Raw genomic sequence first — 220,791 nt, forward strand, 5'->3', positions numbered from 1 at the left:
TAGTTACTTTTTTATTTTTTAAAAAGATTTTAATTATTTAGAGACGGGAAGGGAGGGAGAGAGGGAGAGAAACATCAACGTGTGGTTGCTTCTTGTGGGCCCCCTACTGGGGACCTAGCCCACAGCCCAGGCAAGTGCCCTGACTGGGAATCAAACCTGTGACCCTTTGGTTTGCAGGGTGGCACTTAACCCACTGAGCCACACCAGCCAGGGCAGGAGTTACTTTAAATTTTTTTTTAGAGAGAGTAGAAGAAGAGAGAGAAACACTGATTTATTGTTCCACTTATTTATGCATTCACTGGTTGACTCTTATGTGCCCTGACCAAAGATGGAACCCACAACTTTGGTGGATCAGGACAATGTTCTCACTGACTGAGCTGCCCAGCAGGATGTAGCTGCTGTGTAAATTGTGTGGTTTGCAGTGGGACCCTCTTGATCCTTCCTGTTCTGTTCTCTCAGAGGACACTGTACTTCACCTTCACATGCTCGGTAACTACACAGTGTACGTTGTCAAGCAGGTCCCTCCATCAGCCTACAACCCCAACAGTGCAGGCAATTCCTGTGTCCTTGGCACACAGTAGGGCCTCTGTACAGATCTGCTGAGGGCAGGGCTGATGCCCTTCTCTTTGAAACAAGTGGTTTCACCGCAGGCCTGACTGAAGTCCATTTAAGGGTAGTAAAGTTTGAATATAAAATTCGCCACAAAGGCCAACACTAGGAAATGACAGTTATCCTTTCACAGTGACTAACTTAGAAGGGGAAAGAGAGAGCCTGTGTGGGTTATAAAAGAAGAGCCATCAATATGAGATCTGGTCTTACAGTTCAGACTGTACAAAGAATAGGTCTTCAAACCTGTTTTTATGAAGTTTATTCCCAGCCTGAAGCGGCAGTGTGTGTGAAGGGGAGAGCGTGTGGGAATCTGCAGACACATTTGCCGCAACATGCACGTCACGAGGTGTTTCACACACAGACAGAGTGAGTTTCATGCTGAATAAATAATCCCCCAAATTTTCATTTTTACATAAAAATATAATATTGCACTCTTTAACAAGACTGGTTGTTTTGCATATTTCCTCTTTAGACAAATGAAATTCAGCCTTAAAAAAAAGACTGAGTAGCAACACTATTCTAAGGGGACTAATTTGAGGTTCTCAGTAGAAAAGTGAAAGCTAGACAATAGCTGCGATTTCTTTTTAAACAAAGCAAATCACTTCAACGTGAGCAGGAATGATGTCATCTCTGCACCGTCTGGGCCTCAGAGCTCCCGGCTGTCTGCGCGAGCGCGGTATGAACGCAGCCTGCATGGCGTTCCGACGCGCCACGACTGCCTGCGGCTGTTTGCTGCTGCTCGTACTGATCTTGATGCAGAGCCTTGGGAATTGTTTTGTACAGTTTTTAAGTAGAATGTTTCAGAAAGTCTGGAAGTTATAAAAGTAGTTCTGTAAACACCATGTGAGTCAAATTTTCGTAGCAAACATGCCAGTGACTCTCAGGTGGGAACACAGGTTTTCATCCTGTGGGAACACGTTACTCAGTTTGTTTAAGTGTCTTCAAAGCCAGTCAAGCAGCACCCAAGCAGAAACAGCGCCCTCACACCACGGCGGGGAGACCGCTCCAAGCCTTTCAGGAATGCTGCCCTGACGGCGCTGACTCTGCTGTGGTGTGTGGTTAAGATGCTCCTCGCACTCTCAGGTGGTGCAGGTTAGTGGAGGAACCAGCGTGGAAGCTGCTTCCTAAAGGAATTATTCCGCCTCGTGTTTGAAACCACGTAAGTGGTCCCCTCTTGTCTCAGGGAAGAAACCTCTTCCTGCACGAGAGTTCAGATGTCTCACCCAGACCAGATCACTACCACCTGTGCAGACTTCCCGCGCGGCGGCGGCGGCTTTCTGCTGCAGACGGCTGTGCTCTCGATGCTCTGTGCGGGGCAGACACTCAGAGGGTGAGCGTGGGTTCAAATCTTAGTGACTCAACTGAGGGGAGTCAGAACCTAGTGTTATGGATCTTAAATGGGATGTTTATGAAGACACGCCATGTGTCTGTGGTTAGAGAGAGCCCTGTTCTTGTTTGTGGCTGTCAAAGACTCCTGCTTCTACTTCGAGCTAAGAAGGCAACTGGCAGAACCTGCCTTGGAATATTGAGACTCACTAGTGGTCTTTTTCATCTGCAGGTGCTCCAGACAACGGTGCGGAGGCGCCCGCTGAACAGTCCACTTCTTCAAGAAAGCCACGATCACGTCCTGGATTCTTCATCCTTTTCTCCCCCTTTTCAGGGTAGGGGATTAGCTGGGTGTAAAACTTTTTAAATATTATTTTAAGAGTATTTTATAAACAACTCGCTGAGCAATTTAAATTCTCTTGGCCCTTTTGGAATCCTAGAAAAGGAGCGACCCTGATCTCTTTAGAATACCCTTGTAGAAAAGACTCCAGGACTATGATTTTCAGTGCCTATGGAAGACCTCAGTCCCATTGGTGGGCACACGCTGTCACTTTGTCCGAAGCTTCCTCCCAGGGCCCCGGAGGCTGCAGGGTTCTGGGCAGATGAACAGCTTTTATAATTATGTAGAGGTTTGTTTGGTCATCCATTTCTTCAGGCTCAACCTCCTAAAATGGGTGAGGCCCCAAATCTAGCACAGAGTTCAAGTGCTCAGAGAACGCGCAGCTCTCGCCTTCAGCCGGCTGCGTAGCTGCTCAGGAAGGAATAGAACATGGGCTGCTTCAGGCGCTGCTGGTCCTTCCGACACCAGGCAATCACAGTCCCTTCACTGTTCGCTGTGTACAGGTGGTGGCCGTCACAGGAAAATGTGAGGCTGTAAAAAAAGAAAAAAATCCTGTTTGTAAAGCACGTCTCTTCAAGTCGTATGAGCACATTGGGGATCACACAGGGGTCGGTGTGGAGAAGTCCTGATGCCTTTACTGCAGCGGAGGGACCCAGGACGTGAGTGCCTATGGCCGCCTGTGACTCTCACACAGGCAGTGGCTCTGCCGCCACGTTTGTGAAGCTCCTTCTAACCAGGTGACACAGAACGGCGTCGGCACCCACAGATCAGCACGTGCCATTCCGTCCTTTTATACCTTCTTGTTCCTTCTCATTTACCCTTTATTACTTAAACAACAACTACTTGGGTATAGGAAACTTTAAAAAATGTAACAGTACTTTATTTTTTCTTTATAAAAATAAATGATTATGGAGATATTTTATTTCTTCAAAAGAGAAAAGAGTAAAAATATAACAATAAATTATTAATTTTGGTTCATTAAACTTTGAATTTAGCATTTTAGAAATAAACTTATTTTAATAAAGTAGAATTTTGAATCACTTATGCCCATTCAAGTTTTTAAGTGAAATTTGTTAACGAAGGAGGGAACAGCTGTTTGCCAATCCTGTCAAGCACATTCCTGTGGCCATCAATCACCATTATGGTATTTTCAATAAGGAAGGGAAAAAAATGTCACTTCTCCCACTCCAGAGGCCTCCCCTGGCCACCACCCCAGGCTGCCAGGCCCAGTGCCTGACTCGGGCTTCAAACTCCACAAGGACAAGGACTATGCCTCCGCTGGCCACTGGGCCCCAGACAACCTGGCGCCTAATGAGTGTTGCCCTTTCCGAGATGCTCCTCAGAGATTTCTTTAGGTCCGTGAGCTTTAATCTCTCTCTCACAAAGGATGTTCCGAAGAATGGGAGGGCAGGGCTCACCTTACAATCGGCTGATTTGACTTAGGAAACGTGATTTCCCGCACAGGCTTTAGGTCCCACGTACTCCATAACCTAGAGGGGAAAAAAGTCGACTAATCACGCAAACTACATTTCCTTCGCCAGCAAACCTATGCTTGCTTATTTCTTAAACATTATCTAGAAGGAAACACAGTAAGCAGTTACTCCAGTTAGTTCTGGGAGGTGCGCAGGGGCGGGAATGGGAGTCAGAAAACCTAACTGGGCATATTTTCATGTTGTTGATCTTCAATAGTTAAGCAATATAAAACTTCACAGTGGCACTAAAGCCATCTTTATTAGAAGTAAAACAGGAGTAACTGAAGAACCTACACTGTATGGTGATTTTAAATTCTAATGGTCAAACATTAACCCGCCTACGTATTAACAGCTCACTGTGGAACCCACGTCCTTGTGAACCAAAGCAGACAGAGAGCGGGGAGCATCTTACCTGACGACCCCATTTTCCAGGCCCCCCGCAATCACATTGACAGAGACACCCTCGGGCTGGTTGGAGAAGGCCACAGAACAGATGATCTCCCTGCAGTGCACGTGTCCCACGAGGTCCCCGTTCACTGTCCACAGCCTGAGGTCGCTGCCTCCTCCAGCTGAAACACCAAACCTGCAGTCACCAGGGTGGCATCGCCTGCCCAGCACCCTGGGGTCTGAGGGCACCCCGGGGCCAAGCTGGTTTTAGTGATGGAGTTGACAGGCAACTCCATACGGCAGAACGAGCAAGTGAAGTCACTGCATTGAAGTCACAGGAAGCTCTGCATGTTTATCTAGACAGTGACCAGTAAAAAAAATACAAATTCATCTGCCACAGAGAGCGATATAGTAAATTAATCATGAATCATGATATTTCAACACATGAGCTGTGAACTCTGAATCTGAAAGTACCCAGAAAGCTAAACAATCTCCACACAGAGAAAATATTCTGTAAAATCATCTATAAGAAGTGACTTGTGTGACATCTGAAGAAAAAAATGTTGCCTGGGTTAAAAATTAATTCTTAAAAAAAAAGGAATCTAATTCTTCAGAATATCTCAGATTGAGTCTTATAAATCAACACCTTATTAAGCTAGTTTTTTCTTTTCACAGATGCTGACTGACCGAACTTTCTATGGTCTTCTGGGGGCTGAAGGAGGCCGTATCGTCGGCCATTCTCTACGGACAGGCCATTGGTTCGGGGCTACATGACGCGGAGTCCGCCTTCCTGGGAGACGTATTCTGATAAAGGGGCAAGAGGCCTTGTAGAGTCTGGATGCCATCGTGTTACTACACTTAATTTTATTTCTCCATTTGAACTAACATAAAAATAGAGAATTTATGTCTCTCCTTTATTAAGGCAATGAAAAGATTTTATATTTTATAGCAAAGAAACAAATACTGGAAATACTTGTCTATTTACAGATAAGCTAAAGACCTTCAAATATCACAAACCAAACCGCCCAGTGGGTTGCACATTATTCACAATACCTGAAAGGTGGGAACGACCCAAATGTCCATCATTAGATAAAGGAGTAAACAAATGTGGTCTATTTACACCAGTGATTTTCAGCCTCTGCATCTCTTGGCACAAATGACTAAGATTCTGCTTCATACCAAAAATATTTTTGCTAATCTGGCAAAAGAGAGGTGTATAATTTTGATTGATTTACAAAAAAACAATAGTAATTACCTACCTTCTTGCTCCATAATGACATTTAAAAAAAAACAGGTGCCTATACTTGTATACAAGGATTTCTGGTACCGAGAATGAACCAGTCAGACACAACCTTATTACGTGACGTGACCTATACATTTATGACTCAAGACAGGCCACTCACACTGGATGGCTATTGTTGTGTTGGCTGCTGTCATTCTTCTTATTTGACAACCTAAGGGAAAAGAAGTCAGTGCCCCGGACTGAATAGTCAGGTACGGCATATTTTAAAAATTCCTGCTCTGTGCACACCGGTAGAAAATCACTAACCTATAGAATGGAATACTATTCAACCACAAAGAGTAATGAAGTCCTGATCAGTGTGGCTCAGTGGGCTGGGCATCATCCCACAGACCAAAAGGTTGCTGGTTCGATTCCTGGTCAGAGCACATGCCTGGGTTGTGGGCCAGGTCCCCGGTTGGGGGCATGTAAGAGGCAACCCAGCAATGTTTCTCTAATACATCAATGGTTCTCTCCCTCCTTTCCCCTTTCTCTAAAATAAATAAAAACTTTTAAAAGAAATAATGAAGCTCTGACACATGCTAGCTACAACATGGATGAACCTTGAAAACATACTAAGTAAAATAAGCCAGACATAAAAACACAAATGTTTTGTGCTTCCGCTGCTGTGAAATTTCCAGAGCAGGCAAATTCACAGCGACAGAAAGTGGGACAGAGGTCACAGGAGCTGTGGGGAGGGAGGAATGGGGGTGACAGGGTCTCCGTTTAGGGTGATGGTTGCATGACACTGTGGCTGCAACAGTGCCACTGAATCGTATATTTTTAAGTGGTTTAAATGGCAACTTTTACATTCACTGTATCTTAACATACACACATGCACGCACGCACACATGCACACACACATTGTAAAAAGGCCAATGTGCTACTCAGACTTATGACTGTAGAACACTGATGAGGAGAGATTATCTAAATAAAGCATCAAGGTGTAGGAAACGATAAATTCATCTTTTCCACGAGTAGACTACATTTCACTCTTTCTTTTGAATTTAATACCTGATAAAAGATTTAAAAAAATAAAGTAACCCTATGGTACTAGTGAGGGTGGAGGGCTCACTGAAGTCACTGGCTACATGTCCATAAAAGCTGACGCGGGGGGGGCCCCGTGACCCCCAGCTACAGCACGGCTGGGCCCTCAGCATGAAAGTGTGAACGTGTCCTGGGCTCTGAGCACAGTACGGAACTGAACCCGCAGAGACTCACCACAGCAGATCATCCAGCCACCTGGCCACACCACCAGGTCACTGCTCATCTGCCCAAGACTGCAAGTATCAAAAACATCAAGGCCCTTCACCAGCACTAGGTCGCTTTCATGTATAATTTAGTACATCCAGTAAAAAGAAAATTAGGCTTTGCTGGAAAAACTTTATTCTTTCTATGCATCTTCTCTGAAACTAAATCAGAGAGCCATCCTCTATCCTGAACCTTAGGATATTATATTAACTCTATAATGACACTACGACACACGACCAGGCTATGAACCCTAGCTAAAAGGTATCTATTTTGATCCAGTGATAGAATGACTTTAAAAAATACAGAAACTATGTAGCATAATACTCACATAGTTTAATAAATTTCACATCTTATCACTATGAAAACAACATCCCATAATAAGCACTGTGGAATTATGATCAGGAAGAATAAGCCACTGTAACTTCAGCCCCAATACAGAAGTTTTGGAGAAGACAAAACATGTGTTTGTGTGTAGACAGGTACATATGCACACATAACACATACAACATGTGTACACACATTTATTTATTGTTGTAGACCGCTCTGCCTGGCTCTAGGAATTATATCTCGGCCCCTTGTGGCTAAGGGCGAGGGACGACCTTTGGAATTCGAGCCGCAGGAGACAAAGCTTGTCTCTGGTAGCAAACGCTGCCTCAGTTTCCTCTCCCTGCCCCCAGAGCTTGGTTGAAGTCAATAACAGGTAAGGGGGGGGGGCGGGGGGACGGGGGCAACCTAAGCCAGACTCAATCACTTGGGAGGCCTTCATGGAAGGACTGGGGGGGCGCTGCAAGAAAGAGGGAGCAATGGACTCTCGGCACCACCACCCTTGACAAAGCCCGAGTCCCCATGTTCTCTGGGAGAAGCGCTTCCTGGCTCTAATCCCCTTAAGCCTGAATACCTGATGGGGGAAAGTGCAGCTCCTTGCCTTGCTAGAGCGTGTCCTGGGGGAAAATCTGGCATCACAAAGACTTCCTAGTAAACCTGTGAAATCTGCTCTGCTAAGAGTGCTCTCATTCATATGTTAAGGGTTCGAGCAGGAAACCCTAAAACTCTGTTCCTGACAGACTCTGACTCATGCTAAGCCCTCAGATTTCTTTGAAATGTTATCTACTGTTTGATCCTTGCCGCTCTATATTCCTGTGTATTGCAACCAAATAAAAGGCCCTGGAGGAGGGGGCTTGAGGCCTTTTTCTCCTTGGAGAAACTGGCCACTGCCCATGGCCTTTTTCCTCTGGGAAAATGGCCACTTCTCCTCCCTAAGCAGATCACATCATGTCTCAGTCATATCTACTCTCATCCGTGGCACACGGGGGGACTTGCGAGGAAGCTGCCCCCACAATTTGTAATTTTAATTTTACAGTTACTTGGATGGCACTCACAAAAGGTAAAGACTTCTGTTCGACTAGTAACTGTCTCCCCTCCTTGCACTATGGGAACAAGAGGATGACCTCGAGTCAAGTCACCTCGACTCTACATTTGGCCTGTCTCTTAAAAGAAAATCGTGATTTTGTTATGCTCTCTACATACCAAATGTTCTTTATGACTTCTCCCTAATATGTACCAAAAAAGGTACCTATTACCTTTAAAAAGTTGAGACGGCCTTTTTGTTCCAATTAGAGAAAAGTTCCACCGTTATCACACTGCGCACTGCCTAGGGACACCTGCAAACCTGCAAGTGAGCTGGTAGCTGCAGCAAAAGTAATTTGGCTTCCTGTTCCCATAGGGCCAGCTGGTATAATAGCACAGAAATAAGTCACGACTGGCAGCAGGAAAGTAATTAACTTGAGAGAATGCAGCTCCCTCAGGACCAGTCCTAACTTCCAAACGTTGCCAAAACAAGAATGTAGAGGCCTCTGCATAAATAATCATCACGTTACGCCCCTAGATTCCCTCTCGCCGTGATGCACCGAGAGCTGCTAACGGCCAAGTCCAGAACAGTTAGCGCAGGAGTCAGTCGTCCGCCCACCCCCACGTCACCCAGGTCAGCTGTTTCAGATCCCTCCCCTCAGCTGTGCTGCTCAGGGAATGAAACTCTTCACGACATTATTTGATGACTGGGGCTAATGGGAAAATCACACCTGAAATCTTTAAGCATGACTGAAGATTACTTTTCTTGAATACAAGACTGAATGAACATTTTGTAAAAACAAAATGCCAGAGATGTCTGTGGTAAAAAAAATTGTTTTTTGACCCAGGTTGCTGGCATTGAGCTCCTAAAACCCTGCTAATTTACTGTCTTTTGATGCTCCTGGTTTGGGGGGGCCAGGCGGGGATTAGACAGCTTCAGGATGGGGGCCGGCCCCCAGAAAACCCAACCACGGGATTAGAGGGCAGGACACGCAGCACCTCCCCACCTCCTGGAGGGGCGAGGGCCTGGGGACTGAGCTCGATGAGCAATGGCCAGTGATCCAATCAACTCCGTCTACCTGACGACACCTCGGAGAGCCCTCGACAACAGGGACGGGAGTGTCCCCCACTGGGTGCGCACTCTTGGGCCAGAAGGCACTGCGCTCTGACCCCCTGTGGGCGGACCGCCAGGGCTTCCCTCTGGGCCCTCCTCACCGGCTGTTCGTGCCTGTGCTTTGCAACACACAGGGGTATCAAGGCTAGTGAGTCACGAACCTGGCGGGGGGTTTGGGGAACTCCCCGACTTCAAGCAGTTGGTTAGAAGTGAACTGCACAGTTGGACACCAGTATATCATAGAATTAGGGAGCTGTTTGGTGTCTGGAAAGACATCATACATTTGGTGTCGAAAACAACACCCAAGTGCGAACAAAGGATAGAGGACCACCCAGTGTGGATGTGTCGAAGATATTCTCTACGGAGCGGGCAGAAAGAAACAGTTTTTCAAAGGATGTTTTCAATCTTCAGATGCTGAGGAGCAGAAAGGCAAATAGAAGATTTATGAATTTTCCAATTGTTCTCTTCTGCTGATGTGTCAACTTTTTTAATGCGTGTACATGAAAACCCAAAACAAAGACCTCTGATCTTGGTCATGTGAGTCTGATGTAGAAGCGCACCCCACTGTTACTCTGTGTTACTCTTCTCTCTCAGGGCCTGGAAGGCTACACTCAAAGCTGGTGCTTTTCATTTCAGGAGGAAGGCAGTGAAGTTAGTTAAAAAGCAGAAGAAAAAAAGCATTAAAAAACAAAAAGCAAGAAAATTCAGATAATTACATAACTGTAATTACATGAGCTCAAATACAGTTTAAACATATCAGAAAAAGAGTTAAATTAGGGCAGCACTAACTCTTGCATCAGTTGAGGCATAAATTGATGACTCACTCTTGGCCCTGTTGTATTTTAACACACGCGCGCTATGAACAAAGTAGTTACATTTGGAAGGGCCTGTGAAATGTATCCAACACTGGAACTACAGTGTCACCTTAGCAACAGCCTTGTGTTTGGTTAGGGGCTGGCTCACCTGAATCACACACCGTGGCAATGTCACCTGTTGTCTCACTGGCAGAGACGGCTGTGACGGGGCTTTTGTGTCCTGCCAGAGTTTGCACATAGCATAGCCTGAAAGATGAAGACACGAATTTGCAAATGATCAGTAAATCCAATTATACTGTCTCATTTAGGTAGCTATTATTTGTAAGGCATTCCTAATGGACCTTTCGATTTCAGTAAGATTACAAAGGTAAAGTTTGTACTTTGTGTTGTGAGTTATTAGGACGTAAGGATGTCATTTTCGTGCACCTGTCATGCAGGGGGGACCGGAACGCTAGCTCGGTCAGCTGCACTGGAGCCACAGACCCTCCGTACCTGTTCAAGTCCCATATGACGCAGGTCCCGTCTCTGCTCACACTTATCAGGATACTGTACGGCTTGCAGACAAACAAGCTGGTGACCTCCTCAGTGTGCCCATAGAGATGCACCTGCGACTCCATCTCTATCTCTGAAGGCTGCAATTAAAAATTGAGTAAAGCATAAGATAAAAGCAATGACAAAAGGCATCCTAGTATTTACCTAAAAAACAAAGACAACCGAAGTGACTCAAATAATTGCAAACATTTTGCTTTGCAACCCAATTCAGTTCAACAATTTCTAAACAGTAAAACTAAACATTAAAAACATTTTGCATTGTACTGACTGGCATGGCTCAGTGGGTTTGGCATTGTCCCACAAACTAGAAGCTCACCAGTTCGATTCCTGGTCAGGGCACATGCCTGGGTTGCAGACCAGGTCCCTGGTTGGGGGCGTGTGAGAGGCAGCCAACTGATGTTTCTCTCACACCAATGTTTATGTTTTTCTCCCTCTCTTCCCCCTCTCTGAAAAATAATAAAATCTTAAAAATTTTTTTCATTAATACACTTTGTATTGTGTCTATTCTTGCTCAGTCTTTGTCCAAATATCCATGTATTTTTATAGTTGTAAAAACTGCCATACAAAGAACTTTCTATTTTGTATTTTATACAATGTCCAATAAGCACTTCCCATCTTTGACACTGTCCTCAAAATAATTTTAATAGTGTTATAATTAATGTTCTATGCAGTCAGTATACCATAATTTACTTGAACATCCTTTATTGATAGACATTTACAATTGTTTCTAATTTTAAAAAATTATAGATGCTGTAATTAAATTCTTCATGTATAAAGGCTTGATTTCTCCTCTGAATTATCTCTTTAGAATACATTTCCAGCCCTGGCCAGGGGGGTCAGTTGGCTGGAGCGCAGTCCTGCGCACACAAATGTTGTAGATGCCTCGGTTGTGGGTGGGACGCCCAGCAGGACGTGTATAGGGGGCAACCGACCAGTGCGTTTCTCTGTTTCTTGCCCCCTTTCTCTCTAACATCAGAGAGCGTATCCTGGGGTGAGAATTTAAAAAACATTTAAATTTATATTTACTTATATAGGCATAGATGCTCACATATGTGCACATGTACGTGTGTGTTTCTTTCACTCCCTGGCCACGAACAACACTTATGGGGGGAACACAACACGGGGCCCTCCTGGTGGTGGCTGATAATTTTATAGATTTTCCACCTTAAAATGATTGTGAGAGTTTGGTTACTAGATGATTGATTCCCTGGTGGATCCGAAAATAATTTCTATGGGTAGAACAGGAGTCTTGTTCTCTCTCCTTGAAGCATTTTAATGGCTCCTTAGGCTATGCGGCAGAACAGTATTATGGCCACATTTACACTCCGAGGAGCGTGGCAAAGAACCTCAACAAGGGTTTGCGGGGAACAGACTTGGACAGAAGAGCTAAGGGGTGTCCAACTCATTTTCACCAGGGGCCACATCAGCCTCGCAGTTGCCTTCAAAGGGCCAAATGTAATTTGAGGACTGTATAAATGTAACTGCTCCTTAACTAGGGACAAGGAGGTCAGCACTGCCTCGGGTAGGAACAGGGTGCAGGGCCAGATTTGGCTCACGGGCCTTGTGTTTGCCACCTGTGTAGAGGAACCTGGCGTCACCCTATACTAAGAATATAGGTTTCACCTGGTAAAACATAGCGATATAGTGGAGAAAACTATAATGGGAAGAAGGCACAGAGAAAGTTCTAAATCAGAAGATTATTACTGAGTTATCACTCTGAACTTGCCACGTATCCTCAACGGCACCACGACCAGCTGATTTGAGAAAGGAACAACGGTAAACTATAACGTGTCTTTTTTTCTTCACTAGACTGTTTTAGAATTTAACTCAAGTCCTGGAGCTTCAGTAATAGCTGAAAAAATTTACTGCAGTAAGTGGTAGAAATCAAGATGGGCTACATGGATTTTGCTGTCATTTAATTCACCCAGGGGGTAGTGATGTTGATCATTAAGGGTTCTAAGCTTTAAATGTTATAGGATCCTGAGGTTCATGCGTAAGCATTCCAGTTGACACTGAGAATACAGGCAACGACGCACCAGGATGCGGAAAAGCCAAAGTAGAAAACAAATTATAACTCAGGATGATGTCTGTGACAATAAAAAATAAGACCCTCACAGTTATTGTCAAAATTTTTTGTGATACTAATAAGCCTAACACTGAAGAGTTAGGTATGTGACCTTTTTTTTACATTTTAAGAGCTTACGTGAAGAAAAGATTAAAGTATAAAAAAGTTCAAAAAGGTTGAGTTAACCTTATATAAAATGAGTTATCCTGAAAAAACGAGAAATGAGTTATCGAGAAAAACGAAGTTTTTCTCGCCATCCCTGACACCCACCCACACTGCCCCCCACGCCCAGGCTGGTTACCGTGCCGCTGGTCAGCCTGTTGGCGTAGGCTGTGATGACACCGCACCTGCTCCCAGTGAACAGCTGGCAACTGTCAGGCACCCAGGCACAGCTAGTCACCTTTGGAAAAGGACAAATCAAAGACAATCACGTTTACAAAGCATCAGAAACACTATTCTTCTGACAACTATAAAAAATATGTGATCACAGAATTTGAGGTTAACATTTTCCTTGAAATGATTAGAATGGTGCAAAGACAGAAAAACAATATCCTTCCACTGTTTCCAAATTCAAACATATTGCCATGTGTCATTTATGATTTTCATTTTCTGTGCACACACACACACAGCCGTGTGTTCCTCAGACCTGTAAACAAAATGATCCAGGATGGACTGGATCCAAGGCTCAGTGTGTGTAATGTGTTTCAGTACTCACTTGTTTTTTACTTTTATTTATATTTTGTCTGTTTTTGGTGGGGAAACGGCACATATAAACAGAGGTATTGCTTCTAGCAGTTCTAAAGACTACTGAACAGGAGAAGGAAAGATTAATGTGGAGACAAAAATCTGGGGTTACTCTTTTGGGTTATAAACCCTTCGGTTTTGAGCACAGAGACATCACTTCAGGTGACACGTCTCCCACGTCCCCTCTCCCCCACTGGCCACACCCCACACGTCATTAAGAAGATGGAGGTCATCAGCCACAGATGGCATCCTCTTCCCTGCTCTGAGCCTCAGACTGTCCCCGTGTCCTCCCCTGATTTCCCAGAGGGGGCCCTGCCCACCTTACCCCCGTGCTTCTCGGAACCCTTGTCACCTCTTAGGATTTCAAACTGCCTTTTGATGGTGTCTTCCGTGGGACCTACAAGTGTGTTCAAGTGTCTGCTACCTTAGAAACTGATTTGCTTTGATCGTGGCCCTTCTGAACTATATAAATGACCCAATTCTATCTTTGCGCTTCTTTCCTGGATAGTCATAACTGCGGTGACGACTGAATTGCATAGCTTTTATTTGTTCTTAGAGGACCTTCAGAGAACATGTACTTAGTTATATACAGAATAAAACTCATTTTGTCTTGCAATTACCATATGGGTCTACTCAAATTTTTTATAAACCTAAGTTACATTATAAGATTTTAATAATCTTATTTTTCCTCTATCTTGAAACATTTTGCTATTTCATCATTCTAGGAATTATTTCATCTCTGCTTATCAGTTATTTCTAGCTTTGCTAAAACAAAACAAAGCAAGAAAATGGAAGAGTGATGGGTCTCCCAGAAGGATAATGTCATATGTGAAATTGTCTTATTTGGTTTCTTAATGCACTGTATAAAGAATGTTGTCATCTTTTAAGAAAGCATAAAAGGAGATTGGAGACACCAATTCTGAAGTCTGCTTTTAGCTTTCATTGAACACAATCAGATATACAGAATTTCCCATTTTCTATCATAATAGACAAGAGAAAAAAATTTAAAGAAGAATATGTTCACAGTTATGAAGTCAATCAGAAGACTATGACAAGGAGGTGGCAGGACTCCAGTGTCTGCGATGAAGAAGTTGGTCAGTGTGTGAGCTTCCATGTAATATCATATCATATAACATCATATCATGTAACATCATAGATGATTTTTCTCAAGGACTAGTGAGTCAACAATATATTTCTAAGGACAAAAATGAAATGTGGTATTCTTATCCAGTGACCATATTTTGCCATATATAATGCACATACACATTTTTGTGCATTATACATGGGATTATTATACCCATGGTATGGAGCCATTGTACCCATGTCTAATGTGCACCTTTACTTTTCCCTCAAAAATGTGGGCAAAAAAGTGTGCATTATACATGGAAAAATACTGAAGTACTTTTATTACAAAGTACCTTCCTAAAAGAATCTGGACCATCCTGTTTTGCTAAAAGAACTTTTGTGAATATTCTTTCATCTTTAATGATGTTGGTGTGCCAAACTTTACATGATAGAAATGATTTTGCAATGCTTAAATTCTTATCGACATTTCTAATGAGTTTGTTTTTCACTGTCCTATATTGTTACTTTTGTTGACTGGTAAGTCACATAAACAAAGGCTAACATTTTTTTTCACGTATATTAAGGATTAAGTAAAAAAGTCACTTTTCTCCTTTCTATCACTGCCGAAAATTCCCCCCAAGTCGTTTACTCCATCTCCAAGGGCCCAGGGAACGGGAGTAACTGTCAGACCACAGGGACAGGCAGTAGGTGTAGGCAATGGAAATCCAACAAGGGTAAGAGAACATTGCATGGAAACACAAAGAAAGAAGGTTCCACATCCAGTTTAGAAAGTTGTGGCAGAATTGTGTATATACACACATATATTATACAGTTTTACAGTTTAAAACTAACTTCTTTTTAAAAATACTTTATTTATTTATTTATTTATTTAGAGGGGAAGGGAAGGAGAAAGAGGGAGAGAAACATCAATGTGTGGTTGCCTCTCACGTGTCCCCTACTGGGGACCTGGCCTACAACCCAGGCGTGTTCTCTGAGTGGGAATTGAACTGGTGACCTTTTGCTTCACAGGCTCATACTCAATCCACTGAGCTACACGAGCCAGGGCACAAACTAACTTTTTAAAAATGTTGGAAGCACCTTCACAACAGCTTTATGAGCCAGTTGTGGGGGTCCATCATCCTGGTTTTAAAGAGGAGGAAAGCAGTTCCAGTTTGGGAGGGGGAAGTCACCTCCCAGGGTGACACGGCGAACAAGGAAGCTGGACACTGACTCAGATCACAGGGCTTTCGTTGGACCCCGTGCCATCCACAGCATTGTCATGCCTCATGCCCGGTCCGTCTTTAGGAAACCAGGTACAGAGGGTGACAGAGGGGCACGAGGCAGGTGGACACTGAGAAGAAAGCAATGCTGACTTTGTTCAACCCTGCGCCGTCAGCTGACAGCTAAGATTATTACACTGTCTCAACAAGCTACAGGGTGGAAGCCCCGTCTGGGGACACAGGCTGAGGAGCGGGGTTGGGAGGTCGGGAAACAAGGCGCACATCCAGCACCACTACCTTCTCCATGGGACCCATCGCTGAATCCGAGATTGGCTGGCGGCTAAGGCACTGTCTTTAATTATTGTCACAAAGCACTGCATAAAGAAGTTTACCTGGTACTGCTGTGAGCTTTGTATAAAGTTTATTGGAGGCTCGCTTTGCTTGCTCTTCAACCTTAAAATGTTGTCAGCGTACCCCCAGCTCAGGATGGCCGACCACTGGATGTCTGTGCTGTTCATGCTTCTCACACCTGGGGGGAGGAGACGGCGTCAGACCACGGCTGCCAGGGCACTGCAGCGGCACGTGGGGCTGCACACAGGAGCGCACCAGTGCAAGGTCCTTCGTACACCCCTAAGGCGGACCGATTTAGGTGAGCTTTATTCCTTTAATGCTGATAGGATTCTTTTTAGTTCATGTTAAGACACTTCTACAAAAGACAATAATAGTAAGGCTTACATCCTTCATGTTCTGCAACAGGTTACTTTTGAAGGTAAGTGTGAACCAGATGCTGTGTGAGCTACTCCCTAGATGACCCCTGAGGCAGGGACACCACCCTGACAAGGGAGGACAGCCCTGCCAACTCCAGGACCACACTCAGCCCTTCAGCTAATGAGGTTCTGCTCTTTTCTCCTCCTTGCCCTCTTTTTTTTACAATTTAGTTTTATGTCCTTTTGAAATGAAGATTTGGACATTTTGGTGTCCCCTTTCAGCACTGTTCCTGATCCCTGCTTTGTTGGAATGCTGAACGTGGCCCTGGCGGCGTAAATGCTAGGACTGGTACCACTGACCCTGGGATGCTTTACGCTCCTTAAGGAGAGAGGAAGTGTGGTTTCACCCCAGTGCCCAACCTAATGTCCAGCATGTACAGGACTAAAATATTTGCTAAATGAACCAACAGCACATTGAAAATGCAATTCACAGATATAGTTCGTTTTGTTAAGTATACCAAATGTTGACATCAGCTTTGCCATAAGGGAATTGGGAAACATGAAATAAAAGCTCCTCTAAACATAAGCTTCCGGGAAAGGGACCACGTTTCCCACGGGTCTCAGGACCTCTCGAACTCTACCAGAATGTTTGGTAAGTGGTGGGTGCTTGACGGACTGAGTATATTTAATAAATGTTTCCAGTTTCTCATTCCAGTAATACAAGATGCACCAGCTCTTTTTTTTTTAATGAAAAATATACTTCTCCTTTACCTGTTAGAGCAATGGATCGTAAACAGGAGTTTGCAAGAAAATTGTTTCTTCAGCGTGCACAGACTGGGATCCAAGCCCCAGAGATTCTAATGCAGTGTGTCTCAAATGGGATCCGAACTAATATATTTTGGAAAAAAAAAGCACCTCAGGCAATTCTGAGGCATAGTCAGTTCCCAAGTAACTGGTCTGTCACTCAAACCATCCCAGTTCAGTTGTTGCATTGACCATGCATGTATAACTAAGCAAACCTACGCAGCCAATTGAAAAGACTCTGCAGCTGCCAACACGACTCATCTTCCACCTGCTCTGCCAAAGGCTTCTGGGATGCCCACAGGGACTGCTGGGTGCAGCAGCAAGGCACGCCACCTGGACTCTGGCCCCAGGTGTTCACAGTTTCATTGACATTTAGTGAGCACTTAGAATGAGCCAGGCCTATGCTAATCATTCCCCACCGTATCTCACTTAATCCTGACAGTTGAAGTACCCTGTGAGGTATATCCATTTGTTATTTCCTTTTATAGATCAAAAGCCAGGGTGTGGAGGGCGTGAGTCATTTTCTCAAGGTTATACAGCATCAGGTAGCAAACTTAGGCCCTCCCTATCCACTTCCCTGACACACCTCGATTTTTGCAAACCCCAAATACATTCTGCAAGGAAGGAGTGCAATTCAAATGAACACAGCTGTTAACAAGGGCACACTAAAGGCTGTGGCTGAAGCAAATAAGATAAGCTGACAATTATATTTGACACATTTAAGTCCCATCATGCTCAGTGGTAACATCAACCTGTTCTCTCCTGCTCAATAGAGATTTACTTTGATCCACTGTAATTAATTTTTAAAGGTAAACTGTTCACACATCTTAGTACTTTAAGTATTATCAGTGGCAAATTACTTGTGACCCACTGCACAACTAATTGCAACATCCTAGTGAGAATACGCCACTGATCTCAAAATGGTTACAATTAAACAGATTTACCCTATCCTCCTAATTCATGAAACGTAGATGAGGTGGCATGCAGCCTCTCTTAGCTCTCACAACTACACAGGTGGCCACTCATTTCACGACAGAATGAAGTGAATCTGAAAGACCGGTGGCCCTGCCAGTCTTAAACATGTCCTTCACGTATGGGTGTCCAGCAGGGGTCCCAGCACCCCCAGGTTGCAGGGCTATGTGCAGTGGGAGGCCGTAAGGACCCTGAGGAGCACGGTGCATATACAATGCTAATGTGATTGCTTAAGAGGCACCCAACCCAGGCTGCACATGGGTGTCCAGGCAAACCTGCGTGAACCTGATGTGGACAGACAAGTGTCCCCTGCCATTCACTGCAGGGCCCAAAGCCTGCACCTCACAACTAGGGCGCACTCTGCTGCACCTAGGGAAATGGCTAATTGTGAAAGGCTGAGGGATCACTTGAGTGGGAATGCTCCAAGTTTCCAGGGAACTAAGTGACACTTAGGAGCATGGAGAGGGCCTCTGGTGTCCAGCACGTGAGACTGTGTGGCTTTCAGTGTCGGTGCCTAGAGTGGGGGGAAGGAGTGCTTTCCAGGAACGCGTGCTTTTAAACCTCCCTCCACAGTGCTTGTGACGGCCTTGCTTCATTTGGTCTGACTCTGGTGGCTGAGCCTCGAGGACTAGGTTTGCTGGTCAGACGAGTCTGTCTACTGTGGGGTTCAAGGGCCTCAGAGTGAACGTTTCCATCAAAGTAGCCATTGGTGACGTTTTCATCTTGTGAGCAGAACCATCTGCTCCTGTCCCCTTCCAATTCTTCCTCTCATTTCCAATGGCGCTGCATAATTCCCATGTATTTCATGTAGTATGTTTTGATTCCTGATTTGTAATGACCACAGACAACCACAGATTTGAGCAGTTTTCACCAAGGACTCAGAAAACTTAGGAAAAACCAACAACCCCAAAATAGCAGCACAGATGATCTGGAGAGACTCAGAGCTGGTTTCCATTGTTATAGTCTACCTTGTTCTTTGCTGTACGTCACCAGGAGGCAGAAATTTCGGGACAAACCGCAGATCGCTCTGGTGGGCAGAGCCTGGAGGGAAGCAAGCCTCTCTCCGTGGGGCTGGCTGAAGCAGACCACAGGCATGGCGGCACTCGGGGAGCCTACGTACTCCCCCCACTTCAAGCCTCTTATCCATGACAAAGGACTCTAAAACCAAAGGAAAAAGCATGTTTTTTTAAAGGCAGTAAATATAGAATTACTTCTAATTTAAATTCTAAATGAAGTATGAGAAAGCAACCTGATGGTAAACCCATCACGAGCAAGGATGACTGTATACTTTTTGCTTCCCCCACACGTAGCAGACAGAAGGGCGATTCCTGCAGACAGAAGGCCCTTAGCCAGGAATGTCAAACTAAATTCATTTTCACTGGGGGCCACATCAGCCTTGCGGTTCCCTTCAAAGAGCCAAATGTAATTTCAACTCCTTAACAGTTAAGGAGTAGTTGCACTTACACACTCCTAAAATTATTTTGGCTCTTTAAAGTCAACTATGAGGCTGACCTGGCCCCCAGTGAAAATGAGTTTGACACCCCTGGCTTAGGGCCTTTCTACCTCACACAATTAGCAGAAAGTACACTAGTGAATTAAACGGCATTTTCTACTTTTTAGGAATATACCATTAAATTACTTTGCCATGTTAAAAGTAATAGATTCTAGTTTAAAAGAATAACCTTGCCAATGACACGACTAAAGTAACTTGTAAGCCTTCAAATTCTTCTGAGTTAAATAGACAAACACAAAACAGAAAATACAGCTCTTGGACTTCCGGCCAAGATGGAAGTGTAGGTAGATACACCCTGCCTCCTCTCACAACCAAAAGGACAACAACAAATTTAAAAACAAAAAAAAAAGACCAGAAATGCCAGAAAGTCGAACCGTGTGGAAGTCTGACAACCAAGGAGTTAAAAGAAGAAATAATTCATCCAGACAGGTAGAAGGGTGGAGATGGGCAGCCCGCTGGAGAGGACTCCTGGCCAGGCGGCAGCTGGAGGAACGAGGCAGGCAAGGTGGTGGCTGGCAGACCAGATGGTTTGCGGGTGGATAAACTGGGAGGAACAAACGGCCCCTAGAGCCTATGTCAGGGCCTCACTTCTTGGCAGGGGAATCAGTCTCTGCTGAGTTTTCTTGCGATCCACGTGACCTACCGGGTAGGTAATTTCCTTGACTTGTTCTCGGGTTTCCCTGAAGGCGAACTGCACTAACAGCCCCACGGCCACAGGAAGTTCTCCTTCAATGTTGAGCTTGGACCCAGGTCTGCTCACGTGAGCTGACTGGAAGAGCTGACGAGGAGTCTGGCCGTAGGTTTTGATCATGGTTTCCAGAGCTCGTCTCTGCACTGGGTCTTCAACTGCAGAGACGTCCATTCCAAAATATGTCTGGAAGGTAAAGGGGGGAGGGAATCAGAGGTTTGTATAAAGCAAGATCGGCAGTAACACCGAAGAGGAAGCAACACGGTGCACCGTTCTCTAGGTCATGGTTTCCTCTTTTGTTTCAGATGGAAATGCTTTTGAAATGCTTTTGATCAGGTTCATAATTATTAATGGACTTGCTGAGATTAGAAGTGGATGTTTCTGAAGAGATGAGCAAAAATACTGCATCTTTTTTAAAAAAGATTTTTAAAATTTATTTTCAGAGAGAGTGGAAGGGAGGGAGGAAGAGAGGAAGAGACACATCACTGTGCAAGAGAAGTATCAGTTGGTTGCCTCTCACACCCACCCCAACGGGGAACCCGGCCTGCAACCCAGACAAGTGCCCTGACTGGGAATTGAACTGGCAACCTCTTGGCTCACAGGCCAGTGCTCAATCCACTGAGTCAGACCAGCCAGGGCCCAAAACACTGTATCTTGATTGATTGGTGCTGACCAGGTATGTTTATAAAATTGTGAGTTTTAAATTAATATAAGGGAATAGCATATAAGACTTCCTGTCTAACACTAAATTATTGAAAAACTCATCGTCTAAAGTGATATACAGGGAAAGGCAAAAATGAAGTTAACATATAATACTGGTAGGTTTGAGAGCATGTTATTTGGGTTCTAATGAAAACTGTGAGTGAATTGAAAGAGCAGAGAGAAGGTTCCAGGCTCTCTAGCGGGAAGGTGTCCGTGCCCCAGCTGCGTGCATGAACTTCTTTACTTCCAAAGCCGCCATCAGCAGCTAGGGACAGATCCATCAGGGTCTGCGCAAACCCACTTGCATAATTTACTTTCCAGCACTGCATCAGCCATTGCAAGTTTCCTGTACATAACTGGATACACTACTTCTACAAGTACCTAACACAACCTCACAGATCCTTCATAAGGCAGGGTCCTCGGCACCGCCCCTTCCTGACACCACTCCGAGCCAACCCCTTGTTACAAATGCCCATTGGAGCCAGGCGGCTCTTCACGGCTGCTTGACTGCAGGGAGTGCAAAGAGCAAAGGACGGTGGCAGCCATCCTTGGCAGAATCCTAATTGCCTTTAAAATTACATTTTAGATCAAATATGAATGAAGTTCAAAAATTACACCTGAAGCCTTGCCTTTATTTTATACTACTCGTAATTATAAAACTAGTATTCATCAATCAGACTGTGTTATTCCCCCTCTTCAGAACTGTTTGCCACAGTGTTTATCTTCTATTACAGTCACCAAGAAACCTGTCTTGTCCTCTCTGCCACGCCTTAGGTCTCTTAGGTTTTAACTTTTTGTTACCTTAGAGGTACTTCAAATAAGCACTGAGCCAAATGGACTGAAGAAATTTTTATCTCGAAACTAGTCTTCAGAATGCATCTCTGGTATAAACAGGCCCAGACAAAGAGCGTGTCACTGTAGGTTCTAGGCGTGTATTTTGGCTGCGTTTGTTACTCTGATGAATCTACACAGAAAATCACACCTGAAGGGGAAGTACAAGTCTGATCTGATTCCACCGCCCACTTTCAAAGTTAGGTAAACACAAGAGCTAAATGTCAAGGCAGTGGATTAAGGGTTCATCTGTTGTACTTGCTGTCTTTGAGTAGCCACGAGGCAATGCCAGGAAATAGCTTTCTCCTTTCAATTTGCCCTTTGACCCCTCACTCCTTGAGGAATCTCCCTTGAGAGGCCTCATGTGGACTCCACTCCCTGCTTTTCCTTCCAAGGGCAAAATAGATGTTTCCTGAGTCTGTAAGTTTCTGGTAGTCTATCTAACAACCTTGAGAAGCATAGGCAAAAGTGCACCAGCACTCCTTCTAGGAATTTATCTTAAGGAAACAAAGATGCACAGAAAGAACCTCAGGAGTATACATTTTAAAAGCAAACAAATACTAACTACGCACCCTGCAATGGGGGACTGGTTAAATAAACTACCGTCTAGCCACACTTGGGGACAGTAAGCAGTGTTAACGGTACATGACTGGAATGACACAGAGAAAAAGTCTAGAGGGTGGTTCTGGTGTTTATCTCTGGATGGTGATATCAATGATGGTTTTCGGATTTCCTCCCTTTGCAGTCTGTATCCTGCACGTTTTCCTAACAAGGCACAGATCCTGGTTCTGCAGTCAGTAAAAATGACTCCATGTTAAGACAGAGTGTGCCCATAGGACAACATGTCCACAGGACAGCATGTCCACGGGACAGTGTGTCCATAGGAGTTCCCGTGATAGGCCTGAGCAGCTCTTCCTGGAGGAGCCTGTTCGCAAGGCTGGCCCTTGGCAGGGTGTGGGAACACAGGTCTCAGAAGAGGTCCCTCCATCCCTGACAGAGTGGCTCCCTGTGCCAAAACGGTCTGCACCCACAGTGTGGGTGATGCTGAACACTTGCTTTCCTTGTAGGAGCCCAGAAGTTCAGTACATGCATGAGAAAGGGGACACATGAGCAGCCCCCAGTCAAAACCCTGGGTGTTGAGTCGATGAGTGTCCCTGGTAGGACATCACATTCATTGTCACAATCTGCAGAGGAGAAGGTGTGTTCTTGTGATTCCCTGGAGGAGAGTCTTAGAAGTTTGCCCCAGGTGTCTTTTCCCTTTGCTGATGTTGCTTTTCATGCCACTGCAATAACCTTAGTTGTTAAGTCTGACTATGTGCTGAGTGAGTCCTCAAGTCCTCATCCAACCTGGGGGCGGTCCTGGGAAATCCCAACGAATAGTATTGTGGTCATTTTTAAGGAGGGGAAATATAAAACCTAGAAAACCTTGGGTGACTATTTAGTGTCACTGCCAATTCTCTTTGATAACTTCAGTGAAACCGGCTAATCTTCAAACATTCAGGTTCTACCTTACATAAATGTAGATTACTTTAAAAGAGTTGCTTACGGCAGGATGAAAGACATTGATGGCCTGAACGGAAGCCTTCCCTTTTTGCTTGTACCCGAACACCAAGTCAATCCACTGACAGATGTTCTGGGACACGTGCTCGGACTCCAGGGCCTGCCGGTGGATGAGGATGAAAAGGCGAGGGTCGTTGCGTGCCCACGGCGGGAGGTTGACGTGATTCACCCGTTCACCGTTCTGACGCACGCCAAAATCAAAACCTAGACAACAAGACTAATATTAATGTTTACAAGCATGCTTCGTGTGGCCCACCGAGCAGGAGAGTTCACAGGAACAGCTGCTGCAAGCTGAAGCAGGGGGGCAGCAAGGGGGGCAGCAGCCCCACTGCTCATCCTCTCGCCTCACAGCCGCCGCGTGGCTCAGTCCTGTTCTGCTCAACCTGCAATCTTTCCGCTTTGTCCTTGTCACTTTTTATCATAGTGAAGAAAAAGCAGAAAATCACTGCCCACTGATTCCAATACCCACGAATCAAATCTCCAAATGCAGTCAGTGCTTCAGTATCTATTCCACTGTCAGCTTGATTAAAATTAAACTAAGACTTGTATAAGCATTTCTCAATTAGCGGTGCTGACAATAAATTTCAGACCACTTTCATTTAGTAAGCATTAGCATCTGTAATTAAAAAACCAAGCTAAGCAAAGCATACTTATTCCTAGAATGAATGTCTTAGTCTGTGAACTTGAAGGAACGCCCATAGGTCTGCTCTGACTTCATTACTACCAAGCATTGTGTGAACAGACAACAAAATTACCTAACACACCAAATAAGAGATTTTTCTGTGACGTCAAGGAGCAGATATCTACCGTAATTGTCTCATCAGTCTTCTGGTATAAACAAAAGTCTCAGAAACGATTTAAAAAAGTTGTCCTACAAGAAATGGTGCTTTTGAACAGAAATATGTTCTCTGCTTCCTTTTATGAACAGAAGATCTGAACACCACGACAGGAAAAAAATGAAAAAGGACCTCAAAGGGGGATTGCTCTCCATATCTAATTAAGTAGCTGCCTGCCTACTTGTTGGTCTGGTAAAAGGAGGAGGAGGATCGTCCTCCATTCTGGCAGTACTTTGAAATGACGTGACGTGAAACACAAACCACGGAGTGTATAAAATTAACACAGTGTGGGGATCACCCTGTGGACAGTGGCAGACGGGGCGCTCCAGGACGGAGGCTCCGCACCCCAAGCTCTATGCAGGTGCCTTCAGAGACGCAGCAGGGGTCACTGGTTTGACGCCAGCGAAGGAGCATCTAGGGGCTGAGCAGCAGGGCGTCTCTATGGCCTCACGTCATCCCTAACCTTCAGGTGTTCTGGGGACACAGCACAGAGCGGGGCGCTCTTCCCCCAGAAATGACTGGAGGCACAATGACAGGCTCTATAGGGATGCCGGTGGGGTGACATGATGTCCATTACAGCAAACTGTGTTGTCCAAAAATGGCAATAACAACACTCTCTGCCTTGCATGCTCTCCAGAACCTTCTACACCTCCATCAGGTGGGCCACGTCTATGCTCCTCCTTCTGAATGTGGGCAGGCACTGCGACGGCCTCAGGAAACTGAGTGCAGGGAAGGGCGCTGCGTGACCGCCACAGATAGCCTGGAAAAGGGCCGTGCGCTTCCATTCACCTCTCTTAGGAACTGGCCGTTGGCCCCCGAGTTGCCAGGCAGGGCATGGGAGGCTGCTGTGCTGTGAGGAAGCCCGTGCTAGTCCACATGGAGACCACATGGAAGAGCAGGGGCCCTCCATGGAGAGAGAGACACCTGCCTGCCTGCCGCCCGCCCCTGCTGCTCTGTTCCTCTGGCCGTTCCAGCTCCTGCCAATCTGAATGCGGCTGCCTGAGAGACCCTGGGCCAAACAGAAAGCCACCCGGCCGAGCCGTCCCCGAGTTTCTGACTGGCAAAGACTGTGATCGATGGATTGTTTGTAGCCACTAAGTGTTGGGATTATTTGTCACACAGCGATAGAAACTGGAACTGACCCATGAGAAACAACAGGCTGAGAGGACAGGCAGCCCCAAACTGACAGCCACCAGGCAGGGCCTGAAACTGCAGGTGCTGGTTTCACTGAGGCATTTGTCACGCGGGCAACACCAGGAGACAGGCCCCAGCGACCCAGGATGTAGACTAATTATTCTCCAAACAACTCCAGACAGGCCAGCGAGTTTAGAATGAAATTCTACAGTAATTTGGCTGACACTAACTTATCTAAAGAAATAATTCTCAATTTCGTATATTCCTAAAGGTCACATAAAATATGAAATTAAGTAATGTAGAAAACAACCCCAAATAACTCTTACAAGGTTAACTGATCTTCTGTTAAAGAACAGGCACGGTTGGCCAAGATCACACAAAATTTCGTGTTATCCTCTAGGATTCTTTTTCATTGTTAGATATTTTTTGGTTAGAGTGTTTTATTTATAATTCAGTCATTCCCACCAAACTTACTGAGATTTTGGTTAATTTACATTGTGTTTACAATAAATTCATGACTTTAAAAAAATGAGCACACTGCAACCTTTATAATCAGAAAAAATAAAGCAATTTCTACAACAAAATTAAAATATATGTTTACAAATACTTTTAGTAGTTCAAAGTTACAGTTTTTCAGATATATTTGGTTCTGTAAAATACTTAGAACCCTCAAGCTTGCTTGGAAATAAAATAATTACTTACCAAAGGTATTTTTCTTATTTATGGACTTAACTTTTAAGGCACAGAAAAGCTGTTTTTATTTTTGGAAAATTATAACATAAGTACAAATGCGCAGAAGAATGTGCCAGAGGCGATTCACTGTCATACCTTCTCGGTTGACTAAGAACTCTGGGAGGTAGAAGAACTCGGGGATGAGCTCCTTCACATCCGTCATGGACTCAAAGGATGAGAGGCGCCAGGTGGTATTCATGGAATGAAAGGTTCTGTCTGGAATGTCAAAGCTTTGATCTATAAAGAAATACAAAGAATAATTAAGACACAAAGACCTGATTCCATGTGAAGCCCATCATAATTTATTTTTGCTACTTCAGAAAGGTCCAAATGATGGTCATTTTGTTTATCCATAGTTTTAAAAAGGTTACTTATTTATTCTTGGAAATAAATATTTCTATACAAAACTTGAGGCCATATTATATTATTTAAGATATGTATTGTTTTAATAATACATAAAACTAGATTAATTTATATCATTTGTTTAGTTGATGACTCTCTACTCAAGTAGGATAAAAGTTCCATAAAAGCAGGGACCTGGGGTGTTATCTACCCCTAGCACATACTAGGGATTCGATAACTGTTTATTTATTGAATGAATGAAATAATGAGGAAGTAAAATTAAAGTTCAAGGGGATAAAATAGCCTTTCCCCATCAGCAAGCAAAACTATTCTTTTACCTTGAATTGTTCACACCATTTTTCCTTTTTTCTTTTTTGGGGGGGTGGGGGCGAGAGGGACACTGCTTTTCAGACGTTCTAACTCCCTCCGTTGCTAAGGTTTCCTGGTGCAGATTTCCTGGTGTGACATTTCACGAATCACCCAGAGCTGAGTTTTGGCGTCTCTCTGCCCACCGCTATCAGACCAGCCCTAGGGCAGGCCCGGGACATGAAATGCACCCAAGGCGGCCCCTGGAAGCAGCAGAGCGATACTCCTTCAGCCCCATGTTGTTCCTTCTAAAACTCTCCTGCATCTGCTGAAATTTGAGCACATTTTTTCATTTGGAAACGGTCATGGATGACTCTCAGCATCAAGCAGGCAACCTCTGCTGCCACGATGTGCTAATTTCCTCCGCATGCTGCAGCCACCTGGCGAACACAGTCCCTAGCTCCTGTATTGCTTTCTTATCTAACCTGCAGAGCCAGTCAGCACTGCCTGGCCACTACTTAAAATCTATGAAGAAATGAGGTTTACAGATACTTCCTTCTCCTCAAAAAGCAGGGAGGGCCACTTGAAGAAATACTTGCTAACTCACTCAGAAAAAAAAGTTACCAATCTAAGTGCATTGCAGAAAACTTCAAGGCAATTCTGTGAGGGTACAGTGGAGTCCCGGCATCCGGCGTGGACACAGGGAACTCTGGGACAGGACGAGACAAAGCACAATGGTTCTGTTGCACACTGGAGAGCTCTCAAACCACATCAAAAAATCCTTTTTCTACCCTAACTGCTACTATTTAATAAGGGCATTTACAAATCAAAGCATGTCCAGAAAGATGATCGGAATAGTGACAAGTTTGGAAACCAGAGCCAAAAAGGATGGCTTAAACTTGGGCTTGCAGACCCTTTACTTATGTACAGAGCAGTCCTGTTTATTTGTGAGTCCCTGGCAGCAGCTGGGTTAAGACCATGCACATGGGAGCCTCTCGGCCTGATGTCAAATTAACTACGGATAATTAGCCTGCGACGGACAATACAGATCGGGAGAAAGGAGTCAGGGCAATACTCTGCAAACATTTAAACAGCTGTCTGGAGGAACATTTGTTCTGTGTTCCTACAGAGGGACAAACATGAGAAAGCCCTTTTCATAGACCAAAAGAAGATTTCCTCCTCTAAGAGGGTGCACGTGAGGAAAAATATATAAAGACATAAATGAATGGATAATGCTTGTTCTACAAAGGACTGTGGGTGCCACAAAGAACAACTACTGACCCAACACCATGGTTCTCGTTAGAAACTGATGGGAGAGTGTCCCTGTTTGCACACCAATCAACTCACATCGCTCTAATCATCTTCAGGTCCACAGGCTGCCACTTAGAATGCCGAGGTGGAGGACTGTTACTGGGAAGTAACTATGGTGAAGGTGGCAGTGTGGTGCTCCTATTATTTGTTTAGGAGTTATTTATAATAAGTCACAATAACGTATTTCCCTTTAGGGTTCAAAGATAACTGTGATCTGAAATAATCACTGACTTGAACATCTTTAAATGTGAATTGCTTACACTTTTAATGGGTAAAAGCAGTAAATTTTATGGTACCTGAATTTCATCTCAATTTTTAAACATGAATTGTATTTTGTAAACTTAGACATGTTTAATTTGAAGCTAACATTTGAGACATTAGCAAGCTGAGGTGGCCCACTGCAGGTGTTTTGAAGAGAATTTTGCCTTCAGTAGGCTTCGTTTTCCTGTGGGTTGACTGGTCTGAGACCGCCCCCGGAAGGCAGCCGCGTTCTCTCTCAGCAGTTGGGACACAGCCTCACCTTGATAGGCCAGGAACATCCTGGTGAAGGGCGGCATCCGGACCAGGAAGTGCAGCACCGTGCCGCTGTTGGAATAGTGGGAGCCGTAGTGGTAGGGCTGCACGGGCGGCAGCGGGTCGTCCTCTCTGGCCCCTTTGCGGTACTCTTCCTCCAAGTACTGAGGGACACAGGGAACCCAGAGAATTCGGTCGGTGAGCTCCAGGCAACGCTGGAAAAGCCTCCCTGGAAAAGCCTCCCTCCCTGGTTTCATCCCGTCCTTCCCTACCAGCCCTGTGACACCATTCTCTGTGGCTGCGGTCCTTTCACGTTTGGACCTCAGCCACCTTGACTGTCTGGGGGTGTCTGCCGGGGTGCCCCACGGAGGCCTGCCACCTGGAGGCATCTTCCAGGCTGCACCCTTCTCCCTCCCAGCTCTGGCCCCAGCTAAGGTCTCCTCCCGTCTCAGCTGATCAAGCAGCTTCCATTGCCAGGGATGTCTGCACCCTAATGGCGGGACTCAAAGGGGATGCTCTGTCCTGTAGGGCAGAGCCTCTCTAGTAGAGAGATGCAACAGAAATGGAAAATCTGTGTCACGACACTGGGTTTCCAGCTAGAACATCTTTGTGGCTGTTTGGTAGGGTAGTTACACAGAGATAAAAAATACGGAGACTCTTCATGACTTCTATCTTCCTGTCACAAAGTGGGAAGCCTGGCTACATATTTAATGTCTGTCACTATTCCCATCTCCCACAGCGCCTGCCTGGCTCTGATAGCAAAGTCATGCAGCAGTGACTTTCTGGAGTCACTTCTCTGTGCCGCCCACGGCACTGCCCCATTTTCCCTGCAGGGGACCAGGAAGCAGGGGCAGTTATAAGGTGCTCGGAGGGAAGTTTCTGAACTCTGACACGATAAAGTGGTGAATGTAAGAAAACTGCTTCAGCTGTTTCTAACTGGATATTCTTGTGAAGAATACAACATGTTACTAATGAATTTCAAACAGAATTTCATTAATATTAATTTCCCAGGAATAGGTCATTCCTTTCTATTTTTAAATTTTAAAATCTGGTAAATTTCTGCTAATAAAGCAATACATAATTGACCAACTATAAATAATAAGGGGTTATGGTCATCATAAGTATACTGATATTGTTATAGAAATAACACTCAGGGAACACATGTCCCTGGAAATCTGTGATTTTTATAGGGAGTATAGTTATTTATGTATTTCAATATCATTATGGATTACTAGCTTCCAATTTATGCCATTACAAGTATATTTCTTTTTCTGGGAAAATGTTTTCAGAGAATTGAGGCACAGTAATATTCAAAATCATGTAATGATTTCCAGTTGTCTGACAATCAAAGCACAAGAAGTGAAAAACAAAAATCAATACTATAAATTTAAAATTCATAAACACAAGTCTACAAAACAAAGCTCCAGTTTTCATTTATTAAAAAAGAGGAAAAACTGGACCTACCTTATATGTGTCCACGTAACGATCTTCCTTTTCTTTATACTGCACAGCTATGGGCTTGGAGAGAGTTCTACAACGGAAGACATGATGGGAAATGGAAAGAGTCCGGATGCTGTCAAGGCTAAGCTGCCTGGATGTCTGCATCACTCAAATGGGCAAGTGATCAACAGAGCACTTGGCCCGTAGCTTAGTGCTTACATGTGTTGCTTTGCAACTAATAGTCACCACTCAAAACTGTGATTGCATAACCTGCTAGGGTGGAATTTTCTAAACAGATCCATACAGGTACTAGGAGTTCCTAACTTACGAGTAACCACAACAAGAACAGCACTGCGATCCCTCTTCTCCCACCCTCGTCCTCTTCCTCCAGAACCGTGATGGGTGCTGCCTGTGGCAGCCAAGTGCTACCAAGCGCTGGGCTCCTGTCCCTATTTCCCAGGCTCTACGCCCAGCTAGGCAGTGAAGCCTGAAGGGCAGCTGGGATGGGAAATATGATTATGAGATGTTACATAATTACTAGCACAGCTAGTGCAAACTGAAGAAACTACAGACAGATGCTTAAACTGGCCAAGCTGGGATCTGGAGTGTGAGCACTGAAATCAATGTTTCGCTATCTGATGAACAGGTCACGAGTGACACCATGCATGGCACGCGAGGACGTGTCTGTGCTGCTGTGCGCACCGCACCAGGGAGCCACTGGACCTCAGGGAGGAGCCCTCACTTGTGGAGAAGGCACAGATCCCCGAGAACTGGCGGCTCCCAGGCTGAGGAGCCGGGAGGACAACTGCAGTTTCAATGTCTGGCAGTGAAACTGCAGCAACACCGAGATCTGCCCACATTTCAGAAAGTCAAGCCAGGTCGGTTTAGCCAGATGTTGCTATATCTTTTTTTTTTTTTTTTGGTCATTATTCCTAGAGATCTGCAATTAGTGATAGCAAATACAGTAATTTTGCTTTTGAAACTTTTCTAATCTTAAAAACTTGGTTAAAAAGTTAAAACAGCTTTACAGAATAACTACAATTCACATCTCAAAATAAGAGAAATAATATTTAAAATCCTAGCATGCAATTTTTTCTAAATCACATAAGTAGGTTTTTTTTTTTAACACAAGTGATACTTATTGTTATGGCTGAAAATCAGAAAACACTGATGAGAAAATAGAATAAACCAAAAAAGCAGCCACACTGCTATTACCCACAGGTACATTTTGGTATACACCCTTCCAGATGTTCTCCTGCTTACCCATGTATACATATTCACTTTTTAAAGAAAAAGAACAGCTCTCCCTACCTATAATATACATTTCTACGATGTAACTTGTAATCGCTGCAACATTGACCAGTTTACTTTGAAACACATGTGAGGCGTGTCCTGATGGCTCAGTCTGTGGTTGCAGTGCCAGACGCTGTGCTCGGCTACGAACCGGATGGACCGACTTCCTGCTCACGAGGCGACTCCCGGCAGGAGCCTTTCTGGTGGAACACATGCCCCTAACCTTTGGGACTCCCTAAGAAGAAGTCCTAGAAGGTAAATTGCTAAAACAGAGTGTGTACATTTGAACAGACTTTTGGTTTTATTATCAAATTGCTTTTCATAAAGATTGTATCCAATTATGCCAGGAGTATATAATTTAAATGTCCATCAGCAGTGTATAAAAATGTCTAAGTCATAATGTACCATTTGCTTTTTTATAGATTGATGAATATATTAAACTGAATCTGATTTCTTAAAAACTGTCTGAACTAGGCCTACTTTCATCAGTGATCATTAAAATACCCTAATACACCACATAAAATATTTGCGGCATTTTTCTTTAAATCAAATATGAGATTTTTTAAAAATTGAGGTATAATTGACATACAACACTCTATTACTCTCAGGTTTACAAACAACATAATGGTGTGGTATTTGTACATATTGCAAAATGACCACCACAACAAGTCTAGTTAACATCCATTACCACATATAGTTATAGAATTTTTCTTGTGCTGAGAATGCTGAAGATTTACTATTAGCAACTCTCACACACGAAATACAGTGTTGTTAACCACAGGCGCCATGCTGTGCACCATACCCACAGGGCGAATTCATTTTATAACTGGAAGCCTGTACCTCTTGACCCCCTTCCCCCGCCCCTCATCTTCACTCTCTGGCAACGACTCACACGTTCTTTGTGTCTACGAGCCAGGTTTTATGTTTGTTTAGATTCCACACATAATGAATTATATGGTATTTGTCTGTCTTTGTCTGACTTATTTCACTTAGCATAATGCCCTCAAGATCCATCCGTGTTGTAGAAAATGGCAAGATGTCATTCTTTCTCATAGCTGAATAATATTCCCTAATATGGATACACCACATTTTCCTTATCCACCCATCTACCAATGGACATGTAGGTTGTTTCCATATCTTGAAAACTGCCTGATCTAGGACCAGGTGGCTATTGTAAATAATGCTGCAGTGAATGAGGGTGTGAAGAGACGGTTTTATGGTAAGACTGTGTTAGTTTCCTTGCTCTCTGCCACAACAAATGAGCTCAGGATCACCCCGTATGTTTTCCCCCAATAAACATAGAAGAAATGAGAGAAAAGGAAATCACCATCTTATAATCTCTAATGAAATGACTGACTCAAGCAATAGTCGCCCATGAAAGGACCAAGTTCACATGGACCCGCACATCGACCTGCACATTCTTGTAGTGGGAGGTCACATCTTTCTGGTTGTGAAGTCACATAGAGTCTACACCACCATCTGTCAGGGATTCTGCTCCTCCCCAACCCCCACAAAAAGGCTGAACCCGAATCTGAACAAATCTTTAGAATGAATTTCCAATCTCTAGGAAATGCAGAGGCTAGAGAAAATGCTAAACACTGACATGAAATGAGGGGCATCCTACAAAAAAATTCTGTTTTTTCCAACAAGTCATTGTTAGGAAGGCTGTTCTAGATGTTTGTCTTTTTTTTTCCCCCAGATGTCTGTCTTTAGAGACACAGCAGCCAAAGGTGACAGTGGGCCCGACTCAAGTAAACCAACTAGAAAAGCCATCTTTGGTATCATCCGGGCACGTTTGAAAATGAACTGGATATCAGATGATACCATGTTAATTTTCTTAGATATCATAATGGCAATGAAGTTATGTAAGAAAATATTCTAGCCTTGGCCTAGTGGCTCAGTTGGTTGGAGCACCATCCCATACAGCAAAAGCTTGTGGGTTCAATCCTTGGTCATGGCACACACCTATTTTGCAGGTTCGATACCTGGTTGAGGCATGTATGGGAGGCAATCAGCTGATATTTCTCTCTCACATCGATGTTTCTCTCTCTCCCCACCTCCTCTCTAACTAAAATCAATAAATATATGCTTGAATGAGGATTTAAGAAAGAAAAAAAGAAAGAAAATTTTCTTTTCCCTAGGAGCTATGTACTGAAGAACATAGTAGTTGACATAACAAGGTATCTGTCATTTGTCTTAAATAAAAAGAAAAAAAAGATGATGCAAGTTTGGCAAACATCTTCATAACTGTTGAGGTGGGGGGATGGACCCATGGCGGTTCATTTCACTTTGATTCATTTTGTGCAGACAGAAAATATTCATGATAAAGACTTAATGAAATAAACACAGCATGTTGACAAAGCCAAAAGGGAATGAAGTTTTTGTTACCTGTAGACAGACGGATCACTGAGGTCAAGGGTCTCGCTAACGTAGTCAGCCAGTATGAACGGGAACACGGGATACTGCATGAGATCATTGAAGGACCGGCCGGCATGTTTGTTTAAGTGCGTCAGATACTCAAAATTAGTAATTTGCCCAGTATACCATAAGTTTGTCAGGGCAGTGATGTTGCCATATTCCAGAAGGTTAGGGAGGTTATTGGTCAGTATACTGTGGTACACATCATCCCGGACCTACAAGGGCAGAGAAAGAAAACAATCGGATTTGATTCTTAGGCTTAGTGACACTTTCCTCCAAAGACTCCAGGATACTACAGGCAGAGCACTAATCTCATCCTCCAAGGTCATTAAGATGATCTAGTGGAGGTCATCTCATGAGATGAACTAGGAGAGAGCTGAGACCCAAGTGCGGCCTTTCTCCGAAGCCTGGGCTCCCGACTGCTGTTCTGTGCTTCTGGAGGGTCTTCTAAGGGGAAACTGAGAGAAAGTTTGCGCAGAAAACTCACCTATATACAGATCTTTAGAAGAAAATTTCAGTGAAGGAAAAAGCAGAGTCGTCCTCTAAACAAAAGCAGTATGGTGTCATAGCAAGAGCATGGTTTCCTGAACGAGACAGACCTGGTCTGTTTGCCTGCTCCAACCCTGTGTGCTGCAGCTACCACACCTGCAGTGTGGGCGCAACACTGTTTATTTCATGGGAATGGAATAAAATAGCCCATGCAAAGGGAATACTTGGTTTTCACAACTGAGTGAAAAGACTCACAAGCGTACCGTCACAGACACATGGTACTCTGACCTCTAAAGCAACGACATGATGATGACTAGTAAATGGGAAAAAATCAGGCCTTTGCGAAAGTCAAGTTTGTGTGTAAGCTTCAGGCTTAGGAAGAAGAGACAGATGTGGACACTCAGAGATGGTTCTAAAAGTGAATGAGAAGGATAAGCTAAGGTCATGAAACAGGCAAGATCACAGAGCGTTTAAGAACCTGGCCTGGAGAGCTGTTCAGAAAAAAATGCGAATTTAACTACACCAAACTATATGCTTAAAAATGCCTAGGACTGTAAATTTTATGTTATGCATTTTCCCCACAATTGAAAAAACAGGTTCAAAGCAATAAAAAAACCCCAAGCAAACCCCAAAGCAAAATCAAAAGCAAAACTTAAACATATAGTCTAAATATGAAGATTGTCCACATCCACTGCTGAAGCTAAGGCTGATAGAAGAGAATTTAGGACAAATTGCGAACCAAACTCTGCAAGAAAAAGGGAGCATTCACTCACTCGACAACTGTTTGCTGAGCACCTGCATGCCAGCGTGTTCAAGGCGCGGCAGCACTGAGCCAAACAAAGTCCTCACATACTACCAGGGAGACAATGTTATACACTCTTAAGTCCTAGAAAGAAAAACAGAGCAGACTACAGGAGCTGAGGAAGTGAGAACGGGTTGCTATTTTATTAGAGCAGCCAGGGGAGGTCTCTCTGAGGAGGAGCCATCTGATCAGGAAGCCTGACTAAAGTACGGGAGTGGGTCCTGCGGGTTCCTAGGAGGGAAACATCCCTGGCAGCACTGAAGGGAGCAGTACCTGCAAAGGCTCCACTGTCAGAGTGCCTGCTCCGTTCAAGAGTGGAGGAAAGTGACAAAGTCAGACTCCGTTTTGACTCCGTTCAAAAGTCAGCGTGGAGGGAGGAGAGAGACAGGGATAGAACGGTAGAAAGTAAGGTCAGAGAGTCAACAAGGTGCCAGATTAGTCAACACTTCGTAGTCCATGAAAGGACTCTAGCTTTACCTGTGACACAGGGACTCATTAAAGGGCATGATCCAAGCTGTCTCGGGCGCTGTGTTGAGAATGGTCTGAAAGAAGGGTGAGTATGCAAGCAGGGAAGCCCATTAGGGGGCTAGTGGGACGATTTTGGTGAGAGGTATCGGGGGCTCGGACCAGGATGGCAGCAGTGGAAGAGGTTCGTCAGACTCTGGACGTAATCTGAAAATTTACTGATGGACTAGATGTGGGGGATGGGGGTAGGGGAAGTCTGGGATAATCCTAAGGTTCTGGGCAAGCAGAAAGACTGGAGTTGCTATTTACTGAGATGAGGAAGCTGCAGAGATTTGGGGGGAAGATTCAAGTTCAGATCTGTGCATGTTAAACTTGAGATGCCTATTAGCCTTCCACATGGAGGTGCCGAGTATGGAGCGGGATACTTGAGTGTGGTGTTTAGGGGAGAGGTTTGGGGACAGGTCCAATGGTAAACAGACTACGGAGAGTATTCAAAGCCACCAGACTGGATGAGAGGAGAAGGGGCCTCAGGAACACTCCCTGAGACACCCAAACGCAGTGTCTGCAGGCCAGACTTAAGAGGGCAGGCTGGTGAGGCAAAAGGGGAATGAAGACAGTGGTAACCCAGAAGCCCAGCGAGGAAGGTCTGTTTCCAGGGAGAGAGAAAAACCGCTGTGTCGGTGCTGCGGGCGGGTCCAGGAAGATGAGGACTACGGAGCATGAGGAGGTCCCTGGGGACCCAAGCTGAGGGCTCAGTGGAGCAGTGAGAAGAAAATGTGCCTGGAGCCACTCCACGGAGGACCAAGGAGGGCCTGGAGGGGCAAGCGCACAGCTCTGTTGGAGAGGCTCTCCAGAAAGGAGAGCGCACCAGCAGCAGCTGAAGGGGTGTGGGTGACGAGACGGGGTCTGTCAAAAGCGGAATCTACCATCAAGTTTAAACTACTTCTTTCAGGCTAGTTATGCATTCATTCATCCACTTTTCACAGATGCAGGTTCTCTGGGGAACCACAATTTAAGTTTTGGAGAACAAAAGTAATCCTAATACAACCAAGGGTTTACTTGAGTTAGGACTGAGAAATAAGGCAATTTTGATTTGACTTTGGAAACAGTGAGTGCAAGTTCAGATCAGGTAAGCCCTCACTTGAGCCATGTGAATGCAGGTACCCTGGTGCCGTAAGCTCCGGGAAGCACAGGTCACAAAGCCCGGTTACCTTGGTGTTATCGAAGGCCAACAGCAGTGTCCTGCCGTTGGTCAGGAAGATTTCCACAGCATTGTCTCTCAGCTGCCACCAACGCTTGTGAACTTCTTTGATTTCTTCGTATGTCCAGGAAAATGATGCTGGTTCCAATTCTCCCTGAGGGCTCTGGGACAGAGGAAGTAGACGCAAGTATTTGCTTTACATGAAATATTAGTAATCATTTTAATTTTAGATTTTGAAAAAAATATCAGAATGCAACAGAAAGGCTTCCTTTCGTGGCAAAATGACAGGTGAGATTCTCTGAAAATCTTCCCATTACTACCCACTTTAAAGTGCTAAACAAAATTTAGGAGTGTTTTTTAGTTAATAGACTTCATTTTTATTTTGTAATAGACTCTATCTTTCAGGGCAGTTTTAGGTTTAAGAAAATTAGAGTCCCACGTGTCTCCTCTCCCCACCTGGTCTCCCTGTTGCTAACATCTTGCATTGGTGTGGTGCGCCTTACAAATAACGAACTAACGGTGATGCCTTACTCCTGACTAAGGCCCACAGTTTACATTAGGGCTCAGACTTGGTGCATACATTCTATGGGTCCTGACAAATGTACAATGACATGCACCCACCAGGACGGTGTCACAGAATAGTCTTCCTGCCTGAGGGACCCTCTGGGGCCCATTCGTTGGTTTACTGCCCCCCAGCTCCTGGCGACGCTGACCGTTTCACTGTCTCCAGTTTCCCTTTCCCAGGTCATAGAGTTAGAATCATACAGTATGTAGCCTGTTCAGACTGATTTCTTCTACTAAGAACATACTCTTTTACAAGTATACATGAGTTTGCAAGAAAAGTAAGCAAAATGAGGTCTTGTCACACAGGAGTGACAAGAAAAGAGGAATTTGAAACCAGCAGTAAGGAGGAAGTGACACTCCGGCCGGCTCTGTGTGTGTTTTACTATTATACTGGGTCCCAGCTGATAAAGAACACTCCGACACTGACCACAGGGGAAGGGGATAACGGGGGTAAGAAGGGGAAGGGTCAAGGAACATGTGTAAAGGACCCACGGACAAGGACAATGAGGAGTGGGGAGGACTGAACGAAGGAGAGGTGGGGTGGGCAGGGCAGGAGAGCAATGGGGGAAAAATGGGGCAAACTGTAACTAAACAACAATAAAAAAAGTCAAGTCAGGAAATATATCACACATACAATAAAATGTCTCAATGAAAATGCAATTTTTCTATACTTAAAACCAAATTCTACTTGTTCAGCTCCAACATTCTACATGTGGTCAATTCAGCAGACATTCACTGAGCCCCTGCAGAGGCGGTCTTTGAGGGCTGCGCAGGAGACACACCCCTGTAAGGGGAAGGGGGCACAGACACCGGGCACACGTCTGAGATGCCAGACAGCAGGGTCGCATGAATGAGGACAGATGCTACACAAGTACAGAGCAAGGAAGGGGCCTTCAATCCACTAAAAGAAAAGGGTATTTTTAGGAGAGGTTTAAAGAAGGAAAAGTTATCTTTGGATCAACCATTGAATTTCTTAGATGTTAAAAAGACACTTCTGTAAAAAACAACATAACTCTATTTTTACTTGTATAAATGCTGTGGTAATTGCTATTAAATCACAAAAGGACGCCTACTCATTTGGGGGGCTATATTAAATATTCTTATGAATTTTTACATTAGTTGTTTTACTACTAAATTTTATATTCTCTCTCATTAATTTCTTTGAATCAAGTATGTATTCACCATGAAACCATACGTAATCTTATTTAGTATAGCCTTAGGAATTTCTAGCTTTAGAACTTTTCAGAAACAAAAAGCCTTATTTCTCCTACAAGGATTTCAAAACAACACTTTAATGAAATACATGCTAATTCAAATGAATAAAAATCTTTACAATAAAAATGTATATTGAACCTTTTCGTTATTTTCTGAATATCAGTATTTCCAGAAGAGTGAAAACTATGATTACTAACCTGTGTGACTACTGAGATAACTTACGTTATTCAATTACGTAATGCTTCCCTAACTTTTTGAAGGCAAGCATACTGGGTAGTGAACTGGGAATGGCAGGAGTCGTCACTTGTCGCTACTGAGGGGAATGATGAGGAACAGGGGCAATGCTGAAATGACAGGAGCGACTGAGAACTAGCCTCGAAAACCAACGGCTGAGACTCAGGCCATGCCCCAGCAGCGACGGCATGGTCTTCTTGTTAGAAAGATCTTTTAAAAGGATGCTTGAAATTCAGGTAAATCTACACATTAAGTCACAATAAATGAGCTCTAAAAGTTCTGCCTGCTTTATGGTAATGCTGAATTTACACATCTTGGGAATTTGTGTGAATTTAATTAGTGCAAACTTAAGCTTCTACTCACCGAACTTTCAACTGTATCAGAAGCATTATCTTCCACAAAATACATTCCACATTTACCTGCAGAATATAGCTGTATGTGAGTTAAAAATGTACGCACTATTACCTGATATGGTTACAAGCATGTCCTTTGCAATCAGTGGCCTGAATTCAAATGCCATCACCCAGAAACAGTTCCTGACACTCGAGACCTATTTTTGAATCACCTGTGAGATCTCAGGCAAGCTGCTCTACCTCCGTGTCTTAGTTTCCTTCCAAAAAGAAGGGGAGAAGAGGACTCTATTTCACAGGGTTACTGGGGGAATTAGGCCATATGCTAAATGCGTATTAATAGTGCCTGGCACTCAGTGCTAAAAAAGGTTGGCCATTTATTATCGCCAGTATTCTTATGTTGCCAGCATATTATCTTGCTTTATTTCATGACACATTAACTGAAGTCAAGGTGTAGACCAAATTTCCTAGCAAAAGAGGAATTCTTAATTACTTTGCTGACTTAAACACTCGGTAAGGCAGAAATGGCTTCAAAGGTCATCTGTCAGCAAAGATCATCTGTTTTCCTGCTTCATAGGCAGTTGATGAGACGTGTCCCTACATCGTGTATCTCAGTGGTAGGAACGGCCTGGGCCCTGCACTGCAGGCCGGTCTCCTTCGAGCGCTGGCCTGGCTGGCCCACAGGGGCTGCCGTCCCAGCACCCTCGGAGCTGTGCACGTTGGGCCTCGGGGGCAAAGAGGCTCCCATTCGAGGGCTCATCAAAAGGCTTATGGCTGGGATCCACCCCAGAGTTTCAGATTCAGCTGGTTGGGGCTGGGGCCCGAGAAAGTGCATTTCTAAGAAGTCCGATGTGATGCTGCGGCTGCTCTTCCTGATTCGGGGACCACACTTTGAGGACAACCGGCCTACAGCACATGAGCTGGCTCTTTAAAGGAAAAGAGACAAACTGGTACCACTTCATTCCTTCATATCTTGAGGAAAATACTTCTCACCTAATGTGACTACACAGGTCTCTGTGCAGTAACAAGCATGGTCTTTCTCTCAGAAGTACAATAGAGACTATAAATTATGCAACTCAAGGTAGATATACGGCACAGGCATATCTGTTAACACAGCAGGCATAAAATAATACTATTAATAATAACTCTTTAAAAATTGATACATAATAAAAGGAATGACTAAATATAAAATGTATACTCAGGAAGAAAGTCAACTTTATAAAAATTACAATGCTAGTCATATGCTTCTCAGGGACAAGACTGTCATTTCTTCACATTTATGAGTCAATGCACTACACATAACGTTGCGGCAGAATAACATATGTGGTGTTAGAGAAAGTTCATCTCACTGAATGCCAGTGTGCCAAAATGATGCTCTAAATCACCCAGAACACAGTAAGATGCGGTAAACACGTGTAAAACTCTTCGGAGTGTGACCTACCTAATAACAGTTCACCAGCTGTCTCTCTAGATGGTGCAACGCTGATACATCTTCGATTCACTCTGTCAAAACATATTTAAAATTACTATGATTAAATGTTTTGAACAATTTTAGAAAGTATAAGCTTTACTGTATCTAGTGAAAGATTCCAGCAAAGCAGATGAGTTTGAAACACACCATGTCTTGTCAAAACCCACATAAAAATATTATCTCATTCTTTAACATTCTAGTAGGGGGAAAATGACTAAAACTTTTAGAAAAAGCTAATAATCCCTATACCCTGTATGCAGAATACAGGACTCAGTTACTGAGAAAGAAACTTCAATATTTTATATTTTCCAGTAAATAAGCAAACATTGGAACATGCCTCCGACACTTCAAACACGTAAAAGAAGACCAGTTTCTAGGAGTAGGGGGTTCAGAGTCAGGAAGTTCTTCTACTCTTTGGTCAAGTTGTTTCTATTCCTTGAGTCTCAGTTTTTCATCTATAAAATGGGCAGGGTAATAATTGACCTGTTTACTACTCAGCAATTCTACGATACATTGGGTGTTACCATCTTCCTCCTGCAACAAGAGGTGAGGGAGCTGACGCAGAGAGGTAAGGAACTTGCCCAAGACCAGAAAGCTAATGAGAGCAGGCCCAGGATCTGGTCCTTTCAGCACTGCCCTGACCGCCTACGGGCGCCGCCAGCAGTGCAGTCTGCACCCCACAGCTCACGGCTCGCTGCAGAAACACGCATGCAAACATGGGCCGGAGCACGTGACTGAAGTCCAAGGGCTCCTTCCGATCCATAGTGCCTTTTCCTTTTGGATTCGGACCATTCAACCTTGTCCTCTCTTGGGCCATGTGTAGCACCTTTCCTAAAACCACACTGCATTGTCCAAAACTAATAGTACGGAAGTGTTACAACAGACTACAAAAATCTTTAACTCCTTCAACAAAAAAGAAAGCGTCTTACTGGTTCAAAGTTACCTTATAGACTCACTTGCAGCTTTGTCTTTCACAGTAGAAGAGAAAGAAGAATGAGTTTTGTCTTCGAAGAGGTAAGAAAGTGGTGGCTTGACCACATCTGTTGAGGAAAAAAGCACATATTATCTTTACCTAACGACCAGTTATCTGCTCTATTAATATGCTGAGTCAAAAAGCCACTATTACCTTCGGACTTCTGTCTGTCCCTAAGGAGATACTTGTTTGGAATAGTTAAGTAACATCTCTGCAGGCGCCTCCTCTCTCGATTTGGCCCTTCTGTTGGATCCAACTGCCAGGAGGTTGGATAGTACATGGGGTCATACCAGACTGCTCTGCAGGTCAAGAGAAAAGAATGTTTTATGGGTCAATGTGAAGTACCTGTAAGCTTAAAAAAATCATCGTATAAATTGAATAAATCAAAACTTATCTATTCAACTAAAAAAGAAGGGAAAGAAAAAATCCAACTATTCATATAATTAGACTAGGGAATACAGATACATAGTACAAAAGAATAACATAAGACATTAGGACTTCCAGCCAAGATAGAGCCATAGGTAGATATGCTTTGCTTCCTTACACAATCAAAAGAAGAACAACTACAAATTTAAAAACAAAAAGCAACCTGAACTGCCAGACTATTGAACTGTATGAAGTCCTAAAACCAAGGAGTTAAAGAACTATTCATTCAGACCAGTAGGAGGGCTAGAGACAGGCAGCTAGGGTGGAGAGGACTCATGGCAAGGTGGTGACCTGGTGGCAGCTGACCAAGCAGTTGAGGCGTCAGCTGGTGAAGCAGGTGGTCCCACATTTGCCTGAGAATAAACCGGGAGCAACAACTGGGGAGTGAGACAAACTGCCAAACCCAGGGCTCCAGTGCAGGGAAATAAAGCCTCAGACCCTCTGACTGAAAGAATCTGGGGGGGATTTGGTGAAAGACACTCCCAGCCTTACAGGAGGGCTCATTAGAGAGACCCACAGGGTCCTAGAATGTACACAAACCCACCCACATGGGAATCAGCACCCGAAGGGCCCAATTTGATTGTGGGTAGTGGGGGAAGTGACTGAAAGCCAGAGGAGAGCTGAGCAAGCAGCATTGTTCCCTCTCAGCCCTCTCTCCCCACATACAGTGTCACGATGCAGCAACACGGGTTACCTCACCCTGGCGAATACCTAAAACTCCACCCCTTACTATGTAACAGGTGCACCCAGACAAAAAAGTATGGCCCAAATAAAAGAACACATCACAGCTTCAGAAAAAATAGAACTAAGGAACAAAGAGATAGCCAACCCATCAGATGCACTATTCAAAAACTGCTAATCAAGATGCTCACAGAAATGGCTGAGTATGGTCACAAAATAGAGGAAGAAGTGGTTATGAAAAGTAAAATAAAGGAAAATGTAGAGGGAACCAACAGTGACAGGAAGGAAACCAGGACTCATTCAATGGTTTGGAGAAGGAAGAAATAAACATTTAATCAGAACAGAATGAAGACACAAGAATTAAAAAAATGAGGACAGACTTAGGAACCTCTGGGACAACTTTAAACATACCAACATCTGAATCATAGGGGTGCAGGAAGGAGGAGAGGAAGAGTGAGAAATTGAAAATTTGAAAAAACAGTGAAAGAGAACTTTCCCAATCTGGTAAAGGAAAAAGACTTCCAGGAAGTCCAGGAAGCCCAGAGAGTCCCAAAGAAGTTGGACCCAAGGAAGCACACACCAAGGCACATCATAATTATATTACCCAAGATTAAAGATAAGGAGAGAATCTTAAAAGCAACAAGAGAAAAGGAGACAGTCACCTACAAAGGAGTTCCCATCAGACTGTCAGCTGATTTCCCAAAAGAGACCTTACAGGCAAGAAGGGGCTAGAAAGAAGTATTCCAAGTCATGAAAGGCAAAGACCTACACCCAAGATTGCTGTATCCAGCAAAGCTTTCATTTAGAATGGAAGGGCAGATAAAGTGCTTCTCAGATAAGGTCAAGTTCAAGGAGTTCATCATTACCAAGCCCTTATTATATGGAATGTTAAAGGGAAAGAAGGAAATCAAAACCAGGAATAGTAAAATGGCAATAAACTCACAACTATCAACAACTGAACCTAAAATTAAAAAACAAAACCAAAACTAAACAAACTAGAACAGGAACAGAATCACAGAAATGGAGATCACATGGAGGGTTATCAGCGGGAGAAGTGGGGGATGCCTGCAGGGAAAGGTTAGGGAATAAAAAGCATAAATGGTGGGTACAAAATAGACAGGGGAGGTTAAGAATAGCATGGGAAATGGAGAAGCCAAAGAACTGATGTGTATGACCCAAGGACAAGAACTGAGGTGCAGGAATGACTGTGGGAGGGGGGCACAGGGCAGAGGGGAATACAGGGGAGAAAAAATGGGACAGCTGTAATAGCATAATAAAATATATTAAAAATTTTTTAAATTATACATTTTAAAAAACAAAAAATAAAAATAACAATATTAAATCAATAAATTAAATAATTTCAGACACAAAAAGAGTGTATTCATGTCTTTTGCTCATTCAAATTTTGGGGATCTTAATATTTTACTTTCAAATCTTTATGAACTTTAAAATGATAAAATATTAACTGATATATTTGCTGAAAATAAATTTTGATGTTTTACTGTTCTTATAGTTGTTCATTACACTGGAAACAAAGTCAAATCCATCCATCTTTTCTTTGTAGTTTCTATTGTGTCCGATCTTAAAAAGTTATTTCTCCATCAAAGAATTGATAAATATCCTATTCTCCTACTTTATAAATTATCTTCTACTTTATAAACTTTTCTTCTACTTTAAAATTCTTCCATTCACCTGGAATTTGCTTTAGATTATAACATGTAGTGATTTTTAGCACCTCAAGGATATACTAATCACTTATCTTATGGTCAACAGATACGTGAAAAGAAGATGCTCAACATCACTCATTGTCATGGAAATGCAAATGAAAATCACAATGAGATATCACCTCACATCGGTCAGAATGGCTATAATCAATAAATCAACAAAAAACAAGTGTTGGCAAGGAAGAGAAGAAAAGGGAACCCTTGTGCATTGTGGGCGGGACTGTAAATTGGCACAGCCACTGTGGAAAATAGTATGGTGGAATCTCAAAAAATTAAAAATAAAACTACCTTATGACCCAGCAATTTCACATCTGGGTATTTACCTGAGGAAATTCAATACACTAATTCAAAAAGATATATGAACCCCTATATTCATTGCAGCGTTACACATAATAGCCACTTATGTGCCCATCGATAGATGAGTGAATATGTGGTGCATGTATACAATAGAATATTACTCAGTCATAAAAAAAGAAATCTCATCATTTGCAACAATATGGATGAACCTAGAGGGTATTATGCTAAGTGAAATAAGTCAGAGAGACAAACACTGTATAATTTCACTTATATGGGGAATGTAAAAAACAAAACAGGAAGAAACTCATGAAGAGAACAAACTGATAGTTGCCAGATGAGGGGGTCCTAGGGGGAATGATCCAAAAAGGTGAAAGGGATTACAAAGCACAAACTGGCCGTTTTAAAATACTCACAGGGATGTAAAGCACAGCACAGGGAATGGGGTCAGTGACACTGTCGTAATATGTATGGCGCCGGGTGGGTGCTAGACCAACGAAGGTGACTATCTGGTAAGTTACATGTGTGTCTAATCACTCTGTTCTACACATGAAACTAGTATAATATTGTATGTCAACCATAACTGAAAAACAAACTTAAAAATAATCTAATCAGCTATCCAAATTTAGAGAATAATACTCTAATTTTTCTCTTCATTATCTTTGAAGTATCTTTTAAGTACCCTTAAGGACTTAGCTAGAAAAATATCTGCTTCCCAACTACCCTGTTTCAGTGATTTCTCAATTCTTTTGCAAAGATCATGTTTTAAAATCAAAGGCAATATATATTTTGTACTTACTGGAAGAGTAAATAAGGCCTCTCTGCATTTTTATCCTATTCGAGAGTTTAATAAAAGACACTCTCATACATTACTCTTCAAGATGAAATAAATCACAAATGATTTAAAAATTTTAAACTAATGGAATCACGTTCTAGCTCTGTGGAATGAAACTAGTCTTCAACATGAACACATGAAACACACGTGCAAGGCCCCCCGACAGCCCACACTCCGCTCACCTGTCATGTGTCAGCTGTTGACTGAGCTCCTGCCAGTGCCGGCTGGCGCTCAGATCGACTTTATACATCCCTCTGATGTGCTGGATCACCTTCTTCCTCTCAATTCCCTGGGAGAAAGACACTGCCTGGGTGATATCTGCAGCTATCTTAGAGATATCCTTTGACTTTGAATCGAGACGCTGGAAGAGACTAAATGAGATTGTGCATAAGTTAAGCACATGTGGAACATGAAATGTGTATCAAAACATGACCCTTAAAAACTAAGGTATACGTGAAAGCTAATGGCAACCTAAAAGACATGGCTTTACAATTCATACAATCCTACCTTTGTTGATTATTATTAACTGTGTTATGCCAGGTTGCTTTAGTCACACCTTCTTCAGTTTCATATTTCTTTTGTTCCTAAAAGATTTAAATAGTAATGTAGTATATAAAACTTGTTATTTATCATGAGGAAAAAATATTATCCCCAGGAGGCCAGAATATTAACACAACCACTTAAATAATGCTATAATTCCCCTTTGTTTCCATATAATTTGGGTCACAGGACTTAGGATAGAACCGTTAACCAGAGTTGCCAAACCTGGTGGGCTTGCATAGGTGCCTGCTCCCTCATTTTGCTCTTTCATGAAAGAACCCCTAACTCAAGGTTGGTTTTTCCACTTGCTTGTCCCTGTAAAAATCTTTGCCTCACTGAAAGCTACTGATAACACATAAGGACGACCAAAGATAAAACATTCCTCAAATAAGCCTGTTTGCTCTCTCAAAGTAAAAAAGAAATAGGCAGGAAAAATTATTTCAAATTCATCATCAACGATACTCTGTAATAAAAAACAAGCCTTGAAACATTCATTATGGTCAATGGGATCTCTTGAGAAAATTGTTTCACCAGCTTACCTCTTTGATCATTCTAAGAAGCTCTGGTTTTGTTGCTGCACTGGGAGGGATGCACTTGTGGCCACATAACTTTAAAGCATTCATAAGCTCTTCTGCTGTGTCTAGTTCCTCCTGAGTCAGTTCATCTTGGTGATTATGTATCAACTCGGACAAATACAAAACTAACTTGGCTCCATGCTTTGAAACAAAGTAACACATTTTTTCAGTCATAAGGAATTTTTATTTCTTACATTCAAATTATTTAACAGTAGTTAAATTACATTGCTAAATTTATTTGGTTAGATCTGGTTTGAATAAATGAGCTAAAAAAAGACACTCCAGAGGCAACTGAAAATATTTGATTATATATTGGATATTCGTAAGTACACTAATTTTGCTGGGTATAAGGTTTGTTATGGCTATATAAGAAAATGCCTTTTGAAAAAACTGTAATTTCTATAATTTATTTTAAAATATTTCAGCCCTGGCCGGTGTAGCTCAGTGGATTTGAGCGCAGGCCTGCGAACCACACGATTGTGGTTTGATTCCCAGTCAGAGTATATGCCTGGGTTGCAGGCCAGTTCCCAGCAGGGGACCCCCAAGAGGCAACCATACATTGATATTTCTCTCCCTCTCTTCTTCTCTTCCCCTCTAAAGATAAATAAATAAAATCTTAAAAAATTTTTCTAAAAAAAATAATAAAAATAAAATATTTCAGAGGAAGAAGAAATGATGCCAATACGATAAAAATATTAGCAATTATTAAGTCTATATGACAGTTATATGGTATTCATTACATTATTCTATTTTTCTTAGTATGCTTGAAAATTTTCATTGTCAAAGGTAAAAAAAGGAAGAAAGAGAGGAAGGGAGGGAAGAAAAGAAGGAAAAGAAAGGCTAGCAAGCAGGCTCTTGGGAAAAGAATGCTGGAGAGGATTAGCTAAAGAAATACAGGAAATAAGACTGAAATAAGGGAAAATCATTCTTAGTTTTTCTCATAGAAAAATTTAACTGGAATGGGAACTTTCCTTTAAGTCTTGAGATAAGGGAGTTATCCTTGTTTATTCTCTCTCCTCTGACTTCTGCTTGGTAGAAGAGAAGGCGGTGAAAATTCCCCAACAAAAAGCTGTCTTTGGATGAGCTTATAAGATTCAGTGCTCCTAGGGAGAACTCTAAAACCAGGGAGACCCGAGCACTTGGGAACGCCCAGAGAAGGGTTGGTTTAGGCCAGTCTTTTATGAACGGAACTTATGACTAAAACTAGAGTGCTGTTACCTAGGGCAAATAACAACCATTCTCCGTAACACGAACCTCCACCAAGCTTTGACTCATGATTTTTTAGGTGGCCCTTCTATGTTCTAGAAGTTATACCCAATTATTATGTGCACACTATGCATTATTGACACATGAATTCTGCCAACAAGTTAAACATGCATAATTTTACTTCTTAAAAATTTGTATTAATACAAATACCACTGTATTTGGCTTTATGACATTTTAAACTGTGAATAGTATTAAATGTTAACAAATGGGATTTGGAAACTGTTACATTTTGGGTGATATTTACATTAACATGCTGAATCACATCATGCCATTTCCTAAAAGCATAAGATGAACATATGCATGATGAAAATAGCAAAGCTCATTTTGATGCAACATTTTGAAAGAGTCAGGAGACAGCCGCTATCCGACCGAAAGAGAAAACTGAACAGATGCTCTGTGAGTAAAAGGCCCTAAGAGTTGGCAAATAAAGAGAAGTGGTAAGTGACTGGGATATTTTCACATGTGCCCTGAAGGCAAGGCTCTTAATATAACCGTAAAAATATTTCCATTTTAGTATTCAGGGACACTCTAAAATTATCTTGAAAAACTATCAGAAATGTTTTTATTCACTCTGAATATCCGCATAACAGATGATTTAGAGACTGAAGTTGTTTCTGATAACTCATTTTAACATCCTCTGATCAATCAGTTACTAATTATAGTTCCTGTGACTGAAGATTGATAAAAACAAACAAAAAAGAGTCTTGTTTTCAGTTCTCAAAAGGCTAATTAAAAAAAAATAACAATATTTATTTATTTTTAGAGAGAGAGGAAGGAGGGAGAAAGAGAGGGAGAAAAACATGGCTGTGAGAGAGAAACATCCATCAGTTGCCTCTTGACATGCCCCAACTGGGGATCAAACCCACAACTCGGGCATGTGCCCTAACTGGGAATCAAACCAGTGACCTTTTGCTTTGTGAGATGATGCCCAATCAACTGAGCCACACCAGTCAGGGCTCAAAAGATTGTTTTAAGGAATGAAATCTATTAAACACAAATCCTCAGAAAATAATAAAATGCTAGAATATGTAAAAAGACAAGTTTCCATTAAAGTATCTAGGAAGAAAGAATTCTGAGGAAGCTTCTGAAGGATGGGCAAAGTGAGCTGGGTGCGTGGGTGAACGGGTGGAAGGCAGGTGGACAGACACAGGGGAAGAGAGAGGCTTTCGGTCTGTAAGGACACGTGCATTACGCAGCGTTGTCAGCAGGAATGAATACACAAGCTGTGAGGAGGGTGTAGCACAGATTAAACGCTCTTCAAAAGAGGCGGCGTCACACACTGGAGAGTTAAGCTGGCTCAAGCTGTAGCAGAGAAACCTAGGGCTTGAAAAATCACGCACATTACAAATGGATACTGACTGTAGGCAGCTACCCCCCCAAAAGTCTATATATTAATACTGCTGTGGATGACCTCTAGGACATACTGTTAGTTGAAGAAAGTACAGAAGAGTATGTACAACTCACTATCTTTGTGCTGAGAAGTGGAGGAGATAACAGACACGTGTGTGTGTGTGTGTGTGTGTGTGTGTGCATTTGTGTACAGAACGGCTCACGTGGCCCACAGCACTACAGAGCAAATACAGACGGTGACATACAGAGAAAGGGAAAGAATGGGGGGAGGGTCTAGAGATAAAAGCCAGAACCCCTCCTAATACGGTATTTCCACAACTTTGACTTTGGATCCATGTAGACATTTTTACATAATTAAAAATGAAGTTAAACCCAATGGAATCCTTAACAACAGAAAACAAATTTTAAAAATCTAATTATTGAAGTTTGTGGCATAACCAAATAAAAGTTATTTTAAGAGCTTTTATAATGCAGTATTTTCATGGTAAATCCATAATGCTATTCTAGGAATCACAAGAAGTCTCAAGCTGCATTCAATGGGCTTGTCATTAGTAATACGGTTGGTCATCTTATTTTGAAAATAGATATAGATACAGAAAGATAAAGCAAATCAGTACGCTAATGCCATTAGGAAGATTATCAATGTTAATAAAAAGAAATACAAAGTATAAAATCTAAGAAAAAGTGAAGTATCGGTATGAATTTATGATTTTTTTCTAAAAAGATACGTATTTCCCAGCTTTTCCCAATAAAAAGGCGAACAAGAAATGATAACCTAATATAAGTGAATGTACCTAGTCCCTGGATTTGTGGTCGTTAAGTACTATTATTTCATTAAAAGAAAATAGGGGCTTTTTACAATTTTTTTATTTTTATTTTTAGACAGAGGGGAAGGGAGGGAGAAAGAGAGACAGAAACATCAATGAGTGGTTGCCTCTCATGTGGCCCCCACTGGGGACCTGGCCCACAACCCAGGCATGTACCCTGACTGTGAATCGAACTTGCAAAACCCTTTGGTTCACAGCTTGCACTCAATCCACTGAGCTATACCAGCCAGGAAAATAGGGGCTTTTTGAGGAAAACTTCGGTTTCGGGTTGGGAAGAATAAACACAGGATGAGTGTGGGACATTCGTCTGTTCCAGAACAAGGAATTTAATCTCATCAACGTGTTCAAAATTAAATGGCCGTGTTAACAGAACCTAACAACTTGAATCTACAGTGGTGTTCATTTAAATATCAAACAGAACAATAACTACAGCAGTTTGAAACTATTTATAAAATTTTTAAGAAAACACCTGAGTTCATAATGATACCTCAAAAATAAAAACAAATACAAAAATTAAACATTGCTAGGGCACCAATTCCTTATTCTAAAAATTAATAAATAAGGTAAATAAGTATTTATCTTGCCTTCCCTGTAGAGACCATATTTTAGGACAGCCAAATAGTTGAGAAGGGAATATTCTTTCCTACAGATGAATCACAGCTGATAGCTCCTGGGGGGATGAGAAACTTAGAGAAATCACAGCTCTGCAACTCCTAATGAAAAGTGGATCTCAGCAACTATCATCAATGGCCACTAAAACCATCAGGTTATAGGTTGAGGGTGAACTTTGTAATGGATGGATCCGGCTGACAGCCATCTCGAAAAGCAGGGCAACTGGACATTCTCTGGCTCCTGCTCTGATGTAATGGAAAACTCACCCCTAGTAAATATTCTTTAAGAAAAGAAAAAAACACAAAAACAAATATGAAGCCAAGAAATGGAATCTAATCAAGGCTCTGAATATACAGCCATAAGGACATAATCGGCCAAATCCAGAACTTGGGAAATTCTACAGAATAAATGACCCAGTTTTATCAACAAATGAGTAACATCAAAAAAATAGTTGGGGAGGGTAACTGCCACAGATTAAAAATATTTAGCACACACCCAACAAATGCAATTTCTGTTTGGTTCCAGAAATAAGCAAACTATTAAAAAGTTATAAAATATCCTGGCCAGGTAGCTCAGTTGGTTAGAGCATCATCCCTACGCACCAGGGTTGTGGGTTTGATCCCTGGTCAGGGCACATACAAGAACCAACTAACAAATGCATGAACAAGTGGAACGAATCAATGTTTGTTTCTCTCTCTCAAGTCAATACTTTTTTAATTATAAGAAATATGGGAAAATTTAAATGCTGATCGAATATTATATGATAATAAGGAATTATTAATATTACTGTGCATGATGTTTTTAAAAAGTCCTTATTGGTTAGAGATACATTCTGAAGTATTTACAAGTAATATGATTTGATACCTGATATCTGTTTCAAAATTATGCAAAGGAAGAAAGAAAAATTGAAGCTGGGTAATGGTCATGTGGGGTTCTTTTTGATTTCTCTCAACTTTAAGGTATGTATATTTGAAAATTTCCATAATAAACTCTAAAAAATAAGGTACAGTAATTTGGTCTTGAGTGCAGAGGTTATCGTAGTGACCAGAGCATAAGGGGTAGAAGCCTGAATACAGAGGGTGGGTGAACAACAGAGAGAGACAGAGAGAGAGAGAGGTAGCTAAACAAAGCCCTTTCCCTGCGATGAAGTGGATTCAGGAGAGAAGAAACCATCGGCCAGAGTCCCAGTGTTTAGGACTGAGTTGGTGCGGGCACGCTGACAGAAGGGAGGCAGAGGAGGAAGGCTGCTGACACGAGGAAACAGGACTGGTAACTAGGGCTGGTTTGGACGGGCGGCTCCTCTGCTGATGGGAAAGACCACTCCACATTCTCCAGGGAAGGAAACCAGGGGCCTGGATGCCCTTCTGCCTCGGGAGGGGAAGACAACGCCCCTCGTGCACTTGAGACAGTCTTGATATCGGAAAGAGCACCTACAAGTTACTTTGAAGCTATAACCTTTTGGTTCCTAATATGATACATCTGGGTTTCCCAGGGATTAAAAGGGATACTTTTCCTATCTTTCACAGGGTCCAGCACAAACAATGCCCCTTTTTTATTACACAGTGTTTTATTACACAGTGTTTTATTACAAAATAACAAGCATGCAATTCTGTAACAACAATATCACACTCAAGCATACCATGTGGCATTTTAGGTGAAATGTTCAAATTAAAACTATAAATTTTTACACCCATATTACCCTACCAGCCACACTGAAGCAGGCCTTACTTCTGCCAAACCCTGTATCTCATCTCTTACTTTACTAATAGGGGCATCATTTATATACAGTGAGCACACAGATATTAAGGGTTCATTCATTTCTATGAGTTTCGACAACCGTGTGTACCCACGTAACCACATGCAACATCTTCGTCTCCCCGGAAAGGTTTCGTGAGGCTCCTTCCCAATCAGTTCCCCTTCTCACTGCCCCCTCCTCACAGAGGCAACCGTCTATCACCGTGTCTCACTCACTGGGTCTCGCTTTCACCTGCTCTTGAACTCTCTTGTGTTTGGCTGTCCCTTAGCCAGTGCAATGTTTAGAGCTCCTTCCACAATGGCAGGTGTATCAGCAGTCTGGCTGTATAAACTCTACTGCACAAATGCAACACAATTTGCTCGTACCCTCTCTTGTTGATAGACTTCTGGGTTCTTTCCAGTATTTTGCTATTAGTGAAAAGACTACCATGCATATTTTTGAACAAGTCTTTTTACAGGCATATATTTTAATTTCTCTTTGGTAAACATCTAAAGATGGAATTTTAGGGTCACAGGTTAACGTGTTTAATATATAAGAAACTGCTAAATAGCTCTCTAACACAGTCATAACCATTTAAACTCTCCCACTGTCATTCTTGAAGTGATAGGATTTATTATACGGTCTGAAATTTTTAAAGGTATTTTGGTTTTGATCATTATAAATACTCAATATTTTTTCTAACTTACTTTTTTCTAACTTTTCAGTCTGAAAATTTTAAAGGTATTTTGGTTTTGATCATTATAAATCATATTTTTTTCTAATCCATCTTTTTTCTAACTTTTCTGTAAATATTTTAAAAACATGTCATATGTACAGCTGTTTGAACTATTCACTATAGATATTTCATGGATAATAAATATAATGCTTTAAAAAAGGTTCCAAACAGTTCTTAGAGAAAAAGCTTTAAGACTCAGTAATAAGCTATAAATGACCCTGTAAGGACTTAACATAAATGAAGGTCTGTTAACATAATGAAGGTCTTAACAGACCTTCATTTAAGTACCGGAAAAGAATGGGGCATAAACTGGTCAAACTGAGACGGGTGAAGAGCATCTGAAGAAAGACCCGGGTGATATATACAATGTTTGACATGAAAATACAATTTGATTCCAGTTCTTGTTTTGTACAATTTGATGTTTCACCAATAGTTTTTATGTATAAAACACTGAGATTCTTACTTGCAGAGATGGGCTGAGGCAGTCTCGTAGTATTTCCTGATAATTTGGTTCACGAACTATCTCAAATATCTGCTTTCTCTGATGGGAAGGGTGGGCGGGTGACAAAATGTGCGCGAGCAGGCTCCCCAGCTGCTTTCGGAAGGTTTCCTTACCAGACCATATGATCTTCATCCACTGCTGCCTGGAACTGCCGGTTTTACTTGAACCCTGACACCAAAGCAGAAATGAACTAGATCAGACTTTTGAAGGAATAATATACTAACCTCAACACAGACCTAAAGAAGATCACGGAACATGTTCTATCCTTGCTCTTTAAAGATAGTGTACATCAGAAAGACGTAGACAACCATACAAACGGTGTTTAAGAGATGGACGTACACCTTTGTTCAAAATAGCCATAAGGCGGGAACAATCCAAATGTGCACTGATGAACGAGTAAACAGAACGTGGTCTATACACAGAACGGGGCGTCACTCAGCCTTAAAAAGGACCGCAGTAACCACACATGCTTGAACAGGGATGAACTGAAAACATTATGCTAAGTGAAATAGGCCACACACAAAAGGCCCATGTTGCATGAAATATGTATTATATAATAACTTATGTGAAGTACCTAGAAAGGCAAATTTCATAGAGGACAGAAAGTAGAACAGAGGCCACAGGCCTGGAGGAGGGGGACGGGAATTAGTGTTCAGTCAACACAGAGCTTCCGTTTAGGAGGGTGCAAGGTCCTGGACACGGATGGTGCTGATGGTCGCACAAAGGTGCGAATGTACTGAACGCTGCCGAATTGTACTCTTAAAAATGGTTCAAATAGTACATTTTATGCTATGTATATTTTACTAAGTTTAAAAAAGGAGAGAAGGATGAAGACACTAAAGTCCTAAAGGACTTATAAAGCTATGTAGGACTTGGAAATTTTAAATAAAAAAAGAAAAAGAACCACCAGAGAACAATGGTAGGTAGGGTCCCACTGATTTTTGCAATACAAAAGAGAAAGGATTTATTATAAAGACTCGAATTAGTACTGAAATATTGAGTGTAATGCTCAAAAGTAAGGACTGCATATAAACTGACCCCCTGCACCTCCCACCAATAGGGACCAAAGAGGCCTCTTCAGCTTGGTCCCATGAGGCTAACCCAGTCCCGATCACATTCCCTGTAAAGGCCCACTTCGGAGTTCAGTCTGAGTTTTGGAATTGCTCTCTCATTTCTTCTGGTCCTAAGGGCCCCATGTGAACTGAATGGCTCAGTTCTAGTGGAACCTTCAGACACCAAGACCTAGTTGCGATGTAGAGCCCGGCAGAAGCATGATTGTGAGCTGGGCTGGAGTTTGATCGGCCTCTGGTATCTGTGGGTTGCGCTGACCCATTCGTTCCCTGTGGTCACTGTAGGTGACTCGCAGAAACCCAAGTGAGTCACTGATGAATGGAGCCTGACACGTGCCCACATTCTTTGTATAATTCTGAAGGAGTCGGACACATTTAAACCAAGATCTAAACTTCATAGTAATTCATAATAATAATCATTTAAGATAGGTACCGATAAAGTACTTTGAAAACAGGCTATTAATTTAAACCTCCACGGAACTGGTTAAAGCCCACCTATCTTCTGCCACCTCCGGCTCTACCGTATCAGAAAGTGGCTTTCGGGCCACGGACGTAAAGCCAACGCTGCACCCAGTGAGTGGGTTCGGGAAGGGGGACTCAGCAGTACTACTCCACTATTAAAAACTCAAGTTGTCCGAGTGTCAGACGACTCTGCGAGGGAGTTTTCTCTCTCATAGAGAGAAAAAACATCTAATGTTTCAAAACATTAAATACAGACAGAAAACTTCTACTGCTTTTGTGTGAATGAACATTCCCCATTTAGTTAATTTACTCACAATAGACACTTTAAATACGTCTACCAGGTACGTGAATATTTCTTTCTGAAATGGATTGGAAACAGAAGTACGCTCATGATGAGTATTTCCTTCAGTCTCAGTCTGGGAAACTGTGCTCTTGCTTTGAGTGGCATTTTCTGGAGTGCTCAAAATGTCAACAATGTCCGGATTAAACTCTGAATTAAAAAAAGAATAAAAATTAGTCAAACCACTGATACCTAGCCATTCCAAGTGTAATGATGCTGGTAAAAATACTCTGTGTAATTTCTAAGTCAGCTGTCACAATATTAATGTGCAGGAGTGCATTAGCTGTAGAATGTACTAGAGGGGAGTGATCTTACTTAAAACAGTGTAGAAATTTAAACGTATGTAAACCATGCAATTCTAAATTAAAGATTTATCTCACTAATGAAGGTGAATTAAACTGTGAAATTACGAAGCCATGAGGTTCTCGCACACACTGAACGATTGGCCTGTGCGGCCCGTAAGGCCCGTGTGGCATCGGCAGCAGGCGGGCGAGCTGAGCTGCCTCTCTGCTGCATGGCCCCAGTGTGTGCAGTGTGGCCCCACTATGTGCTGCGCGAGCGGTGCCCGTAGTTCAAGTGCAAGGTCTAGCCTGAGCTCTGGGGTCCCGAATATAGAGAGGTTTAAAAAAATCTCGGTTCTATTATTTTTCTAATGATTAACAAGTACTGTTTTCTTTTTCCTGCCTTCTAGGGGTTATTTGGACATTTCTTAGAATTCCATTTTGACTTATCTATAGTGCTTTTTGAGTATTTTTTGCATAGCTTTTTAGTGGTTGCTCTAGATATTACATTTTATATATAAATCTATAAATCATTAGCTACTATAGAAGTATAAATGTGATATTACTATACATATCAGAATGGCTACAGTTAACAACAGTGACCATCCAAATACATACAAGGACTGAAAAAAACCAGACCACTCATACATATGAAATTACACAGTCACTCTGGGGAAGCCTGGCAGTTTCTCAACCAGAAGAGAACACACACTACCACACCACCCGACAGCCACACTCCTGGGTGTTTATCCTGGGGAAATGTAGACTACGTTCACACAGAAGCCCACACCTGTGTGACAGCAGCTTTATTTGTACCAGCTCCAAACGGGAAACAGACCAGATAGTCTTTCAACAGGTGCAGGGCTAACCAAATCGTGCCGTGTCCACACTGTGGGACACTACTTGAAAAAAACAAACCAATGTCTCTACTAGGCCAGCTCTAAAAAACTATGCTGAGTGAGAACAGCCAAGGCTACATTCTGTACAGTTCCATTTATGTAACATTTCTGAAATGACGAAAATGTAGGAAAGAACAGACTAGAGGCTGCCAGTGACTATGGAGGGGTGGGGCGGGGAGAGGGTGCGTGTGACTACAAAAAGGCAACATAAGGAGTCCTTGTGGTGACGGAGCGCTCTGTTTCTCGGCTCTGTAATATCCTGGTAGTGATGTTGGCAGTGATGCTCCATAATCCATTGGGGGGAACTGGATAAAGCATATGTGAGATCTCTGTAATAATTCTCAGCTACTACACATGAATCTATTAATATGATTACAATGGTCACACCTTACCTGTGGTTTCACTTTCCACAATTTTAGTTATCCATAACTGACATGTAAAAATATTTTATGTAAAACTGCAGAAATAAACAATTCATAAATTTTAAAAATATTTTATTTATTTATTTTTTAGAGAGAAGGGAAGGGAGGGAGAGAAACATCAATGTGTGGTTGCCTCCCAAGCGCCCTCTACTGGGGACCTGACCTGCAACCCAGGCATGTGCCCTGACTGGGAATTGAACCAGTGACCCCTTTGGTTCACAGGCCAGCAGCCAATCCACTGAGCCACACCAGCCCAAGCCACAAGTTTTAAATTGCACACTGTTGTGAGTAGTGTGCTGAAATCTCCCACTACCCACCCTGGGATGTGAACCATCCCCGCATCCGGATATCAACACTGCAGATGCTCCCTGGCTGTCAGCCAGTCTGCAGCTACCTTGACTATCAGGTTGAGTGTTGTGGTATCATAGTGCTTGTGTCCAAGTCACCCTTATTTTACTTAATCATGGCCCCAAAGCGCAAGAGTAGTGATACTGGCAATTCGGCTGTGCCAAAGAGAAGCTGGAAAGTGCTTCCTTTAAATGAGAAGAACGTATATAAAGGAAAAAACAGTATATAAGGGGTTCAGTACTACCCGTGGTTTCAGGCATCCATTGGAAGGGGTGTCTTAAAAAAAACTTTAAAAAGTCAATCTAGGCCAGCATTTAACACATTGAAAAATGGACTTTATTCAAGACTATTATTTTAATAGTATGGAAACCTATTCGGTTCCTTCGTAAATTACTTTCCTTTTGATGCAAAACCTGGGCAGTGACACACTGTTCTCTAGTCTTACCTTGATGAATGACCCTGTTAACGGCCAGAATGGTGAGCCGCTGCAGTCTCTGGGCCAGCTCCGCTTCGGTCGCCTGGACGGGGTTCTCCTGGCTCATCCTCCGCTGCATCATCACGTGAAGTTCGTCACTCGCCACCGAACGCATTTTCATTAGGAGGGAGTCGGTTTGAGCAAGGGGAAACTTCCAAGGACCTTCAAATATAAGTTAAAGTGTCAAATGCCAGAGTTAACAAGATCAAGGAAACTATTTTTGCTGCAAGCTTTTGATCATTAGAACATGAAAAGAATTTAACACAAAGTTAATTTACACAAAGGAAAGAGAATTATTAAGAGAAAGTGATGTTTCTCCCTCTTTGAACAAGTACAATAGTAATTTTGATCTCAAAGTCCTAAATAAAAATGGTTTAGGAGGATGGCTACTATTTGGCAAAATTTGAGTCTCCAGAAAAACTCCAAGAATTAGAAGGGTACATTAGTAGTAGTACCCTTCTAGTTCAGAATGTTTTGACAAAATATTTTCAAATACTGTTGCAGTTCCTTGTATTACAAAATAATCAATAAATTTTTATTTTATTTTTTATTAAAGATATTATTTATTTATTTTTAGAGAGAGGGGAAGAGAGGGAGAAACAGAAGGAGAGAAACATCACTGTGAGAGAAAAACATCAATTGACTGCCTCTCATAAGCGCCCCAAATGGGCGCGAAACCGCAACCCAGGCATGTGCCCTGACCGGTATTGAACCTGTGACCTTATGCTTTTCCAGACAATGTCCAACCAACTGAGCCACACCGGTCAGGGCATCCATGGATTTTTAAAGCACATTGGGTTTCAGTAAGAACATTACCATTTCTGTATAATTGAGTTTTATGAAATAGTTCTGAGAAGTGCATACAGTGACATAGTGGAAATCAGTCAAATGAAGGTGAGGAGATCAGAAAGGTGAATAACATTCCGGTGATTCGCTAATAAATGACTTGCTGCACATGCATCACTTGTGATTTAATCCTACACAAGCACTTCCCGAGAAATGTTTCCTCAGATTGAACAGGTAGAGTCGGCACTCAGCACCGTTACTGCACCTGCTCCGAGAGGTACCACACAGGGAGTGGATCCAGGAGGAAATGGGGGGAACGAGTCTTGACGGAGCTCGCTGAAGGAAAAGGGCATCGGGAGTTGACCATAGGACCGAAAATGGTGTCTCGGTAGGTGAGAAGCAGTGGAACCCTTCATTGGAATTGAACCTTTGTTTTAGATTATGAAAACATGTATCAATTTCCATAAGTAGTCTCTATAAAGATTACTTACATATAATTAAAATATGACATTTTAATGACTCATCCTGAAAGATATTTAAATATTTTAATAGCATTTCAGATTGTCCACTATTTTAGGTAATCAATATTTTTAATCAGTTAATACACTTTGGTGGGTAGAGTCACCTTTGAGACAAAAAAATCAAGCAAATAAAAAGAAAAATTTCATATCCATGATATATTCAAGAATAATACTTCAGACTATGTCCTTAGTTTAAGCAGATTCTCCCCAGTGTCCATTTCTCCAACCGCTTCCATCTGGGTGAGCAGCCAGTGTCCATGGTTCACAGCGTGGCCACACAGTGAACGGGGAGGGCGGAGCCTCGTGCAGGGCCATGCACTCCGCAAAGTGGGGGCTTCGCCCTCGTGCTCTGAGGCGACCCTGCGCTGATGCAGCCCTAAGTACACTTTTCCTAAGCCTCAGTTTCCTCATATGTAAAGCATGAATTAGGAAGAAAAAAGAGCCTTACCCACAGGCAGACATTTTTCACTAGCTGACACTATATTAAATATACTTATTTACAGGTTTGTTGATCATTTTCTCCAGGAAAATATAAGTTCCATAAAAGCAGACAAAATGATAACTGGTACATGGCTAATGCTCAATAAATAGAGTTGATGGTTGGAAGAATGGACAAAGAGGATTGTTCTGTAGATTAATAAAGTAATAGCCACAAAACACAATGCCTACCTCATATGAGGAATCAAAAGTTGTTAATAGTTGGTAATATCAATGGTTGAAATGTAAAGAAAATTCATAGAATATATATATATACACACACACACATACTTATTTATAACAGTTTAAATTTATGTGTCCTTTAATGCCTTAATGCTTTCTTCCACATTCATTATCAAGGTTATGTATAGTTTTGCATATTGATAAGCAGTAAAAAAACATATAAAAGAATGTATATTGCTACCCTGTTTATAATAGCAAGAACAAGAAAGGAAAAAAAACCACCTTTGTTTATTGATAAAGCTTAGGAAAGACAACCATGGCAAGTTAATATAATAGATTTTTATGCATTTTTTAAACATAAAGAATATTTATAGTATATGGAAAGGTATCTATAATACATTGTTCAGAAATAGAAATCAGTTACAAACAAGGTAGAGTACCACATTGCTGAGGCAAACTTACACTTTCTCTCACATAGCTCTATACCAAAAACCCACACAGAGGCTGGGGAGCTCGTGCCCTGTTCACTGGTCACAGAGAACTACCAGCATTGGGTGGAAGAACGGAGCACTGAGTGAGACTGCAAGGCGGCTACACCGGCAGTAAAATGGCACCTGCCACCCCCCTCCCCCAGCCCCGGTATGAGGACTGAATGTGGAAACGTGATGACCGTACTGCTCAGGGCACTCTGGCCCAACCCACAGATACCCCGACACCCAGTCTGCATCAGCCTGTCTGTTATCAAACCACCCTGTGTAGCCCTCACAGAAGCAGTAGCTGCCGGCTGTCCCCACAAGTCCTGCTGGAGGTATGGGGTGGCAGTGGGGCTGGAGGCATCATTTGTCTCAGCAGTTTTCAATAAATGCTAAATGAGTCTGTTTGGAAAAAAGCCAGCCCACACCAACAAGAGAGCTTGTTTTACACTAAACCTTTGTGGGACAGGTCACCATGTACACAATGGACACGGGGCATCAGAAACCCCTTAGTCACTTTTGTATCACGACAAATGGACTCAGTGGCTTCAGAACCACACCACCCAGAGCAGAGAGGCTGCAGTATCTGAATCTCTCGTAAGCACAGGGTGCAAAGCCAATATGTTTGACAACTTTTGCTAACAGTGAACAAACAGAATAAAGTCTTCCCCAAATACCTGTGTAAAACAACATGGAAGGAACTAAATGGCAACTTAACACATATGAAGTGGCATTTTGTGATAGGACTCAGAAGTATTTTAATTAAGGTCGTATTTAAAGTAAGAAACTTCTTGAGAGAGGTCTAAAGATATAGGTCCTAGAGATCTGACACCCGGTGTGACTGATGCAGCTGGTGTAGGTCAAAAAAAGAAGAGTGTAGGTGTGAGTGACATGGCTGGTGTAGGACACAGAGGACAGAGTATAGGTGTGAATGATGAGGCTGGTGTAGGACACAGAGGACAGAGTGTAGGTGTGAGTGACGTGGCTGGTGTAGGACACAGAGGACAGAGTATAGGTGTGAATGAGGCTGGTGTAGGACACAGAGGACAGAGTGTAGGTGTGAGTGACGTGGCTGGTGTAGGACACAGAGGACAGAATATAGGTGTGAATGATGAGGCTGGTGTAGGACACAGAGGACAGAGTATAGGTGTGAGTGACGTGGCTGGTGTAGGATACAGAGGACAGAGTATAGGTGTGAATGATGAGGCTGGTATAGGACAAAGAAGACAGGGTGCAGGTGTGAGAGATGTGGCTGGTATAGGACACAGAGGGCAGAATGTAGGTATAAATGATGTGGCTGGTGTAGGACACAGAGGGGAGAGTGTAGGTGTGAGTGACCTGGCTGGGTAGGACTCAGAGGGGAGAGTGTAGGTGTGAGTGATGTAGATGTTGCTGTTCCAGCAGCCTGTTATTCTTGGCCTTAGTTGACCTGTTAAATGAGGAGCCTGGACCCCCTGTCTTCTAAGAGCTTTCATCAAGTTCGAGTTGGTAGGGTCTGGCAAGCCTCACAGGGGTGACTGCAACTGCACTGACAAAGTGAAAAATACCGGCCCAGGAGAATTGGTCAGGAAAGTCAGGGAAAAAAAAAGAATGTCCTAGAGAAAGGATGAAATGTTCATTATCCACTTCAGAACAACTGAAACGAACAAATAATGAATAACAAACTTGGAGCGAGGCACAGCTCCAGCTCAAGGTGATAAAAATGCTAGTATCTGGAGAGACAGAGGACAATGTGTTAGAGAAATCACAGGGAAAACAGGAAGCAACAGGAGGGCTAAGTGCAGGCCTGGGCCCAGAGCGATGGGAAACTCCTTCAGGGACCTAGGGGTAAAGGAGGAGAAGGAGAGAGAGCAGCAAGAAAGAAAGCAGTGAAGGGACACTTTCCTATGGGCACAGAGCGGGTTCCGTACAGTCACTGACTGCGCAGGGAGTCCTGCAAAGGGAAGGCACTGCAGCAGCCACCACCCGGCACGCAGGAAGCTGGGCGTTACTGCCAGACTTGGGATAAGTGAAATTCTGGCTGGGACAAGAGGTACGACTGGGAGCCCACTCCAGAGAGCAGACTGTTCGGATGCTCAACGAAGGAAGGCTGTAGAGGGCAATGGGGGTGTTTAGATGTTTTGTTTACACAAGCTTTTTTCCAGGATAATCTAAACATACTACAGCAAAACAATGTACATTGAACAGTTTTCTCTTCAGATGAGTTTCTTTCCACGTAGTTTTAAAATCTGTCATAGAACTGGACACAGTGAAGGCGTGTAACAAATGTAGAAGAAAAATCTGGATTGAAAAGCCCTTAAGACTTCAAGGGTGATTACTCTTCCAACAATTGCCCAAGTACTCTGATCGGACATGCCTCTGTGTCATATGTATCTAGCACTCAAACATACACGTGTATGTATGTGTGGGTGTGCCATACATATCCAATGTGTGTATGTGTGGTGTTTTATGCTATCTTTCTGGATTATGTATATGAAATTCATAGCAAAGTTTGTGGAAATATAAGGAAGTCTAACAATACTAATGCTTATTATTTGATGCTTTGTACTAATTCACAGCAAGCCCTGACGTCACGTGTGTTCTAACCACTTGTTAGCCATCATTGCCTCCTGCCTGCACCCCCAACCACCTCTCCTGCTCTCCCCGAATTTTCCCTCCACACAGGAGCCGCATTGGTCCTTACAAATGAAAACCTGAGTATGTCCTGCCACCTATGTTACACCTTGGCTGACATCTCATTAGGATGAAGTCTGAACTCTGTCACACAGCTGCTGCGACCACATGCACTGGCCCGTGCCGGCGGGGCAGCCTCATCCGCATCACTCACCCAGCGCTCCACTCCAGCCAATGGCTTCCTTTCACTTCTGAGCAAGGCTTGCTTTCTCCTGCCTCAGCACTCGCATGTGGGCTGCCCACTCTGCCAGAGACACACAGCCTCTGAGCCTCTCCCTGGCCAACTCCTTTTTATTTATGTTTAAATCTCACCTCCTTAGACACATCCTCCCTCCTGATAAACTGGTTGCCCCGTTATTGGTCTCATGCCTACTCCCTACAATTCTCTGCCACTTTATAATCTCTGCAAGGGCTGATTCTGTGTCTGTCCTTTAAATCGTTGTATTCTCAACATTTAATGCATCGCTTAGCACATAGTAGGTGCTCAGGAGAAAATTAAATGAGAAGAGCACTGAGAAGAAAGCAGCGAGTAGCTTCTTCTGGGAGGAAAACTATCTCAAGTTTTATAGCTTAAGTTTTTAAGCTAATAGTATTAAAAATGCAAATGGCATTTGAATGTAGGAAAGCCAAGCTACCTACAACTCACAGTTATCACAGTGTTAGTCCGTTACTCACCAGCAATGCTCTTCCGCTTTTGAGATACTGTATGAGGGGGAGAGGAAGGTAACTGGAATGAATTTGTAAGGTTTTCTGAGTCATGGTTTGCAGTGGTCCTTATAAATTCCATAGCAGCCTGGAGAACTCGGAACTGCAGTGCAACAGCCATATCTAAAAACAGCAGGGACTAGAATGTTTTCAAGCTATGTGGTTGTCAATTTTGATTTTTATATTCATACAATGTCTAAGGGTTTTACTAGAATAAATTAAAATTTGTATTTCATCCTATTTATTTATCCACAGCGAGGACATTTTTTCATTGCTTTTAGAGAGAGAGGAACATCAATGCAATAGAGAAGCATCTATTGGTTGCCTCCTATAGGCGCCTGGACCAGGAACCATATGCATCTGGCTTCTCCCAGACTGACTAGGGATCGAACCCACAATCTCAGGTACGTGGCCTGACTGGGAATCGGACCTTCAACCTTTTAGTTATAGGATGACGCTCTGACCAACTGAGCCACACTGGCCAGAGCTAAATTAAAAATTTTAAATCAACATGGGTTCTTCATGGTAGTAAACATTTTTTAACTGTCTTTAAAAGCAATTTTGAAGCAAATTTTCAAATGGTCACTACAAAATACTAGCCCACAAATTTATTTCATTTTATATAATTGTTTTAAAGAACGAACTTTTTAATAAGTAAGTCAAAAGTTTAACCAGAAATTTTCACTTTTCTGTTTAATGTTTGCCATTAATGAAAACTGAAGGGCATTATTATTCAACATTAGCCTTTCAATTCTACTTGGTAAGAAAAATCAGCAGCTTCTTTAATATGTTGTCTGCTACTAATTACATAGAAACATCACTTTAAAAAATTTTTTTACCACTTAAAAAGGCTTCTTTTTAAAGCCGATAGGTATCATCACAAATTAGTATAACCTTTCCAAGAAGAAAGGGATTAGGTTCAAATAACATTTTTGGCTACTATACAACTCCCCCCAAAACTCCATCAAAATTAAATCTTACTTTGTGTCCTCTTGTTTTTGCTGTTTTGAAGATATCCAAGCAATACAATAAGGTCTTCAATAACTCGAAAGTACTGTGAGCCCGATGAACTGCAGGCATGGACTGTAACAGCTATGAAAAGTTGCTGTATATCACAAGCAAGCAATTTGTATTCATTCAAAGGCATGCTAAAGAAAGAGAAAAAGAATTTAAGGCCAAGAGACCGTGTTGAAATTCTCGTTCTGCCAGCAGTCACTTCACTAGCGGACACACTTTTTCAATATTTACTCATGCTCCCTCTATGGAGGGCAATCTGAACTGCATGCTGACAGGAGACATAGGAGGACACACCCTGGTTCTTGTCAAAAAGCTGACTGTCTTGCAGAGAACCAGATGAACAAAGACATACCCACAAACAGTAAATCGCAAGAAGTGTAACAACTGAGGTCAACATAAGCTACTATAGGGAAATCTAGGCAGGTTCCCAGCCCACACTGAAGGTGGGGATTTTGTAGGTATGAATACGAACAGTCTGTGAAGGCTTCTCAGAAAGATAAATTTGAATATGTTAGTTAACCTCTCTGAATCTCACTTATAGTTATTTTAAAGATTCAGAGAGGTAATAGGTTTGAATATATATTAACCACTCATAAATACCTAATACATATGAATGTTACTTCTGCCCCTCAATTTTTAACCTTGATAACCTACTTTAATGTGTAATACTAAGTATAAATACTTATATCCATTTACTTTTCTAAATCAAACAAGAGTTAGAACTGGCTATTGTTTTGGGACCATTAATAAAGCATATTAGGAACATTCAGCAAGTATAATTTATTTCTAAAAACAACAACAAACTACTTTGAGAAGAAGCCTGCATGCACGCTTCCCGAGTTCCGCCAATTTCACGCTCTGTGCTGCAGTCCAGACCAGGTATTCTGAGGAGCTGCGATACCCTGTATTTCTCATACGCCTGGCTCACAGATCCTAAACGGACCAGGTGCCCGATAAGCACTGAACTGAGCTGAGTATGAGGAGTGTCCCTTGTACTCAGGGCGTCCTTGGCCTAAAGCAGCGATTTCTAGCCTTTTTCATCTCATGGCACACAGAAACAAATTACTAAAATTCTGTGGCACACCAAAAAGTATATTATGTTTTTTGATGATCTGACAAGAAAATGGATATAATTTCGATTCATTCTCACTGGACAGCTATTCTTGTGTTGACTGTTGTCATTTTTTAGTTGTATTTTATTGTTTATGCTATTACGGTTGTCCCAATTTTCCCCCTTTGCCCCCCCCCCCAGTCCCCCATTCCCTCAGGCAATCCCCACAGTGTTGTCCATGTCCAGGGATCATGCATGTAGGTCCTCTGGCTGCTCTCTTCCCTGTGCTGTACTTCACATCCCCTGACTGTTCTGTGACTACCAATTTGTACTTCTTAATCCCTTCACCTTTTTTACTTATCCCTCCAAACCCCCTCTTATTTGGAAACCATCAAAACATTCTTTGTATCTATGATTCTTTTTATCTTCTGCTTGTTTACTTATTTATTTTGGTTTTTTTAGATTCAATTGTTGATAGATATATATTTATTGCCATTTTATTGTTCACATTTTTTATATTCATCTTCTTAAAGAAGACCCTTTAACATTTCCTATAATGCTGATTTGGTGGTGATAAACTCCTTCAGCTTTTTCTTCTCTGAGAAGCTTTTTATCTGTCCTTTGATTCTAAATGATAGCTTTGCTGGGTAGAGTAATCTTGATTATAGGTCCTTGCTTTTCACCACTTTGAATATTTCTTACCAATCCCTTCTAGCCTGCAAAGTTTCTTTTGAGAAATCAGCTGACAATCTTATTGGAGTTCCCTTATAGATAACTAACTGCTTTTCTCTTGCTATTTTTAAGATTCTCTCTTTGTGTTTAACCTTTGGCATTTCAATTGTGATGTATCTTGGTTGTCTTTTTTAAATCTGACAATCTAGGGAATATTAACTCTGGGACCCTGACTAAACAGTCAGGTATTACATATTTTGAAAATTCTCTGACGTATTGGTTGAAAGTCACTGGCCTAAAAATTCATCAGGATATGCTCCACCTTTTCTGCAAAAATGTAGATAGCACTCAATGTTTGAACCTGCAATGAGATGGTGCTCCTGGAGATATATATTCTAATATTATGCTACTAAAAATGTTATACTGTACGTCATAAATGAAAACACCAAAGGAACAAAGTTCAAATAAAAATATAATCTCCTACATATTTCTTAAAGCTGCTAATAATCAATTTGGCAGCCAGCCACGTGCCAATATACTTTGGCCATTACAAATTAATTTACGGTAGCAGATATAAAAGAAGGATGGCACGAGTGCAAAACACAGGCTTTAACCGTGAGACACACAGTCTCATGTTCTCTGCTATTTACTAGCTGTGTGATCTTCCACCGACAATATCCCTCTAATCCTCAGTCTCCTGTTCCTGGCGGCATAATAATTTTTATAAGACCATAACTAGAAGCTTTGTAAATATACAGGGTGGGGAAAAGTTAGTTTATAGTTGTGAATATGCAAAACACAGAGTTTATTATATTATTATAATATTTATTAATTATTGTGTTATTTTCCATATGAACAATGGTAAACCTATGTGTGCGCAACCCTGAATTTGAAGGGAGTTAAATTTATTCAACTTGACTTCAAGTTCTAGATACCTAGCAACAGGTTGTATAAATACCTTCTTGTGTGTGTATATATATATATATATATATATATATATATATGTATGTATATGAGAGGGGAAAGGAGGGAAAAAGAGAGAGAAAGAAATATTGATGAGAAACGTCAATTCTTTTGTAGGAGCCCCAATTGGGGACCAAACCCACGACCTAGGCATGTGCCCTGACTGAGAATTGAAATCATGACCTTTCGGTTTACAGGACAATGACCAGCCTACTTAGCCACACCTACCACAGCTAAATACCTTCTTTTACCCTAACTTTGTTGCAAATGATGGAAAATACGCCTCCTCCAAATGTCATCTAACTTAATCTAATCAGTTTTGTAGAAAGTTCTCTTTCCACAATACTCATCAGATGTAACTTTGAATAATGATTTAAAACTTACTTCTTTTCTAGTCCGTTCAGGGCTGCTACTGTGTTACATAACACGTAGAGAAGGCCATTATCCAGCAACATATCTGCCACCTTGGAGCAGGAATTGAGCATTTGGAGAAGAAACAGGAGGGCCATGTGCAGGAGCGCGTTGTCGTATAGAGAGGTCTCTACCAGCCCCAGCACGGGGATGACAGCCCACTTCTGAAACAGCTCCACGCTCTTCACGTCTTCTAGCTCAAACCTGTGATAAATAATGCACAGTTCAGAGCACATCAGAAGTGCTAACCATGAAATAAGAAAAAAATTAGTGCAATACGGGCCATTTTAACCTGATTTTGAGGCTATAAAAAATAAATTTGGGGAACAAAGATTGTTAACCCTTTTTTAAGGCCACAGACGCCTCCAAAGATAAAAGGTGTTGTTAAGTGTACAACAAGGTAAAAACACAAACATACAAATAAAACATATAAATCATTTCATGGTTTTATATGACTCATTTTGATTCATCCATTCGCCCCTTAGGTGCCCAAAGGACCCCTGCTTTTGGGCTCTATGTAACAAGTGCACAGAAAAATTATTAATATTAATAATGATTAATAATTAAGTTAATAATTGATTATTGTTTTCAATAGGACTTGACAGACTGAGCTAGTAAACAAAGGTCTAGCAGAGAACCCTGAGCTCTTGGCCCAGCACTGTCTGCCTGTCATGGAAGCAGACACTTATTCAAGTACTTTGCGCCTCATTTTCCTTACCTGCCAAACACGGGTGGTGATGTCTGCCCTACCCTTTCTCAAGGCTGTTGTGGGAATCAAATAAGATAATACAGAATTGCTTTGAAAGGGCCAAAAGCTATATGCAAATGAAACGTGTGCTGCCGTGACCTCCACAACTAGATTTCTTAAATCAGTCTACTTACTAGTAAGTGGGAGACACTTAATAATAATAATAATAATAATAATAACAACAACAACAATAATGAGACACTCATTTCCATCATAGACAGAAATAATAGTTTATCTTTCCTGCCAAACTTCTGGTTTGGAGAAAACATTCTTTTATTCTTGTGCTTGTTTGCTAAGCCTCCAGCATTATGCCAGGGCCACAGCTTGGTCATCAGCACACCAGGAGTCCCAGGAGAGGAACTGGCTGGTCCCCAGATGACCTGGAGGCTCCACGGGGACAGGGGCTTCTCCATGGATCACTCATGTCATCTGCTGCTGAGACACACAGGCCACCTTTCTGTTCTGTAACCTTCTCCTGTGGATACTAGACATCTAATCTTAACCGTCACTCTCATCTCACGCAGCATTTGTTTGTAGGCTCCAGCTAGCGAATGAAATACCAGGAAAAAGTTATATCAGAAAGAATATCACATGAAAAATAATAAGTTGATTCACCTGGAAAATGACTTCTAGCAGATTTTTTCTAAAAGTGACCAAATAATTTGGCTGAGAGCCAGTTTCTTAAATTTTGCACGTAAGACAAAAGACCCTGAGTTACAGTGGAGGGAAGAACGCACTTACTCTTCTTCAAGGCCAACGTGTCGACCGAAGAACATTTCTATGAAGCACTCTAACAGCTCCCGAGTTCCCCGGTGCAGATACAACTGGTTGGCTAGCAAGGAAAAGCCACGATTCTTCAAAAATTTATCTTTTAGTTCCTTAGATGCTCTATTAAAATATGCATCTAAAAGCTAAGAAAAAAATTAAGACAATTTAGATAACATATTAAAATTTATATAATGTATGCAAATCAGGCTGTTAGTAGTATTTGTAAGGTGTTGTTTAATTTCCTATGCATAGACATAGCTAAAAAAAATGCCACCTGTGTGGCAAAACAAAATAAACTTTGTCTCTGTTACAGGATGCTAAAAATGACTCTACCTTGGAGATCTTAATACATTTCTGATGGGAAAACTAGTTTTTTTAGCTGAGCATGGACACCTAGTGCACTGGCAGCCTTAGTCAGGTGTATGTAGAATAGTTGTGCTTAATTCTGAAGGGAAAACCAGCCAACCCCGTTCTGTGCTTACTCTGCAAGTACACGTGCACCTAGACTTCTGTTTCTCGACTTCTTGGCAGATTATTCATCATGAGCACAGGCCTCTACTTCCACCCCTCCCTAGCACCTTAAACACCAACATGTGTGAAACCAAACTAATTCTTCTTCTTTCTGAACTCACTTCTTCCTCGGTTCTATTCGTGGAGCGGAGCAGCACCACCCTCCCGGGCTTCGGGGCTAACCTTTCCTTGCTCTGACCCCGTGTGTACGACGAAGGCAGCCCTGCTCAGCTCCAGCCAGTGTCTCTCCAATCTGCCCGCCCTCTGAAGTCCACTCCCTCCCATTAGAAACTCCTCATTTCTCCCCTGGACTACTGTGCTGGCCACCTTTCCTCCTGCAATGGCTCCCTCACAGTGCTGACAGACTCTTCCCCAAACATACACCTATATACTGCCCCATTTAAAAAGCTCCCTGAGTTCACAGCATAATACAAAATACACCTTTTGCATGAAACCATCCCTCATTCCCCCATCAGAATTGCTTTTCCTATGCTCCCGCTCTTCCTTATTAATACCGCCATTGAAGCACTCATCACAGAAGTCCTCATGTTTTACTTAGCTGGTACATGTAAAGTCCTCACTCTCACTAGACTATAAAGTCCTTGAATGTAGGGGCGTGTTATTCCCCTTTACATCCCACGTAGCAACGAGCCCAGTGTTTTGCACACGAGACGGAAGCTCAATGTACACTGGGTTGAACGGCGAGTGATCAAACAACATCCTACGTCCATGTATTTATCTATATTTATTTATTTAGTACGTACTATATACTAGGCACAAGACACCTGCCCTCATGGCGTTTCTCTTTCAGTGTGGGAGATGACCAGTAAGTGGGGACAGGGCGCAGGAAAGCTGTTTCAGAAGGTGACCAGGGAAGGCCCCCGAGCTGAAACCTAAAGTGAACGCCTGCAATCTAAGACTACACTGCAAGGGAGATTTCCAATGAGCTGTGTGTTCCTTGTAATTGGTAGACTTAAAAAAATGCCTAATGATACGAGTCAATATATGAGGAGGGCTTAAAGTTAGATGATAATACATAGAAAAATATGAGTAAGAAGTAACAAATGATAACAGTTCATTATTCCCAAGTACTAAGTCAAACTTTAGGTTTACTTTAACATGTATATTTATTTTCTGAATTGGAACCGCACGCAGTCCTTGCCCTTACTTTGATGACTCCTTGCTGTATAGCAGGTGACGGGTGGTTCACGAGGACCAACAGCGCGTCTGCTTGAATCAGCTTGCCCATCACGTCTTCCAGCATGGCGTCAGGCAGCACGAGGAGAACCCCACTCAAGAGCTCATATAACCCACGGCATATGGGAACCAAGCAGTCTTCATTTACACTACAACAGACCGAAAAAGTCATACTGACACAGCCTCAGGGAGACAAGGACACGACAACTCCCTTACGGCCGAACGCGTTCTGAGAAAGGCTTCGTTAGGTGGTCTCGTCCGTGAGCCACCACAGAGTGCACCCACACATGCTGGGTGGCACAGCCCACTGCCCACCTCGGTCAGAGGGCACACCGCCATCGTGCGCATGGTCCTTCGTGGACAAAAATCATCATTATGTGGCGCATGACTGTCATAATAATTTTGACCTGTGAAACATACGTTCATTATGTTCAATTAAAAAATGTTTCCTGATTTAGCAATGATTCACAAATTTGCCATCATTTTTTGTCACCAGTATCTTTTAGGCAGATATTCTCCTGAACATTATTCTATTTTACACCTATGAAGTCCAATACTGTAGTCACTAGCCACTGGTGCTAAACCATTTAAAAATTAAATTAAAAAAACTCAGCTCCTTGTCCTGGCCAGGTGGCTCAGTTCACTGGAGTATTGTGCCATGCACAGAAGGTTGTGGGTTCGATGCCCGGGTAGGGCACATACCTAGTTTGTGGGTTTGATCCCTGGCTGGCGGTGCACAGGAGGCAACAGAGCCGTGTTCCTCTCTCACATCGATGTTTCCCTCTCCCTCCCTCCCTTCCCCTGTCTCTAAAATCAACAGACGTATCCTCATGTGAGGATTAAAAAAAGTTCCACTCCTCCTTTGCACTAGCCACATTTCAAGTACTGGACAGGCACATATGGCCAGGGTCTCCTGTGCTGGTCAGCGCAGGTAAGACGTTTCCATTGTCACAGTGCCCTGGACAGTCTACTTGAGATGCTTCTGGAAACCATACTAAACCTTATAATTTCCATGAACTGAAGAGTTTTTCTCTAATAACCACAAGAATTAAATAAACCACAAGATTATTTTCTTTGAGAACTATTTACGGTTTAGCATCTGGTTATATATGAAATTCAATATTATCTAGTATTAAAATAAGGAGAAAGGTATCTTGTCTATCATTAAAATATGTTATGTGAACCACAGCTGGTACGGCACAGTGGACTGAGCATGGGCCTGGGAACTAAAGGGTTGCCGGTTTGATTCCCAGTCAGGGCATATGCCTGTGTTGTGGGCCGTGTCCCCAGGAGGGGGTGTGCAAGAGACAACCACACATTAATGCTTCTCTCCCTCTCTTTCTCCTTCCCTTCCCCTCTCTCTGAAAATAAATAAATAAAATCTTTTTAAAATATAAAATGTGTTATATGAGGGAGGATCCAAAAAAACAGAATTTTTAATAAAAAATTGTGTATTCTTATATGTTTAAACTTCAGTCACTTTCCAAGTATTCTCCATTTGATGCAATACACCTACTGACATGTTCTTACCACTGCTCAAAACAGTTTCTGAACTAACTCATTTTGATACATCTTCCACATCAGCAAAACATTTCCCTTTGAGGACATTTTTGGTCAGAAACTGCTCAACACTCAGAACAATGAGGGCAGGTGCATTCGTAAATCACCCATCATGAAATGGGCAAACATGTTGAAAGTCTTCAAATAGAAATTCCCTGAAGTTGAACTCAGCCTCTCACAACAACAGCTGGTACCCTGATACAGGTGGGTTTCTAAAACACTCACCTAGTGAGGGAGGCCTGTACTACAAGGGGCCGGGCCTGCCCTCCAGAAGATAATTCCAGTTTTTTGAGTCCCCCCTCATACTGTAAGAAGTGACATAACAAAGACATTTCTAGAAGTACAGAATTCTTAGTAAAGACTAGTAAAAAATGTGGACGGGGCATGGCATGCAAAAACATATGAGTACCTGTGAGCATCTGCAGTTCGGTTGTGGTCTGGCTCATAACCAGGAGAAAAGGCTAGGCTTTCCCAGTCCTCAGTATTCCGGTCAACAAGACTTGGCCAGCGGCTGACGGCTGCAGACCCGTTCTGTGAAGGAAACGCTAGTCCTAGGCTTGCAGTGGTACTCTGGCTTTGCTGGAATGAGGCCAGTCCCTTGAGGTAATCAGGGCGCTGTGGGCAGGACTCATCGCCAGGACTGTCACCATCGGCTCTGGGTTCTGCTTCCAACTCTTTGTGATCTACTTTGGCCACTGGAAACTCCAACATTCCTTTGGGGCCACTCCTGCCAGAGGCTTGTCCTGAAAGGACAGCTTCCACCTCACACACAGTTTTTGCAGACTCACAGCTACTGAGGAATGTGTCCTCTTGCTCTTTTTTCAGCCTCTCTGAACTCCCTGGAGGATGCCATTTCTCAGGCTGGCAAGCAACATGATCACCTGCAGTACTCTGTACCTTGTCAATGCCATAGTCCGAACTTGCAGTCAGTTTTTGTGGCAGCATTAGATGAGAAGCAGGGAGTGCTGGCAGGCTTCTAGAACGCCGCAGGTTGGCAGCCGTCTGCGGTGGAGTAATTTTGGAGGAACTGCTTCCTGCTAAGAGTGGACAGAAAAATACTGCCTAAAAACCTGTTACATGGAAGCACATCCTTTCTACACTGTCAGTCGCAGCCAGAGCAATAACCCACTCACCCAGCATCATTAAAGAATCCATATAGTCACTGTTCCTAGTAACTAGTGCTTAAAATTCTTAAGTGCCAGAACGATTGTGCTTTTAACTACTTTTTATTAAAATCTTCCAAAAATGTATGTCTTTTCCTATCTACTTAACAAAACATGACATTGACAGAATGACTCAAAATCATTAGGACTGATGATTCTACTATAGTGAAATTAGTGAATTAAGTAAAACTTAATTTACCTGCAGTCACTAGGATGCAGTTTGAGATAGTGGAAGGAACAGGCTTTGCAGCTATAACTGGAATCAAGTGATTGTTCTGTTAGTCAGGTGGTCTTGGGCAAACCACTTAATTCTATGTGTACTGGTTTCTACAAATGTAAAATAAGGGTTCGAAAGTGTCTCCCTTGAAGGCTGTTTTAAGGATTAAGTGCAACATTTGCACTGTGCCAGGCACAGTGCCTGGCACAGACACAGGTGTCCGACAAGTGGCAGTAATTGTCGTCTTGCTGTCATAATTACTAGACTGAATGAATCGAGGCTGTTCCCTCTGCTCCATTTCTGTAGTCACTTCTTGCTGCTATTCATGAGAAGCAGTAGTTTTTTCCCCTTCTTGCTACAGCTCTCCTATTTGCTGCTTCTAATATCCTATGAAGGAGACCAGAAAAACCCCTCATTCTAAGTACATGAGACAGAAGTGCATGCTGTGGAGTGGGCTGCTGGCCATCAGCTGGGAAGCAGCATCCCCTGTGTGACTGTGAGGGACACACAGGCTCAGGTTCCACCCCTGGTCCATGCAGGGGTCTGCGTTGCATCTAACAAGCTCTCCGGCTGATTTTTCTACATGCTACAACTTGAGAAGCCCTCCTACAGAATGAATGGGCACAGAATGAACTGCTTTAGGGCACAGACTTGGTGGTAATAAAAGAGCTCCACAGCTCAGATGGTTTTCCTCGTTATTTCTGTATTTTGGCTGGAGGGCTAAGGCTGCTAAAGCATTCTCTTCAAAGAGCTGGAAGAAATTACTGTATTTGAAAATGATCCAGAAGGATGCACAATGATTTTTGAAATAGACATTTGCTATAAAATAAAATTCAAACACAGCCTTAGAATAGTATAATAAAAGGCTATAAAATGTGCTAGAGAATAACTGAAACACTTTGGGAGAGAAGCAAAACCAGAGATTGATGCCCATATATCTCACCCTATCTGTTCGAATCTCGGCCTTAGCTGCAGTGTTTAGTAACTTTACTGCAGCCCATGATGAGAGGTGGGACTGACAATCAAAGCAATGCCCAGTGGTCAGGAGAGGATGACCCTCGGCCAGTTCACAGCCAGGACATGCACGCCTGTTTTTTCTCAATAACGGTAGAGATGAGGTAGTCTGTTAGGGATAGTAAATCAGGAAGGTAGCAGAGCACTGTAAGCTTGAAGACTTGAACATACTCGCTATGAAAACAGGAGAGGGAATTAATTCTGAAAACCAGGAATATTCAAGGGCAGCCAGCATGAAAGGCCAGCAGTCAGTGGAGACCCTTCTCATGGCGGGAACCCTCAGCCATGACTTTCTCTAGCGGCTCTCAGCAAAGTGAGGGGGGGTGAGACAGAGGCAAGGGTGGGATTTTTCAGGTCAAGAAGGCTGAGAGGACAAGGAAACTGAAGATGGTGTCCAGGAAATTACTGGCTCAAGGGGTCTAGGCTGGGTGAGGAAAACAGGCAGAAGGGAACCTGGAAGGGTGATAAACCAGAGGACAGGATCCTGACATTAAGGAAGGGGACACAATTTCCTGAGGTGGGAAGTACTCCTGCTGCGACAAAGTCCAGGACAGATGCACCCATATCAGCAAACAAAATTGAGAGACAGGTCCCCAGAGTCAATGACCATGAGGCTGGACTATTGGATGGCCATTCACATGGCAAGTGAACTTGGCTAGGATGATGTGTTTAGGTAGGACACAGAGGGTAAGCCAAACAAAGCTTCCAAAGATAGTAAGAAAGTAAATCAGAAGCTTAAAGACAAATGACTATGACAAGAGGGGACAGAGACGTGGCTGGTGTGGCTCAGTGGATTGAGTGCCAGCCTGTGAGCCAAAGGGTCTCTGCTCCGATTCCTGGTCAGAGCACATGCCTGGGTTGCAGCCCAGGTCCCCAGTAGGGGGCAAACAAGAGGCAGCCACACATTGATGTTTTTCTCTCTCTCTTTCTCCCCTCTTCCCCTCTAAAAGTAAATAAATAAATTTTTTTTTAAAAGCCCTGGTTGGTATAGCTTGGTGGAGTGAGCGTGGGCCTGCGAACCAAAGGGATTGTGGTTCGATTCCCTGTCAGGGAACATGCCTAGGTTGCAGGCAAGTTCCCAGCAGGGGACCATGAGAGGCAACCATACATTGACATTTCTCTCCCTCTCTCTTTCCCTTCCCTTCTAAAGATAAATAAACAAAACCTTAAAAAAAAAAAAGAGGGGACAGAGCGCTACAGAACAAGACAGCATGAGCCAGTTTCCTAAGTTCTCCCGAACATCTCCTGTTATACGGAGCGAAGGTACTGATACCAGAAAGCAGTGAAATAGATTTGTTACATATATTTTATAATTTTTGAGTTAGTCTTTCACTTATTTAGTCTGAATATCAGTTTGTACTGCAGTGCTGAAACGTGGACACTTTATGTATCTACCACTACTCAGAACTAAACCAGGAAGGTTTATTCCTTTATTCTTTTATTTCTACCTTCCAGCGTTGACGCAGTAAAAGCGGATGGGCGTATGAACATCAGTCCGGGGCTGGGGACAGCCCTTCCCCCACTGATGGAATGTCTCAAGTACACCATTGACTCCACTTTCTCCTGGAAGATCTTGCCATCTAGGATAAAAAAAAAATTGTGAGACTGCAACGTGTTAAAAAAGGATGAAATACAAATTTAACTGCAATAGCAAATCATTCAATATAAATTTTTACAAAAATACTAAAGATATTCAAAGTGAAAAATATGGCATACTGTATAATAATGCATGTTTGATCCATGAGTACTGGAGAGTTTCTTACTATAGATATTTTTGTGGACTATTACTATTTTCCTTGAATTCTTGCTGTTATTTCTATACTTGAACAGCCAACGGTTCATTTTTATGTTAATCTGATCTCTCTGAGGAGGCTGTTCATCTTTTCATTCACTGAGGAAAGAACTGTGTCTTATATTTTTATGTATCTCCTACAAAGTCCAAAATGACTCCAGAATTCATACCTATAGCTTCATCTTCCTTTCTGAGCTTCGTACTTGTAAATTCAACTGCATGATTTCATAAATGCAACACAAACACAACGAATCTAAACCTGGATCACCTTTCTGCCCTAAATTCACTCCTGTTCTGTTGTCTGGTTGGGGAAAAACACCCACCTCCCACGCAGAGACCTGGAGCCACCTCTGACCACTGCCTTTCCCTTACTGGCAACAAGTCAGTCTCCAGGTTCTTCGGCTTTATTTCCTGCTTCCCAAACTCTTCCCAGCCCCTGCATGGTCCCAGAATGCAGGCTCTTCTCCCCTCTGACCTGGACAACCGTCACAGACTTCTGAATGGCTCTCATGATGGAGCTGTGGTCGCCTCCAACCCTCCCTGCTAATGTTCTCTCTAGCAAATGCCACCCCTGCTGAAAACCGGTAGTGGTTCTCTGTGGCCTCCTTACCACCCTGGACACGCATGCGCCTTGTGTACAGGAATCTCAACAATCCATCCCTGGGCCCCCTGCCAGCTGTTTTTTCCTATTACACTCTGGCCACACCGCCTTCTCACAGCTCCCTCTCAGACTGTCTGCTGAACCTGGGAGGCTCCCCCTCCAACTCCTACTCAACCTGTACACCTGGGAGCAAGCAACGCCTCCCCCAGGAAACACCCCTCACCCCTCTGTGTTATCAGAAAACAAGATGTCTGCCACCGTGCTTTCTACACAGTGTAAGTACCTGGTTAGGTCTCAGTGCCCTCTTCTAGGCTGTAAACTCCTTAAGGGGGGGACCATATTTTACTCATCTTTGCAATTACACTACACCCAGAATCTTGATGGTCCTTTAATCACCACATGTGTGCTGAACCTAACACAGAATCGTGCTAATTTCATGTGGATTTTTACTGCTGCTGAATCAATTTATTCCATTTCTTAAAATGGCTGTTTTAAAACCATTTCCCCTCTCTACATTTACTATATACCTTTCTCACAGGTACAGTGTTGCTTGCTTTCTTACCACATCTCATCCTCCTAGTTCTTTCAGAAGTCTGATTAGTCCACCTTTCTCTTACACGGATGGCTCTTTCTCATCCTGCCCTCTCAGGAGCATTACTACCAACAGCTCTATCCTTAGCTTCCTTTTCCTTCTCTCTCCGCTCTTTCCTTCAGTGGCCTTATCTGTTCCTAGAGCTTCAGCTCCCTTCTGTGTGGGGAGGTCTCTGTGCTGTGCCTCCCTTCTCCGGTCGGCACTGCAGCTGTCTGAAGGCAGAGAGCACGCCTGGCTCCTTTCCTAGCTCTCTGCCCTGTCCCCACCACGACGTTAGGGCAGTTTCTAGCTCATAGAGGCTGTTTGATGACTATCAAACAAATGTGGGTGAAGTGGGAAGGAAAAGCAAAAACGAAGACAGCCAAGATCTGACAAAAATGATTATACCTACCTATATGCAAAGAAAAGTAGAAGTTTGTTGGATTGTGACAAACATAAGTATTAGTAGGAGGGTGAACTGCTAAAAGGAAATTGAAGATAATTGTCAATAATTCCAAATCTGGAGGAGATCCAAGGACTTCTGCTATAATTTTCACAAATGATCTACAAACCTCTCGGGGTATGGATGTAAGTTGCCCCTCTTTGTGCTCCTGAAAAAAATAAAAATCAAACTCTCTTTAGGTTGAAAGAGAACTGCCAACTAACATTTTTCATTTAAGCGAGATATTCCTCTTAAGATAGAAACAGCAACTCAATGTTCAGGCAGTTCTGTTATTAGATGCATGGCCATTTAACTCTAGTCCATGCACCTTCACTGACTGAGGCAAAGTTGTACCCCGGCACCCCCAAGCAGGGCCTCAGACTGCCTGGGTTTGCACTCGGCTCCTCGGCTCACCAGCTAAGTGACCTCGGACAGAGGTACTAACTCCATGCCCCACAGAATAACGTGGGAATCACACCTGGCTACTTCAGAGGGCTGTATTAGGGATAAGTGATAGTGCCTCACACAGAGACAGTACTGCCACTGGTACTATGACTGCTGCAGTCACCACCGCTGCTGCTATTATGGGACTAGAGAAGCTTCCAGCAGAGAAAACCAATGACCTGAACACAGCGTGCCCCAGTTTACAAAGCGCTTTCTCACAGCAACTCTCAGAGGTTTTGCCCCTCGTTTCTAGAACAGGGAGGCTCAAAGCAGTCACGTATATGACAGCTCAAACCTCACAGAAGACATGTAAGCAGTGTGGCACTCAGACTTGGACCTCTGCCGTCCTCCTGCAGTGTCACCTGCTGCCTGGGATAACGAGGCCCAGCAGACTGCCGAGGAGTCACTGAGAGTAACAAATTATATTCTCCACGGGCAGCTGCCGGGCCCTAGATGAAAGCTCTGGGAGTTAAATGTCCTCATCCTCCCTCTCCCATGTCCAAGCATCTATCTCAACATCCACTGTTCTTCACTGACTCTGTGTGTCACTCAATCAGAAAACGGGGCATCTAGACGATAACTTGGGCACAGTTTAGTCCGACTGCCTCAGATGCAAGGAGAGAAGGCCGAGTCTGCAGAAGAAGCATAAAACCCCTTGGCCACGCCAAGATGAGAACACAGGTCTCCAGGTCTCCTGACTTCCAGTCCAGTGCTATTTCTGCTATGACCAGCTGACCTTTTCTAAATCGTGCCCTTCTACTGTCCCCAATCTCCTGGTTGCCACCTCAGTCATTCATTCCTAAGTCCAGCCCAGCCCCTGTTTCTGCAATCTTGCCCTCTCCACTGACTCCTTACAAACAGTCACTGCTGATCTATTCCATTTAAAAAAAAATCCCTGAACCTGACCTGCTAGAACCCTTTTGTTAATATTTGGTTTCTCTTCTTTTGCTGCTGGACTTTTCATTTATCATTTCTTTTCACTGCTCAAATGATTCTACTGCCATGCAGCCTAAATTCCCCCACATTCGGCTCTTCTTCATCTTCTGAAATCCTGCCAGCTACTCAGAACAGCCAAGTCAGGCCCTTTACAGCTATGTGTTCTCTGAACCTTCTGCATTATTTGGCACAGAGACTACCCCTTTCTGGGCAGGTCCTCTTCGAGGACTCTGTCTGTAGCTCCTTTGTCCTCCACGTGCCGAAATGGATGTTTCCTGAGGTGCACGCTCCTCTCACTACACTTGTTTATCTTTAGTGTCCATCTATCCCCAGGCTTCGCTCTTCACCAGCGCAGACCAACCCCAGCCTCGCTCTCTAATCCGCTCCCACTTCCAACCCTGCACACCAGTGCCTAGCAGTCCCTGCCACTGAAGGTCCACGGTAACCGCAAATGCAGAGGGTGTGAACAACAAAAATGGCATGTTTCATTCTTTCTTGGGTGGTGCTGTCATCCCTCTAGTCTCCCAGCAGGAAATTTTACATGGTGTGCGTGATTCTCCTGCAACTTCTACTTAAACAGAATTGATCTCCTTCCTGTTTGCACCCATTCTTATCACACAAGTTCAGGTTTCCACACTGCACTTGCGAGCTGATGGAACTGCCTCAATCCGATATGCCAAAGCGATTAGTCTTCCTTAAACACTCTGAGATGCCTTAAAGGCAACGGCTAGGTTCATTTCTTTTTTTTAATATAAAATGAATTTATTACAAGTTACTAAGCTCCAAGGCACTAAGTTCATCTCTTTATACACTTCCCCAACACCCAACATAAATCTATTCCTAATAAATGTCAATTTGATAAACAGACTCTTTGAATGAAGAAGGGCAAAGAAATACACTTCTGAGGAGAATTAGTACCTAGATTTTTCTAGCATTTTAGAAATAATATGAAAGTGAAAATATATATTGAAATATACAAATTTATGTGTTACTTTTCTGACAGGTTAAGACTGAGTAAGAACTTCACACTGTCAGATAAACTCACTGGAAATTGGCCAAGTTTCAAAATGGATATAAAAGGAAGTGACCTACAGGACAGATGATTTGTAAATGATATATAAAATATTCAGTGAGCAAGAGGCCTGAGAGCACTTTGTTATATTCCTGAAGACAGCTGTCTAATTTACCACAGGGGCTGAGAAAGACTAAATAAAGTGGGGTTTCTTGTTGTTGTTTTTTTTAGGATTCTTCATTCAATAAACACAGGGTGTGACAAAAGTAGCTTTATAGGTGTCTGTATGGAAAATAATACAACTGTAAACCTACTCTTGCCCCACCCTGTCTATTGGTGCCTGTATGTGCCAGGCCCTGGGGTTCCAATGTGATGGAAAAAAACCTTGCCCCTGCCCTCAGGAGGTTTATAGAGGGAAACAAACTGTGATGTCATAATTGACCTAAAACTGACAAACTATACACGTGCAGAGTAAAAGAAGGGGAAAGGGTTGATTGCACTTGTTATTTAAAGGAATGTGGAACGAGGCTTAGTTGGCCATAATCATGTCTCAGATAAACCTCACCAGCCATGATCCTGCCATTGTGCAAAGCCAGGAACAGGTTAGACTGTTGTTGATGTTCAAAAGACTACAGACTTATTATTAAATCCTACCATAAAGAAACATCTCAGAAATTCAGTAGTTGTCATTCTTTTATAATTGAGTTAGGATCAAGGACAGGGTGGAGGTCAAACTATGAGAGGCAGGGGTAGAGAAACCCCTTTACTATTTGTTGAAAAAAGGGATTTGGAAGAGTAGGGATGAGGGAAAAGAGAAATGCCGTTGAGAGTCCCACAAAAATTTGAGCTCATAGTACTGAGTTATTAACAGAAGTAATGGCAAAAAAGGTCTCCAAAAATAAAGCCACATGAAAAGTACCTGCAAAACCTGACAAGTCAGTAGAAAGTGATGAACCACTCGTGCTTTCAGCAACTGCTTAACATTGAACATCTGCTGGGGGTGGTCTGCTCGGATGAGCACTTCCAGAGCTGCTAGCAGAGTTGCCCACACACCTGGCTGCGGGAGCAAGCACACGTACACACCAGTTAGCGCACAGCGGCGGGAGGAGGTGCGCGCGCTCTTCAGAGGACACGCAACGACTCAGGTTACTGCCGCGTAGAAACTCAGGGTCAAAGATTAGATCTGTACAGAAAGCAAGTCTTTATTCCCAGGCTACTTTCTTTCCTTTGTCAAAAAGTCACCTCTAAACATTTATATTAAATGCAACATGGTACCAGGTGCTTTAGTACATTAACCTTCTTGTGGTATTAGACAATGGAGAGTATTTTCAAAAAGTGAATTATATCTTCCGGCCAAGAGGGAGGCGTAGGTGGAGACACTGTACCTTCTCGCACAACCAAATTTAAGGGCAACAAAGATTTAGAAACAAAAATACAACCAGAACAGACAGAAAATTGAACTGTACCAAAGTCCGACAACAACGAACCATTCATCCAGAACAGTAAGAGGGGTGGAGTCGGCGGCTGGTGGAGAGGGGTCCTGGCAGGAAAAGGTGGTGCTTGGCAGACCCAGTTATGGGGACAATTGAGCAAACCCGGTGAGACATGCAAGGCGGTTGGCTGACTGCAGACACACATTCCCACGCAGATAAACCAGGCAAAAAACAAACAATGAAACAGACCTCACAATCCAGGGCCCCAGTGACGGGAAATAAAGCCTAAAAGCACTGATTGAAAAAAACTTTCAGGGGTTGAGGTGCTGGGAGAGGCTCCCAGGCTCACAGAGAGTTCGTTGGAGAGACCCACAGGGTCCTAGAACATACACAGGCCCACCCACCCAGGAACCAGGACCAGAAGGGCCCAATTTGCTTGTGGGGAGCAGCAGAGGGGACCAAAATCGGAGATAGCCCAACAAGTGCCATTGCTCCCTCTCTGACCCCGCCCCCACATACAGCATCATGACCCAGCGATGTGGGTTGCCCCACCCTGGTGAGCACCTAAGGCTCCACCCCTCTTACATAACAGGTGCAACCTGACCAAAAATGGCTCAATCAAAGAACAAATCAAAGCCCCAAAACCAATACTCTTAAGCAACCAAGAGATAGCCAACCTATCAAATGCACAGTTCAAAACACTGGTGATCAGGATGCTCACAGAACTGGTTGATTTTGGTTGCAAATTAGATGAAAAAATGAAGGCTACAGTAAGTGAAATGAAGAAAAATGCACAGGGAACCAATAGTGATGGAAAGAAAACTGGAACTCATATGTATATGTATATACATATATAGGCTTTTATTATGAAAGTATTTATTCAGAGGAGAAATCACAACAAATTACAAAGTTTTAAAATGTGACAAATAAAATCCAAAAAAGCAACGGTGTAGCTAGCTGCTTGACACACCTCTCCAATACTTTCCCCTGTGTCTTGAGGCTGCGTGTTCTTTGATTGCCTCTTCACATAACAGCACATTTATAATAGAATTTTCTATAGAAAAATAATTCTATCTTTCCTCTAACATATTTGATCAAATTTATTTTTATTAATGACAGATTAGCAAACTTTCTTTTAGCTTCACAACTCATTGATAATGAGTATATTTTTTTTTACTACTGCCAAATGTGGGAATAAACATTTCTTCGAAAATTCTAAAGGTATACACTTTAAACTGGCCTTTACTTAATATGTTTGATCATTTTTTTATAGTCTAACTCCAGACAATCTACATTCTACACTAGAACAGAGCAGTCTGTATGAGCCCACACTGAGAAGACTATTTAAAACCTGGGCAGAAAGGAAATAGCCCTGTATTCACTCCCTGGCTTGGTCCTCATGAAGGCCAGGCCATCCGTCCCGTTGTTGGGACGCTGTGCCCAGAGCTGATCAAGCCTCGCTCCTCAGCCCATGTCTGTGATGAAGCCAAGACTTCACAGCCCTGCCCTACATCCCCTCACACCGCTCCACGCCTCCTGGGCAACATGGCTCCACCTCTCACACCTGCATCCATTTCCCTCTCCTGGCCTGATTCCCAGTCTCTTGGCAGGACCCCCTTTCAGAATTGATGGTAAACACAAGTCTCCAACTGACTCAAATGTGCCCCTTGTTCTCCAGCCCGTGTTCTGGTTCTGATTCAGCATTACTCATGGCTGCTCAAAAACTTGCATGGAAAATAATCTCCACATTTCCACTGACAATTAATAATGAGCAGTGATCTGTTCTGTTGTCCAGAAGAAGATTTAGATGAGTATTTAAAAGTACATGGCTCTCTGTGCAGCAAAAGCAATAGGAGAAAATATTTGAGAGCCATGTATCAGATAAGGGATTAATATCCAAAATATATAAAGAGCTGCTAAAAACCCAATAACCAAAAAATCAAATAATACAGTTTTAAAAAAGGCCAAAGAACTTGGACATGTTTACAAAGGAGATATGTAAATGGCCAACAGGTACATGAAAAGATGCTAATCATCACTAATCATTAGGCAAATGCAAATCAAAACCACAATAAGATGTCACCTCATACCGCAAATGGCCACTATCAAAAAAGGAAAAGAAAGAAAAAGAAAACCAAAGCAGAAAACAACTGTTAGTGAGGATGCAGATAAATCTGAATCCTTGCACATTGTTCGTGGTGTGGTGACATGGTGCGGCTCTACAGAAAATAGGATGGAGGTTCCTCAACCAATTAAAGACAGAACCACTACATGATTCAGCAATCCTGCTTCTGGGGTTGCATGCTCAAAAGAACTGAAAACGGGATCTTGAAGAGACATCTGCACACTCATGTTCATTGCAACATTATTCACAATAGCCAAAATATGGGAGCAACCCAAATGTCCATCAACAGATGAATGGATAAAGATAATGCGGTTTATAGATATCATGGAACACTTTTCAGTCTTATAAAAGAAAGAAATTGGGTCATACGCTATGACATAGATGAACCTTGAGGAAACAGTGCTAAGTGAGACAAGGCGGTCACGAAAAGACAGATACCAAATGATTCCTCTGAAATGAAGCACCTAAAGCAACCAAAGTCACAGAAACGGAAAGCAGAAGGTGGGCTGCGGGGCCTGGCAGAGGGAGGACCGGGGAGCGACTGCTCGGTGGGCACAGCCTCAGCCGGGCAACGCAAGAGGTCCTAGAGATGCGCTGCGCAACAACGTGCGTACGGTCAGCACTGTACTGAACACTTAAAAAGCCTTGGAGGGTGACTTATGGCGCATGGTTTTTTACCATATAAAAAAGTACGTGCCTCTGCTTTATTCCATATCTTCCAGTCAAGCAGTAACTCCTCAAGCAGTTGAACATCTTGGATTATAGCTTTAGAGTCCACATCTAATTTAAACTCTCCATTCTCGCTGACATGGAGAATATCTTCACCACAGCAACCTTCGAGAAGGGTCTATGGAAAATTAACATCAACACAGGATGCATTAACAATCAACTAATCCCGAAATCAGCAGAAACATTAAGCATTCAATCTTAGCCATCATAACATTAAATTCAAAGGAAAGCTGGTGAATAATTCAAAATTTCACAAAGCATCTTTAATTTGTCTTGCAAAACAATTCAAATAATTAGAAAACCACAAACTTCCAAGTATTTGTACATGATTACTCAGTTTCCAACATGAGGTGAAATAAGCCTCATGGTTCTGTTTTTATTTTTTAAATGCAGTTAGTTCTGTTAGGCTAACAGAACCTTTCCCAGGAAGTGGTAAGGATTCACCGGGCAAGTGTTTCCAACTCGACAATGTGAGGGGTTGGGGGTGGGGCAGAGGCGGCAGTGCGCTTTTGCTTTAGCACTAGGCCCCTCCTGAGAATACTCTCACAACGTTACTAATTGCTTTTGGCTAGAAAGGCATTAACTTTCTGACGACAGCTGGGTCATAAAGAGAGCTCAGATGGCTTTCAAACACCGACTGCACAGCAGCGCCACCTCGTGGAGATGCGTAGCCCCAGGTGTCCGGAGACTGAAGCGGAAGCGACAACAGCCTCTCTGAGGGTCCAATTCCATTACCCAGAGGGTGGGGGCCCGTGGAGTACAGGTCTCTGGGCTCTTGCAGACCTAGAATTCTATGCCCTTGTTCCTTCTCTCAAAGTGTTTTAAATAAAATAGAAATGCCATTATTTAAATGATAAAAAGGGAAGAGCCCCTCAGTTTGGTTACATTTAAGCTGTTGCGATCCCTTCGTTCTTCAGGAATAGGGGACACAGGCTCTGTGACTGGGAGACTGTAACAAGGGGAGAGGTGTCACTGCACACGGAGCTGTGAGTGAGCTTTGTAAGGACATACCTGCAAAACGTGAAAGCCCACAGTGCATTTTTGTTTGATCAACACCTGATGAATCATGGAAAGCCCATTACAATTTTCCAGTTCATGTACTCTCTGTTGGTTATATTTAATTAATGAAAGTAGGACTCTCAGGGCCAACGCTTGAGTTTCTTCATAGGTACTGAGTTCCACAACCTAAAAAAGAAAGAATTTTTTTCTGGATTGTTGAGAATAAAAATTTAATATGTGATTATCTACCATTATATAATTAATCCAGCAGTTTCATTTGAAAGTTTATTTTTTATTGCTCACATTTTGTAATTATTTAAGAATTATAAATAAAACTGACACAAATTCCATGCCCTTTAGCCTCTAAAATATACTATAAGTGAACTAAAACAATATTAACAACCTTAGAAGTGAGTATCATTTTATTAGTGATCTGAAATGTCAGTGAAATGCCTGACATTTCCACTGATGGGTCAAGCAACAGACAGGCTCTGGTCCCTGCTGTGGGGATAAAAAGGAGTAAAAGGCACGACACCTGCCCCAGTGGGCACACTGTCCAGTATAACAGGACATTCATAACAGCCATCCAGGAGGCCTTGTCTGTTCATTCAGCCAATTCATTGTCACAGCTACTACATGTGAGAAACACACACCCTCCTGTGATAAAAGGCAAAGAAGAATGAGACACTGCCAATTCCTCGAGGGCACAGAGACTGCTGAGCCCACTCCACCTGGGTCAGGGAAGCACAGGCTGGAGAAGATGGCTGGAAAGAGCCGAGTCTCCAGAAGCAGGAGTGGGTGGGTGGGTGGGTGGGTAGCTAGGGCCGGAGGACAGTCCGAAGGAAGGGCAAAGGTCTAAAACTAGAAGCTCACAGGTTGCCGATCTGACTGAATGGTGGAGATTAGGCTCAAAAGGTGGGTTATGCAGGAAGGATTTTAAGGAGAGTGACTTTCATTTTTGCAAGGGAGGAGGAGGAAAGATACTGAACAGGGTTTCTAAGTTTTAAATGTGAAAATATACTTTAAAACTCTTAAATATATGTAAGATAGAAATTAATCACTTTCTCTAAGGATCTAGTCACTGAGTAGCAGTGATCATAACAAATTTATATTCAATAACTTGAGAGAGGAAAAACTAAGGATGTACATTTTGAAATTATACAAGCTATAAAAGTAGATCACAAAATGATGAGGAGTTAAACAAAGAACTTCTACTTTTAAAACACCTTCTAGGGAATCTTCAACTAGATATTTAATGCCAAAAAGTTTGAAGAAGGCAGAGGAGGGGGAAAAAGACAGCTGAGGGTATGTTGAGCCAAACGCTAACAAAGTATTTATCAGAACAGTAACAATAGCAACAAACACTGACATGTCCCTTACTGCAGAGCTAGTAAAAAATGGCTCCATTAAAGAGAGAAAGCCAGGTAGGCAGACTGAAGATTTGATGATGTTGCAGAAGTTATAATTAGGGATGAGACGATGAAGATGAGAGACGCTCAGGGCTGCTCTAGCTACACAGGGACACGCATGTCCAGGGTGTCAAGGTGGGTCACGCCAAAGCGAGCACAACTGTGCCCCCCACTTTAGCTTTCAGCCAGCCCTAAAGTGGTCACTGCATGCCAATGACCACCCAACCACGCCAGGAAAGGTGCTCTCCCTGCCCTCAGGTGAGTCAGAGGAACAGGTAATTAAACAATGTATCCTAACACAGTACTCACAGCACAAGTCCAAATTTTTTAATTTCTCCTCTTTAAGGAAAAAACAACTTCAAACCCAAATAAATTCAATTATTTTTTGTACTTATTTGTTAACCCTTGTTTTTTTCCCCATACAACTGGAAGCTTCAAGGGAAAAACAAGTTTCACAAACCTTATTTTAAATACGTTTCTTCTATATTGTCACTGAAGCATGCATTTTTTTCTCATAGGCCATTTTAATCTTATAATTTAACATTTAATTGTCCTAACTACATTTTGGGAAAACTTCTGAAATCTTCATGAATTAAAAGAAACCACCTGTGTCAGAAAGCTTGATGACACCTAAATAATGTGATTTTTTAATCTTAAAAGTTTAATACAGTTGATACATACCTTTTTCTTAATAAAAAAGAAATCCTAAAATTTATCAATAATTAAAAGTTTCTCTGTAGACAGAACTATCATCTTACCCTAGCAAAGAGAAAAACAAATATTGCAGTTCCCCCAATCTCGTGCAGAATGCCTTGGAGAGTTTTACACTCAGTGGGTCGGAGATTCCTTAGATGATGAAGTTCCAATGAGACACTCTGAACGTCTTTTGAGCTGAAGGGTCTTTGAGAGAGCTGGGCTTTCACTTGGCCTTTGAGTCTAATCACTGGCTCATAGATGGTGTACTGAGCAGGAGAGCATGTTGTGTAAACAATGGAAAGGCTTTCCTGAAACACAGATATTATTCCCTCAGTTAGTACTGATATTAAAGAATAAATATTCTAGCCCTGACTGGTGTGGCTCAGTGGATTGAGCACAGACTGCGAACCAAAGGGTCATCAGTTCGATTCCCAGTCAAGGCATATTCCTGGGTTCCAGGCCAGGTCCCTAGTGGGGGCCATGTGAGAGGCAACCACATATTGATGTTTCTCTCCCTCTCTTTCTCCCTTCCTTCCCTCTCTCTAAAAAATAAATAAAACAAATAGAGAAAAGAAAACTTAAAAATTCTAAAATCTGAATATATGTAATTAAAACTAACATAAAACCTAGCATTTGTTATTAAGTATGGAAAGAAAACATAGCGAGCAATATTTTTAGGCTAATTTATTATATTTTTACTATGTTATATATACTTTTATTAAGTGATTGATAGGTATAAACTAAACTAAACTGATACTTATTAAACAAATATAGTTTCAAGGAAAAGGGGATAAAATTTGAAACCTGAAAACAAATTCTGAAGTCAAAATATTTTTTTGAGCTGTTGCTTTAATTTTTTTTATTTTTAAAGATTTTATTTATTTATCTTTAGAGGGAAAGGAAAGGAAAGGGAGAGAAATATGAATGTATGGTTGCCTCTCATGCATCCCCTGCTGGGAACTGGCCTGCAACCCAGGCATGTGCCCTGACTGGGAATCGAACTGCGATCCTTTGGTTTACAGGCCCTCGCTCAATCCACTGAGCTATGCCAGCCAGGGCCAAAGTATTTTTTTTCCAGAAAAAAAAATATTCTGAGGAGAGAAAACATTGAGAAACAAACAAAAAAAAATGGAAGAGTGGAAATCTAATTCACAGCTAATTACATATTCAAGAAACATATATATATATGTTAAACATACTTATGAAGTTAAACATAAAATGAAAACTTACAATTAAGAGACCAATGTCTACATCTTTGCTGGTCATAAAAAGTTCTTGAATTTGTTCACACTGCAGAATTTCTTTATTGATATATTTGGAGTAGTCATTCACAGGCTTGCCATATTTACATGGCATTACGGAGGTGTGGTTGGGTCCACAAGCATACAGGTAAAAGGCCTCTTGTGAACCGATCTTAGCTCCTGAATAGCAGAAAAATAAAGTTACTCATTTAAACCATTCCAACCAGATCTTTTGACAAAAAGCAAGAAACCAAGAATATTTTTATGCCAGATTCTTTTAGTTGTTCACTCTATCTTACAAAATTGATTAAAGCACCAATTTCCAATTTGATGAAGATGAATTTACTTACATGTATATAAGTACATATGTATATATACTTACATAGCTTCTGATAAAATAAAATCATGAAGTTTCTGCTTGCTCCTTAAACTAGAAAACAGGTAGGGTTTTTTTGTTGTTTTGCTTTCCTTTTCAATAAATGGAAAGTGGACCTCAGTAAATTCTTTTTTGAAATGAAAGGTGACTTGGTATCTGCATTCCTTCTGCCTATCCATCTATTTAACAGACACTGTCTGAACACTACTGACAGGTTTAGTGATGTATTTTTTAAAATGTTATTTCCCTTTTCCTAAATTTTGGTATTTTTATAGACTATGCTGAAATTACAAATAAAAGAGACAATGATTCTAAGTTGAGCTGTCATGATACTGCCTCTTTCAGGATCACAAAACAAAACTGATTTAGTATAAGCTTCTCTTTGGGAAAGCGAGGGTAGGAGTGTGCCACAGCATTAAGTGTATATATCAATTACAAGAAACATCTAGATTATAAAAATGTTAAAATACTTAAAAAGTCATCTTGAAATCTAGGAAGCATGGTGCTTATTAAGTACCAGTAAAGAAATAGGAATTAATATTTTTATCCAGGATAATTTACTTAGTTTAAGCAGAAAGATATACCATTGAAGAGGAGTAAATTCCCCAGGTCCCACTTTCCAGCCAACTGCAAAAACTCTTCTTGGGATGATAAACAATGGCCGATCATGCAAAATGTTTTATTGCTTTCAGATGACAAACTTGTTTTTCTTGGAAGCATAAAATCCAAAGTAACATCAGGTTTCCTACATTAAAACCAAAGTTAAGTCAATTATGTCAGTGAGGACTAAGCACTAAGTATTTTTAAAGCATGAGTGTTTAATAATGAGGAATTCCTGAACAACTTTCTTGGTTTAGTATCAAACAGTTGGTACGAGGAGCACTGGTTCTGTGGTCTCGGTCTGAGGTGCTGGCTGTGCCCAGCCCCAGAAGCTGGGGAGCCAAACAGAGATGCCAAGGATGCAACATGGGGCCATGGGAAGTTTTTCTGCAGTTTTCTTTGCCATTTGACTTCTGCATATGCACCTTTCTGATGTATAGACAAAACCCAACTATCTCTCCCTAATTTTACCAACACTTCTCCTTTTTAAATTGAGCTTTAACATTTCATAAGGGCTTAGTGATGATGAACTCCTTTAACTTGACCTTACCTGGGAAGCACTTTATCTGCCCTTCCATGCTAAATGAAAGCTTTGCTGGATAGAGTTATCTTGGATGTAAGCCTTTCATGACTTTGAATACTTCTTTCCAGACCCTTCTTGCCTGCAAGGTTTCTTTTGAGAAATCAGCTGATGGTCTTATGGGCACTCCTTTGTAGGTAACTGTCTCCTTTTCTCTTGCTGCTTTTAAGATTATCTCCTTATCTTTAATCTTATGTAATTTAATTAAGATGTGCCTTGGTGTGTGATTCCTTGGGTCCAACTTCTTTGGGACTCTCTGGGCTTCCTGGACTTCCTGGAAGTCTATTTCGTTTGCCAGATTAGGGAAGTTCTCCTTCATTATTTTTTCATGTAAGTTTTCAATTTCTTGGTCTTCCTCTTCTCCTTCTGGTACCTCAATGATTCAAACGTTGGAATGTTTAAAGTTGTCCCAGAGGTTCCTAAGCCTGTCTTCATTTTTTTGAATTCTCGTTTCTTCACTCTGTTCTGGTTGAATGTTTATTTCTTCCTTGTGCTCCAAACCATTGATTTGAGTCCTAATTTCCTTCCTGTCACTGTTGGTTCCCTGTACATTTTATTTTACTTCACATAGCCTTTACTTTTTCCTCTATTTTGGGACCATACGCAACCATTTCTGTGAGCATTCTCATTACTACTGTTTTGAACTCTGCATCTGAGAGGTTGGCAACCTCTTCATTGCTTAGTTGTATTTTTTATGGAACTTTGATCTATTCTTTCATTTGGGCCACACTTTTTTGTCTCCATGCACCTGTTAGGGGGCGGAGCCTTGGGTATTCACCAGGGCAGGGCGACCCAGCTGTGCTGTGCCACTGCCTGTCGGGGAGCGGTCAGAGAGGGAACGATGCCTCTTGCTCTGTTCTCTGCCAGATTTCAGTCACTTCCCCTGCTTCCCACAAGCAAATTGGGCCCTTCTGGTGCTGATTCCCATGTAGGTGGTTTTGTGTATGTTCTAGGACCCTGTGGGTCTCTCCAGTGAACTCTCTTGTGAGGCTAGGAGTTTCTCCTGCTGCTGCCTCAACCCCCACAGGTTTTTTTCAGTCAGAGATTTGAGGCTTTATTTCCCCGTGCTGGAGCCCTGGGTTGCATGGTCTGTCTCGCTCCTGTTGTCCCTCCTGGTTTATCTGCTCGTGAACACGGGACCACCCAGTCTGCCAGCCACCACCTCATCTGGTTCGCCTGCAGCCGCCTTGACCGCTGTGCCAGTGGCTGCCTTGCCTGCCCCAGTCCTCCAGCTGCTGCCTGGCCTTGTGTCCTCTCCACCCTGTCTCCACCCCGCCCACCAGTCTGGATGGACGTTTCTTCTTTAACTCCTTGGTTGTCAGACTTCCACACAGTTTGATTGTCTGGCAGTTCTGGCTGTTTTTATTTTTAAATTTGCTATTGTACTTCTTTTGGTTGTGTGAGGAGGCAAAGTATATCTACCTACACCTCCATCTTGGCTGGAAGTTAGAGAAGTATTTTAATGAAGAAAATATGTGAGATAACTACCTTTTTAAATCAAGGTTTAAATGATACACATTAGAGATGACTTCCCTTATATGCATCTTTCTTGAACCAAATAAATGGCTACGACTGAAACACTACTGACACCTGGTGGTGGTATGACAATATAGTTTTAAAGGGTAAAGAAACCTTGTTGCATGATCAATGAAAGATGAATTTGACAAATATTAAGTATCTACTATGTACCATATGTTCCTACACAATTTGTGTGAAGCTTGTCAAATAAAAATTAAAAGTATCAAGTGGTTTTTCAGTGTCACTATGCATTACTAAAATGACCTCTTAAATGCATTATCTGTAGAAATTATTCTGTTAGTTCTGAAAGGGATAAAGTGCCAAATCTCAATCACTATTTGTCCTTGGTCACTTGCTCATTGCTCTATCAACAGATGCAATCATTAACTTAGACTATGCTCACTAACCTCAGAAATGCCCACAATGGACATCTAACTCCCACGCTGAACACTACCTGTCAGCTGGCCTGAGTCAGAAAAAGGCTGTTGGGCAGTCAAACCTGGGTTCCAAACACGTGGGCGCTGGCTAGGGTCAGGGTCTAGGTTCAGCTTTCAGCTGCACCCTTGTTGGTGCCCCGACTTTGGGTCAGAGACTTTCCCTGCTCTGGGTCTCGGGTGCCTCCCGGGTTAAACAGAGATAACAATACACCTACTTCACAGTGCTGATGCGAGGACTAAAGAAGGTCGTCAGGCACAAGTTGAGAGTTCAAGAAATGAGGAGGAAGAGCCCAGGGACCAGCAGTGCCCTATTCACAGCTGCATCCCCAGATTCAACCCAGCTAAATCAAGGTCTTGAAAATGACTTACTGGTTGGCTGCAGTTGCCATTCTGGCTTAGGCAGCTGTGAAGACTGAGAACTTCTCAGAAAATAATTCATTAGGAGTACAGAAACGAAGCTTCAACAATGTGTCTTCATGTATTTTAAAGAATAAACAAAAACAAAGCCCTCGATTTTGTTTCCGAAGCCTGTTCCTTCCAGGGGCTAACACTGGGTCTGGCCACACCACAGCATCACAAGCCCTTTCTGCCACCTTCCTCTGGGGCTGCAGCCTCGCCTCGAGTCTCCGAAGGCCTCTGCCCTGCCGGGACGCTTGGCCTCCCTCCTGCTCATGGCGCCTCCGTCTCCTCCTTCACTGCCAGCCTGAATAATCTGTTCCTGGGGAGGCTTCCCTCATCCTCTTCTACTCTCTGAAGTAGCAGACCTGATATTTTCTGTCTCAGGACCTGTTTGTTACCATCACGGTGTTTGGCAATATTTGTATGTATTCCTTTAATTGTTTGCTTGTTGTCTGCTTCCCCATTATACTGTGAGGTCAAGAAGGAACAGGGCATGGCTATCTTATTTAGCACTGCCCCCACTCTACATGAACATGTGCTTGGCACGCACACAGTAATTCCTTAATAAATACATGCTGGATGAACAAATGGATGAAAGAAAAGAGGTTCATTTGTGCTCAAGGTATATTATTTATTTCTATGGTCCAATCTACTTGGAGCAACTTTTGAGAGAATTGTGAGATAACGTATATGAAGTACCTAGCAAAAGTTCTGCAAAACAACAGGTATGTGATGTTTCATGGTCCATTCGATTAAACCCAGACTCCCCATCACGGCAGTCAGGTGGCTTCGTCACGCCCACTCACTTCTCCTTCACATTATCCAACTTAGGCTCTTCCTTCCAGCTGGCACAACCCTTTCCCTGGCCACACTAGTTTCCAATGCTGTATCCCCATTTCATGGTATTCCATTTGGTAAAACACTTCCCAATTCTTACAAATCCTAGATACCTTGTAGCTTTCTTAGGGTTGCATTTTACATTAAGATATTCCAGAAAATGTTTCTTATTAACTTGACCCATAATTCTCTTGGCCGGCAAAACTCCTATAGTACTTACTGCACCTGAATCATCACCCAGTATGTTTCCAGGGCACTGCCTTAATCTAGCAACTGATACATCAGCTTATCTTTTTCTCTAGTCATTCTAATTATTTTAAATCCCTGATTTTAACTTAGGTATTAACCCTTATTAGTCACCTAATTTAAATAATCCTTCTGGCTTAATTTTATAATGTATAGGTTGAAGGACCAAATTATAGTTCCCTGATCTAAAAGATATCCCACATAAATGTCTAGATGTCCAGATTTCTATATTGTTACCCTAAACCCAAATATTAATTTTCAACAGTTACTTCTATGGGAAATTAATTTTGTATAGAAGTGATAAGCAGGGAAAAATCTAACTCTGACCTAGGTTCCTATGTTAACATGTAGTAAATTTTATCTATAGTTTCTTGCAATGTGTTTTAAAGCTATAACAGACTATCCTTAAACCTGTAACCAAGGTTAATAAGTATTTATTCAAAATGCTGCGTACCTCTGTCCAGAGACCCATATGGAGACTTCCCCACGCATATTCTTTTTCCCCTGGGGCTGCTGTAAGTAGGTGAGTACTAAGTGTTGCCACTTGCTTGGCAGGAACACATTCTCCTGTGATTCTGCTTGTGCTAGGAGAATAGCTTTTGTGTCGTCATTTGAGTCCATGCACACACTGCACGAGGAGAGAAAAGGCAGAGGCTGAAAACATGGAATTTCAGATCTCAGCATTTAACTCGTGCACGGCAACCGGAACTGCACATATCTCAGTGAGATTACAAATCGGTCCTATTTTTAGGCTAACTTGAAAAGTTAGGAGGTCTTTGTTTCACCCCATATCTACTTTAGTTATTTTGTTCTATGATTACCTCAATTCATGAACTAAAATAGATTAGACTCATTTGCTACTGTTAATAATTTAGATAAAAAATTCTCAGAATTCAATTTGCAAAAAAATTTATTGTTACTATTTATAGTCATTGCCCTTTTAGAAATTACAATGTAATATTTGGTTAATATGAAAATTAATACATATTGTGCATAAATGTCTAAATTCCAGGATGTGCTAGAGGTCTGACCTACTTTGCAGAATTGCTAAGAGAATTAGGATATAATATCTGTACTGCACCTAGTAATCTTTATGAACCTTACAAAGCATATATCTCTAAATAACATTTTTTACTTAGTTTTAAGTTTATAAAAATATTATCATACTATTCACACTCACCCAATACAAATAAAAGACTTGTATCTAAACTAGTTAACAAAGGAGGTAGAAAAAAAGGGACAAGATAGCAAGGAGATCTTAAGCTTACTAGATAATGGCTATTAAATATATAATCTCCATATGGAAAACAGCCATTTGACATTAACAACATCTTAAAATCATTGCACCCTGATAGAATATGTCCTTTGATAGGACTTCAGTAAGTATTTGGTCTCAAATCTGATTGAGAATTAACATAATCTAGTTCAGAGTTTAATTACAGATTTTCAGATAGAGCATATTGTTACAAAGGTGGTATTAGTTACAACGGTGGTATTAATAACTGTTAGAATGCATCCCACTTTTAAGTAAGATTGTTTTTTTGCTGCAATGATCTCTATTAGCAGATTTCACACTTATGTCTCTTACATAAACTATTTAAATACATGATCTATTTGTGGGGATCGGGGATAATCAATACCGAAAGGTGAATGTGCCGGTGTGGGGATCGGCCCACACTTGGATCATCAGCGCTCTGGATCCCAGTGAAACCATGTGGATGCAGCCTTCCTCTACAAGCCTCTCACCAGGGTTTGTGTACTCTGCGCCTTCCGGCCTGCGGTTCTCTATGGTAAAAGATGTTAGAATGACCAGTAAAGCAGCCGATAAAAAACGAGTGAAAAGCGAATATGACAGAATACAAAGCATGGTTGTTCATTTGTAGTAATTTACCCAGAATGTCTCAACCTGCCCTGTTCCAAACAACAGTATTTCCAAAGTTTAAATGTTAATGAACTCCAAAAAAGCACCAGGAGCAAAAACAGTAATTGAGTGTATTAAACATTATTAAATGTTTTAAAATGCATGATAACTGAGGACTAATTAGAGGAGGGAACAGACCCACTGTGATGTCACTGCAGTGAACTATCGTAATCTGTGTCACAGTTCTGTCACGGACTAGATCCGGCCACTCTGACAACACGGACCTCAGCCCAGGGCGGCACACACGATGGTCACAGGCCCTGCACAGCTGAGACCATCCAATAATCATTATGACAGCATGATTTTTTATAATGGATCATATTAAAATTCCTTTTAGAAATACTGTGTTTGAATATATTCCCTGATGAGTGATCTCTGAGTGCAATTGCTAAGTGTTTCTGAAACTCTAAAGTTTTCAAAAACAAACTAAAATAGCTGTATGCTTTGGGCTGCCTGGTTTTTCATGATGACTTCTCTTTCTCACTGCTTATAACCCGGCACTGCCTGAATGGTATGATGAGCTGAATCCTCAAGCCATCCATTTACCTATGACCATGATGCATGACTCTATGTAAAGCCATGTTAATTAAGATGTACTGGAATGAAAAATGCACGTCCAAAGGCTCAGACGTTTAAAGAGGACAAACACTACAGTTACTAGATTGCATATATACTTGTCATTTTTCAACAGGTGTAGCCACCACCAATCTTTAAGAACACTCCCCCTAGCAATGACAATGATCTTAAAAAAGAGTTAAATTCACTGATTATTCTGACAACTAATGCCCAAGACACAAGGTGTATAAGGAACTCATACCTGGTGTGATATTAAAAATAGTTTCTATAACAAATCTGAACTTGTGCAAAGACTAGAACAAACACCAGTGTGTACCCAGGATTTGTAGAATAGGACTACTACACATATTTCCCCATTTAATGTTCACAGCAATCTAATGAGGTAAGCACTGTCCCCATTTTGAGGTGACAGAACTGAGGTGCTCAGTGGCACACAGCTGGTTTGTTAGCAAAGGAGGTACTGTCACTGTAATATTTTCTCTCTCTTTAACATTTTAATGTTACTATTTTTAAATGTTCTTTTAAAATGCTTATGTAAAATCATCTTTCTAAAATGTGTTCTAATATATTTTTATAATAAAAATTTAAAAAGTTTTCCCATTACCTACTTGTCTCAGATCATTGGGCATATTTATTCATTTTATGAGACTGTTCACATTATGACTGCCTCCCCCCCTTAAATATAAGGAAGCAACCTGTCCCGTTTACAGTGTTGTAGTGACAGGTGGGTGTAGAGACCCTGGGAACCAGCCAGTGGTGAAGGCCTGGTGTCCCAGCCCAGAGGCTCCAGTGGGATGGGGGGCACCTCCACACAAGCATTGACCCTAAATGTCTGTCTCTTCTGGTCCCCTCATCCCTTCCATGACCCTAAGGATTTCTCTGCCTGCTTTATTTTCATCACCAACAGCTGCTTCTTGATGAACAGGTTCTTGCTGCCCTGTCAGGATCAAGGTGCCATTCTGTGCCAGCACGACAGCAAGCCAGCCCCTTACGGAAGGACTGGACTCAAACCTATTGTGTCCCTGCAGAACGGCTGATGTGTTCAAATGCTCTGGGACAGGGATCAGGGAGGAGGGCGCTGAGGTAAGGCACAGCTGGAGAAAGTGAGCCTGAGCGAAGAGAGGGAGAGGAGATGGGAGGGGCTAGGGAACAGCAGGACAGAAACATGACTAAGGTCAGGAGCCACCTTAACCCAGTACTGGGACCAGGGAAAGGGCAGAAAATGGGGATGGTGACCTCCACAACAGCTGCATATGTGGTGTGTGCCCCCTCTATCTGCACATAGACACACACACACACAAGGCAGAAGTACAGAAGAAAATGGGGTTTTCAATGCTATCTGACAGCTTGGGCCATGGTGAGTTAGAACCTGCCATTACTAAGGCATTTAAGGAGAAGAACATGTTAGGAGTAGGTTAGGACTAACTATAATCTCATTAGTCAACCACAACTGTGGCACAAAAAGGCTGAGAGTGACAGGTAACACAGCCTTCATACCTGTTCCGTCAAAGCTACCATCCTGTACGGTGAATGACTTCTTCCTTTTCCTGATGTTCCGTTTCTCTGTGGAGCCCTCAGCTTCGCCGACACACTCCATGCTGAACCACAGGGAAACGCTGAAGCCCTCCGACAGGTGCGGCCAGCAGTTCTGCCCCAGCAGCGGCAAGTGCACAGGGGCCACGTGCCAAGAGGAAAGCAGCTGCTGAGGGAAAGCGTCACTCTCTGCCTCCTTCTTGCTCCACGAAACACGTGCTCTTCTCCACAACCCCAGGGCCTTGCTGTTGAGAATCCCAGGACTCTTTTGTGACGAAGCGCCGCTGCTTGAGTTCGGAATGTACGGTAAAGGGAAGGTCAGATACTGTAACGGGCTCATAGCAATATCACTTTCAACAATTTTCAGAATACCCTGAAGAAGAATTTCCTAGAAAAAAGGAAAAACTAAACTTTGCAATCACATTACAAGGTACATAATAATGTTGAAGTTCAGGTTACAAATGAACCTACAAACACACCCATACACGTATCAGCATTCCTATGTACGCACCTCCAATCTACCACGCATTACATTTTCACCCTTTTGTAGAGTCCAGATAAAACACGAGAGACTTCACATTTTAAAATCTCTTCTGGCCAATTTGTTTTAGATTTAAATGCTTTTGTGGTGCAAACCTAAAAGTTATGAGTTGGCCCTAAGTATTAGGTATAATTATAATAATTATACCAAGAATCATTTCTAGCAAGGATAGATGTTTATTTCCAAATGGCTATAGTTGCTTCTCTCAAGTTTTTTTAAGTGAGGGACGGAACCAGAGACCTTACCAAAGCTCCAGGTTTCTGAATGATATTCAGAGCATGACTGGCTTTATAAAACTGAGTGCTCAATTGTTTTCCAATGTCTTTGACATGCCTTTTCCATAATCAAATAAAATTTCTCATCTGTGCTTGGTAAATTAAAATAAAGTTTTTAGGTTTTACTTACAATTGCAAGTTTTCAGTTAAACTGAAATGTAGAATATGTAGAAAAGAGGAAAAGCAATGACAAAGGAGACATTAAAAAAGGATTAACCTTAAGTACTATTAAGTATAATGGCTTACTCATGCACAAAATAACATCTAATGTTGATCATGATGAGAAATGCACTCAGAACATTCCACAAATGCAGTCACTTCTCAACTGTCCACATGTGTGGTTTTTAAGCCTGTGTTCCACAAAGCTCAGAGCTCCCTCAGGGTCCACAGGCTGTGGAACATGCAGGGCTTAGGAACAGCAACCTTGCTTCAAAGAAAGGAGCTCCAAGGCTTTGTTTTATCTGCTTATGTTTTGAGTCACTATCTCATTATAAAAAGAGATCCTTGGACAAAGAGAAGTCTAAAAGTCACTAAGCTACACTATGGAAAGGAGAAGTGATAGAAGATAATCAAAGAATGAATAATAATTTTCTAAAAAAAGGATAATTCTTCATAATTAGTCATAATTAACTTCTCTTTGGTAATTAAAATTATGTAGCATTTCTCAAGCACAAAAAAGACTGGGATGGGTTGGGAATAAATGAACTATGATCTTACTGAAATGTCTGAATAGCCAAAACAGAAGAGAAATGGTTAAAGTATGTGCAAATAATAAAGTAACTGAGAGCTCACCAATAACAACAAGGAGTTGACTGCATAATAATTACCACATCAAAAGAGACAGTTTAATGATTTTCAAATACCTCAAAAACATTCTATTAAATCAGTGAGCAAAACTTAAATTATAGCATATTTACTGTACAAGGAGATTTCTCCAGAAATATTCTCAAAAGAAGGGTGAGTTCTTCTGAACACGTTCTTGAACTCATCAAAGACACCAAAAGATCCACCAATACTCTCTGGCACGCTAAATCAAGGAAAGATAGAGGGGAAAATTAAAGCCAACACACAGTTCATTAAAAATACAGAATAAGCAGTTTCACTGAAAAAGATCAAATACTACTGTCATATTTTAAATGGATTGCAAACAACCTAATACTACAAAAATTTGCTGAAGAAATAACAACATAATTAAATGTAAACCAACTAACCAACTGACAAAAAAACAACAAAAATCAGTTTTCTTAATGACTGATTAGCTCCAAGTCAAGTAAAGGTATTATTTAAAGAAGCATAAAAAAGGTGAAGGAATTAAGAAAAAAAAAACCTCATAGACACAATAGTACAGTGATTACAAGAGAGAAAGGGGGCCCTGACTGGTGTTTCTTACATTGTTTCTCTCCCTCTCCCTCTCCTTCCCTTTCTCTCTTGCTAAAAGTAAATAAATAAAATCTTTAAAAAAAAAAAGAGGAAAGGAGTGGGGGAAGTAGAGGGTAAAGGCGGACAAATGCTGATGGAAGGAGACTTGACTTGGGGTGGAGGACACACAGTACAATATACAGATGATAGATCGTAGAATTGTACACCTAAAACCTATGTAATTTTATTAACCAATGTCACCGCAATTAATTCAATTAAAATTCATTTTTTAAAGAGAAGCATACATTAGGCCCTGGCTGGTGTAGCTCATTGGATTGAGCGTGGGCCTGTGAGTCAAAGGATCCCGGTTTGATTCCCAGTCGGGGCACATGCCTGGGTTGCAGGCCAGTTCCCAGCAGGGAATGCACGAGAGGCAACCATACACTGATATTTCTCTCCCTCTCTCCTTCCCTTCCCCTCTAAAGATAAATAAATAAAACCTTTTTAAAAAGAAGCATAAATTAATACAGTATTTACTAAGTTGACACTGTTAAGTACCATAACATCGTCTTGTTATCTTGAATATGCTCGTTATAATTTTTACTTTCTAAATAGACAATTAGATGGCAAATAAAAGTAGAAACATTAAAGATTATAAAAACACTTAAATATTATGAATTAGTTTGAACATTGTCTTTATTCCACTGTGGGGTTTAGCATAAAATATAATTTGTTGTACACAAAATCATAGAACTTTTAGTAGTATTTGTAGCTCACAGTACAGTGTTCAAAGTACGTTTGCATGCATTATCTCAGTTGTTCCTCACCTCCCTAGGAAAATCCTACAAATTAAATGTTATCTCAATTTGAGACATGACAAAAATAACCCCTCTGAGAAGCCTGAGCACAGAAGCCATGCTGAAGCCATGTATTTAGTAGAAGCAATAAACCAACAGATTTACCTGGAAGGAAACCTGCAACAAGACTGTCAAATGGCACAGACTTTATTCCATAATTAAAATGATGAAAGGTTTGAGAGTAAGAAAGGAATAATGATAAAAGCAAAGCGTATGTGCCTAATTCTGTTTTTCAGTTCAAAACTGACAGGTTCCAGTCAAAATAGGGGAAGGAACACACACACACACACACAGTATCTGCCTTTGTCTACTACTGGAAACTCACTGAACTGAAAGTACAAAATTACAAAAAAAGGAAGAAAGTCATAAGAGAAAAAAAGTGGGAGAGGCAACAGGCACTGGGAGCATATCAGATGAGAAATTTAAAACTATTTCTGGAAAATGGAAGAGCTGATAGAAGAGAAAGCTGCAGCCTAGAATCTCCGAACTACAGAGGGGCTCAGAGGAGTGGAGAGCCAACCTGTCTGTCTAAAATCTGGAGAGGAAGTAAGACTGGGGCTGCAACACGGGTTCACGAAGATCTGTCTGTGAACATTCACTCCACCCCTTGATGCTGAGTATGGAGCACAGACAGCTCAGCTTTTACCCTCATGCCCAAAACCTGCTAACTCTTCTCTAAAGAAATGGAAGGAATTGCCACGCAAAAGCTGGGACACCTAATGAGATGTTAGCATCAGGGCTGTAAGCGTAAGGGTATAGTCTGGCTAAGTTGCTTATAAAACATCTAGAATAGGCAAATGGGTGATGGGAAATAGACTGGTGATTGCCAAGGGCAGGGGAGGGCATGTGGGAGGGCTGTGGGGTAACGGGGAGTGATTACTCAAGGGTGTGGGGTTCTTCCGGGGTGACGCAACACTCCAACTCGGACTGTGACAATGGCACAGCTGTGAATACAATGAGAAACATTGTACTGTGCGCTTTGAATGGGTGAGCTGCACATGCTTATACCTCGATAACACTGTTATTAAAGGATAACGAAATAGGCCCTGACTGGCATGGTTCAGGGGCCTATGGGATGTCATCCCATCAACCAAAAGGTTGCCAGTTCAATTCCCTGTCAGGGCACATGCCTAAGTTGCAGGCTAGTCCCTTGTTGGGGGCGTGCAAGAGGCAAACTGATCAATGTTTCTCTCTCGCACGACGATGTTTTTCTCCCTCTCTTTCTCCTTCCTTCCTCCTCTCTCTAAAAAGAAATAAATTTTTTTTAAAAGATAACAAAATAGAATCTCTCAAAGCTAAGCTGCTGGAAATGTCTTCAGATCAAAAGGGTCCACTAGGTTCCTAGTACAATAAATAAAAATATACACTAAATAAGTAAGTGGGGGAGCAGGGAAGCTTTGCCTTGGAGTACAATCCCAGTTAACAAACATCAGGAATGCTCAAAAAAGTTCCTATTTGGCAAACAACACAGTATTCACTGTTTCAGTCAAGAATCATCCATGGATGCTAAAATTAGTGGGTTAAAGTATGATGGAAGAAAGGGTATTTACACCACCTCAAGCTATCTCCCACAAGAAATTTACTGTTATAGAGAGAAAATAGTAACTTTACAAGGGAGAAGCCTGGCAAGACACCACCTTAGCCAAGGTGATCAAAGTCCACATCACCCACCAGACAGAGATATCAAAACCCCTAGATACGATGCACTGAGAAAGGCACATCGCTTCTGGTCCACCTGCTAAAAATGCTTAGCTTGAATTCATCACAAGGAAGCATCTGACAAGCTCAGATTAACATTTCCTATATGTTAACCTTAATTCCCCAACTAAAATGTAGGTTTTTGCAACTACAATGTAGGTTTCTGTATGTTATATACAGTGAAATCACACTGTCTGTCCATTCAGAAGTTCTCGACCGTCTGTGAAAGCGCAGAAGAGACGAAAGGATCCACCCCATCACCCTCACGAAGCAGCATTCCTGCACAGTGCTTACACCCGGTCACAGTCCTTAAGAGGCCACCTCTGTGTGTCCGACAACAAACAACTCCCCCACTCCCTTGGAATCTAGATTTTTCTCTGTAAAACCAAGGGACTTATACTATGTCCACTGCACTGGTGGGTCTGAGGAACAACAGAGATGAGGCATATGAAGCTACTTTTGAAACCAGAGGGCACAATGACAGTGGGAACCCTTATTGTCCACCATTCATTTCATACCACAACGAAATTGCTTCAAAAGTATTATGTAAAACTAACATTTTCAACGCACCTTGAAAATCAGAATCAGCCTGTGTTAAAATACTCAAGAACCCTCCTAAAAGATTTTTCACAGTTCCCTGAAGATTAAAAAACAAAAACATGATAAATTAAACTTCTTACCTCATGAAAGCATGAAGCACTGCAATGTAATAAATTATTTGACAGTCTACTGTACACACGTATCTATATGTTAAAGGGACTACAAAGAAGGCTACGTGTAGAACCACACAATTTTCATTTTATTTCTCACACTGCTTTTGTCTTCTAATTTGTCAAAACAATGGCCATATGTTAACATTAAATTACAATTTAAAATATATTACTCATTCTCAGAAATATGCTAGGAGTCATTATTCGTTGGACAGTGACATTAATAATTTTTTAAGCTCCTTTTGAGAACTATGGAATTAGCAGATTTTTAGAATATCACTTGCAGCTAAAAAACACGTCTAAAGTATTATGGCAGATAAGTCATCATCTCACATAATTTCCAGACAAGTTGCGTTATAAGGAAGGAGATGAGTATTGGGGTTTGACTGAGATAAACATTGATCTCATTCAATGAAATATATCTTTTACCTGCTGCATGAGTAGAAATACATTCTTTTCTTTTTGCTGGACGATTTTCAAAAAACTCTCAAATACATGGGCAAGCACATCCAGTTTGGCTTTACTGGTAGAAAGCAAATTTAACTCCAGCATACAAATCTCAGGATATATTATCTCCCCTTGAGTGAGGTTTTCACGTGCGTCATTTGGACTGTTTGATGCAGTAAGACCTTCTGCTTCAGGCTTTATGTCTACCCCTGAAAGGGGAAAAGAAAAGATTATATTTATTCCCTATGCACTGACAAAATGTTTAAAATCTCATTGATGATTTGAAAGTTCCAGTGGCAAAAGTGCTATTTATAAGACGTTCACAAAACCTTTTCCTACAACATAACTTTTGATTGCAATACATACCCTGAATAATCAAATCTAATGGATATTTTGAAGATAAATGAGTAGCCTTCAAAGTAATTTTGATCTTCAACAAGTATTACAAATATTACAAGAACTACAAGTATTATCAAGAGCAAGTTTGATGGACACGTGGTACAGACTTAGCGCACGCACACACACACACACACACACAGTCCCAAACTTTCTGACCCCCAAACACCTAAGTCACAGGGCAGTTCACATACTTGCCCATTTCTCTGTGAAAATGTGACTTGGCTGTGGATAAATTCCATATTTTGCCTTCTTCGTAAGTGAGAAACAGACACTTTCTCATTAAATATTACATTTAAAAAATTTAACTTATATGCTCTTAAAGAGACCATTATACTCTTAAACAGTTCATATAATTAAGAAATTTATAAATTTCTGACTAGGTCAGAATTCTTTACATTAAGATCTAGTTGGCAAACTTATAAAAAGGAGGAGATCTGTCATTATAAAATCATGTCTGTGCTCTGATAAAACCAACACCATTAAACCAGTATTTTTTCAAAAGCACCTCTCGGGGGTGTCTGGGGAGAGGGAATTGGAGGAAGGTGGACAAAAGGCACAAACTTACACAATAAATAAGCACTAGGGATATAACTTACAATGTGGTAACCACAGTTAACACTGCTGTATGATATACAGGAAAGCTGTTAAAGCCTTAAGAATTCTCAACACAAGGAGAATTTTTTTCTTTTTATTGTATCTCTATGAGACAATGGATGTTAATAAACCTACTGTGGTAATCATTTCACAATATATGTAAATCAAACCATCATGCTGTATATCTTACTTAAGCTTATACACTGATATCTGTCAATTATATCTCAATAAAACCAGGAAAAACAAAAATTGTTTAACAAATCAAGTAAGCTGTATGTATGCATGTAACAGGGTTGACAAAAGTAGGTTTACAGTTGTGAGTATGCAAAATAATTCATGCTTATGTTATCATTTATTTATTATTGTGTTATTTATTAACCTACTTTCCCACCCCTATATATAGACACACACACATATTCTTCCAATCTGTGGCAGTTTTTTTTAACTTTTTGAAAAAGGTTTTACTTATTTATTGTTAGAGAGAAGGGAAGGAAGGGGGAGAGAGAGGGAGAGAAACATTGATCAGTTGCCCCTTGAGCATTCCCACCTAGGGACCTGGTCGACAGCCCTGGCATGTGGCCTGACTGCGTATGGAACTGGCAAGACAGCGCCCATCCCACTGAGCCACACCAGTCAGGGCTGTGCCTGTTTTTTAGTTCTTTTCACTGTTTTTTTTTTTGTAAAAACAAAACAAAAAACCTGCTCTGGGTCCATCAGGCCCATTAAGCAGGACATGAGGAATTATTCTCATTCGCTCCATGGGAAGAGAAAATAGACCTTGGGTAAGGTAAGCTGCTGTAAACCAAGTGAGGACTCACAGTGCCAGGTCAGTCAAGGTCAGCCTACAAGGAGATGCTGGGCTCTGTGAGTCCAGCCCATCTCTTCCATTCCACCCAGGGTGTGAGTCCTGAGACACAGGGCTGTGCGCTCTGTGGCTCCACCCCAAGGCCAGATGAACTGAGAAGAATATGCTGCAGCATTCCTAGAGTCTCAGAAAGACTCTGTATCCTGTTACTTAATCTTGATAACAAAGGCCATGAGATGCTCTTCCTCTCAATGTTTATCTGGACAGACCTTTGTAGGCCTCAGTGTAAACATAACATCCTCAGAGGCCTCCTCTAGTCACCCAGTCACTACCACACCACCCTGTTTTATTTCTTTGGACTGTTTACATCGGCTACTTATTGTCTTTTTCACTGGAATGTATGTGAAAGCAAGTACTTGCCCTCCCCTGTATTCTTAGGTCAATGTCTGTGATAACAAAATCTACCTTGATATTCTCAATTGCAGATATGAATGTCAGAATTCACTGTGAAGATCTAATAAAATGATGACGCAATGTACTTTTTAAACTGTAAGGCAATACAAATTCTAAAGTAATATTAATATGAACCATTTTGTTCATTAATAATGTGACTGGCAAAGCGAATCACAAGCACTTCCATGATACTTACCGTCCTCCCGGGTCTCACTGTCCTCAGGGTTGCTTTCACTGTCTGCTTCATAACCTTCCTCTTCAACCAGAAGTTTAAAACTGCAGCACTGAGCATCCTCGGCTTCCTCTGGGAAATCTCCAGGCTGGGATGACCATTCTTCTTCAGACTGATGACTCTGTGAGATTGGTGGAATTAAAAGGCAAAACTTGTAACATTTGCTCATTTTTAGTAATATAATATTTAGTATGCACATGTCCTTTTAAGAACAAATTCTGGTTTTATTAAGAAAAAAATCTTATGAACTAATCTTTACCATTATAAATTATGAAATTCACACAGCAAAATTTTCCAGAATATCTCAGACAATTTGATTAACACCTCAGAAATGGGTGGGTGGTATCTCTACCAGAACAAGCTATAGGTCATTTCAGTCTCAGTGAAAAATAAAAAAATTACATTCTAGTTATATAATGGAAATGACAAAGAACACAATAAGGTGGAATTTACTTCTTACAACTTAATGCTAGTAAATATATATAATTTTTATATATCTGTTCATGGAAAAAATTTTTCCACAGGATATTTATATGTTTTATAAATTAGATAACCAAAGAGGATATAAAATTTTTTCAAAGGGGTTAATTTTAAGATTTCAGAATATAATTGTCTATATACAAGTATCTCAGATGGATACCATATGATCTCACTTATATGTGGAATCTAATGAACGAAATAAACTGACAAAATAGGAACAAGGGCACTGACACAGGGAACAGAGGGACGGTGGATGGGGCTGTATGAAAGAAAGTGAAGGGATTAGCCAAAGAACACATATGAATAACCCACAGACAGAGACAACCACACGGTGATGGCCAGAGGGAAGGGTGGGGGTGCTGTGTAAAGGTGGGCAGATGGGGGGAAAATGGGGGCATCTGTAATAGTGTCAACAGTAAAAATAAAGGAAAAAAAAGTTCCAACATTAACTTCCTGTGCAAAATCCTGTGGCATGAAATTTCCCTTTTTTCTTATAAAAATCTACAAATATCCTCACTTTAGACAACATTTTCACTTAAAGGTAAAATAAAGTAGGTATTTTAACATTTTCCTGTTAGCCTACTGATTCAGTAATATGATGATGGCATTAATAGTGATTTCAGTAAGGTTTATTTTTTAAAAGATTTTATTTATTTATTTTTAGAGAGAGGGGAAGGGAGGGAGAAAGAAAGGGAGAGAAATATCAGTGTTGCCCCCTGGGCACCCCATACTGGGGACCTGACCAGTAACCAAGTATGAGCCCTAGACTGGGAATCAAACTGGCTACTCTTTGGTTCACAGGCTGGCACTCAATCCACTGAGCCACACTAGCCAGGGCCAATTTCAGTAAGTTTTTAAGTTATGACAAACAGCAACATCAAATATTATGGCAGAAGGTAATCGAATGTCACATATATGGCTAGACTAAGGAATTAAAAGAGAAATTACATAAAGATGAAGAGCAGATAACAATTAATTAAAGGTAAAGTAAACATGAAAGAGGGAAGGAAATGAACTAAATATGCATCATGGTTTCAGGAAAAAATTTTAAATATTTCTTTTAGAAAACAATGTCAACATGATTGCTACTTTCTCTGCAAGTACTAGTCATTTTTATGTGGAATGATTTAAAATTAAAGTGAGTCCAGTATTCTGGAAATATCAGCTACACCAATATAGATAAGATGCCTGAGTCAGAAACATCCCTGAATTATCATTTAATAAACTACCAGTTATTACATGTAGACACCAAACCAAGTAACACTGTCTTACTGGGAGTAATCTCCAGTCAATTTCCAGACTGGGTGCAGAAAAACATATCACGCTGCTCTCCTGTTTTCATGAGATAGGGTGCTGAGTAAATGCTTGCAGCCCAGATGATAGAACGCACCAAACCCTGGCCCACCCGTTCCAACCACCTTCACCCATGAAGTCCCACCCCACACACTGCCGCTTCAGCTGGTCACGCCCAGCCCGCACAAGACAACTCTGTCCGTACCTTCTCCGTCACAGCCTCACTGTGGCCAGAGTCTGCTGAGCAGTCCCCCAGAGCAACTCGGAGCAGGGCATCGAACAAAGGCTTCGCCAGTTTAGTTTCAATCACCTTTGACTGGGAAAGATGGTCCCTCATCTCAAGCAATATGTTTTCCACAGATAAGGTCTAAGGCAAAATAAGAGAGACTGAGAATATCCATAAAATGCTTTTAAGAAAAAAATGAAATAGACAGATGGTATTTAATAAGTAGAAAGCCAGTCTATCACCTGCAGTTGATACGAAAGTAAAAAGACTATATGAATACCTAGTCTTACATAAACATCTGACTATTATAACTAATATCTTTTATTTATCAAATGTTGTACTTACCTCATTTGGTTTTGAATTTCAATGTATCATAGATTAATTGTATCACAAAAATGATTAGCTGAAACTTCAGTTTTGATTAACCATCTCTAGATTTTACAAATTCCTTAAGCCTTCAAGAAGCACTTATATTCTCATCTTTTTACTCCTGTGCTTGAAGGGAACTCTGGCTGCCTGTCTCCTGTCCCGACATCAGGCGATGAAGCCATGAAAATGGAAGAGAAGCTGACGTCTACCTTAAGGAATTTTCAACCTCGTGTGAGGCACAGACCCACACAGACAAGCCATGAGGACGGCCATACGAGAGCTGTACAGTTCTCTGCGGACAGAACAAGAGAAGATGCCTCAGAGACCTGTCAAAGGCGTCCCAGAGGAAGGGATGTAGGGGAGGAACAATGAAGAACTCACAGGAGACAGCGGGCAACAAACAGAAGGAGGGGATGATAGGTGGAGGCCCATGCACAGAGGTACAGAGTAATGACAAAGAATGGCATCTTGAGGGGTGGTGAGCTCGGGGGGGGGGGGGGGGCTGGCTGCCCCGGGGAAGGATGGCAGGAAGTGAGGCGAAACAAGGAGGTGGAAGCAAGACTGTCAGGGGCTCTGCAGCTCTACTGAGGATGTGGATTCTAATTGGGAGCAACGTGGGAGCATGAAGAGGCTTAGACAGGAGGCAACAGGGAGGCAGCAGGATAGCCTGACGGAACAGTCAGGGGTGGGCTAAAAGGGAAGACAGGGTCTACCACATTTGAAGGTTCCTCAGGAGCAGGGCCTGAAACTTCCTTTTGTGTTGAGAAGTGCTGGCAGGAGAAACTCGGAAGGGTATGAGGAAAGCAGAGTATGTCAGGGGAAGAATCTAGGCAATGTGGTTTCAGAATAAATGTCCAGCCCCCACCTAACACCAGGGAAAGCCCTGCAGCCTGGGCTTCCCCACAGAGGCTGCCCCCTCCAAGAGAGGCGTATCGCCCTGCTGCTGGTGAGCACCCTCTCCAGGTATCTGAGATGGGGCAGCTCTCCTCTGGAGATGGGTGCAGGTGTGAGTCCTCAGCAACCGACACCCGCAGCAGATGGTGGCTGGAGGCATCAGCTTGGGCAGGGGAACTGGGCAGGGCATCACACAGCATCACGCCAAGAGTGTAGAGTATGAACTACACAACATCCATTATCACTCGCATATCTAAAGCCTTTTTGGGCTGGTAACTTTGTCACATGTGGGTTTTGCAGTCCAAACCAAACTAGAAACTTCTTGAGGGCAAGAACCGGGTCACGTGCTCATCTGGGTCCTCCACGTCCCTTGGTACCCTGGTGCTGAGCATATCAGTTATCCTCAAAACTTAAGACTCTTTGGAAAATGACAAACATATTATGACAGAACGCCGAGAACATACCTACTACACCACAGCTGGACAAAGGACAAGCAGTATTACCTGATCAGGCAACTCCAATTCCACCTTGTGCTGACTAGCTCTGGAGCTATGAAGACAAATGGCCAGAAGTGCTTCCAAAAGTCGTATGCTCTGAAGCGAGGCCTGGCTCTCTGGGCTCGTAAGGACCTCTGCTTCCTCGGGAGCAGCTTCGGCAGCTGCGATTCGATCCCCACTTGTGTCAGAAGCACGGCGTGACTCTAGTTTACCCACACCGTCCGCACTCTCCCTTAGACTACTCAGCTCCGAGGGTGTGGCGTGACCTTCCACAGTCAACAGTGCCAAATCCTCCCTCACAGTGATCTCAGATGGAGAAGTCCTGATGGACTCTTGGTTCTCACTCGCATCTGTGTCTCCTGCCTTTTTTCCTTGCTCCTCTTCATGACTCCTGAACAGTTTCTCTATGATCATAAATATCAACCTGTGGCACACTCGGACACCGCCCAGCCGGTAAAACTGCTCCTGGACAACTGGACTCAACATGTAGATCCGGCGGCACATGGACCAAACGTCTGCTGCTTGGTGCATGTGCTTGGGAGAAGGCAAGACGAGGCTCTCGAGAGGTAAGCGAGGCAGCACGCGGTGCAGGGGCTCGCTGGCTGTGCTGTCGTAGCCGGAGGTGTCTTCAGAGTCGTGGGTGGACTCCCCGTCAGAGTCTGCTTCTTTGCTTACACACAAGAGCGCCACGCAGAGGAAGAGGTGTATGGTGTTGATGTGAACGTCCTGGTTAACAGACTTCCGTTTCTTTGGGTAGGCGTCTCTGAGGCTGGCATAAAACTTGCCGAGGCTCTGAGGAGAATCTGAAAGTGCCGGCTGGTTATGAAAAGAGGTAACTGCATTTAATGATGATGTCAGCTCCTTCTGTTCGACATCCATCCCATTGGTATCTGGAACTGAAGACTCTTTCTGTTGTTCCCCGAGGCTGATTATCAGAGTTTCAAATGCTTTTAGGGAGTGACCTCGAATACCATCTAAGTAATTTAATTCGACTATTTGACTTACTCCATTACAACTTAAAAACAAATCTCTTATTACCCTGTGAGAGGAAAAAAAACAGGTAAGAGGTTTTACATATAGAAGGATCATTTATAAATAGGTACATATACTATTTAAATATGTCATTGCTGCATGTGGCATAAGCTAAACAAAAACTACCTAATTTAATTAGTCAATTATTTGGCTTAAGTTCTCAGCTGGATGTGACCAGAATCTCAAATTACCTTCCAATGACTTTCTTACTCTTTTTCAAACACGCATATATGATTTCAGCATTAAAAAAAAACAAACTACATGTGTCCCAAGTTAAATGAAGCAATTCAGGAAAGAAGTTTTCTTCAAATAGCAGATTCTATACAAATTTTAACTGCCAAAAGCGCCACCCACTTCAGACGCTCTGAAAGGAGGGAGGCACTTGTGTGTCCTTCTGTTCATCTGCCTGCCGCTTCACTAAGGATTTTTTATCAGTGTTAAAGTTGCGTCTCGGAAGGGGAAAGCACCCAAGGACAGATCCGAAGATGCTCATCTCTGTCTCAAGTGAGGCTGAGGAGTCCGAGTCACTCAAGTCCTCGTAGTAACTTTAATACACATCATCTCAGCAAAGACCAGGGTGCCTGCAAGCATGATAATGAGTTTACCAACTTCAAATCAAAGTCAGTTCCAGTGAAATGAATGTCAGAATGTCAGAAATTGTTTTAAATGACCGTAAAGACAGTGATGATATATAGGTTGCATTTTATTGTGTCAAAAACTGTATATGCATTAATTTTAAAGGTCAGGCTACCAATTAGAAGCAAGGTTTATTCATATAATCATTTTTTTTAAGTACCAGATTTGACAATCACAAATTCTGGAAAACTCATCGGTGAAATTCTAAGTAATTTTAATTTTCTTTTTTTTTTTTTGCTTTTCTGTATTTTCTAATTTTTCTACATATGTTACTTACGTAATAAATATAGATATAGCATTTAAAAATAATAAACTCCACATTTCTACTGTCTCAATAATTAACATTTTATATACATGCCTATTTCACGCAGTGGTAAATCAGTGAGCAATATTTTGAATTTTGTATACCTTATCAATAAAATGGTATACGTATTTTCCCATGTCCCAACATGATCTTTGTAACCATTATTTTTAATGGCTAATAATTCCATCAAGTACGTATGAAACAATTAATTTACCTTGCACTACTACTGAATTTATCTTGTGTACATTTTCCCTCAGAAATATATTTAAAACTTTACCAAGAAATTAAAAACAATGGCTCTGTCCTCTCCTCTCTAACAACCCAGTAAAAATAAATAAATGTAAAAAATATCTGACATGGGATGGGAAGGGTTTTTTTGTTAAACTACAATTAACTCATGTGAAAGAATAAAGGGTACAGACATTAGAAAGCATACCACAAGAAAAATGTCTGCACATGTGCACACATACAAACCTTGATTTAAGCAGAGTAGGCAGCGTTTTTAAATAAACCTGAAGCACTTCCTGAGGCAAACACTGGTTCTGACGGCTACACACGTGAGTCTGAGCTGAAGTAACGCTAAGGTGCTGGCAATGACGGGCTAGTTCAACTCCCCTTTGGAGCACAGGATTAAATACGAAATTATACAACTTCCACTGAACAACCACATTGCCTTTCTGGATTAAATTGCAAATGTGGTTTGCAATCTGAACACTATGTAATCTGTCTTCTTCAAAAACAAAATCCTGATACGCCTCTAAGGCATCCCATCTCCACAACAAGTCTTCAGACCCATTGCTGGGCAGGATCCCTTGACATCTGTAGGGACTGGACAGGCCTGAGGAAGGCTCCTCGTCCTGTGCAGGCCCCTGCAGTGTTTCTTCTAATTTGGCGAGTTGATCAGAGTCAACAGTACAAATATTGCAGGCTGCTTTTTTAATTTTCTGCGGTATCTCAGCACCTCCCAATTGGTCCAAAATAAGTTTGTTAAGGATATTCAATATATGCTGCTGAAAATTCTTCAATGCTGGCAACCTAAAAGCATGGAGCAAAGGGAAGATGACAGACTTGGGGTCCATGCAGCAGCACACCCCGACGCTCTGCACCCCTGCCAGCACCTGCACACACGTGCTGCTCAGGGAGGCCTGCTGCAGCAGACGCAGGCACTGGTGCGCGCACACTGCCAGGCAGCAGCACCGCTCAGGGTAGCAGACGGCGCCGTCTGCAGCCTCCTCAAATGGGTTCTTGGAAACCTGGTTTTTAAACGCTGAAACCAGCAGACCTGAGAGATCTCTGTGATGATGCATAAAGTGGGAGTATTCACATCGCCTGTGCCTCTTCCTTGTACACATGGAATGATGAAGCTGCTCTGATTTCACCTTTTTGACAGTGCTCATTATTTTCATCACACTATTTATTAGGGCTTTCAAGTGTTGCGAGGCCTCAGTAGGCACAACATCTCTTAAAATCAGCCATTCCATTTGAAGAACTGAAGTTTCAAATAAATTGAAGCCATGATGCTGAATGAATTCTTGAACCAAATCCATGGCCTGACTGAAGAAGAAGGGATTTGAAGCTGCACTCTGAAGACAACAGATGAGGATCTGTAGCACTCCTTCCAGAAGCTCAGGCAAAAGAAGGGCTCTATGACGATACTTGGAAAACACAAAACCTTCCTGAACCTCCTGTAGTGTTTTCTTTTGTCTTGGTTCAAAAGGATCAGGCTGCTTTTCTAGGCAAGCTCTAATTTTTAAGGCAGCTCTAAGCAATTCAGTTAAATTTTTTTTAAGACTTTCTGGCATCATCTCTGCAGTACTAATATCAACTGACATAAGATACAACACTGTTCGAAAAAGCATCCGTTGGATCAAGGCCACGGGTTCTTCAGTCCAACCTGCAGCAAACATCTGACTCTCCGAATTGTCGCTGAGATCACAGCAGTCCCCGAAGCCTGCGAGGAATTCAGTCAGTGTGGGCACGACGCTGGCTGCCAGAGCAGAATTACGGTTCAAGGTAATATCAAACCTACAAACCTTCTCTAATAAAGATAACAAAACATGACATAAGTCAAATGGAGAGTTGTTCATGTGACTGATAATAGACAAGGCAGCGGGCTCACTTAAAATGTCGGTGTTTGCCTCCTGTCCTGGCATAATCTCGTGGAGACTTTCCAGAGCCACGCTATCAGGAGGAGTCTGCTCTTTGGTTGACAAATGGTCAGGCTGAGCCATAAACTCATTTTCTTTAGGAGACTGTGTTGCAAAAGGCTGCAGCTGATGGGGCCGCCTATGCTTGCTCACCGCTGACCTCCTGTCGTCTGAATCGGCCTCTGAGTCGGAGGTGGACAGCTGGGTCTTTCTCGCATCTCTTACAGAATAGCGATGGGTGGTTTTACGCTGCCGTCTGCTTTTTCGAAAAACATTTACTTTTGCAGAAACCTGACCCGATGGGGCACTTCCTTCTAAATATAATTTTTCCTGAGTAGATCTTTGTGAACTCAAGTTCTTTTCTTTGGTCAGGATTATATCAGCTGAGAACGGCAGATTAAAATCTACGGAAATGAAAAAGGAAATTATATATGCCTTACTATGTTTTTAAACTCAATTCGTATTTAGTATCCATTTTAGGAGTTTAACATCAGGTTTTTTTGTTTTTTGTATTTTAAACTGGGGCTGGTTTCCTTTAGCTATTATTATGTCTCTGGGTCACTTCCCCCCACACTTATTATTTCAAAGGATACAGACTGATTTGGAAACAATGAAAAAGAACAGAATTAGAAAAATAAATCTAATTTAAAACCATATACCTATTGCATTCTCACATCAACATAAGAGACTCTTCAAACCAGAGTATTCAGCACTACTATTCACGCATTTTTACAAATCTTCTCCAATCACGCCATCATTAAGACACAGGGATATATTATATTTTCAAAAATAGTGTTTAGGTTATAGCCCTGATATAACTTAAGAGCTTTAAGATTTTACAAAATTATTTCAAAATCATACAACAGACACCAAATACCCTCTAAGACTGAAGTTAAAAGAACTCTTTCCTGTGTGCACCATGCACTGAATGAGGCCACAGGGCCGAGCCCGGGGGGCCTGCTGTGAGGCCAGCGCTCAACACCTACTTCCTAGGAGAAATGAATATATCTTCCTTAAAAATTAAAAGGTCACAAAACTGGTCTCTTTTTCTTTGCATTAGCATGTAATACATCTATGTGAAAAATATAGTTGCAATTTAGAATCAATAATCACCAATCTGTAAATAAGACCTATGCCTTAATTAAGGGGGGATTAAGAGGAAGACAAATTCCATCGGTGCAAAAGATACAGGCAGTCAAGGCTACAGGCCCAAAAGATCACTAATCAGTATCTCAGGTGCCTAACAACTTGTGAATTCTACAAATTCAGAAGAAAATAAGAGCAGAGGGTGAGTGAATCAACAAAGAAGCAGGACAACATTACAAGATGTTAGCTAAGTCCCCAACAAGAAAGCTCCATGTCAGAAATGTATTCAATATGCCACATGGCATTAAAATACAGTACAGAAGGACTACAAAAAAAATCTGAGAGATCCTTCAACACCTCACAATTTACATATCCCAAAAACGGTCAAGAGAGAAAACTGTTAATCTCTTTACTGAAACATTTAAACTAAGTTTCATACATTTAATGTAATATATATTTTTTAATTTTTTCAAAACAGAAATTAAAAAATATGTACCAACCTTAGGTAGAATAATTCTGCCCAGGCTTGAAACAAAATATGACTTCAAATTTATTTTTTGAAAACAACATTAGAAAAGCTAAAGTGCAAAAGTCATTGATACAATATGGTAATGGAAAGCAGTCTTTAAAAATGAGCAAAGGAACTTTAATTTCTTTCTTCAAACTTTTCACGATCCATTTCTCAGGTGTTGTGTTGCATGCCTAGATTCAATCCTTTTGCTTCTGCTTCTTCATATACTTTTAAATTATTGTTACATTCATGTAATCCTCTAAGAAGCGCCATGGTTTTTGCATTATTAGAAGAAACAAAAATGTGTTTGCCTAAAGAATTTTTCATATTAAGTATCAAACTAATATATACTGCTTTGATATTTGACTGTATCAACCAATAAGGCAGAAGTAACTTTTTCCTAGTGTAAACATAACAGTTTTTAAAATTTTATTCTTCAATGACAGTTTACATTCAATATTATTTTGTTTTAGTTTCAGGTGTGGAGCATAGTGGTTAAACAATCATATACCCCAAAAAGGGATCCCTCTAGTATTTCAAGTTCCTACCTAGTGCCATACCTAGTTATTGCAACATTATTGACTCTATCCCCTATGCTGTACTTTAGAACCCTGTGAATCTTCTATTCTGTTACTACCATTTTGTACAGAAATAACTTTTCAGTGGAACATTTTTTCCCCAGGGGAGTTTTGATAACAAAAGTGATACAATAAAGGTAGTGCCTACTTACAGTAAAAGAAGAAGAAGAAGAAGAATGAATGAAAGAAAAAAGGAACATACCTGTTGCCTTTTCTTCTTGAACAGGTATCTTCCACACCAATGGAAGGAGTGACAGAAGAAGAGTAAGGAGTTCTTCTCTACATGTCAATGCCTGTATTAGAAATAAAAGAATCCTTCGTGTTCTGAGGTCAGGAGATTCATTACTTACTAATACCTTGTCATCAACTTAACCAAAAACTCCTTTTTTTCTTGAAAGGTTGCATTTGAAAATCTAAGAATCAAATTAACCTATCTCAAATCCGATTAAAGCTGTGATAATTTTTCAATTTATAAACCTTTCCAATGACAGAAGAATGTAAGAGTATCTGACAGCAGTTAGCATGTTCTTGCTGATTTTTCCCAAAATAGCTGTCACAGAACCATGCACATTGCAAGAATTCCTCACCTACGAAAAAACAAACTTGCCAGGTGAAAATAAAAAGTTAAGCCCTATTAATTAGCAAACAAATAATACAAAGTTACTAGAAAAATGTAAAGTCTTCATGCAGTTAAATGTTCAGAGAACACGATTTTAAAAAGAAGAGTAGATATTATTAATGAATAATATATAAAAGAAAGACTTATTAGTGAGGGTAATCCAATACTCATTGATGGCACACTATGTCCACAGCACTTACTGTCTTACCCATTCTGAGGAGATGGTCCAAGCCCTGGAGAAGGTTCCCTCATTTGGTCCGTAAGACACATACACACAAATGGTTAAAGAACAGAAGGCAGGTAGCATGAGTAAGTACCCAGGTATGGCACACATGTTCAGTTTAGCAGCGCACAGAAAGGAGCGATCACATCAGTCACAAGTGGGGACCAGAGCTACAGAGCTGAAGCTGGGACACCTGACACATGGTGGTCGGGGAATTAATGACAAGTCATCATGCTTAAACTCCTCACATCACTGAGTGGGGAGGGGGCCAGATCTGCATGCTAGAAAGACCACTCTGGCCACTACACAGAGGACAGCCCTGGGGACTGATCATATTTGAGAAGCTGTAGGGGAGAACTGAAAGGACTTGCAGTTGATTACCTATGGCTGTAAGAGAGGGAAGAAAGGTCTAAAAAAACTCAGAAGGTTTCTGGATTAGGCCGCTAGGTGACTGAAAATGTGCGCACCGAGACAGGAAATTCAGAAGGAGAATCAGACGGGGGGAAGACGATCGAGGTGTTCTTTGGACACACCGAGTCTGAGATGGCTGTGGGACATCCAAAGAGACAGAGCTTTCCAGCAAACAGAGATACAGATCTGGAGCTTACAAAAAAGAACTGGGGATCAAAGGAGCAGAAGTCAAGGACATACATCAGATTTCCTAGGGAGGGTACACAGAACGACAAGAAAAGTGTGATGAGGACGAAGCTCTGAAAAACAACACTGAAGGAATCCAGGTGGCTGTGCTGAATGGAGGCCTGCGAGGAGACAGAGCAGCAGCCCCCAAAGGAGACGTCCGCAGAGCGACCAGGGAGAGAGCAGTTCGGGAAGGAGCAGTCACACTTCTGCTGTGGAAGGTGAGGGCGACGGCATTTATGAGTAGAGGTCACGGGTGGCCTGGACCAGTGAAGCCTGCATGGAATGACTGTCTCTTCAGTCCAGTGACAACAGGCTAAAGAGTCAGAGGGAGTGAGAAAGCAGACACAGCATTCGGCCTATTCCTTCCCATGTCCTGATTAGGAAAAGGCTCAAAACCCCCCAAAAGTAAAATCTGCACTCCTCTTCAGTCTTGGAAGGCCCTTTGTGATGTGTTTCCCAGGGACTTGTCCAGTTTCAGCTCTGCCCCCACACCCGACCCTCCCACAGGTCCAGCTGCGAAGGGTCTCCCGACCTCTCTGCTCTCTTAGCCTTCCTCACACACACTGCTCTCGCCCTCCTCCCAGCTGCCCAACTCCAACTCGCCCCCCAGGTCTCGGTCCCTCCAACCCCCTCAGTGGAGTTGGATTTCAATTTACTTCCAGCCCAGCAGGCGCCTCACTGAACCACTGGTGTCTGAGTGTCTGTCTCTCTCTTCTGTTCTCACACATGTGGATTGTGCCCAACCAGGTGCCAGACACGTTGCGTGCAGCAGAACAAGGAGGACAATGTCCACACCCTCACAAAGCTGACACTCTAGTAGGAAAACATAAAATAATGGGTACAAATAAGTGTTAAAATAGAATGAAGAAAATGTAAAAGGGGAGGGATGACAGAGTGACGACAAGCAGGACACTTTACAGCCTATTAGGATGGGCCACTAGAGCAGACGCATTGAGGAGAAGGAGGAATCCATGCAAAGATCTGGAGGAAAAGGGATCCTAGTAAGTGTAAATAGGGAACGAGGAGAGTGCTAGGAGAGGAGGCTGGAGGGCACGCACCAGCGAGTGGGCAGTGCCTGACATAACGTGGCCTCACAGGCATGGGCAGGAGTTTGAATTTACCTCCAGATATGAGGAGAAGCTTGTCAAACACACCTGCCAGTCCTCCCTCATGGCACAGACTCCTGGGCATAGGCCCAGGTCCTTAGCAATCACCCCCCTCTGCCACCAAATCCTCGTACAGTTGGATTCTTATAAACATTGTCTACATAAAAGACTTTAAATTCTGGATTCGAAGTGAAAATTGTATCGAAGGGCCCCATGTTATTTACTTCAAATGTTCTTATTATTTACTTCAAAATTAACAAGTCTAAAGGTGTCTAGATAATACTTCCATGTATAGCTCAGACTTAGGAGAGACCTCAACACTTTTTAGGATGCCAGTAAAACGTACCTGGTCTTAAAAATCTGTACCCCAATTGTGGGCACGTCATTCCTGTAGAGATGGAGTCCTGCCCTTGAGCAGATGAACTTGCAACATTCTAATGGAGCTCGCAGAAACCTCGAGGGTGTGTGAAGTGCTCTGGACTCGCTGTCCTTATAATTGAGCCCTTGGTCCCCATCAGTACACTGGGAAAGCGTCGCCACTGCGTGAACAGGCACTCCTGTCTCCTGGCCTCTGCACGACTGTGGTCTGGAACTTCTCTCGCTCCCTCTCCCTCAGCTAAGGGCTTGCTCGCTCGCTGCCTTCAAGGCCCAGGCCCAGCAATGCCTCCCCTTTGAAGGTTTTCTTCCTGCACCAGCCCAAGATCACTGTCCTCCCAGCTCAGGAAGTCAGGCCCACTGCCTCTATTCCACCAAGTGGATTAGTTCTTGAAAACCATGGGCCTTGGAAACGGAAAGAATGAGAGGGAAGCAAGAGCAGGTTTTGGTTTTGCCACCTCTCCTGGAGCTGCTGACCCTAGGACACTGTCACCTGTCTCCCCGCTGCCCAGTAAAACAGCGGGGCACAATGCTGTACTTCACACCAGTCACAATCGTTTCTACCGCAATTCACCACTGGGATCTGCTCCTCCAGATCTATGACTTTTTGGGGGGTATTGTTTATTCCCAGGTGTATTTATCCTTCTGAGTCCTTAAAGAAACCACATACATAATTCTACCCTTTTCTAAGTCATAAAATCTTTTCCTCTTATTTGTGGACACCATGGCAAATTAGAACTTGCAGCACCATTTCAAACCAAGTGGTCACAGTATCCAGAGGAGTGGGTGTTACCTCACACCACCCAAGTGGAAAGGTCTCAACACGCCGCACTAGGGAATATGTGCCATAAACGATCCTTTCCCTGGCTAGAAATCACACCACTCCTAATACTTAACATGTTTATGTTTCCCGTTATGCAAGGAAAATGACTGTGCCAAACCTGTTTAAACTCCCCACAGCAATCATAACCAGTCAGAGAGGTCTCCTTCAGCTGGTAGTTTCTTCAGTTCAATTCAAGAAACATTGACGTACCTACCAGGGGCCTGGCACTGTACCTTTCACAAGTCTATTGGTTAGCCGGGATTTTATCTTAGTCAGCTGTCCTACTCATCCTAGAGGTGGTGGTGCCATGGGAGGGAAAGGGCAGTGAGGCGGGGGAAGAGCTGAGACCCCAAACCGGACCAGTATCGCTGAAGCCGCAAGGGCAGGTGGGCACCAGAGCGGTGGGTTCGGCCCTCAGGATGACATGCTAAGAAACCTGGACTGTATCCAGAATGTTATTTTAATCGGTATTAATGATACTTAAATCAGCATTTTGATATGCTAATTAAATTTATTGCTCCAGACATAAGCTGAAATAAGAGCATTATTTAAGCCTTTTATTTCTTTTATTAGTAATTATTTCTAATATATGTTGATATACATATATGAACATGTCTTCATTACTACTATAAATAGAATCTTCTTTTTCTAGCTGTACAGCTATAGCTAAAGAAAATAATATGCCTGGCTGGTGTAGCTCAGTGGATTGAGCACAGGCCTGTGAAGCAAAGGGTCACTGTTTCGATTCCCAGTCAGGGCACATGCCTGGGTTACAGGCCAGATCCCCAGTAAGGGACACATGAGAGGAAACCACACACTGATATTTCTCTCCAACTCTTTCTCCTTCCCTTCCTCTCTCTAAAAATAACTAAATAAAACATTTTTTAAAGAAAATAATATGTTTGTCTCATGTTCTGTAACTTTGCTGAACAGTTTTCTGGATGATCTGGATTTCTCTTACATGTCTGTTTAAAATGGGTATTTTTATTTCTCTACTGTGCTCTAAGGCGTGACATTCGGCTGCCGCGCCTTTCATATTCCACTTCATTATTGCATGTCTTTAAAACATGATATCAAACAAATAGTAATGCTTATTCTTATGTTGGTCCTACTGCAGAGCTTCTTATTAAAAATATTATTGGTTTTTTACAGCATAAAGAATATAGTGATAATAATGGAGTACCTGTGTGCAGTGCTGGGTGGGAACTGGACTTATTGGGGGGATAACTTTGTAAGTCTAATCACTATGCTGTACACCTGAAACTAATATAATATTGAATGTCACCTATAACCGAGAAATTAAACAATCATTTAAAATATATTGGCTTTACTACTTTTTATATATAAAACTCTCTATTCTTAACTTATTTTTAGAGCTTTTGTTAAGAATAGAGAAATTTGCCTTGGCTAGAGTAGCTCAGTGGATTGAGCGTGGGCCTGCGAACCGAACAACCGTGGTTCGATTTCCAGTCAGGGCACATGTGTAGGTTGCAGGCCAGTTCCCAGCAGGGGATGCACAAGAGGCAACCATACATTGATATTTCTCTCCCTCTCTCCTTCCCTTCCCCTCTAAAGATAAATTTTAAAAATCTTTAAAAAAAAGAATATATCGAGGAATTTTGTAAAATGTTTCTGAGATCTCAGAAGAGTCTTTTTACACTGATGTCAAACATTATGCTAATAGTTTTTCTTGAATTAGACCACAGGTTTCAATGTAGTTTTTTTGTTCTTTTGTAAAGGGCCAGACAGTAAGTATTTTAAGCTGTGTAAGTCACATATGTTCTCTGTTGCATATCCTTCTCTTTCTTTTAACAGCCTTTTAAAAATCAGAAACTGTTCTTGGCCTGCAGACTGTCCAAAACCAGACTGCTGGCAGCAGTTTTGGCCTGCAAGCCTCAGTGTGCCTGCTCCCCTCCCAGGAAAGAAGTGGTTATCACTCGGCTGTAATGCTCTTTGTTAAGTCTCCATGAGGACTTGTCAGCAGGCAAGAGTACAACTAAGAATCTCGAGGGTGTTTTTCGACACAAGCCTGCATGCCACAGTACAGACAGGTCTGTCTCAAAAACAACAGATATGGCTTTGGGACAAGGGGTGAATTCTATTAAAATAAGAGCAAACCCACATTTTTTTTCTTCAAAGATTTTATTTACTTATCTTTTAGAGGGGAAGGGAAGGAGAGAGGGAGAGAAATATCAATGTATAGTTGCCTCTGGTGTGTCCCCTACTGGGAGCTGGCCTGCAACCCAGGCATGTGCCCTGACTGGGAATTGAACCACAATACTCTGGTTCGCAGGCCCGCGCTCAATCCACTGAGCTACACCAGTCAGGGCCAAACCCACATTTTTAAAGAAAGTCGTATCATCAAAAAATACTAACAGCTTGCACTACAGGGACACAGTTCAAAACAAATAGAGTGTGAACAGGTATGCAAATAAGACACAGTGAAATTTTTAAAAGTATTTATAACACATGGTGTGCATACTAGTTCAGTTTTAGTATAGTCTGTTGGTAATAAAGGCTTGCAATTTTGTACTCTTTACATCAGAATTAAGCTCTTTCTATATATATTCATAATCAGGGTATAAAAGAAATCAGAAACTATTACAATCAAATATAGAAACAAATAATTTTTATATTAAAGAGATCTTTAAATCATCCAATTAGATGTACTTAGGTTACTAATAAGGATACTGAGATCTGGAGCAATTAAATATTAAAGTCGTCCACCTGCTTATACTGGAGGCAAAATTAAAATTGAGAATAACTTACTGTTTAAGCTGGGCAAAGTTTCTTTCAACAAACTTGTAAAGGTCTGAGTGTAAACTTCAACTCTGCCATCTCTAACCACTAAAAAGAATGTTTTTTTTTACTATTTAAGCAGAGTATTTTTGCCTAAGAGTAAAGAGATCAGCATGTCTGTGTATAATAAATCATGACCAAATGAGGTTTAACAGAGAAGTGCAAACTGGTTCAACATTTAGAAAGCATCAGCACAGTTCACCCACATTAACAGAATTTTAAAAAGATATAATAGTCTCGACAGATACAGAAAAGGATCTAATAAAATCCAACATACATTCAGAATGAAAGCTGTCCACAAACTGGAAAGAGAACATCCTCATTCTGACAAAAAGCATCTAAGAAAAGCCCAGTGCTGACGTCACGCTCAGTGGTCAAACTGAATGCTTCTCCCTGAGGTCAGACACAAGGAAGATGTTCACGCTCATCACTTTCCTCGCCCTTTGTACTAGAAGCCAGTGCAAAAGGCAAGAAATGAAATAAAATGTATAGAAATTGGAAAAGAAGTAAAATTATTATGCACAGATGACATGATTGTGTACACATAAATTACTAAGAAATCTACAAAAATGTTTCAAGATAAATAGAAATAAGTGAATTTAGCACAGGTCAAGATACAAAAATCAACTCTATTTCTAAGAGCAAGAAACAACAGGGCTAAAGTTAAATGCCATTTCTAGTAACACCAGAAATTTTTAAATATTTAGAATAAATTTAACCAAAATATGCAAGACCTCTCTACTGGAAACCACAAAATATTGCAGAGAAATCAGAGAAGACTCAAAACAAAGATTATACCATGCTCATGGATGGATAAACTCAACGTTGTTAAGTTGCTAATTCTCTCCAAACTGATTCCTAGATTCAGCGCCATCACAACTGAAATCATAGAGGGCATTTATGGAAATTAATAAGCTGATTCTAAAATTTACATGAAAATATAAAGGACCTAGAATAGTCAAACATTCTTGAAAATGAAGAACAAATTGGAGAACATACACCATGTAATTTCTAGACTCACCATAAAAGCCACAGTAATCAAGACAGCATGGGATTCGTCAAAGAATACATGACAGGCACATCAACTCATACAGATATAGTCAATCCATTTTCAACAAAGGTGCCAAGGTTACTCAGCGGGGGAAAGAGAAGACTTCTAAGGGGAAGTGTTGCTGCAACAACCAGGGAACCGCACAGGGAGCAGGGGCAGAAAGGAACCATAACGCCTACCTCGCACCAAACACCAATATTAATTCAAAATGGATCAGATAAAAGTAAAATTAATAACTAAAAAGCTCCTAGAAAAACAAGCAAACAAACTTGAGAATATCTTTACAATGTTGGGGTTGTAAGACAAAGGTTACTTGGACACAATACAAAAAGCACTATTCCCAAAAGAAAAAATTGCTCTTCTAAAGACATTGTTAAGGAATGAAAAAGCAAGCCACAAAGAACATATTCACAATCCAACAAAGACTTTTATCCAGAATACCTAAAGAACCACCAGAACTGAGGACTTTCGCCAAGATGGAGGCATAGGTGGAAACACTGTGCCTTCTCCCACAACCAAGTTTGAATACAACAAAGGTTTGGAGAAACAAAGACACAACCAAAGGACAGAAAATTGAATTATACGGAAGTCCGACTACATCTAACCGTTCAACGGGGACAGTAAGAGGGGCGGAGCCAGCAGCGAGCAGGGTCGGGCAGGACAGGGCCCCCGACCCAGGCACGCAGGCAGACGGGAACCAGTTGGGGTGCGGGGCAGACCGCGGGCGCATATTCGTGCACAGTGAGACAGACCACGCAGGCCCCAGGGGGCGAGGGCTGACGGCGGTGGCATACTCGCGTGCAGTGGGACGAAAAGCGTGGGCCCGGTGACGGCAGCAACTGTGGCACTGGTGAGGGCCCTGGCGGCAGGCGGCAGACAGGACACCATAGTCCCTCTTTGACCCCGCCCCCACATACAGCGTCACAACCCAGTGACTTAGTTGCCCTGCAATACCAGTGAGAGCCATTGTCCCTCTTTGACCCCGCCCCCACATACAACGTCACAACCCAGCGACTTAGTTGCCCTGTTCTAGTGAACACTTTAGGGCTCTGATCCTGCTATGGAACAGGCACGAACAACCCAAAAGATGGTGCAAGAACTCAAAGTCCCAGAGCCAATAACTCTAAGCGACCGAGAAATTGCCAGCCTCTCAGAAGCACAATTCAAGACACTGTTTATCAGGATGCTAACAAAACTAGTTGATTATGGTCACAGAACTGGTTGATTAGAGGAACATATGAAGGCTAAACTAATTGAAATGAAGGGAGATGCACAGGAAACCAATAGTGATGGAAAGGAAACTGGGACTCAAATCAATGGAATGGACCAGAAGGAAGAACAAAACATCCCACCAGAAAGGAAGGAAGAAATGAGAATTCAAAACAATGAGGAGAGGCTTAGGAACCTCCAGGACATCTTTAAACGTTCCAACATCCGAATTATAGGGGTACCAGAAGGGGGAAAGAAACAGCCACGAGTGGAAAACGTATTTGAACAAATAATAAAGGAGAACTTCCCCAGTCTGTCAAAGGAAATAGACTTCCAGGAAATCCAGGAAGCTCAGAGAGTGCCAAAGAAGTTGGACCCAAGAAGGAACACACCAAGGCACATCATAATTACATTGGCCAAGACCAAAATGAAGGAGAGAATCCTAGAAGCAGCAAGGGATAAGGGGACAGTCACCTACAAAGGAGTACCCATCAGACTGTCAGCGGATTTCTCAAAAGAGACCTTACAGGCAAGAAGGGGCTGGAAAGAAGTATTCCAAGTCATGAAATCCAAAGACCTACAGCCAAGATTGCTTTATCCAGCAAAACTTTCATTTAGAATGGAAGGACAGATAAAGTGCTTCTCAGATAAGGTCAAGTTCAAGGAGTTCATCATCACCAAGCCCTTATTATATGAAATGCTAAAGGGACTTATATAAGAAAAAGAAGATGAAAAATATGAACAGTGAAAGGACAGCAAACACACAGTTATTAACAACCACACCTAAAACAAAAGCAAACCAAGAGGACAGCTAGATCAGGAGTGGAACCATAGAAGTGAAGAACACATGGAGGGTTAGAAATAGGGGGGTGGGAGGGGGAGAAGGGGGGAGAAGGCACAGAAAATAGCATAGATGGTAGGTAGAAAATAGATAGGGGGAAGGGTGAGAATAGTGGGGGAAATATAGAATCCAAAGAACTTGAGACACGTGGTTATAAACTAAGGGGGGGGAGAATGGTGGGGGAGGGAGGGTGCGGGTGGAGGGGAATGAAGTGGAGGAATAGAACAACTGTAATGGTATAATCAATAAAATATATTTAAAAAAAAAAAAGAACCACCAGAACTGAATAAACAAATGACCTGACTTGAAGAATGGGTACAACCCAAACTTAAAAAAAAAAAACAGAAGAAAGAGAAACGGAGAAAGAAGAGAAGAAGGGAAGACACGCATTAGTAACAAGCACAGCAAGTTGATATTTAATTTTGGGGGTTAATGTAAACATAGCTGTATGACTCTTCATGGTATAATTAATATTCTTGTATAGTACAATGATCAGTGTTGATTTCATGTACTCTAAAATATTATTTGTTTTTAAAATGAAAAATAATGGGCACAAGCCCTGGGTGCTGTGGCTCAGTGGACTGAGTGCTGGTCTGCGAACCAAAGGTTGCCGGTTCAATTCCCAGTCAGGGTACATGCCTGGGTTGTGGTCCAGGTCCCCGGTAGGGGAGTGAACAAGAGGCAACCACCACTGATGTTTCTCTCCCTTCCTCCCTCCCTCTCTAAAAATAAATAAATAAAATCTTTTTTAAAAAAGAAAAATAATTGGCACAATACTTAAACACATTTACAAAAGAATATATGAAATGGCCAATAAGCACACAAAAAGTGCTCAATATCATTAGTTGTCAGAGAAATGCAGATCAAACCCACAGTGTGGTGCTATTTTATATTCACTTAGATGCTAATACTAAAAGGATGGGCAACAGACGATGTTAGAGGGGGTGTAAACATTAGTGGATCCTAGAGCACCAAGTACTCGAGAGGACAGTAGAGAGCATGGATTCCCATATATGGCTGGGAAACCGCAGTGGCATGTCCACTTTGAAGGCAGTTTGGCCTTTTTCTAAAGTTGAATACCCTTTTGACCCAGCAATTGTACATCTACACATTCACCCAGGAGAAATGGAAAAATATTCACAGTAGCTTTATTCACAATAGCCACATGGATGTGACCCAAACAGTCAAACAGCAGGGGACGTAAACAACTGCAGTGCCTCCAGACAACAGGACGCCAGAGACAGAAAGCCCCGAGCTGCTGACTCGCGCAAATGGGCGAACCTTGGAGACACAAGGGCACATACGGCATGATTCCCTCTATGTGAAGTTCCAGAACTAGCAAAGGGACACTCAGGTGCTAGAAATCAGAACAGCGGTTTCAGGCAGGGCGCTCGGCAAACTTTCCAAGAGGGTGGAAATGTTCTTGGCAGTGATGGGGGTGGTGGCTCCACAGGTGAATACACTTGTTACAAATTAGATGTCAGTAAAGTCTGTTTAATTCTTTATATTAAACATCAATTAAAAAAAAAACATCAATTAATAAAGCAAAAGGACTGCAGCAGACTGACAAGGGCTGAAATCGTTGCTCTCCCAGAGAACCCAAGTGTCCTCCCGTAAGTGGTCCTCCGCGTGAGAAGCAGACAAATGCTCAAGGTCCTCCTGAAACGGGCAGCTTGGAATCCTGCATTCTGATTCCGCCTTAAATGATTAACTCGTGTGCAATTAAATTCCTCTTAAAGATCCAAATGATCATTCTCCATTCCCTGGTTTAAATAATTAAATATTGATAAGCCCTATTTTTAAAAGGCTAGTAATTTCACTCTACTTCTACTGTTCCTACTATCACTGCTAGAAATATCCCCAAAAATAAGTGACAAAGGAAAAGAAGGGATTGAAAAATATCACCATAGAGAAACATATTATTTAATTATGACTTGAATGAGTGCAGTTAATAATATATGAAAAGTTATTTCATGACTTAAAAGACAAAGCAGAAAATCTATAGAGATAAGAAGTAGATTAGTGTTTGCTTAGGGCTGAGGGGCATGAGAGGAATAGGAGAGAGAAAGCTAAAATGCACACAGTTTCTACTTGAGGTGATGAAAATGTTATAGAATTGACTGTGACTGCACTAAAAAACTGAATTTTGTACATATGAAAGAGGTGAATATACCTCAGTAATGCTGTCATTAAGAAAAAGCCATTGAGATTTTTATTGGAGAAAACAGATATCTTTACAATTACATAGTTCTGAATTTATTTGGTTCCTTTGGAGTTTCTCTCAACATGATATTTATCGTGTTATTTACAGTATCTTTTAAAAAGAGAAAGCACTAAATTGTTCTAATGTGGGATAAGATGAACGGAATATGGTATGAATATGAAATCATCAAAATTTCAAAATAGAAAATCACTAAACGTAGTCTAACAAATAATTTTTTCTGATTTTTATTTATAAGTCATACAAATATATAAAACTTAAATTACATTTAGTCACACTTCCAATAAATCACATTCATGAAAAAGAATAATATTACATCAACCTGCAAATATTATGGAATATTCCAAGGTGGGTAGACACCAGGACGAACAAATACTTTCTCATATTTGTTTGGTTCCTTGGTGTATAATGAAAACAAAGGCATTTAATTTAATCTCTATATTTATCCAATGCATGTTTTTATTAGAAATATGCTTCATATCAAAGAAATTTAACAATGGCTAAGTGCATACCTAAGGCCAGTCACACTGAAAGTGTTTAAAATGTCCGTCACACAGGTGCTACGGAGACTTTATCACTTCTCAGCTCAAATTAATTAAAATATTATCTAACTACATTAATTAGTTCCTAAAAACAGATGGGAGTTTTTCTTTCCTGAAATAAATGTTTGTTTTCTACTATAATGAAATAAAGATATAAATCACATTTGGGCTTCAAGTTAACCTTGTCTGAGTTACTTACTGTTTCTGCGTCTGAGTTTTTCATCTACGAAAGGAGGTTGGATGAAAACATCCCTATAGTTTCAAATTTTGTTAATTCTTTAATAAGAAATTAGCACAATGCTACATGGTCATACAATACTTTAAGCAAACACAATGATGCACTAAACTATTGTGTAATAATGCACTAAAGAAGCTGTATACAAGGTAGAGGACTCAGGAATTACTAGTTCACACAAGGGTTCTTCTCTACTTTCACCCCACATTTAGCAAACTCCCTAAATATAATTTACACTAAGCTTTTCAAAAACACATCTGATGTTTACTGAAAGTACACATGCATGTCTGAATTGTGATCCTATATCTTTGTTAATAACCAGTTACCTTGCACTGACACTAGGATAAAAATAGTAAATATGAAACCATTTTAGAAGAAAGGCCATTTATAATTCTAAGACATTTCAGACATTTTAAAATGTATCCACATAAACATATGTTCTTAAACGGGGCTACATTTCTTTGTTGGAGTGATGTAAGAGATTAGACTTTATCTCAGAGACTCTCAGAAATTATGTAACCCAGAAATTATGTACCTAAAATTGACAATAATATACTGATAAAAAGTTATTTGATAGGAAAGCATTACCTGATCAATGATCGAATCTAGCTTGGTGAGTAAAAGAAATCCACGGCCATGGACGAGGTACTGCCCGAGCGCAGCCATGTGCGTCTCCTCTTCCTCCTCATCCTCCTCCTCCCGGGCCTCCACCCTCTGGACCACTGCATTGCACAGCCGGTTGACATCAGTCAGAAATTCACGTGCCAAAGAGTTACTGTCGGTGCTCATGACCGAGCTAAAAAAAAAATATTTTTTTAAAAGATTAGAAAAACAAAAATTTACATTTAGAACTATGACATTGTATTGTTTGTTTGCAGTTAAATTAATGTCACATAACTATGTAGTTTCATCAAAGCCTTAGACTGAACCAAGTATTCTGACTGCTAATATTTATTACATATAATACTTACCAGTCTTTCAACACTTCTGTAACATTTAGAGTATAATTTGAGCTCATGAACTGGGTGAATCAAATATTCTCAGAATAAAGCTTCACCTATAAGAAAAAAAAGACATATTAATGGCAATAGTAAAACAAATAACTTTAACAAAGTTCTAACATAAAAACCAATGGCCAGTCTTCATATCTGATGTATGAAACAGCAGTGAATTTCTGGAATTTCGAGAGCACACTAAACACATCTAGAACTTCAAGAAGGGAGTCTTGAGAGAGGGAGTCTCCGAATGTATTTCATCTGAACAAGGCAACTTGATCACAGCTCCTCCACCCTCCTCGCCCAATGCCTAATTTACAACCTCCAGGTAAATCACCAGTTAACTTACAAAGGAAGGAGATGAAATCAGTATCGGTTTTCTTAACACTGGAATCTAGGAGGCACCAGAATATCAATTATACTATGGACAGTTCAGTAAGTTACTCTTCTGTAAGAATGAAAAGTATTTGAGATATCTAAGATCTCAGAATATACTAAAGTCAATGAATAAACCACCACCAAATATCACATCCTTACTGAATTTTTTCAGTGAACTAATCTTTTGTGTACTATACATGCAGGCTATTTATAAAATACTAACTGATACATTCCAACTGCTGGGATAGCAACAAGATGCTTCTCTTTAATTATTTGTTTTCCTCTTCTCCCTAGTTTTTATCAGACAGAGGCATGAAAAAGATTTCCTTATTACAGTTATACGACAAACATGAAGGTTTATTCTGAACCACAATTTTTTAAAAAATCAGAATGATCTTTCAAATCTAGAGAACTGTCTTGAATTCCTTTCAGCAGGGCAAACAGTTCCTATAACCCACACTAACTCAGGCACTTGAGGGTAACATAGGAAGGAAATGGGATAGAGCTGCTGTCAGATTACACAGGACTTTGTGTGAGTTCAGAAAAGAACTAGCCCTGCCCAGGCTGGTGCAGGTCCACAGCAGGCACGCAGCTATCGGAGCCAGACACCAGTGCCCAGTGCATCAACTGCTCAACCAGACAGAACAGCTCTGGATGGAGCCTCAACATGCCTTCCGCACCTGTCCCTGCTGCCTCCTGAGCCATTCAAAATCATCCATGCATTTTTAACTCTAAAATTATGGAAAGGGGAATTATCAGTCCAACTATGAGCTGGTACCAACTCTATACCAACAGAGATGGTACCGTGTTAACTGCTCTGGTGCCCAGCCCCTCCAGCTGGACTACTACAAGGCGGAGCCCTCTATCCTGCAATGCCAGGGTGATTCTAGCTAACTCAGCGCGGCCATTAGAAGTGAAAACTGACAGACAACAGGATCCATCTGTGTCTCTCTCATCAAGGGACATTTCTAGGCCAAGGGAGGGATTTCTCTAATGCGCTTAGATGAGAATGGGTTCTTGATCTCTGTATTTGGCAGAGCCCAGTTTGGATGCCCACGGAGTTTCACTCTGTCCGGGCTCATAATTCTGTCTGTCAGCAAGCACAAGGAGCAAGTGAGGAAGTGGGCCACGAGGGTATCTGGGGAAAGAGCATTCCAGGGCACCGAGATTAGTGTATGTTTGATGTATCAGATGCTGAGTGCGAGAGGAAAAGTTAAAAGTTACTACAGAGTAAGAAAAGCCTACTCACTCCTGCTTTTAGGGACAGAAGTGAGGTGTGCAATGAAGAAACAGAAGTGTCCCCTGGAACAGTCTCTCCCTGGAGAAGTCTCCTTCTTGCTTGCCCTCAGGCCCTTCCTCCCTCCCTCCCCAAAAAAGACTACAAGGTTTTTTAAGCCTGTGTGAAGAACAGCACTGCTCTCTTAGAAACCGCAGATAGGGTATTAAGTGGGCAGTGGGGTATACCAATTGGAGTTCAGGCAGAGAGGCTGAAACTCGTGAACCCATCTGGAAGTGGTCAGCATGCCGCTGCATTTTAATGGGATTAGGTAGGTGAGAGAGCCCGGAGCAGAGAATGGACCTAGGGTTAGCATCTCTCAGTCAAGGGGAGGAGAAGGACCCAGCACAGGGGACTTGGAAGCAGCAGCAAACAAGGAAGGGGAAAAATTGGGAGAGTGGTGCTGCCCAGAAACAAGGTAAAGAAAGTTTGAAACAGGAGAGAGTGATCAACTGTGACAAATTCTGCTGAGTGAGATGAAGACTGGGAACTGACCACTAGATTTAACAGCATGAAAGTCACTGACATCTTGTCAAAGGTGTAGAGGCAAGGAGTTCAAACAGCTTTTCAGACATTCTGCCCTAAAGGGTGGCAACAAAATGGATGCAGGGGACACAGGTGAAGGGGACACAGGATAGGAGAGGGTTTTATTTTTTTAAGAAAGACATTATAGTGTATTTGTAAGCTGAAATATTATAGCATGTTTGTACAGCACCTCTGTCCAACAGAGAAAGGAAAATACATGAAAAACTACTACAAGGGGAGATGACTTCAGGAACAACGAGGAAGCAAAATAAAGAAGATCCAATGTACAAGTGGAAGGAACATGGATGACGGAGCGCGTGAGCACAGATGCAGGGAGATTAGTGGACCTGGTAGTGGGAGGACCACGATGGGGATGCTTGTATTTCGCAGAGTAATAAGCTGCAAGGTCATCAGCGGACAGTGAGCAGTGGGAGACGATGTAAAACTGACAGGTGGAACAGAACTGGCACCAGCAGCCCTGGAGGCTCCCTACGAGTCTGCCAGTAAGTTCCTAAGATTGAGTGCTGTTGTTCACTAACTACCCATACGATAGTCCACTTCCCCATCACGTCCCCAAGAATAAAATGCAGGACAGATGATGTCAAAGACCTTACGGAAATCTAGGTCTCTACAGTGGTAGCATCCTCCTACTCTGCACATGGAGTGCCCTGTTAACAGTGAAGACTGGGCCTGGACCGGATGGCTTCTTTAAATGTTTGGTAAAATCAAAAACATTCAAAGGCGAACCAAAACCCATCCTTCCCAAACTATTCCAAAAGAATTCAAGAGGAGGGAAGGCTGCTAAGCTCATTTCACGAGGCCACCATCACCCTGATTCCAAAATCAGACAAAGATACTACAAAGAAAGAAGAGTATAGGCCAATATCCCTGATGAACATAGACACAAAAATATTCAACAAAATATTAGCAACCTGGATTCAGCAATACAGTAAAGAGATCACGCACCATGATAAAGCTCACTAAAATCTATGCCATCTGCGTTCTTTTTTAAATAATTTCGGAGCTTTATTCCTTGACAGTCTTCTAAAAGTTTTCAAATTCACCATAATTACTCAAAAATCACTAGCCTGGCAATGACATGAACACATTTTCTCAGCTGTGAACCTGAGATGTGCACTTGTTTGGAGCACCCAGAGGTTCTGGTACAATCTCTTCCCCTATCTTAGGCTTAATTTTTCTCCTGTTATTATTCGTGCTTCTACCCTTATTAGTCTGTATATAGATCATCTTTCATGTCAGAGAAGACAGAAGCAAAAAGAAGCTGAGAAGTTTTATTTACTCTTTGTATCTGAGTATAAGGTCAGTTTGTTAATGAGAATATTAATTTGCTTATTGTCTTCATCTTCTACATATAAAATGTGAAAGGTCAGCCTTAACCTTTTTAAAATCTCAGCTCATTTTTCTCCTAGGGTTGTGTTCTCCTTTTATATGTTACATATATACAGGGCTCGGCACAAATAATGCCCCCATTTTTTATTACAAAATCATAAGCATGTAATTCTGTAACATAAAACTCTCACACTCAAACATACCATATGACATTTTAGGTGAAATGTTCAAACTAAAACTATAAATGATCACACTCATATTACTATACTACCAACCACACTCAAGCAGGCCTTACTTCTGCCGGACCCTGTGTTATAAAATCTATAATTATATATATGCATTTGTTTCACATCCTTCTGTCTTTCTTTCATGTATTAGTTCCACTTGTTCAATGAAAAACACTCTCCCTTCTAGAAACTGTACTTATGGTATCTTGCCTATACTTTCTTTGAGATTCAGGAACTCTGTATTTCCAATTCTCTAAATTCTGGCTTTGCTCCAAATTCTCTTCTGGCTTATTATTTTTTCACTTAGCTATCATTTGCTAAATACCCACTTTGTGTCACTTACTATATATACAAAATGTAAAAGTAACCTCAGTCTGTGCCCACGAGAAGACCACCCTGTGTCCTGATCAGGGCCACTGACCCCAATTTGCATGGCCAGGGAAGCTGCAGGAAGGCAGCCACCTTTGAGTAAAAGCCAACTGGAAAAGGTAGAACAGGAAGAAAGAGAGGCAATACAAACTTCAAGAGCAGCTCAAGTCCAGTCCTGGAAAGAGTTATGGTAAGTTTGGTATCAAAACTCAACATTAGAAGCAAGAGACCAAGGATGGAGAGTACTGACGAAGGATGAATGAAAGAATTTACAGTGGGTTGAGAAATGAGCAAAGGTTGAAAATCAGGAATTCTGGGGGTATCAGTATCCTCAGCTATGTGAGACTCTCCAGCAGGATCTAACAGCTGAGAATGCAGAACGCATCCCTGGTCTGGATACGGGACTTTGGTGGATGGAGGCAGCCGAAGCCGAAGCAGAGGGAATCAAGGCACCGGTGAGAGAACAAGCCACATGGTCAAAAATGGGGTACAGACTGGGTGGGAGAGAGGAAGAGGCCAGGCAAACACTGATACAGAGGGAGAAATACAGGCAACCAATCATTATGAGACTGAAGAAATGACAATGTGGGAAGAAAAGATGTTGGAATTTTTGGATTTCTGAAACAAACAGTTCCAGATCATGCAAATACTCAGCATGTGACCTGCAGCAGGAGTCTGAAGTGACGTGAAAGTTAAGGTCACTGCATCAAGCAATCACGAGGCCAGTTTCTTGGACAACAGATCTTTGTCAGCTCTTAACATGAAAGCTCCTTGATGACAGGGATTTTGTCTGTTGCATTTACCAATGAGCCTACAGCATCTGGAACAGCACGTGGCACAGAGAAGGCATTTCAATCATTTGCTGAATTTGTTGAATGAGCAGCATGACCTTCCGCTCAGGATTCCTGTTATGTTTACCTGTCTAATTAAGCCCTCACTGTGGGTCAAATTAGGTTCAGGGTATCAACTCCCCTGATTATTACCTTTGCATTCCAAAATGAAATGGTTGATAAAATTAAGTCAATAATGGCTCTGTTTCAGTGAGTGAGACTTCCTACAGACAGTTAGTTGATTTTGATTATCTAGCTCTGCTCTGGTTCCGTGATTAACTTCTACAGCCTATTATCCAAAAGATCACAGAATTAAGCTATCACTCTCAGTCTTGTAGATTTTCACACATTTGTCTGCCTGACGTGTAGTACTACACCTGACCTTTACAGCAAGTCATTACTACACACATTCTTCACTTTTAGGTATTTTAAAATATCTTGTCACTTTGTGTTTTAGTCAGCACTACCAATGACATTGCATGTACCACTGAAAATAAAGTCTCAAGCTCAACCACAGGTCACCAAGTTTCCTTCTCGAGAACTATCAAATAGCCCAGGGGTCGCAGTGATAAGAAGGGAAGAGTCTGTTGTGCTATAGTACCTCTGTTCACTAACTCATTCTTTCATTCATTCACTCATTCAACCAATGTTTATTACTCATCAATAAATATTTCAATAAATATGCACTAATCTGCTTACTCATGCTATTTCACTGGTTCCTGAGTCTGTTCTGAATGGTGCAACAGCCAGCATTTTGACAGTGGTAAAAACACAGGCAGCAGACTGGGAATCTAGCAACTGCTAGCCAGCCATCCAGAGCTGTGTGAAGTCTGGCTTCCTTTTCTGTGAGATGCCTAACACACAGAGTGGGTGTGTGGATCTTCGGGATTACGTAATATCAGTAAACATTCCATTTTAAAAGCTAAGCACCCACAGTCCACAGCGCGGCAGAGTGCCACCTGCAGGAAGAGACAGGTTACTGCACCCTTTCCTCACCACAGACCGCCTGGAAACCGGGTGTTCTGCTGTGAGGATGTCATTTTCAGCTAAGCGCTGAAAATAAAAGCAGGGAGCTTCTGTATTTTTTGCCTTTTCCATGCTTTGTGACTTGTACAGAGAAGAAGTACTAAAAGTAAAAGCACAAGAAAAAAGGTTATAGTAAGGAACTTATTCTTATAGCCTAATTAGAAAGCAATACTTTTTTCCCATCAAACATAACATCAATTCCAATTCTTTTCACCAAATGTCAAAAATCCTGGCAAATTCCCTTTAAAAACAATACTATATACTTGATAAATTTCTTAATTACAGTAGTAGTAGAGAAATTACCATTGGAAAGAATTTTTTCAGAAATATATTATGTGCCAAAACAAAGAACAGAGCTACAGATCACAGGATTATTGTGGTTACACAAAATAATGGGCAGAATAATAAGGAGTCAATGAATTCTCCTGACTATGAACATGCCACAGTCTGAAGTGGCCTCTTGAAAATAGGAGTTGGTGGACATGGATTCCTAACTATACCAAATCCCATCTCTTCAGAGATCAATACATACTGATTACAGACTGATTAGTGATGGTCCCAAAGATCTTTGAAACACATGACTAAAAATCAAAAAACCTCAGGAGAAAAAATTATTACACCATTTTATAAACACCATGAATAAAGGAGAGAGCACAGATAAGTCATAATCATACATTTTCATGCTGGCAGAAATTTCAGATGTCATATTCTCCGACTCCACATTCTACAGGTGACAAAAACCGAAGCCTGTAGGCCCAAGGTCCCATGGCTAGTTCCCATGGCGGTTTTCTTGGCGTTACATGGTATTTTTAGAGCTAATTAACTGGAACTAAAATAATGAAGATTAGAAGACACAGGCGTCCTTCTGCTGTCAGGTCAATTAAAAATTAGACCATCGGCAGAGACATCTCCCTAACGCAATATGCTCTCTCTACATGTTACCCAGAACCTTTACTGAAGTTCACTAGACTGCAGTCTGCACACCTGGAAACAAACTCTTAAAACCTCTCTCTACAAGCTTTTATAATTACATGTTTGAAATGCAGAAAATTTCATTGGTGTGGGGAAAGAGACTACAAACTAATCCTGTGCAAATTAACGGACATCTCTTTGAGGAATAAGCTAGTTAAGGCATGTCAGCTGAATTAAATTACACAATACTTCACCAAGTGACTATCTGTTTACCTAGCCTTTACCCTGCAAACTTCGGGTCACGCTAGATGTGTTGAGCACATCACACTTAAAACAGAAAGTATTTATATACCATGTATATTTTAATTAATATAAGCACCTTTATAACCTATGTTGTAATGGATAATTTTGATAGTTGCTGAATATAGAAAATTAAAATATATTTTAATGGGCCTTGTTTTTATAGAATTCTTAGAATTTAAAATGTGGATTAGGGAAGGATATGATTCTTTAACAAAGTTCTAAATTAAATAACTGAATCAGAGAATCCATTAAAAACCACGTTAGTAATGAGATTAATGATCCCGCAAACTGACAACTTTCACAAGACAAATCACAACTCCATAATAATTGATAATTCACCATACTTGGGTGAGTATTCAACTTTTGTCAACTAGATTAACTTCAAAGAAATTATAATGGTCTCTTAGACTACAGCAGTTGCTTAGTGCACATGCCCTACTTGACAAACACTGACTTGATCTTCTGAATTCTGCATTAAAGACCGTCTGACTGCAAGAATATCACACACCTTAGTAAAGTTTGGATGGTGGTCTCCAGCTCCTTAGATACCAATGTGGTATGGTGAAGTGAATGTCGGGAGGAAGCCTTCAGAACAACTCACGGTCCCATGGAGAAATAAATTCAGTGTTCTAATCGGAACTGCTAGCAACACATTTTGCCTCCTCCCCACTAGTACCCTGCCTACCAGGCAAGGGGAGAAGGGATTCCCACACCTCCAAGCCCTTTGCTCCGATGATCTGGGAAAGGTCTCCCACAGCAGGGTAGCTATGTGAGGCAAACAAGAGGCCATATGCCTCACGCAATCTTAGCACTTCCCCAAACCTTCCTCCCAGGGTTCTCTCTCAAGGCCAGTCAGGGACATGGCAGTTGAAACAGCCTGGGGGGGTGGGGGTGGAGGAGGAGCCCTGTGACTATACACACCTCATGCAACACTGTCAATAAGGGCAAGCGTTGGTTAACATGCTAAACCACCAGCCTAGAAATGAACCTTCAGAACACAACATTTGTAAGAAGTGACCGCCATGCTCAAAACAAAGTTTTTCAACTAACCCTGGAGTACATGTCGACTGCCAGTGAAGGAAAATTGCTAGGGAGTTTGGATTTTATGAATTATCTGAGAACGAGAATTTACTCTAGAATCAACACTCTGACAGCAAAATCACCTTACTACCTCCCTCAACATTTTATAGATAAGAACCACAAGGCAGGTGGAGGTCCAGAGATATCCCAAAAGTCATAGGACTTTGCAGCTAGGGCTTCAGATTCCTACCCACTGTGGTTCCTAAAACAGCATGAAATTTTTGAGAGACTCCCAACAGCCAAACCATGCCTTTCAGAAAGCCACTTGTCAGAGCTGTTCAGTGGCGAGGTCTGGCCCTAAGTGCCATTAGGTCCTGCCTGTGGTCCCACGCCGTTTCACCCCTCCAGCCCACAGAGTCTGCTGCCCAAACTTCAGGTGTTCTGTTGCTTCGCGCTGTCTTCTGTCATATGTTTCCACACTTCTCATCTATGTCTAGAAAAGTAAACGACCAGAAAAAAATTCTGCTGCTCCTAGAAAAGGTTCACATGGTAGCATGTAGCAACACCTTCGGCTCCAACGGGGATTGCAGCTCAGCAGCGGTAAGAGTTGGATCAGACTTGGATGGTCTCTACTAAAAATGTAGGACTAAAATAATCCTTAACCAGTAAGTGTGGGGGGAACAGCTGTACTATGCCTACTTTTATTCTGTGTTATGCATTTAGGCTAAGTCAAAATATAACAATGTGATGAATAAAATATTTTCAATTTATGTAGAATAGTACAGTGTGTTCAAATAAAGAAAACTCAATGAAATGGAAAATGGCAGTGGTTTGGGGGGAAGAGTGGAAATTTAAGAAAGCAGTGGCCCCAGGAAAGTGTACATATTGGGCTGGCAAAAAGTTTACTTTTTTCCGTGGGATGGCTGTAGTAGTGCTTAGTTGTCTTACCTTCATTTGAAACAATTTTGTTAGATTGTATCATGACAGCTGTCATATCAGTGTACATTTTTAAAAAACTTACCAAAATTGGTGAATTTTTGTGCAGTCATTTTATATATATGATGGAAGAAAATGTGCAATATATTCAGCATATTATGCTTTATTATTTCAAGACAGGTAAAAACACAACTGAAACACACACAAAAAGATTTGTGCAGTGTATGGAGTAGGTGCTGTGACTGATCCAATGTGTCAAAGTGTTTTGTGAAGTTTCTTGGTACTACTGACATTCTGACCAAATAATTCTTTGCTGTGGGGCTGTTTTATGCATTGGAAGATGTTTAGCAGCACCGTGGCCTCTACCCACTAGAAGCCGAAAGCAGGAAAGAGCCAACATACTCAAAATATCCAAATCAATAGTTATGGGTGAAACTGAAAAATGCGTCATTTATTTTACGGAAATAACTAAACGGACTTTTTGGCCAACCCAATGCTTTTTTTGTGTGTTTCAGGGAAGTGACAAACACCACTGCCTGTTTCCTTCCCCTTCCCCAAGCCCACAACATTTTGGTCAATACTCTCCATCACAGCTGCCTTAAAACCTGCAGTTGGCCAGAGAGGTAAGGTCATTCTGGCTCCTTGCATGACAAAGCTGACCAGGAAATAAAGGGCACACAGGCACAGCATAGCAAGGCAGAATTTTAAAGGAAATTCAGAGGAAGACCTCAAAATGTTATCAGACTTAAGTCCTTCAACAAAAGCTATTCATTTTTCCTAAAACTAATTGGACAACCAGGTATCTAAGAAGAACCTGTGTTCAATCCCGAGCACCGTAAAGAAATAAAAATTCCGAGACTCAGGTTACAAGTGAGGTCTCACTATAAGGAATCACGGAGGCCCATTCAGGCAAACCACTCCCCTGGGCTCTACATCCCTGCTAGAAGGAAAGCGCTGTGAGTTTTACACCAAGTAGCGCATCCATCTTCAAAATGGATCTCTGGATTTTTATAGACTACAGATGATGATATCGCTAACGCTGACGATGACTGATTACTCCACAACAGGCACTAGCATACGCACTTTACTACAGAAGTTTGTTTAATCCTCATAATAATCCCAAAAGTACTACTACACCCCTATTCCTCATGTGTTGGAAACTGAAGTACAGCGAGGTTAGCCAACTGCTCAGGGTCACAGAGCTACTACGAGTCAGAGACAGGACTCAGACCCAGGCAATTTCTCTATATTCTGTATACAACTTCTATTCTCCAAAGCAAGCATTGACTCCTTCCTCCAATACACCAGCTCTTGCTTCCTCATTCCTATTTCACTTAATGGCTCTACCCATTCACTCCACCTTTTGACAGCTTGCTGGTTCACCTCTGCATCAGCTACGTACTAACTCTGTGACCTTGGGGACTTGACTTCCTCTCTCTAGACCTTGATAAATTATCTATAAAACCAAATCACTAAGAACACCTAAAATTGCAAATAATAAAATTAAATGATAACACATACAAAATGCATAGCACAGTGCCTGGCAGACTGTGGTAAAATCAATAATTGTAGGCCATTATGATCATCACCTTTAATCTGGCCCTTGCCCTCTGACGTCAGGCCAAAATGTGCATCTCCTAGGCTCCCATCTCCTCTCTTAATACCAACCACCTCTTCCTTGGTCCCTCTGCTCAGCCTTTCTTCCATCCAATCCAAATTCTACAATGGCTAAAATGTCACTCACATTCCTTAAAATCATAAATGACACTCCAATTCCTAAGAAATAAGACCCCAACTCCTCATTATCATGCTATGCAATTCCTCCACCATCTACCCTTTCTCGTCTCTCTACACATCTCACACCCCACCCTCCTGCCCAGTCACCTCTTCTAAGGGTATGCACTTTCTCAACGCTACCTCACTGATATTTTTTAACCCACGTTGCTGCTCCCTCAGAAATTCCATTAATTCCCAATGAACTACTTTCTACATGCCTCTGTTTTAGCTCTCACCACACTGTACTACCGGAAGGTACTGATTCTTTCCAAGACAGACTCTGCTTTCCTTAAGGAGAGAAAGCAGGTCTTACTTGTTTTTTAAAAGATCATTTGTGCCTAACACAGTGCCACAAATAAACATTCACTTAATACCAACTTTGATAGAAAATGCTTTAATAGTAAAATTCCTTTAGGAAATTTTCCCACAGCTGAAACTCCGAGAAATATGCAAAGCCTTTTGCATATTTGCAAAGTCCGTTTGCAAAGCCCTTCTCTGCTCCACAGCAAGGAATGTGCTACAGAAACACCTGAAAAAAACCTTATCAAAGATTTTTAGATTAAAAACAAAAAATGTCAGCAATAAAACCTTTGATGTTTATTCTTCCTAGGTTAAAGATTATAGTGTACAGTTTAAAAGTTCTTTACAATCACCTGTACACATGGTAGTTTTCTACACCTCCTAAAAAACACTAAAAACATAGCTTGGACCCTAATCCTAAGTGGGAAATGAAAATAATAAGCATAATTTATATAGTAATATCATAGTGATCGATAAATGTTCAATATATATTTGTACAAGGTAAAAAATTCTGCAAAATAAGTTTCAGAAATTCTGAACACATGTTTATAAGCTTTAAAGACACCTCGCAGGGATCCACAGTGCTGCTTTCCTCTTATTCTTCCACAATTCTTATAGATACAGTGACAACTTCCCTTCTAAAGAAAAAAATTAGTTAAGGCAATCAAATGTGTGTACTGTTACAAAACATTTCATACCAAAAAAGATAACAGTGAGATTGAATCGAGGTCCAGTGGCTCAATGGGTTGCTCTCCAGCCATTCACAAAGGAGGACAGACAGTAGGACTGACGGGAGTGGGGACCGGGAGTAAGGGAGAATGGAAATTAGAAAGGATTACTTGATAAACACTTTCTGAACTCATGCATTTCAAGTTTAGCCTATACTTAGTGCTTTTTGTACCATACTGGGTAACATCACAATTTAGTTTCTATCACTATGGCCGAAACGTAGACATGTGTAAAGAAAAATGTTCAAGTTGTCAATGAACTGCCTGTTAGAAACCACCCACTATGGCTTTCTCTGGGTATTGGACTTATCTCTCCAAACACTCCCCACCCATTTGAGCTTCTGATAAAGTAAGTGTCTTACTTGATTTAAGAGACATCTTCCTCTCACTTTCTGACTAGATGTCACTAGGAGGCACTGGATGGACTTCCAGCTTCTCTTGGTTTTTAACCCCTCATCAACACTGGCTTCTCCACTGCTTAAATTTTACGTGTGTGTGTGTGTGTCTTTGTGTGTATGAGGGGGGACTAAAACATGGAATTTATTTATGAAAAAACATGCATTTATTCTCACAGGTTTAAACTTCAGTCACTTTCAGAGTACTCTCCATTTGATGCAATACATCCTAGTGAGATGTTTTTTCCACTGCTGAAAATAGTTTTGAACTTGTTGATTTTGATTCCTTTTAGTGCTTCTGCCGTTTTTTGTTTCACCTCTCCCACATCAGCAAAAACATTTGAGGACTTTTATCATCCAGAGAAATAAAGAAAAGTTGCTGTGGGTGAGACTGGGTGAATAGGGAGGGTGGGGCACAAGGCTCATGCCCTTTCAGCCAAAAACTGCCAAACACTCAGTGGTGGGGGCAGATGTCCTCATAAATCATCCATCCTGACATGGGCAAACACACTGAAAGAGTCTCAAGAAGAAATTCACAGAAGCTGAACACAGCCTCTCATAACACCACCAGCTGGTACACTGATACAGATGGGATCCTAGAACACTCACCTAGCAGGGGAAGCCTGTTCTGCAAGAGGCCTGCCATCCAGATGATAATTCCATTTGGGGGGTTCCCCCTCATTCATATACGCTGTTGGCACCTCCTCTTTCAAGGTGACTGGGGGAGTCTACACTGGGAGTGGTCTTCTCACCTCACCACTCTCCGCACTCTGCCTTCTGCCCACACTACTCCACTGGAACTACTTGGCCAAGATCAACAACAACCTTCTAACTGCCAAATCCAATCCCATGGACACATTCCAGTCCTTATCTTACTTGACCTCTCTGAGGAACATAAGCATATGAAACTATTAATCATTCTTACAGCTCTCTGGACTTGGGAGATGCTAAATCTCTGGTTTTCCCCTGACCCTACTGATGACTACTGCTCAGTTTTCTTGGCGGGATTCTTCCTCACCACCCCCTTCATGTTGGTGAGCCTCTGGATTCTTCCCTCTTCCTCACTTCTCTTCTTTGTGTTTTCCTTTGACTATCTATCTCATCCACTTCTAAGGTTTCAAGTTCTACCTATATGTTAATGCCTTCTAAAACTTTATCTAGAGATTATCCTGTAACTTCCTTCAAACCTCCAGACCCTTATAGAATAAGATGTACCCAGAACATTTCAGGGTAGTATCATGGGGCTGGAGAGCATAATCTTAGGCTAAACTCCATTCACGCCGGGGGCTCGATTCAATCATTCTTAACAGCACAACCCCTTTCCAAGGTGATAGCTCCCTTGATTAGCTATCACTGAGATGACTAAATATCTTAATTTGCCAGGACAGCCCTGGTTTATGCCTGATGCCTCAGGGTAACTATTAATAATATTCCTTTCATTTTCAAAGTAACACCTGTTTGGTCACTAATTTATATAATCACCCTACCCCACCCCCAATCCTTTCTGATTTTTCCTGCACAACTAGGTGAGCCCTCCTCCCTCCCTGGATTCGTACGCCCTACCTTTAAGAATCCTAGTTCTGCTGCTAAGAAACGTCCCTACATTCTCCACCTTCACACAGGAAGATCACTTCATCTCTTCCTCTTAATAAAGAGCTACACTCACATCCCAGGCCAGGAAGACAAGTCAGTTATCCGGCTTTCCCAGAGTGACTTGTACATCATTATTATCCCATTTTATCCACAGTTAAGGATCTCTATAGGTTATAACTACATTTATAGTTACCACCTACCGACCTTTGAGTCAATCATCTCCATTTAATGAGAACTTTGTCATACAACTCTTGTCTTCCTCTCCATGAATGACCTATTACTCTGGTGGCCTTTTACCATAAAAACAATTAAGCCCAACACACTGGCATTTAGAACTCTTTGAGTTCCTCTCCTTCAGTAAGCCCTACTCTGCAGAACGCCAGCCTGGTTTAGTAGCTGGGCATAAGGGTTTGCGGGCTAGAAAGTCTCACGTACTTCTTAGCTGTGCCTTGGAGAAGGTTGCTTAACCTCACTGAGACCCAGTTTCCTCATTTGTAAGATGGAGATTCTATTATGTGCCTCAAGGATGGTTGTGAAAAATAAGTATGATGATCAATGGCAAGCACTTAGTATAGCAACTAGTATGTAGTACTCAGTAAACAGTGGCTTTAATTAATATTACTGTTGTAATTAGCACTATTAATCTCGGCTTCCCACTACCATCATTGGTCATTATTTGGCCTTTACGTCACCTGCAGTTGCCCCACCTCTGGGATCTTAGATTAGGACTCTCGCATCACAAGTGCTTACCGTCCTGGCTCTAGTACCCCTTTACTTCTACCAGTTGTGCAGCTTACTCATTGAGACTCTTCACCCTCTTCATTCTCAACATTTGTCAGCCTATCTTGACTCAGCTTTCTTCCTTAATCAAGCAGGATATCTATGGTTTGGCCCATCAGTTAGCAGCCTTAGGACCACCCTCAGCTCCTTAACTTCACCCCACCCCCACTCAGTTCTCCAGCACACTTTCCCCTCCAATCCCCATCCAGGTTCAAGAGAACTATTTGCTTTCTGCACTGTAATAGGGAGCTACTGGGGAAAATTGCTTAATCATTCTGATTGACCTCTTTCTACATTTGTGATTGCGAGAGTGTTTATTACTACTCAGCAATTAGGTCACTTGTCCCTGGTCAGCTCCCTTTTCCAATCACAAGGTAACTTTTCTTTTCCCTTCTAACATACTCCCAACCCATGTGCTTCCTTCTCAAACTTAGCATGGGATGCCATCCTGGACACTTATCTATACCTGTATCAACTCCCTATTCCCTTCTCTTTTTTAAATAGGAAGACACATTACCACTCCTCTCCAAGGTAACCCTTTTCCCTGCATTCATGTTCCAAAACCTTCCATTTCTTTTGAGGTTGTATCTGATCATCTTCTTCCCCTTGTGACTTCTATTTTATTTTCCCCCTCAATGCCTCTTTCTCTCAGTCCACTGAAGTGACCTTGACTATTCCACCCTTAAAGAACAACAAACTTCCCTAATCACATTGCCCCACTCAAGCTTCTATTCACTGTCCTCCCTTACCAAGCATGTTTGAAAAAATATATTGACTGAGTGGATGATTTTTTATTTGATTCTGAATTCTCTCTTGAGTGTGTGTGTGTCTTTTTTTCTTTTTTGAGAGTGGGGGGAAGGGAGGGAGAGAGGAAGAGAAACATCAATCCGTTGCCTTCCGCACACGCCCCAAACAGGAACCAGGCCCAAAACTCAGGCATGCACCCCGACTGGGAATCGAACCAGAGACCTTTGGCTTTGCAGGATGATGCTCAACCCACTAAGCCAGCCCAGCCAGGGCCAGACCTACATATTTTTAAAATTTAATTATATCTGACTCAGTTCCAACAAAGAAAATAAAACAGCCATTTCCACCACACCGATGTGAACTGATGAACTTCATATCTCCAAATCTACTCCTCTACCCACATTTTAAAAATTAAGATCAATTACTAGCATCACCATTCACTCAGTCAGACAACAGAGAATGCTCTCCTTCATCCCAGACCTACGCATGTCCTTCCTAAGATCTCCCACATCTATCTCCTGCACCTTCCCAGGGCTCCTACTGCACGGGGTGTTGTGAGGGTTAAGTGAAACAATAAATGGGAGCACATGCTGTAAGATGTGTGGTGTGCACACAGAGCTTATTTAATACTATTACATCTTTAGCATAGTGAGCCTGAAATTAAATTTAATATGACTTATTCTTTTTTTTAAGATTTAATTTATTTATTTTTAGAGACAGGGGAAGGGAAGGAGGAAGAGAAGAAGAGAAACATCAATAGGTGAGAGAAACATCAATTTGCTGCCTCTTGCAGGCTCCCAACCAGGAACCTAGCCCACACCCCAGGCCTGGGCCCTGAGCGGGGAATCAGGGAACTGAATAGGCAACCTTTTAGTTTGCAAGATGATGCCCAACCAACTGAGCCATACCAGTCAGGGCATAACTTGTTCTTAAAAATACAATTCTGGATCTTAGTAATCAATACTTTCTTTTCTAACCACAAATCACAAAGCATCTGTTTGGCAATGTGGTCTATAATTTTTCCAGGAATCAGTCAGTGTCAGGTTGTTCAATGCACATTTTCCAACTTTACCTCCCCACACCCCACTTTTAAATGTAAAATATGTAGTTCTTCAGGCTTATGGAAAAAAATCTTCCACTCTCTTTACTTTTTGAAGTTGAGGGGCAGTAGATGTACTGCACAAACATTTCCAAGGATGTGTGGCCCTCTACCTTAGTATTCATCTATTTCTTCTACTCCTTGAAAGTGGCTAGAAGCTCTAGTGTCCTCATCATTTTGAGTTTCAATTTTGAAGAATTACATTTGAATGAAATAATGTTTCACTTTGTTTGATTCCTTTCTTGTTTAATTAAGATGATCACACTTTAAGCATTACTCTTTCATATTATTAGACAAGATTTTTCTTTTTTCTCTTCCCAGCAGTTAGATCTAAAAAGTGTTCAAAATTTCCAAATGAATCAAGTCACCCACAATTGCTATAAACCAAGGCCAAGAGACTTAAGAGGCACTGGTGAGAAGTAACAGCAAAAGAAAGCAGTATCAACAAGAATATAATATTCCCATCAACTCCAAGAGAAGTTTATAATTAGTTATTAATGTGACATTTTTATATACTTTCATGGTATAATTAGGTTGAAAATACATTTTAAAATATTAGCTTAGCCCTCGCTAGGTAGCTTAGTTGGTTAGAGCATCATCCCGATTCACCAACATTGCAGGTTCCATCCCCAGTCAGGGCACATATAAGAATCAACCAATAAATGCATAAAGAAGTGAAACAACAAATCCATGTTTCTCTCTTTCCCTCTCCCTTTCTCTCTTTTTCTTTTTCTCACTCTAAAAATCAATTAAAATATATGTTAGCTTATTACCTGGATTCTTAATGTAAGGAGATCTTAAATTCTAGGAGTCTGACACATTTTGATATAAGTCTTAGGGGTCAAATTCTATTACTCCAAATGCTGCATAATTTGACTTAAAAATAAGATTTCTGTTTAACATGAGATGGCTTATTCATTTAAAGCCATCTTTTAAAAACATCTATTGATTTTTTTTTTGAGAGAGAGAGAAAGAAAGGAGCATCCATTTGTTGTTCCACTTATTTTCATTGGTAGATTATTGTACGTGCCCTGATCGGGGATCAAACTATTTAAAGCCACCTTTAATGAAACAGAAGAATTAGGATACTCTCTGTATGTCACTGACTTAATAGTAAAGCATTAAAAGTACAGGTCATTTCCATTGTAATTTCATAAATGGCTATGTGAAGCCACATCTGATAACAGGATTTCTGAGGCTTAAAAAAATTATTGAATTTAAGTCAGGCATCTAGCATAATTCAGAAAAAAATAATCAGAGGAAGTTGTTCAAGTTAAATACAGCAACAAACTAAAAAGGTACTCTGGCATTCTGGACTGAATGGCTTTCCCCACAACTGAGGGGAAAGCCATACAGATACACTGAGGGCAAGTAAATAAAAACGAAACTGTATTTGATGAAAAGAATGACTAGATTGTTCCAAAAGAGCCAAAAAGAATATAAGCATGAAAGTTGGCGGTGCATAGGTAAAAATATTAAGCCCTTACTATAGTCAAGACAAGGTAAAACATGTCTTCCGTACAAAGTCAGGACAGTCTACTACGAATGGGCTCCATTTGGATGTCTCATTTTCTGGTCTCCTAACCAACTTCTTCTCACCAAACTGCTCCTCCCATAAACTTCACTTCAGTAAATGCCTAAAGTCTGGTGTTCTGGAAGTCTGCCGTTGACTCTACAACCCTCAATTTATCCAGAAATCAACCACTCCACCAACTGCACTCTGCATCATCTCTTGCCTGGATTAAGGCAAGAGTCCCCAAACTGATGCCCCCGTCTCTGCTCCTAACACCCCAGCGCCACCAACAAAGTCTAACCTCCATCCAACACCAGAGGGACCCTTTCAAAAAGCAAATCTGAGTATATCCCTTCCCCATTCAAAGCGATGGGCCTCAGAGTGGAAGCCCAGTCTTTACAAAGGCCTGCAGGCCGGGCACAGTCTGCTTTCCCGTGCCCACTCCACCTTGACTTCACTTCTGTTGCTCTTACACTGCTCACTCCACCAAGCCAAACCAGCCTCTCTGCGTTCCTCAAACGTGCCCCTACGCTCCTGCCTGGAAGCTTCTGCTGGAGCCTTTTCCCTCTGAACACCCTTCCCCTAGAGAGGTACTGGGGTCACCCTCTCACTCCCTTCCAGTCTTGTGCTTAAATGTCATCTTTTCCAGGAAGTCTTCCGTGGCTACCTCCAGTTAAAATTGCAACCCTCTCCCTGCTCCCTAAACCCCCTCTTCCCTGCCCGTTGTCTTCAGTCCTAATTAACACCAAGGGACATAGCACAAATTTATTATTTATTATCTCCCAGTAGAATGGAAGCTCCATGAAGGAGGGCAGTTTTTGTCTGTTTCGAAAACTGTGTGGCACACAGTAAGTGCTCAATGAATATTTACTAACTGTATATGTAATTTCATAGTTTACCAATTGCTTTCGTGTAAATTAAATTCTATGTAGCTCATTTCCTCCTTATGCCCCCTTTTGTCCCAATTCTCCAATCTTGGCAGTAACAATATGGATGACAGCAAGAGGTATCAGGCAAAAAGTTGCTTGCTACTTGTAAAGCTCTTTAAAACAGATAACCCCGCATTCACTAACTACACCTACAAAACGAACGCTCAGAGTCAACACCTTATTAGCATAAGGTTGCTGGGTGTGTCGATCTGTTCACTGAAGCCCAGGAAAAATGAGAGCTGAATTCAATATTCAAGGAAACATTGGTCCGAATCCAACACCAACGTATATTCAACTCCCTCAAAATTTTCGATCTGCCTAAAACGAACCGAGTGCTGTCTCTGGGTGTGTAAAGTCTGCAGAGCACACAGGGAATGCTTTGTTTTGCTCAACCCGCTGAGAATGAGGCGGGGAAGCGCTTCTTACAGCCTGTGGGCTGATCCCCGCCGCCGCGGAACGACCCACCCTCTGGCCTCCACGCTGCGGTGCCCGAGCTTCCCCACAGTTTAATCCCACAGGTGGCGAAGGGGCAATAAGTTTAATCCCCCCACCACCCCCAACAAGGCTCCGGCGGCGCCCGGGACAGACGGCAGACGTCCCAGAGAGCCTCCGGAGAGCCTCTCGCCCGGACAAGGCAGGTCACAGGCACGAGCGGGAGATTTGACAGGTGGGCGAGCAGCCGCGGGCCAGGGCTCCCGGAGCGACCAGGGGGTGGTGGCGAGGAAACTGTCAGCTCCCGCGGTCAACCAGCCAGTCCGGGCCCGGCCGGGGTAGGGGTGCCCCGGCATCCGAGAATCAATGCAGTCCAGACAGCAGCGTGCTCGACCTCCGACCCCGCGCCGGGAAATAAAGTTAGTATTGGTGGCCGCGCGGCGCCGCCAAGCTCCGGCTGCAGCTCGAGGCTGCCCAAGGCCGCGGGAAGGCGTCCGGAGCCCCCAGAAGAAAAGGAAGCCCATGCCGGGGCGTCGGGCCGCGACCCCAGCCCAGGCTGACAGCCACCACTCCAATCCGCTGCCCTCCAGGCCGCGGAGAGGGTCCCGGACCAGCCCCCCGCCAGCATCGTCGGCTCCCCGCGCCACTTTACCTCTAGTCTCGCCACCACCGCTGCTGCCGCCGCCGCCGCCTTCACCGCGCGCTCCCCTCACACCGCGAACCCAGAGTCCTCACTACCACAGCCGGGGCCAGGAGCTCCCACCCCCGCCCCCTCAGGTAACCCAGGAAACCGGGAACACCGCCCCCTCCCCCCGCATCCGGGCCCAGACCTGCCCGTTTGCGCTTGCGCGCTGGCTCCGCCCGCACCCTGCGCCCCGCCCCCCACTGGCGGGNACCAGCATCGTCGGCTCCCCGCTCCACTTTACCTCTAGTCTCGCCACCACTGCTGCTGCCGCCGCCGCCGCCTTCACCGCGCGCTCCCCTCACACGGCGAACCCAGAGTCCTCACCACCACAGCCGGGGCCAGGAGCTCCCACCCCCGCCCCCTCAGGTAACCCAGGAAACCGGGAACACCGCCCCCTCCCCCCGCATCCGGGCCCAGACCTGCCCGTTTGCGCTTGCGCGCTGGCTCCGCCCGCACCCTGCGCCCCGCCCCCCACTGGCGGGGCAGCTCCTGCGTCGCAGAAGTGAGGCGTAGACCCAATGGGGAAGTGAGGAGGGCGGATCTAGCCAATGGGGAAGGGAGGAGGGCGGGCCAAGCCGCTAGGAGGAGGCTGGAGCCAGAATGGCCCGGGGCGGGGCCCGCACAGCTGTCTCTGTACCCACCCGCTCCAGAGGTTCTGTGACAACGTGTGCCTTAGAGCTGGGAAAAAGTGACACAGGGACTGTCCGCTAGTCCCCTGTGTTAGTCCAGACCATGGTAATCAAAGAAATATGGAAAGGGGTTGGGAGAGGGAGGCAGCGTAAGTTGTAAAGGGTTGGGCTTCTTTGAAGAATCGTGAAGAGGTTTACCGCTCCGCTGTGGAATTAGCTCAACACATTTGGGTGCAGCGCTCACTGTCAACGTTATATACCTTAAAATAGCGGCTCCTCCAGAGGGTGGGGGCCGTGGGTTAAATACAAGTCTGTTTCTGGCTGCATCACTGACATTGGCTGCCGGTCCCAGCTCGCGGCTGGGGCTGGACGGGCTGCGGCCGCGGGCAGTGGGCGTTTCAGAGGAACCCCTCCTCGCCACCCAGAAATTGTGACAAGCACTGCAGGGTGTCCAAGGTAGTGGGACAGGGCCTGAACTCTGAGAGTCTGAGATTCAAGGTCTACCTAGGAATGCAAACTATAAGTACCTGGTCTGTAAATTGACAGGAATTGGTTTAGAATCAACAACTCCAGTAATTTTTGCACAGGAATCAAGAAATAGAAATAATTTGGAATATTATATCCTAAGGCTGTATACCAAATGCAGCTTTTAATGTCTTCAACTCCCACCTGACTCAACGACAAGCGGAGTAGTAATTGTCCAGTGATAAGCTTTGAAGAGGCTCTCTGGGAAAATCCCGCACTTTGCCACATGTCCCCACTGAACTCAGAAGTTCATACCTTTGGGCACAGGTTGCCCACTTCCTCTGGCAATGTTTAAAAGTAAAAACACTCGGCCCTGGCCGGGTACTCAGTTGATTAGAGCGTCGACCCCATACCACAAAGCTGTGAATTCCATCCCTGGTCAGGGCACATTCAAAGGGTCAACAGTGAATGCATCAAACAACAAATCGAAGTTTCTCTCTCTCTCATAAATAAAATTAAAAATGCACCTACTCCAGGAGGGATGGGCAATATCCCAAAGGAGAGCAGAATGCGCCACCCCACAAAATGCCACTTTGGCATGTGGATTATATTGAGCTAAAGATAATCAAGACCCGACAAATTCAGGAAAAACCTTTGACCTCTCCTTTAACTACCTAAAAGAATTTAGATAGGTCGCCTGCACAGTGGGGAGAACACCGGATCACCAAATATCTGCTCTTCTTATCTCCGGATCAAGAACCCTCCTCTACTTTTGAATCCCCAGGCCCCTTTTCAAGTCCTTAGCTCAAAGGTGGCAAACACAAGGCCCACAAGGCTGAATCTAACCCTCTACCTTGTTTTAGCCGGCCCGGCACCTTGTTTCTACCTGACAACAGCACTGAGCTCTCACTTAACTGTTAAGGAGTAGTTACATTTATACAGTCCTAAAGTTACACTCAGCCCTTTGAAGGCAACCACGAGGCTGATGTAGCCCCCTGTGAAAATGAGTTTGACATCCTGCAATTGCCTGCCTTTGGGGCTCATATTTTCATAAAGTTCCAATACATACAAAGTTAAATTTGTTTTTTCTGTCTTTTAAATTTGTTTAAATCTGTCTTATGTTAATTTAATTAGTAGAACAGCCAAGGGAAGAAAGAAAAAATTTTCTACTCCTGCAATACGAAATCCCTAACAAGTTAGTGAAAGAGATGTCTAGGGAAACTGTCAGTTGTTTGACGAACATAGTTAACTCTTGAACAAGTGGAGGTCGGGGGCCGCAACCCTCCACATAGGCAAAACTCTTTATGTAACTTTCGACTCCCCCAAAACTTACCTGGTCAGCCCTTGGAAACTGCAAGGCATTGGTTCCAGGACCACCCACCTACCATAGATACCAAAATTCACGGATGCTCAAGTCCTTGAAATGCTGTAGGACAATGCCCACAGTCAGCTCTCTGCATCCATGGATTCCCAACTGTGCAGGGAAAATACTGTTTGTTTTCCATCCACCAGCAGTTGAATTGGCAGATGCAAAAGCCAGGGATAGGGAGAGCCAACTATATATTTATTGAAAAAAGTCTACCTGCATAAGTGGACCCACGCAGTTCGAACCCTATTGTTTAAGGGTCAATTATATGTCATGAGCACCTACTGTGTGCCAGGTACTGTGCAAGGCACTGGAGATCTTGGTGAATTTATGTGAACTCAAAGAGGAAGAGAAGTCAAACTTGACCTATTTCACAGTTTTACCTATAACTAAACCTACTCTTACTTATAATTCAGGTTTCACCCACTAATCTCAAAATGACTCATTTTTTTAAATGGACAAAAGAAGTCATAGAATTGTTAAGTTTCTGTTTCTCCGGAATGGAAGATAATAGATAATCCTGATTTTGTTAAAGCCAGAGACTGAAACGGACTTTATATCTGTGTACAGATACCTATATCTGTATACAGTGTATACAATTGGCCCTCAAAATATTATGTGTTTGGAAAAGACACAAAGTAATGTTATTTGTGAGTATTCTTTTCTCTGGTTATCTGAGTTATAAAGTATTTTAGCCAAGCTACCACAGTAATGATTTTGTTCAAGAATATTTTACAATATAGATATTAAGTATACATATTAGATTAAACTTAGCATAAAAGATTTCAACTGAACATAAAAATGTGTGATTATATACATGCAGCAGAAGAAAGAATATAGATAAAGTAATAGGTACATAGAAGGAAGTCAGGTATATATATCACACACTAGAAGACTTGGTGATTAGGAAATTCTTCAGATAATTTGACTTTAAAATTAGATTCTAAAATCAAGGTTTTAAAAGATACAGTTAATGTGTATGTGTATAGTTTCACACTAATGATTCACCAGGACACATTAAAATAATAATTTCATAACTACAAGGACATATAAATCAGATCATGTCATGCATACTCTGCTGAAAAACCTACAGTGACTCCCATTTCACTCAGGTCAAAACCTAAGTCCTCACCACAGCCTACCGAGCCCACACCACAGGACTCCCGGATCCTCGTCCCTTCCTGCTCTCGCCTCCCTGCAGACATACTGGCCTCTTCACTGTTCACTGAATATTCAGACAGACTCCTGCCTCTGCACTGGCTGTTCCCTCGGCCTGACATGATTTTTCTCCAGATAGCCACATAGATAACTCACGTCTTTGCTCACATTTCACCTTCTCAGTGAAGCCTATCTCAACACTGCTCTTAAACCTACATAACAGGTGACTCTGCCCTGGACCCCATGCTTGAGTGTCCCTCTTATCACAGGTGCCATCTATTATGGATGGAATTGCTCCCCCGGCGGACTCCACCCGAGTCGTAGCCTTAATCCCCAGTGTGACTCTATTTGGAAGTAGAGGCTCTATAGAGGTCATTAAGAGTAAATGAGGTCATAAGAGTAGGGCCTTCATCCAATTGGACTGGTGTCCACATAAGAAGGAAAAGAGACCCCAGACCTTCCACACCAGTACAGGCCACGGAAGAAAGGTGTCACCAGAAACCAGCCCTGCTGGCACCTTGCTCTTGGACCTCCAGAACTCTGAGAAAATAAATGTCTATTGTCTAAGCCACCAACATCTACAATGTTTTGTTATGGCAGCACCAGCAGACTAATATACCCCCACAACAAATTTTGTTAAAGAATACACAGCTTCTCTGTCACTTGGGATCTAGTGCTGAGAGTTCGCATGGTGTGATCCTAAACGTGAGATCTTTTATCACACTTATCTGCTTCCAACGTCCTACTTGATTTACCCATTTATTACGTTTATTTTTATTGTCTACCACACTTAGACAACCTTTATTCTGGTTATGCTGCACCCCAAGTACCAGAATAGTACCTGACACAGTAAGCACTCAGTCAATATTTATTGAATGAATGGTGCAAATTAAGAAAATTTTGTTTAAATTCAAATAAGCATGTAAATGCTCAGCTAATTGTACTTTAATTTTTTTTAATATTTTTTATTATTTATTTATCTTCAGAGGGGAAAGGAAGGAGAGAGGAAGGAAACATCAATGTATGGTTGCTTCTCATGCATCCCCTGCAGGGAACTGGCCCCTGCCGGAAACTGGCCTGCAACCCAGGCATGTGCCCTGACTGGGAATCGAACCCCGATCGTCTGGTTCACAGGCCCGCGCTCAATCCGCTGAGCTACACCAGCCAGGGCTTAATTGTACTTTTAGATAAAGTGTGACAACTTTAATGTCCATGTGTGGCAGTGGAACAGAATGGATTTGTAAAGAATTGGTAGAAGGGATGCAGTTACAGGAGTATGGTCAAGATTATACAGAGGGTCCTCATTTGACTACAGACCAAGGAATTGCTACATTATAAATTATAGACATATACGTTTATTTTTGACGTGTTTTACTTTATTAGAATGCCTATGAACCTTCTAAAAATTGCTTTTTTAATAGGTACTTTGCAACTTTGTTGGAGAGGTCAATTTATAATTCATGTCTCCATTAACTTGTTATTGCAAAATTTATCAGATTAGGTTTATATAAGATTCTTTTGTATACCCCCAAAGTATGTGAATTTTGCTTTAAAAATTCATGTCATTGCATTAAAAATTGTAACCATGAAAACTATTTTATGAGATGATCTTTTGAAAAGCTAAAAAGTGCTAAAAGAACCTAATTTTCCCTTCTTTGCTGTGGAAACCATGAGCCTTCCTGTCCTACTTTAGTGTGTGGGAGAGACTGCTTGTGGGCAACAGTGTCATTAATTCTCATAAAAGCTTTTTCTTCTTTACTTCTTAAATTCAGGACTATTTTTCAGTTTAGAGCAGAAAATATTGAATATATGCCACAGTCATAAATTCAAATGTTAAGGCAAATATCCAACACAGAAAATAAAAGTTTTCTGTGACCTCCTCCTAGGTATCACCACTGGTGAGTGACATGCAGGCCCACAGCTGTCTCAGCGCAGGTACGCTCGTCTCAATCGTTTCTGTGCACAGTTCGCATGAGTGAGTGGGGAGTGTTCTGGGGCAGCTGTCACTCTGAGGGTCTCGGTACACAACGATAAAACTCGTTGCAGAAGAAAGGGGTGGTGGTACCTGGCACAGGGTGTCTGGCACCCAAATTTGCTCCCCACCAGCACCCTAGACATTTCTAAGTCCCAAGAGGTCAAAGATATTTCAAGGGCAGCTGACATTCACAACTGAAAGGCCTCTTCCCACTGACGTGTCTGTAGGATCCCTAGTCCCAGACCTTCACACGCAGGCAGCCACATGGTCGTGCCACGGAAACGCGTGGCTCTTCTAGTTTAGAATGGTTAGGCAAGTCCCTCCTCATTGTTCTCCTTTTCAAACTGGTACTGATTGTTTCATTTCCTTTCCTTTTATTTCATAAGACATCCTTTTAGAATTTTGACTGGTAATTGTAGCAAGTTTGTGTACAAATTTGGAGAGATCTGACATCTCTACTATGGAGTCTTCCCATCCAGAAGCGTGTTTGCCCTTCTATTAATTTAGAGCTTCTTTTACTTTCCTCAATAAAATTTTATCGCCTGCTTCAAAGAGAGGGGGAGGAGGAGAGAGGGAGGCCCCATGTGCCACGTGGAGTGGCGGCCTCCTGCCGCCTGTGGGGAAGGAGTGCCCCCCCTGCAGATGCTGGCTTGAGACATGGAGTGGAGCAGAGCCCCCTCTCCCTGCCCGGCCCTGCTGCATCGCAGCAAGACAGGAAACAGTACTCCACAGGACGGAGATTTCACTTTTGAGAACAGGAGACATAGGCCAACATTTGTCTTTTTTTTTTTATTAAAGATTTTTATTTATTTATCTTTAGAGGGGAAGGGAAGGAGAGAAGGAGAGAAATGTCAATGTATGGTTGCTTCTCGTGAGTTCCCCGCTGGGAACTGGCCTGCAACCCAGGCATGTGCCCTGACTGGGAATCGAACCGTGATCGTGTGGTTCGCAGGCCCACGCTCAATCCGCTGAGCTACGCCAGCCAGGTGGGACATTTGTCTTTTTAATGCAGCTATTCCAGGAGTGAAGTTGAGACAGCTGCTCACTTAGCATATAGACAGATGCGACCCAGGGGTGCCATCTTACTGAAAATAAAATATATGCTGTAATCCGTTTGGAAGTATACCAACATCCGACGCGGTAAAGAGGTCCGAAACACACAGCTACATTGGGGAAAATTAGACATTATGTTGGAACAATTGATCACTGAAATGTAAAGCAGAGAAGGTGGGGGGTCTTCAGGGTCTAGGGCTCGAGGAAAATAGTTTATCAGATAGAACATAGTAAATCTCCTTTGTGATCTGTAAAGAAACTTAAATAAGCATCCAAATAAAATATGTGGGCCTATAATCTTCTGGATTTTAACCCATTCTTTTTAACCATGTCACTTCCCAGATGTCAGTGCAGTAGTTTAGTTGGCAGAGCCCCAAGAGAACAGCCCGGCCTGGGAGCAGGTGGTCTGGGCCTTCAGCCAGGAGGTGGTCTCACCGAACTCTATTGCCTCCCTGGGCAAGGGGAAAGTAGGCTTGTGGCAAGTCACTGTTCTATGAAGGGGTGGGGGGAGGTTCTGTAGCCAATGTGCAAAAATGCCCCTTAACTCCGCTTCTCCTAAATTCAATGTGACTTCCGGAACATTCTCCTCCTTCTGTCGCACTCTCCCTCCCTCCACCATCACACGCTCTCCCTAAAAATTAGACCTCAGCAACTCAAATAAAAATAATGATTCTAGTCTTGCTGCTGCTATTGCTGCCCCTACGGTATGAGTTTCATCTCCAGACATCCAAAGCAGCAACCAGGAACTCGAGGTCACCAAATCAGAGTGACAGATGATCCAGGAAATGGGCTATGAAGCACGAGGGCCACTGGCCCACAGGATAACCTCTCCTGACTTGCTTCCTGCCCAGCCTACAGCACTGTGTCTGGGACTCAGCTGCAGGCTGGTAATTAGGTCCATTGGGGGGTTTTCTGATGGGGAACAAGCAGCACAGTGTTTACTGGCAGTGGAGCCTGGCTTTTTTTAATTTAAATTTATTTATTTTAATTGTTGTTCCAGTACAGTTTTCTGTCTTTTACTCCCATCCCAGCCCACCCCCACAGTGCTCCCCACCTCCCTCCCATTTCCAGCCCCCTTAGTTTTTGTCCATGTGTCCTTTATACTTGTTCCTGTGAATCCTTCCCCTTTTCCCCTGAAATTCCCTCCCCTCTCCCCTCTGGTCACTGTCGGCCTGTTCTCTATTTCAGTGTCTTCAGTTATATTTTGCTTGCTTGTTCGTTTTGTTGTTTAGGTTCCTGTTAAAGGTGAGATCATATGGTAACTCAGTGGATTGAGCACTGGCCTGCAAACCAAAGGAGCCTGGCTTTTACCCCGGTGCTTGCTGCCCACTGTGCCCAGCACAGGCAGTCGAGAGAAGGGAGTTTTTCACACACTGAAGGCAGCAAGCGGCTGAGCTTCCTCCCCACTGTACTGATTCCTAATAAAGGGAAATGGTTTTAGAACATTCATCACTAGGGAGAGAGTGCTCTTGCTGCTATGAGGGGGGTTTCCTAAAATTGATCCATTCAAGTTAGAAATATAATAGATGTCTTTGAAAGTAAGACAGGTCCTTGGCCAGCAGGGACTTAGTCAGCAGGGACTTGGTCAGCCAAGAAGGAACATATGGTGGGAAATGGTTGAGTGCCAACAATGTTCACCCTGGCTGCCACCTCTGTTTACTAGCTCCCTAACCAGATGCCTGAGAATTATTGTGAAGGACACCATTTAAAGGGGAAAATGTCTTCCTCTAAATGGATAGTGTCTTGTTTTAATACTACGCATTACACTCACCTTTTCCCCTCTAATTAAAAATGCTACTTTTATTGCATACTAAATTTCTTCCTGTTTCCCAGGCTCTTTCTGGACACTCTAAAATAAAAAGAAATACATATCTATAACTGATAGCCCTGAAAATGGATCTTAATTTTCAGAAGTTCTTCAGAATAAGTGCGGTCTCATTTTTCCTTTGACTTAATTGCTATTACATCCTCAGTCCTGTGCCTTCTATCTTGTATATACAAGTGATGGATTATATCACCTGAACCCTGTACATATTCCAAGCACATGTTCTTTTTTAAAATTAAAACCAGAAATTTAATCCTCCCCGAGGACCTTTTTGTTGTCATTGCTTTTAGAGAGAGGAAGGGGGAGAGAAAAAAACAACATCGACATGAGAGAGACACATCAATTGGTTGCATCCCGTACATGTCCTGACCAGGAATCGAACCCACAGCACAACCTTTCCAATATGGGACAACACCTCAACCAACTGAGCCACACCAGCCAGAGCCAAACATGCATTTCTTTTCCTGGCCACTTCTTCAGTTTTGGGGAGTGAAGAGGAAGGAATGAAGGAGGGAGAATATATCCTCTTCAGTATTGATTTATCCGTCTATGTGAAAAAAAAAAAGTCTTGCCTTCTAGAGAATCAATGGCAGACATTCTGAAAACTTGGAAGAGAAGAGCATGGGTTATAAGATCTAAAAATAACTTTACTGGTCAGTTCTCTTACGACAAGGAAACTGTGTGGACTTATTACTTAGTAAAAGTGTCATAATTAAGCACCAGTATCTCACTAGTGACTGTAAACACATCTTTGCTGCACATAATATGCACTGCAGGCCAGAAGCAACCACGTGAACTACATTAGAGTAGTTAGTTATTCCACCACCGGGTGTTCACAAAACCTGGTGTCAACACTGCCTGGATGGGATGCACAGTGCAGAACTTACCCATCTACTTCTACCAAGAGTACTTTTTACAACCCTGGCTGTCTTTCTCGGTGCCTATTCCTTATTTATGGAGAACGGTCTCCTCACTGCTTTGTTTTCAATTTTCCAGTAGCACTTTTCCTATCACTCCTCAAAGGTTCCTGGGGTTCACTTCTTACCAAAGCTTTTTTTTATCCAAAAGGGAATGATCCGATGTTACCACACAACGTCCTCTAAAGAATTCCATTTCAGCCCTGGCTGGTGTAGCTCAGTGGATTGAGCACAGGCCTTTGAACCAGAGTATCGTGGTTCAATTCCCAGTCAGGGCACATCCCTGGGTTGCAGGCCAGTTCCCAGCAGGGGACACACAAGAGACAACCATACATTGATATTTCTCTCCCTCTCTCCTTCCCTTCCCCTCTATAAATAAATAAATAAATAAATAAATAAATAAATAAATAGAATTCCATTTCACTTCCTTTGAGAGAGGACCATGCATCCAATTTCTAACCATTCAGTTCTGCTAGGAACGCCCAGGGCTGCACGGGGTGCTTTATCTATCAATGTGGTAATTCAGCTGATCTTTTGTGTGTGTGTGATTGCCAGAATGCTTTCATTCTCATTGCTCTTTTTATCAGGAAGGTACAGGGACATTTGTGATGTTATGGGTGGTAAAATTGGAGCCTAGAGAATTAGGTAACTTAACTGTCTGTAATGGGCAGGGCAGGGTGGAACTCAGGTTTCTCGCCTCTGAATTCCGGGCAGGTCTTAACAAAGTAAGCACAACAAAAACTGCTAATTGGATTTCTGGAAAGGATTTTCTTAAAAGCATTTTTCCAGAGCCTAATTTTAGAGTTCAAGTGTTATTAGCACTGTCGTGTTGCAGCTGGTTTGCAACCTCTCTATGTGGAAAACACATTTCGGCTGCGAGGAAGAGTCGCGTATTCTTTGCAGAGTCTTGGCTGTGCTTTAGGTGCCTGACGCGACTCTCAGGGAATGTGCAGATGGCTACGTGACTGGACTCATTCTTAACATGCACCATTGCCCCTTGATGAAGAAGAATAGGAATTAGAATTACCATATGAGCTAGCAATCCCTCCTCTAGGTGTAGGCCCCAAAGAATCGAAAGCAGGGACTCAAACAGATGTATGTAACACCGGTGCTCACGGCAGCATTATTCACAATATTCAAAAGGTGGAAGCAACCCAAGTGTTCACAGACGACTGAATGGATAAACCATGTCTGCTCCCCCCATACAGTGCGATACTGCTATTCAGCCTTAGAAAGGAAGTTCTGACACATGCTCCGATGTGGATGAACCTTGGGGACATTGTGCTAAATGAAACAAGCCAGTCGCAAAGGGACATATATTACACAATTCCACTTATATGAGGCCCCTGGAGGAATCAAATTCAGGTTGCCAGAGGTTAGGGGAGGGGATAGTTGTGAGTTACTGTTTTATGGGGACAGACTTTCATTTGGGGATGATAAAAGTTTCTGGAGAGGGGTGGTGATGGTGCACAATAATGTGAATGTACTTAATGTCACAGAATTCTGTACCTAAAATGGTGAATGTGGTAAATGTGTGCATATTTTAGAGAGAGGGAGAATGGGAGACAGAACAATTAACCCTGATCTGAACGGGTGGGTAGGGCTTCTCAGAGGAAGTGGCTTTGTCTTGAAAGATAAGAAGAGGTCTGGTGGGCAGGCAAAAAGAAAGCAGTATTCTGAGGGAATGACAGAAAGTAAGAGGCAATTACAAGGTCACATTCAAGGAACAGCAAATAATCCTGATGACTAGATACTTGCAGGTGACTGGGTGCTTGCAGGTGAGTTACAGGATTTATCTCCACGTGGCAGAGGGGCCAGATCCTGAAGCCTCCTGCGTGCTGTGCAAGCAGTTTGGGCTTTATTCTGCAGCAATGGGAAGCCACTTGTGTCCTTTTAAGCTTGGGGGCATGACTAAGCTTGCATTTGAGAAAGATAATATTTGGCACTCGTGTGGAGGGAAAGAGACTAGAGGCAGGGACATTGGTGGGAAGACAGACTCTCGTGGTTGCCTAAGACAGAGATGATGAGGGCCCTGCTGAGAGAATGCGGGGCCAATGAGTGGTGGGGAGTGAGAAGGCTTAGGAACCTAGAGTTGCCCCCAGCCTGCTGGTGTGGGTCCGGTGGAGCTGTCTTTCTACCCACTTCCAATCTCCCCCAGCCGGGCTGACCTGCCCACCTGCTCTCCAGGTCTCCTGGCTCAGGGCCATCTCTCAAGAACCCTCCCAAACTTGACTTCTTCTTTACTTCCCAACCTCTAAACTCCTGGCTTCCACACTATCCTTAGCCCCCTCCCAATTTGGCATACATTCTGGCTCCTCCTTGCTTTCCCTTGAGTTGTTTGCATGGTTTCTCCCTTCCCCTACAAGTCCAGCCATGGAACTTCGCTTTTCTCCCTCCACAGTTCTACACTCCAGTCCTCAGTTCTACACCAACTTCCTCCTCCTGCCAGACCAGTCTCTAGCCTCTAAGAAAGGGGTGTAAGGAAGGATTCAGATGTCTCTGGCACAGGTCAGGAATAGAATAGAAGCTGGAGGTTGGAGAGGGCCAGCAGTGAGGAGAAAGGGCGGAGGGTGGGGAGGGGAGAGGGAGTGAGAACAGGAGTGCATTGGATTATGCTGGGATTGATGCTCCTTGTCCAATAACACCCACATGAGCCCATTTGCCTCCACTTAAGGAGCGAGTCCTTGTGATTACGCCACACCCCAGACCAATAATCCGTGTACTGGCACCCAAGAAGCAGAGCTGGAGTCTCTCCAGCAAGGGACTTGGGCTCCCCCCACTTCAGAGTAGAACCTTCATTCTCCTTCCTCTCTGCACAGTATTCGGCCCCTCTGAGCAAGCAGTCCATAGGAACCAGCTCCTGAGAACACCAGGGCTGCCAGGAACCCATCTGCTAATCATCTTCCTCAGTGGTTCAAAAGCTTTCAGCGTGCACCCAACCTGCCCTCCAAAGCTGCCACGCTCTGGGCTGGCACTGGGAGGTCTCAGAAACACTTTAACCTACCTGCACCGTAATTGCCTTCTTCAGGAGAGCAAGGAACTCTTCCCTTGGGTTGTCACTCTGTAGGCATCATCACAGCTAGGGAGCTAGTAGCCCACCCACTCCGTTCACTGCAGTGACTCTGGTCTCCTCATGCCGTTAAGCAAGCTGGGCTGCTTGTTTGCAGTTAACTTCTGGCTTCTGTTCAGCTGACTTCGGGTAGGCTCATTCTCCTGGCATTAGAGTCAAACAGTCAAACAGCCTGTACCCCATCAGATGGCCAAGGCACATCCTGCGGCACTCTGATGTCGCAGGAGGAGATGCAGGAGCAGATGGTGAAGGCAGTAGCCTCAGGCACCACGGGAGTCTCAGAACACAGCTTCCCCGTGGAAGAACGGCTGAGCTGCCAGAAGGGCGATGCACCAAACCCCGGCACGGCAGCCGCTCTAGCAAAGCCAAATCATCATTGGAAATGGCTTCTTGGAAGCCCTGTGCTGCTTTTTCATTCAGGGATGGGGCTAGGAAATCTCTGTGTTGCCAGGAGGCCGGTGGCCTTCTCTCTCTCTGGCTCTTTGGCTGGTGGCCATGCCGGGGTCACATGGGGAATTTGGCGAGTCAAGTTCAACTCCTTTGCAGTGTAGCTGCAGCAGGATTTCCAGTCAGTGATTTCGGGGTGGCGCCCCTGAGTCATCCTGCCCTGATTCTCCTGCACAGGGGGAGGGCCCAAGTTGGCCCCCTGAGATCATCAGTACTCTTGGTCGGAGAATCCTGCAGTCCCCGGAGGTCACAGAACTGAACTGAACACCGGAAGGGGGGTCCTGAGCCCAGTCACCTCCAAGAACCATCTGCTCGCAAACTTTCACCAAACTCCGACTGTGGATTTTTGCCCTCTTTGTGCTGGTTTCTGCCTCATGCCTTTAAAAATGCTATTATTTCTTTTTAAAATTTTTGATTTAAATACTATTGTCATCCTTTTAATTCCATGCCTATAATGGATTTCTGAATTAATGTTTTAATTAACAAGTTTACAAGCATATACATGTCTGTATGAAAGCCATAAATTGCTACTTATTTCTTTTTTAATTCTACGAAGGTGAAATTGACATAAAATTAACTCTTTTAAAGCAGACCCTTTGGTGGCATTCAGTATATTCCAAATGTGTAACCGCCACCTCCACCAAATCCCCAGACATTTTTAATTGAGCAGTTGAGCCAGGTTTTACAAACCTCATCATACTCAGTCATCACAATAATCCCACCAGGTGGGCATATTAATAGTCCCATTTTGTAGTTAAGGAGTCTGACCCTTGCGAGACATCACACTGCTTGTACATGGTGGCACCAGCACCAGAACCCAGGCTTGTTCTAACTTCCAATTCCAGGCTCTGAGCTACTAACTGGCTGCTGTCAGTGGGTCTGCATGATGCACGTATGTACATACCAATGACATAGTAGCTACACATTAAATATTTGTTGACTGGGTGTTGTGTATTACATGTATTTGCTCAGAATTTTCCCAGTTATTACTGTTCAAAGTTGATGTTCATCGTGTTCTATTCTGGACACAGATCCTAGTTAAAGAGATTCCTGTCACAGCATCGTGGCGGGTTCAGAGCAATGGCTGTCGAAGCAGGTGCTTGAGAAGGATAATACCACATTGCTACGTTCCCAATGCCCGTGCCTGGCTGAATGCTAAAGCGCATAGCACAGTCTTTGTAATTAGTTCTGAAACTAAGGGTTGTAAGTGTCTCCCAGTACGTCGGGTGCCGTGGATGTGTTGGGTCCCCAGGAAACATCTTTTCAGTGGGCAGTGACGGCAGTCACAGCCTTTAGTGCCTCCTGGTCTGGGGCACTTCGGGGGCTTCCCAGCCACACTCAGGGACACACTACAGGCCTGACCGTATTTACCATCCTCATATCAGCTCTGGGTTAACTCGGTGACACACCCAACAGAGATGTCAGGGTCACAGGAACTGGGAGAAAGTTCTTTATCTTTCTGACCTGAAAACTGGCTGAATGCTATTGATGATGAAGTCTTACCAATGTATACAGCTAGGGAAAAAAGTCCTTTTTACTTTGAAGGGTTTGTTAGCTCCGTTTTACATTGTAACACACACAAAAAGCCCTGAAGTAGTTCCCATACCAGCGAAGACTCACCTCTCCCAGGGTTACCTGCATTTACCATGATGCTTCCTGCCTCATTTAATCCTACCACTGGCCAACCACCCACCACCAGGTGATGCGCTGAACTGATGTTTTCCTCTTGAAAGCAATATATCTTGGTTCGATGGTGAATTTGGAGGCCCTTGTTAACCACTAGGATTCAAATCTTGTTCCCCAGCATATGTCCTCAGTTTGGCTCAAATAAGCTGTTATACAAAATTTTCATAGGTTCAGATGATTCTTAACATCAACATGGGTAAATGGGAACTCTCTGTGTGAATTCTGTGATATTTCCGTAAGCCCCAAATCACCACCACCACCAACAACAACAACATGATGGGCATGAAACCTTCCTCTGTGGCCCCTCCCACGAGGTCAGCAGCGAAACTGGGGCTTGCCGTCCATCGAGTCTAACACAGCTGTGAACACACACACTGAAGCGCTGGCCAAGAGCGATGCCTTGTGGAAAAGAGGATTTTTTTAAGGCCTTCGGACCTCAGGGAGCAGTCAAGAGTGAGGGTCTTCCTAGAGACCCCGCCCCTCCTTTAGGTAACAGCACTGCTGGTGGCCCCTCCCCTGATCAGTCAATTATAGACCTCACCAGCCACCAGCCCTGTGGGCTGGGTCCCACCCAGCCCCACCCCTGACCTCATCAAAGGTCATTATCACTGTAGGCCATGGCCACTCTCCTTGTAGCCCCTCACTCAGCCTGTCCCTGACCCACGCTGCCATCACTGAATCTGGGACAAGTGAAGGGCTCTGCAAGCACGGGCCTCTGCCGCAGTCCAGGTCAGCAGAGAGGAGTCCAAGGCTCAGCCGTTTCTGTATGAGAGACGATGTTCATGTAACGGGGCACATTATAAGTGGCAGAATTCCCACTGAGGCTGTGCAGCTAGAGGACCACACCGCCCTGAGGACCCCGCCCCGGGATGGGAGGGGCAGGGCTCTGCGGGCTCCTTGAACTGCGACTGGAGTAGTTCCCTGTGTCTAAAGGTCATTAGCAGGGCAGCAGCTCCAAGAGCACATTCATCTGTTTATGTTGAAGATGCCCCCACCGTACCTATTTGTGAAAAGGTAACTGTGAAGCTAGAGACTCACAGAGGCTCTCATAGAGGAGGCGTGGACTGCCCACCAGTGAGAGCAGAGGGAGGCCTGCTGCCGGGTCCAGGCTGCTGCGCAAGGCTGACCAGGAAGAGCTAAGAATGCAGCAGCACCTGGCCAAAGTCTCTGGGAAAATAAATGGGCTTCTCAGTCGTCCTTTGGCCTGCAGATACTACTCTGTTGACAGGAAGAACAGACCCTCCTGTTTTTGGATTCCTGAAAGTCAGCCAGGTAGAGGCAGAGCCCGCTTCAGAGGTGGTGGTCCCCTGTATTCTCCTGAGCAGTGCATCCAAGGCTGCATACACAAGTAGAAAGGCTGCAGATGAGACTTCCGGTTGAGATGGAGGCATAAGTAGATACACTTTGCCCCCTCACACAACCAAAAGAAGGACAACAACAAATTCAAAAATGAAAAACAACCAGAACTGCCAGAAAATCAAAATGCATGGAAGTCCAACGACCCAGGAGTTAAAAGAAGAAATATTCATTCAGACCAGTGGGAAGGGCAGAGATGGGCAGCCAGAGTGGAGAGGACCCACAGCAAGGTGGCGGCTGGCAGAGTGGGTGGTCCCACATTTGTGTGCAGATAAACTGGGAGGAACACCTGGGGAGCAAAACAAACCATGCAACCCAGGGTTCCAGTGTGGGGTAATAAAACCTCAAAACCTCTGAAAAAACCTGTGAGGGTTGTTGAAGTGGCAGGAGAAACTCCCAGCCTTACAGGAGAGGTCATTGGAAAGACCCACAGGGTCCTAGAACATACACAAACCCAGCCACCCGGGAATCAGCACCAGAAGAGCCCAATTTGCTTGTGGGTAGTGGGGGAAGTGCCTGAAAGCTGGCAGAGATCAGAGCAAGTAGCAGTTCCCTCTTTGACCCCTCCCCCACATATATTGCCACAACACAGTGACCTGAGTTGCTCCACCCTGGCGAATACCTAAGGCTCCACCCCTTACCACCTAACAGGTGCACCAAGACAAAGAAATATGGCCCAAATGAAAGAACAGATCAAAACTCCAAAAATAAAACTGAACGATGAAGAGATAGCCAACCTATCAGATGCAGAATTCAAAATATTGGTAATCAGGATGCTGGCAGAAATGGTTGACTATGGTCACAAAATAGAGAAAGACACGAAAGCTATGCAAAATGAAATAAAGAAAAATGTACAGTGAACCAACAGTGACAGAAAGGAAATAGGGACTCACATAAATGATTTGGAGCAGAAGGAAGAAATAAACGTTCAACCAGAACAGAATAAAGAAATAAGAATTCAAAACAATGAGAGGCTTAGAAAGGAGCCTCCAGGACAACTTTAAACATTCCAACATTTGAATCATAGAGGTGCCAAAAGGAGAAGAGGAAGAGCAAGAAATTGAAAACTTGTTTGAACAAATAATGAAGAACTTCCCTAATCTGTCAAAGAAAATAGACGTCCAGGAAGCCCAGAGAGTCCCAAAGAAGTTGAACCCAAGGAAGCACACACCAAGACACATCATAATTGCATTACACAATATTAAAGATAAGGAGAGAATCCTAAAAGCAGCAAGAGAAAAGAAGAGCTACCTACAAAGCAGTTCCCATAAGACTGTCAGATGATTTCTCAAAAGAAACCTTGCAGGCAAGAAGGGACTAGAAGGAAGTATTCAAAGTCATGAAAGGCAAGGACCTACATCCAGTTCCTTCCAGCAGATCTGTTCAGCTCTATCCAGCAAAGCTATTATTTAGAAACAAAGGGCAGATGAAGTGCTTCCCAGATAAGGTCAAGTTGAAGGAGTTCATCATCATCAAGCCCTTATTATGTGAAATGTTAAAGGGACTTACCTAAGAAAAGGAAGAAGGTCAAAAATGTCAACAGTAAAATGACAACAAACTCACAACTATCAACAACCAAACCTAAAAACAAAAACAAACTAAGCAAACAACTAGAACAGGAACAGAATCACAGAAATGGAGATCACATGGAGGGTTATCAGAGGGGAAGGGGAGGGGGAACAAGAAGCATGAATGGTAGGTATAAAATAGACAGGAGGAGGTTAAGAACAGTATGAGAAATGGGGAAGCCAAAGAGCTGATATGTAGGACCCACAGACAGGATCTAAGGGGAGAGGAATGCTGGTGGGAGGGGGGTGCAGGGCAGAGGGGAATAAAGAGGAGACATAAAATGGGACAACTGTAATAGCATAATAATACAATATACTTTAAAAAAAGACTGCAGGTATGAACAGCTGGGTTTTTCTAAAATCAACACAAAGAATAAGGGCATCTCCGGGAGGGGAGAAAGGAATGGGGGAGGAGAGGAGGGGTTCGGTGTAAGCCCTTCTGTTACTTCAGTCGGCTTTAGGGGCTGACAACTCCACCCTGCAAGACCAGGATACTCGTGCTGATGCTAAAGTAAGCATTTGAGGCGATATGTCCTTGTTTTCTCTACTAGCTCACTTAATTTCTTCTGGAATCTCTATGACGTACACTGGATGGGGAAATTTGTTTGCTAACACAGACGTGTAGAGTCACAGTTGTTTTCAAGAAGTATCTCTGTGGATCCTGTAGTGAAATATTGGTGTGATTGATGATACGCAAAGTGACATCATGCAGCCTGACTTTCTTGAAAACAACAACACTCTCACAGTTTCAGTGAATAATCGGGACCATCACTGTCTGTGTTTCCAAGTGGAAAATGGTTTCTGACTCTATGCGGTGATGTGTGGTTCAGAGAGCCAGGGCTGCAAACCAGATGGCCCGAGCTCCTCCCCAGTGTGGCTGGAACCAGCTGTCCGACCATGGATGGGCCTCGAGTTTCCAATCTGTGAATGAGAAGTGACAGTCCTCCCTATGGTCACTGAGATGCTGTAATCAGTGTTATTCATGAAGCTGGAGAGGAGAGTGGCCATGCGCAAATGTAAAATCCATAGGACAAGTATATACGTGTGTGTGTGTGTGTGTGTGTGTGTGTGTGTGTAGTCTGTCCAGAAGATATCCAGTGATGTGATATGAAAAACAGAGACATTTATTGAAGAAGATAAAAGACACAAGAAACAGCCCTGGCTGGTGTAGCTCAGTGGATTGAGTGCGGGCCTGGTAACCAAACAACTGCAGTTCAATTCCCAGTCAGGGCACATGCCTAGGTTGCAGGCCAGTTTCCAGCAGGGGACATACGAGAGGCAACCATACATTGATATTTCTCTCCCTCTCTCCTTCCCTTCCCCTCAGAAGATAAATAAATAATTAAAACATTTAAAAAATAAAATAAAATGTGCTACCATTAAAAAAAAGACATAAGAAACATTGTACACAGGACAATAACACCTCAGTCCCCTTCAAAGTAGGCACCTTGGGACCTCACACAGTTCTCCCAGTCACCTTCATCTGCCCTGTCATATTTTCCTGAATCTCATTGATGGCCTGAAAACTCTTCCCTCTCAAAGATGTTTTTAGTTTTGGGAAAAGCCAGAAGTCGCAGGGCCCCAAAGCTGGGCTGTAAGGGGGCTGAGTCACCTGGATGATTTGGTATTTTGCCAAAAAACTCTGCCTGAGACATGCATGCGTGGGAGCATTTTCATGGTGAAGCTGCCAATCACCAGTTGCCCATAGCTGCAGCCGTCTGAATCACCTAAATAGTTTCCATGGAGGGATGTTCAAGGTTAATGCAAAATTTGATACAGATTCATTGCTCTATTCGCTCAGGCATTTTTAATGCGGTGGACACACAGTACACATGCTCACTCATGGTATCTACCATCCCCACTGACTAGTACAGTGCAGTCATCATTGTTCACACCTGTGCGTTCCAGTCCACTCTCCTTGGCTGCCAGGTTACACGATGTCTCACAAACTATTCTTGTTATATTAACAATGGCTGGACTTTTTTTGGACAGGCCTTGTGGTGTGTGTGTGTGTGTGTGTGTGTGTATAGTATAAGATGAAAAATGTTGCTATCACAGATAATTAGCCAGAGAAATTTTCTCCACAGACAAATAAATATTAAAATTGGTTGAATATATATGGGATATTCACTTTCTGGATTAGAAGGGTCTGTGTATTGTACTGTAAATGAGTTTCAGAAAAGGACTTCAAACACCTTCCCTAGCTAATTGTCTCTTATCTACAGAGGCTACTGGTAAACACGTTATTCCTTTCATTTAATCCCCCCGCCACCTTTGCTTTTAATCCCAGGAGGTGTGGCCCCAAGGGCATGGATTCCGATAAGAGCCAGTCCTGGCTTTGCCACCTGTTGGCTCTGTCTGAGCCAGATCCTGGCCAACACCCTCTGTCTTCCAGTCCCTTTGTCTCTTAAGTAAGGATAATAACACTTGGAGCTAGAATCCATGAAAAGTGCTTTATAAAGTGACAAAAATGCCAACAATTATCATAAATTTAAGGTGTCATATTTACAAAAGACAAGGTACTGACATTCTAAGATTTTAAATAATTAATTCACTGTAGTTCAAGACAACCACATAAAAGTGTCATGCAAAACATAATGTTGAGAAAGATGCCAGACACAACGCAGTGGGCTGTGGGTGATTTTATCAGGGGTCCCCCAGCAGGCTGGACTGCGCTGTTTCTTGATGTATGTGCTGGCAACATGGGTGTGTTCAGCTGTGATTCCTTGCCAAGTTGTGAGCTTAGAATCTGTGCCCTTTTCTGCATGTATTATACACTTCGATAAAAAGTTAAAAGCTTTTGATTTAGAACGATTAGTCACCATAGATAAAAACAACAGCAACAACAAAAATTGCCAGGTTTGCACCCTCCAGAATAGTCACTATTTTTTACACTTTTATTTATTGACTTTAGAGAGAGAAAGAGAGAAACATCAACTTGTTCCACTTACTTATGCATTCTTGTGTGGACCTTGACAGGGGATTGAACCCACGACATTGGCACATCAGGATGATGCTCTAACCAACTGAGCTACCCAGCCAGAATAGCCACTCTTTATATAGTAGATTCTTTTAGAATTCCTTTTCTTTCTATGTAACCACATATTTTACAAAAATGGAATTACTCTGCCTTTTTTGGTACCCAATTTTCTCATTAGGCAATGTATTCTGTGGTTCTGTTCCTATAGTCCCAACCACTTCTGACTGTTCCCCCTTCTCTTTCCCAAACTCCTTTCCAAGCTCTCTCCACCCAGTAGCCCAGACACTCCCTGTGAGTGTCAATCAAACTCCAGCAGCCACGGCAGCCAGGGTAGAGAGCAAACGCTAACTCCTGAGCCTGTCTGGCCTGAGGCCAGGCCGCCTGCCCTGCCTCTGCCAGCTGATGCCTGCTTTCCCTCTCTGCCTTCTCGTGACTGTGCTGGATGGGCCCCCGGCACAGCCTGGCGGGCTCCTCCTCCACTCCTTCCTGTCCTTGCCGACTCGAGCTTAAAAACCACATCCTTAGGAGCCCTTCCCTGCCCCACCTCTATTTTCCTCCACAGCATCCTGCCTAGTCCCTCCACAGTGCTTATTACTACACGTAATTACATATTTCTTCGTTTAGTTTGGTATTTTCTGTCTCCCCATCTCCTGGTAAGCTCAGTGAGAATGGAGCAATGGGCCTTTGGGTTTACTGCTTTATCCCCAGAACTTCTTCCTTAGCAGATGCTCAGTAAACATTGGTAAAATGAGTGAAGGACCATGTCACTTTTCCTCCGGTCTGGTAGCTTGTAAACCCTTAGCACTGTGATATGTCAAGGAGGCTGTCCAGTATCGGTGACCTGTCCCTCTGGGCAGCTCTCTTTCTGATCTGAGCCCTCCCAGGCCATTTCTGACCTTTCCCCTCCCCCACCCCTGTGTTCCCAGTTCTGTTCCACCTTCTGCAACTGAGATGAGACATCTGCAATTTTGTACTGAGATTTTGAACAAAATCTGCGATTTTGTTGAGTGTTTGAAGTGCTTCCCTCCACCTCAGGGACCACATCTGATACTAATCTTGTTCCTCCTAGTAACAGCACTCTGTCTCCAGGGTGGGAGGGTTTCAACAAATACTGATTAATTCAGGATTTATTTATTACGTGAATACCAAGTGGGCTACGTTAAACATTAAGGACATGAAGTTGAATAAAATGCAGCGTATCTAGGGAGGGAAGTGCATGATTATAATATTGTGTAGCCAGTGCAGTGACTTGCTACACAGAAGACAGTGTCACTGGGGAAGATATCTAAGCCAGTCTGAGAGAGAGGAAGATCCGGGTGGGCTTCCTGGGGGACGTGTCTTGGGATCTGAGCCAGAGAAGGGGGAGGAAGGCCGGGCAGGCCCAGTGCACTGCATATGCCCAGATATGGAACTGAACAGTGACATGCTGTGGTCAGGAAAACAGCAGTTTAGTGTTTCTAGAAAGCAAACTGCTTGTCAGAAATGTAAGTTGGAGAGACAGTCTAGGGCCTGAGCAGGGAGGGCTTGGGAGTCCGAGGTCAAAATTTGGGCATTTATGCAGAAGAGGTCACTGAAAGTTGTAATGGGGGGCGGGCAAGGAAGGGGAGATTTGAGGACACATTTGGTGGCAGGGAGACCAATGAGATATAATGAGTCTCTTACCTGGGAAGAGATGAGAGAGAGAGAGAGAGAGAGAGAGTGAGTGAGTCTGGGACAGTTTCAAGAACGATTAGGAGCCAGAACTTGTGGGACTTGCGTGCTGGTTAAGTGCGAGGTATGTTGGCTAAGGTTGCAGAGAGAGAGCAGAGTTAAGCACCTGGGTGATGTGCTTAGGATGCACCTCTGCCCACAGTAAAGAGAGCCCTGGAGATCTGGTGAGCAGAAGAGAGCAAGGTGGGGGTCCTGGGAGGAAATGCCCAGCACAGCGACTGTGGCCAGTGGTGCCGTGTTGTAGGTTGGAAAGTTGCTGAGAGAATAGACCTTAAATGTCCCCATCACAAGAAAATGAACTGTGGCTGCAGTGCTGGGTGCTGACTAGACCCGTGTGGGGTCCTTTCCCAGCACACGGACAGGGGACCGTCAGATCATCAGGGTGTGCACCTGCAGCTGACAGGTCAGTGACAACCCCATTTAAGAAAACAAACATGGCATTTCTAACTCCTCTTTGGGCAGAAGAGGGGAGCAATAGAAATCTAGATACTATGACCAATGAAGTTTCCGAGTGAGGCGATAAAAGTGAAATCATTTATTTTACCCCTGAGGAGTAAGGCAAAATACCAAAATTCTGTCTTAAAATGTTGTGGGACAAATACATGCTTTTATAGAACTCACACATTCCCAGGTGTTTTGTGTATATATAATTTAAATATACACGGTTTACCTCAATAACTGAGTTTTGGGGGTACCCTTAAATGTTATACGGGAGGCTAGTGCCTCAGTCACTTCACCCTGGTCCCAGCCCCGAAAGGGAAAACCTCGTGCAGAACGACTGCATGTCACAGGACTGAAGACATTCAGGAGAAGCTCCTCACACATCTCTTTGACCATCACTCAAAATTTCAGCAGCTCTAACTTACAGCTCTGTGGTCATCATTGCGCTTTCTCTCCCTCTCCCACGCACATATAACCTCTCAGACACACACTCTCCCTCCGAGGCCCTTCATTAAATGTCAACAATTTCCAGCATTATGGCCACAGCTGACTTTGTAGAACACCCACTCTCTACCCGCGTTCCTGTAACCCAAAAACACTCCTGTGTGGGAGGAGCTTTTAGTCCCACTCCCACGACGAACTGGGGCTCATAGAAGGTGAGAACATGCAGCTTCATGGGTTGCCTCCGTCACCCTAGGTGGCTTAACCAGCTGGAGCCAGTAGACCCTGCGTCACAGTTCATGGCATCCCACCACCCAGAGCCCCAGATTCCTTTTGAGGAAGACGTGGCTGCCGCTTGCCTACACCTCCCCGTCCTACATAAGGGTTAAGTAAGATAATGGACTTGTGTCCTCAGCTCAGTGCCTGGCACCTAGAAAGAATTCAAACTGGCAACAATGATGTGGGTGATGATGATGATGAGATAATTGGCCAAAGGTCTATGGCTACTGGGCAGTGATGTCACACTGCTCCTGAACTCCCAGAATTCCTTTCTCCTGGGTCAGGGCCTCAATCAGCCCTGGGGATGTGGGAGGATAAATGCAAAGGGTATCTATTTACTGCCTTCAAATTAAGTACAGTAGACTGAACTGCCACATGTTTTCTAAATGTATCATTGCCTTGACCTCTGCCATCAGCTGAGCCGCTCAGTGGGCAGCAGCAGGGACAGTTCCTGAATGGNCTGGCACCTAGAAAGAATTCAAACTGGCAACAATGATGTGGATGATGATGATGATGAGATAATTGGCCAAAGGTCCATGGCTACTGGGCAGTGATGTCACACTGCTCCTGAACTCCCAGAATTCCTTTCTCCTGGGTCAGGGCCTCAATCAGCCCTGAGGATGTGGGAGGATAAATGCAAAGGGTATCTATTTACTGCCTTCAAATTAAGTACAGTAGACTGAACTGCCACATGTTTTCTAAATGTATCATTGCCTTGACCTCTGCCATCAGCTGAGCCGCTCAGTGGGCAGCAGCAGGGACAGTTCCTGAATGGTCTGGAGTGTCAGCCGGCCCCTGCCTCTGGCCCCCACCCCTCCTGATCTCAACATCCCAGTGCCACTGCCGAGCTCAGTTTGGAAGGCAGTATTCTCTCCACTCTCCTGCAATGTCTGATTCACCACTGCAAGCTACCCTCCTCTCCTCGCCCCTGCGGATCCCCGCCGCCCTCTCCCACACTGGTGCACACTTTTTTCCAGCCTGGACTCGACATTGAATCATTTAGTCATAAGGGTTTTTTAATTAAAAATCTCTTTTATTTAAATTCCGTTCAATCACTGAGAACCCAAGAATCTAAACTAAATTTAATGTCAGCCTCTCCATCCCTCGCTCTCAACTTTTCTCCTTGTCCCTGGAATGAGTGCCATCTCCTTCTGAGTGACGCTAGTTGTCTAAGCCACTTCCCCCTCACCTTCCTGTCTCCAGCACCATCAGTTTCTCCCTCTGTCCATTTCATCAGCATACAAATTGTTTCTTTTCCAAAAACCCTTGGATCCTAAATCCCCTCCAGCTGCGGCTGCACTGCTCCGCTGCCCCTCCCCGGAATCTGTGCACCCCCTCCTCTCTCCCTTTTTTCCAGCCTATTCTAGGTGGCCCTGGCCCCTTTTTTGCCAGAAAATGCTCTTCCATAGTCGGCAGAAATGCTGCTGCCGTAGAAAGCGGTCATCTCTCTGTCCTCGCTGGATCTGACTTCTCAGTGGCACTGGGAATAGCGACCACTCCCGACTCAGCGTGGGCTCCTTGGCTTGGGCCCATTGGTTCCCCTGGATTTCCTGCCACTCTCCATCTGCGACTCCTGGGTCTCTGAATTTTGGTGGATCCCTGTCTCATTAGTTTGCTAGGACAGCTATAACAGAAAACCATGAACTGGGTGGCTTAAACACCAGAAATTATTCTCTCAGAGTTCTTTTTATTAAATTTTTAATGAATTGTTAATAAAGCTATACAGCTTTCAGGTGTCTAATATTATAACACATCATCTGTATATTGCATTGGGTGTTTACCACCCAAAATCAAGTCTCCTTCCGTCACCATTTAGCCGTCCTTCACCATCTTCCTCCTCCTTCAACCCGCTTTCCCTCTAGTAACCACCATATTGTTGTCCGTGTCTATGAGTGTGTTTGCTTTTTTTTTCTTTCTTAATCTCTTCATCTTCTCACCAGCCTCCCAAACGCCCGCCCCCCAGACAGCTGTCAGTCTGTTCTCTGCATCTATGAGTCTGTTTCTATTTTATTTATTTCCTTCATTAGATTTCACAGATAAGTGAAATCACATGGTTTTCCTTTATCTGATTGGCTCATTCCATTTAACATAATGTTCTCCAGGTCCATGCATGTTGTTGCAGAGGTAAGATTTCCTTCTTTGTTGTGACTGATCAGTATCCCATTGTGTGAATGTACCACAGCTTCTTTATCCACTCACCTCCTGATGGGCACTTGGGCTGCTTCCCAATCTTGGCTATTGTAAATATGACTGCAGTGAACATAGGCATGCATATATTCTTTCAAATTAGTGTTTTGGGTTTCTTTGGATAAATTCCCAGAAGTAGAATTGCTGGGTCACAAGGCAGTTCTATTTTTAATTATTTGAGGTAACTCCATACTGCTTTCCACAGTGGCTACACCAGCTGCATCCCCACCAGCAGTGCATGAGGGTTCCCTCTTCTCCATGTCCCCGCCAGCAATTGTCGTTTGACTTACTGATGATAACTATTCTGACAGGTGTGAAGTGATAGCTCATTGTGGTTTTAATCTGCATTTCTCTGATGATTAGTGACGCTGAACATCTTTTCATACATCTATTGGCCTCCTGCATGTCCTCTTTGGAGAAATACCTATTTAGTCCCCCACCCTCTTTTTTAATTGGATTGTTTGGGTTTTGGTGTTGAATTTTAAAAGTTCTTTATAAATTTTGGATATTAATTCCACATCAGATGTGTCATTGGCAAATACGTCCTCCCACTCAGTGGGTTGTCTTTTCATTTTGTGGATGGTTTCCTTTACTCTGCAAAAAGTTTTTAGTTTGGCGTAGTTCCATTCGTTTAATTTTTCTTTTGTTTCTCTTGCCCAAGGAGCTGTATCAGAAAAAATATTACTATGAGAAATGTCCAAGATTTTACTTCTCATGTTTTCTTCTAGAATTTTTATGGTTTCAAGTCTTACATGTAAGTCTTTAATACATTTTGTGTTTATTCTTGTGTATGGTGTAAGAAGGTGGTTTAGTTTGATTTTTTTGCATATATCTGTCCAACTTTCCCAACACCATTTATTAAATACATTGTCTTTATACCCCATCGTATGTTCTTGCCTTCTTTATTAAATATTAATTGACTGTAAAGGCATGGGTCTACTTTTGCCTTCTCTATTTTTGTAAAGGTGTTATTTATTTATGTTTAGAGAGAAGGGGAGAGAGAGAGAGAAAGAAACATAGATGTGAGAGAAACATCAATTGGTTGCCTCTCATATTTGCCCCAACCAGGGACCTGCAACCCAGGCATGTACCCTGACCAGGTGTTGAACTGACAACCTTTCGGTCTATAGGATGATGCCGAACAAACTGAGCCACATTGTTCAGGGCTGGGCTTTCTATTCTGTTCCGTTGATCTATGCGTCTGTTTTTACACCAGTGCCCTGCTGTTTTGGTTAGTATAACCTTGAAGTATAGCTCGATATCAAGGTAACATGATTCCTCCAATTTTGTTCTTTCCCAAGATTACTGTGGCTATTCAAGGTCTTTTGTAGTTTGATATGAATTTTTTGGAATATTTGTTCTAGTCTGAGAAATATGCCATTGGCATCGTGATAGGAATCGTGTTAAATCTATAGATTGCTTTGAGTAGTATGAACATTTTAATGATTTAAGTCTTCCTATCCATGAACATGGTATGTGCTTCCATTTATTTGTAACTTCTTCAATTTCTTTCTTCAGTGTCTTATAATTTTCTGAGTATAGGTCTTTACATCCTTGGTAAAATGTATTCCTAGGTAACTTATTATTTTTTATTGTTGCAATTGTAATATATGGGATTGTTTTCTTCGTTTCCATTTCTGAAAGTTCATTATTGGTGTATAAAAATGCAACTGATTTCTGGATGTCTATTTTGTATCCTGCTACTTTACTGAATTTGCTTATCAGTAGATTTTTGGTGGAATCTTTAAGGCTCTCTACATATAGCCTGATGGCATCTGCAAATAATGATGGTTTTACTTCTTCCTTTTCCATTTGGATGCTTTTTATTTCTTCTTCCTGTCTGATTGCTGAGGCTAGGACTTCCAGTATTACGTTGAATAAGAGTGGTAAAAGAGGATATCCCCGTCTTGTTCCTGATCTTAGAGAAGTGCTTTTAGTTTCTCCCCATTGAGTACGATGCTGGCTGTGTGTTTCTCTTGTATGGCCTTTGCTGAGAGTTTTTATCATGAATGAATTATGGATTTTTATCAAATGCTTTTTTCATCTATTGATATCATCCTATGGTTTTTATCTTCATTTTGTTCAAGTGGTGTATTATGTTTATTGATTTGCAGATATTATATCAACTTGGCACCCCTGGAATAAAGCCCACTTGATCATGGTGTATGATCTTTTTACTGTACTGCAGGATGCAGCTTGCTAATATTTTGTTGACAAATTTAGCTTTTGTGTTCATCAGGGATATTGCTGTGTAATTTTCTTTCTTTGTATTGTCCTTATCTGGTTTTGAAATTAGGATAGTGTTGACCTCATAAAATGAGCTTAGGAATCTTCTCTTGAATGTTTTGGAATAGGTTCAGAAAGATGGGTGTTAGTTATTTGAATGTTTGGTAAAATTCACTCATGAAGCCATCTGGTTTAGGGTTTTTTTGTTTTTGTTTTTGTTTTTTAAAAACACTGTCTAACCAACTTCAAGGACTGAAAGGACTAGTTTTCAATTTATTTTATTTTATTTTTATTTTTATTTATTTACCTTTAGAGGGGAAGGGAAGGAGAGAAGGAGAGAAATATCAATGTATGGTTGCCTCTCATGAGTCCCCTGCTGGGAACTGGCCTAGCAACCCACGCATGTGCCCTGAGTGGGAATTGAACCGCCACCGTGTGGTTTGAAGGCCCGGGCTCAATCCACTGAGCTACACCAGTCAGGGTGGTTTAGGGTTTTTGTTTGTTAGTAGTTTTGTGTTTACTGCTTCAATTTTATTAGTTGTAATAGATATATTCAGATTTTCTGATTCTTCCTGATTTAGTTTTGGAATATTATATGTTTCCAAGAATTTATCCATTTTCCACAGGTTGTCAATTTTTTTGGCATATGTTCATAGTATTTTCTTACAACCCTTTGTACTTTGGGGTGTCAATTGTTACTTCCCCTCTAACATTTCTGATTTTATTTATTTGGGTCCTCTCTCCTTTTTTCTTGATGAGACTGGTTAGAAGTTTGTCAAACTTGTTTATTTTTTCGAAGAAACTGTTCTCAATTTCATTGACCATTTGTAGTACTTTTTAAGACTCTATTTCATTTATTTCTGCTCTGATTATTATTATTATTATTATTTATTATTCCCCTTCTTCTACTCCCTTTGGTCTTTGTTTGTCGTTCTTTTTCTAGTTTCCTTAAGTGTAATGTTAGATTGTTTATTTGGGATTTTTCTTACTAAAATCCCCTACTGTGACAGTATTACTGTTGATCTCTCCCTTTATGTCCATCAAGATTTGCTTTATAAGTTTAGCTGCTCCTGTGTTGAGTGCACAAATGCTTATAAGAGTTACAGCTTCTTGTTGGATTGATCACTTTAGCATTATGTTGTGTCCTTCTTTGTCTCTTGTTATGGCCTTTTTTTGAAGTCTATTTTGTCTGATATGAGTATTGCTACCCCAGCTTTTAGTTTTTATTTTCATTTTCATGACGTAGCTTTTCCCATCCCTTTACTTTTAGTCTGTGTATATTTTTAGTTCTGAGCTGGGTCTCTTGAAGTCAGCATGTATATGGGACTTGTCTTCTTAGCTATTCTGCTACCCTATATCTTTCGATTGGTGCATTTAAGCCATTCACATTTAAAGTGATTATTGACAGGTACTATTTATTGGCATTTTATTCTTTATAACTCTGGTCCTCTGTTTTGTTGGTTTTTTTTCTCTTCTTCTTAAAGACCCTTTGACATTTCTTGTAACACTGGCTTGGTGGTGATGAACTCCTGGCCACATGAAGTGGAATTTGCCTCAGCAGGGTCTGGTGCCTGTCGAGATCTTATTTTGGAGATGCCACTTGTGAAACTAATTGGATCTGCTTTGATGTTGTCTGAACCTGACCACTGGGTATGTTGGTTCTGGAGCCTCTTTGGAGGGACTCAGTTGTAGGTCAATGTCAGACACAGCCCGTGCCTGGCCCTGGGGAACCTATTTAGAACGACAAATCAATCCAGTTTGTGGCTGCTTCTGCTGGGTCTGGGTGTACTTGGGAAGGACCACGCTGTGCTCCAAGGCCAGCTTCCACCAGCACTGAGCCAGAGGCAGGTTAGCAAAAAGCCCAAGCACCCAGAGATTCACCTCTACCTGGCCCTGCCTCTGAGCTGCCTGTTAGGCTGAGTCACTGAAGGAGACTCTGGCAGTACTTAAGCTACATGAGCTAGGTTCTCAGTGAGTCACCAGGTAGGGGCAAGTGGTGTTCTCCAGAGGGATACAGTTCAAACTTGTGTCTGAGGTCACTCCCCAAAAGTCCCAGGGTATACCAAGTGTGGCTGCCACTTGCCAGGTGCCTACAGACCTCTGTGGTAGAGTGGGGTCTTAGGGAGTTACTGGGCTGAGGCCAGCAGAGTTTACCAGGCCCAAACAGACCAAGATTTGGCTGTGTGAATGGAGGGTTCTGCACCACGTAAGTGTGCAAGGGAAAAATGGCCTTTGTCCTAGAGCCACACAACCAAGTCTGTCCCAGATTCTGCAAGGAGACTGAGCTCATTAGGGTGGGGCCACCAAGAGTCAGGAGGGTGGGGCTAGTATCTCTCCCAGGAGGGGGCTGTCACAGTTGGGGGAAGGTGGGAGAACTCTCCCCTGCCCCAGAGCCACAGACTTCTGTCCCAGATTCTGACCAGACCTCCTGGGGAGTTTGAGTGTGGTAAGGTGGGACCATGGGGAACCCAGATGCTGGGGAGAGACACTGATCAGGTTCATGGCAAAATGAGGGGAATGACCCCCACCCCAAAGCCATGCAACTCAGTCAGCGACTCCTCCTGAGTCTGCCCCAGTCTCTACACCGGGCAACGCAGCTGACTCCTCAGCAGGGTCTAAGCTCTGCAGGGTCAGGCAAGAGGGAAGCCAGAGGGTGGGGCTATTGGTTTTCCTCAGGCTGATGCCATGGGGAGGGGAGTGCTCCACCCAAGAAAGATGGTACCTGTGGTGCGGGAGGAGGACTCGGTGTAGGTGCCCTAGTGGCTATCTCCCTCCAGCTTTCTCCCCTGAGCCACAAACCCTATCCTCTGCTCACGTGACTGTAGTCTTCTCCACCCTTCCTCTGCTGGAGCCCAGGGTGAGTGGCTGCGGATGAGATTTTGTGTACTGGCCCTTTAAGAGGGTGCCTGTGTCTAGCAGACTCCCATCTCTCCCTGGTGAGCAGAATCCCTGCTGATTTTCACAGCCAGATGTTATATGGGTACCTCCTCAAGCTCCTGTTCTCTGGGCTTGGGAGCTCACTGTGGGGCTGGTGTAGGGCTGAGACCCCACAGTCCTCCAGGGTAACCTTTCCAACTGAGCTATCCCTCTGGAATCTCAGCCTCCACCCATGGGAGCAGGGCCATAAATTTTGGGTCTCTGCCTTTCCTACCAGTCTCAACGTGGCTTCTTCTGTAAATCCTTGGTTATAAGTGTTTTTTTCAGCTAGTCTTCAGTTGGTTATCTGGATAATTGCTCTGTATTTTGTTGTAATTCCAGCTTGGTTCTGGGAGGAGGTGAACTCCCACCTACTCCACCGCCACCTTGGACTGGAGAAAGTCTGAGTGCTGATGATGAAAATGAAAGAGTACATGCGTGAATGCCCAGATGCACAACTTCCATGTCAGTGTAAATTTGTTTTCACTTGAGCAGGGTCCCTTTTTAAATCTGTGTACTTCCCACCTCCCACATGTGGCAAAGACTGTCTTCTAGTCCCCCTTTCTCCCTGCATCAGACAATAGAACTAATATTTGCTCGCATAAGTAATAGTGAGTCAAAGATTATCGAGTGCTGACTGTTTTAAGGGTATTTAAAAGACAAAGATTTCAACACAAAACAGAGTGGTTTTCAAGGAGGTCATTGTGGTCTGATTTTTTTCATGATGGTTGCAATTTTTTCTTCTTTAAAAGAGTATCTTGTTGCATGTGAAACTGAGTTTGGTTTAATAATTGTTTCTTTGTTATACTTTTCATAGAAATAAAGTAATAAATCATTTAAAATTCCTTCTGCAGACCACAGGACCCGTTTTTGTCAGCAAACACTGTTGGTATGCCCATCAGACTCTGGCTGGGGTACACTTGGTCCATGTCACTGCCTGGCTGGATGTCAGGGTTGCTGGTTCAAGTCCTACTGCGTGTGCTTGGAGGGGGACCAGAGTCCCTGCAGTGAGACATGTTTGAACCTGAATCCAAGTAGTAGTAGGTCAGGCTCACTTTAAACAGCATGCACCTTTAAAAGTTCTAGAACTGGGTCCTCTGCTCCGTGCTTTGAGATGAAATCAAAGCTTGCTTTGGCTTTGACTTCAGCTTTGGTCTAATAATAGTCTGACAGGTAGCAAGTGCTTTGTAATTTAACTTTTCCCCTTTTGTGACAGGAACACAAACAAACTCTTTGGCTTTCTTGGCATCTGTGAGGTGAGTTATGCATGTTATAGATGTAGAAATGGAACGAGGAGTGACTTGCATAAGGCCAGACAGCAAGTCCAAGAATACAGTAACTGCAGAGCCACGGGGCGGCCCAGGACTCCTTGGCTGTTGCCACCTTCTGGTCCCTCCACTGTGTCTGGCAAACATCAGCAGAAAAGAGCAGTTCGGGCCCGTGGAGAGGAGCAGAGACTGAAGGCAGCATTCCCAGCATTTGAAAGAGTAAACACGGGCCCAAGTTGCATGTCTGTCCTGTCCAGTTGGGGTGAAGAAATACGGGTGGCGAGTTCCTTCCTTCTTACCTGCCCCTGTCTTCCTCGGCCTCTGAAAGGCAGCTAACCCACTTTCTTCAGCAAATGTGTGCTCAATTCTGGGTGAGACAGGATATAATAAAAACCAAAGGTGAACCATGACATCGCCTCTAATGGCCCCAAAGGGTTTTTGACCCTAATCTAGAAGACATGTAATGTTGCATTTTCCTGTTAGGGAGGGAGACACTTGTCACCCATAGATGACCTCCCTCTTCCTTAGGTACAGTGGACCTTAACGAAAGCATCCATCACTTACTGAACACCTATTTGAGCCGGGTGCCATAGGGCACCTTCTATGGTGTCACTTAATCCTCATGGCGACAAATATTTACTGAGCAACTACCACGTGCCAGATGCTGTTCTGGGAAGAGGAGGTACAAAAACTTTACTGGGTATCGTCCCTGCTCTCCAGAGCTGTATAGTCTAGTGTAGAAGGCATAATGATGGCCAAGTAATTATAATCCAGTATTATAAGGGCAAAGAGGTGAGCCCAGAGGGCTATGGAAATACATAGGAGGACATCCTAACCCTGTTTAGGGGTGCCAAGGAACTCGTATTATTTGAAGTGATGTGTAAGTGCCAGCCAGGGGAAATCACTATCTCCAGAAATATCTCTGAGCCTCCTAGAGTTCGTGGAGCCCAGAATACTGGCACCGAAGATGCTCACATCCTCGCCCCCAGACTATGTTAGCTTATATGTCGAAGGGTCTTTGCCAGCGTGATTAAGGTAGAAGTCTTGAGATGGGGCGATTATCTTTGTTTTTTTGGGGGGGGCAACATAAGCACACATAAGCAATACCATGTCTGTGGTGATGGCAGCAAGAGGTTGGGGCAATGAGAGGAAGGGGCTGCAAGCCAAGGTGTACGGGCGCCCCCAGAAGCTGGAGAGGGCAAGGACACGGATTCTCCCTCAGAGCCCCCAGCAGAAACCCGCCCTGCCGACACTTGGCTTTGACCTGTAGACTCCTTTTGACTTATTAGAGCAGCAGTACAATAAATTTGTGTTGCTTTAAGCCACTAGGTTTGTGGTGATTTGTTATAGCAGCAATCAGAAGCATACAGATTTCAAGTAACAACTTGTCCAGTGCCAAATTAGATAGGATGAAGCAAGGATGAAAACCAAGAGTGATGTCAACTACATTTCAATAAAACTGGAGAAGTAACCCAGAAAACAAGACTGACTACCCCAAAGCCCAGGTGGTCTTTTCCCAAAGCTTACGTTGCCACGTGAGAAAGGACTTGGACATGAGCTCGGGCTGTTCTGAAGAGCCTGCATGCCCATTGCCTTCCCTTCTCACTTGCCAAAGGCACAGCATGTACTTACGGAGACAGTAGGTGGTGTTAGATTCTAAAACGCCGGAATGCTAGATAGAGGACGAAATCTGTGCATCACTGAGTTGTTTTCTGAACAGCAGAGTGGAAAGAGAAGAGATTACAGTGACGAGACCCAGGCTGCAGCCCTAGCACCGGGACTAACTAGCTCTGAGGCTTGAGCAAACCACTTCATACTTCGGGAGCTCATTTTGCTCACCTGGAGAGCACCCAAGCTAATGGTTTTGATGTTCCTTTAGTGTTGACATCTTACAGTTTCTCAAGACTACCAGTCTGTCCTGTCCCCCTCCCCAGCATATGCGCTGTGCCCGGGAGTTCAGTGTCAGCAACTCAGATGCCAGTTCATTTATTATTTAACCACAGAAAAGGAAAGAACCCTGGCTTCTTCCAAAGGGGCCAGACTTAGCAGAGATCATCTTAAACTCCCTGAGTTCCAGACACTCTGCAGATCAAGCTGAAAAACTAATTAATAACAGGCAAAGGTGAAGAGAATAATTTTAGTTTGTAAATTCTTTGAATGCACATCATAAAGTATTATTTGAATAGTTCAAATGAAAAATGATTCTGGCTGATTCCAGAAACAACCATTCTCCATGTTATCTGGTGCTGGAGCCTGAAATGGGAGCTGGAAATGCGATCTGGATCTTTGGTAAATGATCCCAGGGGCCCCAGCACAGGAGACGAGGCTGTCTCAGATTATGTGTTTAAATTAAATGCCAATTTGTTCCCCTGGAGAGAATCTGAGGCTTGAGCAATGCTGTAGTGATCACTTGTGGGTTTCGGGCAACCTTCATGGTAATACCTGACCTGTCATAACTTCCGATGCATGGGAAACCACAGCACACACTCCTCCCCCACTCTGTGTTATCCCAGGTGCAGTTCTGTGAAAGCCTCTGATGTTACCAAATGGCTTTCTCAGCATTTCTTTGCTTTGTGCCCTGCAGATGCCCAGGAACACTCAGAAAACATATTGATCATTAACCTGACCAATCAACAAATAATACACAGTCCCACGGCCCTAAAGTACTTCCCTCTCTTGGCTACTCTAAATGGCACTCAACACTATCATCGTTCTCTTCTAGAAGGTGTTGCCACCTTATTTGGTGATGCTTTACTCTGTCCACTCCCCTTCTCCGCTGCTCCTGCTCAGTCTCACCTCTGGCTTCCCACTTTCCCTTGCCTGCTCACTGCTGGCCTTCCCTGTGCATCCTTGGATCCCAGTTCTTTCCTCCGCACATTGTCTGCCTTGATCACCTCTTCCAACACAGTGTTTGATCAGCACCCAGAGTCTCCAGAGAGCACTGAGCCCTCTCCAGCCTCAGCTTCCACCAGCTGAAGCTGCTGGGGGCCCAGAGCCCAGGCCCACTCCCACCCCTGCACTCAGGAACAGCTATGTGAAGGCGGACACGTGAGTAAAGCCTTGGTTTCCTTGCCTATAACATGGGGAGAGGAACATAGCCTGCCTCACACACAGTGTTGCAGCAACATTGAAGACGTTAATTTTGTAAAGTGATTGGCACATAGCAGTCACAGAAAACATGTTATCTGTAATTCTTATTTGAATAATTGCACTTTTTAAGTATTTTTAAAATTTATTATTATTTTTATCTGCACCCAAGGACATGCTTTATTCATTTTAGAGAGGGTAAAGAAGGGAGAGAGACAGGAAGAGAAACATTGACAAGAGAGAGAAACATTGATTACTTGTCTTTTATATGCACCCTGACCAAGACTGAACCCACAATCCCGGCATGTGCCCTGACTGGGAATCGAACTTGTGACCTTTTGATTTATGGGACGACACTCAATGAACTGAGCCACACCGGCCAGGGCAATAATTTCGATTTTTAGCATGGATATTCTGTTAACAGATCCAATGCACACCCTCCTCAAAAACAAAAACAAAAACAAACCAAGCAAAGCAAATCAAAGCACAACACTTCACACGACCTCTCTAATGATTCCGGCTGCTGTTCCCATATCACCTGCTTCCCGGTTGTCTAGACCCAGGAGTTGAATGTCAACTTGGAGCCTCTCTCTTTCGTACTTTTGTCTGATGAACTGCCACGTCCTGCCTCTTGGTTCCTCCCCAATCACCTAATTTGGCTAATGTCATGGTTCCCTAGCCAACCTCCCTCACTCGTGTTTTCCTTGCAGCCAGTGCACCCTGCACCTCGTGGAAACGTTCCTCTTGGCCTCGAGCCATAAGTGCACGCTCCCTGGTCCCAAATGAACTCCCACTGACTCACCCTTCTGTGACTGAAAGCCAATTCCTCCGCGTGATGCTCAAGTCCCTACAGCAGGGTTGAGACTGTGGGGCATGTGCTAGGGGCTGGGAGGGGCCTGCCCTCTGGCTGCCAGAGGCCGGCAGCTTGGGTGGGAGCGAATGTGAGTCACTCGTAGTGGCAGAGAGTATGTAGAGAGAATGGAAACTTGGTGCTAAATAGCAAAAATGTCAAAAATCACATGGGCAAGGTTGGCATTGGATCGGAAATACTTATCAAGCATCTACTGTGTGCCTGACCCCAAGGCAGGGTGTTGGGGACGGAGTGAGAAGGGAGCCCAGTGTTTGCGCTCACGGCTGCACAGCCAGAGAGGGAGACAAGCAAATGCACAGGCCCTTATCACAACCTGCAGCCCGCTGCACTGCTCTTGGGGGCTCACGGTGGGGCACCCACATGGGGGTGTGCAGGGGGAGAGCTGCTGAGAGGAAATGACATCTTGGCTGAGTCAAAAGCCGGAGGAATCACTCAGCCGGGTGAGGGTGGAGAGACGAGGGTGGGGAGGAGCTCCAGGATGGGGAGGGTGCCTTGGCCCCACCAAGATGCAGAGAGGCCTTGCTGCGCAGGTGCAGCCCATCTCAGGCTGAGGCGGGGGCAGCAGAGAAGGGAGCTAAGAGATAAGGCTGAGAGTCGAGCAGGACTATGAGCTTTCTTACCGTGGTAAAAGGGTTGTATTTTATCTGGGGGGTGAGGGGGAGCCACTGACAGGTTTTAAGCAGAGGAGTGATTTCATCTGGTGTTCCTTTTTATCGGAGCTGAGAGAAAGGCTAGGATTTGGGTTGGGAAGAGGCTGAGTACATCAACCTCTCATCAGTTAGCACTCACACAGTTTCAGTAATTCTATTTCAACAGCTGGAACCCTTTCCATTTCAACGCAGTTACCTCTGACCCTTCCAGTTTATAAGTAACAAGGGAAGTCACCAGGTGATTTACGCGCTGTTATCTAGATAAATATTTGTTAGGATCATAATTACCGGATGTCAGAATCTGAAAAGACCTCAGACAGCATCTGCTTGAAAATAGAGGCATCAGGACCCTGAACGGTGGGTCCTTGCCTTTTTTCTGGTTTGCTGCCTAATTTAGCACCGTCTGTTTCTGTGACCTTGAGTAACTCTAAAACCACCCGAGGGGCCGGCATGGTGCCTGGGAGGTCCCTGAGGGGCCCTCCTAAGGATACAGGTCATGGTGAGCTCCTCACCATGAGCCGGAAGCAGGTTCATAAGGGAAGAGATGAGAGTGAGCTGGAGGGTCAGGCGTCCGGGGAGGGAACTGGCCGGACGTTCACAGACGCTGCCCCTTCAGCCCAGCTTTGAAAGGTAGAGATAGTCTCCTCTCCAGGCCCAGGCCCAAAGTCTGCTTAGTAGAGGTCGAAGTCAGGCCGCACGTGTCATTGGAGAAAAATCTGTCTGATGGCTTAGTCATTCCAGGGGCAGACACAGAGGGGTCTTAGTCACAGAGTGGCTAACGGGTGTTAGTCACAGAGTGGAGATGACTTAAGATTTGATTATTTCTCACAGTGGAGGGTGAAGAACTGGCTCCCTCAAACCCCAAACACTTTTTAAGGTCACTGGAAATGTCAGCGTCACCATTATCTCATCTTTGAGAAGAAGGAGGTGGCTTTAGCACTGGCCCTGACCCTGGACCTGGCCCTGGCAGGTCTCCAGGCCTTTACTGTTCACTCACGTGTGTCCCAGACTCCCCCACCACAGCCTCCATTCTTTCACAAGAACGTCCACATCTTTTCCTCCTGTTAATCCTCTTGCCCCTTCCTATGTTCCCTAGAGACTTAAGCTCTCCTCCTACTAAAGAGACGCTGTTCGATTTTGTACACAAACCTCCGTGGATCCCAGAGGGGACGTTGAAGTCGAAGGAGAACGACACTCTGACTGCTCCAGCATCTTCTGTAGTGGTCGCGAATGGCATTTATTCAGCCAATAACTATCTGCTCAGCGCTCCCAGGGGTCAGACAAGGTGCTGGTGCCTGTGCCAAGTGGGAAGCCGCCGAACAAGGTTGGAGCGGCTTGGGCCAGACAGGGGACCCTGCAGGAGAGTGACAGGGACCAGGGACAGGGTGAGGTGGCTGCCGGAACCTACAAAGAAGCAGACTGCAAGGAGGAGTGGGGCTGGCCTGAAACACCCCCGGCTGAGGGCGTTTAGGTTACTGTTTATCTTCTTCTATTTGGGAAGCCCTGGAAGGCAGAGTCTTTGTCACCTTCCTTCCTGTCCACAGTGCCCCCTGTCAGTCTCCCCCTGAGCTCTCCACGTCCCACAATCTGGGTGGCATCTGGGAGCCCACGACACAGTTGTGCCGGCAGATCGCAAGTGTCTATTGACTTCCCCTTTCAGGTGTGGTGAGTTCAACCCCAGATCTCGTCCTGACAGAGCCACAGAAACCTGCCAGTGGAAAAGCAGTTGCTTTTTGAAATGCCCTCACTGCGCCAAGCACATTATATTGAATCCTCACAACAAATCTATGAGGTAGATATGATTTTCTGCATTTTAGGGATGAGGAGCCAGAGGCACAAAGACGTCAAGTGACTTTCTCAAAGTCACACAGCTGCTAAATGGTGGTTCCGAACTGGGAGCCCAGGCCGGTCTCCCGCTTAATGGATTGGCAAAGGCTTGGAAGCTACGGATGAGAGCCTTGCAGGCAAGTGTGGCCCGCTACCCCTTGCAGACGAGGTGCTACCAAACGTGGGACTTTGTCCAGGTAGCCACCTCTCTCCAGCTCTGGGATGGAGCCCTAGTATTTGAAGCTGATGTTTTTCATGCTGTAGACGTGAAATCTGCTGTTGGGTCACAACCAGTGTCTTCCTAAAAAACAAAATCTAGTAACAACAGAGTTCATTGTACTTTTCATTTGGAGTTCTGACGAATGTCTTCATTATTTAAGCCAATCTGTGCTGTGGTTCTTGTTCTCTTGCTGAACGAGTCCTGACGATTCAGTAAAAGTGTGATGTTTCTGGAGGGCCACCGGACTACACGTGCCGCAGGTGTAACTAAGCCAAAGCAGCAATGTCACTTCTCGGAGTAAAGTCAAAGAAGGAAATGACTGAACTGCCAGTGAAATTGATGTTTTTAATGGAAAAAAAATGAAACGACCTAAATGATCATCCGTAAAGATCACCGGATTTATAGAATGGAATGCCATACAACCGGGGATACAGTGAGATTTAGAAAGCAGTGAATTTTTCATTCTACCTTAGCGTAAAAGACATAAACAGAAAAGTAGTCAAGCCGTTGAGTTAAAATGAAAAGGTAAGACAGCTGTGAGTTTTGCAACCTGTGATGCATGACTGATAGAGGCAAAGAGCATCAGTGGATGCTAAAACCACTGGGTCAAAGGTTGTTGGAGCAGGATGGTTACTCCCGAGGTTATTGGTTACAAGGAGCGACAGGGACCCTTATTGGAGAGATGGGGCAGAGGCCGCTTTAACCAACGGATCACACTGTGCCACCAAGGGGCAACGCTGGATTCAGCCCTGACTTCAGTCCCCTACGTCAGGGCTCTGTCCCAGCACCCACGCCACCTGGGAAGCAGCCGTCCCTGCAGTGAACACTCGGAGCAGCTCCAGGCTCTCGCTGGGGCCTCTAATGAGGACCGTGGCCCGAGGGCCCCCAGCACAGGAAATTAGTCAGGTTGCTGGAGCGGAGCCAAGGAGAGGCCCAGAAGCTCAGATCAGGCCTCACTGGAAGATGCTTTGAAAAAATAAAATCAGGACCGAATCCACCACATCATCTGACGCTCTGATTAAGCAGCACGAGTGGCCACACCACGTGGCGGGAGGCGATGAGACGCGTTCAGCCCCGGAGACGTGTTCCCACACGCTCTGCTGTCAAAGCCTGCGCAGTATTCAGGTGGGGCTCCTGTTTCTGGGGGGAAAGCAGGTCAGGAGTCCAGCATCTCGGCTAAGCCATGTGTTTTAAAAGTAAATACCATTCAGTTTTCATTTCGTTTTAGTTTTTAAATATTTTATTTGTTGTTTTTTTTTTAGAGAGAAGGGAAGGGAGGGAAAAAGAGAGAAACGCTGATGCTAGGAGGCACATCAGATGGTTGCCTCTTGTGCGCTCCCAAACTGGGGACCTGGCCCTCAACCCAGGCTGGTGCCCTGACTGGCGATCAAACTAGCAACCTTTTAGTTCACAGGCCGGCACTCAGTCCACTGAGCCACACCAGCCAGGGCTCCATTTTCATTTAATGTTAGATGAAATTGAGATGTTTAAATAAAAATGAACATTTTTATTTAATTTTAGTTGTTTGGATAAACGACTACTTTACTGAAAGTCTTTGGCTGAAGAACAATGAAGCCATTGATCAAAATACTCCAATAAGAAGAAAATATTTATAATAATAAAGGAATGTAAGGGAACAGTGAGTTTTGGGTGTGCACAGGGCCCGGGGCGTGGGGACCCTACAGATACCGACCCTGCAAGGAACACGCCTTCTCTCCCACTGAGGAAGGAGACTCCAGCCGGATCCACGGTGGCTGTGAAGCTACCGTCACCCACTGAGCATTCATGCTTGAACTTGGAGGAAGCTGCCCTGCTGTGATGGCAACAGCAGAGTCCCAGGTCTGCCCCTGGGGAAGCTTCTGCCCCCTGGGGCCCTGAGGGGGGGGGCCTCTGCACTCTGTGCAGCCTGGTAAGCCCCTCAGTCCAACTGTGGGAAGGCCCATGCGTGGAGTCACAACGGCCTCTTTTCAAATAACTTCTGGCTGAGATGCCGCGGCAAACGTTGCTGCAAACATTGATCTGGACAAATGATCTGCAGCAAATGTTTACTGCATATCTTTAAAGTAACTTCCTAAAATCTATGTCAAACCCTCCAAGAATGAGTGTAACCAGTTCAACCACTTTTCCCTTGGTCTGTAACATCCTTCTCTTTGAAATAATCAGCAACATTCTTTCCTTTGTTATCTGTAAGAGGTAATCACCTACAGTGAACCTGTGCACAGTAAATGAGGACCATCCTTAATGTAATGGACCCAGAAAAGCAATAAAAGCCTGACCAGGCAGGGGACAGGCCCTCTCTCTAACTCAGAGAGTGGCCATGCTGTCCCTTTTTCTCCACAGGACTTCTGTAGACCGTGGGAATCTGTTCATTGCAGCCGCAGCACACGGCTCCTGCCAGCCAGGGTCCACATCAACAACTGGGAAAACCCAAGCGGTAAATACAGCCTGTAACTGCAGAGCATTTAACTGTGAAGTGGCAACCTGGGGAAGGTGAATTCACAGCAGCAGGGAACCTGGTGGGGAAGCCGGGGGCTGGAAGACGATTAGAGTCCAGAGGGGAGCAGGAGGCAAGAACCAGGGCAGGATCTAAAGGAGAGGGTCCTAGATAGTGGCTGGACATTTGCACAAATGTCCTGCCTGCGGCCTGTCAGCCAGACTGGCTATGTGATCTGTGAAGCCCAGTGCGAAATGAAAATGCAGCCTTCCTTGCTCAGAAATTGGGGATTTTGAGACAACTGCAGAACACTGACCCAAGTGTGGGGCCCTCCTAAGAGCGGGTCCTGAATGGGTGGCCTGCCAAGAGGCAGCCCTGCGGGCTGGCTTGTGTGGAAGGAAGGCGGTGATGTTTGTGTTAGAATAGAATCTGCCGGGTGTTGTGGAGGCAAAACAGCGCGGAGGGTGCCTGGGGAAACCACGCCACTGCTAAGAGCCTTTCGTTTTATCAGCTAAAAACACCCTGAGATTTTGTAGCTGGTGTAATGTGGTCCAGAGAAGTCAGCCCAGAAGACCAAGCAGAGGTCCCTCAAGGCTCATGTCGAACAACCCAATTACAGGAACTTGCCATATCCAATTCTGCAGCCTGCCTGGTCAAGGGCAGTTCCGCTGTCTTTTCAATGGGTCAGTAAGCACAGCCGACAAGGGACATCCCCACACGCGGGGAGCACCGCATTCTTTCCTGTTCTAAGGTTTCCAGTGCATCACTGGGGCCAGAGATCACAGGCCTCTCACCTCTTTTCAGGGTCTGTTTTCCTTCTGGCACGTGCAGCAGTGCTGACAGGTGAGAAGACGGACACCTGGAAACTGGATTCACCCTCTGATGTGGCAACAGGCCAGCTGAGAACAGATCACGGGGAAACGCATGCTGCGGTTAAAGCCAAGAATCTAGGCAAACAAGTTATCCCTTCTCATCCTGGAGGGAAAATAAAAAGATGATCGGAAGTTAAGGTTAATGTGAGTAGCTGTCATTAGCTGTCGCACATCAGTCTTTTGGTTGTCCATCCATCTGTACATTCATGAATATAATGTATGTATGTATGTATATGCAGGTCTATATATGTGTATGCATGTATGCAAATATTTGTGTAGGGTATATATAAGTATACACATATATTGTACACTCACACACCCATATATATTATAATGCACAAAGCACTGACGAGAGTTACGGGGAAAACTGGTTCTCCCAAGTCCAACTATGACTGAGGATTAAACCTCCCACACGCCAGACAGCACGATGGACGAAGCATGTCGCTTCCTCAGGCAAAGAAACAGGAACTGCCAGGCTAGGTGGGCGACCCTGACAAGTTAAATTAAAGCCTCTGTCGGTGAGAAACCACCCACACAAGCTCTCGGTGCCAGGCTGCCTTGAAGCCCTGTGCTGACAGCCACGACTCAGCTTCATATTTGCTCCAGGACCCTGGCTCCGAGGGAGGACCCCAGGCCCGCACCCTCTGTTCGAGGCATGGTCTGCAAAAGCCGGAGGTTGAGACAAGCAGCTGAAGCCGAATCTCGCAAACAGTGAGACAGCAGCTTGCTAGGCCCACCTCGTACAGAACAGAGGGTTCCTTACACACAGCTGTAGAGGCCCGTGTAGAACAGATTTGGCGCCTGCACGGGCCCTTTGGGATTTTACAGTCACACCACACCAGAGACGTCTGTGTGTGCAGAATGAGGATGGGGCACTGGTTCACGCTGGTTTGACCTCCTCGCGGCAGCGGGACCTCACCTGGTACAGTCCTCGTGGCCGCAGCCCACGACTGCTCTTCCTCAAGGGACAGGGGCAGTTTGAAGAGACAATAATTAGCTTTTTGAATAAGCCTTGAATAGCACAACCTACAAAGTGATGGTGTGTATAATGGCATGTTTTAAATGACAACAGAATACAAGAAAGAAAAAATAGTAAGATGGATTAAATGCAACTGCGTTTTTTCCTCCTGAAAATTAGTCTAGCTGATATAATTTCTCTCTTTGACTCTGAACTCAATAAATGCAGGTTGTTTACATGTTAGTCAAGTGTTGACTCTTGCTCGAGGTGGGGGCAGGGCACAGGCTGTCCTTTAAGACGGGGGTTCCCAACCCCTGGGCCACGGGCCGGTACAGGTCTGGGCCTGTTAGGAACCAGGCTGCACAGCAGGAGGTGAGCTTGAATGTAATGTGCTGAACCATTCTGAAGCCAACCACCCCCATCCATGGAAAAATTATCTTCCACGAAACTGGTCCCTGGTGCCCAAAAGGTTGGGGACCGCTGCTTTAAGAGCTTGCATTGTCACAGAAATAACCTTCAAAGGGACAGGGCAGACAATAATGACAGGGTACTGGAGAGGCACTGAAGCCAGGAAGGGGAGCTGATTGCACAGCGTTGTGAATGCCCCTGATGCCACTGAAGTGTACACCTCAAAATGCTTACAATAGCAAGGTTTATCTGTATGCGTTTTATTATCATGCAAATGAGTAAATGCCCATTAGACGCTGATTCAGAAGTGAAAGTGAAAATAAAAAACTCAAAGTTGCTCAAGTTCATCATCACACGAGTCTACACCCTAGTACACAGACACACAAACTCAATCTAAATTATGTCTGGGACAGGAGAGAAGGAAACGGAAAACCGGTGTGCGTCATGCTGAACCTAGGAGGCTAGCTGCAAATCCAACACCTAATGAGAATAAAAATAACGAATGTCGAGATAGTCTCGAAACGAAACCCTCTGGACTGAAAAAGGCATCCTCGGAGGTTGGCCAGCCATGACCCCCAGGCCACATCCAGCCTGCATCTGGTTTTGTGTGGCCTAAGAACTGAGGACAATTTTCATAGTTTCAAATGGTCGAGAAAAAAATTAAGAGAAAAATACCAGCATTTTGTGACACATGAAAATGAAATAAAACAGAAATATCGTGCCCAAAAAATAATCTTTCACTGAATCACAGCCACGCCCGGTCCACAGGCATTGCCTCTGGCACTTTAGGCCTGTGACCGTGGGGTTGGGTGACCACAACAGAGACCGACTGACTGGCCTGCAAAGCCAGAAGTGTTTTCTCTGTGGCCCTTTAAGAAGCGTGCTCTGGAGAACGAACAGTACTTCCAGATGAAGGTGGGCCACCCAGAGCCTCCATCCAGGCCAGGGCCACCTTCTTCATAAGCCACCCTGCTGGCAGGGGCTCACTTAAAACAGAGGGACGAGACCCCCCAGGACCCAGGCTGCAGTGGGTAGGGACCCCCATCCCATCCCCTGTGCTCTCACATACCCTCCCCCACTTTATCTGCGTGTGTCCCGCTTGTTTCCCTTTCAAAGCTTCTGCGTTTCTTCACCATAAGTCATGTGGCAGGTACACGGGTGCTGGTGGGGGAGGGGTGGGAGACTGCCGAGGACTAGCAGGTACTGGGCGGTTAAGTGTTAGCTCTCCTTATCTTGCCCAGCAGCTCTCCTGTAAAGCAGGCGTTACCAGCTCCACTTCGTAAGTAATACTAGCACCTTTATTTTTCTTTTTCTGAGTGAGTGCCATTGTCCCTGGCATTATTCTACAAGCTTTAAATAAATTAGGTCATTTAATCCTGAGAACCCCATAAGTAGTATAATATTCTTATTTTACAACAGAGGTCATCAAGACCAAGGTTTATCAAATAATTTGCCTGAGGTTGCTTTCATGGAAAACACCACATCAGGATTTGAACCCAAGGCCTTGGCAGGGAGCCAGGGCCTTACCTGCGCAGTACCTGGGCTCCACAGCCAACAACACAGGGAGGCCTGGCTTGCACAGAGGAGACGCAGACAGAGGGCAGCAGCGATTTAAGGCAACCACCTGGCTTCAAGTCCCACATGCTCCCTGGCTCCTTCACCAATCTTCCTTCAAGACTCTGGGGCCTGGACATGGCGACCAGAAAGCGGTCTTCACGAATCAAGAAACCAGGACACTTTTCAGTTCTCAGTGTCCCCTCTGACACCAGGCAGTGAGGGCGGCTCGCTCTGTCCCCTCCTCTAAGAGAATTCGACTGGGAATAGAGTGGACACCTGTCCTCCATGAGTGAGGCTGACCTTCTGGATTCGAGTTTTGGAATGCTGGCTTTTCAGCCTGATCTTTTCAGAACTGAGACCGATTTGCTGAAGGCGAGATGGACTCCCACTCGGTTACCAGTGTGCAGACGGGACGAAGAGGACAGACCACCCTGAATGGATTTAGTTTATCCAGGGAGACCCTCTTCAGCTCTAAACTGCCAGAGAGGGCAGGGTGCTGGGATCTTTGGGGGAACCACCCCTGTGTACTCACATAGTTGCAGTCATGTGCAAGTCCAGCTGCAAGGACGAGGGCTCGTTCCAACGAGAGGTGTTCACAGTGAATAGCACAAGGAGGTCAGCGTGAAACTCGGTCTGAGAAGTTTGCTGGGAAGACCAGTCCAGCACTCCGGGCCTAAGTGACTCGAGACTCGTGTCTGCTTAAAGCAGACTGCTGCAGTGCACCAGGTGCTCGGAAGACCCGCTGCAGCACGCCAGAGTACAGAAGGAACCTCAGTTTCATGTTTCTTTAAGCCTCAGGGTGTCCGACTCAACAGGTTAGGGAAGACTTGACCCCTCTGTCCCCTCTGAGGACAGTGTGCATCCCCACTCCTGGGTGCTCCTGGAGCCCGTGGGGACACTGGAGATGACGAGCAACCTTGCTTTGCAGAGTGAGGCAGAGAAAGCAACACCAGAGAATTTTGCAGATGCACAGACACTACACAGATGCAGACAGGGGCACAGTGCTAAGCTGGCAGGAATGTCCCCCTGAATGACATCTGGGGAGACCCTGCCATCTGCATTTCTAAAGGGGAAAAAGACATCAGAAGCTAGCAAGGTGACAGCAAGCTGCTCTCATGGCAGGAGACCTGGTACTGGTTCCAGCCGACTGCATGGATGTGAGACCTAGTTTTTGTTTTAAGGTGTAATCAGATTTCCTCCATCTCTGATTCTGTTTTGCAAACACTTTCAGAATAGCTGCTTTGGGCCAGGCCTGTGCCAGCTTCTGAGAGGTGAACCAGGTGCCGCCCCTGACCGTGGCATTCACATTCTGGCATCTTCTGCCGTCCTCTCAGGGTCAACCCCTAGGTTACACTTTCTACTTGTGCCTCTGAGGGTGGAAATGCGGCAGGCAGGGTCTCCCAGCTGCATGTCCCTCCTCTGGGGGACTCCCTCCCCTCTGGTCCCCTCACAAAGAGGGGGAGCCACTCTGCAATCTCAGCCACAAACAGTGGCTCCATCCTCTGTCCCCGTGGGACTCTGACTGTCCTCGCTGCCACCTGGGGCTGGCCGATTGACACAGAACTCACAACGGCGCTCATAATTCCTGCTGACGTCAAGCACACATGGCCCCGACTTTCCCCCTGGGTTGAGAGTCAAGTGCAGGCACTGTGAGATGAACACCGAGACAGGAACTCAGACACCCCTAGAATGAGATGACACACACCCACACGCACACAGCCTAGGCACATACACACACATGTGCACATACAACCCTCTTCCTGGTGCTCTGACCCAGTCGCTTATGTGATTCCAATCAAAGTCCCAGAAAAAGGAAGCTTCCCTGAGCACAGTGCATTGAAAATTAAACATGAGCAGTTTGAGAGCTTCCTGGAGAGCAGAATTGTAAGGCAGGGCTGGGTTTCCTCCGGTTCTGACTTGAGAACTCGCCGAGGCATGGTAGAATGATCTCCAGCCCCTGATCTGGGAGCTGACCACCAAGGCTCAGGTTTCTGTGTTTAGAAGGTGGTGCCCTGCCCATGGTATGTCAGCCATGTTCCAGACAAGCAGGGAGATGTCTAGGACTCAGCTAGTTTGGCAGCCTTTTAGGGTGGCAAAAGAGAATAATGCCAGTAACCAAGAGTCTCACAGGACACACTGTGCCTGGGCCCTGTGATGAGGTCTTCACGGGCATTGGCTCTTGGACTCCTGACACCACCTTCCGAAGTGATGACTGTTCCCAGGCCCATTTCACAGGTGAGGAAACTGAGTTTTAGCAGGGTTAGGTAGTTGGCCCAAAGGTCAGGTCTTGTAAATGGTGGAGCTGGCATGGGAACAGAGCTGCTTGCCACGGACAAGAGGGGATGCCTGCCTCAGTCTTGTCCACCTCCCCCTGCTCCAGTGCTGGGGTGGGGTCGGGGGGCACTGCTGGCTGCACCGCCTCAAGGCAGCCTCACAGGGCAGAGGGAGGAGCCTAGAGACCCCGATGGACCAGCCCCAGGATGCACAGAGGAGGGAAAGTGCATGCATTTCTTTGAACTTGGCAACAAAATCTTCCTAACCCCAGGAGCATTCAGTTGGGACAACTCAGCTCCTGGCCTCCTAACATCCAAGCTCATCTCTTGTTTTATTTTATATTTTTTCCCCTCAATCTCCCTTCCAAATCCCATTGTCACCCCCATTAGGTTTGCACACTAGCACATTTGTATGCACATTCATGGATATATGTGTATCCAAATATATACACAGATATACTCCTACAACATCATTCTGTGCATGTGTTTAAGGTACTGTGCTACTGACTTTATTGTATTCTTTCAACTGACTTTGTTTTTAAGTTCCATTCACATTATTTTTTTAAATCTAGCTTATTACTTCTGACAGTGGGATGTATTCCACCCCTGGCCCCTCGCTGCACCCCGATGCGTGTGTGCGCATGCACATGTGCACATGAGTGTGTGGGCAACATGTGTTTCCTGGCTGTGAGCACTCACTGAAAAGTATGTTTCATGAGACCAGGTGCTTTGTCTTAGCACAGCTACATCCCCAGCAATTAATAGTGCCGGGCCTCCATAGGCCACTCGCAAATCTCCGGTGAACACAGTTCACCTCTCTCCTCTCTCTCCTCTCGCTCCTCTCATTAGGGGCTGCTCTTCCTGCTACCAGGACACAACCAGCAGAGTTGTGAGTTGAGAGGTATAGTCATATTTATAATATTAATAATCATATTAGTATATAATTAGTTATATTTATACTTCTCTCCCTCCTCTCCTTCCTTCTCTTTCTCCCTCTCTCTCTCTCCCTTCTTTTTTTTTTAAAAAACATATATTCTATTGAAAGTGTTCTCAGTCTGAATGCTGCACAGGACAAAGAAAAGAAGGGTCCTTGCGTCCTCTGGGGCTCCAGCTCTGTTAGCTATAGACGAAATCTCTCTGAAAGGCACTACTTTGGAGGCACTCAATCCTGAGAGATGCCAGGACCTCAGATCAGGTAGTTCTTATCTACTCTGCAAACCTCTGTGACAGGCGGGGGAGGGGCATGAGGACCACACTCCGTCCTCAAAGGACAACACAGGAGGAGCCTGCCTCGTGAGGGAGGGGGCGGCAGCCAGCTGAAGACTGGGCACCTGTGTCAGGCCGTGCGGCCTTCTGGTTGGTTTAGAAACCACTGGGGCAAGTTTGAGGAGAACCAGATATTTATAGTCCCATAGCAGCTCCCCACAGATCAGCGCCAACATCACGTGCCTGCTGCATGACTCACTAAAAAGGCAGCACTTATGCAACATTTCTGCCCAAAGTGCATAGTCTGAACTGATCAAGAGGAACAAATCCGACAGGCTCAAATGAAGGGCTTTCTTACATACTCTGCGGGATCTGCACGAAAGCCACGGCTGAGGACTATCCCAGAGGAAAGGGCAGAACATGACAGGCAGCTGCAGCAGCATGTGGTCCCGGGTAGGGCTCCAGGGCAGGGAGAAGCAACTTCTCTAACAGACGTTATCAGGCCAGTCAGTGACATTGAACGTGGACTGTGGATTAGATCACGTATTGTATTCATGCTAGATTTCCTGAACGTGACCATTGCGTTGTGGTTACTCAGGAGAATGTTATTAGAGGCTAAGGGCGAAACACTGCAATTTCATTCTCAAGTGGTTTAGCAAAGTAACAATAATGACAGCAAGTGTCGAGGGAGGGAAAAAGGCAAAATATCAACAATCAGTGGACCTGAGGGGTGTACAGAGTTTATTGTACTTTTCTCGCAACTTCTCTGTAAGGTTGAAGCTTTTCAAAATGAAAAGTTTAACAATGTTCTTGTGTTAAGTCAAGGTGTCAGCCCAGGTGGAGGACGGAGCAGCGTAAGGATGGCAGCCAATGGCACATGTGGCTCTTGTGGAGTGACAGGCTCTGTACACCTACGAAGTCATTCAATCATCTCAGCCGAGGTACCAGGTTCAAGTTGCTATTGCCATCCCCCCTCTCTAGCCCCCAGGGAGGTGACGTGTCCTCCCTCACTGGGGGATCAGGGCTGGCCTGTTGGGGGCTGGGATTTAGGCCTGAGATGGTGGGCTCAAGAACCACGTTCCCCCCATTACTGTCCAGGTGACCATGGACAAGCTCCTAGCCCTGGTTCCCAAGTGTTTTCCACAAATGGGGATGATAACAGCACCTACCTTGTAGGGTTGTTCTGGGGTTAAATGAGGAAGATCATGCTAAGGGCACCAAATGGTGCTTGGTGCATAATAAACATATTCTCATGCAGAACCTTCTGGAACCAGAGGCCCAGAAGGTGGTCACTTTTTAATTCTACTAACTGTGGGGATAGCTGAGAGCAATTAGCCAGAAATGAATGACTACAGCCATGCAGGCAGGTTTGCGACCGGAGGTCATGGTGGGTAGGGCCCGCCTGGCCCAGGACGGGCAGTCCTTTTTGGGAAACCACATCGGGGTTCTTCTGACCTTCAACTTCCAGGCCCCTCCTGGGTCATGTAGCAACAATATTCGTCACCAGAGCCACCACCTACATGGAGCCCTGAGGGCAGGCAAGTATCGGGTAAGCAAAACAGACAGCACACTCACTGGAGTCCTGTGTGTGTGTGGACTCAGCCCCTTAGACAGAGTGCTGGACTGTGCCTCTCCCCACCCACGTCACCATCACCACTGTCACACCATGGGGGTCTTCCTGCGGAAGCCCCGCACAGGCACACACATGCATGCACACACACACAGCAGCACAGCGCCCTGCTGGCCACGCTGACCTCCTGCTCCCCGCCCCCCAGAAGCTCTGCTGCTGGGAATGACTGCCCCCACAAGGCCACGAGTCCCCACAACCACCACCCAGGCTCCTGGCCATGAGGACAGGAGCTGTGCCCTCTGCAGGCAGAGGGGTCGCTGGCTCCCTGGGACGACAGACGCCCCTGTGGTGAGGCACCAAGCTGAAGCGGGACATCACTAAAGGATGGATATCCTCGAAATGTGTGTGAGGGAGAGACATGAGGAGAGAGAATAGGCAACCAGAAAGGAAAGGCCCAAGTTTGGTGAAGTGATGACCAACAGCAGTGGCTGGACATGGAGGTCACAGAAAGGAAAAGAGCTGGAAACACAGAGAACAGCTCTCGCGGTCTGTCGCCAATGCTGGTGCAAACACGGCGAGGATTAGGCCAGAGGAAAGTGAGCCCAGGGATCTGGGTCTTTTTGAGGCCATTGACTTCACTAACGGGAACTGTTTCACACTCTGTCTCCTGAGAGTCAAGGAGGTTGTGGGCAGGAGCTCCTTGCTGGTGAGTGTGGGGGCACCTGGGTGGGCAGGGTGGGGCTCAGGCACCCAGAGGGGAGCCCAGACTGTGAGAGGGAAGCTGCAGGGAGTGGAAGCCTGGGGTCCCTTTAGTGTGGGTTCAAATTGTCTTTAGGTGGCTGTCAGTGAGGTGGGAAATGTCTGCTGGGACTTGATATGACACCCTTTTGTTTAAATCTAACAGCATGTGGGTCCTTAGCCGTCCTTTGTCCGTGAAGAGTCCAGATTCTTCAGATTATCAAGGTTACTCGAACACCCACAGAGGGAGCGAGTGTGGCAGGTTTATACATCCGAGTTTAGGTGCTGCCCCAGCACAGTGTGCGGTCGCACTGCCCGTGTCCAAAGAGGCTGTGTTGTGGAGGAGGTTGAGTGCCCTGGAAGGAAGTTGCTCAATCTGAATGGAAGCAAACCCTAGCTTTGGTTTCCTCGGGAAATTTTGCAGTAACTGCTTCGCCCCAGCCTGGACCCGCTGAAGCTGATGCAGACACCAGACCACCGTCTCTGCCATCCTGCAAGTGCGGACCGCCCATCCTTCCTGAGTCTACTGTGGATGGAAGGGAGGGCGGAGGGAGGGGGAGGGAAGATGAGCACCTGGCTCGCAGCTGCTTCACGTTCACCTCCTGCACAAACAGGCCCGCCTTTGAAAGGGACCCAGGGTCAACACCGAAGGATTAGTCTTCGCCTCTCCCCTGGTGACAGCAGGAAAATCCAGGGAGGTTAAGGGACGGGCCCCAGGCTGAGGGTTGTGGCCCGGCCCACACCCAGCAACACGGAACAGCAGAGCAGCAGGTGCTGCCAACGAACCTCCTGACAGAGGGGCAGATTGACCACAGATCAGTCACTCAGTTGTCTACTGACTCCAGGGTTTTTGAGGTGCACAAAGGCTTGGATTCTCGTCAGCTCTCCCTCACAGGGCTTACACTACACTTTAAGAGACATGACGTGTGTTCAAAACATGGAAATCGCACAGTGAAACCGGGATGGTGGAAGGCACGAGTCAGTGCCGGGGAATCGGAGGAGGGAGGGGGCCTTTCTGGGAACCCGGGTGGGAGGGCTTCCCGAGGAGGTGAGCCCGATGCTGAGCCTGGGAGGACACATCCCAGCCACAGGCGGGAGGGCGGCCTGGGGACCCCACGAGGACAGTGTCGGCAGCAGGAATGGAGGTACAGGGGACATAAGGGGGTATCCTGGCGTGGGGGTGCGTTCACACTGCGGGAGGCCCCTGGATCCACGGGCTTCTCCACCTTCACCCTGTCACCTGGCTGATCTGCAAGTCATAGTAAGGCAGAATCCCGCTGACACCCCGAGCTGGGTCCTTGGATCAGACTTTCCTCGCCCTGTCCCCAGTCCCCACCCCCCACTTTTTCCCTGATCTTCTGGCCCTGGATCCAGAGTCCCAGCCTTCTAACGGCCACCAGAATTCTCTTTCGAAAAAGCCAGTGTGACCACATGCTCACTCTCCTCTCAGACCGAGGCACCCCACTGTCTGTAGGATAAGTCCGCAGTCCTTTCCGGGGCAGACCAGAGCCTGCCAAGCTGACCACACCTACTTTACAATGTCCCCTCCTGCACCCTTGGCTCCAGGGGACATCCTCAGGGCCCCTTCCTGTGAATCCTCCTCTGTAGGTTGTCTTTGTTTACCTTGTAGTTTTTCTTTGGGGCATACCTCAGATGCCTCCCCTCCTCCAGGAAGCCTCCCTTCCTCAAAGCTCAGGCTCCTGGCCCCGAGCTCAGACTGCATGTCCTTGTTGTTCTCGTTCTGTCTTCTTTTGTTTAAACAGCTACCTCCTTTGTGAGCCAGAGCCAGAAACCTAGGGCCTGGTGCTCGTTCTGTGATGCCCACGGCCTGGTGTGGCTCACTGCTCATGGACAGCTGCTTAATAAATGTCTGATAAATGAATGACTAAGTGGAAAAATATGACAGAAAAGGGTAAAAATGAAGCCAGATTTCCAGGGTATTGAGGGGAAATGAGTAGACAGTGCATGGGCAGATGTAGCCCCACAGAGAGGCTCACTCTGCCCCAAGAATGGCCCAAGGTTGCTGTTGCTGGGTGTCATCCCCCCCGCCCCTCTCCCGCTGCTACTGACCAGCCGGAGCAGACTGCAGCGATCACAACAGCAGGTGTTTAAGGTACTTTGCAGACCTGTTTTGATGTTTAAAGCTGAAAAGTAACAAACAAAGTCAGGAAGTAAACAAATCAATTTGGCTATACCCCCCTGATGTCAAGACAATCGATTACAATCATTTTCATTTCCTTCCAAGTATTTTCCCTTTTGTCTTGTGATGTCAATTTTATGTGTCGACTTGACTAAGAGATGCAGAGATGCTGATGGAACATTCTTTGGGTGTATCTGCGAGCAAGTGCTCCCAAAAGACATTAGCATTTAGATCAGCATGTTTAGTAAAGAGTGTCCATCCACCAGGGGCCTGAACAGGACAAGAAGCCAAGGAAGGTCAAACGCTCTCTCTGTCCTTGGGCTGGGATGTCCACGTTCTCCCCATGGCCATCAGCCCAGAGCCCTCAGGCTCCTGGGCCAGACTGGAGCTATATGGCTCTGCTGGACCTGCAGCCTGCCAATGGCACCTGTGCGACTTCTCTGTCATTGCACGGGCCAGGTCCTCATAGCAGATCTCTTCCTCAAATCCTCTTGAACTTGCTGTACACCTTCAATTGACACAATGTTATATGTACATCATGTCTTTCTATACACCTGTATGCTTCCTACTGATCCTGCTTCCCTGGAGAACCCTGACTAATACATGTCATAAGTGTAAATATAGTTTTTTTTATATAACGTAAGTGGGAAATAAAAATTCTTAGGAAGACCTCTTTTATTTGCTTCCCAGGATTCTGCATACAATGGGCGCGTAATAAGTAAGTTTTGGCAGACTGACAGGTCACCATTGCAGTGACCCCTTGAGAAAGAAGATGGCAACAACATCTCTCCATCAGTTTTCCCACCTGGACCACATTTCCCTCCCTTTAAATTGCATCTTTCATTCCTTCAGTCAGTTATTCGGGTGGCAAACATTCAGTGAGTGCCAGTTACAGAGAGTGCCTGGGCTGGGCCCGTGCATCCTGCCGCCATGGTGCCCACTGACCTGTGTGGCCTGTGTGTCCACCCCCCAGACCCAGTGATGCAGTTTGTGCTGAGAGTCCAGGTGGACCCAAGCCCCTTCTTGCATGCAAGCTGCCCCAGAAGAGCCACCAGCTGCGATTGCGTCAGCCTTTGCGCCGTTCCTGCGAAGAATGGCTGGCTAGGTAACCACCCATCCCGCATGGAAACACGCCTTTCGCAAGGCTGAAGTGAACTATTGCTACATCCCCTGTCAAGCCCACAAACAGTTCTTAACCGTGGAAGAACAAGCTTAACTAACTAAAACGAGTCTACAAATATGTTTTGTAGCTTTTAAAAAAAAAAAAAAAAACGGGGACTGTGATCGCCAGGACACAAAGGGCTGACAACACGTAAGCAGAGCTCCAGTGAATGGAGTCTGGCTGGGGAGCAAGACTGGCCTTGTCCCCCTGAGGGGCAACCACCTTCCCAAACGGACTGGCCCATCTTCTGCTGGGCAGGTGGGCCTGGGGAGGCTGCAGCGGCCCAGCCGGTGCTCTGAGGAAGGCCTCACTCGACACCACACGAATGGAGGGGAACTCATCTGGAACCCCGATGACAGCTGAAGCACCAAGTGCGGCTGGGCCCCTCCAGCATCTCCTAAACTCACACACCCGGGGTGGGGGGGCAGGGGAGGCCAGAAAGAAGTCCGATCACCCACACTCCGCTGCTCTTGCAGGCGGGGTTTGTCCCCTAGTGCTCAGGTTGGAGCCCTAACCCTCTGCGGCTCAGAACATGAAGGCCACATGGGTGGACCCTGAGCCACTCTGGGTGGGGTCCTCATGAGAAAAGGAGACTGGGGCGCAGGCACACACAGGGGAGGACCATGAGGAGACACGGGGAGAGGACAGCCGTCTGCATGCCCCACAGGCGAGGGGCTCAGAAAGACCCCACGCTGCAGACACCCTGATCTCGGACTCCCAGCCTCTGAGCGGTGAGAAAAGTGCTTCCTGTTGTCTAAGCCGCCCCGGCTGCGCTGCTTTGTTCTGGCAGCTCGAGCGGACTAACACGCCCACGGACACTCACACCCACAAAACGCTCGCATGAACTCACTCTCACACACCCACACACTTATTCCCCTCTCATGCTCATGCAAACTTTGCGAGCCCACAGGCTAGGGCTGCAGCAGCAGCTCAGGTCCCAGAGGCCGGTCTCTTCCTTAAATTGGGGGGCTCTGCTCTCTGTCAATCTCATTCCCCTCACGAGACCCTTCGGTCCTCCTGGCCTTTGCCTTGAGTGCAGCTTCTTCCCTGGGGACCCGGCACTTCATTCTCCTGTCTCCCGACCTTGGCTTGGCTGTGGGCAAGGACTACACATTCTGACCTCAGGACTCTCCTCTCTAATGTCGGCAGTGCCAGCCAGCATGGGGTTTGAAGCGTGAGGCCAGACCAGCTGCAGCTGGGTCACCTGGAACTTGTTAGAAATGTGCTCAGGCCCCACCCAGGCCCACTGAATCAGAACCTCGTGGGGTGGAGCCCAGACACCTGGTCTGAACGTGCCCTTCGGGTGGTTGGGATGCAGACCAGACTTGGGGAACCCCGAAGTGGGTGGTGTCTAAAATTCTTCCCAGACTTGCCATAGACCTTCCATGGGATAATTATAATGGCAATAATTTATAAAGTGCCTCCCACGTGCCTGGCCCTTTCCAAACATTATCTCTATGACAACCATCTAGAGCAGCTGTCATTAAGAGTATTTTCCAGGTGAGTGAACTGAGGCCCAGCAAGATTATGTAACACACCAGGGGACATACAGCTGGGGATGAGCAGGGGAGGATTTGAACCCACGCCCCTCGCTGTGCTGTCTCTGCTACCCGACCTGGCCTACCACAGTGACAGGCGCCTGGCCTGCTGACAGTCAGTCCTCAATGAAGGTCACTTTCTGGTGGTCTTTGGCTCTCCCCACTCCCACCCCAGCCTTGCCTTCCTCTGATTCCGAGGTAGTGAACCAGGAGATGTCGAAGCCAGGCCACAGGTAGATGCAAATATCGGAGTCAGCTGAGCTGCAAAAGGTCAGGCTGGTCTTGCGTTCAGGAGCTGTGGCAGCCTGGGCAGAGCACCCTCTCCCCTCAGACCCCCCTAGAGAGAGAAACTTGCATTCAGCAGACACGGAGGCTCTGGTCCTCACAGACAAGTGCCTGTGGGGGAAGCAGGCTCCCACGGTGCTTCCACAGGTGAAGCCTGTGCCTGTGTCCTGGGAGAGAGCCCTCGACAGGTGGGGCGAGGGAGGAGCTGGACTGCCCAGGATGCACCCCTGTCCAGTTTGAGAAGGTGGCCCACCTGGGTCCCTACCTCTCACCCCTCACCCCACCAGGAGGACAGGGGCTTGTCTGTCTTTTCACTGCTCTGACCCCCGGCCCTCGCAGTGAGGAAGTGCCTGGTCAACATTTGCCGACTGAATGAATTCTTATCCCATTTACCAGCCTTGGTCCTGGGGCAACTTTACACAGGCGCACATACACGCACACACTCACCTGCAAGAGCTCCTGCTCTGGGCCTGCAGCAGGCCAGGGGCAGGGTGGCTGTGCAGGGGCCACAGGCACAGGTGAGAGCAGAGCCCAGAGGGGCGGAGGGGCATGAGAGTGATCTTCTCATTGCCCAGGCCCGTCAGAAAGAAACCAAGCCAAGGCTAAAGGAAAAGTATCATAACTTGGAAATCAGGCTTGAGACCTAATAAGAGATGTTTTTCAAATTGCAGATGAGGTCTGTTTACAAAAGGTACAATCTTATTTGTGTCCAGTGCAGAAAGGTCTCTGACATGGCCAAAGATGGTCCCCAGGCCTGATCATCCCCGAGCCTGGAGGTGACCCAGCTGCAGGGCTGCCTTGTGGATGGCTGGACTTTCACCCAACACAATGCCAGGTTTAGTTCTGCTTCTGTCCTTGGGGAAGTCCTACAAGCCTTTGGGGAACACGTTCCACATAATGTCACACACAGTGTGCTTTGCACAAGGTTGCATTGCCACATGCGCAGGCTGGGGGCTCCGCGCCTTCCCTGCCCAGATTAAGTGGATTCCTCCTACTCCAGCTCCTCCTCCACCGGGTCTTGGCCCCACATCCGCTTCCACAGGTCCTCTGGTGATTCCAGTAGCTCCCTGGCTCGGCCCAGCAGTCAGCAGGCGAGCTGGCTCTCCAAGGCCTGTGCTGCTGCTGCTGCTGCTGCTGCTGCTGCTGTTCTGACTGCCGGCAGCTCTGCGTCAGGGCCACTTCTGCCCTCGAGGACCAGGCAATGGTTATGGAGAGCAGCTCCCAGACACCAGCATGGCTGACAAACCCGTCGGGGCAGGCACAGAAATGGCCCCGCCAGCCCCTCTGTGTGTGAGCTTGAGCACTGACATAGGCTGAGGCCCCCCCAACCCCCGCCCCGCAGGCCCCGCACCCTGCCAGCAGCGGTGGCTCCAGTTCACAGGGGAGGAGGAGGCTGGAGTGACAGCAGGGAGCAGCTGGACCCTGCCTTCCAACTCCTCTTCCCTTCCTTAAATCCCAGTTACAAAGACAACCCACCCTGGGTCCCAGACAGACCGCCCTGGGGGAACTCAGTCCCACCATGGATTTTCTGGGTGCTGGCAGAAGCCAGTGACCAGTTTGACCCAGGTCCCTGAGCTGTGCCCCCAGCTCCACGGGCGCATGCAACACAGCCGGGGCTCGCCTGAGTGCGGTGCGCAGCCACGGAGAGGAAAACGCAGGAGCCGGCACCTCTTACTCCGCAGCCAGGCATGTGGGTGCCTCCTTCTCTTCTTGTAAAGCAAACAAGACATTGTATTGGGAGTTTCGTCACTGTGCAGAGATAAGGGGGTCGAAAGGTATGAACTCCCTGTTATGAAACACTCTCTGGGGATGTAAGGCACAGAAAGGTGAATACAGTTAATGATGCTGTGTTGCGTGTGGGAAAGTGGCTCAGAGGTAGACCTTAAACGTTCTTACTGCAATAGAAACGAATGTGTAACTGTGTGTGCTGATGGGTGTTAACTAGACCACCGGACTCTTGCAGTGATCATTTCACAGTGTATAAAAATACCGGATCATTATGGTATACACCTGAAACTAATATAATGCTGTCAACCAGATCTCGATGAAGAAAAGTTTTAAAATAGCCGTGAAGTTTTCACAGTAATACATAAGCACTGAGTGAATATTTGTGTAGTAAAGGAATAAAATAACACGCAAAGCGAGTCTAATCACTCTCATCACTGAAGCCATTCCCTGAGATGGTTTCTTTTAACCTTTTCAAAGGAACTGTTAATAACGAGCTCATGATACGCTGCCCCGGGGGACGGGGAGGTCAGTTTCATCTTTGCTTAAACTCCAGATGCAAAAGTCAATTCTGTAAAAGCTAAATGTAGCCAGCAACAGCTTCTCGCTTTGCGAAACAGGGGAAGAATTCCTCCGAATTGGCAGGAAACCAAATATTAAAGGACTGAACTCTAGCTGGGATGGTCGTAAAATCCAGCTGAAAACTTTACTAAAATGTCAGCTCTAAACACGGGGACCTGCTCCTGCCTGCCGAAGGGGCAGTTAGATGATCTGAACGCCCCCTCCCAGGTCGAGCCAGGCGCTGGAGATACCCCAGGCAGCGCCCCGCCCCCGCCGCGCCCCCGCCGCTCCCTAGCCCCGCCTCCAGCCCCCCGCTGCTTCCTGCGTGGTCGGTGGCACAGTCGGCTTTGCAAAAGGCTGGTTTCTTTCATTCTCCACTTTCCCTTTCCCGCCAGGGTCAAGGGACTGAATCTGAAAATGGCTACTAAACTGTTCAACAAAGTCTTACGGAACATCGCTCTCCTTACCATATAAAACCTCAATTTCCCTTAGGGTACAGGCAGCTCTCCCCCTTTCTTTTCAGAAAAGAGGTGAGGTATAAAATATGTAATTTCATTAGGTATAATTAATTGTCCCAGAAAAGCCTAAGTCAGCTTTCCTCCCGGCAGATGGTGAATTTAGGACCAGGATGTTTGCCACGCAAAACGCCTCTTGGTTGAACCGGCAGGAGCGAGGCTCTTCGCTTGCTGGGCCGTCACCCACACAGGCTCTCAATTCCCAAGGCCACCAGGCTTTCTGCCAGGTCCTCTGTTGCATTTAGTCCATTGAGCTCGGTCGGGAGGCTGCCAGCCCTGGGTGGCCTCCGCTGTACCTGAGGCCAGTCTGTTTTCTATTTAGTGATGCCTTGTCCACGGTGGCCCACCGCCAGGCAGCAGTCAGCCACCACCCCTGGGTCGCCGATGAGCAGCTGCAGGACTGGGAGGGCTGTTGCCTCAGGGTCCGAGATGGCCTGGAGCAGCCAGCACCCCACACAGTCCTGAGAGAGGGGGTCTCCTCAGAGACCTGCACCCAGCCCTGAAAGAGCAAAGTGGCCTCTCCTACGATGTCCCCTGGCCATCCACCCACCAGGGTTCTGCTGGCTGGCCCAGTCCTGTTTTGTAGGACTCCCAATCCTCCCAATCCTCCCAATCCTCCTCCTGCTGCAGTCCCCAACCCCAGCAGGCCGGGGCAGGAAGCAGGCGGGAGCCACAGCAGGGCTGGGAGGGAGGAGGGCTTCGTGGCCGAGAGGAGAGCTGACGCCTGGATCTCCACTGACTGAGGGAAAGCCCTCCAGCACCTGCCCCGGCAGCCTTCCCTGCAGCCACAGGAGAGTCTCTGCTCTTTGCATTTTCTTCACGGTAAAGACCCGAGGCCAGAACCTGGTAGTTTTCCCCTAGTTTTTAGTGTCTTGTGGAGGTAACAGCAGGCCTCCTCCACAGTGCCCTGGAGACCCCTGATCAGGCCAGGTCAGCCAGGTCCCAGGGGCTCACCCAGGCCCAAGAGCCAACAAATGAGTCCAGCTGGCCCCCTGGCGGCCAGAACCCTAACCCGCCTGTGGTGGGGCCTTTGTGCACAGACCCGCCCTGCGGTGAGGACCCAGAAGCAAGGCTGTCTGCACCCAGGTTTCAGTCAACAACCCAGCCCACCCGGAGTTCCTTTCTGCTTCCTCCTGCCTTCCCTATTCCTCCCTAGATGGCTTGTTTCCAAGACTGTCCACCCAAGACTCCCGGGTTAGAATACACAGTGGGTGCAGTTTCTCCTTCTGCCCCTCTAAGCTCACTCCAAGCGTTCCCTTGGGGAGATGGATCTGAGCCTTGTCTCCGGTCCTGTCTGGCTGCCTGCTGAGTAAACCTTACCCTCTGTGGAAGACCTGCTGCCTCAGACCTTGCCTCTCTGTGGTGACAAGCAACAGACCTGCCTGCTCTGTTTGGTCACCAGTCTCTGCTGGGGGCCGTTGGGGGTCCCCACCCCAGTACTTAGAATGGGACCGTGCTTGGAAGCAGGGTCTTTATAAAAGAGATCACGTAAAAATGAGGTCATCGGGGCCAAACTGCAGGCACAGACACCCACACGTGTGCCAGAGAATGCAGTCCACCCTGAAGGTCTGCAGCCCCGGGAGGGAAGCTCTCGCAGCCTCGGGAGGAGCCAGCCCTGCCGACACCTTGATCTCAGACTTCTAGACTCCACAACTGGGGGAAATCCATTTCTGCTTCAATGGCCCATGGTGTGGTTTTCTGTTCCAGCCTCTCCAGGACACGGATGCACCCCATGTGGGCCTCTGCCTGGCCCAGGGGCCCTCGGTCAGCACGGTCCCATGTCCTCAACGACGAACCCAGCCTTTTAACCCCCCGCCCACAACGAAACCTTGGATTTTGTGTGTCATTGTGTTTCAGACATTTCAGGACAGGCGTGTGTGTGCAAGTCTAAAAGTCAGTTTCCCCTGTCATTATCTCGGGTTAGTGCAGGACATTAGCGGCAGCGGAGGAGGTGATGCTCTGTCCCTAAGTCCACGGTTCCCATTAGGGTTCACTGTGGCTGCTGTACCTCCTATGGGCTTGTCCAGCATTTAAAAACCCCTTTACGTCATCACACACGATTGCTTCACTGCCCTAAAAACCCCTGGTGCTCCACTTATTCATCCCTCTCTCCCTAAACCTAAAACCACTGATTATTTTTCACTGTCTCCTTGGTTTTTCCTTCTCAGAGTCATAGTTGGGATCATACAACATGCAACTGGGTCAGATTGGCTTCTTTCACTTGGTAATATGCATATTTTCACTCCATGTCTCTTCGTGGCTTGCTAGCTCATTTCTTTTAAGTGCTGAATGATAGTCCCTTGTCTAAAGGGACCATCATTCATCCGTTCTCCTACTGAAGGACATCTTGGCTGCTTCCAGTTTTTTTTGCATGAACATGTTTCCAACTCCTGTGGGTAAGTTGAAATACCAAGGAGTGTGGCCACTGGATTGTACGGTAAGAGTATTTGAAAGAAACTGCCAGACTGCCTTCCGCAGCGGCTGCACCGTTTTGCATCTGCATCAGCGTGGGTGAGCATTCCTGCTGTTCCATGTCCTCGTCAGCATTTGGTGTTGTCGGGGGTCAGGATGTTGGCCATCCTCATGTGTGTAGTGGTGGCTCATCATTGTTTTAATTTATAATTCTCTAATTATATAGGATGTTGACCATCTTCTTCATATGTCATCTGCCATCTGTGTATTTTCTTTGGTGAGGTGTCTGTTTAGACTTTTCCCCCCATATTTAAAATTGGGCAGTTTCCTTAGTGTTGAGTTTTAAGAGTGCTTTGTGCATGTTGGATGCCAGTCTGTTATCAGATGTGTTTTACAAATATTTTCTCCCCGTCTGTGGCTCATCTCCTCATGTCGGTAAGCCTGCTCTATTTTCAGACACTCAGGAGGGGCAGTGGGGACAGACACCTGGGTCTCGGGGCGGTGCTGTGTGTGCAGTGGGGTGTGTCTCCTGGCCCACGCTCAGGGGGCAGCAGGCTGATCGTGGGCCACATCTAGGCAGTGCGAGAGAGTTTTGACTGGAGAAACACTTATATGAGGTGGGAGTGTGTTAGCTTCCATTGTGTTCGCTCCTTCCATCCATCTACGCCTCCATCAACATTTAAGGTGTGATGATACCCTGTATGATTCTAGGCATTAGGAAAGCAAAGATGAATGAGACAGAGTTCTTGACTTCAAAATACTCACAGGCCAGTCTGGGAAGTGGACAAAGAAATGGGTCATTTCAGCGCAGGGTGAGGAGTCCCTAGCAGAAGGAAGGCGGGTGAGTGGGGGTGGGGGTGGCTGGCTGTTGGGGGGGGTGGGACAGAAGGAAGAAGGAGAGTGAGAGTGAAGGTCTCTCCTATTCCGTGGTTACCAGGGGCCCCTGGGGCAGCACCAGGGCAGCCTCTGTCCTGCTGAGCCTTTGCCCAGGAGCATCCCGCCCCCGAAGGACAAAGGGGACATGGCCCTCTCCCTACCCCACTCTTACTCTCACGGCCACAGCTTCCTCCTTGTCACTTTCATTGGGTGCCTTGGTCCCCAAACAGGAACTGCTGCAGGCCCAAGGGTGAAGCCGCTCTGGGGCTGGGCGAGTGGCCTGTGCGTGCAGAGGGACAGCCCACAGTGGGACCCTGAGGGCAGCAGCCCTGCCCCCCTCACGGCCAGCCCCGCCGAGGGCCTGGGCACCCGAGGTGCGGGCCTGCCCCTTCAGCCTGTGTGTCTTCCTCCCCTGTCCCTACCCTGAAAGGTGTGGCGTGTTCAGTGACCCTCGAGAAGTGGAACGGCCCCACAGTCACCACGGCTGTGAGAGGGAACCAAGGAACTTCCCAGTTGCGAGGCTGTGCAATCAGCAATATGAGGACGATCTTTCCCCACTCTCTCTCTCAACCTGAAATTCTTTTAATGGGAAAGGAGATGTGTCCTAATGATCAGGGGCAGGGGGTCCTCGATGAGAGTTCCCAGGCCTTCTCACTGACCCCTCCACGTCGCCGTTGGCAGAGAGAAGCACAGGGGAGAAACTTCGCTTCCTTCCCAGCCTCCGTGAGTGTAGAGGCTCGTGTCTTGGGTGTTTCAAGAACAGGCTGTAGGACAGTTTCTGCCGATTCCTTTTTCACTTATCTCTACACCCTGCTGAAGGAGACTGATCAGGTGACACACCTGAAGTTAGAAGCGGCTGGAGCTGCCAGTGCCTTCATGGTGAGAAGGGACAGCAGAGTGGAGTGGGGACCGAAGGAGACAGGCAGGCCGGAACTGCAGCGTGCTCCCGCCAGCCGTCCCTCTTCCTTGGCCTCCTTACTCGGCTCGGCTCAGGCTCCACGTCAGTGAAATGCAGGTTGTATGTGATTTAGGCAATGAGCCAGATCATAATAGTTACTAAAAATGTATCTCTTTTTTTGTCCTTCCTTCCTTTTTTCAAACTTTTTTAATTAAAATTTTTTTCAATTACAGTTCACATTCGATATTATTTTATTTTCATTTCAGGTGGACAGCATAGTGGTTAGACAATCATATCCTTTATACAGCGTTCCCCCTGATATCTCCAGGACCCACCTGGCAGAAAGCTGTGGTGCACATATATGGTGGAACATTACTCAGCCCTGAAAAAAGAAATCTTACCATTTGTGACAACATGGAATTAACCAGCAGGTATTATGTGACGTGAAATAAGTCAGATAGAGAAAGGCAAATACCAGATGATTTCACTCACAGGTGGAATCTAAACAACAAAATAAAGGACAAGCAAAACAGAAACAGACTCAGAGACAGAGGATGGACGAGCGCCAGAGGGGAGGGGACTTGGGGGGCTGGGCGAAGGGACAGGAAGTACAGGCTGGTGGTTACAGAATAGTGGCAGGGATGCAAAGTGCAGCGCAGAGAATGCAGCCGACACTGTTGTGATGTCAATAAATGGAGAAACTGTCGCAGGCCGGCACGAGTAACCAGGTTCTTGGTGATGAGAACAAAGAATTGAACCGAACATACAGAGTTTATAGCAGAGAAAATGGGAGCAGGCCAACTCCAAGCAGAGATTGACCTCATGGGCTGGAGGGACTCTATTCTTACAGGGCGGATGCTTCCTGGTTAGTTTTGGTGGGTTTTTACTGCGCATGTACAAGTAGATGTATTACTTCAAAGCTACTGTGCATGTGGTATCCCATGATTTTCCTTGATTGGCCACCAGAGAAAAGGTCATACAAGGTTACCAAATGAACCCCCCTTCTCCTGGGGTCCCCCTGTACTAGGTTCACCTTGCTCACCGCCAGGGAATTATAGCTCTCCATGTCAGAGATTGGTGAAAAGGAAAGGAATTATTTATTCAAGTTATACAGACTTATGAGTACTGACTTAATGTCTTCATTAACGTCCCAGAGTCCCTTAGAACACCCACAAAGACACACAGTACTTTCTTCCCTGCCTTGCCTGGTCTGGGGTACCATATTTCAGGAAAAGAAACAGAAGTCCAGGGTTCAGGCAGTGCCTGGTTCTCCCCAGTAATCTGTGCTCAGCTGGCAGGCCTCCCTCAGTTCCCAGCACCATCAGCTGTGTCGCCGGGATCTCCAGTTCTTAATCCAAACCCACGTGGCACCTTCTCATGACCGACCAGCAAGAGTCCTTTCACCCCTTTCCTTCCTGCAGCGTCTCTCCTGCATTCTTCCGAACTGCCAAGAGAGAGCTCTGCATGGCTGCCCCATCTTGCTTTCTGGCTTCCTAAGCTGCATAGATCTTGTCATGGCTACCACACCAGGGTTCAAATCCTAGCGCCAGTCTTCCTCTGCAGCCCCATTTTCCGACCTCTCCCACAATCGGCTACACCTGCCAGCATTCCCGTATTTTTCTAGCTTTCCTGGGCTGCCGTAGTTAGTCTGGGCAGGCGTGGCCCCAATCATCTCCAAGCTCTCACACAGGCTCTGTAACCAGGGGGTTGCCTCCCAGTCACATCCTGGGTGGAAGTTACTCCTATCCCCCCGGCTCAAAGTATGGCCACAGCTATTTAACATATCCATGAATTATCTAGAGGTCATTTGTGAAACTGGTGCTATCCAAAGCAACTGTCAATGATCCTGCTCCATGAGTCCCATCCCCCAGGTCAGACTTGTGGGGGTGAGGACATCCCATATTTTTAATATTTCCTGGACACCCCGAGTTCTGGATCCCATTACAAATCCTTCTTTGGGGGCTCCCTGGCTGCAACTTCTTACAGAATGGTTCATGTTGATGGACAGGAAAAATCAATGTTACTAAGAGGGCAGTTCTCCCCAACCTTATCTACAGGTGCAACCCAGTCCCTATCAAAACCCCATCAGGTATTTTTATTTTTCAGATGACTCTCATTTCGCTACAGGTTGGCATCACTTGTGGGGAAACCTGTGCCCAACCTCAGAACCCTGGTCAAATGCCAGGCTGACGCTGCCTAACTCAGGGCTGGTTCTGAGTTCTGACGAGGCCGGGGGCTCCTGGTCGGGGCCCCACACACCTGCAGCTGAGGTTGGTTTTCTTTGAAACCCACGTGCTCTGTGATTCCAGGGATTCTCCCACTGGAAGAACGGGCAGAGCCTGCTGCATGTGTGTTAGTAACCATGTCACATTCGGATCGAGGCTGTGTAACAAAGTGCCACAAATTTAAACAGAAATGTACCGTCTCGCAGGTCTGGGGGCCAGGCGACCAAGATCAAGGTGCCTGCAGGGGCGGCTCCTTCTGAGGCTGTTAGCACAACTCCATGCCAGGCTTCCAGTCCCTGATGAAAGGAACACAGGCTGAGGGAAGCTGTGGCCCTGGTGTCACCGATGTCCTAAAAGTGTGCAGAGTAAGAGATGACATTGGAAGGCAAAGTTCAGGGCTGTTTGGGGGCAATCTGCATTGAAATGCAGAGGCTTGAAGACATTGGGGAACCTGACCTGTGGGTCTCCTTTGTAGCAAGTTAGGCAACTGACCTGTATTAAGAAAATTCTTGAACAGGATGATAAGAAAGCCCGAACACTGCAGCTTTTGGGGAAGTTATTGTAGCTGGGCCTCCTGAAGCCTCAACCCGTGGCCCCCCCCCCCCCCCCCCCCGACCCCACCCCCACCCCCACCCCACCCCACCCCACCCAGCAGGCATTGAGAGGTCTCTTCTGCCCTCTAGTGGTCTCTGATGGGACTGCAGCTGGGAAGAACCTCCCGGAGTAAAAGCTGTCACACCTGCTGGAGAGCCCAAGCTGTCCCGTGGCCTGGGCTCATCTCTCCCCACCTGTGCTTCAAGTAACCAGGAAGCCAGTCCTGGAGCCTGTCTTTCAAGCCTTTTTGGCCCTGTGTATATTTTGGATATACACACACTCTGCGTGTGTGTATCCTCACCAGAGGACATGTTTTTATTGATGTTAGAGAGAGAGAAAAGGGTGTGGGGAGAAGAGAAAGAGAGAGAGAAGCATCAATCTGTTGCCTCCTGTATGTGTCCCAAACTGCAACCTTTTTTTCCCTTTTTCTGTGTTTCTTTTTTCTTAAGATTTTATTTATTTATCTTTAGAGGGGAAGGGAAGGAGACGGGGAGAGAAACATCAATGTATGGTTGCCTCTCATGCGTCCCCTGCCGGGAACTGGCCCACAACCCAGGCATACGCCCTGACTGGGAATCAAACGGTGATCATTTGGTTCGCAGGCCTGCGCTCAATCCACTGAGCTACACCAGCCAGGGCTTCAAACCTGCAACCTTTTGATGCTTTTGGTGCACGGGATGTCGCTCCAACCAACTGAACTACCAGGCCAGGGCTTAATTGTGTGTTGTTTTAACAAAGGCCCCTCATAGGGGTTGTCTCCATGTAAGGGACTCTGGTCCTTGGAACTGCAGCTTTAGGCAGTGTCCCGCACTCTGACTCACACAGAAGGGGGGCAGCCGGGGGACCTCAGAGCCACAGCCGGGTGGTAACAGTCCTTCTGGCCCAGCCTCCCCTCCTTTGCATCTTCAAGGTGATGCTTGAGTACCCACTGGAAGAAGTTTGCACAACCATGTTGCCCCTTACATTTTTATTGTCTTGCAGTTGCCTAGTTACAAAGAGATGGAACTGCAAGCGTTCCATGCTGGCCTTTAAAACATAATACTATGCCCTGGCTGGTGTGACTCAGTGGATTGAGTGCCAGCCTACAAACCAAAGGGTCGCTGGTTCGATTCCCAGTCAGGGCACATGTCTGGATTGCATGCCAGGTCCCCAGTAGGGGGCACATGAGAGGCAACCACACACTGATGTTTCTCTCCCTCTCTCTTTCCCCTCCTCCTCTCTAAAAATAAATAAAATATTTTAAAAAATAAGACTATCACACACAGGTGTCCAGTGGAACCCAAGTGCAGCAGCGATTTCACACTGACCACTGGTGGTTTGAAGAGGCGCAGTAAGTCCTTTCTCTCACTGTCGTTGTATTCCTATCACAAAGTGCTACTGTGGTGTGATGTGTCTTTGTCCTTGAAAGTCTTTGACTGCCCACCCTGGACTAAACAACCCAGACCCGAGGCAAAGGAAAGGATCCTGGAGCCTGTCAGGTGGTGTAGACCACAGGGCTGGGTGTAGATGGGACTGCAGGCAGGGCTGCTTTGGGGTGGCGGGGTCTGTCACCCTCAGGCAGTACCTGTCACCCTCATGCTGTGAGAGAAGAGAGGGAATCCGGGGGTGTCTTCAGCCCCTGCTCTGCCCTCTCTCCCAAAACCCTCGAGGAGGAAGAGGGTAGCCATGGGCCTGGGGGGGCCAGGGGCCCTGGAGGTCCTGGGGAGCAGAAAGAATCACAGACAACATCTGTGCTGCAGGCTGGACATACCAGAGACGGCCCCTCCCCAGCACTGTGCCTGGCACCAGGAGAGCCAGTCTGAGTGGACATGAGTGGACATCCCTTATCTGCCCTCTCACCGCTGGTGAAGGTCAGCTGCACAGCCACTAATGTTGCTTCCTGCTCCCCGGCTCTTCAGGGGCAGCTCCTGCCTCCTGCTACACATTCGCCTCAGGTACAGCACTGGGCCTGCCCAGGCCACCCCCAGACCCCTGCTCCCTCCATCGGAAACAATGAGACTGTTCATTTCATGTCAGGATTCCAAATGCTAACGTTTATGTTTTGGGTGTCAGGAGACTCAATCCATGGAGGTGGGTTTTCATATTATTTAATCTTATTTATTTTTAATGTGTTGATTTTAGAGAGAGGAACATTCATTTGTTGTTCCATTTACTTATGCATTCCCTGGTTGATTCTTGTATGTGCCCTGATTGGGGATTGAACCTGCAACCTTGGCTCTAACCAACTGAACTTCCTGGCCAGGGCTTTGGAGGCACTTTTTTTAAACTAAGTCTGTTAGTAGGAACAGTGGAGGCCTCTTGGGGGGAGTGTGAGCAACGGGACCCGTGTCCTCAAGGGAGAAAAGGTAGCTGCTGTGTTAGAGTGGCCTGGGCGCCAGGGAAGGAGTTCTGGGGCACCAGGACCCATGTGTGCACACAGCACATCTGTCCGAGACTGAGCGCCTCCCTCTGAGGAGTGGTTTGGGCAGTTACGCCCCTGCTCCTTCTTTACTGGACTCTGTGTGTGTGTGTGTGTGTGTGTGTGTGTGTTAAACTGACCATTTGAGGCATTACCTATGGGGTGTCCTTTCTCTCAACCTGTCACCTGTGGCCCCTGCCTTTAGGACCACAGCACAGGGACTCCATTTGCTCCCAGGAGGGCTGTGGTTAGAATGACCTTGAACATGGTTGTGAGACTGCACAGCCTTGCCAGGCCATGAGCACACAGAGGCCACCCACCTCATGGCCTCCAGAGAAGCCTACAGCAGAGGGGAAGGCTGAGGGGGGAGGGGAAGGCAGAACTGGGCTGGGTCAGCAGCGAGCTCTTGCAGGTGAAGTGGAGCCTTCCAGTGGGCGGAGAGCCCTCACATGTCCCCATGGACCTCTGCAGGGCAGCCCTGGAGAAAGGGCACCGAGGAGAGAGGGCATCCTACCGACTGCCCGTGTCCCTCAGGGGAAGACACTGCCTCTTCTGTGTCACAGAGGGGTGTAAGGGGGCCAAAGGAGCAGATGCAGGTCCCCATAGTCCAGGCAGCCAGGATGAGGAGGCAGGAGACCCTGGTGGGACCACCAGGAGCAGGCCCACCCTTGGAGGACCACCTGCCGCGGAGGGCCAGTCTGACCCCATGCAGTCGGGCTGCAGGGCAGTGGGTAAGTAGCAGGTCTGCAACCCCAAAGGGTCAGATCTGGGACTGGGGGAGAACTCTCAGCAGGGATGGGGCACTCACACTTCTGGATACAACTGAGCCTGAACCCCAAGTGACAGAAATTACCGAATGAAACCAGAATCCCCCGAGGGAGTACGTTGAGCTGTCTGCCACTGAAGGCTCCCTGGCTGAAAACCACAGCGAGCCAGCGAACCCAGCGGGGCTGTGCTGCACCTCTGTGCATCTGTGTGACTCATGCCTGCGAGTCACCTGTGACCAACACGCACCCCAACTGGACACGAGCATGTGCGATGTGTCATTATAAAACAGGTTTTTTAATGTTTTTTTTAAAACTAAGCTACAGACAGCTTCAAACATACTCAAAAGTAGAGGTCACAGAATTAGACTCAAAATCCGGTGTATTCACTTTAGGATAATTTGAGGTTAAAAGCGACGGCTGGGGTGTGGGGATCTCCTAGGAACAGAGCGGACCAAGGGATGGTGCCAGGGACGGTGACCTCCCCGGGGCCCAGACGGAGGAGGCAGCAGCAGCTCCTGGGACTCTGGGGCGGCAGGAGAGGACACCTCCAGGGAGGACGAGAATCTGTTACAGCCCCTACTTTCTATTCCGTGGGCGCAGCTGGGAGCAGAAACGCTGGGTCAGGTGGGAACATTTTCAACTTTTTGAGGGACCACAACGCTGTCACCCGTGATGGCTGCTCGACTTCACGCTGACTGGCAACATGGCTCTGGTTGTGCTCAGGGGTCCCAGCCCTCCCCATCCTGCTCAACACGTGATTTTTCCCGCTAATTGTGGGTTTGATTTGCATTTCCCTAAAGATCAGTGGTGTTAGCATGATGTCATGTGCTTATTGGCCATTTGTGTATCTCCTCTGAACAAACCTCGATTCAAACTCTTGGTCCATCTTCAACTGGGTGTTTTCCGTTATCCTTCAGTTGTAGTTCTTCCCATACTTGGGGTACTAGTGGCTTTCAGGTACAGGATTTGCATAGTTCTCCCCTTCCGTGGTTGTTTTTTTCACCTTCTCAATAGTGTCCTTTGATGCACAAACTTTTAAAATTTTGATGAAGACCAATTTGTCCATTTTTCTTTTGTAGCTTGTACTTTTGGTGTCATACACAAGTGATCATTGCCAAATCCAAGGTCATGGAGATTTCCCCCTCTATGCTGCCCCTCCCCCAGCAATCAGAATCCACAATCCTGATCTGTAACAAAGTCCTCGTTGCCTTCCTGGCTCCAGCTCCGAGAAGCCACACTACGAACGTGGGGCTGGGGGAGGGGGCTGGTGGCCACAGCCCAGGGAAAGCTGACCTTGACCAAAATTTACTTGCATCCTCAAGCTCCCGCCTGGGTGCTGTGAGACCTCAAGTTCCAGTGTCGTTTGTTCAGACCCTTCCCACCACTGCAGCTGTGGTTCTAACAGAGGGGCGGGTCC

General features: G+C 44.2%; 1 protein-coding gene across 5 annotated transcripts; it reads right to left on the bottom strand.

The window, feature by feature from the left end:
• Positions 1 to 853: 853 nt before the first annotated feature.
• On the bottom strand, positions 854 to 150,691 carry LYST (lysosomal trafficking regulator). 5 transcript variants are annotated; one of them, XM_037037321.1, is made up of 54 exons: positions 150,612 to 150,691; positions 130,492 to 130,577; positions 130,109 to 130,316; positions 117,040 to 117,130; positions 112,990 to 115,066; positions 110,550 to 111,582; positions 108,763 to 108,924; positions 106,749 to 106,905; positions 104,284 to 104,510; positions 103,715 to 103,781; positions 100,148 to 100,257; positions 98,379 to 98,802; positions 96,025 to 96,169; positions 94,839 to 95,012; positions 90,352 to 90,512; positions 89,381 to 89,571; positions 88,213 to 88,458; positions 86,058 to 86,231; positions 85,015 to 85,164; positions 81,679 to 81,816; positions 78,338 to 78,536; positions 76,410 to 76,541; positions 72,977 to 73,601; positions 70,979 to 71,156; positions 69,274 to 69,443; positions 67,758 to 67,988; positions 64,652 to 64,818; positions 63,641 to 63,793; positions 58,904 to 59,065; positions 57,823 to 58,014; positions 55,402 to 55,577; positions 53,517 to 53,723; positions 46,492 to 46,668; positions 45,920 to 45,996; positions 45,595 to 45,783; positions 41,606 to 41,751; positions 41,423 to 41,519; positions 40,450 to 40,511; positions 39,022 to 39,077; positions 36,656 to 36,808; positions 33,659 to 33,903; positions 30,002 to 30,068; positions 28,545 to 28,701; positions 26,162 to 26,302; positions 23,350 to 23,567; positions 20,226 to 20,456; positions 19,038 to 19,227; positions 15,979 to 16,115; positions 12,859 to 12,957; positions 10,433 to 10,572; positions 10,089 to 10,186; positions 4,160 to 4,316; positions 3,694 to 3,765; positions 854 to 2,806 (listed from the first exon to the last, which is right to left on the bottom strand). In XM_037037321.1, the coding sequence occupies exons 2-54, from the start codon at positions 130,536 to 130,538 to the stop codon at positions 2,668 to 2,670; spliced, it is 11,622 nt and encodes a 3,873-aa protein (XP_036893216.1). In that variant the 5' UTR covers positions 130,539 to 130,577; positions 150,612 to 150,691; the 3' UTR covers positions 854 to 2,667. The 5 variants fall into 5 exon arrangements, with proteins under 5 accessions (XP_036893216.1, XP_036893214.1, XP_036893215.1 ...); XM_037037319.1 differs by having other exon boundaries at positions 72,977 to 73,604; XM_037037320.1 differs by lacking the exon at positions 150,612 to 150,691 and adding an exon at positions 131,117 to 131,202 and having other exon boundaries at positions 72,977 to 73,604.
• Positions 150,692 to 220,791: the final 70,100 nt, after the last annotated feature.

Source organism: Sturnira hondurensis, unplaced genomic scaffold, assembly GCF_014824575.4.
Source record: "Sturnira hondurensis isolate 20B ecotype Veracruz unplaced genomic scaffold, ASM1482457v3 Scaffold0022977, whole genome shotgun sequence".
NCBI classification, from domain to species: domain Eukaryota; kingdom Metazoa; phylum Chordata; class Mammalia; order Chiroptera; family Phyllostomidae; genus Sturnira; species Sturnira hondurensis.

What these genes read in the sequence shown, in the direction of transcription:
- LYST (XM_037037319.1), bottom strand. Translation starts at nt 130,538, where the DNA reads ATGAGCTCAAATTATACTCTAAATGTTACAGAAGTGTTGAAAGACTG. An exon ending in AGATATGGAATAAAGCAGAG is followed by an intron (nt 81,817 to 85,014) that starts GCACGTACTTTT and finishes TTGCTCCCGCAG; the next exon opens with CCAGGTGTGTGGGCAACTCT. An exon ending in TAACAGGGTCATTCATCAAG is followed by an intron (nt 55,578 to 57,822) that starts GTAAGACTAGAG and finishes TTTTTAATTCAG; the next exon opens with AGTTTAATCCGGACATTGTT.